The following is a 279,292-nucleotide window of genomic DNA, read 5'->3' as shown; positions in this document are numbered from 1 at the left end:
TTGGGACACATTCAAAGCAGTGTGTAGAGGGAAATTTATAGCACTAAATGCCCACAAGAGAAAGCAGGAAAGATCTAAAATTGACACCCTAACATCACAATTAAAAGAACTAGAGAAGCAAGAGCAAACACATCCAAAAGCTAGCAGAAGGCAAGAGATAACTAAGATCAGAGCAGAACTGAAGGAAATAGAGACACAAAAAATCCTTCAAAAAGTATGAATCCAGGAGCTGGTTTTTTGAAAAGATCAACAAAATTGATAGACCGCCAGCAAGACTAATAAAGAAGAAAAGAGAGAAGAATCAAATAGACGCAATAAAAAATGATAAAGGGGATATCACTACCAATCCCACAGAAATACAAACTACCATCAGAGAATACTATAAACACCTCTTTGCAAATAAACTAGAAAATCTAGAAGAAATGGATAAATTCCTCAACACATACACCCTCCCAAGACTAAACCAGAAAGAAGTTGAATCTCTGAATAGACCAATAACAGGCTCTGAAATTGAGGCAATAATTAATAGCTTACCAAACAAGAAAAGTCCAGGACCAGATGGATTCACAGCCGAATTCTACCAGAGGTACAAGGAGGAGCTGGTACCATTCCTTCTGAAACTATTCCAATCAATAGAAAAAGAGGGAATCCTCCCTAACTCATTTTATGAGGCCAGCATCATCCTGATACCAAAGCCTGGCAGAGACACAACAAAAAAAGAGAATTTTAGACCAATATCCTTGATGAACATTGATGCAAAAATCCTCAATAAAATACTGGCAAAGCGAATCCAGCAGCACATCAAAAAGCTTATCCACCATGATCAATTGGGCTTCATCCCTGGGATGCAAGGCTGGTTCAACATACAAAAATCAATAAACGTAATCCAACATATAAACAGAACCAAAGACAAAAACCACATGATTATCTCAAAAGATGCAGAAAAGGCCTTTGACAAAATTCAACAACCCTTCATGCTAAAAACTCTCAATAAATTAGGTATTGATGGGACATATCTCAAAATAATAAGAGCTATCTATGACAAACCCACAGCCAATATCATACTGAATGGACAAAAACTGGAAGCATTCCCTTTGAAAACTGGCACAAGACAGGGATGCCCTCTCACCACTCCTGTTCACCATCATGTTGGAAGTTCTGGCCAGGGCAATCAGGCAGGAGAAGGAAATAAAGGGTATTCAATTAGGAAAAGAGGAAGTCAAATTGTCCCTGTTTGCATATGACATGATTGTATATCTAGAAAACCCCATCATCTCAGCTCAAAATCTCCTTAAGCTGATAGGCAACTTCAGCAAAGTCTCAGGATACAAAATCAATGTGCAAAAATCACAAGCATTCTTATACATCAATAACAGACAAACAGAGAGCCAATTCATGAGTGAACTCCCATTCACAATTGCTTCAAAGAGAATAAAATACCTAGGAATCCAACTTACAAGGGATGTGAAGGACCTCTTCAAGGAGAACTACAAACCACTGCTCAATGAAATAAAAGAGGACACAAACAAATGGAAGAACATTCCATGCTCATGGGTAGGAAGAATCAATATCGTGAAAATGGCCATACTGCCCGAGGTAATTTATAGATTCAATGCCATCCCCATCAAGCTACCAATGACTTTCTTCACAGAATTGGAAAAAACTACTTTAAAGTTCATATGGAACCAAAAAAGAGCCTGCATTGCCAAGCCAATCCTAAGCCAAAAGAACAAAGCTGGAGGCATCATGCTACCTGACTTCAAACTATACTACAAGGCTACAGTAACCAAAACAGCATGGTACTGGTACCAAAACAGAGATATAGACCAATGGAACAGAACAGAGCCCTCAGAAATAATGCTGCATATCTACAACTACCTGATCTTTGACAAACCTGACAAAAACAAGAAATGGGGAAAGGATTCCCTATTTAATAAATGGTGCTGGGAAAACTCACTAGCCATATGTAGAAAGCTGAAACTGGATCCCTTCCTTACACCTTATACAAAAATTAATTCAAGATGGATTAAAGACTTAAATGTTAGACCTAAAGCCATAAAAACCCTAGAAGAAAACCTAGGCACTACCATTCAGGACATAGGCATGGGCAAGGACTTCATGTCTAAAACACCAAAAGCAATGGCAACAAAAGCCAAAATTGACAAATGGGATCTAATGAAACTAAAGAGCTTCTGCACAGCAAAAGAAGAAACTACCATCAGAGTGAACAGGCAACCTACAGAATGGGAGAAATTTTTTGCAATCTCCTCATCTGACAAAGGGCTAATATCCAGAATCTACAATGAACTCAAACAAATTTACAAGAAAAAACAAACAACCCCATCAAAAAGTGGGCAAAGGATATGAACAGACATTTCTCAAAAGAAGACATTTATGCAGCCAAAAAACACATGAAAAAATGTGCATCATCACTGGCCATTAGAGAAATGCAAATCAAAACCACAATGAGATACTATCTCACACCAGTTAGAATGGTGATCATTCAAAAGTCAGGAAACAACAGGTGCTGGAGAGGATGTGGAGAAACAGGAACACTTTTACACTGTTGGTGGGACTGTAAACTAGTTCAGCCCTTGTGGAAGTCAGTGTGGCGATTCCTCAGGGATCTAGAACTAGAAATACCATTTGACCCAGCCAACCCATTACTGGGTATATACCCAAAGGATTATAAAACATGCTGCTATGAAGACACATGCACACGTATGCTTATTGCGGCACTATTCACAATAGCAAAGACTTGGAACCAACCCAAATGTCCAACAATGATAGACTGGATTAAGAAAATGTGGCACATATACACCATGGAATGCTATGCAGCCATAAAAAATGATGAGTTCGTGTCCTTTGTAGGGACATGGATGAAGATGGAAACCATCATTCTCAGCAAACTATCGCAAGGACAAAAAAACAAACACTGCATGTTCTCACTCATAGGTGGGAATTGAACAATGAGAACACATGGACACAGGAATGGGAACATCACACACCGAGGACTGTTGTGGGGTGAGGGGAGGGAGAAGGGATAGCATTAGGAGATATACCTAATGCTAAATGACGAGTTAATGGGTGCGGCACACCAACATGGCACATGTATACATATGTAACAAACCTGCATGTTGTGCTCATGTACCCTAAAACTTAAAGTATAATAATAATAATAATAAGTATTTCAGCTAATACATGAAGGAGGAATATTATCACTCAAATATCATTATGTTATTCCCACTAATGAATTAATAGATCTTGGCAATGATCGTCAACAGCAGATAATATCACAAAAGAGAGACAATGAGTGGAGTATAGAAGAAACAAGATGAATTGTGATTTGAAGATGTCAATTCGGTGATGGGTATGCGTAGGGTTTTTTTTTTACAATTCTCTCTACTTTTGAATACATTTGGGATTTTCTATAGAAGATATGTTTAAAGCCCTTTGCCCTGTGTCATTCTCTGAAGCAGGGTGATGACAGCTAAGAGCCCATGGGTGCTCTGTAAATATTCCACCAGGAAGCGCTAACATATGGCCCCATCCCCCCACACTCAGTCTTGGCCCCTTGCATACTGGCAAGAGCTAAGCTCACCATATCTCTGCAGTATCCCACATCTCGAATTACTAAACTCCGTCCTCCCCAGTTCCAGGACCAGTTGCCTAAGAGATTAAATCTCACCTCTGATGTCCCAGAAAGATGCAATTGAAGTCAACTTCTGCCCACTGGGAATGGCAGAAAAGCCCCAGCTGGAGGCCGCGCGGTCACTGGCTCACGTCATGACTTGAGTCCCTTTTTAGTGCATTGGGCTCGACTGATTTGGGGGCTGGCTGACCTTGGCTTTCATGATTTGGCTGTGGTTCCAGATTGGCTCCAGGCCCAGCACTAAGGCCCAGCTGGCTACTGGAAGACCAGGGGCCAGCAGGGAAGCCTTGGGCTTGGACAGGTGCCCCAGATGGAGAAATAATGCATGACTATGAGTCTGGACTCCTCTAGGACATGGGAATCCAGCCATAATAATAATTAAATGGATTTTTCCCACGGGCTGGGCTGAACATTTGCTGGGGAGGCTGGGGCAGGCGGGTGGGACAACAGGAACCAAGAACACCACCATCCTCTACTCCCTACTCATCAAGTGCATTCCACGTGTTTTTTTTTTTTTTTTTTATGGGTTTTTTGTTGTTTTTGCTGTTGTTGTTTAATTTTGAGATAGAGTTTCACTCTTGTTGCCCAGGCTGGAATGCAGTGGAGTAATCTCGGCTCACTACAACCTCTGCCTCCCGGGTTCAAGCAATTCTCCTGCCTCAGCCTCCTGAGTAGCTGGGATTATATGCACACACCACCACGCCTGGCTAATTTTTGTATTTTTAGTAGAGACGAGGTTTCACTATGTTGGCCAGGGTGGTCTCGAACTCCTGGTCTCAGGTGATCCGCCCACCCCAGCCTCCCAAAGTGTTGGGATTACAGGCGTGAGCCACCACACTCAGCCCGTGCTAGGCGCTATTTTAAGCACTTTATACAAGTATCAACTCATTTAACCCTGTCACCCTTTGCAGTTGGTACTATTCTCCCATTTTAGAGATGAACAAAATGAAGACTAGAGATAAAGCCACCTTCTCCAGCCAGTAAGCAGCAGCATAGGCATTTGAATCCAGGTGGGCTGGCTCAGCAGGAGTCAGCAAAGTTTGTATTAAAAGGCCAGATAGGCTGGGCGCAGTGGCTCATGCCTGTAATCCCAGCACTTCGGGAGGCCAAGGCAGGCAGATCACGAGGTCAGGAGATCGAGACCATCCTGGCTAACATGGTGAAACCCCGTCTCTACTAAAAAAAATACGAAAAATTAGATGGGCGTGGTGGCGGGCTCCTGCGGTCCCAGCTACTCAGGAGGCTGAGGCAGGAGAATGGCATGAACCCGGGAGGCAGAGTTTGCAGTGAGCTGAGATCATGCCACTGCACTCCAGCCTGGGTAACAGAGCAAGACTCCATCTCAAAATAAATAAATAAATAGATACATAAAATTAAAAAAAATAAAAGGCCAGATAGTAAAATTTATTTAAAAAAAAAAAAATGCCGGGCGCCGTGGCTCATGCCTGTAATCCTAACACTTTGGGAGGCCGAGGCGGGTGGATCACGAGGTCAGGAGATAGAGACCATTCTGGCCAACAAGGTGAAACCCCGTCTCTACCAAAAATACAAAAAAAAAAAAAAACATTAGCCGGGCATGGTAGCACATGCCTGTAGTCCCAGCTACTTGGGAGACTGAGACAGGAGAATCGCTTGAACCCAGGAGGTGAGGTTGCGGTGAGCCGAGATCGTGCCACTGCATTCCAGCCTGGGTGACACAGCGAGACTCGGTCTCAAAAAAAAAAATTTAAAAAAAGAGCCAGACTGAGGCAGGGCAGGAGAATTGCTTGAACCTGGGAGGCGGAGGTTGCAGTGAGCCAAGATCACACCACCGCACTCCAGCCTGGGCAACAGAGCGAGATTCCATCTCAAAAAAAAAAAAAAAAAAGCCCAGATAGTAAATAAATATTTTTTGCTTTGTGACTCAGCTGTTATAGCAGGAAAACAGCCACCATAGCTATGTAAATGAATGGAATGGAATGTGTTCCAATAAACATTCAATCACCTAAACAATTTGTGATCCTTTCATACAGTGGAATACTATGCAGCCCTGAAAAGGAATGAAGCACTGATCCAGGCTATAACAATGAAGCTTGAAAACATGATGCTAAGTGAAGAAAAAGACAGGCACAAAAGGCCGTAGTGTGAGATTCCATTGATCTGAAATGTCCAGAACAGGCGAATCCATAGAGACAGAAAGCAGATTTGTGGTTGCCAGGGGCTGTGGAAGGGGGAATGAGGAGTGACTGCTGATGGGGACAAGGCCAGATAGTCAATAGTTTCTGCTTTGTCACTCAGCCATTATAGCAGGAAAACAGCCATAGAAACATAAATGAATGGAAGGAAGTGTGTTCCAATAAACATTCAATCTCCTAAACAAATCGTGATCATTTCCCACAATTGAATATTATGCAGCCCTGAAAAGGAATGAAGCACTGATCCAGGCTGTGATCATGAACCTTGAAAACATGATGCTGAGTAAAAAAAAAAAAAAAAGACAGATACAAAAGGCCATAGTGTGAGATTCCATTGATCTGAAATGTCCAGAACAGGTGAATCCATAGAGACAGAAAGCAGGTTTGTGGTTGCCAGGGGCAGGGGAAGGGTGAATGAGGAATGACTGCTGATGAGGACAGGGTTTTCTTTTAGGGGTATGCAAATTCTTTAGAACTAGATAGAGGTGACAACTGCACAACGCTGTAAATATGCTAAGTGCCTCTAAACTGCACACTTTAAAATGGTAAATTTTGGCCAGGTGTGATGGCTCACACTTGTAATCCCAGCACTTTGGGAGGCCAAGGTGGGAGGATCACTTGAGCCCAAGAGTTCGAGACCAGCCCAAGCAACAAAGCAAAACCCCATCTCTTCAAAAAATCAAAAAATTAGCTGGATGTGGTAACACACATCTGTAGTCCCAGCTACTTGGGAGGCTGGGGGTGGGGATCACTTCAGCCCCAGAGGTCGAGGCTGTAGTGAGCCATGATCCCGCCACTGCCCTCCAGCCTGAGCAACAGAGTGAGACTCGGTCTCAAAAAAGAAATAAATAATAAAATGGTGAATTTTGTGTTAGGTGAATTTCACCTCAAAAAACAGTTTTACAAAAACAGACATCCAGTTCATAAGATGAGGTTCTCTGACTTCTGCTGTATGACATTGCTTAACAAATCCCAGAGATTTAAAAAAAAAAAAAAAGGAAAAAAAATAATAACCACAGGTGCATAAAACCTTAGCTCAGAGCCCCACACACAGCACTTTTTATTAGTATTGTCAGAGGCCTGTGAACCAGAGCAACTCCATCTTGAACGGGAGCTGGGTAAAATAAGGCTGAAACCTACTGGGCTGCATTCCCAGTTAAGGCATTCTAAGTCACAGGATGAGATAGGAGATTGGCACAAGATACAGGTCATAAAGACCTTGCTAATAAAACAGGTCGCAATAAAGAAGCCTGCACGGCCGGACACAGTGGCTTATGCCTGCAATCCCAGCACTTTGGGAGGCTGAGGTGGGCAGATCACCTGAGGTCAGGAGTTCGAGACCAGCCTAGCCAACATGGTGAAACATTGTCTCTACTAAAAATACAAAAATTAGCTGGGTGTGGTGGCAGACGCCTGTAATTCCAGCTACTCAGGAGGCTGAGGCAGGAGAATCACTTGAACCCCGGAGTGGAGGTTGCAGTGAGCCAAGATTGCGCCACAGCACTCCAGCCTGGGCGACAAATGTGAAACTCCTCCAAAAAAAAAAAAAAAGAAGAAGCAGCCAGCCCAGCCCAAATCCATCAAAACCAAGATGGCGACAAGAGTGACCTCTGGTCATCCTCACTGCTACACTCCCCCACCGCCATGACAGTTTGCAAATGCCATGGCAATGATAGGAAGTTATCCTATATGGTCTTAAAAGAGGAGGCATGAATAATCCACCCCTTGTTTAACCTATAATCAAGAAATAACCATAAAAATAGGCAACAAGGCTGGGCGCGGTGGCTCACACCTGTAATCCCAGCACTTTGGGAGGCGGAGGCGGAAGGATCACCTGAGGTCAGGAGTTTGACACCAGCCTGGCCAACATGGTGAATCCCTATCTCTACTAAAAATACAAAAAATTAGGCCGGGCACAGTGGCTCACGTCTGTAATCCCAGCACTTTGGGAGGCCAAGGTGGGTGGATCACGAGGTTAAGAGATCGAGACCGTCCTGGCTAACACGGTGAAACTCTGTCTTCACTGAAAAAAAAAAAAAATACAAAAAATTAGCCGGACTTAGTGGTGTGCGCCTGTAGTCCCAGCTACTCGGGAGGCTGAGGCAGGAGAATGGCGTGAACCAGGGAGGCGGAGCTTGCAGTGAGCGGAGATCGCCCCACTGCACTCCAGCATGGACGACAGAGCGAGACTCCGTCTCAAAAAAAAAAAAAAAAAAAAAAAAAATTAGCCGGGCATGGTGGCACATGCCTGTAATCCCAGCTACTCAGGAGGCTGAGTCAGGAGAATCGCTTGAACCCAGGAGGCAGAGGTTGCAGTGAGCCGAGGTCATGCCATTGCACTTCAGCTTGGTCAACAAGAGCGAAACTCCGTCTGAAAAAAAAAAAAGGCAACCAGCAGCTATCAGGGCTGCTCTGCCTATGGAGAAGTCATTCTTTATTCCTTCACTTTCCTAATAAACTTGCTTTCACTTTACTCTGTGGACTCGCCCTGAATTCTCTCTTGTGCAAGATCCAAGAACCCTCTCTTGGGGTCTGGATCGGGACCCCATTCCTGTAACAGTAGTAGCGAGCAGGGTCTTCATTATTAGCATCATTAGTGCCACCACAGTGAATGCTGTCAACTCTGACGTTGAGCCCAAGCCCAGCCCTGCCCCAAATTCCTTCTCTGGCCTCATCGCAGCCTCGCTTAAGATCCAAGGCCCAAAGCTCTGCCTATCTGTGCCAATGCTACGACTCATGAGAGCCGACCCTGCTCCATAATCAGTGGCTACTCTTGTGACCCCCTCTAGTCTCTCTGCAGCCTAGAGGAGCCTTGATTTTTTTTTTTTTTTTTTTTTTTTTTTTGGAGACAGAGTTTTGCTTTTGTTGCCCAGGCTGGAGTGCAACGGCACGATCTCGGCTCACCGCAACCTCCGCCTCCCGAGTTCAAGCAATTCTCCTGTCTCAGCATCCTGAGTAGTTGGGATTACAGGTGCACGCCACCACACCCGGCTAATTTTTGTATTCTTGGTAGAGATGAGGTTTCATCATATTGGTCAGGCTGGTCTCGAACTCCTGACCTCAGGTGATCTGCCCGCCTTGGCCTCCCAAAGTGCTGGGATTACAGGCATGAGCCACCACGCCCGGCCAAGGGGCCTTGATTTATCCTGACAAGTGGGCCTCCTGAGGTAGAAGGAAACCTGGGGTAGAGGTGATTCACTGTGGGATTTCCAGCCTTCCTTCTGCCTCCCAGGCCCAGCCCAGTCCCGATGCATTGGTGTGTGAGTGCCTGAATGTGGGTGTACATGTGTGTGTTTCAGATCCTGACCCCAAACTGGCCCCACATCATTCATCAGGCTTTTTGTGCATTTAGCAATCCCTCCCTGACACTCACCTGGTCTTGAGTCTGTGCTGGGCACTTCTGGACACCCCCAAAAAACTCAGCATCTCCTAGATTTGGGGAGACAAAACTGGACAAAGAACCTTCCAGCACTGTAAGCACAGCCTAGGTTGAAGGGAGGAACAGCAGGTCAGGGAGCTGGGAGGGAGTAAGGGAAGCAAGGGGTAACCACGGAGGCTCCCTGGAGGAAGGGTCCTGCCCCAGAAGGTCACAAATCCTACGTAGACACTAAGGAAACAGCCTGCCATCCACGACATGCCCCTGGCTTAAAACAAGGCAGTCTCTGCCCCAACTCCAAGCTTTAAAGGGAAATCAGGTGGGGTGCAGTGGCTCAAGCCTGTCATCCCAACACTGGGAGGCCAAGGCAGGTGGATTACCTGGGGTCATGAGTTCAAGACCAGCTTGGCCAATGTGGTAAAACTCCATCTCCACTAAAAATAGAAAAATTAGCTAGCCTTGGTGGTGCATGCCTGTAGTCCCAGCTACTCGGGAGGCTGAGGCAAGAGAATCACCTGAACCTGGGGAAAAAAAAGATGTTACTAAGAAAATCGTATGGAAGAGGAAGTATGTTTACTATTCATTAAGTAGAAGTGTGTCATCATAAAGGTCTTCATCCTCATCATCTTCATGTTGAATAGGCTGAGGGGGAGGAAGAGAAGGGGTTGGTCTTGCTGTCTGAGGGGTGGCAGAGGTGGAAGAGGTGGAGGAGGTGGAAGGGGAGAAAGGAGAGGCAGACACACTCCATGTAATTTATTGAAAAAAATCGACGTGCCAGGTGCAGTGGTTCACACCTGTAATCCCAGCACTTTGGGAGGCTAAGGTGGGCGGATCACCTGAGGTCAGGAGTTCGAGATCAGCCTGCCCAACATGGTGAAACCCCATCTCTACTAAAAATACAAAAATTATCCAGGCATAGTGGCAGGTACCTGTAATCCCAGCTACTCGGAGGCTGAGGCAGGAGAATCGCTTGAACCCAGGAGGTGGAGGCTGCAGTGAGCTGAGATTATGCCACTGTACTCCAACCTGGGGGACAGAATGAGACTCTGCCAGAAAGAAAGAGAAAGAGAGAAAGAAAGAGAAGAAAGAGAAGAAGGAAGGAAGGAAGGAAAGAACGAATGAACGAACGAACGAAAGAAAGAAAGAAAGAAAGAAAGAAAGAAAGAAAGAAAGAAAGAAAGAAAGAAAGAAAGAAGGAAAGAAAGGAAGGAAGGAAGGAAAGAGAGAAAGAAGAGAGGGAGGGAGGGGAGGGAGGGAGGGAGGAAGGAAGGAAAGAAAGAAAGGAGGGAGGGAGGGAGGAAGGGGGAGGGAAGGAAGGAAGGAAGGAGAAGGGAAGGAAGGAGAAAGGAAGGAAGGAGAAGGGAAGAAAGGAAGAAAATATGGAAGAGGAAGTATATTTACTATTCATTAAGTAGAGAATCATCATAAAGGTCTCCATCCTCACCATCTTCATGCTGAGTAGGCTGAGGAGGAGGAAGAGGAGGGGTCTTGCTGTCTCAGGGGTGGCAGAGGTGGAAGAGGTGGAAGGGGAGAGAGGAGAGGCAGGCACACTCCATGTAATTTTTACTGAAACAAATCCAGGTATAAGTTGACCCTCACAGGTCAAACCCATGTTGTTCAAGGGTCAACTGTACTCCGTATGACACTCTAATGGTGGACATATGTCATTATACATTTGTCCAAACCCATAGAATGTACACCACCAAGAGCAAACCCTAATGGAAACGATGAACTTTGGGTGATAATGATGTGTCAGTGAAGGTTCATCGATTGTAACAGATATACCATTCTGGTGCTGGATAGTGATAATACGAGAGTCTGTGCATGTGTCAAGGCAGGGAGTAGAACTCTCTGTAACTTCTGCTCAATTTTGCCACGAACCTAAAACTGCTCTAGGCCAGGCATGGTGGCTCACGCCTGTAATCCCAGCATTTTGGGAGGCTAAGGCAGGAGGATCCCTTGAGTCCAGGAGATTGAGACCAGCCTGGCCAACATAGCGAGACCCTCATCTATATAAAAAATTAAAAATAGAGGCCAATGCGGGTGGATCACCTGAGGTCAGGAGTTCAAGACCAGCCTGGCCAACATGGTGAAACTCCATCTCTACTAAAAATACAAAAATCAGCCAGGAGTGGTGACGGGCACCTGTAATCCCAGCTACTCGGGAGGCTGAGGCAGGAGAATAGCTTGAACCTGGGAGGCGGAGGCTGCAGTGAGCCGAGATTGTGCCACTACACTGCAGCCTAGGCAACAGAGCGAGACTCTGTCTCAAAAAAAAAAAAAAAGCCTGTAATCCCAGCACTTTGAGAGGCCAAGATGGGTGGATCACCCGAGGTCGGAAGTTTGAGACCAGCCTGGCCAACATGCTGAAACCCCGTCTCTACTAAAAATACAAAAATTAACTGGAAGTGGTGGACGGGCACCTGTAATCTCAGCTCCTTGGGAGGCTGAGGCAGGAGAATCACTTGAACCTGAGAGGTAGGGCTGCAGTGAGCCAAGATCACACCACTACACTCCAGCCTGGGTAACAGAGGGAGACCCTGTCTCAAAAAATAATAATAAAAATAAATAAAAAATAAAGCTGGGTGCAGTGGCTCACGCCTGTAATCCTAGCACTTTGGGAGGCCGAGGCAGGAGGACTGCTTGAGGCCAAGAGTTTAAGACCAACCTGGCCAGCATAGCAAGACTCCATCTTTAAAAATAATAATAATAATAAAACTGTTCTAAAAAAGTCTTAAAATTATTTATCGGCCGGGCATGGTGGCTCACGCTTGTAATCCTAGCACTTTGGGAGGCCAAGTTGGGTGGATCACCTGAGTCAGGGGTTTAAGACCAGCCTGGCCTACATGGCAAAACCCCGTCTCTACTAAAAATACAAAAATTAGCCAGGCATGGTGGCACATGCCTGTAATCCCAGCTACTTGGTAGGCTGAGACAGGGAGGCAGGAGAATTGCTTGAATCTGGGAGACGGAGGTTGTAGTGAGCTGAGATCGTGCCATTGCACTCCAGCCTGGGTGACAGAGCGAGACTCCGTCTCAAAAAAAAATTTATTAGTGACTTAGATTTTCAGCACTGCCTTAAATTTTGCAGCAAAGAGGATGCCTCAACCTAGTCCCTGCCTCAGCCCACAACCTTCACATGGTTCTACCAGGCAGAGCTCCTATCCCCAAATCCTGGGAAATGAGCTTGGAGGAGGACATTGTGTCTTACTCCCATGGGAAGTGTCCCCCATTCACTCTATCCCTTAGCACCCTACATCCTGAGCCTCCACTATGTGCCCAGCTTTTTTCTGGGAGGTCCCCAGAAAGAGGACACCTGACGAGGCCCCAGGGGTGGCCCCCAGGGGAATCCCAGGCCTGGATCAGGCTGGACATTCCCAGGCCCGCCCTGGCTGAGTCTCCAGCCGGTGGGTCTCCTGGAAACTCCCCGGGCTGGTTTTGAGGTGGGAGCCCCACAAGGAAGCAATTTACATACACAACAGCCCAGTCATGTCAACCTGCCCCATCTGATGCCAGAATAAAGGGGAGATGGGCCCATTCTGCAGGTCTCAGTCACGGGCACCCGGAGAAGAGGAAGGACATTTCACTGTCAGCCCAGGTGAGTCCAGAAGCCAGCTCCTGGGACAATGCCAGGGTCCTGAACACTCAAGCTCATCCCCTGCTCTCAGCTACTGCTGGTGGCTTGGAATCAAGGGCTGGAACTGGATGAGAGGTGACAGCCCTTGGTCCCTGTGGGCTCAGAGCAGGCCTCAGCAAACACTGTCCTCGGCCCCTGCACCCATGCTCTGCCTGAGCCTGAAGTGTTGGTTGCAAAAAAAAACAGGAGGCAGTGCCAACTTCAGGTCTCTGCTTCTCTCCTCTCCCTCAACACAGCCGGTCTTACCAGTACAGCAGGCGGCAGCTGAGAGTCCCCTCTGGTGGCCAACAGCAGCTACAGAGCTGTCACTATGGGGAGGGACAGGACTTGCGGGGTTGCCTCGGTCTACCTCACTGGAGAACGGGCAGAGTTTATGGAGTCTGAACCACCTGGTCTCCAGGCCCCTCCGGGGATGGGCTTGGCTTACTGACCACTGACCTCAGCCTAGGAGGGACCGAAGAGACTGGGGGAGACCATGAGGCCCAGATGACCTTGACCCAGGGTACGTTGCCCCATGTCCCTGCTGCCTCCCGCCCACAGATCTATGAGAGGCAGGTCTGTCATTCGCCGCTGGACTTTGACAGTGGCCAAAGGCTCTGCTCAGTTCTCTGTGCCTGTCTCTGTCCAGCACTGCCGAGATTCTCTGCCGAGGCCAACCAGAAATACCCCTTGGAAGCTGGAATCCTGCAACAATGGCCCAGGGTGTCCTCTGGATCCTACTCGGATTGCTACTGTGGTCAGACCCAGGGACAGGTGAGTCAGGGGGCAGAGTCCTGGGACCAAACCTCTTGGCTCTGCAGAAGGTGTACTGCTGTCTCATCTATGTCTTGCCCTGCATGGAGTGAGGCTGGAGACTCAAGCTCTCAAAGAAACTCCAGCATGGGGACATAGATATTCCCAGCTCCACAGAGTCAGGGCAAGGATAGGGGAAGGAATCTGGGGACTGGGGAGCAAAAGTAAGGAAGGCTTCCTGGAGGAGGAGACATAAGCGCTAGGCTAGGAAGAAAGAGAAATGGTTTGGTGGAGAAGCCAGAAAGGGCATTTTTTGCAGAGAAGAACAAAGCTACACATGTTAGGTGGTGGATTGGAGAAGAACCTAGATTCTAGACAGGAGAGTGTGGCGAGTAAGACTTCCTGGATTCAAATTCTACTACTGGCCAGGCCTGTAATCTCAGCACTTTGGGAGACCAAGGCAGGCAGATCACTTGAGATCAGGAGTTCGAGACCAGCCTGGCCAACATGGTGAAACCCCATCTCTACTAAAAATACCAAAAATTAGCCAGGCATGGTGGCAGGAACCTGCAATCCCAGGTACCCAGGAGGCCGAGGCCAGAAAATTGCTTGAACTCAGGAGGTTGCAGTGAGCTGAGCACTACTGCACTCCAGCCTGGATGATAGACCAAGACTCCGTCTCAAAAAAAAAAAAAAAAAAAAGGCAAATCCTGCCTCTGCCACTTCCTTGCTGTGTGACCTTAGGCAGGTAACTTAACCTCTCTGTGCTTCAGATGCCTCATCTGTAAAGGGACACCATCTTAGTCCCTTTGTGCTTCTATGCCAGGGTACCTGAAACTGAGTAAATCTGTAAAGAAGAGAAATTTACTTTCTTGCAGTTCTGCAGGCTAGGAAGTCCCAAATGCCAGTGCTTTGATCTTGGACATCCCAGCCTCTAGAAATATGAGAAATAAATTTCTGTTCTTTTTTTTTTTTTTTTTTTTTTTAGACAGAGTCTCACTCTGTCACCCAGGCTGGAGTACAGCAGCATGATCTCAGCTCACTGTAACCTCCACCTCCCGGGTTCAAGAGATCCTCCTGCCTCAGCCCACCAAGTAGCTGGGATTACAGGCACCCGCCACCGCACCCGGCTAACTTTTGTATTTTTAGTAGAAACGGGGTTTCACCATATTGGCCAGGCTGGTCTCAAACTCCTGACCTCAAGTGATCTGCCTGCCTCGGCCTCCCAAAGTGCTAGGATTACAGGCATGAGCCAGCACACCTGGCCAAATTTCTGTTTTTCATAAATTACCCAACCTCAGAGATCTGTTATAGCAGCACCAATGTATTAAGACAGGGGCTAAAAGGACCTACCTCACAAGGGTTGTGAAGATTAACTGCGTTAAATTATTAATATATAAGTCACCTAGACTAGTTGCTAGCACATAGTAAATGTTTACTGAATGTTAGCTATTATTTGATAACCCATCTCTGAACCAACTCTGAGCCTAACTTAGCATTTCTAGGTTTGCAGTTCAGCCACTGACATTTCCCCAACATGGCACAAGCCCATCCTGCTCTTCCCCCTGCCTCCCAGGCATCTTTCTTTTTATTTTATTTATTTATTTATTTATTTATTTATTTATTTATTTATTTATTTTGAGATGGAGTCTCACTCTGTCACCTAGGCTGGAATGCAGTGGGGGGTTCTCGGCTCACTGAAATCTCTGCCTCCTGGGTTCAAGCAGTTCTCCTGCCTCAGCCTCCTGAGTAGCTGGGGTTACAGGTGTGTGCCACCACGCCCAGCTAATTTTTGTATTTTTAGTAGTGACGGAGTCTCGCCATGTTGATCCAGCTGGTCCTGAACTCCCGACCTCAGGTGATCCACCTGCCTCCGCCTCCTAAAGTGCTGGGATTACAGGCATGAGCCACTGCATCTGGCATTTTTTTTTTTTTTTTTTTTTTGAGACAAAGTCTCGCTCTGTCACCCAGGCTGGAGTGCAGTGGCGTGATCTCGGCTCACTGCAAACTCCACCTCCCATGTTCAAGTGATTCTCCTATCTCAGCCTCCCAAGTAGCTGGGATTACAGGCACACACCACCATGCCTGGCTAATTTTTGTATTTTTATTAGAGACCGGGTTTCACGGTGTTGGCCAGGCTGGCCTTGAACTCCTGATCTCAGGTGATCCACTCACCTCGGCCTCCCAAAGTGCTGGGATTACAGGTCTAAGCCACAACAGCCAGTCCCACGCATCTTTCAAAATACCTTTCCCTCTAACATCCCGAACTTTTAACTTCAATTCATCACAAAAGACCATCCATATCTCCCTCTCAAGATCTGGGGACTCTTCCACTTTTGTCCACTGCAATGTCACTACCTACCTTCTGCCACCTTCATCTCTCACCTCCACACTGTCTACCCTTTTCTATCCTGGCACCCCAAAAATCCATTTCCTTATGGCAGCCAAATAAATCTAAGCCTAAGAAAGGAGTCTTAGAATGCCAGGTTCGTCACACCTCTGTCCTGCTCATAAACCTGCCATGGCTCCCCAGTACTCACAGACAGTCTGAGCTCCTTAACCAACAGGCAACAGTCTGTGTACCTCAGTTTCCTCATCTATACAAGGATAGTGTTGGGGGTCATGGGGTTATCAGATGGAGGGCTGGGAGCATTGGGAAGATGTGGAATCAATACGAGGAGGCTCAGGAATGGGTGGGGCTGGGCTAACACATTCTTTCCTCCTGCAGCCTCCCTGCCTCTGCTCATGGATTCTGTCATCCAGGCCCTGGCTGAGCTGGAGCAGAAAGCACCGGCTGCCAAGGTCAGACACACAGCTTCTGCGTGGCTGATGTCAGCCCCAAACTCTGGCCCCCACAATCGCCTCTACCACTTCTTGCTGGGGGCACAGAGCCTCGATGCTGCAGAGTTGGATCCCTGCCCACTGAGCCCAGAGCTGCTAGGCCTGACCAAGGAGGTGGCCCGACATGACGTACGAGAAGGGAAGGAATATGGGGTGGTGCTGGCACCCGATGGCTCGACCGTGGCTGTGGAGCCTCTGCTGGCGGGGCTGGAGGCAGGGCTGCAAGGGCGCAGGGTCATAAATTTGCCCTTGGACAGCACGGCTGCCCCTTGGGAGACTGGAGTCACCTTTCCAGATGTTGCGGCCATTGCTCCAGATGTAAGAGCCACCTCCTCCCCAGGACTCAGGGATGCCTCTCCAGATGTCACCACTGCAGATATTGGAGCCAACTCTCCAGATGCTACAAAAGGCTGTCCAGATGTCCAAGCTTCCTTGCCAGATGCCAAAGCCAAGTCCCCACCGACCATGGTGGACAGCCTCCTGGCAGTCACCCTGGCTGGAAACCTGGGCCTGACCTTCCTCCGGGGTTCCCAGACCCAGAGTCATCCAGACCTGGGAACTGAGGGCTGCTGGGACCAGCTCTCTGCCCCTCGGACCTTTACGCTCCTGGACCCCAAGGCATCTCTGTTAACCATGGCCTTCCTCAATGGCGCCCTGGATGGGGTCATCCTTGGAGACTACCTGAGCCGGACTCCTGAGCCCCAGCCATCCCTCAGCCACTTGCTGAGCCAGTACTATGGGGCTGGGGTGGCCAGAGACCCAGGGTTCCGCAGCAACTTCCGACGGCAGAACGGGGCTGCTCTGACTTCAGCCTCCATCCTGGCCCAGCAGGTGTGGGGAACCCTTGTCCTTCTACAGAGGCTGGAGCCAGTACACCCCCAGCTTCAGTGCACAAGCCAAGAACAGCTGGCCCAGGTGGCTGCTAATGCTACCAAGGAGTTCACTGAGGCCTTCCTGGGTGAGGAAGTTCCCCACACCCTGTGATCCTTCCCATTACAGATACAGACGCCCCCAATCCCGTATGTTCAGGGAAGTTGAGGACTAGGAGAGTCCAGAGGGGACAATAAGGGATCTGGTCGGGGGTGGGTGGGACAGCTGCACAGGTGAGGAAATGCCAGAGTTGGGTCTTGAGGGATGAATAGGAGTTCATCTGATTTTGTTTTGCTTCATTTTATTTATTTGCATTAATTTATGGGGTACAAGTGTAACTTTGTTTCTCACATAGATTGCATAGTGATCAAGTCTGGGCTTTTAGGTACCCATCACTCCAATAACATACATGGACCCATTAAGCAATCTGTCATCATCCTCCCTCCTCTCTCTCCCTCACCCTTCTGAATCTCCACTATCTATCTTTCCACACACTACATCCATGCATACACATTATTTAGCTCCCATTTATAAGTGAGAACTTACGGTATTTGTCTTTCTGTGTTTGACTTGTTTCACTTGAGATAATGGCCTCCAGTTCCATCCATGTTGCTGCAAAAGACATTCTTTCTTTCTTTTTTTTTTTTTGGAGTCTCTCTCTGTCGCCCAGGCTGGAGTGCAGTGGCATGATCTCGGCTCACTGCAACATCCGCCTCCTGGGTTCAAGCAATTCTCCTGTCTCAGCCTCCCGAGTAGCTGGGACTACAGGCATGTGCCACCATGTCTGGGTAATTTTTTGTATTTTTAGTAGAGACGGAGTTTCACCATTTTATCAGGATGGTCTCGATCTCCTGACCTCGTGATCCACCCACCTCGGCCTCCCAAAGTGCTAGGATTACGGGCGTGAGCCACCATGCCCAGCCGACATGGTCATTTTTTATGGCTGAGTAGTATTCCACTTCCTGCTGACCACTATACACAGCCTCCTAGCAATTACCCTAGCTGGAAACCTGGGCCTGACCTTCGTCCAGGGCTCTCAGACCCAGAGCCATCCAGGTCTGTAATATATATCATATTTTCTTTATCCAATTCTCTTTTGATGGACACAAGTTAATTTCTTACCTTTGCTATTGTGAATAGTGCCCTGATCAACATGTGAATGCAGGTATCTTTTTAATGTAATGATTTATTTTCCTTTGGGTAGATATCCAGTAGTGGGATTGCTGGATTGAATGATAGTTCCAATTTATTTATTTATTTATTTTTTTTTTTGACAGAGTTTCACTCTTGTCTCCCAGGCTGGAGTGCAATGGCACGATCTCAGCTCACTGCAACCTCCACCTCCTGGGTTCAAGCATTTCTCCTGCCTCAGCCTCCTAAGTAGCTGGGATTACAGGTGCCTGCCACCACACCCGGATAATTTTTGTATTTTTAGTAGAGACAGAGTTTCACCATGTTGGCCCAGGCTGGTCTCAAACTCCTAACCTCAGGTGGTCCACCCTCCTCAGCCCCCCAAAGTGCTGGGGTTACAGACGTGAGCCATCACCCTGCTTTTCTGTCTTTTTAATAATAGCTATTCCGATTAGAGTAAGATGATATCTCATTGTGGTTTTAATTTGCATTTCTCTGATGATTGGTGATGTTGAGCATGTTTTCCTTTGCCTATTGGCCATGTGTATATCTTCTTTTGAAAATGTCTATTAATGTCCTTTGCCCACTTTTTAGTGGGTTTTTCTTTCTCTCTTTTCTTTCTTGAGTTGTTTGAGTTCCTTGTAAATTCTGGGTATTAGTCCCATACCAAGTGCATAGTTTGCAAATATTTTCTCCCATTCTGAAGGTTGTCTGTTCATTCTGTTGATTATGTCTTTGGTGTGCAGAAGCTTTTTGGTTTAAGTCTATTTGTCTATTTTTGTTTCTTTTGCCCTGTGCTTTTGAGGTCTTAGTCATGAATTCTTTGCCTAGCCCAATGTTCAGAAGTGTTTTCCTTAGGTTTTCTTCTGGTATTTTAGAGTTTCAGGTCTTACATGTAAGTCTTTAATCTATCTTGCGTAATTTTTTTTTTTTTTTTTTTTTTGAGACAGAGTTTTTGCTCTGTTGCCCAGGCTGGAGTGCAAAGGTGTGATCTCAGCTCACTGCAACCTCTGCCTCCTGGGTTCAAGCAAGTCTCCTGCCTCAGCCTCCCACGTAGCTGGGATTACAGGTACCCACCACCACGCCCGGCTAATTTTTGTATTTTTAGTAGAGACGGCGTTTCACCATGTTGGCCAGGCTGGTCTCAAACTCTTGACCTCAGGTGATCCACCCACCTCAGCCTCCAAAAGTGCTGGGATTACAGGCATGAGCCAGTGCACCTGGCTGGCCTTGAGTTAATTTTTGTATATGGTAAGAGTTAGGGGTCCAGTTTCATTCTTCTGCATATGGTTGGCCAGTTGTCCCAGCACCATTAGCACCATTTACTGAATAGGGAGTCCTTTCCCCATTGCTTATTTTTGTCGACTTAGTTGAAAATTATTGTTTGTAGGTGTGCGGCTTTACTTCTGGGTTCTCTATTTCATTCCATTGGTCTATGTGTCTATTTTTGTAACAGTACCATGCTGTTTGGGTTACTATAGTCTTGTAGTATAATTTAAAGTCAGATAATGTGATACTTTGCTTGTTTTGCTTAGAATTGCTTTTGCTATTTGGGCTCATTTTTGGTTCCTTACGAATTTCAGGGTAGTTTTGTCTAATTCTGTGAAAAATGACATTGGTATTTTGATAGAGATTGCATTAAATCTGTAGATTGATTTGGGAAATCTGATTTCTTTTTTTCTAGAAAATGAGGTCTCACTATGTTGCCCAGGCTGGTCTTGAACTCCTGGGCTCAAGCAATCCACCCACCTCGGCCTCCCAAAGTGTGGGATTACAGGAGTGAGCCACCATGCCTGCCCCCACCCCCAATTTTTTTTTGGGGGGGGACAGAGTCTTGCTCTGTCACCCAGGCTGGCGTGCAATAGCACAATCTCAGCTCACTGCAACCTCCACCTCCCAGGCTTAAGCAAGTTGTCTCATGCCTCAGCCTCCCAAGTAGCTGGGATTACAGGCATGTGCCACCACGCCTGGCTGATTTTTGTATTTTAGTAGAGACAGGGTTTCAGCATGTTGGCCAGGCTGGGCTCAAACTCCTGACCTCAAGTGATCCACCCACCTCGTCCTCCCAAACTGCTGGGATTGCAAGTGTGACCCACTACGTCCGGCCCACCCCCAATATTTTTTAATAAAAATAAAATAGATTTAGTTGAGTATAGTTAGTTGGTCCCCAGGGAGGACCAATGTGGGGTGAGACTGGACCCTTTCCAAATCTGAGATGAGGCTGAGGGATGGTCTGTACCTGCGCTTTAATGGGGGTGGAGGAACAGGCAGAGAAACAGTTCCTGACCCCAGCCTTGAACCCCCTTGCCTGTAGGATGCCCGGCCATCCACCCCCGCTGCCGCTGGGGAGCGGCGCCTTATCGGGGCCGCCCGAAGCCACTGCAGCTGCCGCTGGGATTCTTGTACGTGCATCACACCTACGTGCCTGCACCACCCTGCACGGACTTCGGGCGCTGTGCAGCCAACATGCGCTCCATGCAGCGCTACCACCAGGACACGCAAGGCTGGGGAGACATCGGCTACAGGTAGGAGGGGCCCGACCGGGGAGGGGGCGGGGCCCACCTTCGGGGATGGGGTCTGAGTGGGCGCAGCCTGATGCAGAGGACCGGGCTTGAACCCGAGGAAAGCTGGCAAGACCAAGGAGGAGTCCTGATAGGTAGAGCCAAGTTGGAGAAGTGGCGTGGCTTAGGCTAGGGGCGGGGCCTTAATAGGAACCGGGAATAGCTAAACCTTGGGACTCGAGTCAGGGTAGAGAACTAGTACAGGAGGCGGGATCTGGGAGAGGAGCGGAACCTGTGGCAGAGTCTGGGTCTGGGGCCAGGCAGAGATGGCCTAAAACAGACAAGGAGGACTGGTGCGGTGGCTCCCGCCTGTAATCTCACCACTTTGGGAGGCTAAGACGAGAGGATCGCTGGAGCCCAGGAGTTCGAGACCAGCCTGAGCAATATAGGAAGACACCGCCCACACCACCCATCTCAACAAATAAAAAAACTTAAAAAGGCCAGGCGCAGTGGCTCACGCCTGTAATCCCAGCACTTTGGGAGGCCAAGGCGGGAGGATCACGAGGTCAGGAGATTGAGACCATCCTGGCTAACAGGGTGAAACTCCGTCTCTACTAAAAAATACAAAAAAATTAGCCGGGCGTGATGGAGGGCGCCTGTAGTCCCAGCTACTTGGGAGGCTGAGGCAGGAGAATGGCGTGAACCCGGGAGGCGGAGCTTGCAGTGAGCCGAGATCGCGCCATTGCACTCCAGCCTGGGCGACAGAGTGAGACTCCATCTCAAAAAAAAAAAAAAAAAAAAAAAAAAAGCCGGGCGTGGTGTTGCGCGCCTGTAGTCCCAGCTACTCGGCAGGCTAAGGTGGGAGGATCGCTGGAGCCCAGGAGTTCGAGGCTTGAGTGAGTTACGATCGCATCTCTGCACTCTAGCCTGAGTGACAGAGCCAGAACCTGTCTCGAAAAGAAGAAAGAGTCCGGGAGCGGTGGCTCACGCCTGTAATCCCAGCACTTTGGAAGGCTGAGGCGGGTGGATCACCTGAGGTCGGGAGTTCCAGACCAGCCTGGCCAACAGGGAGAAACCCCGTCTCTACTAAAAATACAAAATTAGCCAGGCGTGGTGGCGCATGCCTGTAATCCCAGCTAGTCAGGAGGCTGAGATGGGAGAATCACTTGAACCTGGGAAGCGGAGGTTGCAGTGAGCCGAGATCGCGTCATTGCACTCCAGCCTGGGCTACAAGAGCGAAACTCCGTCTCCAAAAGGGAAAGGAAGGGAAGAAGGGAGGGGTGGCGAGGGGAGGGGAGGGGAGGGGAGAAGTCTGGGCACAGTGGCTCACGCCTGTAATCCCAGCACTTTGGGAGGCCGAGGCGGGCAGATAACCTGAGGTCAGGAGTTCCAGACCAGCCTGGCCAACATGGCGAAACACCGTCTCTACTAAAAATAAAAATTAAAAAATAAAATTAGATGGGCGTGGTGGCGGGCGCCTGTAATCCCAGCTACTCCGGAGGCTGAGGCAGGAGAATCGCTTGAACCCGGGATGTGGAGGTGGCAGTGAGCGGAGATCGCGCCCTTGCACTTCAGCCTCAGCGACAAGAGTGAAACTCCATCAAAAAAAAAAAAAAAAAGAAGGAAGGAAGGAAGGAAGAAAGGAAGGAAGGAAGGAAGAAAAAAAAACAAACCCAAAAACAGAAAAGCGCTCTGAACTGGGCAAGAACTGGACTTGAGAAAAGGCAGAGGTGGGGAGGAAGAGGGCAGAAAGGCGCGTGCCAGTACTGAAGCGCGGATCCAGAGAAACCGAACGGTTCTGGAGTGGCAGCTGGTGTGAGAGTGGAACAGAGCTGGATGGGACACAGGCGGCGCGACCGCGCGGGTCTTGGGGTCGGTGGCCCTTGGCACACCAACAGAATCGGGGAGGGGAGCGGATAAGGGCCCGGGTCCCCCTCACGCCGCATGGTACTTGCTTCTGCCTCCCCTCTGCAGTTTCGTGGTGGGCTCGGACGGCTACGTGTACGAGGGACGCGGCTGGCACTGGGTGGGCGCCCACACTCTCGGCCACAACTCCCGGGGCTTCGGAGTGGCCATAGTGGGCAACTACACAGCGGCGCTGCCCACCGAGGCCGCTCTGCGCACGGTGCGCGACACGCTCCCGAGTTGTGCGGTGCGCGCCGGCCTCCTGCGGCCAGACTACGCGGTGCTGGGCCATCGCCAGCTGGTGCGCACCGGCTGCCCCGGCGACGCGCTCTTCGACCTGCTGCGCACCTGGCCGCACTTCACCGCGGTGAGTCTTCGCAGCCTGCACTACCACGGCCCGCCGCCCCTCCGTCTACACAAGCTCCACGAGGCCCCTGCCCCCTGCCTGTAACAGCTGTGCCCCCGCACAGCCTCAGCCAGGCCCCCAACTTCCCTGCGGGACGTCTATTCAGGCAACCTAGGCCCAGCCTTTGCGGGTCACTCTGCGGGCAACATCCCTGATCCTGTGACTTCTGCCTATGCAGCCTCAGCTCAGCCCCAGACCCAGCCAGCCTGTCCTTTCCCCAGCTCCTAATACCTCTACCTTTCCAGCCAGGGCATGGACCCTGACACCTGCCAACAGCCCCTCTGCCCTCACAACCTCAGCCTGGCCTTTATGACTTCTCTGCCCAAGTCACAACCCATCAGGCTGCACCACCTCATCCTGGCCCCTGAACCTTGACTTCACCCCCGCCCCTACCCAAAGGCCCTCTGTCCACACAACACTAACCTAGGCTGTGTGACCTTTTGCCTTCACAACCTCTGTCCAGTCCTTAATCCTGTGCTGCAATTCTCTGCCCAGACAATCTCAACTCTGAGGTTGCTTGTTTCGTCCCTGACTCCTTAACCCCTGATGACAACTCTTATGCCAGCACAACTTTGACCTGATGACCTCATCCCAGCCCTTGATCGCCATCACTAAAACAACTTTAGAATCACACCTGGACAATCTCTTGCTACCTACATACTGCCACTCCATTTCATTAAGCTATTGACTAGCATATCCATCTCAGCCTATAGTTGGCTTTGTCCCCACTATCTCACTTTGGGCCACTGTCCCCTCCCTGACCCAGGGTTCCACCACCAGGAGGGCAGACCCAGCCACACACTACAACCACCCCCAAGCCTCACACTCTCTTGTCTTTTTCCAGACTGTGAAGCCAAGTCCTGCCAGGAGTGTCTCTCAGAGATCCAGGAGAGAGCCACCCCTAAGGACCCTGCCAGCCATAGACCTCCAATAAAGACAGCATAGAAAGAAAGTCTCTGTTCATGCATCATCACGCATTGTCTTAGTTTGGGTCTTCCCAAAAGCAGAACTTAAGACAGTAATTCCAGTACAAGTAGTTTATTGAGAGGAGATCCCAGGGCAGGGCACAGTGGCTCACATCTGTAATCCCAGCACTTTGGGAGGCCGAGGCAAGGGGGTCACCTGAGCTCAGGAGTTTGAGAACAACCTGGGCAATAGAGTGAAATCTCATCTCTGCAAAAAAAATTTTTTTTTAATTATCCAGGCATGGCCAGGCGTAGTGGCTCATGCCTGTAATCCCAGCATTCTGGGAGGCTGAGGAGAGTGGATCGCCTGAGCTCGGGAGTTCAAGACCAGCCTGGCCAACATGACAAAATCCCGTCTCTAACAAAAACGCAAAAAATTAGCCAGGAGTGGTGGCACACGCTTGAGGTAGGAGGATCACTTGGGCCTAGGAGGCAGAGGTTGCAGTGAGCTGAAATCACACCACTGCACTCCAGCCTGGGAGACAGAGCAAGACCCTGTCTCAAAAAAAGAAAAAATTATCCAGGTACAATGTTGTGTGCCTATAGTCCCAGCTACTCTGGAGGCTGAGGTGGGAGGATTGCTTGGGCTGGGAGGTCGAGGCTGCAGTGAACCATGATTGCGTCACTGTACTCCAGCCTGGGCAACAGAGTGAGAGCTTGTCTCAAAGAAAAAAAAAAGAAAGGAAGGAAGAAAGAAAGAACAAAAGAAAGGGGAAAGAAGGGAGAAAGGGAGGAAGGGAGGAAGGAAGGAAGGAAGGAAAAAAAAAGAAAAAGAAAGAAAAGAGAGGTGAACAACCCAGGTACCGACGCAGGGAACTGGAGGCAGCCAGGGAATAATGTGTTTTCAAGCAAGTTTCCACTGTAGGCAAGAGAGCTCAGTCTCACTGGGAAGCCCTGGGGGAGAGCATAGGACACATACCTGAGTCATCCCACACAAGGGTTGAGGGAGCTGGGGTATTTATACACTAATTCCCACCAGTTATTAGGTGAGGGCTGCTCTCAGGGACATGTTAATTCATTGGCACTTTTGGAATGCTTGTTACACGGACATAGTGGACTCCATCTGCTAGATACAAATGGCTGCAAATGTCACCTCCTCAGGGAAGTCCTCCCTGATTTTTCCAGCTCAAAGAGTGGCATTTTTGCTCAGCATTCACTGCAGCCTATTTCCTTCTAGGTCCTCCTTACCAGCTAGAAATGTCTCATGTATGAGTTTAGGATCTTATCTACCTCCATCAACTGTGAGCACCAGGAAGGCAGAAACCAAGTTTGGTTAGTTCTCTGCGACCTCTACAGCACCTAGCATGTAATAGGCACTCGGGAAACATTTGTTGACTAGACAAAGGCTTACATGAATCTTTTGAAACTGATATTATCGTCTTGTACAAATAAGGAAACCGAGGCTCAGAGAGAGGAAATGACTTGTCTGAGGTCACACAGAGGGAGAGGGACCAGCTGGTACTCAGCTCCTGGACCGGATTTATGCTGACTCATTTATTCCTGAGAATGGCATTTACTCACCTCTGGCTTTCAAGCAAACATCTGTGGAAGCCTAACAGAGATACAAGAAAGTGCTCCCAAGGGCACAGCTTGATGAATTTTCACAACAGCACACAGCCATGTAACCAGGACCCAGCTCAAGAAATAGAACATGTTAAGCCAAGCGTGGTAGCACACATCTGCAGTCCCAGCCACTACAGAGGCTGAAGCACGAGGACTGCCTGAGCCCAGGAGTAGGAGACCAGCCTGGGCAACATAGTGAGACCCTGTTTCTTTACAAAAAAAAAAAAAAAAAATTAAAATTAGCCAGGCATGGTGGCACGCACCTGCAGTCCCAGCTACTCAGGAGGCTGAGGCAGGAGGATTGCCTGAGCCCAGGAATTCAAGGTTGCAGTGACCCCAATCATGCCTGGGAATAGCCACTGCACTCCCGCCTGGGTGACAGAACAAGGCTTCGTCTCTCTGGGCACAGAGGCTCATGCTATTCCTGTATTCCCCGCACTTTGGGAGGCTGAGGCATGAGGATTGCGTGAGCCCAGGAGTTCAAGACAAGCATGGGCAACATAGTGAGGCCCCATCTCTACAAAAAACAAACAAACAAAAAGTTAAAAATTAACCAGGTAGCATGCACCTGTAGTCCCAGCTACTCGAGAGCCTGAGGTAGGAGGATCGCTTGAGCCCAGGAGGTCGAGGATGCAGTGAGCTGTGATTATGCCACCGCACTCCAGCCTGGCCAACAGAGTAAGACCCTGTCTCAAAAAAAAATCTTATTAAAAAAAAAGAACATGCTAAATTTGTGTTATGTGAATTTCACCTCAATAAAAAAAAAAAAAAATAGGCCAGGCATGATAGCATGTGCCTATTATCCCAGCTACTTGGGGGGCTGAGGTGGGAGGATCACTTGAGGCCAGGAGTTCAAGAACAGCCTGGGCAACAAAGCAAGACCCTCATCTCAACAATAACAAAAAAAATTGTTTTTAATTAGCCAGGTATGGTGGCATGCAGCTGTAGTCCCAGCTACTCAGGAGGCTAAGGCGAGAGGATCTCTTGAGCCCAGGAGTTAGAGGTTACAGAGAGCTATGATGGCACCACTGCACTCCAGCCTGGATGACAGACCTCATCTACAAAAAATAATAATATTCATATTATGTATAATATAATATTATTTATATTACTATGTAATATATATATTATATTTTATTTTATGAGATCTATATTATTTTTATAGACCTCATTTATAAATAATAATAATAATAAGGGCCGGGCACGGTGGCTTACACCTATAATACCAGCACTTTGGGAGGCCGAGGCAGGCGGATCATTTGAGGTCAGGAGTTCAAGACCAGCCTGACCAACATGGTGAAACCCCGTCTCTGCTAAAAATACAAAAAAATTAGGCAGGCATGGTGGTGAATGCCTGTAGTACCAGCTATTCAGGAGGCTGAGTCAGAAGAATCACTTGAATCTGGGAGGCAGAGGTTGCAGTGAGCCAAGATCGTGCCACTGCACACCAGCCTGGGACAGAGAGTGAAACTCCTTCTCAATAAATAAATTAATTAATAATAATAAAAGTAATAATAAATCTTGCCATCTTCCAGAAGCCCCCCTTGTACTCTCTTCCCAGCCACCAGTGCCTCCAAAAGAAACTGATATCCTGACTTGTTAGACATGGTTTCGCCTGCTTTAGGACTTTATGTAAATGGAATCACAAAGTGTATACTCTTCATTGTTTTGGGGTTTTATTATTTATTTATTATTGCTTTTTAGAGATGGGGTCTCCCGAGGGCAGGGAGGGGAAAAAGAAAAAAAAAAGTTAGATATGAGGTCTCCGTACGACACCCAGGCTGGAGTACACTGCCTATTCACAGGCGTGATCACAGCTCACTGCAGCCTCAAACTCCTGGCCTCAAGCGATCCTCCTCCCTCAGCCTCCTGAATAGCTCAGGTTATTGGCGTTTTATGGCTTTGGTTTTGGTTTTGGCTCAACATTGTTTGTGATTCACCCAAGTTAAGTCATTCTTTAGTTTGTTCTCACTGCTGTATGATATTCTGCTGTGCCAAGAGATCACAATTTATTCCTTCTCCCACTAATGGGTACTTGGGCTGCTTCCAATGTGGGGCTATTATGCATTGCGCTGGGGGGGCATCTCTATTGGATGTCTACCTAGCAATGGAATTGCTGAGTCAGAGAAGATCCAGCTAATAGTGTTAGTAGATCCTGCCAAACCGTTTCCCAACATGAGTGAATGGGTCTACACTCCCGCCAGCTGTGGATGAGAGTTCTAGGTGCTTTGTATTCACGCCTGCATTTGTTCAGCCTGTACTCATTTTGCAGAGAAGGCAACGGACGCTCAGAGAGAGGGGCAAGTGCTGCCTCCCCGTCAGGGAGGCAGTCTGGATCCTTCTTGCTAGAAGCCTGGTAACCCACCTCCTCTCTTCTCCTCCCCCGAACCTCCAGCATCCTGCCCGCACTGTGCCCTCCCAGCCTGGCTGTGGGGTGGGGTGGGACAGAGAGGGTCACGTGGAGTTGGGTTCTGAGGGAGGAAGCCAGGCGGGGTGCAGACGGCTGCTGATTCTGGGGCTGCTCAGGAAACCAAGGTAAGGGAGGGAGTGGAGGTGGGGGCAGGGGGATTCCTGGAGGCAGAGCTGAGGGTGGGGAGGGGGCCGAGATGAGGGCAGTATGTGGACAGACACTGGGCACTACTGTCACTCTCTCATCCCCCAGGAGACCTCCCCCCAACCATGGACCCACCGTCGCCAAGCCGGACCTCCCAAACCCAGCCCACAGCCACCTCTCCGCTGACTTCCTACCGCTGGCACACAGGGGGAGGTGGGGAGAAGGGGACTGGAGGGTTCCGCTGGGGCCGCTTTACTGGCTGGGGCAGGGCCCTGAGCCACCAGGAGCCCATGGTCAGCACCCAGCCAGCCCCTCGCTCGATATTCCGTCGGGTCCTATCTGCGCCTCCCAAGGAGTCACGGACCAGTCGCCTTCGACTCTCCAAGGCCCTGTGGGGGAGGCACAAGAACCCACCGCCGGAGCCAGACCCAGAGCTGGAGCAGGAGGCCCCAGGTACATGGTTCCCCCACCCTGAGCTTGGGCCGGGCTGGGAAGCCGGATGCTTGGGTTTTGTCTGCCTCCGGAGCATCAACCCTACAGACACAGGAAGTTGTGGGGAGTGCGAAAGCCCAGCAGGAAGCCACTGGGGCCCAGCTACCCTGTTCCCTCTTTCCCCCTAAAGAGGGTAGGAGGAGTTGCCAGGGTCCTGTGGGCAGAGGGTCCATCTGAGGAAGGAACAGTGAATGTAAACCCATGATGGTATTGTCCAGAGGCTAAATGGCTCTTGGCCCCAACAGGTATCTCCTTCAATGGCTCAGGCCCATCCTTTCCTACCTGGATATCCATCTTCAGCCTGCCTCCTACTCTCCTACCTTCTAGCTTCTGTGTCTTTGTTCTGAGCTCTTAAGCCTCAGCCTCTCCATCAGTTCAGTGAGAATAATGATCTCCATTTTGGAGAGTATATAATTTTATTTTCTCATATTCATTCATTTATTCAAGCAGAGGTTTGTTGAGCTTCTATTGTATGTGCCAGGCCCTGATTTAGGCACTGAGGACACACTAGTGAAAGAGACAGATGACCCTCCCTGCCCCATGGAGCTCACAGTGTAGTGGAATTGACAGGAAATCCATCAACAAGAAAATGACAGATGGGCCAGGCATGGTGGCTCACACCTGTAATCCCAGCACTTTGGGAGGCCAAGGTGGGTGGATCACCTGAGCTCAGGAGTTCGAGACCAGCCTGGCCAACATGGTAAAACCCTGTCTCTACTAAAAATACAAAAAAAAAAGTATCTGGGCATGGTGGCACATGCCTGTACTCCCAGCTACTCAGGAGGCTGAGGCAGGATAATCGCTTGAACCCGGGAGGTGGAGGTTGCAGTGAGCTGAGATTGCGCTACTGCACTCCAGCCTGGGCGACAGAGGGAGACTCCATCTCAAAGGAAGAAAAAAAAAGAAAGAAAATGACAGATGGTGCTAAGTGTCACACAGGGGGATCTAGAAGAGTAATGGATATCACAAGAATTAGGGCTCAGGAATGTAACACTAGCCTAGGGCCCAGAATTTTTTTTTTTTTTTTTTTTTTTTTTGAGGTGGAGTCTCGCTCTGTTGCCCAGGCTGGAGCGCAGTGGCGCGATCTCGGCTCACTGCAAGCTCCGCTTCCCGGGTTCACGCCATTCTCCTACCTCAGCCTCCCGAGCACAGGAACCCGCCACCACGCCCAGCTAATTGTTGTATTTTTAGTAGAGACAGGGTTTCACTGTGTTAACCAGAATGATCTTGATCTCCTGACCTCGTGATCTTCCCGCCTCGGCCTCCCAAAGTGCTGGGATTACAGGCTTGAGCCACCGCGCCAGGCCCCAGGCCCAACATATTTTAAGTGATCCGTTAATAAGCGGGAGTTATCATTTATTGCTCCTGGTGGTAAAAACGAGGGAACAGACAGGAAATCGGGGAGGGCTAATTCAGCCCTCCCCGATTTCCTGGAAGCTCATTTAATTCTCACTGCTTATATTCCCATTTTGTTTTTGTTTTGTTTTTGTTTTTGTTTTTGTTTTGAGACACAGTCTCACTTCCTTACCCAGGCTGGAGTGCAGTGGCGGAATCTCAGCTCACTGCAAACTCTGCCTCCCAGGTTCAAGAGATTCTCCTGCCTCAGCCTCCTGAGTAGCTGGGATTACAGGCATGTGCCACCATGCCCGGCTAATTTTGTATTTTTAGTAGAGACGGGGTTTCTCCATGTTGGTCAGGCTGGTTTCGAACTCCTGGCCTCAGGTGATCCGCCCGCCTAGGCCTCCCAAAGTGCTAGGATTACAGGTGTGATCCACGAAGCCCAGGCGCATCAGGCTATTTTTTAAAGACAGGGTCTTGTTATGTTGCCCAGGCTGGTTTCAAACTCCCTGTCTCAAGCAATCTGCCCCATCTCGGCCTCCCAAATGTTGGGATTACAGGCATGAGCCACCTTGCCCAGCCCCTGTCCTGTTTTTTAACCTCTTGGACCCACATAATATCTTGGTTAAGAGAAGAATGCAAAAAAAATAAAAAAAAAGAGAGAGAGAAGAATGCTTGTGACTGAAGCCCAGCCCAACCACTCACAAACTGTGTGACCCTGGGCAAGTCACTCAACCTCTCTGAGCCTGTCATCATAGCCCTTTGAATGGCTTTTGGAGGATTCAATGCAAGAAGGTGTGCAGAGTGGTATACAGGGTACTGGGCACATGGTAGGTGAGCTGTGTCTGCTACCCATGGTTAGTGGGGACAAGGCCCAGACAGAGAGGAAAGCTTGCCCAAGGTCATATAGTCCGATATGGCTGCTGGGGTGGGGGACACCTAGGAGGGAACCCACCATGAGCCTTCGGGAATGGAAAGGATAGCCTGAGGGAGAGAAAACGTCTCTTAAGTCCCCCAGTGCCTCCTCTTCTTCCCAGAGCTGGAGCCAGAGCCAGAGCTGGAGCCCCCTACCCCACAGATCCCCGAAGCCCCCACACCCAACGTGCCTGTCTGGGACATTGGGGGCTTCACCCTCCTTGATGGGAAGCTGGTGCTGCTTGGAGGAGAGGAGGAGGTGAGAGGGGGCACCTGGGAAAGGGGAGGGAAGAAAGAAAAAGGAGGAGGGCAGAACGGAGGCAGGGGCTGGAGGGAGGATAATGGGAAGGTGTCTGCCTCTCCCTCGGTCTGCCTGCCTGCCTGCCTCCCCTCTCTGACTACCTACTCCTGCGGGAGAACAGGGTCCTCGAAGGCCCCGGGTGGGAAGTGCTAGCTCCGAGGGCAGCATCCATGTGGCCATGGGGAACTTCAGGGATCCAGGTAAGCTTGAGGGGTGGAAAGGCCTGGGGCATTTGGGAGGCTCTAAAAGTGGGGCAGAATCTAAGAAGACTCCAACCTCCCAACCTGCCACCCATAACTACCTACAGATCGGATGCCTGGAAAGACAGAACCAGAGACTGCTGGTCCCAACCAGGTCCACAATGTTCGGGTAAGGCAGCCAGTGAAGGGGGGAGGTAGAGGGGAGAGCCAAGACTCTCAGACCCTCAGAGCTGAAAGGGCACTCTTGCTGGGTGATCTGGAGCAGGTTGCTGACCCTCTTTGGGCCTCAGAGTCCCAGTCTGTCAAATGGAGCTAATGAAATAACCTTTCTCTAGGAGTTGTTTATGGGAAGCCAATAGAGAGTGCAGGAGCCAGGCAGGGCAGTGCACAGCTGTAGTCCAAGCTACTCAGGAGGCTGAGCAGAGAGCATTGCTTGAGGCCAGGAGTTCAAGACCAGCCTAAGCAACATGGGGAGACTTCATCTCTTAAATTAATAAATGAATAGTGTAGGAGAATATATGATTGATGCTTTACAAATGGGAGTTTGGGCCAGGCACAGTGGTTCACACCTGTAATCCCAACATTTTGGGAGGCTGAAGCAGAAGGATTGCTTGAGACCAGGAATTCAAGACCAGCCTGGGCAACATAGCAAGTCCCCAGTTCTACATGGTAACATTCACCTGTAGTCCCAGCTGAGGCAAGAGGATCAGTTGAGCCCAGAAATTTGAGGCTGCAGTGAGCCATGATTGCACCACTGTACTGCAGCCTGGGTGACAGCACGAGACCCTGTCTTAAAAAAACAAATGAACAAACAAAGAATTAGGAGCTGTTGGTTGCTCTTATTATTCCTGCTAATACAGCCTGAGCTTGGTGTTGGTCCTCCAAGAGCAGTAGATCCTCTGGGATATCTTGGGAGGGAAGGAGCTGAGGAAGGAGCACAGATTTCTGTGCAGCTGACATTCCCTTCCCCACAGGGGTTGCTCAAGAGGCTGAAAGAGAAGAAAAAGGCCAGGTTGGAGCCCCGGGATGGGTAAGGGTGTATGAGAGGCTGGAGGGGCTGGCCTCTCACTGGTCCCTCTTCCTCCACCTCCTGCATATCATTCCAATCTACACCAAACACCCCCTGTGGCCTCTGTGTTCTGCCCCACATCAGCTGATGCTGGGGACATTGAATGATGTCGCACAGAGCCAGGGTGGGGGCAAAGTCTAACACAATAACTCTAAAATGGGAGCTAAGTCAATCAACTGGTCTGGGAGGGTTAGGTAAGGGACCCTTGAGCTGAGATCTGAAGGGTGGATGGAAGTTAACTAGGCCAACAGGGGGGTGGAAAAAGCATTCCAGGCAGAAGGAACAACAAGTGCAAAGGCCAAGAGGCCGAAAGAAGCAACTAAAATGAGGACAAGGGGGCTGGGTGAAGTGGCTCCCAGAACTTTGGGAGGCCGAAGCGGGCAGACTGCTTGAGTCTAGGAGTTCAAGACCAGCCTGGGCAACATAGTGAGACCCCATTTCTCCAAAAAATACAAAAGTTAGCTAGGCATGGTGGCGGGCACCTGTAGTCCCACCTGCTGGGGAGGCTGAGTGGGAGGATTGCTTGAGCCTGGGAAGTTGAGGCTGCAGTGCACAGAGATCATGCCACTGCACTCCAGCCTGGGCAACAGAGCAAGATTCTGTCTCAAAAATAAATAGGGCTGGGTGCGGTGGCTCACACCTGTAATCCCACACTTTGGGAGGCAGAGGCAGGTGGAACATTTGAGGTCAGGAGTTCAAGACCAGCCTGGCCAACGTGGTGAAATCCCATCTCTACTAAAAATACAAAATTAGCCAAGCATGGTGGTACATGCCTGTAATCCCAGTTACTCAGGAGGCTGAGGCAGGAGAATCACTTAAACCTGGGAGGGGGACGTTGCAGTGAGCCAAGATTGTGCCACTGCACTCCTGCCTGGGCAAAAGGGCAAGACTCCATCTCAATAAACAAATAAATAAATAAATAAATAGGGCTGGGCGCTGTGGCTCACACCTATAATCCCACACTTTGGTGAGGCTGAGGCGGGTGGATCACTTGGGATCAGGAGTTCAAGACCAGCCTGGCCAACATGGTGAAACCCCATCTCTACTAAAAATATAAAAATTAGAAAATTAGCCAGGCGTGGTGGTGGGCACCTGTGATCCCAGCTACTTGGGAGGCTGAGGAAGGAAAATTGCTTGAACCTGGAAGGCAGAGGTTGCAGTGAGCCGAGATCCAGCCACTGCACTAAACAAGACTCTGTCTTAAATAAATAAATAAATAGGATAAAATAAAACAAGGCCAGGGAGGCTGGAGCTCAGACAGTGATGGATTAGGTGGAGGGAGATGAGGTGACAACATCTGGACTCAGCTTGGTCATGTAGGTCACCAGGAGTTGAGTTTATCCTAAAAGCAAGGAGGTGCCATGGGGAGGGGGCACAGGGGAGAAACGGGATCCGAATTGGGTTGAAGTCCTTCCTGGCCTTCCTCTACCCTTCAGGCTATGGGGGATGGGGAAGAGGCAGGAATGACCGCGTGCTCACCCGCCCCCTTCCCAGACCCCCCAGTGCTCTGGGCTCTAGGGAATCGCTGGCCACACTCTCTGAACTGGACCTTGGCGCCGAGCGGGATGTGCGGATCTGGCCACTGCACCCCAGCCTCCTGGGGGAGCCCCACTGCTTTCAGGTAAGTGCAGACAATCCACCTCGGTTCCACCTCAGTCCCACCTCCCACCCTTTGGCTTCACCCTTGGCCTCGATCACACCGTTGGATTCTTCATCCCAACAGGTAACGTGGACGGGTGGAAGCCGCTGCTTCTCTTGTCGTTCGGCCGCTGAGAGAGACCGCTGGATCGAGGACCTTCGTCGCCAGTTCCAGCCCACCCAGGTCATTGCCCTCAGAAAAGCGGGACACGGAGACCCTGCCCACAGGCCTGGCCCGCCCCTTCCACTCTACCCAAAGCCAGCTCGCTCCATAACCCGCGCCCCCAACACACCTGCCCCGCCTGCATCGTTGCAACAGCTCCAAGACTCCCCTTCCATCTATTACCAGCCCCGGGAATATCAGACCCGCCCCTTCTGTCCACTCCCGGCCCCATATGCACCCAAAGCCCTGCCTGCCAGGCAATCGCGAAGTCTTTACTCCAGTACTACTCTTCTATGCCCTGGAGCCCCGAACTCTCCCGGAGAGCCCTGAAAAGCTAGAAGACTTCTGCGTAACCACCTCCGGACTCCCGTAGCTCCACTTCTTTCCCCAAAGGCCCAGCAATCTCCCTAGGGACCCGACGCAACAGGTTTGAGGCTCCACGCTTCACTTGCGGTGCCTTCTTTGGGGTGCCAACAAACCAAAACGCTTCCCCCCATCCCACTCCCATCTGCAGGACAACGTGGAGCGGGAAGAGACATGGCTGAGCGTGTGGGTGCACGAAGCGAAGGGGCTTCCCCGGGCAGCGGCGGGGGCACCCGGCGTGCGCGCCGAGCTGTGGCTGGATGGCGCGCTGCTGGCACGCACGGCGCCTCGGGCCGGCCCAGGCCAGCTCTTCTGGGCCGAGCGCTTCCACTTCGAGGCGCTGCCACCGGCACGTCGCCTGTCGCTGCGGCTGCGCGGCTTGGGCCCGGGAAGCGCGGTGCTGGGCCGCGTGGCCCTGGCGCTGGAGGAGCTGAGCGCCCCACGCGCGCCTGCCGCCGGCCTGGAGCGCTGGTTCCCGCTGCTTGGGGCGCCGGCGGGCGCAGCACTGCGGGCGCGGATTCGGGCGCGTCGCCTGCGCGTGCTGCCGTCCGAGCGCTACAAGGAGCTGGCGGAGTTCCTCACCTTCCACTATGCGCGCCTTTGCGGGGCCCTGGAGCCCGCGCTGCCTGCGCAGGCCAAGGAGGAGCTGGCGGCAGCCATGGTGCGCGTGCTGCGGGCCACCGGCCGGGCGCAGGTGCGGCACCGCGACAGCGCGGACCGGGGCTACCAGGGGTAGACCGATAACGCGCTTCGGGCGGGAGTTGGGGCGCAGGACCTGAGTTGCACCTGTAATGGGGGAGACACCTTGAAGGGGCGAGAAGGGCGTGGTACAACCTGTAAGGGGCGGGGCATCTAGAAGGGCGAGGCCTGAACATCACCCGTAAGGGGCGGGGCACCTTGAAGGGCGGGACCTGAGCGTCAGCTGTGAGGGGCTGGGGCTGAGCTGCACCTGTAAGGGGCGGTGCACCTTGAAGGACTGGGCCTGAGCTTCAGCTGTGAGGGGCGGGGCCTAATTATCACCCATAAGGGGCGGGACACCTTGAAGGGCGGAGCCTAAGCTTTAGCTGCGAGAGGGGCCTGAGCATCACGCGTGAGGGGCGGGGCCCAGTTTGAACCTCAGCGCTGAAAGGCTTAAATTTCTGCTGTGAGGGTTAGAGGTTCTGGCCTCGGTTATGAGCCCCAGCAGTAAGGACTGGGCCTAAGCATCAGCTACGAGGGGCGGGGCCTGTGCCTCTGGTGTGAGGACCAGCCAAGGATCCGAATTCCCTTGGACTCAGTCTGCATCTGGTGCAACCTGACCCCTTGCCCTTCCTAGGCGCTGGTGACTGACCTGGGCACTGCGGAGCTGGCGCGCTGTGGAGGCCGTGAGGCGCTGCTGTTCCGGGAAAACACATTGGCCACCAAGGCTATCGATGAGTACATGAAGCTCGTGGCACAGGATTACCTCCAGGAGACCCTGGGTGAGCTGGGGGAGAGTCCATGTCAGCGGCCTGTTGGTGAGCTAGGAGTGAAGGGACCTGGGTGAAGTTCTAGGAGTCCTTGAGCAACCCGGATTCTCAAGATGGTAGTGAGTGGTGTTTTGGGGGGTGCCAGGATCCTGGGGACAATTGGGAGCTCCCCAAGATGTTGGGTGCCTCCGGAATAACCTGAAGACAAGGTTGGAGGATGGGTGTGGCAGGTTTTGGTGGTGATGGCCCCAGCCCCTATCTGGCTATGCTGGGCTGCAGGACAGGTTGTGCGGCGTCTCTGTGCTTCTACTGAGGACTGTGAAGTGGACCCCAGCAAGTGTCCAGCCTCGGAGCTGCCAGAGCACCAGGCCAGACTTCGGAACAGCTGCGAGGAGGTCTTCGAAACCATTATCCATTCCTACGAGTGAGAATCAGGGCCCCAGCACCTTAGCCCACCCCTGCTTACCATGCTAGCCCCGACCTCCAGTTTAGGGTTGCCAGATAAAATACAGGAGACACTCAGTTAAATTTGATGCAGTAATTGGGACCATGCTTATACTAAAAAATTACTCATTTGAGCCAGGCATGGTGGCTCACGCCCGTAATCCCAATGCTTTAGGAGGCCAAGACAAGAGGATCGCTTGAGCCCAGGAGTTCAAGACCAGTCTGGGCAACATAGCAAGACTCCATCTCTCCAAACAGCTTTTCAAAAATGAGCTAGGCATGGTGGCATGCACCTGTATTCCCAGCCGAGGCTAGAGGATCTCTTGAGCCCAGGATTCAAGGCTGCAGTGAGCTATGATCATGCCACAGCACTCCAGCCTGGTTGACAGATACCCTGTCCCAAATAAAAGTAAAACTATAAATAAAAATTACTCCGTTATCTGAAATTCATGTTTAACTGGATGTCCTGAAGTTTCATTTGCTACATCTGGCAACCCTATCACCATGCAACCCTATCACCACTGACCCCAAGTAACCTGAGACCCAATTCCTTGTCCTGTAACCACAGGTGATTCCATATCCTCAATTTCATGCCACTGGCTCCAGATAACATAGGACCTCAATCCTATGACCAGATGATGCCCCAAGTCCATGATCCCTGGCTTTAAGTGACCCTCCACCTCAAATCCCATGCAACTGATCACAGGAGACCTGGGATTCCAATCCCTTGACCTCTGACCCTAGGTTAACCTGCATACCTAATCCCTGACTTCAATCAAGTGACTTCTGACCCTAGGTGACCTCCAGAGCCCCAATCCTACTTTATATCTTGTACTCTGGCCCACCAGTCTCATGTCTAATTATAAGTACATCCAAGCTCATTACCTCTGTCTTCATGTGACCCTGTACCCCCAACTATAAGAGTATTATCCCCAGCTACATAGCTACACCATAAGCCATGGCCCCATGCTGACTCATAATCCCAAGCATTGTTATCTCAGATATTTCCAATCCTGGAGCCCAGACCCCAGGTTCAGTGAGAAGGAGGCCTGCATGGGCTTCATGAATAGCTTTCTGGAGGATCATGGACCAATCATGCAGTGCTTCTGGGACTCCCAACCTTATGACTTTAACCTTTATGCCCATAGCCTCCCCGTCTGACTATTCTTTGCCTCTTCTGCACCAGCTGGTTCCCTGCGGAGCTGGGCATCGTGTTCTCAAGCTGGCGAGAAGCATGCAAAGAACGTGGCTCTGAGGTGCTGGGTCCCCGACTGGTGTGCGCCTCCCTCTTCCTGCGGCTCCTGTGCCCTGCCATCCTGGCACCCAGCCTCTTTGGTTTAGCACCAGACCATCCAGCACCCGGCCCAGCCCGCACCCTCACACTGATTGCCAAGGTCATCCAGAACCTCGCCAACCGTGCCCCGTAGGTGCTGGGAAGCTAGGGGTGGGGGGACCACGCTGGGAGTGTGGGGGTGGCAGGTGCCTGACCTGACCCACCCAGCCTGGCCCTGATCCAGGTTCGGTGAGAAGGAGGCCTACATGGGCTTCATGAATAGCTTCCTGGAGGAACATGGACCAGCCATGCAATGCTTCCTGGACCAGGTGGCCATGGTGGATGTGGATGCTGCACCCAGTGGTTACCAGGGCAGTGGCGATCTGGCCCTCCAGTTAGCTGTGCTGCATGCCCAGCTTTGTACAATCTTTGCTGAGCTTCACCAGGTATGGCCTGAACCCATAGTAAGAAGGCTTGGGAGACTCTGACCCTGGAGACTTTGCTCAGTCTCTGTCCTGCATGCCTCACCAGACAACCCGAGACACCCTGGAACCGCTGCCCACCATCCTGCGAGCCATCGAGGAGGGCCAGCCTGTGCTCGTGTCAGTGCCAATGCGTCTCCCACCGCCCCTGGCCCAGGTCCACTCCAGGTAACCTCAAGTCTGGTCTGGGGTCTGATGGGTGGGAACAGGAAGGAGCAGGGCTCAGACAGGGGTCAGAGGTGAAGATGGATCATCGTGAGCAGAGGTCAAGCCCAGGGTCAGACTGGAATCACAGGTTATAGAAAGGGTCGGGTCAAAGGTCACAGTGTGTTTGAGGTCGGGGATGAGAGGAGAGGTTAGGGTGGAATGATGTCAAGGGTCATAGAGAGGACAGTATTATAGTCAGAAGTCAAGGACAGGAGCCAGGCTCAGTGGCTCATGCCTGTAATCCCAGCACTTTGGGAGGCTGAGGCAGGAGGATCATTTGAGGCCAGGAACTTAAGACAAGCCTGGGCAACATAGGGAGACCCCATCTCTACCAAAAAAAAAAAAAATTACCTGGGTGTAGTGGCATGTGCTGGTAGTCCTAGATATTTGGGAGGCTGAGGCTGGAGAATAGCTTGAGCTCCAGAATTTAAGGTTGCAGTGAGCTATGATCGAGCCACTGCACTACAGCCTGGGTGACAGAGCAAGACCTTGTCTCAAAAAACAAGAAAGGACAAGTTCACCTGGGGGTGAGGTCACTTCTGGTCAGGTCGGGATGGGGTCGTCTCAGGGGCCAGTAGAGGGTCTAAGATCCTCCATCCCACCCCTAGCCTCTCCGCAGAGGAGAAGCCCGGCTTCCTGGCCCCCCGGGACCTCCCCAAGCACACCCCTCTCATCTCCAAGAGCCAGTCTCTGCGCAGCGTTCGCCGCTCAGAGAGTTGGGCCCGGCCACGGCCGGACGAAGAGCGGCCCCTGCGGCGGCCCCGGCCGGTGCAGCGTACGCAGAGTGTCCCGGTCCGGCGTCCTGCCCGCCGCCGCCAATCTGCGGGGCCCTGGCCGCGACCCAAAGGCTCCCTGAGCACGGGCCCTGCGCCCCGCGCCCGGCCTTGGACCCGGGACTCCGCCTCGCTGCCTCGGAAGCCGTCGGTACCCTGGCAGCGCCAAATGGACCAGCCGCAAGACCGAAACCAGGCACTGGGCACGCACCGACCTGTGAACAAGGTAAGGTCAGGCCCAGGTCCGCGCCTAGGCAGTGCGAACAGGGACGCGACTGGGGAAGACTGAAGGGCCAGGCAAGTCTGGGTTCAAGTACCCAGCTCGCTGCGCTGTGTGACCCCGGGCCTAGCCCGACCCTCTCTGAGCTTCAGTCTCCCCAGCTGTACCGCAGGAGGGATGTTCCCCAATTAGGCAGGCCGGTGATGACGCTGAGCGCTTGGGCCTGGGAGGTCAGGGTCTCCAGGGAGACACAGGGGCGGGACGACGGGTCAGATTACAGCTGCTCTCCCACCACAGTTGGCAGAGCTGCAGTGCGAGGTGGCCGCTCTGCGTGAGGAGCAGAAAGTGCTGTCCCGCCTCGTGGAGTCGCTGAGCACCCACATCCGGGCCTTGACGGAGCAGCAGGAGCAGCTGCGGGGCCAGCTGCAGGATCTGGACTCCAGGCTCAGTGCTGGGTGAGCCCAGCCCTCTCCATTAGCTCCGCCCCCAGGTGGGCCCAATCCAGTTAGATCTGACCAGGCCCTCCCCCCACAAACCACGCCTGGCACGACCAAGCCCCACCCTGGCCCCGCCCCAATAAGTCTGTCCAGGCCCTGCCTCTTGGCAAGCCCCGCCCCCAGGTGGACCCACCCCACGAAGGTCGGCCTAGGACCCTGGCAGATTCTCTCATCCAGGCCCCACCCCTCCATCAGCCCCTCCCAACCCAGCTGGGCTGGGTACTGAGATATCTCAGCCTGGGCACTCCCTCCAGCTCAGTCACGACCCCACCCAGGACTGGTCAAGCCCCACCTCCAAGGGATGATTGATAGGTCCTGTCATTCCAACCATTCCAGTCTCTGGTCCGACCCTTCTTCAAGCGTATTTAGGCCCCGCCCTTCAGTCTGAACAAGCTCCGCCTCCACTCCAAGCTCCGCCCCCTGAATCCCTGGCACTCCAACCAGGAGCTGGAAGGGACTTCGTTAGCCTCTGACCTTCGCCCCGATCCCCCGACCCCCACAGGAGCTCACAGTTTGATTCAGAGCACAACCTAACAAGCAATGAAGGGCACAGTCTGAAAAACCTGGTGAGACTGCCATCTGAGCCCTGGGGCAGGTCTGGGTGGTGGAGGAGTAAGGGTTGCTGTGCAGCCCTCTCCTGGTTTCTGAACCCCATCGCCACTGCCTCCCCAGGAGCACCGCCTAAATGAGATGGAGAGAACTCAGGCTCAGCTGAGGGATGCTGTCCAGAGCCTGCAGCTTTCTCCAAGGACGCGGGGGTCTTGGAGTCAACCCCGGCCCCTCAAAGCACCCTGCTTCAATGGAGACACCACCTGAGCTGCCCATCCTGCCTCATCACACGTGGTCTGGGAGCAGAGAGATAGCCATCTTAGGGGGGGTGTCTGACCTTGCCTTAGCCCTACTTGGCCTACAGTGGGGAGTGGAGCTGCTGGTCCCAACCACTCTGGCAGTATGAAGTTGCCCAGTAAAATCTTGATTTCAGTGAAATTGGTGGTTTCTTTGCCCACTAAGAATTGCCAATTCTTAGGCATTTGCCCCACAAGCCCTAGTCATCTCTCCCAAATTCTCCCCTAATTAGAAGTCTCATGGATAGGGCCATGTACACAAGTTCTCACCAGCTGTGTGACCTTAGACCTTCATTCTCTTAAGAGCCCGTTTTCTTATCTGTGAAATGGACGTAAAGATCCCTACACAGTGAGAGGACCCATAGTTAAAGGCATTCGATAAAAGGTATTCACCATTGTTATAGGCAGCACCTGCTTCTCAATGAAGCACGAATTCCACCCCTGGCAACCTCCCAATCCCACAGTGAGAGCATCTTCCTAAGCCCTCCTCATGTCACGGAGGCCATGGGTCTGGGAGGCGGATAAAGGAAGGGGGTCAGGTGTGGGGATGGTTGGATACTGTGTGCGAATGATTGGGTAAACGAGTCATTCAAATCATGGGTGAGTGGATGGGTGAGGGGTAGAGTGGGTGGAGCAAACGGCAGACGGATAGGTTAGCATTTGCTGGATGTTTGACCTGGTAGGTGAGTAGCTGGGTAGTTGGTTAACCAGGTTGGGTATGTCTGCCTAGAAAAGGCCTGGTTCATAGTAAGAAAAAATTTTTTTGAATGTTGTGATTATATATATCATATGTACATATGTTGAGGTCTCCTGAGACTCCTGAGAACTGGGCAGTGGAGAAACAATAATGAACTAGACAGGAACTTACATGTTAGTGGAGAGGCCAAATCAACAGACAAACTGGTGGATGGATGTTTGGGGGGCTGGGTGGAAAGATGTGTGTGGGGATGGTTGGGTACTTGCTTGGTTGTATGGATAAATGAGTATTTACTTGGGTGCTGGATGAATGGGTGGGTAGATGGGAAGTGAATGGGTGGGTTGAGTGGGTGTTTGGGTGAATTAATAGGTGGTTGGAGGGGTGGGTGGATAGGTGATTAGTTGATTGGATAGGTAGATGAGTGATTGACAGATTGAGCAAGTGGATGAGATAGCTAGGTGGTTAGATATCTGGATACATGGTGGATAAGACAAGACAACGGGCCATGACGTGTGTCTGATGGGGTAGTCCTGGAAGCTGTGATCCTGGGAACTAGGTGGAGAAGATGACTTAGGACTGAAGACCTAGGGCAACTCTAGGGGCATGGAGGTGCTGAAGTCCAGTGTGGATGATTGGGAAGGAGGGAGTGAGCTTGTGGTTGTAAGGTAGCTGATGGGGGGCAGGGGACACAAGGCTAAAAATTGGCTGGGTGGAGTCTTCAATGACCTATCAATGACCCATCAATGACCCATAGGGGAACTTCTCTGCCCCCTCCCCACTCTTTTAGTGCTTTTAGCGAGCCTACCATTGGAAGTACCAGTGGGATGATAAGGAGCCATTGGGGTGTGGGACGACAAGGGTGTTGTCATGGTAACGGGGCCTCTCCCTGGACTCAGGCCGTGCGGGCCCTTTAAGGGTGACCCGCTTGGCCACTCCCAACATGGCGGCGCGCCCGCTGGCCGCCCCCCCCTGGGGCGGCGAGGGGGGGGTGGGGGGGCGCCCCGGACCTCCCCATCATGGCGGCGCGGCGGGGCTGTCGCGCTGAGGTCACGGCGGCGCGCCGGGGGGGCGGGGCGGCGGGGGGAGCGATTTAAAGGGACAATGTCCCCCGAGCGGTGGAGGCGGCGGCGGCTGCGGAGGCCGCGGCACCGGCACGGGGAGCGGCAGCGGCGGTAGCGGCAGCGACGGCCGCACCAAGGAGGGGAGCTCCGAGCCCCGGCACCTGGCCGGCGGCGCCGCCTCCCCGGTGAGGCCCGGCCCGGCCTGGGGAGCCCGCGGGTGGGGCGGAGCCGTAGCGGGGCGGGGGAGGCCCGGGCCGGGCCGGGCCAGGCGGGACCCCCCGGGGCGGGGGCGGGGGCGGGGCCTTCAGGGGCGGGGCCTGGTCGGGGGCGGGGCCGTGCAGGTGGGGGGAGGGGCGGGGGTCTTGGGGCAGGTGTCCCCCCTACCTCGGCGCGTCCCGCGGGGTCTCCTGCCCCGGGGTGCACGGGCGGAGGGCGCATCCCCCGGACCCTGGACCCCCGAGGAGTGGGCCCGCGCGGCGCAGCCCCCACCTCTGCGACCCCTGGGGGGCGTCCGGGTAGGAGCCCCCTCCCCACGCTGCCAAAGTGCTCCGAAGTTGCGGTCCCGCCCGTTCCCCGCGGGCAGTGCCCACCCGGTGGACAACCGCAGGTGCTTCCTCCGGGCCTGGGTAGGGACCCCCACCAAGACTGCCAGCCCACGGAGGAGCCCCCTGGGAATCCCCAGGCCCCCGAGGGCAGCGCCTGCAACCAGGCCTGGCGCCCCGGCCCCGCCCCGGTTGCCTGGGCCCGGCCTCCCCACCGTCTCCCTGGGGAGGGCGCCTCATTCCTGCCCTTCACTTTCCGCCGTTACCTTGAAGGTATTTATAGGTAGAGAGGACAACCCCCGCTCCCCAGGGTCCTCATTTCTGGACCAGGAGCCCCATCGTTTTCTTTCGCCCGAGGACTAGAGCAATCTTGGTTGGGGGGTGGGGGGAATGGAGGAGCCCAAGCTGGGTATGCATGAGGGATAATGTTGGGGAGAAGTGAAAGGGTTAATGCTGGGGTCACTTGAGGCTGTGTGTGTGGAGGGGGGTGAAGGGGTTAATGCTGGAGAACCCTAAGGTCCTGTGTGGGGGAAGGGTTGGAGTGTGGGAAAAGTGCAGGGATCATTGGTGTGGGACAACCCAATGGAGAAAAGTAAAGGGGTAATGATGGGAGATTCCTGACGGTGTATAGGATCGGAGTGTACAAGTGGCTGGGATTCTTGCCGAGGAAACGAAGGCATGGCAGTAGGATGTGCGTGTGCATGGATGTGAGGGCAGGACTGGGGAAAGTGCAGCTGTGTGTGAATGAAGGGAGGCGTCTGGAGAAATCGTAAGATTGATGGAAGAAAACCAGGTGGTTGAGTGTGCATGTGTCAATATGGGTAAACTGAGGCAGTGCAGGATCTGTATAAAGGGGAGGAGTTATTGATGAGGAGACGGAGGCATGCTGAGGGTAGGGGCCATTGGGATAGAAGGTGTGTGGAAAAGGTCTGAACACCATTAGCTCCCCTGGGCTGGGAGGTAAACTGAGGCAGTGAGCTGCAAAGGTGAGGACCGAGGTTTTGAGGGATGGGAAACTGAGGCAGATTCCCTTTCCTCCATCCCCTAAGCATTTCCCTCTCTCTATCCCCAGGCCCACAATGCCCCGCTGAGCCAGTCCAGCAGCTGAGTGGATCCAAGCAGAGAAAATCCGATGGAGGGGTCCCTGGCAGGCAGCCTGGCTGCACCAGATCGTCCCCGAGGCCCAGAGAGACTGCCCGGCCCGACTCCGAGGGAGAACATCGAGGGTGGGGCCGAAGCTGCTGAGGGGGAAGGTGGCATCTTCCGGTCCACCCGTTACCTGCCTGTCACCAAGGACGGCCCCCGAGACATTCTGGATGGCAGAGGTGGCATCTCTGGTAAGAGAATGGGCCCTGTGGCCCCCAGGGAGCATCCAGCCCATTCCCCAAGGCTCAGAGAGAGCCAAGTCACCCAGCGCAGCAGTGGCTGAGCTGGGATGCTGATTCTGCTTGGGTCCAGAGCCTTTTCTTTGCACTCTGTTTAGTTTCTTATTTGACAGTTGTGAAAACAGGTGTCCTGGGAGCCAGTGACCAGACCAAGGCTCCCCACTGGGTGGTGTGGAGCTGGGACTTGAACTCAGGTCATCCTGGCTTCCTCCTCTGAGCATACTAATTGGGTCCAGAGGCCCATCTCAGCACCCCGTACTCCCTGCCCCCAGCCCACTTGTTCCACAGGTATTCCCCACTCCCATCAGTCTATCCCAGCTCCCTCTGGCTGTCTGGGTGTATCTTGTTCCTGAGCCATGGGCCAAAACAGCTTCTGTGGTGGCTAGGGAGAGGCTGGGTAGTCAGCGATGCTGGCCACCCCTCGGTTTACCCAGCAAAAAGGTATCTCACACTCTCCCCACCTCCAGACGTGTTATTCATTCATTAAATACTGAGCACCTTCGGTGTGCCAGGGTATGTGCTAGGTGCTGGGAAGACAGCTGTAAACCAAAGAGGCAAGAATTCCTGCCCTCAAGGGGCTGACACTCTAGTAGGGGAAATGGACAACAAGCAACTAAACAAATATCAGAAGGACAGGTAGTGACAGATGCTGTGAAGGCATTAAACAGAGTGCCAGGATCATGCCTGGGAGACCTGGGAGAGCCTCCCTGATAGAGTGGCATTTGAATGGAGCATGGAGTGAATGGTGGGAAGGGCATTCTGGGTGGAGGGAACAGCCAGTGCAAAGGCCCTGTGGTGGGGAGGAGCCTGACGTGTCCAAGGACCTGGTAGGAGGCTGGTATGCCTGGAAAACAGTGGGCTGATGCATCACACCCCCCGCCCCCATCTCCAAACACCTCATCAAGGGCTTCCTCCGTGCCAAGGCTTTTGCATGATCATCTTCTGTCATTCTCCAAAGAACCCTGTGGAATAGCCTTCATTATTATTATCCCGTGTCAGAGATGGGGAAACCGAGACCCTGAGCGGCGACATAAGTTGCCCAAGGTCACCTAGCCAGGGAGTAACATGGCTTGACAGCCCTCACTCTTAACCACCCTGCTGCATCCTCACAGATCCTTGACCTGCTCTGGCCACCTTTACCACTCATGATGCTCGGATATTTATAAATACACAGCACCTTCTAGGGGCCACGCACTGGGGCACAGCAGTGACTGAGCACACACCATCCTTGCTCTCATAGACCCCACCATCTGAGGCTGGGGAGACAGACGTTATGATACCGTGTTATGACCTGGTGTTATGTCACCAGGTGTTATGACACAGCAGCTGGGGCTGTGATGAGGAAAGCACCTGGTGGGGAGCAACCAGGAGTTCCTGCAGGAAGTGAGAGGTAGGATGAGGGACAATGAGCCAGACCAAGGGGGAAGAAAGCATCTAGGCAGGGGGCTGCGTACGTGCAAAGGCTTAGAGGTAGCTGGTGGCATCTGCAGGTGTCAGGCAGTGGGGTGGCAAGGTGAGACCCCTGAGGGCAGAGGGTACATCCAACTCCAGAGTATCAGCATTCAGGGAAACTTTAGCAATCCCCTCCTCTAAGCCATTAATAACTGAGTTAATAACTGAGGCTCAGAGAGAGGCAGGATCTTGTGCCAGGTCGCACAGCCGGCCAGGGCTGGGCGGGGACTTTGATTTTGTGGGAGCCTGAGGGTACAGGCTCTAGGGATCCCAGGGTCCTCTCTGGGTCTGGTTCCGAGGGATTGGACGTCTCTTCTCTACCTCACAGATGCCCCAGGTCTGGGGAGAGGGGAAAAGCAGGCAGGTAGGTGCATCCTCACTCCCATTGGGGAATCACCCAGGGTCTCATACACGCATCTGTTTTATAGCTTGGGGAGGAGAGAAATGTGGCTGCTGAGGGGGGCCAGGCCCACCCTTGAAGGTTTCCCTCAGCAGCTAGGGGCAGGGGTAGGAATGGCTTGACTTAGAGTGAGGTCATGGCCTGGATGTTGGAAGAATGCCTGGGTTTGGGACACCACGTCTCTCCCACTGCCCTCTCTGCCCGCTTGATCTCCCCCTCCGGGACACGGGCACCTGCCCTACTAGTCTTGTGATGCCTATAAATAGGAACAGGCTCTGGGGCTGCTATTCCACCCCAAAGCCTGGGCCTTCCTTTATCCCCACTCAGCCCTCGGAGCCCCCCAAGAGCACACTGGAGTGGCCACCTCCAAACTTCTCTGCCTGGGCAGGGGTGTGCCCGCCGCCTCCTCTGTCCCCAGTTACGGCTGTTTACCCAGAGCTCCCACACCCCCTCTGCAGCTCCTGCCTCTCTGGTTGGGCCTCCCAGGTTTAGAAAAGACTCAGGGGCTGAGGTGGTCTGTATGGATCGATGAAGAGTCTGGTACATGCCTGGCATTGTGTTGGGGACAGGGTACCCAGGGACAGATGACATATCATTTCTGCCATCTTGAGGCCCCAGCCTGGGGAGAAAATCAGAGCATGGAGTGACCGGACCTGAGGCTCTGGGGTCTAGCCACAAGCTTCCCCCTTGAGACATCGCTGAACCAGCCCTGATCCCCCAGGTCTCCCACCAGCCTTCTTCCCCTCCACCGCCACTTCTCTGGATGGAGCATTTACTGCAATCTTGTTGGCACCCATTGCTGGCCCTGCGAGACTGGGTCAGTGGCTGTTCCCATTGCACAGAGGAAGAAACCAAGGCTCGGAGTGGGAGAGGCACGACCTTCAGGGCACCCCTGGGGTCTTGAACTCGGATCTGTCTGGCTCCAGAATCTAGGTTCTTGGCCACTCTACCAAGTTGAACCCCAGGCTTGGAGTTCAGGCTGCTTATGGACACCCCTTGCCACCAGCATTTGCAAACTCTCGGGGAACCCAGATGGCAGGAGCCAACAAGGGCCCCTTGGCATGGCCACTGCCTAAGGGCTGCGACCTAGCACCTCATCTGACCCATAGGGACTCCTGGATCCCCATCAACTGTGGAGGCCTCTGGGTGAAGCCCCCACCCCCAAGGTGTCTTGGACACAGGGCACTGCTTGGCCTGCTTCCTCCAAAGTCACTGCCACTAAAAATAGGAGCCTCGCTGGAATTGCTCAGACAAAGAGGCCACGCGGTCCCCTGGCTCTTGGAATTCTTAGACAACGGCAATCGCAGAATCATCAAATCTGGGACGCCCGGAATCTTGGGAGCTTGGGGTCCTAGAACCTCAAAAGCAGGATGCCCGGGACCCTCAGACTCACACCTCTAGGTCTTACTAGGGCAGGTTATATGCGAACCGGCTGCCCTCTCCTGAAAAAAGTCAAATCTATGACTCATATGTTCTCTAGAGACCGTTTCTTGGCTGGGCCAGGCCTTTCTTTCCCAACTCTGAACGCCCTCTCCAACACCCCCATCCTAAAACCAGCCCTTGCACCCAGGCATAGCTCTGCTGCCCATCAGTGTATCCCGGTGGTTCTCAAATGGGGGTGATTCGCCTCCCCCTCCAGGGGACACTTTGGTAATGTTTGGTGACAATTTTGGTTGTCATGACCGAGGGCTGGGGAGGTGCTGGCATCTGGAGTGTGGAGGCCAAGGATGCTGCTTACCATTTTGCAATGCACAGGATGGACCCCACCCCAGAAAATGATCTGGCCCCAAATGCCAATAGTGCTGATGTTGAGACACCTTGTGCTGTAGATGATGCAAATTTCCATACCCCCACCACCCCTTCCAGAGGTCACACAACAGTCACAACCCTTTTCTTGGGTTCAGAAGAAGGACCCTCAGCCAGTGACCACACCTTTCTGGTCAACACCCTCTCCCCACCCTACCTCCATTTTTATCCCTTGACTCTCAACAGTCAGCTCTCAATTTCTTGGGCCAATTGGATGATGAGGGATTGGAAAAAGAATTCGCCCCAGCCCTATCCCTTTTTCTGGACCATCCTCAAATTGAGGCTAATCCAACAATTGCATCTGTCGGGCTCTGGACGGGGCACAAGTTCCCCCAGTGTGTTAACCTTGGCCCAGGCAATTGGCCTGCTCCCCGATTGGCAGGCTTACCCGCATCAGGCAAGTGTGGCGGGCAGAGACGCAGGCCAGGATTCCTGTGGTCGCTCCAGGCATTGGCTCCACAGGCGGATAATAGAGAGTTGGCTCCATCTGTGTTGGTGGGGAGAGGGTCCCAGGAGGGGATTGGATTTCAGGACATAGGCCTGGCAGAGGGTGCAGAAGGCAGGGATGGGCTCTCTGCAGCTCAGGTTAGAACAGGTGCCTCGATCATCATCTGGCAAGGATTTGCTGAGCACTTGCTGCATGCCAGGTGCTGGAATGCTACAGTGAACGATGCCGACAAAGTACCTGGTCTACTGTGACTACATGCTAGTGGGGGACCCAGCAGTCATCCCAAGAAAGAGCCAGGTGATTTCAGAAAGTTCTAAGAAAGAAATGAAACAGATGCTGAGAGAGAAAATCATAGTGGCTCATTTGAGTTAGGTAGTCAGAGATGAGTGCCCCGGGCAGAAGGCATAGCAGGTGCAAAGGCCCTGAGGCCCAAAAGAGTTAGGTGGGCTTGGGGCTTCCTGAGGAGGCCCATACAGTCAGAATGGAGGCATTGAAGGGCCAGGAGAGAGATGGGAGGTTGGAGAGACCAGCAGAGGTCTGACCTCATAGGGCCCTGTAGGTGGCGGCTAAGAGTCTGGTTTTTAGGCCGGGCACAGTGGCTCACACCTGTAATCTTAGCACTTTGGGAGGCCGAGGTGGGTGGATCGCTTGAGGTCAAGAGTTTGAGACCAGCCTGGCCAACATGGCAAAACGCCCTCACTACTAAAAATAGAAGAATTACCCAGGCATGGTGGCACACGCCTGTAATTCCAGCTACTCGGGAGGCTAAGGCAGGAGAATCGCTTGAACCCGGGAGGCAGAGGTTGCAGTGAGCCGAGATCGCGCCATTGCACTCCAGCCTGGGCAACAGAGCAAGACTCCATCTCAAAAAATAGAAGTCTGGTTTTTATTATAGGTATAATGAAAAGCCAGGTGAGTTTTTACCAGGGTGAGGCTTGTAAAAAACCACCCTGGCTGCTGGGTTGGGGGAAAGAGAGGAGGGTTGGAAGGCAGCAAGGCCCTGGGGTCCCCCAGGAGAGCCAAGGGGACTCCTCCAAAGAAACCCCTTTCAGGGCTCAGGACCACAGAGGCCACGGGCCTCTCAGGGAGAGGAATTGGGAGCCAGCAGGGCCTTTCTGAGGCACCTGGCAGGGCTCCTGGAGCTGGGGTGTGGAGGGCCCCGGCCAGGGGGACCCCAGCCCCTCAGGGTCTCCCCTCTCTGTTGCAGACGGGCAGCCCCATCCCGGCCTCAGCGAAGCCCTCCCCCGTGCCACCTCCGCCACCCATCGGATCAGCAGCTGGTGAGTGCCATGCTGGCCCTGACCTCAGGGAGGGCAGGGGGGCAAGCAGGACATGCCCAGGCCTCAGAGAAGCCCCTGGGAAATGAGAAGGGGACAGGAGGGAATCAGGAGGCCAGGCAGGAGGAGGAGGCAGCTCCCGGCAGGCAAGCCCCTGGGCGTGTGCTGGGGTTGGGGGAGGTCTGGGATGAACACAGAGGGTCAACTCTCATTATCCCTTGCCAGGAGCAGGGCCAGAGGGGCAGGAGCCTGGATGTTGGACCCTTGGAGTCCTCTCTCTGCCAGGTGACCCTTAGAATGATACTAGGCCTCTCTGGGCCTCAGTTTTCTCATCTGCAAAATGGAGTCCATAAGATGCATCTCATGAATTCGCCTTGAGGATCCAAGGGGCATTGGGTGAGAGCAGGAATCAAGAGCAATGCTGATGGTCCCTACCCTTTATTAAATGGCTTGGCAGGTGCTAATAAGTCATAGTGATCTTTTTTTTTTTTTTTTTTTTTTTGAGAAAGTCTCACTCTATCGCCCAGGCTGGAGTGCAGTGGCGCGATCTCGGCTCACTGCAACCTCCACCTCCTGGGTTCAAGCAATTCTCCTGCCTCAGCTTCCCCAGTAGCTGGGATTATAGGCACCTGCCACCATGCCCGGATAGTTTTTGTATTTTTAGTAGAGATGGGGTTTCACCATATTGGTCAGGCTGGTCGAGAACTCCTGATCTCAGGTGATCCACCCACCTCAGCCTCCCAAAGAGGTGGGATTACAGGCATGAGCCACCATGCCTGGCCAGGTCATAGTAAGCTTATCAGGATTACTAATAGCTCTCAGAATGAACAAGAATATTATTAATTAATTAATAATAGCTGCTATGAGCTACGCTCTGAACATGTGTTTATCCCCACTGAATCCTTGCCACAGCCCCAGGAGGACGGTCCTGTTAGTATCACATGTCAGTGATGGAGCTTAGAAAGGTGACCTTATGGTCTCCACCCAACATCTGAATGGAACATTTTCCACATCTGTTCCATAAGCGTGATTGGCATCCCCTGATGGAGGCAGGATCTTGAAAAGGAAGGGAGAACCGATCTCAAATGGTCATAATAAGAACCCACACTGGGCCAGGCATGAGGTGAAACAAAGCATTTCTCAAGCACTGAGTTGTGTCATCTTCACCCTACACCCTGTGGGGTCATTGAAAGGTTGTGGTTGTGAGCATTTAAATAAGCACCTGCCTTGTGTTGCAAGCACCTTTTGTTGATGATGGCTATGAGAAAGCTCCACAGATGTTGTATAAGGACAAAGGGGTTCCCAGTCACAGATGTTGTATAAGGACAAAGGGGTTCCCAGTTTTTGGGAATTACCCCCAATTTGAGGATTGGAAAACTGAGGCCCAGAATGGTTACCCTGCCTCCCCCAACCCCACTCCCACCCCTCTGCCCAAGAAGGTCAGGATCACTGGGGCCAAAGGCTTAGCAGGGACCTTCAACCTCTCCTGACTCTGCCTTTCCGGAGGGGGGAGATGCAGGGAAAAGGAACATTCCTTTGAACTGTTCTGCCACAAAGTTAATCACCAAATCTGGGGGAGAGGTGAAACTAAATTAGCAAAATCACCCCAGTTTGGGGAGGACCAAGACAGAAGCAGCCTGGAGCACAGATGAGAGGCTTGGGTCGTCCCTGGGGAGAGATGAGAGTTGACTGTTGCCACCAGACTTCTTAGAGGTGGCCACATCCCCGTGTGGCCCAGGGGTGGTCTCCGTACATTCCCCCACAATGCAGCAGGGCTAGGCTTTGTGAACAGGTGCATCCTAGGAGTTGAACCTGGCTTTTGACCCGATAGGTCCGGAAGGATCCACGTGGACTCCCCCTACCTGCCACCCTCACCCCCACACCCCTGTCACCCTCGGGCTGGATCTCTGGGTCCTGCTTCAAACGGCCTGGGAGGACCCCCATCACCACCCTAGGAAGGAAAACTGCAGCCCATGGCTAACCTGTCCCCATTGGCACTTCCTTACAGCTGCTGGGATGGAGGCAGCCTGGACTTCCGGCCGGGCTCCCCACCACCCCATCTTCTGGGCCATTTCTCAGGTACCCCTGATGGCCAGGGGCCCTGGGAGCACCCCCTTGTCCAGGAGGCTGGGGAGGGCATCCTATCTGAGCGGAGATTCGAGGACTCCGTCATTGTGAGAACCATGAAACCCCACGCTGAGCTAGAGGGCTCTAGAAGGTTCTTACACCACCGGGGGGAACCAAGGCTCTTGGAGAAACATGCCCAGGGCCGCCCCAGGTTCGACTGGCTCCAAGATGAGGACGAGCAGGGATCCCCCCAGGACGCAGGGCTGCACTTGGACCTGCCTGCCCAGCCACCACCCCTCGCCCCCTTCAGGAGGGTGTTTGTGCCAGTGGAAGACACCCCAAAGACGCTGGACATGGCGGTGGTGGGTGGCAGAGAAGATCTGGAGGACCTGGAGGGGCTGGCCCAGCCGTCCGAGTGGGGCCTACCCACGTCAGCCTCGGAGGTAGCCACACAGACCTGGACAGTGAACTCGGAGGCTTCTGTGGAGCGGCTGCAGCCGCTACTGCCCCCAATCCGGACCGGGCCCTACCTGTGTGAGCTGCTGGAGGAGGTGGCCGAAGGAGTGGCCAGCCCAGATGAGGACGAGGATGAGGAGCCGGCCGTGTTCCCATGCATCGAGTGCAGCATCTACTTCAAGCAGAAGGAGCACCTCCTGGAGCACATGAGCCAGCACCGCCGAGCCCCGGGCCAGGAGCCCCCTGCGGACCTGGCCCCGCTGGCCTGCAGCGAGTGCGGCTGGGCCTTTGCCGACCCCACTGCCCTGGAGCAGCACCGGCAGCTGCACCAGGCCTCCCGGGAGAAGATCATTGAGGAGATCCAAAAGCTGAAGCAAGTTCCAGGAGACGAGGGCCGGGAGGCACGGCTGCAGTGCCCCAAGTGTGTCTTTGGCACCAATTCCTCCAGGGCCTATGTGCAGCATGCCAAGCTGCACGTGCGTGAGCCCCCAGGCCAGACCACCAAGGAGCCTTTTGGAGGCAGCAGCGGGGCTGGCAGCCCCAGCCCTGAGGCCAGTGCCCTCCTCTATCAGCCCTACGGAGCTGCCGTTGGCCTCAGCGCCTGTGTCTTCTGTGGTTTCCCTGCGCCCAGCGAGAGCCTGCTCAGGGAGCACATGAGGCTGGTGCATGCCCATCCCCACTGGGAGGAGGATGGCGAGGCTTATGAGGAGGACCCTGCCAGCCAGCCGGGCACTAGCCAGGATGCTCACGCCTGCTTCCCTGACACTGCTGTGGACTACTTTGGCAAAGCTGAGCCGTCCTTGGCCCCCATGTGGCGGGAGAACCCTGCTGGATACGACCCCAGCCTGGCCTTTGGCCCAGGATGCCAGCAGCTGAGCATCAGAGATTTCCCTCTGTCAAAGCCACTCACGCATGGCACAGGCCAGAGGCCTCTCGGAAGGCTGGCCTTTCCCTCCACGCTAGCATCCACCCCCTACTCCTTACAGCTCGGGAGGAACAAAAGCACCGTCCACCCACAAGGGCTGGGGGAACGGAGGCGTCCTTGGAGCGAAGAGGAGGAGGAGGAGGAGGAAGAGGAGGATGTAGTACTGACCTCCGAGATGGATTTTTCCCCAGAAAATGGGGTCTTTTCACCCCTAGCCACCTCCAGCCTCATCCCGCAGCCGGCCCTGGAGCTGAAGCAGACATTCCGAGAGGCCCTGCAGGTAGCAGAGGCCACCCAGGGGCAGCAGCAGCAGCTCCGAGGGATGGTGCCCATTGTGCTGGTGGCGAAGCTGGGGCCACAGGTCATGGCGGCAGCCAGGGTGCCCCCAAGGTTGCAGCCCGAGGAGCTGGGGCTGGCAGGCGCCCATCCCCTGGACTTCCTGCTCCTGGACGCGCCGCTGGGCGGCCCGCTGGGGCTGGACACACTCCTGGATGGGGACCCGGCCATGGCACTGAAGCATGAGGAGCGGAAATGCCCCTACTGCCCCGATCGCTTCCACAACGGCATCGGCTTGGCCAACCATGTCCGGGGCCACCTGAACCGCGTGGGCGTCAGCTACAATGTGCGCCATTTCATCTCCGCTGAGGAGGTGAAGGCCATTGAGCGCAGGTTCTCCTTCCAGAAGAAGAAGAAAAAAGGTAGGGCAGCTTCACTTTTAAAGGCCCAGGAGACACATGGCTGGGCAACCCACCGTTGATCTAAATTCTCTCCCTTAGCGCCAAGCAGGGGGGCAGTGGGGCCTCTGCTCCTGAGAGACTTGGGAGCCACAGTAAAGGCCACCTGGTCGGTGGATGTGTGGAGACGCCCCAGTCCCCTGGCCATTCTAGCCACTGGAGGAAGGAGTGTGGGTAGAAGAGTCAGCCTCAGGCAGAGAATTTCATTCATTCCTCCATTCAACGAATATTTACTGAGCAAGGTTCCCCTCTGTTCTGGGGACCTGGGGACACAGCAGTGGACAGAATAGCAGTTCTTGGACTCTCGGAGTTCATGGCCCAGTCCAGGAGTGGTGGGACCCCCTCCACCCCACCCTGGCCAGCTTCAGAACCCCCTGGGGCTGCCTGTAAGGTTTGTCAGTTCCCACAGTACAAGGCTCTGATTCCAGAAGTCTGTTTCCAACAGGAGCACCCTGGGTGGTTCTGACATTGGCAGACACAAAGCCCACTTGGGGAGGTGCCAGTATGGTGTTTGAGTGTGTGTGTGTGTGTGTCTGTGTGTGTGTGTGTATCTACGCACTAGGGGTGGGGGGCAAGGGGTGGACAACCAGGAAACCAGGCAGTGACGACACTGAGTGAGCAGGGCTGAGATGTGGGGAAAGCTGGGAGAACCAGGAGGCTGGGGAAGCTGAGACAAAGTCCCTAACTCCATTTGCAGGGCTCAGAGAAGGCTCCTAGCGGAGGGCATTACATCCATTTGTCCATTTCTTCATCCAACAAATATTTAATTTACAGCACTTGGGTGATCATGAGTAAAAATAGTCACGAGAAGGCTATTAATCAAATACTCTCACAGAAGATGGCAGGTCCACAACTGGAGAAGCATTTCTTTTTCTTTCTTTCTCTTTTTAAGAGACAGGGTCTTGCTCTGTTGCCCAGGCTGGAGTGCCATGGGGCAATTATAGCTCACTGCAGCCTCAAACTCCTAAACTCAAGCAATCCTCCCACCTTAGCCTCCCAAGTAGCTGGGACTACAGGCACGCACTACTATGCCCAGCTAATTTTTTTATAGAGATGGGGTCTCACTATGTTGCCCAGACTGGTGTCAAATTCCTGGGCTCAAGAGATCTTCCCGCTTGGCCTCCCAAAGAGCTGGGATTACAGGCGTGAGCCACCGCACCTGGCCCTGGAGAAGGGTTTTTGCAGGAGAGGTCCCTCCTTGATGTTGCCAGATATGGGAAGGGGGTATCTGGGAGGGTCAGGCTTCCTGGAATGGGGTGGGAGGATGCACGAGCTGAGAGCTGAGGGGCAGGCAGGAGCAAAAGGGACAGCCACGGGGAAGAAAGGCAGTCCAGGGTGAAACCCTGAGTATGGGGAGGGGTTGAGGCTGGGGAGTAGCCCCCTCTCCACCTCAGGCAGTCCTGTCCTCTCTCCACAGTGGCCAACTTTGACCCAGGCACCTTCAGCCTGATGCGCTGTGACTTCTGCGGGGCTGGCTTCGACACACGGGCCGGCCTCTCCAGCCACGCCCGGGCCCACCTACGTGACTTCGGTATCACCAACTGGGAGCTCACTGTCTCACCCATCAACATCCTGCAGGAGCTGCTGGCCACCTCTGCTGCTGAGCAGCCCCCAAGCCCCCTGGGCCGAGAGCCTGGGGGTCCGCCTGGCAGCTTCCTGACCTCCCGTCGGCCCCGCTTACCTCTCACGGTGCCCTTTCCACCCACCTGGGCTGAGGACCCTGGGCCAGCCTATGGAGATGGTAAGGGGAGGGGACGGGCTGTGCTGGAGCCCCATCCTTCCCAGGGGCCCAGAGCATTGGAGGGGCGGGGCTGGAGGGGCAGCCGCTCAGCTTTCCTGGAAGCATTTTGAGTCACTTTACAAAGTATGTTGATGACTTTCCTTACAACCACCCTGCTATTTAGGTGTCCTTTCTGTTTCACTCAGGATCTGGGCCAGGTCTCTTTCTGGATCCAGTTTTTCACTATCTTTCCTGCCAGTGACTTTGACAAATGCTTACTGAGCTTTTACTGGGAGCCAGACATCGTTCTAAGCACTTTACAAACATGAACTCATTTACATCCTCACAACAATCCTATAAGGCAGGTGTTATTATTTCTTCCACTTTACAGATGAGGAAACTGAGGCACAGAGCGTTTCATTAACCTGCCCGAGGTCACACAGCTGGAAAGGGTGAAACAGGGATTTAAAACCCAGGCAGTTGGGCCCCAGATTCTTTGCTGTTAATGACATCTTCTATCTTGAGAAGCATTGTTATATAGAACTTTCTGAGATGATGGCTGGAAATGTTCTCTAGATATCTGCACGGTCTTACAGGGACACCATTGGTCACGTATGGCTGTTAAGAAGTTGAAATGAAGCTAGTGCCAGGCTAGTGGGGATCCTATTGGATAGTGCAGATCTAGAGTCTAGATTTTCTTTTTTTTTCAAGATGGAGTCTCACTCTTTTGCCCCGGCTGGAGCTCAGTGGCACAATCTTGGCTCACTGCAACCTCCGCCTCCGGGGTTCAAGTGATTCTCCTGCCTCAGCTTCATGAGTAGCTGGGATTACAGGCGCCCATCACCATGCCCAGCTAACTTTTGTATTTTTAGTAGAGATGGGTTTTCACCATGTTGGCCAGGCTGGTCTCAAACTCCTGCCTTCCAGTGATCCTGCCTTCCAGTGACCAGGCCCCCAAAGCGCTGGGATTATAGGCGTGAGCTACTGTGCCCAGCCTAGAGGCTAGATTTTCTTTTCTTTTTTTTTTTTGAGATGAACTCTCACTCTGCCACCCAGGCTGGAATGCAGTGGTGCGATCTCAGTCACTGCAACCTCCAACTCCCAGGTTCCAGCGATTCTCCTGCTGAGTAGCTGGGATTACAGGCGTGCACCACCACGCCTGGCTAATTTTTGTATTTTTAGTAGAGACGGGGTTTCACCACGTTGGCCAGGCTGGTTTCAAACTCCTGACCTCAAGTGATCTGCCCACTTCGGCCTCCCAAAGTGCTGGGATTACAGGCGTAAGCTACTGCACCTGGCCTAGAGTCTAGATTTTCAACCAATGTTTGCTTTGTCTGGCAGACCTGATATGCTCCTCCATTATCAAATGCTTGCTATGTACTAAGGATTTTAATTTTAATTTTTTATTTTTTTTGAGACGGGGTCTTGCTGTGTTGCCCAAGCTGGTCTGGAACTCCTGGGCTCAAGCAATCCTCCTGCTTCAGCCTCCCAAAATGCAGGGAGTTAGAGGCCTGAGCCATCACGCTGGCCCCTGTACTAAGACTTTAACATGTATTATCTCATTTATGCCTCAGTGTAAGTCTGTACAACTAAGATTGTTGTGTTCCTGGTTTTTTTGTTTGTTGGTTGGTTTGTTTGAGGCAGAGTCTCACTCTGTCGCCCAGGATGGAGTGCAGTGGTGCCATCTCGGCTCACTGCAACCTCCACTGCCCAGGTTCAAGCGATTCTCCTGCCTCAGCATCCCGAGTAGCTGGGATTACAGGGGGTGCCACCACACCCGGCTAATTTTTAGTAGTGACGAGGTTTCACTGTGTTAGCCAGGATGGTGTCTATCTCCTGACCTCGTGATCCACCCGCCTCGTCCTCCCAAAGTGCTGGGATTACAGGCGTGAGCCACCACGCCAGCCATGTCCCTGTTTTAAGGATAAGGAAACCATAGGTCATCTTCTTTGCCACAGCCACACAGCTGTAGAGCTAGACTTCTGAGCAGCTTGTTTGGTGGTGTCTCTAGTGGAGGATGGCTTGGAAATCCATAAGTCCTATTTGGTGAAGGAGCCCAGGACTGGGCACTGCAAAGGGAGTGGACAAGTGAAGGGCCCAGTCTTGCACAGCCTGACTTTGCACGAGCCTTTACAAGGCAAAGAACTTGGCTACAAAAAGTAGTTGGGCTCTGAGGAATGGAGAGTGAACAGGGGGAATCGTCCCTGGGATTGCTGAAGGCTGGGGCTTCCTTTGATACTATTCCTTCTTTTTCTTTTTTTTGAGATGGAGTCTCGCTCGGTCACCCAGGCTGGAGTGCAGTGGCACGATCTCGGCTCACTACAAGCTCCACCTCCTGGGTTCACACCATTCTTCTGCCTCAGCCTCCCGAGTAGCTGGGACTACAGGCGCCTGCCACCACGCCCGGCTAATTTTTGTATTTTGTTTAGTAGAGACAGGGTTTCACCGTGTTAGCCAGCATGGTCTCGATCTCCTGACCTTGTGATCCTCCTGCCTCGGCCTCCCAAAGTGCTGGGATTACAGGTGTGAGCCACCATGCGTGGCCCTTTTTTTTTTTTTTTTTTTTAAAGATGGAGTCCTGCTCTGTCGCCCAAGCTGGAGTGCAGTGGCACGATCTTGGTTCACTGCAACCTCCGCCTCCCGGGTTAAAGCAATTCTCCTGCCTCAGCCTCCCAAGCAGCTGGGATTACAGGCGCCCACCACCATGCCCAGCTAATTTTTTTTGTATTTTTAGTAGAGATGGGGTTTCACCATGTTGTCCAGGCTGGTCTCAAACTCCTGACCTCAAGTGATCCACCCCTCTTGGCCTCCCAAAGTGCTGGGATTACAGGCGTGAGCCACCGCACCCGGCCCCTTCGATACTATTCCTACTTGCAGCTGCTGGGGTCCTACCTAGACCTGTACTCTGGGCTCAGTCAGACCCATTCACAAGCCCACTTGAAGGGCACTCATGAGCCTGCAAAGGGGAGGGTGGGGCTATCAAAGCCCCCTCTCCTTGGAGGTTCAGAGAGGACAGCGGCTGGTTGAGGTGACACATCAGGAAGGGGCAGAGTGGGGACTTGACCTCAGGCTTCTTGCTTCTGCTAAAGGCTGCTCCCCGGGCATTCAGCTCACCCACATCTGGCTTGTAGTGTCTCGGGGTGGCTGTGAGACAGAGCTGGCTCTGAGGATGGCTAGGGGTGCAGGAGGCACTGGGGTATAAGGAATCAGCCTACGGATGAGAGGAGCCAGGTTTGGCACTGCCCTGGCCTTATCCTTGGGAGGGAGAGCTATGACCAGTCTTTCAGTGAATAACTGCGAGGCAGAGGGTTGGCGATTGAGGAGTGATTGGGAAGATCCTGGAAGCCTTGCCTTAAGGAAGGATATGCAACATTAGGGCTAGGTCTGGGCACTGGCGCTGCAAGGCTGTCGTTAGAAGCCTGCCCCCTCTCCCTAAGTGGGCAGGAGGGGGCGGGTGCCAGGTTGGGGGCGGGGCAATGGTCGGATTCTAGCCCCACCCAACTGTCAAGGAACAGCTGGGGACAATCGGAGAGAGAAGCAGGCGGTGATTGAAATGTGGTGCCGGCCGTGTGGGGTTCCCTAGGTCTGCGGAACAGCACCGTCGGGGGACGGTTGGATAACAGGATGATACTGGAGGGATTCTTGTGGTTGGAGATCAGGTGTTTTCCAGGATCCCCGACTCAGAGGTGGAGACTTTCCGGAAAGGGAATGGGGCAGGGTCCTAGGGCAGGTCCTAGCTCCGCCCGTCGGGGCTCTTAAGAGTTTGGACGTTGTTTAAGGGGGTCTGAGTGAGGCCGGAAGATTCCCATCCTAGGGATAGAGATGTCCGGGGACTGGGCTGGGGCGGCGGTTAGAGGCCGCTGGGCGCCCAGTGTGGGTGCATCCGCTAGCCAGGGCGCGCGACAAGCTTCCAGCAGCTGCAGCCGTCCGCCCACAGGGCCCAGACGAACGGTTTCGCTCGTGGCGCTCGGCGCTCGGCGCTCGGCACTCGGCAGGCCACCCTGGGCGCGCCCTGAGGGGCGGGGCAGAGCGGGTTCGGCGGCGGCGGCAGCGGCACTCGGCATTCGGCGCTCAGCTGCTCCCGCCTGGGGCGGCCGCCCCGCGTGCGCCGGAGCCAAGATGGCCGCCTCCACCGCCCAGTGCCGAGTGACAAAAGCGGAGAGCAAGGCGGCGGCGGGGCCGCGCGCGGGGGGCGCCCGGGAGCGCGCGCCCGCGGGGGCGCCCCCGCCCAGCCCCCCGAGCCCGGGCCCCGCGGCACCCCCCGCGCCGCCGCCGCCGCCCCCACCCCCGCCGCCGCCGCCGCCACCACCGCCACCGCCACCGCCGCCGCGGGACGGGCCCAAGGCCGAGCCGGAGCCGGGGCCCGGGTCCGCGTCCGCTCCCGCGCCCGGTAAGAGCCCGCGCTTGGGAGGGTGCGGGGAGGGGAAGGTCGGAATCCCGCCTGCCGGTGCCGCCGCCCCCTACGCCTTCCGTCCAGTCTCCGGGACGCCCCCCCCACCCCAAGGCCCCTTAGTTGTGTGGGCCCAGGGCCTTCTGTCGCCGCTCGCGAGGTCCCAGGCGTCAGAAACACTCTTCCGCCGCTCCTCGAGACCTTTGCCCCGTCTGACAGATGTCCCTTGCCCCCTTTGGAGCCCCGGGAGCGTCCCTTGCCACGGTTCCGGTCCGTCCGGTGCGGAAACTCACTTCAGCCCTGCCCCATCTGACAGACGCGCCCACCCGACCCGGAGACTTTGACAAAGTCCTCGGTGCCCCAGTCCTCAGCGCTTACTCTTTGCTTCTGTGAGACTCAAACTGAGTATAGAACCTACATGGCCCCCTGCCCCGTTACATCCCACTGAACGCCTCCAAGGCCCCATCTGGCACACAGTTTCTTCATCCTCTGAGCCTTTGCCATTCTCTGAACTCTAAATTTGGAGTTCAACTGGCTTCCCAGGCCCCTTTGAAAAACTAGACGTGAAAATTCACCCTTGGTTCTCTCTGCCACACACTCCTCACCCAGGGATGCTGCGGGCCTGACAGATGTCTCAGAAACTTAACACAAAGTTCTGTGATTCCAACTCTTTCTGTCCGCAGTCGGATCGCTGTAGGTGCAGACATCAGGTTCTCACCTTACCCCACTTAGGGTCCACCTTGTGATGAGTAGGCCACCCCTGGTCCCCCATTGTCTCTGCAGCCCCAGCTGTCTTGTCTGGTGGAGATTCCTCACAAGTGCTGTGAAGCCACCTCCCTGTCCCTGGCTCCCTGGCTCCCTGCCTCTGTGTGGCCTCTCCAGCCTCCTGACCCTGGTGTTATGTTGAATTCCCTTTCTGAGTGCCTCCCACCCTCATCCTCAAGACAGGCAGACGTTCCCCCTCACAAGTTCTGCCCAGAGAGATCTTTTCTTTGAGATCCCCCGGGATGGGAGTTTGGGCTCAGATTTGCATTACACCCCAGACCTGCCCATGCTGTAGTGTGTGGAAGCAGCTGCTGGTGTTTGCTGTCAGTGGCAGCCTCAGTGTCCCTGCACTGGACTGGTGCTGGGGGTTATGGGTGGAACCTCAGCTTTCCTGGGGTGAGTCGCCTTGCAGAGTGAGAGCAGACATCAAGGATAAGGAAGAAGGCCATCTTCTTAGTTCTGGGGATAGACAGCCTGAAATTTGTCTGGGCTGAGCCTGTCTTCCCAACCCACAGGCCTGGGTTCTGAGGAAAACGCAATGGTGGCCATGGACTTGGGCTCTCCCTCGCTCCCTAAGAAGAGCCTGCCTGTCCCTGGGGCCCTGGAGCAGGTGGCCAGTCGGCTGAGCAGCAAAGTGGCTGCAGAGGTTCCTCATGGCAGCAAACAGGAGCTGCAGGACCTCAAGGGTGAGTGGCCCAGGTGGCATGGCAGGGGATGCTGGCCAGGCTGGTTACACTCACAGGGGCACTCTCGTGCCTTGGGGTTAATGTGGGGCCCCAGGTTGCCTGCAGTTTTCCCTCTGGCACCTTGAGGCACCAAGGTTGGCACTCAGCTGTCTTCTCTCTTGAACTTCTACTGTCCCGAGCATGCATGGCCCTGAGCTGCACCTTCACGGGGCGAGGGACAGCATCCAGAAGCAGTGGGCCTGGTGGTCCAGAGCTCATACTCAGACCCAGCTCATTTGCTGTATCTGGCCTTTGCTAGCTGTGCAATCTCTCGCATGACACCATTTCTTTGTCTGTTGATCCTAAGGTTGTTATTGACTAGTGACGGGCCCTGGGGTGGACTCCAGGGAGGTGAGAGGAGCAAAATGAATTTGGCCCTTGCTCTTGAGGGCCATTCAAGTTGGGGAACGGGGAGACAGAGAAGCAGATAGGCAAGGAGAAAGGCTCTGTGCAAGAGGGTGCAGGAGACTGCAAGGACCAGTGTTTCGGGCAGAAGTTGAACCACAGAGGGTGGTTAGAACTTAGTTCAGTGAAGCATGTGGCTGGCAGGTCAGCGTTGGTGTGAACCTGTTGCCAGGGCACCCCGTAGGCCTGAAAGGTTCTGAAAGGTGTCCCACTAGCTGGATGACAGAAGGGCTCTATCTCCTGCTGTGTGCCCTTGGGCACAACTTTTCCCTCTCTGAGTCTCAGTTTCTAACCCTTATTGGCAAAGCAGCCAAGCTATTCTCTGCCTTGTTAGGGTCATTGTGAGGTTTGGGGGGCCTGACGGAGGCAAAACACTTCCATGGAACCTGGGTGAGTGGGACTCTCGGGGGAGGAGAAGCGGGAGAGCTGGGCCGCGGGCCTCACAGCCTGCTCTCCCGACCTCTGTGTTGCCCTTCAGCCCAGAGCCTGACCACCTGCGAGGTCTGCGGTGCCTGCTTTGAGACCCGAAAGGGCCTGTCCAGCCACGCGCGCTCCCACCTGCGGCAGCTGGGAGTGGCAGAGTCGGAGAGCAGCGGCGCACCCATCGACCTCCTCTACGAGCTTGTGAAGCAGAAGGGCCTGCCTGACGCCCACCTTGGGCTGCCCCCAGGCCTGGCTAAGAAGTCCAGCTCACTGAAGGAGGTGGTCACCGGGGCCCCCCGGCCCGGCTTGCTCACCCTGGCCAAGCCCTTGGATGCCCCTGCTGTCAACAAAGCCATCAAGTCGCCTCCCGGCTTCTCGGCCAAGGGCCTGGGCCACCCGCCCAGCTCTCCACTCCTCAAAAAGACACCACTGGCCCTGGCGGGCTCCCCTACCCCTAAGAATCCTGAGGACAAGAGCCCCCAGCTGTCCCTGAGCCCCCGGCCGGCCTCCCCAAAGGCACAGTGGCCTCAGTCTGAGGATGAGGGGCCCTTGAACCTCAGTGAGTGTGGGTCCCAAGAGCCGAGGGAGGTTCTGGCGCTGGGAGGGACGGGACCTCAGGTTAGGCTACAGGGCCCAGGGTGGGTGGGGGTGGTGGGGACTACAGCTCCCATGTCCTGGGCCAGCCAGGCCAGAGTATTGGTCGAGCCTCTGCATCTCCTTTTGGGCCGCCTTGGATGTGGATCGTGCCTCCCGCTTTACTTTGCTAATCTTCCCCTGAAGGCCTCACTGCGGCTGATGAGCCTGCCAGGGTCATGCTTGCCACTGAGGGGCAGCTCTTGGCTTTCTCTGGGCCTGTGGGTAGGGGCAGTGAAGGTAACCAGGGTTCCTGTGGCCTAGCTTTCTCAGTGGTAGTTGGAAGCATCTTGGATAGACAGGGGATCACCTGATGGGAGGTGCCCACGATTGGTCCTGTCATCAAGTCTTCCTGGCTGTCCACCATGCAGAGGCAGCTCTCTGCGCCTGCCGGTGAAGCCCCACCTCCTGGGCTGCCTGTGGGCACGGCAGGCAGGGTTTGGGAAGAAACCCTCCAGGTGCAGTGAGCAGGTTTAACAAGGACGTCCCTTACAACATCAGGCTTTCCCATATATTTGTGGACATTACAGTCTGGGGGTGACCCCAGGGTCTCACCCCCTGCCCAATGGAGCCCCCCATTTGGCACCTCATGTTCCCTTGAAGTTGCTTCCACTGAGTCTGCCGTGCTTCCAGGGGCAGGCCTTGAGCAGGTGTGCCCTTGGCTGCATGAGCCCAGCAGCTACCATCGCCCCCACATAGCTCCCATAGCAGGGATCCTAGGGGAGAGGGTCTGGGAGTATCCGATTACCTAGAATTTGGTCTCTGCCTGTCTACCCAACGTCCTTAAGCTTTGCCAAAGGGCTAGGCAGGAAACAGGATGTCCTGCTTCCCAAACTTCAAAAGAAATCTGCGGCCTGAGTCTTGGACCCCCCAACTGCCTGAGCAGCCAAAAATCACACCAGACCCTCCTACTTCAGGCCCCCAAGGCCGGCCAAGGTGGCGGCCGTGAACCCCCCCTGTGTTTTGTCTCCGCAGCTTTAGATAGTGACGGGGGCAGAGAGCTGGACTGCCAGCTGTGCGGTGCCTGGTTTGAGACCCGCAAGGGCCTGTCCAGCCACGCCCGTGCCCACCTGCGCCACCTGGGCGTCAGCGATCCGGACGCCAAGGGATCCCCCATAGACGTGCTCCACGGGCTCATCAGGAGGGACGGCGTCCAGATCCGCCTCCCACCCAGGCGCGGCACCCTGGCCCACCCGGGGCGGCCGCCTCCCACCTCCGCGGCCCTCTCCTTGCTTCCCCCGCCACCGCCGGCCAAGAAGGCCAAGCTGAAGGCCGCGGGTATGGCCAGCCCCTGGGGGAAGCAGGACCTCTCGGCCGCCGCAGCCGCCGGCATTTTCTGGGCCTCTGATGTGGAGCCGTCTCCTCTCAACCTCTGTAGGTTCTCGCTTCAGCTGCCCCCTCCTCACTGCGGGCCCTGGAGCCCCTCCCGGGGGGGGGGTCACAGCCCCCTCCCTGCTGGGGCAGGGAGTAGACAGGGGCACTTGGCAGTGGGCCGGTTCTGCCCAGAGATCTTGTTGGCAGTGGGCTGCTAGGCCCTCTCTCTTGGCCTTTGACCTCCGTGACCCTTCCTGAGAATGAAGGCCAAGGCGGGGAGATCCTGCCTTTTAGTGTGCAGAGCACCCACATCTGCCCCTGTCTGGATGGCACATAGCACCTAGGCTGCCTCCCTGCCTCACCCTGTCCTTGTTGGGACCCACAGAGCAATGGAATCTTGGTTCCATCCACCTCCGCCAGGACCGAGGGCCCATGTGCTCTCTGGAGCCTCCCCTCACTCCTGCCGGGTATCTGGCCCCCAGCCCCGCTCCTCCACTCCCTTACCTGCACCTGCCCTCACCACCCTAATCTGTGGGCGTGCTGCTGCCGCTCACGCCCAGCCGACCAGGACACTCCTGCAGGTGACCATGCTGGCAGTTCCAAGATGCTAACTGCCCCTTTCTCCTCCTGCTGCAGCCTCAGGCCCAGAGCCAGCACGAGACATCCGCTGCGAGTTCTGTGGTGAGTTCTTCGAGAACCGCAAGGGCCTCTCGAGCCACGCGCGCTCCCACCTGCGGCAAATGGGCGTGACCGAGTGGTACGTCAATGGTTCGCCCATCGACACGCTGCGGGAGATCCTGAAGAGACGGACCCAGTCTCGGCCTGGTGGACCTCCCAACCCACCAGGGCCAAGCCCAAAAGCCCTGGCCAAGATGATGGGCGGCGCAGGTCCTGGCAGCTCACTGGAAGCCCGCAGCCCCTCGGACCTTCACATCTCACCCTTGGCCAAGAAGTTGCCACCGCCACCGGGCAGCCCCCTGGGCCACTCACCAACTGCCTCTCCTCCTCCTACGGCCCGAAAGATGTTCCCAGGCCTGGCTGCACCCTCCTTGCCCAAGAAGCTGAAGCCTGAACAAATACGGGTGGAGATCAAGCGGGAGATGCTGCCGGGGGCCCTTCATGGGGAACTGCACCCATCTGAGGGTCCCTGGGGGGCGCCACGGGAAGACATGACACCCCTGAACCTGTGTAAGTGTGACCCTGCAGTAGGGCAGGGAGAACAGTTGGAGGGGTCTCCTCCCTGCCTCCCCGCCTCCCCTTGGGGTTATCCACAGTGTCTAGGGTTGAATTGGAAGGAAGGACACGCAGGTAGAGGACACAGGGTTAGCTGTGTATTCCTGCTACGCAGACCCCTGCAACTGAGCTGCTGCTCCATTGTCCTTTATTCATTTGAGAAGCAGGATTGTGTCATTCAGTGACAGCAGAAAGATTCCATCTCTTGTGCCATTTAAATCGATTGGTAGTGGCTGCCAGCCAGACTCCTAGGGAGAAAGACTGCGGGGGTCCATTAGTGATGTCTGCTACAGCAGGAGCGTAGGGACTGGCAGTGAACGTCTGAACTGTGTCTTTCTGACATTTTTGGTAATTAAGAGCTTGACATTTGGAGTCAAGTGTGAGTTAAGATCTCTGTTCCTCCACAGTCTAGCTTTATGTGACCTTGGGTAAGTTTCCTCATTTGGAAGATGGAGATCAGCATACTCTCAACTCTGTCTGGTTTTCTTGAGGATTAAGTGGGATAAAGCACTTAGCACAGCACCTGGTTACAGAAAACTCTGTATGCCGTCATTGTAATGTCACTTGCTCGCTTGCCTGTCACACCAGCACTGTGTTTATTCTGCTCAGGTTGATTGGATGCCCACTGTGTGCTGAGCAGGTGAAGGCAGCTCAGGCGGTGCTTTAGCACTCACGTGTGTTGTGTACCAGCTCTGTGCCCCATGCTCAGAGCTGTTCCCATTTTAGACCCTCCCATAGTAACACTGGGAGGTAGGAGTTTTCATCTCCATTTTGCAGCGGAGGAAACAGGCTCAGAGAGGGAAAGTGACTTGCCCAGGATCATACAGGGAGATATCCTGAAGCCAGCTAGAATTTGAAGTGACAGAACAAGCAGAAGAGCCAGATGTAAAAAGGGCCTCTGGAGGCCCAGATGAGGGAGCAGGTTGTTGCGGTCTGGTGGGTGGTGTGGACAGGGGTAGCTAGGCAGCTGGCACTGATACGGGGGCTTTGAGCTTGGAGGCTTCCTGCCCGCAGCCGCCGCCTCCTTCTCCTCCTCCTCCTCCTCCTCCTCCTCCTCCTCCTTCCCCCTACCCTGGATCCCCTGCAGCGTCCCGGGCAGAGCCGGTGCGCGACATCCGCTGTGAGTTCTGCGGCGAGTTCTTCGAGAACCGCAAGGGCCTGTCGAGTCACGCACGCTCACACCTGCGGCAGATGGGTGTGACCGAGTGGTCCGTCAATGGTTCGCCCATCGACACGCTGCGAGAGATCCTCAAGAAGAAGTCCAAGCCATGCCTCATCAAGAAGGAGCCACCGGCTGGAGACCTGGCCCCTGCCTTGGCTGAGGACGGGCCTCCCACCGTGGCCCCTGGGCCCGTGCAGTCCCCACTGCCGCTGTCACCCCTGGCTGGTCGGCCAGGCAAAGCAGGTGCAGGGCCAGCCCAGGTTCCTCGTGAGCTCAGCCTGACGCCCATCACTGGGGCCAAGCCCTCAGCCACTGGCTACCTGGGCTCAGTGGCAGCCAAGCGGCCCCTGCAGGAGGACCGCCTCCTCCCAGCAGAGGTCAAGGCCAAGACCTACATCCAGACTGAACTGCCCTTCAAGGCAAAGACCCTTCATGAGAAGACCTCCCACTCCTGTAAGCAGCGGGCGGCAGGGTCCCGGGAGGGCGACCGCCAGGGCCTGCCAGGCCAGGCAATGCCACAAGCGTGCACACTGACCCCAAGTGGGGCCCCCATGGCTGGGTCTGTGTGGGAGGCGGGATTGGCATCTGGCCTGGGCAGGGCCGTCTGGGTGCACCTGCCCCCTTCGGGCTGTGACTCAGCAGCACCCCCTCCGCCCTGCAGCCACTGAGGCCTGCTGCGAGCTGTGTGGCCTTTACTTTGAAAACCGCAAGGCCCTGGCCAGCCACGCACGGGCACACCTGCGGCAGTTCGGCGTGACCGAGTGGTGCGTCAATGGCTCGCCCATCGAGACACTGAGCGAGTGGATCAAGCACCGGCCCCAGAAGGTGGGCGCCTACCGCAGCTACATCCAGGGCGGCCGCCCCTTCACCAAGAAGTTCCGCAGTGCCGGCCATGGCCGTGACAGTGACAAGCGGCCGTCCCTGGGGCTGGCACCTGGGGGCCTGGCCGTGGTCGGCCGCAGTGCCGGAGGGGAGCCAGGGCCTGAGGCTGGCCGGGCAGCCGACAGTGGTGAGCGGCCTCTGGCAGCCAGCCCACCAGGCACCGTGAAGGCTGAGGAGCACCAGCGGCAGAACATCAACAGTGAGTGCTGGTGGAGGAGGGTCGGGAGCGCAGCGGGCACCTGTCAGGCCCACCCAGCCACTCCCCAGGCGCTCTGCCATGGCCCTTAAGTCCTTTCTCCAGTTGCTTACCCATTCACCCATCCGTCCCCCATCCCGCCCATCCAGGTAGCATCAGTCCTCGGCTCTTGTGTATTCCAAGTCTCTGCAGCGTCCACCCCTCCCACTCATCTCCGGTCCCTCTCTCCACCTTAGAATTCGAACGCCGACAAGCCCGCCCTCCAGATGCCTCCGCAGCCCGGGGAGGCGAGGACACCAATGACCTACAGCAGAAGCTGGAGGAGGTGCGGCAACCCCCACCCCGAGTCCGGCCAGTCCCCTCCCTGGTGCCCCGGCCCCCCCAGACATCACTTGTCAAGTTCGTGGGCAACATCTACACCCTCAAATGCAGGTAGGCTGCCCCTCGGGGGAGGGAGGGAGACCACCTGAGTGGGCCTTGGTCACCCAGAGCCTTGGAACAGGATAGGGTCTGGTGGAAGCTGGGAGGTGTCGCCTCAGTGGCTGCCCTTGGGTGTGGTGGGGCTCAGGCTAAAGGCTGACACCCTGAGCTTTGTAGCCTGTGAGACCTGGGTTCAAACCCCAACTCTGCCACTTACCAGCTTAGTGACCTCAGGGAAGGGCTTACCTGCTCCTTACCTCAATTTCCTCACTCATAAAAGCGGGTTGATAACAAACCTACCTTACAGATTTGTTACGAGGAGTAAGTGAATTTAATATTTATAAAGCACTCAGAACTGCCTGGCACATGGTAAGTAAGCACTCAACTAGTGTCTGGCTCAAGAAAAAAGTAGATCTTAGTTAATTCTTACAAAAGTCCACAAGTACATAGAAGAGCAGCGAACTGGGACTCTGAGACGTGAGGTGACTTGCCTGAGGCCATACAGGCCAAGTCAGAAGTCAGAGTCACAGCCACGTCTTGAGCCATGGAGCTTGGGCTCCGGGCCTCTGTGCTGTGAGGCCTTTCTAGGTGCCAGGAAGACAGGCGGAGGAGGGGGCCTGGCGCGTTGGGTAGGATTTGCTTCTCTGTGCCCTCTACTGTCTCAGATTCTATGTATCTGCCAGATGGCAGGGGTACCTGGAAGCCAGTAGCCCTTACCTGGCACCAGTGACTTCTGAGCATAGAGGCAGGGGTCTCTGTGAGACCCTGCCATGACCCCATGGTGAGTGAAGGTGGCTGTCCACGGGGAACACCTGACTTCTGGGTCCCTCTTCCCCCGCCTCCTGGGCTGACTCTGTCCACACTGAGTAGCAGCAGGTGTGCCCAGGGATGTTGACAAGGCTATGCTTCCGCCTCTCCTCACAGCACTGGCCACTCCCTCTCTGTTCCCCCATGCAGGTTCTGTGAGGTGGAATTCCAGGGCCCCCTCTCCATCCAGGAAGAGTGGGTGCGGCATTTACAGCGGCACATCCTGGAGATGAACTTCTCCAAAGCGGACCCCCCACCTGAGGAGTCCCAGGCCCCGCAGGCACAGACAGCGGCGGCAGAGGCTCCCTAACACAAAAGCATTCCAGATCCCCTCTTGTGCCACCTCTCTCTCCTCTTCTTCCTCCTCTGTGTCCTTGTCCCTCTTCCTCTTTCTTTCCGTTTCCAAAGGAGCAAGCCAAAACCTCAAACCGGCGCCTCTTGGGGGCCGGGCACACTACAGCCAGGGCGCCGGGAGCCAGCTAGCCGCCCTTCCCCCAGCCCGAGGACTCTGGGGCCACAGGGTGTCTTCCTTCAGCCCATGCCCACCTGGTCCAGCAGGGGCAGCAGCCAGGTCTCTGGTGGCAGCCGATCTGGTCACAGGGGAGGACAGCACTCCCCCGTCTAGCAGCCAGGCAGGGCAATGTCTGCCATCCGTGGCCATTTGCAAAGACCCCAAAGACCCCTGTTCTGGTTCCCTCTCTCCCCCATGAATATCCTGTCACACGCATGTACATGCGAACACACACACACGCACCTCGTGAGACCCGGGACCTGCCCCGGACCCCCAGTTCCTGGGTTGAACGACCACATCATGCCACGGTGCTTGCTCAGGGGAAGCCACGCTCCCTCTGTGGGGCCTGCTGGGGCCTGGGAGCCCCCCACTGAGCCCACAATGCCACGGAAATCCTTGTTGGCTGCCCCCCGAGAGGGGCCTTCCCAGATGGGAAGAGCTCAGAGCTGACAGCTGCCTCCTGCCATGTCAAGGCCCCCCAAAGAGCCTCAGGGGCTCTGGGGCCCTGGAGGGTGGGGTTGGGGGGTGGGACTCTCCTCCCCCACTCCTGCTCCCTCTCCCTTTTCACTGTTGCTTTCTATGTATAGCTCCCTAGACCTTTCACTTTTTTAAAAACGCGTTTTGTGTAGAGAATAAGGAACGTGGATCTTTTTATTTTGCAATCCTGGGCCAGCTAGAAGCCGGGAGCTGATTGACCTTTTAACTTTTTTCAGTGGCCACATTTTGGTTATCGATGTACCTAGAAGTATGTAAATTAGATTAAATTTCTCTTCTGGAAACGCCCTGGGGCAGGCGGCCAGCGTGTGTTTTTCTGTCGAGTGGACAGGCTGGCATTGGCTGGCAGCCGGGGCTGGGATCGGGGCCTCCTCTGTCCAGAGCCATGGAGGCCCTGGGTTTTCCCGTTGGCCGCCAAGCTGACCAGACGCAGCTGGGGATGAGCCCAAGTTCCCAGCTGTTGGCCCTTTATGCCATGGCTGGGAGGGGGGTTCTGGCTGGCTGGCAAAGCGGCTCCAGTGAGCAGACGAACCAGGGTTCTGGGCAGCCCATCTGGGAAGGGAGCCAGGATCAAGAAGCAGTTGAGGCTAGAGGAGCTTATCAAGGGCAGGAGCTACCAGCGAGGGTGTCAGGGACCCGTTGGGAGCATTTGGGCGGGGGCCAGTGGGGATGTAGAGAGCTGGAACTCACCTGCTTTTAATACATGTGGCTTCTAGTGAGACACATGCACCCCTGACCCAGGGAACACGGGGAAAAGAGGAGCCACTGGCTCCTTTGCAATGTTATTTATTTTCTCGCTTTGGAAATGTTTATTGAACATTTCTGAGATTTTAAGAGATTTTGTTGGCCGCTCCTTCTTGTTTATTGCATGTGGTTTTTCAGCTCATCGTTTTCACTAAACAGCCAAGTGCTGGAAAGTGGGAATGACCTCATGGCATGTGGACAGAAGGGGCCACCTCTACCCCCAGCCCTGCTTTCTGGGCCCTCCCACCATACCCCTTCCTGGGAAGGAGGGGTTAACAGACTGCAATAACACGCCCATAAGGGTGGTCTTGGCCCACACGTCTGTTCCTGTGGGGGCACACATCTCGCCTGGTGGCAGAAGGCTGCAACCACTTCTCTCCGTCTTGTGCTGTGGGTGGGTGGATGTATCCAGGACTTAGGAAGCAGGGAGAGCATCTTGTGAGCTGACCCAAAGGTGTTTCTTCCTCTTTCAACTTTTCATTTAAGTCGGTTTTTTTTTTTTATTTTATTTTTTGAGACACGGTCTCATTCTGTTGCCCAAGCTGGAGTGCAGTGGCAGGACCTTGGCTTGCTGCAGTCTCTGCCTCCTGGGTTCAAGCGATTCTCCTGCCTCAGCCATCCTGGTAGCCGGGATCACAGGCGTGCACCACCACCCCTGGCTTATATCTGTAATTTTTGTAGAGATGGGGGTTTCACCATGTTGCCCAGGCTGGTCTTGAACTCCTGAGCTCAAGCGATCAGCCTCCCAAAGTGCTGGGATTACAGGCATGAGCCACTATGCCCGGCCCGTAAGTCAGTTTTTGAAATATAAAAGTGGTATAGGCTAGATGTAACAAAAAACAATCAAATGATACAAGAGCTTGTAAAGTCATATGGCAAGTTCCTCCCCACCAATCATGCAGTGAAGTGAGGGTCATGTGTGTCCTTGGAAGAGTCACCTCCAGTTCTTGCAGGGGGATGTTTTCCTAAAACTTTCTGAGCATTGCTCTTCTCTGCTCAGGCCACTTTAATGCACTTCAGGCAGCAAAGTCTCAGCCTTTGAGCCGTGGTCTCTGTGAGGGTGTTGGATGTGAATGAAATCAAATCAGGGTATAATGATGGCTGTGGCAAGTGCGATGAAGGAACGAACCTGCAGGGCACAGAAGAGGTGTCCTGGGGCCCTGCCTTGGTTTGGAAGAGAGGCAGGCATCCCTGAGGCTGACGGGGAGATGAACCCCAAAGCCAGAGTGCTTATCCATCAGATCTCTGCTTCATGTGTGGAGTTTGCTCACTTAACACATCATAAGTGGCTTTGTTCCATATGGCAGCAGTTCTGCAGAAGCCTCATTTGGGTGGGGGGAGTTTTATTAAAACAGTTTATCATGGAGAATTCCAACTATACAAAAGTAGAGCAAACAGTAAAATGGACTCATCTATCCATCACTTACCAACCCATGACCAATGTCTTCAGCTGTCAGAGATTTATCTTATAGCTCCTTGCTTCCCCCTTCTCTCTCTACCTGTCTGAATTGTGTGAAGCACATCCTGGCCATAAGATCAGTTAACTTCTTAGTATTTCAGTATGTTTCTCTGAACTTTGTAAATGCCACTATTACACCTAAAGAAATCGACAACATCAAAAAGCAACAGCATACCTTAAGAAAAGTTTTAAAACATACGAAGTGTAGAAGTCGTAATTGCGCAGCTTAATGAGTTTTCACAAACACACGTTAAGTACTCTTTTCAGTGCAGCTCTGACACCTTTAGAAATTATGAGTTGTCCCTGGCAGGGGTTTCCATATGCCCAGGAAACAGACTGAGGACATGACTGGTGCCCAGCTGCACTATTGCAGGATCTCTGGAGCCCAGAGTGAATCAAGAGGGTTTTAGAAACAAAGTTCCCATTTTAACACGTAACTGTCAAGGACCTTGAGCAAATCATGAGTTCCAAGCTTCAGTTTTAAGTGAGGATTAAAAGCTTTTTGCAGGTTGGAAGGAGCATTTGAATGACACACAATACAAACGGAATTATTACACATATAAGCATATGCCATATAAATATATTATCGTTTTGTTACGATTAGTCACATTTATTCAGTGCACTGGCACCAGAATGATTTCTTTACACCCATTTTGTCACGTAATGTTGAAACGTGTGTCCAGCATCTTGTTTGGTGCTGAGTTTTAATTTTCTCATTCCAACATGGCTTTGCTATGCTTGTTTGGGAGCCGAAGGCCAGAGAAGTTGAGAGACTTAGCTAGGTCCCCTACCCAGCACCTCGGTGGCGGAGTTGGCATCCCAGCCGTGCCCTGAGCCGTAGACCCGACTCCCTCTGGCGGGTCTCCAGGGCACGGGCGCTCCTCCAGCCCGACCGTGCTTGGGCCTTGGTCCTCTCCGTAGTGCACAGCTCCGCCCCCCTCAAATTCTATAGGACTCCGCCTCTCTGCCGGCTTCTGTAGGCCAATCACTGAGGCCTTAGAATAACGAAGGCGGGGACAAGGCGGGGCTCTCACGAGATTGCCAGCAGCTTCCAGCCACTGATATGAGGAGGCGTAGAGATAGACAGCGGTTCCTTCCAATAGACGTGAAGCCGAGGCCGGTATGAGCCAATGCGGTCGGGAGGCGGGGCTCGGGTGTGTGTCGAGGGGACCCTGTGGTTAGCAGCAGCTATCGCAGCGTCGGATGTTCAGAGCAGCAGAAGCCGGCGTCGTCGGATGTTGTGTTGCCCGCCACCATGAGCTACACAGGTGGGCCTGGCAGGGTGGGGTCGGGCTCTGCGTGGGGGATGGGACAGGGACGTGCGGATGCCGCACCAGGCTCGCCCGCACCTCCCCTGGGGCCCCGTCACTGCCTTCCCTGTGGTCACAAAATGGCGCCGCTGGCCCGTCGCCTCAGGGTCGCTCCCCTCACGCCTCGTTGCCTCAGCTCTCTGTGTCTGCAGCCGGCGTCCCGGCTCCCGGCCGCCTGAGGTCTTGGCTTCTGTCGCCCGTGTCCGTGGGCCCGGGCCTCAGCGCGCGAGGTCTCCGCCCCCACCACCTCCGTCCGTGGCCTGCGCTCCTGGACCTGGACGCCTTAGGTTTCCGTTTCTCAGGCCTTGGTCCTTGTGAGCAGGCAGCAGGCTCGGCTGCCGTCGCCATTGTCGCGTCCTCCCCCGCGCAGTTTCTGTGCAAAAACGCCGCAGCTCTACACCCCCATCCCGATCCCACCCACCACCCCCTTTTGTCTGTTTCAGAACTGGGAAAGGCGCCAGGCCCTAAGGGGATAAGTAAATATTGGAAGGGTTTGGGCTGAGCGGGGAGCCTTGGGCCCCTAGGAGCTGAACTGCAAGGAATGACAAGGTTCCGTGTTAATTCCCTGTGCGTCTGTCAAATGAACCGTGTCCAGTACAGACTGGGCATTGGGAATACAGACAAGAATTACTCAAGCAGCTTAGAGACGAGGATCTTAATAGGCAAATAAGCGAGTGTAGGATATATTTTCGGGTGGTCAGTACCGTGCGGGGGTCGCTGCACTACATGGAGTGGTGGGAGCCTTCTGTAAAGAGGTGACATTTGAGCAGAGACCTAAATGGAATGAGCGAATGAAGATGTCTGGCCCAGGGAGCTTTTGCTGTAAAAGGCTTACGGGCAGGAACTGCCTGGCTTGTTGGAAGATCAGCCAGGGAGGCCAGTGGGAAGCCAGTGGGATTTGAAAGGGAGAATGGGTGACGAGATCCAAGATCCCCTCTCCGCCCCCCGCAATATGCTTGGGCGACTGTAAATCATCACTGGGTGAATTGCCAAGGCCTCCTGGGTTTGCCTTGGCAGTGATTGATGAGGCTTCTCAGCCAGGAGACTTATACTAGGCCTCCCCGTTTGGTGAGGGTATTATAGGCTTGAGCGTGTGTGGTTGCCAGGTAACCTGCATTCTACTTGGAATTTTGAGAACTGAGAATGGAAAGTGAGTTTCTGGGACTCCTTTGTAGACCACTTTATGTTGGCATAGTCAAGAAGGTAGTGCCAGTCCCCTTTACCCTGGCTGCCAGGTCAGAAGCTTTCCAAGAACCCCAGTTTTTCTAGCAACCATCCGCCGGCCCAGTGGGTTTTCATCCAGGGGTGATTCTGCCCCAGATGACAATCTGGCAATGTCTGGAGACATTTTTGGTTGTCATATGGGAGTGGGAGTGCTGCTGGTATCTAGTGGATGGAGGTTTGGGATGCTGTCCTGCTACGGTATACACAGTGACACCTACCGCAAAGAAGTATCTGGCGTCAAACATCAGTAGTGCCCAGGTAGGGCAGCTCTGCCAGAGCCTTTCTGTAGCTTTCCTAGTTCAGGAGAAAAGACTATAGGGTTGTTACTGACATCCCTGGGATTGGAATATAATTCTCACCAAGTCTTACCAAAAACTGGAAGACAGTTTCATGGTTTTTAAAAACAGGACTCTTGAAGAAACCAGAAGATGAATGGTTGGGTGCTGTGGGGTAGCTGAGTAATGGAGCTCCTTTTTTTAATAGATGAGGAAACTGAGATACAAGGTCACTAATGACCAAACCTGAATTCCAGCTCTAGGTCTTGTAGGCTGTAGTTCTGGGTTTGGGTGGGCACTGAGATAGCCAAGCTAAAAAAGTAATGATTAGTTTTTCCTTTATCTTGATAAAGTGAAAACCACAGTAATTTATAATGTGAGTCTTCCCCTTTTAAGAAGTAGGGTACTAAAGTCAAAGGCATTTTAATTCACATTTCAGACAACTACTAGCTTTAAGGGTAAGTCCTAGAGGCCTGGAAGCAAATGTTAGCATTATTAAACATAAAAGGTGACTGATAAATCTTCTTATTAACTCGCCCTGCTTTTGAACTCAGTTACTTTATTTATACGTGGGAAAGGAAGCTGCATCTCTAGCACTGAGAGGGGAAGAGGAGAGCGGTGGAAAACAGCACAGAAATATCCAGAATCAGGCCCTCAAACAAAGGTCTGAAATGCTACCGTACTTGTCATAGAAACATTTATGGTCTCACACAGTTTCTTTATGTTTGGAATGGATAGGTGATTTCGCTGGGTGGTTCCAGCTTGGAATATCATGAGGTTACATTTAGGATCTCTGTGGACTAGAGTCATCTGAAAGCCTGACGGATGCTGGAGGTCCCACCCCCAAGGTGACTTAAACTCCCATGCCTGGCAGGCTGATGCTGGCCGATAATTCTTGGCCCCATGGATCTCTCCCTAGGGCTGGCTGCTGGAGGGTCCTCACAACATAGTGGCTGGTTTTCTCCAAACTGAATGATCCCAGAAAGAGCAAGGTGGAAATCCCAGAAGTCACACTCAGTCATTTTCATAAATCTTATTGGTTGCACTGGCTACCTCTATTAGTTGGGAGGGATCTATATAACGTTAAGAGGCAAGAATGATTGGAGACCATCTTGGAGGATGGTTGTCACCCTACTCTTGGCTCAGATAATAAAGACTGGAGGCAACCTAACCTAATTCCAGTTATCTTTTAATTTTTGGTACTCTGTGTTACTCCTTCAAATAAGACTCTTCTTTTTTAGATCAGGCATGGTGGCTCACACCTGTAATCTCAACACTTTGGGAGGCCGAGGCAGGAAGATTGCTTGAGGCCAGGAGTTTGAGATGAGCCTGGGCAACACAGCAAGACCCTTTCTCTATAAAAATTAAAAATAAAAAAGTTAGCTACGCGAGGTTGAGGCTTAGCTATGCGAGGTTGAGGCTACAGTGAGCCGTGATTGTGCCACTGAGCTCCAGCCTGGATGACAGCGAGACTCTGGGATTTTTTTTTTTTTTTTTTTTTTTCTGAGATGGAGTCTTGCTCTGTCGCCCAGGCTGGAGTGCAGTGGCGCCGTCTCGGCCCACTGCAAGCTCCGCCTCTCGGGTTCATGCCATTCTCCTGCCTCAGCCTCCCAAGTAGCTGGGACTACAGGCGCCCGCCACCACACCCGGCTAATTTTTTGTATTTTTAGTAGAGATGGGGTTTCATCTTGTTAGCCAGGATGGTCTTGATCTCCTGACCTCGTGATCCGCCCTCCCTGGCCTCCCAAAGTGCTGGGATTACAGGCGTGAGCCACTGTGCCCGGCTGACTATGGGGGGTTTGCTGGAGCCCGGGAGGTCAACGTTGCTGAGCTATGATCATGCCACTGCACTCCAGCCTGGGCAACAGAGCAAGATCCTGTCTCAAGAAAATATATACTCTTTTTTAAAAAGGAAAAAAGAAAAGTATAAAACTGAGAAGCTTTTGTTTTGTTTTGTTGAGACAGGGTCTCACTATGTTGCCCAGGTTGGAGTGCAGTGGCACAATCATAGCTCACTGCAGCCTTTTCCTCCTGTGCTCAAGTAATCCTCCCACCTCACCTCAGCCTCCCAAGTAGCTGTGACTGCATGTGCATGCCACCATGCCCGGCTAATTTTTTATTTCTGAGATGAGGTCTCACTATGTTGCCACGCAGGTCTTGAACTCCTGGGCTCAAGTGATCCTCCCAACTCAGCCTCCCAAAGTACTAGTATTACAGACATGAGCCACAGCATTTGGCCTGCTTTTGTATTTTTGAGCAAAAAAAGTTGACAAGAGAGATTGGTTAAAAGCAAGGAGTGTTGCTGCAGAACTAGAAATCCATGGTCTCAAAGTGAGAGGATTGCTTAAGCCCAGGAATTCAAGACCAGCATGGGTAACATAGTGAGACCCTGTCTCTCAAAACAGAAAAAGAAAAGAAAACAAAAATGAGCTGGGCCTGGTGGTGTGTGACTATAGTCCCAGCTACACAGGAGACTGAAGTAGGAGGATCGCTTGAGCCCCGGAGGCTGAGGCCACAGTGAGCAGTGATTGTGCCACTGCACTCCAGCCTGGATGACAGTGAGACCCCCTGTCTCTAATAAAAATAGAAAGAAAGAAATCCGTGGGCCGGGCACAGTGGCTCACGCCTGTAATCCCAGCACTTTGGGAGGCCGAGGCAGGCGGATCACGAGGTCAGGAGATCGAGACCATCCTCGCCAACACGGTGAAACCCTGTCTCTATGAAAAATACAAAAAATTAGCCGGGCGTGGTGGCGGGCGCCTGTAGTCCCAGCTACTCAGGAGGCTGAGGCAGGAGAATGGCGTGAACCCGGGAGGCAGAGCTTGCAGTGAGCCAAGATCATGCCACTGCACTCCAGCCTGGGCGACAGAGCGCGACTCCGTCTCAAAAAAAAAAAAAAAGGAAGAAATCCGTGATCTGACATTTAGCTTTATAGGGCATATTTTATTTTTTTCATCCAGAGCTAATCAGGCTGATAAATTGTACCAAAAGAACACTTTACAAACCAGCTAAGAATTTAGGCTGGGCGTGGTGGCTCACGCCTGTAATCCTAGCACTTTGGGAGACCGAGGCGGGCGGATCACCTGAGTTCGGGAGTTCGATACCAGCCTGACCAACATGGAGAAACCCCATCTCTACTAAAAATACAAAATGCGTAGTGGCGCATGCCTGTAATCCCAGCTACTCGGGAGGCTGAGGCAGGAGAATCGCTTGAGCCCGGGAGGTGGAGGTTGCGGTGAGCCGAGATCGCGCCATTGCACTCCAGCCTGGGCAACAAGAGCGAAAGTGCGTCTCAAAAAAAAAAAAAAATTATTCATAATAGGAGCCAAAACTGGCTAAAGAAGGACCTGCTCTGCAATCTTTGCAGACGGTATTGTGGAACAGAATGTTAATGTGGTGCAGGATATAAAGTTAGAGCAGAGATTGCTGTTGATCTTGGAGGGTTTGATGGATCGTCTTTCCTTCCTAGGGAAGAACCAGGGCCCCTCTCGCCTGAACAGACACAGATGTTTTGCTCAGCAGCTTGCTGACTGTATTCTTGTGAGGGTGTGGTAGGCTGTCATTTGCAGTTGCAGTACTCACAGATCACATTACCTAAAGTCTGAGGCCATTTTACTGGTGGCCCAATTGCTGAAAGAACAAGTTTCCAGAGGCTAGTTGACAAAGTGGAGACCGGAGGGGCTGGGTATTTCTTACATTATAAGGCTTTCCCCTGGGTGAACTCTTCAAAGCTGCTGTCAGTGTTTCTTATGGACAGCTATTAATCAACAATGCCTGGATTTTAGGCATCTCAGGAAGGTCCAGATCCCTGGAAGGAATCCATTTGAATGGATTTCTACCCTCTTTACTTAGGGAAGGTAGAAGACTGAATCTGTATACCCTCGGTTTCATCCTTCCTCAGGGCCCAGTCCCTACTCTGGAAAGTGAAGATGAAGCTGGGTTCACAACTCCTTCTTTGGAACCCTTGGAGCTAGATGTATTTTGGAATTCTAGCTTAAGAGAAGTCATGTGGGGTCTGGGGAAGCACCCGGTATTTAAATAGATTAATTCTGCACTAAGTAGGACAAGGAAGGATTATAAATGTCCTCACAGGTGAAAACGGTTCCAGCGTGAGTTTTGGCACAACACTGGTAGAAAACACTTGGTCTTCAGACCCTTTTGGACCTGGGGGAATTGCAGAGTAAGGGATCTTGCCCACCTGCCCTTATTGTCTGTGGTGAGGATGAAATGAGATCATGGCAGATAAATGTTCTTAGCACCCTGCAGGGAAAGCACTTGTTCACTGTTGGCTGCTGCTGCTGTGGTCTTAAGAGATAAAATAGAGAGACTGTCAACAAATAAGAGAATGCCTACCCAGGGGGAAGGCACTTCTGTAGGTTTTTGATGTAAACAAGCTGTTAAAGGCATAGGCTGTAATTTTCAGGTCATGAGTTGGCTCTGATGGGAAAGGCAAATACTGCCTCTTATGGTATCTGTCGTAATTTCAGTGCTGAGAGAAAATTATTCAAAAATATGTATTTCTGGCCAGGCACAGTGGCTCACGTCTGTAATCCCAGCACTTTGAGAGGCCAAGGCGGGCAGATCACAAGGTTAGGAGATCGAGACCATCCTGGCTAACATGGTGAAACCCCATCTCTACTAAAAATACAAAAAAATTAGCCGGACATGGTGGCACGCACCTGTAGTCCCACCTACTCAGAAGGCTGAGGCAGGAGAATCACTTGAACCCGGGAGGCGGAGGTTGCAGTGAGCCAAGATCGTGCCACTGCACTCCAGCCTAGTGCGAGACTCCGTCTCAAAAAAATATATATGTATTTCTAACTGTAGAGTTGTTTTTTTTTTTTTTTAAATGTAGTTTTAAAGCAAGTGTCAGGATTAGGATCAATCATAGTCTGTAGGACCACTGGTTTCTGATAGGGGTAGAAGTTTTCCTTACTTGGCACTAACTCATTTTATTTTATTTCATTTATTTATTTATTTTGAGATGGAGTCTTGCTCTATTACCCAGGCTTGAGTGCAGTGGCACGATCTCCACTCACTGCAACCTCCGCCTCCTGGGTTTAAGCAGTTCTTCTGCCTCACCCTCCCAAGAACCTGGGATTACAGGCAGGCGCTACCACACCCAGCTAATTTTGGGGTTTTGTTTGTTTGTTTTGAGACGGAGTCTTGCTCTGTTGCCTAGGCTGGAATGCAGTGGCATGATCTTGGGTCACTGCAACCTCTGCCTCCTGGGTTCAAGCGATTCTCCTGCCTCAGCCTCCTGCACAGCTGGGACTAGACACACACCACCACGCCCAGCTAATTTTTGTATTTTTAGTAGAGACAGGGTTTCACCATATTGGCCAAGTTGATCTTGAACTCCTAACCTCGTGATCCACCTGCCTCGGCCGCCCAAAGTGCTGGGATTACAGGCGTGAGCCACCGTGCCCAGCCTAATTTTTGTATTTTTAGTAGAGATGGGGTTTCACCATGTTGGCCAGGCTGGTCTTGAACTCCTGGCCTCAACCAGTCCACCCCCGCCTTGGCCTCCCAAAGTACTGTGAGTACAGGCATGAGCCACTGCATCCAGCCCTAATTCATTTTATGTTGAGAAATAGTTTGAAAGTTGAGAAGATAGGAAATTTTATGTATATATAATAATACTTATTTCCATATGAACATGACAGCCCCAAATAATTACTTTTAATAAATAATTGTTTTTTGTTTTTTGTTTTTGAGACAGGGTCTTGCTCTGTCACCCAGGCTGGAATGCAGTGGCACAATCATAGCTCACTGCAGCCTTGACCTTCTGGGCTCAAGTGACACTCCCACCTCAGCTTCCCAAGTAGCTAGGACTACAGGCACATGCTGCCACAGCTGGCTTTTTTTTTTTTTTTTTTTTTTTTTGTAGAGACAGGGTTTCGCCCTGTTGCCCAGGCTGGTCATCTTGGCCTCCCAAAGTGTTGGGATTACAGGCGTGAGCTACTGCCCAGCCCAGAAATAATTGTTATACACACTTTTTAATGGGAAAACCAAAATATAAAGCAGTTTGTGTTTCAGATTTAGAACAGGGAGGGGGGTATTATTTGCTTTAACATGGTTTCGAAGCTAACCTCCATCCTTGTTTGAATTCCAAGTGGCTCACCCTTCAGGGATTTGAATAGTTTCCTCATTTAACAGAATGATAACTTGGGTGTTCATTTCTCAAAATAGGCTACTGGCTTAAATGTTTAAAAATTTTTATTTGGGGCCAGGCTCTGTGGCTCACACCTGTAATCCCAGCACTTTGGGAGGTTCAGGAGGGTGAATTGCTTGAGCCTAGGAATTAAAGACCAGCCAGGGCAACATGATGAAACCCCGTCTCTACAAAAAAATATAAAAATTAGCTGGACATGATGGCACGAACCTATAGTCTCAGCTACTTGGGAGGCTGAGGCAGGAGGATTGTTTGAGCCTGGAAGGTCGAGATTGCAGTGAGCCGTGATCATGCCACTGCATTCCAGCCCGGACAGAGTGAGACCCTGCTTTTAAAAAGTAAATAAATAATTTTTTAATCCAGTGCTCCTGGTATAGCAAGTTAAACATAGCCTGCCTTTCCGTTAGGTAATATTTTCTGACGGTCTAATTAAACTGTGGAATCTAGAGGTTTTGGTGGCTTCTCATTGAGAGAAGGGCCTGCTGGCAATCCTGTACCAAAGGTTAGGTAGTCTCAGGTCATTTCCCTGTGACTTGCTTGTGGAAATTAACCCCACTGTCTTTATGTTTAGGCTTTGTCCAGGGATCTGAAACCACTTTGCAGTCGACATACTCGGATACCAGCGCTCAGCCCACCTGTGATTATGGTAAGTGTGGGCCTCTGGTGGGAACCAAAGTGTTCTGCAGAGCAGTTCCTTGTCTTCTTAGTTGCCTTTGGCTTTGCTGTCACCCTGTCATGCTTTTTTAAACCTAAACTTGTGTGAAATGGTGTGGCCATTTGAATAGCTAGTGCTTCCGTTTCGGGCAATTATGGGAAAAGTAGCTGTGTCTGAGCAAGTTAGGCTCTTTGATAAAAGGCCTGGCTTCAAATCCCCATGGGGGAGGGACTGGGAGTCACAGTGGCCAATTAAAGTCCAAAGGAGGCCAGGCGCGGTGACTCCTGCCTGTAATCCCAGCACTTTGGGAGGCCGAGGCGGGTGGATCACCTGAGGTCAGGAGATCGAGACCATCCTGGCCAACATGGTGAAACACCATGTATACTAAAATACAAAAAATCAGCCGGGCATGGTGGTGTGCGCCTGTGGTCCCAGCTACTCAGGAGGCTGAGGCAGGGGAATCACTTGAACCCGGGAGGCAGAGGTTACAGTGAGCCGATACCATGCCACTGCACTCCAGCCTGGCAACAGAGCAAGACTCCGTCTCAAAAAAAAAAAAAAAGTCCAAAGTATTGATCCAGGAGAAAGCAAGCTATTAACTTAGTCCCAGCGTAGTGCATGTCCTTGCTGTGGGAGAGAGGCTGAGTGTGTGAATCTGGCAGCTTTTGGAGACTCAGCCAGGCCACCTCAAGCCAGCAGGCTCCACACACACAGAGTTGAGTGAAGATCTCTGATTGAGTTTTCCAGTGTGGACAGAAACACTTAATTAGCTAAGTCAGAAGTAGCCACCAGTAGGATTCATAGATGCTGTTTTGTTTGTGTGCTGTGGCAGCCCGGAACTGCTGATAAAGATGGTCTTTGGTTGTCTGTGACTCTAGGGGTGTCTGTTGAGAAGGAGCCCTCTTTGGAATTAACAGGGATAATGTCTTAGTTACTGAGATGGGTAATTTCTTTTACTACCAAGATCTGGGGAAAGACTGATCCTACACAGCTAACATGGCTTCAGTGGTCACTGCATAAAGAGACTTAAGTAAGCTCCCCAGGTAGCAGTAGCTAGTCCCAGGAAAAGGGAACACTTAAAATATTTTGAAATTGAGTGATAAGGTATCAGGTGTTTCATAAATGAGGAGAAACTTGGTTTGCTTGACTTCCCTGTCCTGCCCTCCCTGCCTCTCCCTTTTCATCAAATGTAGTCCCTAATTGCATATCCTTTTGAATTATTTTCCCTCTGGGTTACATATTCTGAGTACAAGCCATTTCTCGGCTATGCCATTTACAAATATTTTCTCCCAGACTGTGGCTTGTCTGTTCTCTTGTCAGTGTGTCTTGTCTTGTGTCAGAAAGAACACAAGTTGTTAATTTTGAAGCCCAATTTAATCTTTTCTTTAATAGATGATGGTTTTGCTTTTGTATCTAAGAAATCTATAATATTTTCTTTAGAATTTTCTTTTAGGTGTTTTAGTTGTGGGTTTTACATTTTAGTCTGTGATCCATATTGAGTTAATTTTTCCACAAGGTGTGCAGTATAGGTTAAGGTTTCTTCTTTTTCTATGGCATGGAGATATACAATTGTTACAGCACCATTTGTTTAAAAAAAAACAAAAACCATTTTTTATTTCTTTTTTTTTTTTTTTTTTTTTTTTTTGAGACAGAGTCTTGCTCTGTCGCCCAGGCTGGAGTGCAGTGGAGTGATCTCGGCTCACTGCAAGCTCCGCCTCCTGGGTTCATGCCATTCTCCCGCCTTAGCCTCCCGAGCAGCTGGGAGTACAGGTGCCCACCACCACGCCTGGTTAATCTTTTTGTATTTTTAGTAGAGACAGGGTTTCACCGTATTTGCCAGGATATTCTCGAGCTCCTGACCTCGTGATCCTCCCGCCTTGGCCTCCCAAAGTGTTGGGATTACAGGCGTGAGCCACCGCGCCCGGCCTCTTTCTTTCTTTTTTTTTTTTTTGAGACGGAGTTTCGCTTTTGTTGCCCAGGCTGGAGTGCAGTGACGCGATCTCAGCTCACCACAACCTCCACCTCCCAGATTCAAGCGATTCTTGTGCCTTGGCCTCCCAAATAGCTGGTATTACATGCATGTGCCACCACGCCTGGCTAATTTTTGTGTTATTAGTAGAGACAAGGTTTCACCACATTGGCCAGGCTGGTCTCGAATTCCCCATCTCAGGTGATCCACCTGCCTCGGCCTCCCAAAGTGCTAGGATTACAGGTGTGAGCCACTGTGCCAGGCCTATATTTTCTCTATTGAATTGCCTTCGTACCTTTACTGAAAATCAGTTGACCATATACTGTGGATCTATTTCTGGACTCTTGGACTCTCATTCTGTTCCATTGGTCTATACATCTAAACTTCGTTCAGCAGCACAGTCTTTTTGTATTTTTAGTAGAGACTGGTTTCACCATGTTGGCCAGGCTGGTCTCAAACTCCTGACCTCACATGATCCACCTGCCTCAGCCTCCCAAAGTGTTGGAATTACAGGCGTTAGCCACCGCGCCTGGCCCAGCAATGCAGTCTTGATTACTGGATAGTAGTAATCTTGAAATATGAGTCCTCCAGGTTTGTTCTTTTTTCCAAAATTGTTAGTTTCTTTGCTTTTGCATATAAATTTTAGAATCAGTTTATGAAGTTTTTTAAAAAATTCGTGCTGGGATTTTGAGCGAGAGAGCCTTGGATCTATAGATCTATCAAATCTGTAGAATCTATAGTTAGTTTGAGATTAGTTTGAGAAAATTGACATCTTAACAATATCAAGTCTTCTGATTCATGAATGCAGTATGTCACTTCACTGATGTAGTGTTTTGTGGTTTTCAACACAGATCCTACACATATTTTGTTAGATTTACGCTAAGTTTTTCATGCTTTTAGTACTACAGTAAATGGTACTTTTAAAAACTTTCAATTCATTGCTGATATGTAGAAATTTGATTGCTATTTGATTTGTAAGTTTATCTTGTAATATTTGAAATTTGACTTATAGATTGACCTTGTAATAAACCTTGTTAAGCTCACTTATTCTAGTAGCTCTTTTGTAGATTTGTTTGAGATTTTTTTACATACACAATTGTGAAAGAATAGAGATGGATTTATTTTTCCTTCTGGCTTGAATTGCAAGAACAATATAACATTTAAATAACATTTTGAAAAACAGTCAACCAAGGTCCTACCATATTAATATTTAATTTTTATCAGCTTACTAATTTTATGTAGTTTAATAATTTATAGGTGGATAGAATTGTGGGTCCTGCTCTTATTTTATTTTATTTTTTTAATATATGATCTCACTCTGTCCTCCAGGCTGGTGCACAGTGGCACAATTTCAGCTCACTGCAACCTCCACCTCCTGGGCACAGAGCCCTCCCACCTCAGCCTCCCGCATAATTGGTACTACAGGCATGCCCTACCATGCCCAGCTATTTTTGTATTTTTTGTAGAGATGGGGTTTTGCTGTGTTGCCCAGGCTGGTCTCAAACTCCTGGGCTCAAGCGATCTGCCTGCCCCACTTCCCAAAAGGATTACAGGTGTGAGCAACTGCGCCTGGCTGGTCCTGCTTTATTTTATGTTAGAAGCATTTCCTTGTGCCACATAAGGCATAGTAAATTCTTTTTTTATGCTTACATGATATGTCACTGAGTAGGTAGGCTGTAATCTGATTAACTATTACCTTAAAGTTGAATGTTAAATTGTTTTCTATTCTTGGTCCATAAATATCACATACTGTGACCATGTCCTTTTTTCTTTTAAAAATTATGTCCTTGGGGCCAGGTGCAGTGGCTGATGCCTATAATCTCAGCGCTCTGAGAGGCTGAGATGGGAGGATCGCTTGAGCCCCCAGGAGTTTGAGACCAGCCTGGGCAACATAGTGCAACCCTATCTCTACAAAAAATAGAAAAAATTAGCTGGGCATGGTGGCACATGCCTGTTGTCCCAGCCACTCCGGAGGCTGAGGCAGAAGGTTCACTTGAACCCAAGAAGTCGAGGCTGCAGTGAGCTGTGATCACACCATTACACTCCAGCCTGGAGGACAGAGCAAGACTCTATCTCAAAAATATATATGTACATATATCTTATTTTTACATATATATATATCTTGAAGGATATATATATATCTTATATATGTATCTTTATATATCCTTAAGGATATATATATATTTATATATATATATTTATATATCCTTCAGGATATATATATATATGTATCTCTCTCTCTCTCTCTCTCTCTCTCTCTCTCCCCTTAAAATTTCCTTTGTCAACCATGATCTCATCCCTTCTGGGGATGGAAATGAGTTGGGGTGTTCTTTCAGAAAGGGCAGGTCTTGGGGAGTCCCTAAACGCCAGTCTAGATGAAGGCTTCCTCCTGAAGGGACCCAGCTGGGATGTCCGTCAAGGAGTCTGGGTTGCTCCAGGCATAGCAAGTGGCATGTAGTGAGTGTTTGCCTGGAGGGACTCCTGAGAGTTGCCCATCGTGGGAGGCCCTGCCTGTCCTTAAAACGTAAAGTGGTGTTCACAGAGTTGATGCTGCTTCCTTTCCTTGTGCCTCCTCACTCTGTTGTGGCAGATCCTCAGCAGGTGAAACTTGCAGTGACCACGTTGTAGCCTCCCAAGCAGAGCCCTGATGGATCTGCTTCTGCCTCCGTATCCTATTTTCTTTTTCTTTTCTTTCTTTCTTTCTTTTTTTTTTTTTTTTTTTTTTTGAGACAGAGTCTTGCTCGGTTGCCTAGCCTGTAGTGCAGTGGTGCGATCTTGGCTCACTGCATCCTCCACCTCCCAGGCTCAAGTGATTCTCCTGCCTCAGCCTCCCAAGCATCTGAGACCATAGACGTGCACCACCACACCTGGCTAATTTTTGTATTTTTAGTAGAGATGAGGTTTCACCATATTGGCCAGGCTGGTCTCAAACTCCTGACCTCGTGATCCACCCACCTCGGCCTCCCAAAGTTCTGGGATTACAGGCGTGAGCCACCACACCCAACTCCTGTTTTCTTTAGAATAGCTAGTGCCCACTGTCCCTGGTACAAACAGCCACTTGGCCAGGTGTACAGTAGATGCCTGGGCTACCTGTGTGTTGTTCTATTTTTTTTGGAAATGGAGTTTCACTGTGTCGCCCAGGCTGGAGTGCAGTGGCGCGATCTCACCTCACTGCAAACTCTGCCGCCTGGGTTCAAGCAATTCTTGTGCCTCAGCCTCCTGAGTAGCTGGGACTACAGGTGTGCACCACCACGCCTGGCTAATTTTTGTATTTTTGGTAGAGAAGGGGTTTCACCATGTTGGCCAGGCTGGTTTCAAACTCCTGACCTCAAGTGATCCGCCGCCTCGACCTTCCGAAGTGCTGGGATTACAGGCGTGAGCCACTGCACCCAGCCTTGTGCTTTTTTCTTTATATGGCTCTGCGAGCCTCTCTTGCCTGTTAGAATGGCTCCTTAGCCATTCTTTCCTCAGCCACCACTCCTGACTTACCCATGCTGCTCTCTGGCTGTTAGTGTCTCTCTTACCAACAAGCTGATCTCCATGCCTGAGCAGTGCCTGGGACTGCAAGCCTCTGTTCCCGGTGCTCAGGGGATGCATAAACAAATGGATGAGAAGCCTCTGTTTTGGTTTCTCCAGCCCAAGAATTTTTGTTTTGTGAGCTCTCTCGTTAAACATAGTGGTCATCAGCAGTTCCTCATCTCTCTGATTTCTTCCCATTCTTTTTGTGCACTGGGTCGTGGAGGAACCCGAGTGCAGGACGACAGCCTGCCTGTTCTCTCTGGCTCATCTTTTCAGTTGACTTACACTCTTCGTGCTGTGGTCTGGCTTCTGCCACTTATTGCCCTGCTGTCTATCTCACTGAGCTTCGGTCCCCTGCCCTGGAATGAGCATGTCCTCTGAGGGGCAGAGATGACATGGAATGGGAAACAACTGTTGGATCTCATCAGAGACCCAAGGAAAGGGGTCACCCGCTCTGTGCCCTCCTTTGGGGAGGAACTGTGTATTTGACTTAGAGTTCCCAGGGGACTTTACACTTTGTCACTTCTCAGTGGCTTTATGTCACTGAAGGAATGAGGTTTTATCATGTGTTGTGATTGAATCCAGAGCATATTAAGTTGATAATCCAGATTGTTCTCTCCACAGCTTTTCTCAAGCGAGGGGTTGCTTCTTGGGCTTCTCTCACTGATGTGTTCCAGCACAGCACAGTCAACAATTCAAGGGCTTGTTGGCCCTCCCTTTTAAGGCAGACTCTTGGGAGACTGCGGTTGGGTTTTCTGCTATAAACTGATTAGCGCTTAGCTTGGGGTGTGGAGGTCACCTTCTAATTCTGGCTCTTAAAGGGAGGAGTATAGGAGCCAAGTTCCTTAGTTGAGAGTGTTGGGAACAGAAGGATCCTTAAATAACAGATGCTCAGAGCCACAGGCAGCCAGGCACCAGGGCAGCAAGTGGCCTGGGTCATTTGCGCAGTGCTTGCAAGCTCAAGGCTTCTCGGTTAGGGGAGGTGCAGCCTGCTCTGACCAGTCAGGTCCTGGGAATAATTGTCTGCGCCTGAATTATGGCCTTGTATTGTAAGCAAGTATAGCTGTAACTGCCCTTTTACTTTTTGTAGGGTATGGAACTTGGAACTCTGGGACAAATAGAGGCAAGTGTCATTCCTGTGATTGCTGTCCTGTCCCTTGGGGTTGTTCTGGCTGTGTTTCTCTGCTGCTGCCCCACTTGGCCAAGGTTGGGACTGGGGAGGGGGCACGTTTCTGGGGTTACCTACTCCTTAACAGGAGGCCCTCATCAGAATGACCAGGGCCCATCTGGCCTCAGTGGCTAGGGTCTTCTCTCTCTGTGACAGAAGATACCCTTGTATCTGTGTTTGTCTCTGTCTCTGTCTGCCTCCCCTCTGCCTGCCCCCACCATCTGTCTGTCTCTGTCTCCCTCACTGCAGGCTACGAGGGCTATGGCTATGGCTATGGCTATGGCCAGGATAACACCACCAACTATGGGTATGGTATGGCCACTTCACACTCTTGGGAAATGCCTAGCTCTGACACAAATGCAAACACTAGTGCCTCGGGTAGCACCAGTGCCGATTCCGTTTTATCCAGAATTAACCAGCGCTTAGATATGGTGCCGCATTTGGAGACAGACATGATGCAAGGAGGCGTGTACGGCTCAGGTGGAGAAAGGTGAGTGGACACCTGCCTAGCGGTTGAGGCTCTGCAGGGGCGGCTCCTGCCTGCTGCCCACTGCGTCTTCCTCTCTGAGTGCCCCTCTGTGTCTGCTTCCTCCCCCCTGCTTGGTGCTGCTGTGGCTCCTAGCAGGGTCCGTTGCACTTCCCGTCTCTGACTTACGTCTCCCACCCTCAACCCCTGCCGCACTGCCTGGTGGTCAGCCTTTCCCAGCTTGCGGTGAGAGGAACAAGCCCAGATTGGGCAGACTTCACTGTGCCCTCAAAAACAGTGTTCAGCCGCCCCTCCCTCCAAGGACAGCCATTTGGAATTCTCTCGAGACTTTGCCTCCTGCGTGGTGTCAGGGCAGGACAGATGGAGTTTGGAGTGAAGGGTGGGACGAGCGTTTGGGGCTGATCACTGCGAGCTGGGCCACCCCCACGTAAGGGTCGGGGCAGGTGTGGGCATTTCCTGGTTACTCTCCTGTGCCTTACAAACATGTACCTGATGGAAGCACTCCTGTGAGGAACTGCTGCTGTCCTCATTTTGCAGGTGGGGATACAGAACTGCAGGCAGGTCATACCCCGAAGGCCCGCAGCAAGTACGTGGTGGGGCTGGGCCTCGCCTACCAGATCTGCCCTACTCCAAAGCTTCATGCTGTGGGTGTTTGTTATTAACTGAACCGGACTTGGCCCAGGAGTGCTTATGCCCAGTACGAGACTTCAGTGAGGAGGGTGGGTGTATCTCTAGCACGGAATAGAGTGGAGTACCAGCTAACAGATGAGTGAGAGCCAAGAGTAAGGAGTTTCCTGGCTGAGCACTGGTAGGGCCAAGTGAGGCCCCAGGGCTGTGGTGGCAGGGTGTGGGACAGGCACAAGGGGACTTGATGCCATCGCTCTGTAACTCCTGGCCCAACAGCTGCAGCACTCAGAGCTGAGGGCTTGGCATGTGAGGCTTGGCCCTGCGTTGCTGCTGTGCACCTTCTTACCACAGCCTGGAGCCTGGGATCAGGGTAAGCAGAGCAGCGGCAGCACCAACTGCTGCTCTTAGAGCTGCTGGTGCCTCTTGGTGGCCCAGGTTTAGGGAAGAGTGTGCAAGGGGAGCCCCTGTGCCTGTGAGGTGTGTGGGGTCCAGGCCTGTGGGGGTGTGGGCTGCGGGCTGCAGTCATGGTTAAAAGAGCTCTCTGCGGTGCCCTCTGTGTCCTGGGAGGAGGTCTGGCCTGCCTTCCCAGTTGCAATATAGGGTATATAGAGTTTGGTGTCTGGCTCTGGGCTCCAGGGTTGATGTAATACAGCTCTTTTTCTTGTCCCTGGGCAAGCTCTCAGTGTCTTCCCTTGGAAATACTCCACCTTTTGTCTCAGTTGTTTCAGTAATGAGGGACTTTGCAGAGTTTGAAGGTTCCCCAGCCATGAGGGACAAGAACAGTGTTTCCCATGGGTATCATCAGCCTCACTGGCTGCTCATTCATTGTGCTGGACCTGCCTGCATCCTGCAGGGTGCTGGGGTGCTCAGCCTTGCCCCATGAGGAGCAGCCTTGGGCGTTGCGGCTCCCACAGATGATGCACATGTTCCCAAAGGGCTGTGGAGCAGCTCTGCCCCTTGTTGAGACTCGCTGGACTAGAGCCTCCACCCCAGTTGTCAGTCCTTCTTAAGGTGTGTGGCCAGTGTGTGGCTACATTCAAGTTTGGGGTAGTGGTGCCCCTATATCAGCTGAGAGGCTAGAACTCTTTAATTGGCATTTCTGAACATTGAGCCTCCCAACCAGGGCAGGGTGGGTGCTGGACTGGGAGATTGGGGAGGGCAGGAGCAGTTGCCTGGAGGTGAGGGATCCTGAGGGGCTCCACCTGATGCTCACCCCATGCCTCTGCAGGTATGACTCTTATGAGTCCTGTGACTCGAGGGCCGTCCTGAGTGAGCGCGACCTGTACCGGTCAGGCTATGACTACAGCGAGCTTGACCCTGAGATGGAAATGGCCTATGAGGGCCAATACGATGCCTACCGCGACCAGTTCCGCATGCGTGGCAACGACACCTTCGGTCCCAGGGCACAGGGCTGGGCCCGGGATGCCCGGAGCGGCCGGCCAATGGCCTCAGGCTATGGGCGCATGTGGGAAGACCCCATGGGGGCCCGGGGCCAGTGCATGTCTGGTGCCTCTCGGCTGCCCTCCCTCTTCTCCCAGAACATCATCCCCGAGTACGGCATGTTCCAGGGCATGCGAGGTGGGGGCGCCTTCCCAGGCGGCTCCCGCTTTGGTTTCGGGTTTGGCAATGGCATGAAGCAGATGAGGCGGACCTGGAAGACCTGGACCACAGCCGACTTCCGGGTGAGTGGAGGTGGCCTTCCCCTCTGGGAAGCTTAGTTCCCACTGGGGCGTAGCTAAGGGCCGGGTGCCGTGCACCCTGACACGGCTTCCCCCCCTTATGACCCAGACCAAGAAGAAGAAGAGAAAGCAGGGCGGCAGTCCTGACGAGCCAGATAGCAAAGCCACCCGCACGGACTGCTCGGACAATAGCGACTCAGACAATGGTGAGCCAGCTAGGTGGTACTGGGCGGCTGCCCCCTGCCTCCGGGAACTCCTGAGTTGAGCTTACCTCCTTTTCCCTTTCAGATGAGGGCACCGAGGGGGAAGCCACAGAGGGCCTTGAAGGCACCGAGGCTGTGGAGAAGGGCTCCAGAGTGGTAAGTGGCTCTGGCTGGGCATTTTCTGTCTGCAGGCGGGGCGAGCTGGCCTGAAGAGTGGTGCTCTCCCTGGGGGCCAGAGGCAGTGCTGTGTCAGCTCTGTGTGCATGGTGACCAGCATGGGGAGGCAGTGTGGTCTGGCAGAAAGCACAGGCTGCCTAGCTGGAGGCACAGTTTCCTTGTTGGAAAATGGGATGAGCCCCCTGTGCACCAGGTAGTGGGAGGATGTGAGGTTTCCGGCACATAGCCGGGCCTTGTCATTTAAAGCCATTGTAAATAACTGGGCTACTCTGGGCCACCCTGCCTATAGGATAGCCCTGCTCTGTCTGTGGAGCAAGCAGCTGTTTTACTATATACCGTTGCTCTAATAAACTTGGTTCCTTTTTTTTAAAAAAAAAAGGCACCTGTTTTAAAGTTGGAATTTGAAATTGTTAGGATGGAGAGGACGAGGAGGGAAGAGAGGATGGGAGAGAAGAAGGCAAAGAGGATCCAGAGAAGGGTGAGTTTTCCTGGGGTGCCTGGTGCTAGGGCGGCTCTTCCAGGGGCTCACAGTGGGAGGGACCCAGCTGAGGGCAGGGTTGTGGCAGACATGCGGCCAGTTGGGGACCTCCCTTGTGGGCCCGGGTGTGCGCTGGCAGGGGGCTTTCTTTTCGCCACCTCCACCCCCTTCCCACTCTTCCTCCTCCTTCCCAGGCGGAGGCTGTGGATGGTGGTGACCCCTGCCTAGCACATTGGTTTTGCCTTCAGATGGGGGCAGCGAGTAAAAGTGTGGGGAACCCCAGGCACACCCCCTGCCCTCGGTCCCTCAGTAACACGCAGTTCCAAGTCCTCAGTGGCTGGTGTCCGATCTGGGACCCTCGGTGCAGTTTTTACGGCTCTGGTGTGCGTGTCCTCTCCCTTAGCGCCTCTCCAGCCCCTGTTGGGATTCCGTGTCCCCCCACCTGAGTGATGAGCGCCAGCAGGTACCTAACAGCAAATCCAGCGTCAGCCCACTGTTGCCGCGGTGCCCAGTTGGGGGTGGGCAGGGCCATGTGAGCAGCCTCCTTGCATCCCACCACCTGGCCCCTCTGAACATGTGCCAGTGTCCCCACCAAGATACCCCCTCTTTGCTTTCCAGCCTCCCCCTGGCCCACTGCACAGAGAGCGTGGGTGTCCTGGAGAGTGGAGGGGTCATCGCCTGGCCCCCACTCCTTGGGGCCTAGGCCAAACCCACTCCCTGCACAGCCCAGGATACCCAGCCCTGCTCACGGCCAGAGGCCTTGCTTGGACAGCTATTCTCGATGGACCCTCTGGAGTGGACAGTGGGTGATTCAGCCAGAGGCCGCAGGGCCTGCCCTATCCTGGCAGAGCCAAATTGGTGACAGTGCCCATCTGTTCCCACAGGGGCCCTAACCACCCAGGATGAGAATGGCCAGACCAAGCGCAAGTTGCAGGCAGGCAAGAAGAGTCAGGACAAGCAGAAAAAGCGGCAGCGAGACCGCATGGTGGAAAGGTAACCAGCTTCCCTCCACCCCTCTGCCTCTGCCTCGCTGTGGGGCTGCCGCCAGGAGAGCAGGGCCATAGCTCTGCCAGCTCGCCGCCCTCTGGCCTCCCTTGGGAGCCGCCACCTGCTCGGCCGTGCATGGACCCTGCTTCCCGCCAGGCCCAGCTCCCAAGGCCTGACTCATCCCCTGCCCCTCTGCGGCCGCCTGGCGACCGCTGGCGTCTGTGGTCCGAGACCTGACACCGCTCGGCACCGTTGCTCAGAAGCTCTGGCGCTAGGTCACTCGGCGCACGAACCCCAAGGTGCACTGGGGGCCTGATGCCCCTGAGGGAGGGGGCCAGCTCATCAGAGACTCAAGGTCCAAGGCGCCTGTGCCGCCCCAGCTAGCTGCCAAGAGGCCACCGCCGTGCCCAGGAGAGATGGCAGCACCTGTGGGCTGTGGCAGCCTCGGGCCTGCCCTCTGCCCTGCCTGCCGGCCCTGTCAGGCCGGGCCTGTCTGCGGCTGAGCCCTTCACGCCCCTTGGTCGGGTCTGTCTGCCCTCAGGGCTCCCGCACTGGCGCTTGCCTCCTCCGCCTCAGACTCTTGCTCTTGCTGGACCTTCCTCAGCCTCGCCGGCGCCCGGCCCCTGGGCTCTCCAGACAAAGCTGACCCCGTGGCCCAGATAAGGACGTCCGGCAGAGGTAGGGACCCGCCCCGAGGTCTCGGTGGCGGCTGGCCTCCTCCGCCCCTTGCCACGGCGGCCTGCTCCGGCCCAGGCCCCAGACCCCGGGCTTCTACTGTGGACACCAGGCCCAGACAGAGCACCTCGCCCAGGTGACTCCAGGCTGCCCTCTGGCAGGCCGGGCGGGCGCCCTCCTTCCAGCTCAGACTGGTCTCTTCTTGGAAGAGGAAGATGAGGCAGCAGGTGCCCAGGCCTGCTGCCTCCCATCCCTCCCGACACCACCCCCAAGCATTCTGAGCAGAGGATGGGCTGGGCCTTTGAGTCCCCCAGATCCCAGAAGGAAGATGCAGCACCTTTTCGGGCCCTGCCTCGGGACTGCGTACTCCACTCTGCACCTCAGGGCCACCTGGCTCACGCCAGGGCATCCTTCCTTCCGGTCCCCACCTGGGCCAAGTGCACACACTCCTGCCCAGCCTTGGTAGCGAGGCCCTCCAGCAACTTTCCAGCGACTCGTTGCCTGTTGCAGCAGCTGCTGTCTCAGGCTTCAGCCTCCTGCCTGTGGGAAGGAAGAGCTCCTCCCCTGTCCCCTACGTTGCAGTAACTGCAGCCTGCAGACTTTCTGGCCCTTTCTACTCCCGACCCCACTGGTCCCAGCCTGTCCCTCTGCTGGGACCGTACTTCAGAGGCCCGTGAGCAAGGCCTGTTTCAGGGCTTGTGTCTGGGTTGGGTGAGGCGGCAGCACTATCCCCTGGGACACTTGCAGCCTCAGCCCTTCGTTTCCTTCCTGTGGCAGGATCCAGTTTGTGTGTTCTCTATGCAAATACCGGACCTTCTATGAGGACGAGATGGCCAGCCATCTTGACAGCAAGTTCCACAAGGAACACTTTAAGTACGTAGGCACCAAGCTCCCTAAGCAGACGGCTGACTTTCTGCAGGTGAGCCTTGGAGTAACACAGCCGCTCTTAGTTTCTTGGACCCCTGAGAACATAAGGCGGCCCACATAAACGTTTATATTCCTTGCAGGAGTACGTCACCAACAAGACCAAGAAGACAGAGGAGCTCCGAAAAACTGTAGAGGACCTTGATGGCCTCATCCAGCAAATCTACAGAGACCAGGATCTGACCCAGGGTGAGATTTTCAGCCTACTCCCACCAGGCAGGGCCTCAGCCTGCCCTCCTGATTCTCGGTGCAGGGTCAGGACACCCTTCTGTTCCCCCAGGGAAGGTCAGGAGACCAGCCTCGGCTCAGGCCCAGGTGGAAGTGGCAGGGCGAGTTGAGGAGGAGCTGGTGTGGTTTTTTCTCAAACACCTGAGTCTATCTTAGGCACCTGGGCCCAGTAGTGACTCCCTCCTCCCCACTACAGAAATTGCCATGGAGCATTTTGTGAAGAAGGTGGAGGCAGCCCATTGTGCAGCCTGCGACCTCTTCATTCCCATGCAGTTTGGGATCATCCAGAAGCACCTGAAGACCATGGATCACAACCGGAACCGCAGGGTGAGTGGCCACAGTGCTCTCCCTCTGTACTGTGGGTAGATTGAGTGAGGCCTCTGGGGAGGTTGTGCAGTTAGAACCTCTGCTTGCCCGTGAGGGACTGCAGTGGAGGCAGGAGGAGGTGGATATGGACATTTCCAGCCCAGTGCAGGCAGCACAGCTACAGAGAGAGGGATGGGAGATGGGGACTCTGCCTGGGAGAAGGTGACATATTCTGTGGGATATGGGGACCTCCATGTTCATAGGGGCCAGAGCCAGATTAGGTTCAGAAACCAAATGGAGATGATACAGTGCAAGTGTTGCTGGAGGAGGGGGTTGGGCTTGAGGCTCAGGAGAGCTGCACTGAGAGGCCTGGGGTTGTTCCTGTAGGCAGTAAAGTTTCAAGTGTAGGATTAACAGGATTAGAGTTGGTGTTGAACTAGAGACTTCAGGCCTGCACCTGGGTGGGGCGGTGGGGGCCAGGGAGGAGCTCCTGCAGTCTCCATACGAGAGGAGACCCCACCTTGGGAGTGAAGAGGAGAAGAGCAGTTGAAGGAAGGGAGCCGGGGGCTGGCATGTGGGAGTGATCAGGAGCCTGGGGTGACTCTGGTTTCAGACTTGGGGAACTGGGAGGACAGTGGTGCTGCCAAGATTGTCAGGCAGCAGGCAGCAGTAGGGAAGTGTATTGTGGGGCATGGAGAACATAAGGCAAGAGAATGAGCAAATTCTGTCTCATTTTCCAGCGTTGCTCCAGTGCCTAGCATGGAAGCCACAGTAGGTGTTTTCTGATTGAATGGATGACATGCTGTGTTGGAGGTGGGGTGAAGGGGCTGTGTATCGGCAGAGAGCAAAGAGGCCCAGGACCAGGTCTGGGCCAAAGAAGGGCTTGGCTGTCTTCACCCTGGAGGAGGGTGGTAGGGTTTATGAACAGATGTTCGCATCCAAGGTGAGCGTGGGAAGCAGCATTTCTCCACCTTTTTCCATGCTCATCACAATTCCTCTCTGGTCTTTTTTGGTGTGGTGATTCTGAACGGTGGACAGGGTCAGGGGTCTCTCTGGTTGCAGAGACTCAGGATTGGGAAATGCCACCAAGAGTTCTGGGAAGAAAAAGAAAGTGTCAGTTGGCTTTGGCAACAGAGAAGCTATAGGGAACTTGCCAAAAACAGATTCTTATGCTAGGAACTAGTAGGGGTTAGAAGACTGCAGAAGATGGAAACTATGTCATTAATAAATCTGGCCGGGCGTGGTGGCTCACGCGTGTAATCCCAGCACTTTGGGAGGCCAAGGTGGGCAGATGACGAGGTCAAGAGATGGATGGAGACCTTCCTGGCCAACATGGTGAAACCCTGTCTGTACTAAAAATACAAAAATTAGCTGGGCATGATGGCAGGCACTGTAATCCCAGCTACTCGGGAGGCTGAGGCAGAAGAATCGCTTGAACCCAGGAGGCAGAGGTTGCAGTGAGCCGAGATTGCGCCACTGCATTCTAGCCTGGCGACAGAGCGAGACTCATCTCAAAAACAAAACAAAACAAAACAAAAAAACCAAAACGCTGGGCACAGCACTTTGGGAGGCCAAGGTGGGCGGATCATGAGGTCAGGAGATCGAGACCATCTACTAAAAATACAAAAACAAAATTAGCCAGGTGTGGTGGTAGGTGCCTGTAGTCCCAGCTACTCAGGAGGCTGAGGTGGGAGAATGGCATGAACCCAGGAGGCAGAGCTTGCAGTAAGCCAAGATCATGCCACTGCACTTCAGCCTGGGTGACAGAGCGAGACTCTGTCTCAAAAAAAAAAAAAAAAAAAAAAAAAAAAAAAAAAAGTTGGAAAATACGGGGGAGGCGATAGCAAAATATAAACTCAAAATTGATCCTAAAAGAAGTTAAAAAAAAAGAACAAGCCATAGCAGCTGGTAACCGTAGAGAGGTTTGGAAGGATGATGAAAGATATTTAGAAAGCACCAGAAGTCATTGGTTTACAGAGATAATTTGAATACAGTTTAAATACTGTATTTTTTAGAATTCCAGACTGTAGAGATTAATGGAAAGCTTCTAATTATTATTGTTATCTTTGGTAACAGCTTTACTGAGATAGAATCACATACTGTATAATTCACGCACTTAAAGTATACAATTCAGTAGTCTTTGGGCTGGGCGTGGTGGCTCATGCCTGCAATCCCAGCACTTTGGGAGGCCAAGGCGGGAGGATCGCTTGAGGCTAGGAGTTCAAGGTTACAGTAAGTTATGATTGCACCACCATAGTCCAGACTGGGCAACAGAGCAAGACCCTGTCTCTAAAAAAACCAAACAAATGAAAAAAAAAAAAAATTCATCGGTTTTTCGTGTATTCACAGAATTCTGCAGTCATCAACCAGTCGATTACAGAGTATTTTCATCACCTCAAAAAGAAACCCTTTAGCTATCAGCCCCCCCCAACCTCTTGTCCTCCTCCAGCCTTAGGCAGCTACTAATCTATCTCTCTCTATTTGCTTATTCTAGACACTTCATATAAACAGAATCACATAATATGTGGTCTTCTGTGATTGGCTTCTTTCACTAAGCATGATGTTTTTGGGGTCCAGCCACATTGTAGCATGTATCAGAACTTCATTCCTTCATATGACTTCATATTATTCCATTGTGTAGACAGATGTGGCACATTTTGTTTATTCATCTTTTTGGGTGTTTGGGTTGTTTTAATCTTTTGGCTATTATGAATAATGCTCTTAGAAACATTATTGTGCAAGTTTTTACGTGGACATATATTTTCATTTCTCTTGAGTATGTAACTAGGACTGGAATGTCTTGATCAAATAGTAACACTTTAACTTGTGAGGGAACTGCCAGACTATTTTCCAAAGTGACTGTGCACCATTTTATATTTCCACCAGCAACATATAAGGGTCCTGATTTTTTCACATACTCACCAACACTTAGTTTCTGACTTTTTTTTTTTTTTTTTTTGAGACGGAGATTCGCTCTTCTTGCCCAGGCTGGAGTGCAATGGCACAATCTCGGCTCACCACAACCTCTGCCTCCCGGGTCCAAGCAATTCTCCTAGCTGGGATTACAGGCATGTGCCACCACGCCTGGCTAATTTTGTATTTTTAGTAGAGACGGGGTTTCTCCATGTTGGTCAGGCTGGTCACAAACTCCCGACCTCAGGTGATCCCCTGTCTCGGCCTCCCAAAGTGGTGGGATTACAGGCATGAGCCACCGTGTCCGGCATTTTCTGACTTTTTGATCTAGTCATCCTAGTGGGTGGAAAGTAGTATCTCATTGTGGTTTTGATTTGTGTAGCCCTGATGACTGACTAATGGCATCTTTTCATGGGCTGGCTGGCCATTTTTGTATCTTTGGAGAAATGTCTATTCAAGTTCTTTGTGCATTTTTAAATTGTGTTGTCTTTTGTAGAGTTCTTTTTGTAAAGTCCCATATTTGATATGATTTACAAATATTTTCACCCATTCTGTGGGTTTTTTCACCTTCTTGATGTGTCCTTTGTGGCACAATAGTTTTAATTTTTATAAAGTCCAATTTTCTTTTATTGCTTATGCTTTGGGTGTCATAACTAAGAATCTGTTGATAAATCCAAGGTCACGAAGATTTACCCCTGTGTTTTCTTCTAAGAGTTTTATGGTTTTAGCTTTTGCAGTTAGGTCTTTGTTCCATTTGAGTTAATTTATTTATATCGTATGAGGTAAGGGTCTAACTTTATTTTTTGCATCTAGATATTAAGTTGTTCCGGCACCATTTGAAAAAGAAATGAAAGAGACTGTTTTCCCCCCATTGAATGATCTTGGCATCTTTGTTGAAAGTCAGTTGACCATAGCCATTAAGTCTCTAATCCATGAATATGGGATGTCTTTTCATTTACTGAGATCTAGTAAATGAATTAATTTCTTTCAAATGTTTTGTAGTTTTCAGGGTGTAAACTTTGTTCTTTATTGTTAAGATTTTTTTTTTTTTTTTTTGAGACAGAGTTTTGCTCTTGTTGCCCAGTCTGGAATGCAGTGGTCCCATCTTGGCTCACTGCAACCTCTGCCTCCTGGGTTCAGGCAATTCTCCTGTCTCAGCCTCCTGAGTAGCTGGGATTACAGGCACGCACCACCACACCCGGCTAATTTTTTGTATTTTTAGTAGAGACAGGGTTTCACCATGTTGGCGAGGCTGGTCTCGAACTCCTGACCTTAGGGGATCCACCCACCTCAGCCTCCCAAAATGCTGGGATTACAGGCATGAGCCACCAGGCCTGGCCTGTTAAGATTATTTATAAGTATTTTATTCTTTCTATTACTATTATAAATGGAATTGTTTTCTTGATATTTTTGGATTTTTTTTGCATGTGTATAAAAATACTTTTTTTTTTTTTAATTCTTGAAATAGGGTCTGACTCTGTTGCCTAGGCTGGAGTGCAGTGGCACCATCATGATTCACTACAGCCTCCAACCTCCTGGGCTCAGGTAATCCTCCCACCTCAGCCTCCCAAGTAGCTGGGACTACAGGCATGTGCCACTATGCCCAGCTAATTTTTGTATTTTTTGTAGAGACAGTTTCACCATGTTGCCCAGGCTGGTCTCAAACTCCTGGGCTCAAGCAGTCCTCCTGCCTCAGCTTCCCAAAGTGCTGGGATTACAGGCGTGAGCCACTGTGCTCAGCCAATATATTGATATTATACCCTACAACCTCACTGAACTATTCATTTTTAATATTTCATAATTTTAATAATATTTAAACTATGGCTAGGCATTATAGCTTATACCTGTAATCCAAACACTTTAGGAGGTGAAGGTGGGAGGATTGCTTGAGTCTAAGAGTTTGAGACCAGCATGGGCAACATAGTGAGACCCTGTCTGTATAAAAGAAAAAAGTTAGCCAGGTGTGGCGACAAGTGCCTGTAGTCCCCGCTACGCAGGAGGCTGAGGTAAGAGGATGGCTTGAGCCTATGAAGTTGAGGTTGCAGTGAGCTATGATCATACCATGCACTCCAGCATGAGTGACAGAGCAAGACCCTGTCTCTAAAAAATAAAAACAAGGCTGGGCGCAGTGGCTCACGCCTGTAATCCAACACTTTGGCAGGCTGAGGCGGGAGGATCACGAGGTCAGGAGATCCAGACCATCCTGGCTAACGTGGTGAAACCCCGTCTCTACTAAAAATATAAAAAATTAGCCAGGCATGGTGGTGGGCGCCTGTAGTCCCAGCTACTTGGGAGGCTGAGGCAGGAGAATGGCATGAACCCGGGAGGCGGAGGTTTCAGTGAGCCCAGATTGCACCACTGCACTCCAGCCTGGGAGACACAGCGAGACTCCATCTCAAAAAATAAATAAAATAAAATAAAAATAAAAACATAAAATAATGTTTATTCGTTCTAATAGTTTTTAGTGGATTTTTTTTTTTTTTTTTTTTTTTGAGATAGAGTCTCACTCTGTCTCCCTGGCTGGAGTGCTGTGGTGCAATCTCGGCTGATTAGTGATTAGTGCAGATGACTGATTAGTCATCTGCAAATAGAGTTAGTTTTACTTCTCCTTTCCAATCTAGATGCACTTTATTTCTTTTTCTTACCTAATTGCCCTGGTTAGAACCTCCAATACAGTATTAAATAGAAGTGGTGAGAATGGATGTCCTCATCTTCTTTCTGATCTTACGGGGAAAGCACCAGTCTTTGCCATTAAATGTGATGTCAGCTGTGGTTTTTTCATAGGTGCCCTTGATTGAGTTGAAGAAGTTCCCTTCTAGTCCTGTTAAGTGTTTTATCTTAAAATGGTGTTGGACTTTGTCAAATGCTTTTTCTGCCTCTGTTGAGGTGATCATGTGGCTTTTGTCTTTAATTGTGTTGTTACAGTATGTTACATTATTTTATTTGGATATAAAACACCCTTGCATCCCTGGGATATATGCTGCTTGGTCATAGTGTGTAATTATGTTTATATATTAGATTGGTTTTGCTGCTATTTTGTTGAGAATTTTTGCATCTATATTCATAAAAGATAATAGTCTGTAGTGTTTTGGTGATATATTTGTCTGGTTTGGGTATCAGGTTAATACTGGCCTCATACAGTTGTCATTTTTCTTCCTTTTCTGGTTTCTTGGAAGAGTTTGTGAAGAACTAGTATAGTAGTATAAATTCTTCAAGTGCTTTGTAGAATTTGCTTGTGAAGCCATCTAGGCCTGGCTTTTCTTTGTTAACTAGATTTTTTTTTTTTTTGAGACAGGGTCTCACTCTGTCGCCTAGGCTGGAGTGCAACGGTGTGATCTCGGCTCACTGCAACCTCCACCTCTCAGGCTCAGGCGATCCTCACACCTCAGCCTCCCAAATAGCAGGGACTAAAGGCATGTGTGTCATCATGCCCGGCTAGTTTTGGTAGTTTTTTGTAGAGACGGGGTTTTGTCATGTTACCCAGGCTGGTATCAAATTCCTGGACTCAAGCGATCTGCCTGCCTTGGCCTCCCAAAGTGCTGGGATTATAGGCATGAGCCACTGTGCCCAGCCTGTTAACTAGCTTTTTTTATCATTATTAATAATTCAGTCTCCACCTGTTATAGGGTATATTCAGATATTCTGGGGTTTTTTTTAAAGTCATTTTTAGTAATTTGTGTCTGTCTAGAAAGTTCCCTTTTTTGATTTAAAAAAAAAATAAAGACAGGGTCTCGCCACTACAGGCGTGAGCCATCGTGCCCCACTGAGAAGTCAGCTTTTAACCTAATATTGGGGTTTCCTTGTGATGATTTGTTTTTGTCTTGCTGCTTTCAAGATGTTTCCCTTGTCTTTGACTCTTGGCACCTTCATTATGTCTTTGTGCATCTCTCTGTGTTTATTCTACATGGAGTTTGTTGGGCTGCTTTTTTGTTTTTTGAGACGGAGTCTTGGTCTGTGGCCAGGCTGGAGTGCAATGGCACAATCTCAGCTCACTGCAACCTCCGCCTCCCAGGTTCAAGTGATTCCCCTGCCTCTGCCTTCTGAGTAGCTGGGACTACAGGTGTACACCACCACGCCCAGCTAATTTTTTGTATTTTACTAGAGATGGGGTTTCACCATCTTGGCCAGGATGGTCTCGATCTCCTGACCTCGTGATCTGCCTGCCTCGGCCTCCCAAAGTGCTGGGATTACAGGCGTGAGCCACCACACCCGGCCTGAGCTGCTTTGATGTATAGATTACAGGTTTCATCAACCTTCCGAAGCTTTCAGCTATTGTTTCTTCAAGTATTTTGTTTTCCTACTGCTTTCTCTCTTTCCTCTTCTAATGCTCATTACCCGTATGTTGGATCACTTAATAGTGTGCCATGGTTTTCTGAGACTGTTCATTTTACCTCACTTTTTTCTCTCTGTTCTGCAGATTGTATAATCTCTTTTGATCCACAAGTTCACTAATTCTTTTTTTGTGTGTGTGTGTGTGTGTGTGTGTGTGTGTGTGATGGAGTCTCGCTCTGTTGCCTAGGCTGGAGTGCAGTGGTGTCATCTCTGCACACTGCAAGCTCTGCCTCCTGGGTTCACGCCATTCTCCTGCCTCAGCCTCCCAAGTAGCTGGGACTATAGGCACCCACCACCACGCCCGGCTAATTTTTTGTATTTTTATTTTTAGTAGAGATGGGGTTTCACCGTGTTAGCCAAGATGGTCTCCATCTCTTGACCTCGTGATGCGCCTGCCTCGGCCTCCCTAAGTGCTGGGATTATAGGCGTAAGTCACCGAGCTCGGCCAAGTTCACTCTTTTTTTGAGATGGAGTCTAGCTCTGTCGCCCAGGCTGGAGTGCAGTGGCGCGATCTCGGCTCACTGCAAGCTCCGCCTCCCGGGTTCACGCCATTCTCCTGCCTCAGCCTCCCGAGTAGCTGGGACTACAGGCGCCCGTCACCATGCCCGGCTAATTTTTTTGTATTTTTAGTAGAGACGGAGTTTCACCATGTTAGCCAGGATGGTCTCGATCTCCTGACCTCGTGATCCACCCGCCTTGGCCTCCCAAAGTGCTGGGATTACAGGCGTGAGCCACCACACCCGGCCCAAGTTCACTAATTCTTAAGTTCAAATCTGTTGAGTCCTTCAAATGGATTTTTGGTGTCCATTATTGTACTTTTCAGCTCTAAGATTTAACATTTTATTATTATCATTTCTATCTCTGTGTTTAAATTGTTTCATGAGACAGTGTCATTATACCTTCTACTTGAGTTTTCTTTAAACCTATTTATAATTGCTACTTTAAAATGTTTGTTGAATTTGACATCTGTTCACTGTCACAGGAAGTTTCTATTGTCTGCTTTTTCATCTGTGCCTGGGTCAGAGTTTCCTTTGGATGTCTCGTAATTTTTCACTGTTAACTAGACATCTTAGATAATTTGTTGTGGCAACTCTGGGCACTGATCCCCCACCCACCCTCCCAGGGTCTTGTTACTGTATTTGCTTGTCTATTTGTTTAGTGACTAGCTAGATTTTTTTAGTTAGGTCTCTTTCATCCTCACACAGTATGAAACTGGTGGTGTGTCTTGGAGGCAGGAAGCCATGGGCTCTCTCTTTTTCCCAGACCATACTCAGCTGTTAAACTCTACCAATTGCTGGCTGATTGCTTTATTGTTTTCAACAATGTTTTGGGGCATAGATTGCTGCCCAATCTGATCCAATTAAATTTGGTCTCCTTTATAGGGATTTTTTTCCCCTTCCCTCCCCTCCCCCTCCCCCAGACAGAGTCTTGCTCTGTTGCCCAGGCTGGAATGCAGTGGCACGATCTTGGCTCACTGCAACCTACACCTCTCAGGTTCAAGCAATTCTCCTGCCTCAGCCTCCCAAGTAGCTGGGATTACAGGCATGTGCTACCACGCCCAGCTAATTTTTGTATTCTTAGTAGAGATGGGGTTTCACCATGTTGGCCAGGCTGGTCTCGAACTCTTGACCTTGTGAGCCACCCACCTCAGCCTCCCAGGGTGCTGGGATTATAGGCGTCAGCCACTACGCCAGTCCCAACAGGGATGGTTTTTGAGGTGGTTGTTTGAGATTTATTCTGAACCCAGGGAGTCTGTTCTTAGCTATTTCACTGGTTCTTGTCCTCTTTGGTAACCTAGTTAGCCTATGGGTTAGCTAACATCACTGTCAAATCTACCGGTCTTTCTTTTTTATGGCTGTGTAGTGGGGGGGAAAAAAGGACAAAGCTATCAGTGTTTAATCTCAATAAATATTCAGAAAGAAAAAAGAAAGCTATCAATGTCCTTTTAATTTTTTTTCTCCTTAGTCTCCATTGTTTTTCAGAGAGTCCCTAGTCTTGCACTTCCCAACACTCTTGCCAGTGAAGTCAGTCAGTTCCTTTGAAATTGGGAGTTTACTGATTTAAGGCCCTGCTCTCACTGTGGGCAGAATCTCAGAGCTGAGGCTCTGGGGATGGAGACAATGGAGTACCTCTCTCTGAGTGACTCTGCCACTTTAGGAGAGACATGGGAGGAGGTACAGTAGGCTGTAGCCTCCGGTCTTGGTTTGCCTTTCCTGGCATGGGACCTCCGCTTTATGAACAAGCCATGGGTATGTGAGCCCTTATATTCTTAAGTGTGCCATGCCCACGGTCAAGCCTCCATTCCACGTGTGTGTGGCTGGGTAGAAGATAGAAACCATTCCCTCTCAGCTATGCTTGTCCAGAACTTAGCCTCATCAGCAGGTAGCTGGGGGCGGGATGAGAGATACTGACATCCCGCTGGGTACAGTGGCTCATGCCTGTAATCCCAGCACTTTGGGAGGCCGAGGTGGGCAGATCACCTGAGGTCAGGAGTTCAAGACCAGCCTGGACAACATCGTGAAACCCCATCTCTACTAAAAATACAAAAATTAGCCGGGCTTGGTGGCAGGCACTTGTAATCCCAGCTACTTGGAAGGCTGAGGCAGGAGAACTGCTTGAACCCGGGAAGTAGGGGTTGCAGTGAGCCAAGATCATGCCATTGCACTCCAGCCTGGGCAACCAAGAGTGAAACTCCATCTCAGAAAAAGAAAAATAGATGCTGACATTCTGTTCCTCCTGGGAAGACATCATACCCCTCAACTGAGATGAGCTGGGTAGATGCGGGCAGACCTGTCTTCTCAGCTGTACTGTCTGGAGTGGAGTTTCCATCACACTAAGCTGGGGGAGGCAGGGATGCAATAGGTTGTGTTTCAGACATCACAACTCTTCATGGAACTGAGTTTTAGTAGCTTTTCCTCATTAAATCTTTCTCATAGGGCTGTGTGTCCTTAGGAACATTTTCAGAGACTTTAAATGGTTGTTTTTTAATACTTTTCATCAGTTTCACTAGGGAGTGTTCCAGGGAACTCCTCAGACTGCTATACTAGAAGTCTGTCCTCTCAATATTTAGGAAGCTTCTTAAACCTTAATTCCAAAACTCTGATAAAGATGATACCAAAATGAAACTGTAGATTAGTTTACTATTATTAAAGATATGAAAATGGGCTGGACTGGCCGGGCGTGGTGGCTCACGCCTGTAATCCCAGCACTTTGGGGGGCTGAGGTGGGTGGATCACGAGGTCAGGAGATCAAGACCATCTGGCTAACACGGTGAAACCCCATCTCTACTAAAAATACAAAAAATTAGCCGGGCGTAGTGACGGGCGCCTGTAGTCCCAGCTACTCGAGAGGCTGAGGCAGGAGAATGGCGTGAACCCAGGAGGTGGAGGTTGCAGTGAGCCGAGATCGCGCCACTGCATTCCAGCCTGGGCAACAAAGTGAGACTCCGTCTCAAAAAAAAAAAGAAAGTTGGCTGGATATAGTAGCTTATACCTGTAATCCCAGCACCTGGGGAGACTGAGGTGGGAGGATCATTTGAGCCCAGGAGTTCAAGACCAGCCTGGGCAATATAGTGAGACCCTGCATCTATAAAATTAAAAAATTAGCCAGGTACTGGGGCATGTGGTCCCAGCTACTTGGGAGGCTGAGGTGGGAGGATCGCCTGAGCCCAGAAGGTCGAGGCTGCAATGAGCTGTGATCATGCCACTGCATTCCAGCAGGGGCAACAGAGCAAGACTCTGTCTCAAAAAAATAAATAAAGTGCTAAATAAAATATTAGTAACTATCAATCTAGTAGTGATCCCTATGTATGATACATTATAAGTAAGGTTTGTTTCTGGAGTGGAGGGATGGTTCCATAAGAAATCTAGCAACATTTGCTGGGTGCGGTGGCTCACGCCTGTAATCCCAGCACTTTGGGAGGCCGAGGTGGGCGGATCACGAGGTCAGGAGATCCAGACCATCCTGGCTAACACGGTGAAACCCCATCTCTACTAAAAATACAAAAAATTAGCCAGACGTGGTGGCGGGCGCCTGTAGTCCCATCTACTCGGGAGGCTGAGGCAAGAGAATGGCATGAACCTGGGAGGCAGAGCTTGCAGTGAGCCGATACCGCGCCACTGCACTCCAGCCTGGGCGACAAAGCGAGACTCCATCTCAAAAACAAAAACAAAAAATCTAGCAATATTATTGGTATAATGCAGACTCTCTTTATGTGCAAATAATGTGGTTATGCTCTTAGAAAAGCTGAATGATCCCAGCAAAATGTTCTTAGAATTAATAGAATTTGGTAAGGGGATGGGATTCAAAATAGCATACAAAAAGTAGTAGTGTTTCTCTATTCTAGTATTAACCAGTTAGAAATTTAAATGGAAAAAACAACTACTTAAAATAACTACACAATGTATGAAATAGCTAAGAATACAGATTTAAGAAGAAAGACTTGAGGGCCAGGCACGGTGGCTCATGCCTGTAATCCCAGCACTTTGGGGAGGCCGAGGCGGGTAGATTGCCTGAGGTCAGGAGTTTGAGACCAGCCTGGCCAACATAGTGAAACCCTGTCTCTACTAAAATACAAAAAATTAGCTGGGCTTGGTGGTGGGCGCCTGTAATCCCAGCTACTCTGGGGGCTGAGGCAGGAGAATCGTTTGAACCTGGGAGGCAGAGGTTGCAGTGAGCCAAGATCGCGCCATTGCACTCCAGCCTGGGCAACAAGAGCAAAACTCCGTCTCAAAAAAAAAAAAAAAAAAAAGGAAGAAGAAAGGCTTGAGATCTTTAAGAACTACAAATACTCCAAGGATATGAAATAAGACCTTCGCCGGGCGCGGTGGCTCACGCCTGTAATCCCAGCACTTTGGGAGGCGGAGGCAGGTGAATCCCTAGGTCAGGAGTTCAAGACCAGCCTGGCCAAGATGGTGAAACCCTGTCTCTACTAAAAATACAAAAAATTAGCTGGGCGGGGTGGTAGGCGCCTGTAATAGCTACTTGGGAGGCTGAAGCAGAGAATTGCTTGAACCTTGGAGGCGGAGGTTGCAGTGAGCTGAGATCGTGCCACTGCACTTCAGCCTGAGCAACAGAGCGAGACTCCATCTCAAAAAGAAAAAAAACGAAAAAGAAATAAGACCTTAATAAATGGAGGAATGTTCTGTGTTCTTAAATAGGCGATTTAATAGTGAAACAAAACAAAAACCAGTTCTCTCCAAATTAATATAGACAGCACATTTCTAGTCAAAAATATCAGTCGAGGAGTAGGACTAAATGAAATGAAATTATTTTAAAGTTTTACATTGTAAAATTCAGTCTAACAATAGCTGAGAGATTGATTTCAGAAATATTAAAACTTACTACAAAGCTGCTGCAATTAAAAAACAAAAAAAGTGATATTAGCACAGTAATGAAACAGTGGAACCAGAATAGAGAGTCTAGCAAAAGATCTCAGTATGTTTCAGACTTAGTAATTTGTTAAAGTTAGTACAGATATTTTATCTGAAACCTTAGGGCCAGAAGCCTCAGAATTAATTTTTCAGCTTCAGAAAGCCAATATGCAAGGCTGGGCACAGTGGCTCACACCTGCAATCCCAGCACTTTGGGAGGTTTAGGTGGGATTGCTTGAGCCCAAGAGTTCCTGACCATAGTGAGACCTCGTCTCTACAAAAAATAAAAAAATTAGCCAAGCATGGTGGTGAGTGCCTGTAGTCCCAGCTACTCAAGAGGCTAGGGTGGGAAGATCACTTGAGCCCAGGAGTTTGAGGCTGTAGTGAGCCGTGATCACACAATGGCATTGCAGCCTGGGCAACAGAGTGAGACTCCTATTTCTAAAATAAAATAAAAAGACAATATGGTATCAGCACTAACTTCTCCAACAGGATCTGGGGAAAGCGCCTTGTAGTTGAGTCATCAATAATTCTTCACATGACTTATATATAAATGAAAAATGTAATGTCAGTTCATATTTAGCCACCAAATGAATTTTGGGGGAAGACTTGTTTTCTAGAGCCTTTTGGATTTCCAGTTTATAGATAAGGGATTGTAGACCTATATGCCAATTTGGTAGGGAAATAAGTGGTGTGTTTTGTACATTTCTGGAAAAGAAAATTTTGGACCCTCTACCTCATAACATACACAGATTGAGTTCATCCGTCATCTGAAAATCCGAAATGCTCCGAAATCCAAAACCTTTTTTTTTTTTAAAAAAAAAGAATCGAGTCTCGCCATGTTGTGCAGGATGGAGTGCAGTGGCTGGTCACAAGTGAAATCATTGCACACTATAGCCTTGAACTCCTGAACTCGAGCGATCCTCCTGCATCAGCCTCATGAGAGTAGCTGAGACTACAGGCACGAGCCACTCTGCCCAGTAAAATCTGACTTTTTCAGCACAGACATGACAAAGTAAATGCTCATTGAAGCATTTCAGATTTTGGGTTTTTGGAGTAGGGATGCTCAACTGGTAAGTATAATGCAAATATTCCAAAATCTGAAAGACTTCTGGTCATAAGCACTTTGGATAAGGGATACTCAATCTGTATCAAATTCTAGAAAATTTGGCCGGGCATGGTGGCTCACTCCTGTAATCACAGCACTTTGGGAAGCCAAGATGGGTGGAGGTCCTGAGCTCAGGAGCTCAAGACCAGTCTGGGCAACATAGGAAAACCCTGTATCTACTAAAAATACAAAAAATTAGCTGGGTGTGGTGGTGCATGCCTGTAGTCTCGGCTACTCAGGAGGCTGAGGCATATGAATTGCCTAAACCTGAGAAGCAGAGGTTGCAGTGAACTGAGAGCCCCTGCACTCCAGCCTGGGCGACAGAGCGAGACTGTCTAAAAAAAAACAAGGAAAATTTAAATGTGAAAAATAAAAACCAAGATCAGAAAATAGTTAGAATATTATAAACTGTGGGCGGGTGTTCCAGTGTGCTTACCAGAGCACTCACTCGCCGGTGGGCAGGGAAATGCCGTGGGAGGCAGCAGCACGGATTCTTCTGTCTTTTATCCACAGCAAAAATACCCAACAGTGACAACATCCAGTGCTGATGGGCAGGCAGGAGGACCAGGTCATTGTTTTAACACAGGTGGAAGAAGCATGACTTGCAAATGTTCTGCAGTTAATTGGGCACTATCACTTTAAAACCAAACCTGGTTAGAATGAAAAGCACCAGCATGGAAGTGTACAAGTTTATTCTGGTGTTGCTGGGTTATTGTGGAGAAAATCTGCAAGCAACATAAATGTGCCTCAGTTGGGAGAATTTATGGTGTGGTTATCTGGGCATCTAGAGTCAGGAGGATAAACTGTTGTCAAGTGAGAGTCACTGAGGAACGGTCTATAGTAGTATCCTAATTGTGTATCTTTAGTTTGTTATGAGCATGTATGATGTCTGTTAATATTTTCCTCCAGTAGTAGAGAAAACGTGCTAAGGAAAAAAAAAATGAAGATGGAGAGAGTAGAAACAGCAAGTGAGAAGGCTTTCTGAAACATGGAAATGGAGTGGGAGGGACTCAATGGGCTCTCCCACCCCACCAAAGATATCCTTCTTTTAGCTTATGGTTTTTATAATGATCAAAGTGAGATTTGCCTGTACTCCCACCATGAGGAAATGGCCTAGCATACTGATGGAAATCCTTCCAGACAAAATGGCTCTGGCATGCTCTGCAGACAGTACTATATTATACACCTTTCTTATGCCAGTGCAGAGATGAGCCCGGTTTGAAGGGCTGCATGATGTTCTTTTGAATGTAGGATTTATTTAACCTCTTCTGCACTGAGGAACGTTTAGGTGTTTTCCCATTTTTCACCACTACAATCAGTGTGCACGCATGTTTCCAGTTCTTAAATTTGGGATACGTTCTGGGAAGGGATTAATGAGACAGATTTTTACTTTTCATACATTCTGTCAAACTGCTTTCCAAAAAATACGGAAACAGTTGATCCTCCCACCAGCAGAGAAGAGTCTCTTCACCCTTGCATGACTGGGAATAATTCTTCATTCTTGAAATTCTGTGGGTTAAAAAGACATGTTTCATTAAATATCTGTTCTGTTTTTATATCTTCCCCGTTGGCCCCAAAGTGCTCCTTGCCTGTTAGTCTAGTTGGCACCTTGTTACGGGTTGCACCTTTGGCTCTTAGTTTCTTAATTGTTCACTGCTTATAGCTTTTTTGTAAGCAAATCAGATTTCTGTAACACAGCCGTAAAGATAGAGATCTATAGATCTGTATTTTTATTTACCTACAGTTAATTGTGGTGTGGAAGGAGAGGGAATTTGAACAAAGATCAGATAGGTTGTGGTTCCATGCTTGTAGAGTGGCCCTCCGTTGGCGGGGCTGGAAGTGCGTGGGTGCGGGGGCGGGGTGGGGTCCCTCTAAGCTGGCAGAGTCGGGGCAGGAACTTGTAGGGCACTCAGAGCAGCCTCTCCAGCCCCTTCTGCCCTGCCCGCAGCTCATGATGGAGCAGTCCAAGAAGTCCTCGCTCATGGTGGCCCGCAGTATTCTCAACAACAAGCTCATCAGCAAGAAGCTGGAGCGCTACCTGAAGGTGAGGTGCTGGTCCCGGCCTGGCCCTGTCCCCAGCTTAGTCCCCGCCTGTGCTCCCCTCCCTTCAGTGTCCGCGCCCCTCCCCACAGGGCGAGAACCCTTTCACCGACAGCCCCGAGGAGGAGAAGGAGCAGGAAGAGGCTGAGGGCGGTGCCCTGGACGAGGGGGCGCAGGGCGAAGCGGCAGGGGTCTCGGAGGGCGCAGAGGGCGCGCCGGCGCAGCCTCCCGTGCCCCCAGAGCCAGCCCCCGGGGCCGTGTCGCCGCCACCGCCGCCGCCCCCAGAGGAGGAGGAGGAGGGCGCCGTGCCCTTGCTGGGAGGGGCGCTGCAACGCCAGATCCGCGGCATCCCGGGCCTCGACGTGGAGGACGACGAGGAGGGCGGCGGGGGCATTCCGTGACCCGAGCTCGGGGTGGGCGGGGCCCGCGTGGCCGAAGCTGGAAGCCAAACCTAATAAAGTTTTCCCATCCCGCCTCCGGGTTTCTCTGTTACTGTGCGGCGCGGGCGGGGCGGGGCGGAGCGCGCATGCGCGCGGGCCGGGCCGTCGGGCACCGCGATGGGACCACAACTCCCATCAGGCTACGGAGGTGGATCTTAGGAGTCCGAAAGGCCAGCTGGGACGGCGGGGGCGGGCCCTTGTGAAGACTAGCCAATTGGAGCGCGCGGAAGTAGTGATGTGTACGCCCGGTCTTTCAGTAGTCGACGGCGGAGGTGCGTTGAACGCATGCGTGCTGTGGTCTCCTAGTAAAAGGGGCTGCTGGTGGGCCGCGTCGAAGACATGGACCAGGGCTACGGAGGTTTGTGTTGGCTGCTGGGTGCGGAGCGGGAAGGGAAGGCTCTGTGCGGGCGACGCAGCCGCTGCGCAGACGGCCGCGGGCCGGGCCTTCGTCCCGAACGTGGTTGCCGCAGCCGGGCCCTGCGAAGAGGCGGCTAGGGCGCGCGCCGCTCATTGGGCTTTGGCGCCGTCGCTCCCGGGGCGCTGCGTGCGGATTGGCCGCCAGGCCCCGAGGAGGCGGGCGGGACTCGGGGTTGGGGCAGACGCCGCGGTGGGCTTCGTGGGGGCGTCTTGGGCAGTGTGGGCCGTTTTTGCCCCTCACCTTCGGCGGAGTACTTCCGGCCCCCAGCGACCCCGGGGTTTGCACTCCCGGCTTCCTCTTCCGAAGACGCCACAAAATGGCGGCGCTAGGGGGCGGAGCTACAGCGTGGGGTTGTGAGGTCGGGCCGGGGAACTGAGTCTGGGGCCGCGGGCGGATCGTGGGGGCCGCCTCTCTCCCGACCTGCCCTAGGCGGGCGGGGCCGGGTAGGGTCTCCGTTGGGCTCACGTGGCTTAGGGCGCCTGTCCCGGAAGCCGTCGGGCTGCGCGGGGTCGGGCTTTTAGTCCCAGGTGCAGCGCGGTGGGGCCGAGTGCGGCCGGCGCGAGAGTCAGCTTCGCCGGGCTCCAGCTCTGTACCCGGCGCGTGCTGGCTTGGGACAGGATGGTGAGGGACAGATGCCGAGTGTTCGTACAAAGCTGGAAACGTGATGTGCCTTGGGGCTGGCGACAGATTGGCAGTTCTCCTTTAGGCAGTCTGTTGTGGTGGCCTCGAGGGGCCAAGGGGCTGTGCAGGAGGGAACGTGTCCTTTCCCCACTTGGGTTTAGCGCTTGGCCTGCATGCAGTAGGGCCGATCTTCTCGAGCTGCCTGCTCCCTGCTTCTGGAATCAGAGCCTTCTGGGAGCCACGTTTGCCCACAGGGGATAGTTGGGACATGCTGGGTGGAGCTCGCCTGGGTGTAGAGAAGCTAGTGGTCTGATCCTGGCTGCAGGAGCTCGAGAAGTTGTCGATCTTGAGAAGTGGCAGGGCAAAAGTATCCCAGCACCAGAAGTTGCAGAGAGAGGTTTCGGTCCTGAGGCGGCAGCTTGCGCGGTGTGCTTTGGTGTCTTCCTGGTCCTAGCGAAAGCTCAGCCTGGCTGTCCGCAGCCTGGGTAGATTTCGCCATTCTTTCCCTTCTTTCCCATCAGATCTTTTCTGCAGGTATTGTATTCCTCCTTTTCATTCTTAGTTTGGGGAGGTTTTTTTTACCCCCTCTTCATACCTGCCGAAAACCTTTCAGACACAGTGGAGATAGTTCAGCTTCCCTGATGTCTTCTGTTTCAGGGAGGGTTTTAAGGTTAATAGTGCGTGCCACTTACACTAGAGCTTCACAGAGAAGCAGTCTCTCGAGGTTGGTTACTTGCTGTTAGAATCTGCAGTCTGCCTTTCTGCTGCACGGATGCGAATTTAGAAGGCTTTGAGGTATGACGGAGGGGAAGGCGTAGCATAGCAGAGGGCAGAACTCAGCAGTATGACTGGGTCAAGTCTCCATGAGCCTAACTCCCTTGTCTCTGAATGGCATTCGGGACAACAGAGTTTGCTGGGTGCTTGCGGTGTATGGGCACGCACTAGGCACTTAGCGGGGGCGGGGGGTTGTTCTGGTGAGGGAGACATGGCTGTTCCTGCCTTATCAAAGTGAAGTCATTTAACAGGCATGGTGGCCACCCGCGCGCAGCTCAGTGCTGGGCCCCAGGGACACAGAAATAAAGAGAACACAGTTCCCATTCTCCTTCCTGGAGGAACCAGATAGATGCCATAGTGGGCGGGGGGTGTGGAGGGATGAAGAGTGCAGTCTGATGCCTTAGGGCCAGGCCAAGGCCCTGGGACTTAAAGGTCCAGGGGATCCGTGGAGGGCTTAAAAGTGGCAGGAAGGGCCAGGCGCGGTGGCTCACGCCTGTAATACCAACACTTTGGGAGGCCGAGGCGGGCGGATCATGAGGTCAGGAGATCAAGACCATCCTGGCTAACACGGTGAAACCCCGTCTCTACTAAAAACACAAAAAATTAGCCGGGCGTGGTGGCGGGCGCCTGTAGTCCCAGCTACTTGGGAGGCTGAGGCAGGAGAATGGCGTGAACCCAGGAGGCGGACCTTGCAGTGAGCCGAGATCGTGCCACTGCGCTCTAGCCTGGGCAACAGAGCGGGACTCCGCCTCAAAAAAAAAAAAAAAAAAAAAAGGTAGCAGGAAGTGCAGCTTAGAAAGATGCAGTTTATGTCACCAAATTCCCATGCTTGTTTTCAGTTACGAAGTACTTGTGATGGCACTCTGAACTGGTTTCCTAGCTGTGTGGTGGGTGGCGGGGGGGGAACGTGTCCTCATGCTGAGTGGATTGTCTTGTGTTAGCCTGAGTTGTGGATGAAATCTTGGAGAGGTGAGGTCCTTGGCCAAGGTCCCTCTGCAGGGCGGAGCTGACTTCCAAGCCCACTTCCCACCCTTCTTTTTCTGCTTTGATCTCAGCCAGGTGGAATGCGATGATGCCATTAGCCAGCTGTGGGATGGCTTTTTTTTGGTGGGGTGAGGGGGTCTTCCTTCTTGTAAGGCTGGCACTGAACTGTAAGGAGATCCCTTTAGGAGTACCCCCAAAAGGACCCGTTCTCTGGTGTGTTAAATAGAATTTTAACTCATGGGGTCTTCTTGCAGGCTACGGGGCGTGGAGTGCTGGACCTGCCAACACCCAGGGTAAGTGGGCTCTGCTTTGCGGGTGAGGCGTGGGCTTCCCCTAACTCAAGGCCCTAGCATGGCAGAGCTGAACTTGGGTCGGGGAGAGTAGTAGCCCAGGGGTCAGCAAACTTTGTGTAGAAGATCAGATAGTGAATATCTTTGTGACTTTATGAGCTCCACAGTCTCTGTAGCAGGAAAGCAGTCATAAATGTGTGAAAGAGTGGATGGAACAATGCCCATAGTTACTTACAGACAATACAGTTTGAAGTTCATAATTTTTGTGTGTTATTGAATACTCTATTTTGGCAAAATATTTTTGTTATTCTAAATAAATAGTTGAGGGTATATCCAAGGTGTTTTTTCTCTATGATTAACAGACTTTTTAGTGTAGCTTTAGATTGAGTAGTGGAGTTTCATACGCCCACCCACCTCCACTCAGGTGTAGTGTTTCTCATTAGTACGATTTTTTTTTTCTTTTGAGACAGAGTCTTGCTCTGTTGCCCAGGCTGGAGTGCAGTGGTGTGATCTTGGCTCACTGCAGCCGCAGCCTCCCGAGTAGCTGGGATTACAGGCACCCACCACCGCGCCCAGCTAATTTTTGAATTTTTAGTAGAGACAGGGTTTTACCATGTTCGCCAAGCTGGTCTCGAACTCCTGACCTCATGATCAATCCCATAATCAAAGTGCTGGGATTACAGGCATGAGCCACCATGCCTTGCCTCATTAGTAAGATCTTTCATTAGCTGGGCGAGGCAGCACACGCCTGCAATCCCAGCACTTTGGGAGGCTGAGGCAAGAGGCTCACTTGAGCCTGGGAGTTCGAGACCCGAGCTCAAGTGATCCTTTTATCCTACTAATAAAAAATTAGTGGGGCGTGGCAGTGCATGCCTGTAGTCCCAGCCACTCAGAAGGCTGAGATAGGAAGATTGCTTCAGCCCAGGAGGTAAGGCTGCAGTGAGCTGTGATTATGCCACTGTACTCCAGCCTGGGTGACAGAGCACAACCCTGTCTCAAAAAACAAAAAAAGGCCGGGCACGGTGGCTCACGCCTGTAATCCCAGCACTTTGGGAGGCCGAGGCGGGCAGATCATGAGGTCGGGAGATCGAGACTATCCTGGCTAACACGGTGAAACCCCATCTCTACTAAAAATACAAAAAAATATTAGCCGGGCGCAGTGACGGGCGCCTGTAGTCCCAGCTACTCCGGAGGCTAAGACAGGAGAATGGCATGAACCCAGGAGGCGGAGCTTGCAGTGAGCCGAGATCGCGCCATTGCACTCCAGCCCGTGCAACAGAGCGAGACTCCGTCTCAAAAAAAAAAAAAAAAGTCTTGCAATGGTGTGATGCATTTGTTACAATTAATCAGCCAATGTTGATGTGATATTATGCAGTATAGCTCACAGTTTTTGTTAATTTGTATAGTTCTCTGAGTTTTGACTCAATGTGTAAGTGATGTATCTCATGTCAAAATTTGTCATTGAATATACTTTAGAAGCTTTACCTCAATCACTTAAAAACATAAAATTCATCCTTAGCTGAGGGCAGAGCCTGAGAACACAGGGCTATGGGCAGTGTGCTGGTACTTACTTATGGGCACTGAAATTCGAAAATCCTAAGGGCTGTGCCAAGGCAGGCAGTGGGCTTGGTGTGGCAGGACTTTTTGCAGACCCCCGCTCTAGAGTCAGGGTCATGATGCTAGGCTTGTTTGGGGGACCAGTGCGTGCTCTCTGCTGGCAGGGCTTTCTGCTTTCTGCCAGGCCGTGTTCTAGGGCATGAGGGCTTCCTTTGTTTTCTGAGCCTGAGATCTGACTCAGGCAACATGGGGAGTGGGGCTGCTTTTGAGCCACCACCCGGTGTTTCAGGAGGAGGCCTTCCAAGTTGCTCGTGGCACATAACGTCCTCTTTTTCGCTTGAGTTGAGGACATGACTTTGCAGCAATGCCTTGCTGTGCATTTGGCAGCACCTGCACTCTGGCTTCTGATGGGAACTGGCCCTTTACGAGGACTCTGCCTGGGGCCTGGCCTGGCCAACCGCTTGGCCAGCAGCCCACAGTGGATGAGCTTCCTGGGGAGTGTGCAGCGTCCCTTCCCTTGCCCTGACGGAAAGTTGGCCTTGCCTGGGAGAGAGGGCTTGCTTGTGCTCAGCCTCTCAACCTAGTGCTCTGTAGGAGTTGAGTGAGCTAAAAACACCAAAGGGTGCCTCCTTGAGCGCTGCGGAGGGAAGCCCTGACCCTGGGGCTGTGGAGGGTGGAGCAAGGTGACAGCTGGGGTGTCAGTGCCTTCGTTCTGCAAACAGGGCTCTTGTGTGTTTTTGTTTCCCCTAAGGTGCATATGGAACTGGCGTGGCCAGCTGGCAAGGTAAGCCCTTCTGTGGGGGGGTCTGTGGGCAGGCAAGTGGGCCTCTGATCTGAAGGCCAGGCGGGTCAGCCCATCAGGGAGGTTTGGTGTGGACTTCCTGGCTGTGTTCCTGAGGACACAGTCAGCCAGGGCTGCTGTTGTGTATATGGGGGAGCTGCAGAGGGCTGTGGTGGGTGGCCTCAGGGGAGCATGATGGGGAGGACTGCGACTGTGCTTTGGGAGCAGCGGTCCTTTGTGGGGCCTGTCAACAGCCAGAACTGCTGTTCCCAGGCTCTCAGTCACCCGGCTTTGAATGGGGAATAGGTCCTAGAGTCTGGCATGGAAAACCCGCCGCTTGGCACTGAGGCTGCCCGTTTCTCTGGCCACCTCTTGCTGCCTCTTGGCAGGTCACAGTGCAGTGTGAAGTGATGCCAGCAGCACTGGGTCCCACACCCCTTTTCCTTCTCTGTGGCAGCGGGTGCCCCTCCCCAGTTGTGTCCACCATGGACAGGCCTCGTGGCTGCTGAGGTCTGACTTGGCTCCCCCCCCGTGACAGGTTATGAAAACTACAATTACTACGGCGCCCAGAACACCAGTGTCGCCACAGGCGCAACCTACAGCTACGGCCCAGCCTCGTGGGAGGCTGCCAAGGCCAATGATGGCGGCCTGGCAGCCGGGGCCCCTGCTATGCACATGGCCTCTTACGGCCCAGAGCCATGCACCGACAATTCCGACTCCCTCATTGCCAAGATCAACCAGCGTTTGGACATGATGTCCAAGGAAGGAGGCAGGGGCGGGAGCGGCGGCGGTGGGGAGGGCATGCAGGACCGGGAGAGGTGATTATGGACCCAATCCCTTCCCCTGGGACCCCACACATCCCCACCTTTGTGCACATGGGAGTGGGCACCCACTCTTGAGGGAGGGCCTGTCCCCACCTCCCTCCTGGGTGTGGCATTGATGAGTTGGGCTCGTGGGGGGGGTCAGTGGTGTTACAATAGGACTTCCTTGCTTTTCTTCATGGCAGGGCTTGGGCGTGGTTGTAGGCTAAGCTCCCCGAGACTCCTTTTTTCTACATCATGCTACTCCTGTGGCCAGGGGCTCTGTGTCCCCTGCTCAGCAGTGTTCCAGGGAGGGTGTTGGTCGGTTTTGGCCATCCCAGCACTTAGGTGGGATGCAGGGTGGTTTGGTTTGCTGTTTTGAATGTAGGGGCGTCGAGGTTATACTGAGGGAGTGTGGCAGTGGGTGACCGGGGTGACTGCCCCTGACGGGCTGTGCTTCCATTGCAGCTCCTTCCGCTTCCAGCCGTTCGAGTCCTATGACTCCAGGCCCTGCCTGCCGGAGCACAACCCCTACCGCCCCAGCTACAGCTACGACTATGACTTCGACCTGGGGTCCGACCGCAATGGCAGCTTTGGGGGGCAGTACAGTGAATGCCGAGACCCAGCCCGGGAGCGGGGCTCTCTTGATGGCTTCATGCGGGGCCGGGGCCAGGGCCGCTTCCAGGAACGGAGCAACCCTGGCACCTTCATGCGCAGTGACCCCTTTGTGCCCCCCGCTGCATCCTCTGAGCCCCTGTCCACGCCCTGGAACGAGCTGAATTATGTGGGTGGACGGGGCCTGGGAGGGCCCTCCCCCAGCCGGCCACCTCCGTCCCTCTTCTCCCAGTCCATGGCTCCCGACTACGGCGTGATGGGCATGCAGGGGGCGGGCGGCTATGACAGCACCATGCCCTATGGATGTGGCCGCTCGCAGCCTCGGATGCGGGATCGGGATCGGGTAAGCCCTCACAAGGTTCCTTCCGGCCGCCTTCGCTTCTCTTTTTAGCAGCTTTATCGAGGTAAAATTTCCCCATCTCGATATTCACTTAAATGTTTCTAAGTGCACAGTTCGACTTTTAGTTAATTTACAGGATTGTGCAACCATCCCCACCATCACAGTCTAACCTTAGCATTTATGTCAACCAGAAGAGAAACTTCTGCTCATTAGTCACCCCTGTCTCCTCCCCCGCCGCCAGCCCCCGACAACCACCACTGGTCTCTGGATTTGTGTGTTCTAGACATTTTGCACAAATGGAGTCACGAAACGTGTCGCCTTTTGTTTCTGGCTTCTTTCACTCAGCATGATTTTCTTTTTAGTTTCAAATTATGTTGTCTCTTTGCTTTTTGAAAAGACCTTTTGTGCCTGTGTTGTCTGATCTAACAACCTCCTTGTTCTTTTCTGTGGGGCATCTTCATGGCCCCGGTAAGTAGCTCATGGGGTGTGCTTGTTGTCTGTAGCCCAAGAGGAGAGGGTTTGAACACTTCGGACCAGACGGCACGGGCAGGAAACGGAAGCAGTTCCAACTTTACGAGGAGCCAGACACCAAACTGGCCCGGGTTGACAGTGAAGGAGATTTCTCCGAAAATGGTATGTCCTGGGGGCCAGGTGGGCCAGACGGATGTAGGGTGGGTCAGCTGCCTGCTGGGGGCTCTGCCTGCCCCGTCTGTGTCATGGACACTCGCAGGTTGCATGTTTCACCCCCACTGTGGTCAGGGCAGACTCACCCTGGATGGCGAGCTTGGGAGGGCGGAAACCGGATGGGACCATTCTCTGGGGACTGACTTTTCCTTTCTTTGTGTCTGGCAGATGACGCAGCTGGTGACTTCCGCTCAGGAGATGAAGAATTCAAGGGTGTAAGTCCACCAGGCAGCCCTTTCGCCTCTAGTGTGGGATTTCTTCTTTCTTTAATCACTCGTCTTCACAAAGGGGCAGGAGCAGCTGCCATGGTAGATTTGACTACCTCTGAGTGGATTCAGGACCCTGACTTTTAGCTAGGTTTCTAAAAGTTTTCCACCTTAGCCGGCACGGTGGCTCACACCTGTAATCCTAGCCCTTAGGGAGGCTCAGGTGGGTGGATCACTTGAGGTCAAGAGTTCGAGACCAGCCTGGCCAACATGGTGAAACCCCGTCTCGATTAAAAATACAAAAATTAGCCAGGAGTGGTGGCACTTGCCTGTAGTCACAGCTACTCGGGAGGCTGAGGGAGGAGGATCACTTGAACCTGGGAGGTGGAGGTTGCAGTGAGCTGACATTGCACCACTGCACTCCAGCCTGGGCGACAGATGGAGACTCCGTCTCAAAAAAAAAAAAGTTTTCAACTTACAACAAACATTCTCTTTCTGAAAAAAGCTCTCAGTTCCTCTCTCTGGTCTCTAGACCAGTAAGTGCAGGGACTGTGGGCTAAAGCCTCCAAGCACAGGCTGGAGGCTCATTTGCCGCCAGCTCCATGCCGGGTGCCGCTGACTGGTGTCCTCATCCTTGCATCCTCACAACAAGGCACAGGCAGGCAGCATGTGGGGCCAGTTCATAGCCGGGACCACCCCAAGCTCTTTGGGAGGTGCCTCAGCCACCCCAGTGTAGATTCTGATCCAAGTTGGAGGTGTAGGGCCTGGAGGTCCAGCGTGGGAAGGAGGGCCTTCCCCAAGTCCTTAGAGTCACACAGGCAGGGAACAGGCAGGAGATGGTGGCTTTTCAGGTTTTCAGAGTCTCACTCGATCCCTATTTTGCTGGTCTTGAGACTAGGAATCTCTGTAAACCTACTGATTCTTAATTTAGCCGTATGTTCACTGCCTAGGGAGTCAGCTTTGTTCAGATTCTCAGTTGAATCATTTTTATCTATACGTGATTTGTTAGTAAGACATTGGGTAAATATAGGCCTGGCGCGGTGGCTCACACCTGTAATCCCAGCACTTTGGGAGGCCAAGGCGGGTGGATCACAAGGTCACAAGATTGAGACCATCCTGGCCAATATGATGAAACCCCGTCTCTACTGAAAATACAAAAATTAGCTGGATGTGGCGGCATGCGCCTGTAGTCCCAGCTACTCGGGAGGCTGAGGCAGAAGATTTGCTTCAACCCAGGAGGCAGAGGTTGCAGTGAGCCGAGATTGCGTCATTGCACTACAGCCTGGGAGACAGGGCGAGACTCCGTCTCAAAAAAAAAAAAAAAAAAAAAGACATTGGGTAAATATAAACAAAAGCTTGGGAAACGTGGTGGAACCCATTTTCCATGAAGAATGCCAGAACTGGCATCCCCCAAGTGAGACTCTCTCTCCCTACGGTTGGTGAACAGGCTCCGTTCATAGAATTGTACGGGTGGGTCTTTGTCAAGGGGCAGGCAGTTCTGCAGCTTAGGAGGAACCGAGAGAGGGTGGGTGAGTGGCTTTTTAGAAAGGTCATTGTGTCAGAATCTCTGAAGGCAACTGGGAGTAGTAACAGGACACACAGGCCCTGTCCTGAGCCCCGGAGGCTGGTCCTAACACTGTGGCTCATTCTTGGTGGCATATAGCAACCTAGGTCTTGGGTGAGACTGCCCAACAGGCAGTGGCCAGGGACTGGGCTGGTTGTGGAGAGTTCTGGACACACCAGCTCACTGCCGGACTTTGTGTATACTCTTTTCCAGGAGGATGAATTCTGCGACTCTGGGAGACAAAGAGGTAGGCGTCACCATGTCCCTTGCAGCTTTCCTGTGTCTTCCTGGCTGCCCCGCACTTACTGCCCAGCTTCTGAGCAAGCCAGGGGCCTGGATGGAGGGGCCCGTGGCTGTAGGGGAAGAGGGGCTGCAGCCACCAGATGGGCCTTGACCGAGGCAATCAGCCGACACTTTGCTTCAAAGTGTCTGGGGCAGCATTTACTGGAAACGGGTCTGTCTGCCTGACCCGATGCGGGCTGCGGTGGGGATGGGGGGCAGCCTTGGGTGTCCACCACAGTTGAAGTTTGTAGGGAAGGAGAAACATGAGAGAAGAGGCCCCCAGCCCATCTTCTGTGCCCTCCTCGGACAGTGCATGTCCCTGAACTGTTTTCTCTGGGGCTTCCTTTTGTCCAGTTCCTTCAGTCGCCTGCCCTGGGCCGTGCTGTGGGCCTCTGTGGTGGGGATACTGGCAGCTGCACTGCACATTGCTTCGTGCCTGCGAGTATGCGACAGCAGACACCTGCGGGGTCGGGAGCACCCAGGCCCACTGGGTCTTTGAGAGGCAGGCGCCCTTCAGCAGGTCTCTTCATGTCCAATGCAGGAGACCAGAGGGTCTGCAGCAACAGCAGAGCAGGCTTAAAGCCCGCATGGCAGGGCGGCCTGAGGTGCCGTGGCCTGGAGCTCACCCTGAAGCCACTTGTTTCTTTACCTGTCCTGTGGGTCTTTCCATAGCTGGTTACCCCAAGGATCACAGGCTGGCTCCTCAGTGGCCCTGCTCCCATCCATTCTGAAGGCCCTTGGCTTAGATGTTCCTCCTGTTCAGGCTTAGCCAGCCCTCTGCGGTCCTCCCCCCTCGACCCACAGCAGTCCTGTCCATAGCACGGGGCGCCCCGAGCGCTTAGCGGCACAATGCTAAAGCAAAGGTGACATGTCTGTTGCGCGCAGGTCCTGCTACCTACCCGGGATGACTTTGCTATTAAACAGCAGTCATAGTTTCAGGCAGTGACCTCTTGCCAAAAATCCCACACGCCCTTTTGAGAGGCTTCTGAGCAGCGCACGCCGGTCGCCATCTTCGTGGGACAGTCTCGGGACTGGCATCAGGGGTAGGGGTTACAGTTCAGATGCTTCTCCAACCTTATTTCAGCGTCCGTCCCTGGCCTCATGTTGGGACGATGGCCGCGTGGCTCTCCAAGGAGCTCCTCTGCTGGCCCCGGGGGACGGACGGGAGGACCAATCGGTCTCTTCCCAAATTTTTTTCTAGGATTGCTTCCCACGCAGCCCTGGGAAAGCCCTAGATTGACGGTTTTTGTGAGTGGAAGATAGAGGTCGGGCCAGCAAGGACTGTCAGACCTGCTGAGGCCCTAGTTCAGACGGGGCCGCCAGGACGCTCGTCACGGTCCACCTAGAGGTGGGATAGAGGGCGGTGGAGCAGCTGCTTCACTTCCTGAGGCCTTCAGCTGCCGCCTCTTCATCCGGGGAGAATTGGCTTCTCCTCTGATATTGGGGGAAGACCCCATCGCAGGGCATGAGATTTGGACAAGCAGGATGGGGAGGACAGAGGGAGTAGGGGGCTGTGGTGCACATGGGGTGGGCAAGCTGTGTCCCTAGCCTGTCCTGGCTGCCTCAGGCCATGTGGGGAGTTTGGTGACTACTCCGGGCTCTCACCCCAGGCCCATGTCCACCAGGAGTCTCTGATAGTGCCTTGGGGCATCCTGGACCCTGCCGTGTGGTGCAGGCAGTGGCAGGGCACAGGGTGTGGTGGCCAAGCTGCAGCCCCCCGACCAGGCCCTGGAGCTTAGCTCCTTTGCAGGCCCCTCAGAGCGTCTCGAAGGGACTTGTCTGTTACAGGAGAGAAGGAGGACGAGGACGAGGACGTGAAGAAGAGAAGGGAAAAGCAAAGGAGAAGAGACAGGACGCGGGACCGTGCGGCCGACAGGTGAGGCGCGGGCACACACCCCCACAGGAGGAGGTGGACTGGTGCGGTGGAGGCGCTGCCGAGCTCACCTGTCCTCATTCCACAATGCTGGGGGCCTGGTGGCCTGACTCCTCTGGCCAAACCAGTGGGAGGCAAAACAGTAAACAGTTGGGAGCACAGAAAAGACCATCACTCATTGTGCTCCCAGCATACGAGCTACCTGTCTTCTAGAAGGGCTGGGACGTTGCTTTGGTGGTTAGGTTTCTGTTCTTGCTTAGAGGATTGGTGTTTGACTCCTGTGTCTCTATTCCTCTGGAATCCCAGCCTTGCTGGTGGGTCTATGTGGTCCATAACTGCTCAGCAGTGGGTTCTGTTACTCTCCTGCAGGCCTGAGGGACATCCGTGTCCCCTGGCCTGGTGTCTGGTATCTCCGACACTGTCCTGTGTTCACCTTATCCAAATCCAGACCATCCCTGGAGTTTGACATAGCTAGGAGACAGGTAGAGAGATGGTCCTACCATCAAGATTTTGTCCCACAATAGAAAAGGATTGCAAAAATGTTGAGCCCAAAGGATGTCATCGTGAGCACATCATGTGCCTGCCTCTCCCTGCCAGGAGTTAAGTGGCTTCCGACTAGAAACTGCAATCACCAGTGATCATGTGATGCTGGGGAATCCTTGACCTTGAGGTTCACATGGGACAGTGATTTTTTTTTTTTTTTTTTTTTTGTTTCTGAGATGGCATCTTGCTCTGTCGCCCAGGCTGGAGTGCAGTAGCGTAATCTCGGCTCACTGCAACCTCTGCCTCCTGGGTTCAAGCAATTCTCCTGCCTCAGCCTCCCAAGTAGCTGGGATTACAGGCACCTGACACCACGCCCGGCTAATTTTTGTATTTTTAGTAGAGGTGGGGATTCACTGTGTTGGCAAGGCTGGTCTTAAACTCCTGATCTTGTGATCTGCCCGCCTCGGCCTCCCAAAGTGCTGGGATTACAAGTGTGAGCCACTGCGCCCAGTCTGGGCAGTGATTGTCGTGTTCAAAGAAATGCTTAGTAAAAGGGGCCAGATGCAGTGGCTCACACGTGTAATTCCAGCACTTTGGAAGGCTGAGCCGGCGGATCACTTGAGGCCGGGAGTTCAAGACCAGCCTGGTCAATATGGTGAAACCCATCTCTACTAAAATTACAAAAATTAGCCAGGCATGGTGGCAGGTGCCTGTAATCTCAGCTACTCGGGAGGCTGAGGCAGGAGAATCACTTAAACTGGGGAGGTGGACTTTGTAGTGAGCCGAGGTTGCACCACTGCATTCCAGCCTGGGTGACAGAGCAAGACTCTGTCTCAAAAAGAAAAAGAAACGGGCTGGGGGCAGTGGCTCACGCCTGTAATCCCACCACTTTGGGAGGCCGAGGCAGGCGGATCACCTGAGGTTGGGAGTTCAAGACCAGCCTGACCAACATGGAGAAACCCAGTCTCTACTAAAAATACAAAATTCGTCCGGCATGGTGGCGCATGCCTGTAATCTCAGCTGCTTGGGAGGCTGAGGCAGGAGAATTGCTTGAACCCAGGAGGTGGAGGTTGCAGTGAGCCAAGATCATACCACTGCATTCCAGCCTGGGCAACAAGAGCAAAACTCTATCTCAAAAAAAAACTCCATCTCAAAAACTCCATCTCAGTGAGCCGAGATTGTGCTATTGCACTCCAGCGTGGGCGACAGAGCAAGACTCCATCTCAGGAACAAAAAAAAAAAAAAAGAAAGAAAATCACTGTTCCATGTGAACCTTAAGTCAAGGATTCAAAAAAAAAAAAAGAGAAATGCTTAGCAAAACGAAGTCAGGAACCAAACGCAGAACTGTTTCTTCTTCAGTGGTATAGGAACATTGAAACCCTTGTTATTTTAAACAGATAAATGATGGATAGAATAGATGACTTTTCATGTCACATGGAAACTGAGATGACATTTTCTTTTTAATTATTTTTAAACTTAAGTAATCTAATAAAGAGACAGGGGTCTTTCTCTGTTGCCTGGGCTGTTCTTGAACTAGCCTGAACAGATCTTCCTGCCTTGGCCTCTCAGAGTACTGGGAGAAGGATATAGAGATGACATTTATTTTACTACTTTTTGCTTTTTTTTTTTTTTTTTTTTGCTTTTTGCTTTTTTTTCATCTTATATTTTCTTCCAATGAACAGGTGACTTTTTAAAAAAAAAAAAAAAAAAAACCCTTTAGAATGTGCGCTAGTGACTGAGGATTTTTTTTTTTTTTTTTTTTTTTTTTTTTTTTTTTACCCTTTGAGATGGAGTCTTGCTGTGTTGCCCAGCCTAGAGTGCAGTGGCACGATCTCAGCTCACTGCAACACTCCACCTCCTGGGTTCAAGTGATCCTCCTACCTCAGCCTCCCAAGTAGCTGGGATTACAGGCGCCCACCACCACGCCCAGCTAATTTTTGTACTTTTAGTAGTGACGGGGTTTCACCATGTTGGCCAGATTGGTCTCAAACTCCTGACCTCAGGTGATCCACGCACCTTGGTCTCCCAAAGTGCTGGGATTACAGGCATGAACCACCGCGCCTAGCCATGGCTGAGGATCTCGAAGGGACTTGGAGGAATTGTCACGGGGAGGCAGAGGTGTAGCAGGGAAGCACACAGCTCATCAGTAGCTTCCTGACAGTGCTGTGTATGAGCCTCGGGAGATTGTCCCCTCCCCCGCTCCATAGGGGCTGTCTGCAGAAGCGGAAGTGTCTCCATGGTGCTTGTCAGAGGTCAGAAGCCAGGCATGTGGAGTTGGCAGAGGTGAAGTCCTGAGTGCCACAGGGCCTGCACCCCTACACGAGAAGGGCAGGAGCCTCCAGGAGAGAGCCAGGGAGGGAGCACCCCAGTGTGGTGGCCTGGGGGCCTGCAGGCTGCTCTCCCTCGCCATGCAGCATGGTTGCTTTTGGGGAGGCTTTGAAAGCCTGTGACAAAGAAGCCTCACTTTTTATCTGTAGAATTTGATGTGACATGTCTTTATGTGTAGTCTCATGGCAGAACTGATACCGGCTTTTGTGTTTTGAATTGTGTGAGGTGTTTTGTCTACACGTAAAATGAGGTTGCCTTGTGTCATCTCAGTGCCTGCAGAGAGAAACTCATCTGAGAAGCTGTGAAGCTAGATGCTGGGCCCCAAGAGCTGCCAGCCAGAGCCTAGGGCGTCCCCAGTTCCAAGCAGTTGCAGCTTTCTGGTGTTTTCTCAGGGGCTTTGGGGCCAGAGGGGCTGCAGTGCCAGCAGATTACTATGCGAGTCATTTTCCTGAGATGCCTGCAAGCCTGTGTTCCCATTCTTCAGCTGGGGAAGGTTGGGTAACTGCCGTTCTGTTGCCCCTTGGGAAGTCGGAACTCTTGGTTCAGCAGCCACTTTCCCTGGCTGAGTGCGGTGGCATGCACCTCTGATCCCAGCTACTTGGGAGGCTGAGGTGGGAGGATCGCTTGAGCCCAGGAGTTTGAGAACAGCCTGAGCAATATAGTGAAATCTCATCTCGAGAAAAAGAAAATTAGTCTGGGCGCAGTGGCTCACGCCTGTAATCCCAGCACTTTGGGGAGGCTGAGGCAGGTGGATCACCCGAGGTCAGGAGTTCGAGACCAGCCTGGCCAACATGGTGAAACCCTGTCTCTATTAAAAATACAAAAAAAAAAAAAAATAGGCCGTGCGCGGTGGCTCATGCCTGTAATCCCAGCACTTCGGGAGGCTGAGGTGGATCGATCACAAGGTCAGGAGTTCGAGACCAACCTAGCCACCATGGTGAAACCCCGTCTCTACTAAAAATACAAAAATTAACTGGGAGTGGTGGTGGGCGCCTGTAATCCCAGCTACTCGGGAAGCTGACGCAGGAGAATCACTTGAACCCAGGAGGCGGAGGTTGCAGTGAGCCAAGATCACACCACTGCACTCCAGCCTGGGCAACAGAGCGAGACTCCATCTCAAAAAAATAAATAAATTTAAAAATACAAAAATTTAGCCAGGCTTGGTGGCGGGCCCCTGTAATCCCAGCTACTCGGGAGGCTGAGGCAGGAGAATCGCTTGAACCCGGGTGTTAGAGGTTGCAGTTAGCTGAGATCACACCATTGCACTCCAGCCTCGGCAACAAGAGCAAAACTCTGTCTCCAAAAAAAAAAAGAAAGAAAAAAAATTCCTGAAAATCCTGTTTCTATTTCAGCTCTCCCCAGAGGTGAGCTGATGCTCCCTGCTTCCCAAGCTGATGCTCCCTGCTACACTCTCCTCCTTGTTTTCCTTCTACAGAATTCAGTTTGCCTGTTCTGTGTGCAAGTTCCGTAGCTTTGATGACGAAGAGATCCAGAAGCATCTGCAAAGCAAATTTCACAAAGAGACCCTGCGGTTCATAAGCACCAAGCTGCCTGACAAGACGGTGGAGTTCCTCCAGGTAAAGGAAACCTGGGCCCCGTCACCGCGTCTCCTGCCCATCCCGCAGGTGCCGGATCCCTTGAAGGAGGAACGGAAATCAGAGACTATACTTGGCCAAGGTTTCCTTTCCCAGATAGAGTAGCTGTGTAAGTCCCCGAGTCACAGGGACAACCAAGAGCTCCAGCCATCGTGCTGTGCTGCCCCATGCAGCTGTTCTGATAGCTGCCTGCCTAGCCCTGGCAGCTGAGAAATGTCCACACGTGCCCACCTCTCATTTTACTTTATGCCATCTCCGATCCCACCTAGGAATACATTGTAAACAGAAATAAGAAAATTGAGAAGCGGCGTCAGGAATTGATGGAGAAAGAAACCGCGAAACCAAAACCAGATCCTTTCAAAGGTGAGTTGTGATCCCAGGATGAGTGCTTTCCTGGATGGTAGTAAGGCATGTGACGGGACCCATAAAATGTGGCACGAGGCCAGGCACAGTGGCTCACGCCTGTAATCCCAGCACTTTGGGAGGCTGAGGCAGGCGGATCATGAGGTCAGGAGATCGAGGCCATCCTGGCTGACATGGTGAAACCCCGTCTCTACTAAAAAAAATACAAAAAATTAGCCGGGCGTGGTGGCGGGCGCCTGTAGTCCCAGCTACTTGGGAGGCTGAGGCAGGAGAATGGTGTCAACCCGGGAGGCAGAGCTTGCAGTGAGCCAAGATGGCACCACTGCACTCCAGCCTAGGCGACAGAGCGAGACTCTGTCTCAAAAAAAAAAACGTGGCATGAAGCCAGCCCAAGGTGGCTGAGAAGGTGATGACGAGACCTGTGGGAAGAGCGCTCAGAGCAATGGAAAGAAAGAAACCTTCGGATGTGGCCTTGCGTAGATCGCAGCTTATATCAGTGACATTAAGCACTTTCCTGTCTTTTCCTCCTTGGTTTGAAAAGAAAACCAGGAGGAACAGAAAAGCTGAAAAGTGCAGAATTCCTAGCTATAGAGGCTGATGTGCTGACCCATACTCCCCATAGAAAGGCAGGCTATGCCCTTCTGATTCCTTAGAGTTGCAGGGAGAAAACGTGGGCCCGGTTGGGGAGTAGGAGGAAAACATCACTTGCTGTCCCAGATCCTACAAGACATGTGTTTCCTGGCAGGGATTGGCCAGGAGCACTTCTTCAAGAAGATTGAGGCTGCTCACTGCCTGGCCTGCGACATGCTAATTCCTGCACAGCCGCAGCTCCTCCAGCGGCACCTGCACTCCGTGGACCACAATCACAACCGCAGGGTGAGTCTTCCTCCCCACACTGCCTGGGGTGCTCATTGCAGGGCTGTGGCTCGGAGCCTGCTGTGTCTTATGGGGAATAACAACATCTTTAGGGGTTCTTGCTCTGTTTCAAGTCTATCACTTCCATCGATGGGTCGTAAGATTCGTCTCAATTTTTATAAAAATGTAAGAAAATGTGTTGCTTAGACTCGATTAAATGCAGTAGCTGAGATTCTCCTGATAGTGTTTCCACGTTGGTCAGTTTCCCACTAGCGGGAGGCCTGGGGGCTTCCATAAGCTGAGACCGAAGGGCCATTGAAAGCCAAGTGGCCCGGGGGACTTGGACTAAAGGACTGGTTCTGTCCTTACGTAGCTGCTGGGGCTTCAGGCTACATGTTGAGCCCAGGGGTCAAATGTTGAAGATGCTGGAAAAATACCCTATTTTGTAAAGAGTCAGATCATGAGTATTTTTAGCATTGCAGACCATAGAGGCCCTATCCAGCGACAGCTCTACCTGCTGTCAGTGCAGAAAAGCAGACAGTGAAGAGTGCCTGTGGCTGCGTTTGCTCCGCAGCCTGTCACTTTCTGGCCCTGGGTTAAGCAGCTCTCTCCTTAGTTTACTCAGCTATAAATGGGGAGGTCAAGAGCTGCCCACCCATCTCACAGTACTGTGTTTTGGTTTTGGTTTTGGTTTTGGTTTTTTGGTTTACATTTTTGGTTTTGTGTTTTTTTGTTTTTGTTTTTGTTTTTTTTTACAGAGTTTTACTCTTGTTGCCCAGGCTGGAGTGCAGTGGCGCAATCTCAGTTCACTGCAACTTCTGCCTCCCAGGTTCAAGCAATTCTCCAGCCTCAGCCTCCTAAGTAGCTGGGATTACAGGCGCCCACCACAATGCCCGGCTAATTTTTTGTATTTTTAATAGAGACGGGGTTTCACCATGTTGGTCAGGCTGGTCTTGAACTCCTGACCTCAGGTGATCCACCTGCCTCAGTCTCCCAGAGTGCTGGGATTACAGGTGTGAGCCACTGCACCCAGCCCCAGTACTGTTAAAGATCAGCTGAAAAGCACTATACAAACAAGGGACCACTGTGCAAACGAGTCAGGCTCTAAAACAGTCAGAGACTTGGTGCAGTCATAGTTGTGTGTTTTTTTTGTTTTTTTTTTTTTAATTTTATTTTTTGAGACAGAGTCTCACTCCATTGCCCAGGCTGGAATGCAATGGTACAGTCTCAGCTGATTGCAACCTCCATCTCCCAGATTCTCATGCCTCAGCCTCTTGAGTAGCTGGGATTACAGGTGTGCACCACCACACCCAGCTAATTTTCATATTTTGTAGAGACAGGGTTTCACCATGATGGCCAGGCTGGTCTCGAACTCCTGGCCTCAAGTGATCCACATGCCTCAGCCTCCCAAAGTGCTAGGATTACAGGCACGAGCTGCCAGACCCAGCATAGTCATACTTTTGTTGTTGAACTTAGGAAATCAATGTAACCCCAAAAACTGAAAAGAGCTTGTCCTTTTCCTCCACTGAGTCCACACAGCCTTTCATTTGTAAACGCTCTTGTTTCACCCCCAATTCTGCATGTGCTACATGGGTTTCAGTGGCACATCTTTGTGTTTATCTCTTAAGATTGCCCAGCTTTTCCAGTTTGTTAGTCTTGGTTGCACAGTCTCTGGAGCCTTCTCTCTATTCTTGGAGGCTGGCGTTTTGAGATTCGCCTCTATGCATAGGGCTGATCTCAGGATGACTCGGCAGAGCCTGGCTGGTTTATTCTCTTCCTTAATCTTTGCCATTTTTAAGAGCTCACATTTGGTTCCCTTTGCAGTTAGCTGCTGAACAGTTCAAGAAAACCAGTCTCCATGTGGCTAAGAGTGTTTTGAACAACAGACATATAGTGAAGATGCTGGAAAAATACCTCAAGGTTTGTGCTTGCAAGTACCACAGACAGGAAAAGCTTTCAAAAGGGAAGATGAACCCCACGATCAGGGAGTTGAATCCAGAGTGCAGCGTTTAGCATTTCTGAGTCTTCTGACAGTTGGAGGGACACTGGAATGCATCAAGCTCAGGAACATGACAACTGGGATTTCCAATGAGTCAATGCTTGCCTGGGGACTCTGGGGATGTGGCGCTGCTTGATTAATCAGTGTGTAATGGATTTTTACCATGAAAAATCCTGATTGTTTAGCCTTAAAATTCAGAGCAAATGATGGTTAGGTGCTTTTTTAAGAAAAACCCAAGGTTAGCCCTACTCGGGAAGCTGGGATGGGAGGATTGCTTGAGCCCAGGAATTTGAGGCTACAGTGAGTGATGGTGGTACCACTGCACTTCAGCCTGGGTAACATAGCAAGACCTGGTCTTTAAAGGAAAGCGGGGAGCTGGGAGTTACGGCTCATGCCTGTAATCCCAATAGTTTGGGAGGCTGAAGCAGGAGGATCCCTGAGCCCAGGAGTTAGAGGAGTTAACCATTGCGCCACTACACTCCAGCCCAGGTGACAGAGCAAGACCCCATCTCAAAAAAAAAAAAAAAAAATCCAAGGTACATGAGAATTTTCCAGGAGAGAAGCTAAAAAGAGATTTCACTGATAGAGCCAACTGACAGTGAGGTTGAAGGTGAGGGGTAGTGAAGAACCAGAGCCTTCATGATGGGAGCAGCATATCAAAGTCCCAAAGTGGGTGCTCATGGAGAGACGGCTGGTTGGAAGAGCTCCCAGTTCTTCCTTGTGAAACCCATTTTGCTCAGTGTTCATCCCAGGACTTTAGCATTTGGGGCAGGTGGCTAAGTCCCAGCCCACAACCTGACTTCAGGACCTTTGCCCTCCTTTCAGTTACTAAACACTTCCATATTTAACAGTTCCATCCATTAAAGGCACAGAATCTAAATAACCAATTGAAGAAACATGACTGGGCCGGGCGTGGTGGCTCACACCTGTAATCCCAGTACTTTGGGAGGCTGGGGTGGGCGGATCACTTTGAGCTCAGGAGTTCAAGACCAGCCCAGACAACATGGTGAAACCCTGTCTGTACAAAAAAATACATAAATTGGCCAGGTGTGGTGGCATGCGCCTGTAGTTCCAGCTACTCAGGAGGCGGAGGTTGCAGTGAGCCAAGATCATGCCACTGTGCTCTAGCCTGGATGACAGAGTGAGACCTTGTCTCAAAAAAAAAAAAAAAAAAAAGGGAGGAAACATGACTGATGAATATTTTACCTTTGCAGCTTAAGCAAGGTAAAAGTTTCTAGAGTCAAGTGTGGGCTCAGGCTTTTTTTTTTTTTTTTTTTTTTTGAGTCAGAGTCTTGTTCTCTTGGTACCCAGGCTGGAGTGTAGTGGTGTGATCATAGCTCACTGCAGCCTCGAATTCCTGAGCTCAAGAGATCCTCCCCACTCAGCCTACCAGGTAGCTGGGGACTGCAATAGTACACCACCACACCCGGCTAATTTTTTTTTTTTTTTTTTTTTTTTGAGATGGAGTCTTGCTCTGTCACCCAGGCTGGAGTGCAGTGGTGTGATCCCGGCTCACTGTAAGCTCTGTGTCCTGGGTTCATGCCGTTCTCCTGCCTCAGCCTCCTGAGTACCTGGGACTACAGGTGCCCACCACCACGCCTGTCTAATGTTTTGTAGGGGGATGGGGTGGTTGGGCGTGGTGGCTCACGCCTGTAATCCCAGCACTTTGGGAGGCCGAGGCCGGTGCATCACGAGGTCAGGAGTTCAAGACCAGCCTGGCCAAGATGGTGAAACCCTGTCTCTACTGAAAATAAAAAAAAATTAGCCAGGCGTGGTGGTGGGCACCTGTAATCCCAGCTACTCGGGAGGCTGAGGCAGTGAATTGCTTGAATCCGGGAGGTGCAGGTTGCAGTGAGCCAAGATCGCACCATTGCACTCCAGCCTTGGCGACAGACCAAGACTCCGTCTCAAAAAAAAAAAAAAAAACAGAGATGGGGTTTCACTGTGTTAGCCAGAATGGTCTCCATCTCCTGACCTTGTGATCTGCCTGCTTCGGCCTCCCAAAGTGCTGGGATTACAGGCGTGAGCCACTGCACCCGGCCACACACTGGCTAATTTTTTAAGACAGTCTTGCTCTGTTGCCCATGCTGGTCTGGCCTCAAGTGATCCTCCCGCCTTGACCCCCCAAATTGCTGGGGTTACAGGTGTGAGCGCCTTGCCCTAAGCATCATATTTTAAAACATGTTTCCTAATCTGGTAATGATAACCTTTAGTTTGCTTGTTTTAGACTACAGATAGTTTTCTAGCATATAACTTAGGAGAATTTTGACTTCTGAGGGAGTCAGACTTGGATTTGAATCTTGATTCGCCACGTTGCCCAGGCTGGTCTCGAACTCCTGAGCTCAAGCAGTCCTCCGGCCCCAGCCTCCCAAAGTGCTGGGATTACAGGCGTGAGCCACTGCACCTTAATAAAACTAAAATATTATGTAGTGTTAACTTCCTATTACATGCCCTTTTTTATTTTATTTTCATTTTTTTGAGACGGAGTCTGGCTCTGTCGCCCAGGCTGCCAGGCTGGAGTTCAGTGGTGTGATCTCGACTCACTGCAAGCTCCGCCTCCCAGGTTCATGCCATTCTGCCGCCTCAGCCTCCCGAGTAGCTGGGACTACAGGCGCCCGCCACCATGCCCGGCTAAATTTTTTTTTGTATTTTCAGTAGAGACGGGGTTTCACTATGTTAGCCAGGATGGTCTTGATCTCCTGACCTCGTGATCCGCCCACTCGGCCTCCCAAAGTGCTGGGATTACAGGCGTGAGCCACCACGCCCGGCCTCATGCCCTTTTTTAAAGAACATCAAGTTAAGGCTGGGCTTGTGAATTTTTCCTTACTGGTACATGCTTGATTAAAAATTGCAGGCCAGGCGTGGTGGCTCGCGCCTGTAATCCCAGCACTTTGGGAGGCCAAGGCAGGCGGATCACCTGAGGTCTGGAGTTCCAGACCAGTCTGCTCAACATGGTGAAACCCCGTCTCCACTAAAAATACAAAATTAGCCAGGCGTGGTGGCTCCTGCCTGTAATCCCAGCTACTCAGGAGGCTGAGGCAGGAGAATCACTTGAACCCGGGAGGCAGAGGTTGAGAGCCGAGATCGCGCCATTGTACTCCATCCTGGGCAACAAAGAGCAAAACTCCGTCTCAAAAAAAAAAAAAAAAATTGCAGAATGGGCCGGGCATAGTGGTTCACACCTGTAATCACAGCACTTTGGGAGGCTGAGGTGGGTGGAAACCCCATCTCTACTAAAAACTCGGGAGGTGGAGATTGCAGTGAGCCGAGATCACACCACTGCAGTCCAGCCTGGGTTACAGCGAGACTCCATCTCAAAAAAAAAAAAAAAATTGCAGAATATCTCCCCGAGGTGTTTTCTGAATCTGTAGGCTCTGAGAACATGTAGGATTCACTCCTGTGGCGTAATTTACAGAAGTGTTTCCCTTGTGGACTGCTGGTTCTGGAAAGCTGACATCCCAGCAATCATGGGCCTCCTGAGCTCTGCTTACACCACACTGACCTGTGTTTCCTCTTTGGCCAGGGTGAGGACCCTTTCACCAGTGAAACTGTTGATCCGGAAATGGAAGGAGATGACAATTTACGAGGTGAGGATAAGAAAGAGACACCTGAGGAGGTGGCCGCGGACGTCTTAGCAGAGGTGATTACAGCAGCAGTGAGGGCCGTAGATGGGGAAGGAGCGCCCACTCCAGACAGCAATGGGGAGCTGGCTGAGGGCGAAGGCCCCATGGACACAGTGGAGGCCGGTAGTGATCCTCAAGCTGAACAGCTGCTGGAAGAGCAGGTGCCTTGCGGAACGGCATCTGAGAAGGGCGTCCCCGAGGCCAGAAGTGAGACTGCAGAGGCTGGAAATGGCGCCGAGACAATGGCAGCAGAGGCAGAAAGTGCCCAACCCAGAGCTGCTCCTGCCCCAGCTGCCGCGAATGCTGAAGTGGAACAAACTGATACAGAGTCTAAAGATGCTGTTCCCACAGAATGATGCTCATTTCCCTGTTCAGGGAAGGCGTTGGGATGATGGACGCGTTGGTCTTTCTCCCTTGGTTTGTAAGCAGTACAAGGGTGTGTGCTCCCGGAATATGCTGTAATCTAATTTTGGTGAAGAGACCCAGCCATTTCCTCCTGAGCAGCGCCTCTCACGGCTTGTCTCATGCAGTTGTGTGGCTTTTTGCCCAGGTTTGAAAGCTGAAGTACATTGTCCTTAGCGGCTGTAACATCTCTTGACACTGCACTTGGAATAATAAAGGTTGAGTGATTATATCTTGATGATACATTACTTGTTCAATACAGCCACTGATGGAATGCTTCCTTTTTTATTTTTTTCCTTAATTTTTTTTTTGGTTGGGAACAGCTCAATACTAGGAATATATCTTGCTCTATAGAGGATTTTTTTTTATGTTTCAAGCTTCAGCCTTTAACCTATACCTTTGTAGTGCACCATATGGTGTGTGACTTTCACAGGACTTCGCAGCACCTGGTTCACACTTGGCACTGACCACGTCACATCCACGCACTCTCAAAGGCCAGAAGTATCTGACTGACCTACGCCACTGGAAACACCCACCGCAACCTCAAGAACCAGACTGCGCAGAGGGCATTGCGTCCCAATCTTTAGTCTTTGCTGAATCAGTTCTCTAATATTTTACCTCATTTGTGTTCCACCTCTACATTACTTCAGGTTTTTTTCCTTTAAAATTAGTTACTACCACTCAAATATATTTACAAAGAAAATTTGGCCAGGCACGGTGATGCATACCTATAATCCCAGCACTTTGGGAGGCTGAGGCGAGAGGATAGCTTAAGCGCAGGAGTTCAAGCCCAACCTGGACAACATAGCAAGACCCCGTCTCAAAAAAAAAAGAAAGAAAACTTGATGTGATTCCCATAGATGGAATAATCCAACATAAATTGACATAGAAGCTATCTGTAAAATATATATATATAAAATGAAATATATGTTTCATTTTAGAGAAATAACTATTACTTTAGATCTTTCCAAATCTGAGAAAGGGAGGCTAGTATGTGTTCAAGGTTAGCACGCAACCGAAATTTCCTAAAATCAGAAGAATTGGAAGGTCCTCCCCTTTTGAAATGGCCCTGCTGTGTCGGTTTCCCTGTGGCCTTTTGAACTGTACATCTCACATGTTGGGAAACGCTGGCCACTGGGAAATCATTAGAAAGGAGGCAGTAAAATATTTGCCAAGCCTCTACTGTATACCAGGGGCTAACTCACCAAGCACATTCAAGGAATTGGGCCCTGCTCATGAGGAGCCTTAGTGGAGATTCTAGGTGAATATGAAAAAGTCAACATTAGAACTGAAAATGGAAATAAACTGCTTGATAAGACGATGGTGCCTCTGGGTCATTTCTGCTCAGCATCCGTTTGTGTTGTGTAGATGCGTCTTAACTGCAGGTTGAGCATGTCTTTTAAGCTTGTTCTCTTAAGGCAAAAATGGTAGCATTGAACAGTAGTGCAAAAAACATCACTAGTGGAACTGCTTTATTTCCTTAATTTTCTTTCTTTTTTTTTTTTTTGTTTTTGTTTTTTTGAGACAGTCTTACTCTGTTGCCCAGGCTGGAGTGCAGTGGCGTGATCTTGGCTTACTGCAACCTCTGCCTCCCAGGATTACAGGCATGAGCCACTGCACCCGGCTCTCCCCTACCCCACACCTTTTTTTTCTTATAAAAATCCAAGACCCGGCCAGGCATGGTGGCTCACACCTGTATTCCCGGCACTTTAGGAGGCCGACGCAGGTGGATCACTAGAGGTCGGGAGTTCAAGACCAGCCTGGCCAACATGGCAAAACGCTGTCTATACCAAAAATACAAAAATTAGCTGGGTGTGGTGGCATGCACCTGTAATTCCAGCTGCTGGGGAAGCTGAGGCAGAAGAATCGCTTGAACCAGGGAGGCAGAGACTGCAGTGAGTTGAGGTTGCGCTACTGCACTCCAGCCTGGGCAACAGAGCAAGAATTTGTCTCAAAAAAATAACAGGCCGGGTGTGGTGGCTCATGCCTGTAATCCCAGGACCTTGGGAGGCCAAGGAGGGCGGATCACAAGTTCAGGAGATGGAGAGCATCTTGGCCAACATGGTGAAACCCCATCTCTACTAAAAATACAAAATTAGCCAGGCGTGGTGGCAGGTGCCTGTAGTCCCAGCTACTCTGGAGGCTGAGGCAGGAAAATCACTTGAACTCTGGAGGCAGAGGTTGCAGTGAGCTGATATTGCATCACTGCACTCCAGCCTGGGCGACAAGAGCAAAATTTTGTCTCAAAATATGTGTTATCTCAATCCAAGACCTGTCATTAAATTGGTCTGAATGTCAGTGAGGCTCTTCCACCTTCCACCTCTTGGCGAAACTAAATAATTTTTTTGTTGTTGTTTTGTTTTGTTTTACAGGCAGGATCTCACTGTTGCCCAGGCTGGAGTGCAGTGGTACCACAGTAGCTCACTGCAGCCTCCAAATCCTGGTTTCAAGTGATCCTCCCACTTCAGCCTCTTGATTAGCTGGGACTACAGGAGTGCACCACTATGCCCAGCTAATTTTTAAAAGCCTTGTAGCCAGGCATGGTGGCAGGTGCCTGTAATCCCAGCTACTCGAGAAGCTGAGGCAGGAGAATCGCTTGAACCTGGGAGGCGGAGGTTGAAGTGAGCTGAGATCACGCCACTGCACTCCAGCCTGAGCCAACAGAGCGAGATTCCGTCTGAAAAAAAAGACTTGTAAGCCGGGCGTTGTGGCTCACGCCTGTAATCCCAGCACTTTGGGAGGCTGAGATGGGTGGATCACCTGACGTCAGGAGTTCAAGACCAGCCTAGGCAACATGGTGAAACCCCGTGTCTACTAAAAATACAAAAAATTAGCCAGGCATGGTGGCAGGTGCCTGTAATCCCAGCTACTCGGAAGGCTGAGGCAGGAGAATTTCTTGAACCCAGGAGGCGGAGGTTGCAGTGAGCCGACGTCATGACATTGCACTCCATCCTGGGCAACAAGAGTGAGACTCCGTCTCAAAAAAAAAAAAAAAAAACTTTTGTAGTAGAGGCTGGTCTTGAACTCCTGGCTTCAAGCAATCCTCCCGATTCAGCCTCCTGAGTAGCTAAGACTACAGATGCATGCCCCCACACCCAGCTTTCATGAATTACTTTATTCCTACACTTAGAGTTAAACTAGGCCCTCATTCCCCAAGATGAGGAAAACTACTTGGTTGCATAAGTGGGGTGCTCTTATGTTTTCCAGAAATAAGAGAAATAAATTGCAAGCTAACTCATTTAAAGGAAGAGAACTAATATTTATCAGTTATTTCCCCCATTTGCAGAGAAGAAACCTGATGGGGAGATTAGTAACTTTCAGGGTCACAAAGCAAAGATGGGTTCCCAATAAACATACAGGGTTGTGACACACCAATGGCTGTGCACATTCCACAGGCACCTTTTTTAATTTTTATTTTTCTGACCTGGGGTCTGTCACTGAAGTTGCAGTTCAGTGGCGCCATTTCAGCTCAGTACAACCTCCTCTCCCTCCCAGGCTCAAGCGATCCTCCCACCTCAGCCTCCCCAGTAACTGGGATTACAGGTGTGCACCCACACCTGGCTATTTTTTGTATTTTTAATTTTTTTTTTTTTTGAGATGGGGTCTTGCTCTGTTGCTCAGGCTGGACTACAGAGGCACTATCTCTGCTCACTGCAACCTCCCAGGTTCAAGTGATTCTCTCGCCTCAGCTTCCGGAATAGCTGGGACTTAGGCATGCCCCACCACGTCCAGCTAATTTTTGTATTTTTTGGTAGAGACAAGGTTTCATCATGTTGGCCAGGCTGGTCTCGAACTCCTGACCTCAAGTGATCCGCCCGCCTTGGCCTCCCGAAGTGCTAGGACTACAGGCGTGAGCCACCGTGCCCAGATTCATTTTTGTATTTTTAGTACAGACAGCATTTCGCCATGTTGCCCAGGGTGGTCTCAAACTCCTGGCTTCAAGTGATCCACCCACCTCAGCCTCCTAAAGTGCTGGGATAGCAGGTGTGAGCCACCGCACCCACAAAGCAACTTTACAAACATTTGGAGAATGTGGCAATACCTGCTTCTATCACTAAGCAAAACATCTTAGCAATGAGAGCCTAATTTCAACTTCGTGTTAGTCATATTGTGGACCTGTGTGATTTCATTAGATTTTCTCATGAAATTCGTACATTTGCTAAAGGGAAAACAAAACAGTGTACTCAGCAAAGTGCTCATTCAAGTATATGTAATTATCCTTTCCATTTAGATTTTGGACATGTAAATAGTTTTATTTTATTTATTTATTTATTTACTTATTTTCCTGAGACAGAGTCTTGCTCTGTCACCCGGGCTAGAGTGCAGTGGCGCGATCTCGGCTCACCACAACCTTCACCTCTGGGTTTCAAGCGATTCTCCTGCCTCAGCCTCCCGAGTACCTGGGATTATAGGCATGTGCCAGCTACTTTTTGTATTTTTAGTAGAGATGGGTTTTTGCTATGTTGGCCAGGCTGGTCTTGAACTCCTGACCTCAGTGACCTGCCTGCCTCAGTCTCCCAAAGTGCTGGGATTACAGGCATAGGCCACTGCACCCAGCCTTTTTTTTTTTTTTTTTTTTTTTTTTGAGACAGAGTTTCGCTCTGTTGCCAGGCTGGAGTGCAGTGGCATGATCTCAGCTCACTGCAACCTCCGCCTCCCGGGTTCAAGCGATTCTCCTGCCTCAGCCTCCTGAGTAGCTGGGACTATAGGCACATGCCACCATGCCCAACTAATTTTTGTATTTTTAGTAGAGACAGGGTTTCACCATGCTGGCCAGGCTGGTCTCGAACTCCTGACCTTGTGATCCACCCGCCTCGGCCTCCCAAAGTGCTGGGATTACAGGCATGAGCCACCATGTCTGGCCTCATTGTGGTTTTGATTGACATTTGCCGAATGACTTATGTTAGGCATCTCTTCATGTGCTTCTTGGCCGTTTGTGTATCTTTGTATATCTACACAAGTTCTTTGCTACTTTATTTTATTTTTATTTATTTATTTTTGAGACGAAGTCTCGCTCGTCGCCCAGGCTGGAGTGCAGTGGCGCAATCTTGGCTCACTGCAAACTCTGCCTCCCAGGTTCACGCCATTCTCCTGCCTCAGCCTCCCGAGTAGCTGGGACTACAGGTGCCCACCACCACACCCGGCTAATTTTTTTGTATTTTTAGTAGAGACGGGGTTTCACCATGTTAGCCAGGATGGTCTCGATCTCCTGACCTCATGATCCGCCCACCTTGGCCTCCCAAAGTGCTGGGATTACAGGCGTGAGCCACCGCACTCAGCCTATTTTATTTTATTTTATTTTTTATTTTTTATTTTGAGACAGGGTCTTGCTCTGTTGTCCAGGCTGGAGTGCAGTGGTATGACTACAGCTCACCATAACCTCAACTTCCTGGGTTCAAGCGCTTCTCACCTCAGCCTCCCAAGTAGCTGGGACCTGCATGTGCCACCACGCCCAGCTAATTTTTTCATTCTTTTTTTTTTGTAGAGATGGGTTCTTCCTTTGTTATCCAGATTGGTCTTGAACTCCTGGGTGCAAGCCATCCTCCTGCCTCAGCCTCCCAAAGTGCTGGGATTACAGGTGTGAGCCACCACACCTCACCTTTGCCCATTTTAAAAACAAATTGTCTTTCTGCTGATAAGTTGTAGGCATTTTTCATTTATATTGAATACTAGATACTTGGCAGATACATGATTTGCAAATGTTTTCTCCTGTTCTGTGGATTATCTTTTCATTCCCTTGATAGTGCTCTTTGATGCTCAAAATTTTTAATTTTGAGGCTGGACGTGGTGGCTCATGCCTGTAATCCCAGCACTTTGGGAGGCCAAGGCGGGTGGATCACAAGGTCAGGAGTTTGAGACCAGCCTGGCCAGCATGGTGAAACCCCGTCTCTACTAAAAATACAAAAAAATTAGCCGCGCATGGTGGTGCATGCCTGAAATCCCAGCTACTCGGGAGGCTGAGGCAGGAGAATCACTTGAACCCAGAAGGCAGGGGTTGCAGTGAGCGGAGATTGCACCACTGCACTCCAGCCTGGGCGACTGAACGAGACTCCATCTCAATAAAATAAAGTAAAAATAAAATAAAAGTGAGTTTCTGGGAAAAACGAAAATTTTAATTTTGATGAAGTCCAATTTGTCTATCTTTTATTTTCTAAATTGTGCTTTTGGCGTCATATCAATAAAACCATTGCCATTCAGTCCAACAGGCGGTGAAAACAGAAAAAAGAAAAAGAGAAAGAAAAAATCATTGTTAGGTCCAAGGTCGTGAAGATTTACCTCTTCCAGCACCTCGGGAGGCCAAGGTGGGAGACCGCTTGAGCCCAGGAATTTGAGACCAGCCTGGGTAACACAGACCCCATCTCTACAAAAAAAAAAACATTTTTGGCTGGGCACAGGGGCTCATGTCTGTAATCCCAACACTGGGAGGCCGAGGTGGGTTGATCACCTGAGGTCAGGAGTTCGAGTCCAGCCTGGCCAACATGGTGAAACCCCGTCTCTACTAAAAATACAAAAATTAGCTGGCATGGTGGTGTGTGACTGTAGTCCCAGCTACTTGGGAGGCTGAGGCAGGAGAGTTGCTTGAATCTGGGAGACAGAGGTTGCTGTCAGCCAAGATCGTGCCACTAAATTCCAGCCTGGGCAACAGAGCGAGACTCCCTCTCAAAAAAAAAAGAAACAAAACAAAAAATTAGTCTGCCATGGTGGCACACACCTGTAATCCCAGCTGCTCAGGAGACTGAGGCAGGAGAATTGCTTGAACCCGGCTCAATTGCTTGAATCTCAGCTCAATTGCACTGAGCTGAGATTGTGTCGCTGCACTCCAGCCTGGGCAACAGAGAGAGACTCGGTCTCTTAAAAAAAAAAAAAAAAAGGCAGGCTGGGCGTGGTGACTCATGCCTGTAATGCCAGCACTTTGGGAGGCCGAGGCGGCGGATCAACTGAGGTCAGGGTTTCCAGACCAGCCTGACCAACATGGCAAAACCCCATCTCTACTAAAAATACAAAAATTAGCCAGGTGTGGTGGCACGTGTTTGTAATCCCAGCTACTTGGGAGGCTGAGGCAGAAGAATCACTTGAACCCAGTAGGCGGAGGTTGCAGTGAGCCGGGATCACACAACTGCACCCTAGACTGGGCGACAAGAATGAGACTCTGTCTCAAAAAAAAAAAAAAAAAATTATTAGCTTGGCATGGTAGCATGTACCTGTAGTACCAGCTACTCGGGAGAAGCTGTGGTGGGAGGATCACTTGAACCCAGGAGTTCAAGGCTACAGTGAGCTATGATTGTACCACTGCACTCAAGCCTGGGCAACAGAGCAAGATCCTGTCTCAAAAAAAAAAAAAATTTACCTCTAGACCAGGCGTGGTGGCTCACGCCTGTAATCCCAGCACTTTGAGAGGCCAAGGCAGGTGGATCACCTGAGGTTGGGAGTTTGAGACGAGCCTGATCAACATGGAGAAACCAGGTCTCTATTAAAAATACAAAATTAGCCAGGCATGCCCCGCATGCCTGTAATCCCAGCTACTCAGGGGGTGAGGCAGGAGAATTGCTTGAACCCGGGAGGCGGAAGTTGCGGCGAGCCGAGATTGTGCCACTGCACTCTGGGCAACAAGAGCAAAACTCGGTCTCAAAAAAAAAAAAAAAGCCAGGCACGGTGACTCATGCCTGTAATCTCAGCACTTTGGGAGGTGGAGGCAGGCAGATCACCTGAGGTTGAAAGTTTGAGACCAGCCTAACCAACATGGAGAAACCCCGTCTCTACTAAAAATACAAAATTAGCCGGGTGTCGTGGTGCATGCCTGTAATCCCAGCTACTCGGGAAGCTGAGGCAGGAGAATTGCTTGAATGCGGGAGGTGGAGGTTGTGGTGAGCCAAGATCACACCATTGCACTCCAGCCTGGGAAACAAGAGCGAAACTCTGTCTAAAAAAAAAAAATTGGCCGGGCGCGGTGGCTCACGCCTGTAATCCCAGCACTTTGGGAGGCCGAGGCAGGCGGATCAAGAGATCAGGAGTTCGAGCCCAGCCTGGCAAACATGGTGAAACCCCATCTCTGCTAAAAATACAAAAAATTAGCCAGGCATGGTGGCAGGCGCCTGTAGTCCCAGCTACTTGGGAGGCTGAGGCAGGAGAATGGCGTGAACCTGGGATGCGGAGCTTGCAGTGAGCCGAGATTTCGCCACTGCACTCCAACCTGGGCGACAGAGCGAGACTCCGTCTCAAAAATAAATAAATAAATTTAAAAAAAAATAATAATAACAATTAGCCGGGCGTGGTGGCGGGCGCCTGTAGTCCCAGCTACTCAGGAGGCTGAGGCTGGAGAATGGTGTGAACCCGGGAGGCGGAGCTTGCAGTGAGCCGAGATTGCGCCACTGCACTCCAGCCTGGGCGACAAAGCGAGACTCCGTCTCAAAAAAAAAAAAAAAATTACATCTATGTTTTATTCCAATAATTTAATAATGTTAGCTCATATTTAGGTCTGTAGTTCATTTTGAGTTGATTTTTGTTTGTTTTGTTTTGTTCTTTTTTTGAGACAGAGTCTCACTCTGTCGCCCAGACTGGAGTGCAGTGGTGCGATCTCAGCTCACTGCAAGCTCAGCCTCCCGGGTTCACGCCATTCTCCTGCCTCAGCCTCCAGAGTAGCTGGGACTACTGGCGCCCGCCACCATGCCCGGCTAATTTTTTGTATTTTTTAGTAGAGACGGGGTTTCACCTTGTTAGCCAGGATGGTCTCGATCTCCTGACCTCGTGATCTGCCTGCCTCAGCCTCCCAAAGTGCTGGGATTACAAGCGTGAGCCACCAAGCCCGGCCAATTTTTTTTTTTTTTTTTTGAGATGGAATCTCACTCTGTTGTCCAGGCTGGAGTGCAGTGGCACAATCTCGGCTCACTGCAGCCTCTGCCTCCTCAGTTCAAGTGATTCTCACGCCTTAGCCTCCCGAGTAGCTGGGATTACAAGATTGTGCCACCACGCCCGGCTACTTTTTGTGTTTTTAGTAGAGACAGGGTTTCATCATGTTGGCCAAGTTGGTCTCGAACTCCTGATGTCAAGTGATCCTCCTGCCTCGGCCTTCCAAAGTGCTGGGATTATAGGCATGAGCCACTGCCTCTGGCCAAGTTAATTTTTATATACATGTAAGGTAAGGATTCAACTTCACTCTACTCCATGTGGCATTGTCTCAACAGTATTTGTTGTCTCAACAGTATTTGTTGGAGACTGTTCTTTCCCCCAATGCATGGTCTTGATACCCTTGTCAAAAGTTAGCTGACCATATAACTACATGGTTTACTTCTGGACTGTCAACTCTATTCTATTGTTCTACGTATCTATCCTTATGTCACTGTGCTTTTAAGTAAGATTTAAAGTCAGGCAGCGGCTCATGCCCATAATCCCAAAACTTTGGGAGGCTGAGGCAGGCAGATCACGTAAGGCCAGGGAGTTAGAGACCAGCCTGGCCAACATGGTGAAACTTCATCTCTACTAAAAATATAAAAATTAGCTGGACAGGCCAGGAGCAGTAGCTGACGCCTGTAATCCCATCACTTTGGGAGGGCGAGATGGGTGGATCACCTGAGGTCAGGAGTTCGAGACCAGCCTGGCCAACATGGTGAAACCCTGTCTCTACCAAAAATACAAAAAATTAGCTGGGCATGTGGTGTGCACCTGTAATTGCAGCTACTCTAGAGGCTGAGGCAGGAGAATCGCTTGGACCCAGGAGGGAGGCAGAGGTTGCAGTGAGCTGAGATCATGCCATTGTACTCCAGCCTGGGCAACAAGAGTGAAACTCTGTCTCAAAAAAAAAAAAAAAAAAAAAAAAAAAATTAGCTGGACATGGTGACATGCACCTGTAATCCCAGCTACTTGGGAGGCTGAGGTGGGAGGATCGTTTGAGCCCAGGAGGCGGAGGATGCAGTGAGCTGATATCATGCCAACTGTAATCCAACCAGCCTGGGCAACAAAGTGATGACACTCTGCCTCAAAAATTAAAATAAAATAATAAATAACTCAAAGTTGGCCAGGCACAGTGGCTCATGCCAGTAATCCCAGCACTTTGGGAGGCCAAGGCAGGTGGATCACCTGAGCTCAGGAGTTGGGGACCAGCCTGGGCAACATGGTGAAACCTCTTCTCTACCAAAAATACAAAAAATTAGCTGGGCATGGTGGTGGGCACCTGAAGTTCCAGTTAGTGGCGACACTGAGGTGAGAGTATCACCTGAGCCTGGGAGGTAGAGGTTGCAGTGAACTGAGATCATGCCACTGCACTCTAGTCTATGTGACAGAGACTGTGTTCAAGAAAAATAAATAGGCTGGGCGTGGTGGCTCACGCCTGTAATCCCAGCACTTTGGGAGGCCAAGGCGGGTGGATCATGAGGTCAGGAGTTCAAGACCTGCCTGGCCAAGATTGTGACACACCGTCTCTACTAAAAATACAAAAAAATTAGCTGGGCATGGTGGTAGACACCTGTAATCCCAGTTATTCGGGAGGCTGAGGCAGAGAATTGCTTGAACTGGGAGGCAGAGGTTCCAGTGAGCTGAGATCGTGCCACTGCACTTTAGCCTGGGTACAGAGCCAGACTCCATCTCAAATAAATAAATAAATAAAATAGATGAATAAATACAAGGCCGGGTGCAGTGGCTCACGCCTGTAATCCCAACACTTTGAGAGGCCAAGGCAGGTGGATCCCCTGAGGTCAGGAGTTTGAAATCAGCCTGGCCAACACTCAACATGGCGAAACCCTATCTCTACTAAAAATACAAAAATTAGCCAGGTGTGGTGGCGCATGCATATAATCCTGGCTACTTGGGAGGCTGAGGCAGAACAATCACTTGAACCTGGGAGGCGGAGGTTGTACTGAGCTGAGATTGCGCCACTGCACTCCAGCCTGGGCGACAGTGAGACTCCATCTCAATAACAATAAAAACATTAATAAATAAAATAAATAAGGAAGTATGACTTCTCCAACTTTGTTCCTCTTTTTCAAGATTGTTTTGGTTATTCTGTGTCCCTGTTTTTTTTTTTTTTTTTTTTTGAGACGGAGTCTCGCTCTGTCGCCCAAGCTGGAGTGCAGTGACGTGATCTCGGCTCGCTGCAAGCTCCGCCTCCCAGGTTCGCGCCATTCTCCTTCCTCAGTCTCCCGAATAGCTGGGACTACAGGCACCTGCCACCACACCCCACTAATTTTTTGTATTTTTAGTAGAGACGGGGTTTCACTGTGTTAGTGAGGATGGTCTTGATCTCCTAGCCTTGTGGTCCACCCACCTCGGCCTCCCAAAGTGCTGGGATTACAGGTGTGAGCCACCTCGCCCAGCCTTTTTTTTTTTTGAGACAGAGTCTCGCTCTGTCAACAACGCGGAGTGCAGTGGCGCGATTTCAGCTCACTGCAACCTCCACCTCCCACGTTCAAGTGATTCCCCTGCCTCAACCCCCCGAGTAGCTGGGATTACAGGCACGTGCTACCACAACCAGCTAATTTTTGTTATTTTTAGTAGAGATGGGGTTTTGCCATGTTGGTCAGGCTGGTTTTGAACTCCTGACCTCAGGTGATCCGCCCACCTCAGCCTCCCAAAGTGCTTGGATTACAGGCATGAGCCACTGCACCCGGCCCCGGCCCTTGAGTTTTTATATGGATTTTAGGGTCAGCTTGTCAAACCCAGCTGGTATTCTCACAGAGATATCAGACAGGAAATCTACAGATCAACTGAGGTAATATTGCTTTTTTTTTGAGACGGAGTTGCGCTGTCACCAGGCTGGAGTGTAGTGGTGCGATCTCAGCTCGCTGCAACCTTGGCCTCCTGGGTTCAAGCGATTCTCCTGCCTCAGCCTCCTGAGTAGCTGGGACTACAGGTGTGTGCCACTGTGCCCAGCTAATTTTTGTATTTTTAGTAGAGATGGGCTTTCGCCATGTTGGCAAGGATGGTCTTGATCTCTTGACCCTGTGATCCACCCACCTCAGCCTCCCAAAGTCCTGGAATTACAGGCGTGAGCCACCGTGCGCAGCCTTGGACCTCTTTTGTTCCTAAGTATTTTTTATATGTTTGATGCTATTGTAAAATGAAGTTTTAACATTTCTTTCTTTTTTTTTTTTTTTTTTTTGAGACAGAATCTTGCCCTGTCGCCAGGCTGGAGTGCAATGGTGCAATCTTGACTCACTGCAACCTCCGCCTCCCGGGTTCAAACGATACTCCTGCCTCAGCCTCCAAAGTAGCTGGGACTACAGGCGCACACCCAGCGAATTTTTCTATTTTTAATAGAGACAGGGTTTCACCATATTGGCCAGATGGTCTCGATCTCTTCACCTCCTGATCCACCCTCAGCCTCCCAAAGTGCTGGGATTTCGGGGGTGAGCCACCATGCCCGGACTAAAAATAATTTTTTTTTTGAGACAGAGTCTTGCTCTGCAACCCAGGTTGGAGTGCAGTGCCAGCATAATCTTGGTTCACTGCAACCTCTGCCTCCTGGGTCCTGGTTAAGCAATTCTTCACCTTAGCCTCCGGAGTAGCTGAGATTACAGGTGCATACCACCATGCCCAGCTAACTTTTGTATTTTTAGTAGAGACGGGGTTCCACCATGTTGGCCGGGCTGGTCTTGAACTCTTGACCTCGTGATCCACCCACCTGGGCCTCCCAAAGTGGTAGGATTACAGGCGTGAGCTACCATAAATTTTTTTTTGAGACGCAGCCTCTTTCTGTTGCCCAGGCTAGAGTGCAATGGTGTAATCTTGGCTCACTGTAACCTCAGCCTCCCGGATTCAAGCGATTCCCCTGCCTCAACGTCTGAGTAGCTTGGGATTACTGGTGCGTGCCACCACACCCAGCTAATTTTTGTATTTTTAGTAGTGACAGGGTTTCACCATGTTGGCCAGGCTGGTCTTGAACTCCTGATACCAAGTGATCAGCCCGCCTCAGCTTCCCAAAGTGCTGGGATTACAAGTGCAAGCCACCGCACCCAGCCTATTTAAAACATTTTTAATTAAAAATTTTGGGCCAGGCACGGTGGCTCACGCCTGTAATCCCAGCACTTTGGGAGGCCGAGGCGGGCGGATCACAAGGTCAGGAGATCAAGACCATCCTGGCTAACATGGTGAAACCCCGTCTCTACTAAAAATACAAAAAAATTAGCCAGGTGTGGTGGCGGGCGCCTGTGGTCCCAGCTACTCGGGAGGCTGAGGCAGGAGAATGGCGTGAACCCAGGAGGTGGAGCTTGCAGTGAGCCGAGATTGCGCCACTGCACTCCAGCCTGGGCGACAGAGCAAGACTCCATCGCAAAAAAAAAAAAAAAAAAAAATTTTTGTTTGTACTCAGGGGGTCTGCCTGATACAAACAGGCACCTGTTTTTTTTTCGTTGCTGTTGAGACAAAGTCTCGCTCTTAGTCGCCCAGGCTGCAGTGCAATGGCACAATCTCGGCTCACTGCAACCTCCACTTCCCGGGTACAAGTGATTCTCCTGCCTCAGCCTCCTGAGTAGCTGGGATTACAGGCACCTGCCACCATGCCTGGCTAATTTTTGTATTTTCAGTAGAGACAGAGTTTCACCATGTTGGCCAGGATGGTCTTGAACTCCTGACCTCAGGCAATCTGCTCACCTCAGCCTCCCAAAATGCTGGGATTACAGGCGTGAGCCACTGCATCTGGCCAAGAATGTTTTTAATTTCATTTTTGGGTTGTTCATTGCCAGTGTACAGAAATACAAGTAAGAGGTTTTTGTGTGTTGATCATAGACGCTAATTTTGTGGAATGTGTTAGCTCTAATAAGTTTGTGTGTGTGTGTGTGTGTGTGTGTGTTCTTCAGGATTTTATATCTACAAAATCACATCATCTGTGAATAGATACAGTTTTACTTCTTTGATTACTGTCTTCCAGTACAGTGCTGACATTGTTGTAACACTTTTCTTTTCTTTTATTCTTTTCTTTTTTTTATTTTTTTGAGACAGGGTCTTGCTCTGTTGCCCAGACTGGAGTGCAATGGCACAACCATAGCTCACTGCAGCGTCAATCCCCTAGGCTTAAGTGATCCTCCCATCTCAGCCTCCTGAGTAGCTGGGACTACAGGCATGCACCACCACGCCCTGCTAATTTTTGTATATTTTGTAGAGACAGGGTTTCTCCATGTTGCCCAGGCTGGTCTCAAACTCCTGGGCTTAAGAGAAACTTCTCCCAAGGTGATGGGATTACAGGTGTGAGCCATGGCACCCAGCCTCTTTTTTCTTTTTCTTTTTTTTTTTTTTGAGACGGAGTCCTGCTCTGTCTCCCAGGCTGGAGTGTAGTGGCACGATCTCGGCTCACTGCAACCTCCGCCTCCTGGGTTCAAGCGATTCTCCTGCCTCAGCCTCCCGAGTAGCTAGGATTGCAGGCACACACCACCATAGCCGGCTAATTTTTTTGGACTTTTAGTAGAGATGTGGTTTCGCCATGTTGGCCAGGCTGGTGTCCAACTCCTGACCTCGAGTGATCCGCCTGCCTCGGCCTCTGAAGTGCTGGAATTTCAGGTGTGAGCCACCACGCCCAGTCCCAGCCTGTTTTTAAAGCATATTTACATCCCCAGTAATATTCCTCTCGACTGAATTCCATTATGTTGATGTGGAAGACCATTTATTCCTACAAATACTATATTTCCAGCCAACTCATTCAAGCTGGATCATTTCAATAAAGAACAGAGTGTATATAACATCTCCTTTTCAGGTCTAAGTCTGAGTCACAGGTCAACAAGTTGGGCATTTGTGTCTGCAGGGCCTAGGCATTGTAGGTGCACAGATCACCATGTTTTCACTTAATAGGCCACCCAGCCCATCGCTACCCACTCAAAACGACAACCGAACCTGCCCTGTGGGAAATGCCTGGGGATTTTAGCTTCTCAGATGCCTACAAAGACTTGGGAACATTTCTCTAAATAGATGTGAAGAGGCAGAGTTCAAAAATGCATGCAAGTTTCCCATATTTGCTGGCAGAAAATTATCTCTGAAATAACTGCTAAATACTTGTTGTCCTCTTTAGAGATTATCCACATGGACTAACTTTAGGGAAATGAAATGTGTGAATGTGAGAATTCTCTACTACAAATGGTCCCCAAAAGGAAAACTGTAGGCTCCTTAGAGAGACATAAGTTCCTAATTCCTCCTCACAAGAGAACAATGAGAATGACAATACCGATTACCCCAAATGAATTCAGACCGCAACAATTCTCCGCAGTGTTTTACACTTTGTCGGCCAGGCGCAGTGGCTCATGCCTGTAATCCCAGCACTTTGGGAGGCTGAGGCGGGCTGATTACCTGAGGCCGGGAGTTCGAGGCCAGCCTGACCAACATGAAGAAACCCTATCTCTACTAACAAACACAAAATTAGCCAGGTGTTGTGGCACATGCCTGTAATCCCAGCTATTCAGGAGGCTGAGGCAGGAGAATAGCTTGAACCTGGGGGGCAGAGGTTGCGGTGAGCCAAGTTCACACCATTGCACTCCGGCCTGGGCAACAACAGTGAAACTCTCTCAAAAGAAAAAAAAAAAAAAAAAACAACGAAATAAACTTTGTCAACTGGATGGGCACGGTGGCTCACGCCTTTAATTCCAGCACTTTGGGAGGCCAAGGTAGGAGGATCACATGAGCCCGGGGGTTTGAGACCAGTGTAGGCAACATGGCAAAAATCTGTTTGTAAAAAAAATGCAGGCCAGGTGCAGTGGCTCACGCCTGTAATCCCAGCACCCTGGGAGGCCGAGGTGGGTGGATCACTTGAGGTCAGGAATTTGAGACCAGCCTGGTCAACACGGTGAAATCCCAGTTCTACTAAAAATATAAAACTTAGCCTGGCGTGGTAGCGCATGCCTGTAATCCCAGCTACTTGGTAATCCCAGCTACTCGGGGGGCTGAGGCAGGAGAATCGCTTGAACCCGGGAGGCAGAGGTTGCAGTGAGCCGAGGTCACGCCATTGCACTCCAGCCTGGGCAACAAGAGCGAAACTCCGTCTCAAAAACAAAACAAAACAAACAAACAAACAAACAAAAACAATGGCAAGCAAGCCGGACGCATGGTGGCTCACGCCTATAATCTTTGCACTTTGGGAGGCTTTGGTGAGGATCACTTGAGTCCAGGAGTTTGAGACCAGACTAGGCAACATAGGGAGACCTCATCTCCACTAAAAAAAAGAAAAAAATTGCCAGGCATGGTGGCACACACCTATAATTCCAGCTACTTGAGAGGCTGAGGCAGGAGGATTGCTTGAGCCCAGCAGGTTGAGGCTGCAGTGAGCTGAGACCATGCCACTGCAGTCCAGCCTGGGCAACAGAGCAAGACCCTGTCTCAAAACAAAACAAATAAACAAACTGGCAAGCATAATAGTATATACATGTCTTTATTTTCACTTTTTGAGACAGGGGCTCACTCTATTGCCCAGGCTGGAATGCAGAGGTGTGATCTTGGCTCACTGCAACCTGGACCTCTCAGGCTCAGGTGATCCTCCCACCTCAGCCTCCCAAGCAGCTGGGACTACAAGGGATGCGACACCATAGCTGGCTAATTTTCTGTATTTTTGCAGAGATGAGGTTTCACCATGTTGCCCATGACGGTCTCGACCTCCTGGGCTCTAGTGATCCCCCGTCCTCGGCCTCCTAAAGTGTTAGGATTACAGGCGTGAGCCACCATGTCCGGCCTACATGTGTTTATACATTTGTCAGAACCCATAGAATATACAACACAGAGTGAATGAACCCTAATGTAAAGTACAGGCGTTAGTTAATAATGTATCAATATTGGATCTATACTGGCTCATCAGCTGTAACAAATGTAGCACACTAATGTTAATGCTGAGATTGGGGAAAATGGGGTGGAGGGTAGTAGTAAGGGCATATATGGGAATCGTACTTTCCACTCAATTTTTTTTTTTTTTTTTTGAGATGGAGTTTCGCTATAGTTGCCCAGGCTGGAGTGCAATGTCGTGATCTTGGCTCACTGCAACCTCTGCCTCCTGAGTTCAAGCGATTCTCCTGCCTCAGCCTCCTGAATAGCTGGGAGTACAGGTGTGTGCCACCACACCTGACTAATATTTTTGTATTTTTAGGAGAGACGGGGTTTCATGTTGGGCAAGCTGGTCTCGAACTCCTGACCTCAGGTGATACACCCACCTCAGCCTCCCAAAGTGCTGGGATTACAGGTGTGAGCCACTGCACCCGGCTTCAATTTTTTTTTTTTTTTTTGAGGTAGAGTCTCGCTCTGTTGCCCAGGCTAGAGTGCAGCGGCGTGATCTCGGCTCACAGCAACCTCCTTCTCCTCAGTTCAAGTAATTCTCCTGCCTTAGCCTCCCGAGTAGCTGAGACTACAGGCGCCCGCCACCATGCCCGGCTAATTTTTTGTATTTTTAGTAGAGACGGGGTTTCACCGTGTTAGCCAGGATGGTCTCGATCTCCTGACCTCGTGATCTGCCCACCTCAGCCTCCAAAGTGCTGGGATTACAGGCGTGAGCCACCATGCCCGGCCAAGAGACCCTGTCTTAAACAAACAAATAAAAAAGATGCATGTAAAGAAATTTCTGCTTCTCTAGGCTTGAGAGTCTAGAACTAGGATCAGCAAACTATGGCCTACAAGACAAATCTCAGCCACTGTTTTTGAACAGCCTTCCAGTGAGGAATGGTTTTTATATTTTTTAAAAGGCTGATAGCCGGGCACGGTGGCTCATGCCTGTAATCCCAGCACTTTGGGAGGCCGAGGTGGGCGATCACCTGTGGTCAGGAGTTCAAGACCAGCCTGGCCAACATGGAGAAACTCCATCTCTACTAAAAAATAAAAAATTAGCTGGGTGTGATAGCGCATGCCTGTAATCCCAGCTATTTGGGAGGATGAGGTAGGAGAATTGCTTGAATCCGGGAGGCAGAGGTTGCGGTGAGCCGAGATCGTGCCACTGCACTCCAGCCTGGGCAACAAGAGCGAAACTCCATCTAAAAAATAAATAAATAAATAAAAGGTTGACAAAAGTCAAAATAATGACATTTTGTGACTCATGAAATTTATATGAAATTCTTATTTTAGTATCCATAACGTTTTATTGCCAGTCATACCATATGTTTACATATTATCTATGGCTGTTTTTGTGCCACAATGGTACAGCTACAAAAATTAACAGTGTAGCTGGATCAGTGGCTCACACCTGTAATCCCAACACTTTGGAAGGCCAAGGCAAGAGGATCATTTGAGCCCAGGAGTTCAAGACCACACTGGGCAACTTAAATGAGACCCCCATCTCTAATAAAAATAATGAAAAAAAAACAGCTGGGCACGGTGGCTCATGCCTGTAATCCCAGCACTTTGGGAGGCCGAGGCAGGCAAATCACGAGGTCAGGAGTTCAAGACCAGCCTGGCCAACATAGTGAAACCCTGTCTCTACTAAAAATACAAAAATTAGCTGGGTGTGGTGGCACACGCCTATAGTCCCAACTACTCCGGAGCCTGACGCCAGAGAATCATTTGAACCCGGGAGGCAGAGGTTGAAGTGAGCCAAGAACCACGCCACTGCACTCCAGCCTAGGTGACAGAGTGAAACTCCATCTCAAAAAAACAAAAACAAAACAGCCCAGCACAGTAGCACATGCCTACAGTCCCAGCAACTTGGGAGGCTGAGGCAAGAGGATGGCTTGAGCCTAGGAGGTTGAGGCTGCAGTGAGCCCTGATGGTACCACTGCAACTGCAGCCTGGGCGAGAGAATGAGACCCTGACTAAAAGAAAAAAAAAAAGGCCAGGCACTGTAGGGCTCATATCTGTAACCCCAGCATTTTGGGAACCCGAGAAGGGCAGATCACCTGAGGTCAGAAGTTCAAGAGCAGCCTGGGCAACATGGTGAAACCCTGTTTCTAATAAAAATACAAAAATTAGCTGGGCGTGGTGGCACATGCCTGTAATCCCAGCTTCTTGGGAGACCAAGGCATGAAAACTACTTGAACCTGGGAGGCAGAGGTTGCAGTGAGCTGAGATCACACCACTGCACTCCAGCCTAGGCAACGCAGCAAGACTCTGTCTCAAAAAAATTAAAAAAAATTGGCCATGTTATAGAGATTGTATGGCCCTCTAAGCCTAAAATGTTGAGTATTTGGCTCTTTTCAGAAAAAGTTTGTCAACCCCTGGGCTAGGGGAAAAAATGCAAGCAATCTTTACAGAGTCAGGATATCTAGGTTCTCAACTCTGTGTAAATGTGTGACCTTGGGTGAGTCACTTGCCTTCTCTAGGTCTAACTATAAATTCTAGAATGTAACTTTGTGGGCAAGTTCCCATTGGAAAGTGGGCATTGATACAAGACACAAATTCTCCAGCTCTTTTTTTTTTTTTTGAGACGGAATCTTGCTGTCTCCCAGGCTGCAGTGCAGTGGTGCGATCTCTGCTCACTGCAACCTCCACCTCCTGGGTTCAAGCGATTCTCCTGCTTCAGCCTCCCAAGTAGCTGGGATTACAGGCACGCACCACCACGACTGGCTAATTTTTTTATTTTTATTAGAGATCGGGTTTCACCATGTTGGCAAGACTGGTCTCGAACTTCTGACCTCAGGTGATCCACCCACCTTGGCCTCCCAAAGTGCTGCAATTACAGGTGTGAGCCATGGAGCCCGGCCTCTTTTTCCTTTTTTTTGAGACAGGGTCTCACTCCATTGCCCAGTCTGGAGTGCAGAGGCTCAATTGTGGCTTACTGCAAATTCTGCCTCCCAGGCTCCGATGATCCTCCCACCTCAGCTTCCCAAATAGCTGGGATGATAGGCATTGCACCATACTCAGCTAATTTCTTTTGTATTTTCTGTAGAGGTAGCATTTCACCATGTTGGCCAGACTGGTCTTAAACTCCTGGATTCAAGTGATCCACCTTCCTCGGCCTCCCAAAGTGCTGGTTTTACAGGTGTGAGCCACCACACCTGACCTTTCTGATATTTTCAAAGCTGACCATGCTATATAAATTTATCCTTGTTTTTTTTTTTAAACAGTCTATTGATCTTTTATTTTTTATTTTTATTTTTTGAGACGGTATCTCGTTCTGTTGCCCAGGCTGGAGTATAGTGGCGTGATCTTGGCTCACTGCAACCTTCGCCTCCCAGGTTCAAGTGATTCTCCTGCTTCAGCCTCCTGAGTAGCTGGGATTACACATGCCTAGCATCATGCCCACCTAATTTTTATATCTTTAGTAGAGACGAGGTTTCACCATGTTGGCCAGGCTGGTCTTGAACTCCTGACCTCTTAGAGTGATTAATGTGATCAATACGTACATGAATTCTCTTGGCAAGAATTTTGCCCTTAACTTCTCCGTTTAGAAGAATCCCAACAGCATGCTTGGTAACACTGTAGACTATTCCAGTTTTGCATGATAACAGTTGTGGGGCATTCCTTTGTGAACAGTACCCATTCCCTTGATGTCTACAACATTACTTTTCTTACAGATTTGCATGTATGTGGCCAAAGGAACAACTCCATGTTTTCTTTTTCCTTTGTTTTTTAGTATATATATATAGATTTTTTTTTTAAACGAAGTCTTGCTCTGTCTCCCAGGCTGGAGTGCAGTGGCGCAATCTCAGCTCACTACAACCTCCACCTCCCGGGTTCAAGCAATTCTCCTGCCTCAGCATCCCAAGTAGCCTCCTGAGTAGGTAGGATTACAGGCACCCATCACCAAGCCCGGCCAATTTTTTCTATTTTTAGTACAGATGAGGTTTCACCACGTTGGCCAGGCTAGTTGTGAATTCTGGACCTCAGGTGATCCACCTGCCTCGGCCTCCCAAAGCGCTGAGATTACAGGCATGAGCCACTGCACCTCGCCTCTAATTTTTGTATTTTTAGTACAGACTGGTGTGTTCACCATGTTGGCCAGGCTGCTCTCAAACTACCGACCTCGGGTGATCCACCCGCCTCAGCCTCCCAAAGTACTGGCATTACAGGCGTGAGCCACTGCGCCCAGCCAACTACAAACAATTTAAAAACTTAGCTGGGTGTAGTGGCACATGCCTGTAGTCCCAGCTACTCGGGAGGCTGAGGTGGGAGGATTGAATGAGCCTAGGAGGTCGAGGCTGCAGTGAACCATGAATGCAACACTGCACTCCAGCCTGGGCAACAGAGCAAGACTCTGTCATAAATGAATAAATTAATACATAGATACATGAATGAATGAAAAAATTTAATTTTTAACTTTGCTTAGGACCCGTTAGTGATTTATGATTGCCCCGGTTAAGCATGAGCAAACACATGATAGAAAAGAAACTATTTTACTGGTATCCTATTATATCCATATATTCTGAAACCACGGGCCATCAGGAGATGTTTCATTACTTGGACTTAAAAAAAAAATACCACGTAGACTTTTTTTTTTTTTTTTTTGAGACGGAGTTTTACCCTGTTACCCAGGCTGGAGTGCAGTGGCATGATCTTGGCTCACTGCAACCTCCACCTCCCAGGTTCAAGCGATTCTCCTGCCTCAGCCTCCTGAGTAGCTGGGACTACAGGTGCCCACCACCACACCCAGCTAATTTTGTTTGTATTTTTAGTAGAGACAGGGTTTCACCATGTTGCCCAGGTTGGTATCAAACTCCTGACCTCAGGTAATCTACCCGTGTTGGCCTCCCAGAGTGCTAGGATTACAGGTGTGAGCCACTGTGCCTGGCCCCATATAGACTTTTTACAACTGAGTTTGCTTTCCTTTTTTTTTTTTGAGATGGAGTCTCACTATCGCCCAGGCTGGAGTGGAGTGGCACGATCTCAGCTCACTGCAACCTCTGCCTCTTGGGTTCAAGTGATTCTCCTGCCTCAGCCTCCAAAGTAGCTAGGATTACAGGCGCCCGCTACCATACCTGGCTAATTTTTGTATTTTCAGTAGAGTCAAAGTTTCACCATGTTGGCCAGGCTGGTCTAGAACTCCTGACCTCAGGTGATCTACCTGCCTCCACCTCCCAAAGTGCTGGGATTACAGGTGTGAGCTACCGTGCCCAGCCTGCTTTCCATTTTTAACAGATGGGAATACAAAATGCTAAGAGAGTGGCCTGGGTGCGGTGGCTCATGCCTGTAGTCCCAGCACTTTGGGAGGCTGAGGGAGGTGGATCGCTTGAGCCCAGGAATTCAAGACCAGCCTGGGCAACATGGTGAGACCTCCTCTCCACAAAAATACAAAAATTAGCTGGGCATGGTGGCGCACACCTGTGGTCCCACCTACTAAAGAGGCTGAGGTGGGAGGATCACTTGAGACTGAGAGTTTGAGGTTACAGTGAGCTATGATGCAGCCACTGCACTCCAGCCTGGGTGACAGAGCAAGATCTTGTCTTAAAAAAAAAAAATATATATATATATATATATAAAAGGAAAGAGAAGTGGTTGTTTCCAGGTTTGAAAAATTTCACAGTATTATTTTAAGCTGCAAGAGACATATGCCTAATTTCCTCCTTTTAGCGATCTCAAAACTACCCCATGTTTACTAAGCTCTTCTGTGGCCAGGTGGGGTGCTTTGGAAGCCCTAGAAGAGGTCATGTGATGTTTTTTCCCCTCGGACTCACACATGTAGAGTAGACACATACGTCCTGGAGCTGACTTAGGGTTGAGTCTTTTTCTTTTTTGGAGACAGAGCCTTGCTTTGTCGCCCAGGCTAGAGTGCAGTGGTACAATCTTGGCTCACTGCAACCTACGCCTCCCGGGTTCAAGTGATTCTTCTGCCTTAGCCTCCTGAGTAGCTGGGATTACAGGCATGGGATTACAGGCACGCGCCTCCACACCCGGCTGATTTTTTTTTTTTTTTGAGACGGAGTCTCGCTCTGTCGCACAGGCTGGAGTGCAGGGGCGCGATCTCCGCTCACTGCAAGCTCCGCCTCCCGGGTTTACGCCATTCTCCTGCCACAGTCTCCCGAGTAGCTGGGACTACAGGCACCCACCACCATGCCCGGCTAATTTTTTGTATTTTTAGTAGAGACGGGGTTTCACCGTGTTAGCCAGGATGGTCTCGATCTCCTGACCTCGTGATCTGCCCGCCTCGGCCTCCCAAAGTGCTGGGATTAGAGGCGTGAGCCACCGCGCCCGGCCCACGCGCGGCTAATTTTTGTATTTTTAGTAGAGGCGAGGTTTCACTCTGTTGGCTAGGATGGTCTCGAACCCCTGGCCTCAAGCCAGCCTCCTGCCTCTGCCTCCTAAAGTGCTGAGATTACAGGTGTGAGCCACCGCGCCTGGTCTGACTTGGGTTTGAGTCTTAAAGATGGGAAGGAGCTGGGGGCGGTGGCTCACGCCTGTAATCCTGGCATTTTGGGAGGTCGAGGCAGGAGGATCGCCTGAGTCCAGGAGACAGAGACCAGCCTGGCCAACATCGTGAGATCCCATCTCTACAAAAAATAGTTAGCTGGGTGTGGTGGTGCACACCTGTAGTCCCAGCTACCTGGGAGACAGAAGCAGGAGGATCGCTTGAGGCCAGCAGATTGACGCTGCAGTGAGCTCTGACTGCACCACGGCACTCCAGCCTGGGGGACAGAGCAAGACCATGTCCCTTTTTTTAAAAAAAGGTGGGTTTGAAGAAGGTCAGCAGGGGGACATAAGAGGAGAAAGGTGCTACCTCCCTGCCCAGGGGCAGCAAAGGAGGATCCGCCTCGGCCTTGCTCGCAGCCTCCTCTCACCTCCTTTCCTCCACTTCACCCCAGCCCCGGCGCCCCCATCGCAGCTCTCTCGCCTCAGCCTCCCCACCTGGGGTCCTCCCTTAGAGCTCTCTCCTCCGCCTTCTCCATCATGATGTCTGTGGGGTCCCTTCTCACCATCCTCCCTCCCTGTGAGGGTCTGTCTTCAGACCTTTCTTAGTATTTTGGATGGCTCTCTCGGCCTTCAGATCTTTTCCCGCAGGCCCAGCCTGCAGTCCGCCCGTTTCCCCCAGCCCGCTCCTTCGCTCTGCGGGGTCTCCTCCCTCAGTCCGCGGTATCCCCCACTCACCTCGCAGCCACTGTCTCTCCAGAGCTCGTTCGCGCCGGGCGCGGGGGCGGGGCGCGCACACCGGGCGGCGGCGGCGCGGGGCCGCGCGCGCAGCGTGCGCGGTGACGTCAGTGCGCTGGCGGCGGCGGCGGCGGCGGCGGCGGCGGCGGCGGCGGCTGGGCTGTTTGTTCTGGTCTCCCGCAGCCGAGGAGCCGAAGCAGTGGCGGCGGCGGCGGCGGCTGCCGGCGGTGCCTGCGGGCGAGCGCGGCCTGTGAGCTCGGCGGAGCGGCGGGCGGGCCCCGGCGCCGCGCAGGCAGCTCGGGGAGGGGGCGGCGGCAGCGGGCGGACAGCCGGCGGGGGCGGCGTGCGGCCTAGCGTCTCAGGTGAGGACCGGTGCCCTTCGGGGCGGCGGACGACACGGGGCGGCCGGCAGAGGCTCGCGGCGCGGTCCGCGTAACCTGCATTGCGTAATGGGGCCGGGGCGCCGCCACCTACGCCATCCGCGCGGCGCGGGGGCGGGGAGGCCGGGGCTACGCGGGCTCGGGCCTGCGGGCCTCCCGCGCCACTCGCTCCGGGCCGGGGCGGCCTGCGCCGTTGGTGTCGGGGCGGCGGGGTCGCTCGCGGCTGCCCTGCCGTTGGTGCCGTCGGACCCGGGCTCGGGCTGGCCGGCGGGGCGCGGGTGGGGGGCGCGGGCGCCGCGGCGGGGCGGGCGGCCGGGGGCGGGCAGGGGGCGGGCCGAGGCGCCCGGCACTTCCTGCCGCCGCCATTTTGTCAAGTGAGGAGGAGGAGGAGGAGGAGGAAGCGGCCGCCGCGGGGTCCGCGGCGCGCCCGGCCCGGGTAAGTCCGGGCCTGGCGCGGGGGCCGCGAGCGCCGCTGTCCCGGTCCGCGGTCCTCTGGGCGGGCTCGGCCGCGGCGTTCACGTGGGCCGGGGCCGACGCGCTCTCCCTCTGACACCCAGGTCCTTCTGCCTGGGCCGGGGTAGCGCGCCCCCACCCCCATCTCCTCACCTTCCCGGCGGTCCCCGGAGTGCTGCGGAGAAAGGGGCAGGTCCCCTCCGGAGGGAGGTGGCTGCCGCTGCACGCCGGTCTGAGGACAGGCCTCAGAGGGCGGGAGTGGTGCCCTGGAGGCGAGCTTGGCCCGCTTGACGCACCCACTCCCAGCCTGGCAGCCCCTTGCTGGGCGCTTTGTTTTGCTCGGTCGGTGCTCGCCGGCGTCCTTGCAACGGCCTATTTTTTTGCAGTGTTGTGTGGTGGTGGTGATTGTGGTGATTTGGGGTGGGGACGTGGGGGAGTTGTGATTCAGCGAAATAAAATGATCCCCCTCTTCCCAAACGGAAATAGCATGGCTTCACCCGGCTGAGATGCCCCCAAGGCTTGGGCTTGCTCGAAGATGGGAAACCCCACTCTGTTGTAGTGGACGGTGTAAATACTTTAGTTCAGACCGGTGCATGAGTCATGTGCTTCTGCTGGGTGGCTGACCTCCCTTTTACTCAAGACTACGCTTTGTTTTTTAAAGATTTTTATTTGCTTGTTTACTTGTTTATGTTTCGTACAGCCTGGTGGGGTGTCTGGTCTTGGGTTCATTTCTCTGCGTGTGTGTTGGATGCTAGTGACCCCTTGGAATGTATGCCTCACGAGAATTGGAATGTCTTTGCTTACCTTCGACAGGGCTCTACCAGTCCGTGGTTCCAAAAACCAAGTCGCAGTTTACCTCTAAGCCAGTGGCTCTTTGGGGCTGTAACAATGGTCGGGAGTTTTTTGTGAATGGAGCTGTCAAGTTCCCTACAAATTCCTTGGAATTTGTCGTCTTTGGAAGTTGTAAAGAAAGCGATACTCAAAAGGATTTATGAATGTGTTTTTAATTTCAAGAAAGTTTTTGATGGCACAGTCTGTTTCATGACCTTGCCTATAGAGAGAGAGAGAGAGAGAGAGAGAGAGAGAGAGAGATGGAGTCTCGCTCTGTCGCCCAGGCTGTAGTGCAGTGGCGCGATCTCGGCTCACTGCAACCTCTGCCTCCCGGGTTCAAGCGATTCTTCTGTCTCAGCCTCTCGAGTAGCTGGGACTACAGGCGCGCGCCACCACATCTAGCTAATTTTTGTATTTTTAGGAGGGACGCGGGTTTCACCATGTTGGCCAGGCTGGTCTCGAACTCCTGACCTCAGGTGTTCCATCCTCCTCGGCTTCCCAAAGTGTTGGGATTACAGGCGTGAGCCACCGTTCCCGGCCGCCAATAATTTTATAAAACATTTATTTCGGTTTAACTTGGGTGGGGATTATCTTTTCACTGATGCGTTGTAGATAACCAAGCGCTTCCCCCCAAAAACTTCAGCCAGGGAAAGATAAACCACTCAGGGTTTCCATTGATCAAATGGAGAAGGCAAAGCCTAACCTGGAACAAAATGTATTGCTGCTCTGTTATCCACCATACCTCTTACTTTGGTAGGAAACATAGTATCTTAAAGGCTCAAACTGGAGTTAGCCGGTCTCAGAATGGCTTTAGTTGGTCTTAACTGGAAGGAGTCGAGCCCGCCTCCGTGTATCTTGCTAGCAGTCAGCCCAGTGGAATTGCTGAAGATGAGAAACTTTGCCTACGGATGAAAGATAAGAAGGTAGCTGCTGAGTTTTAAGGATCGTTTGGCTGTTCCGGGGTGCTATATGCCTAGCTTCGCTAGTCTGGAGGACAGCGAGGGAACATTTTTAGCTAAGAATAACGAGAATCATTGGCCACTTAGTAAAATTTCCACTAAATTATTGAATTGTTTAAAGGAATTTAGACTTTGTTTCCAAAAGTTGCCTTTCTGAGCCAGTTGTTGTGATCTTTGTACTAAATTGCACTTTTGCTTTAGGAGGTGAGGGTAACAATATTTTCTTGTTTCACAATTCAGGTTATTGAATGACTTCAGATTTACAGATTCGAGAGATTGAATTTTGTTTTGTTTTTATTTTTTATTCTTTTGAGACAGTCTAGTCAGTCGACAGGCTGGAGTGCGGTGGCGCGATCTCGGCTCACTGCAACCTCTGCCTCCCGGGTTTAAGCGAGTCTCCTGCCTCAGCCTCCGGAGTAGCTGGGATTACAGGCACGCGCCGCCACGCCCAGCTAATTTTTGTATTTTTAGTAGAGACGGGGTTTCATCATATTGGCCAGTATGGTCTCGATCTCCTGATCTCGTGATCTGCCCGCCTCGGCCTCCCAAAGTACTGGGTTTACAGGCGTCAGCCACCACGCCCGGCCTGTTTTGTTTTTAAAGCAAAAAACCATTTGGCACCTCAGTGATTTGAAGACCCTGGGCTGTTAAATCTGCTTCTGACAACCTACTGTATAGTCTGTCGTATTTTGTGAATGTAAAATGTTTTGGTTTCTGATTTTGAATGAACTTGTAGAGTAGACCATGTTTGTCTTTATGTTCCTGGCAAATCTGTAAAAAGGAAAGATAAGCTTGTCATAAATCTTTGTGATTTTTGGTGTCTAGAAAAGAGTGTACATTTGCAAGGTGAGAATTGTGGGGAATTCCTTGCTGGTGCTGACATTTAATACATAAGAGATGAGTTTGGAAAGATAAAATTTCTTTGTTAACTTAAAAAAAAAAAAGCAGAATGGGCCAGGCGTGGTGGCTCACGCCTGTAATCCCAGCACTTTGAGAGGCTGAGGCGGGCAGATCACCTGAGGTCAAGAGTTCGACACCAGCCTGACAAACAATGGAGAAACCGCGTCTCTATTAAAAATACAAAATTAGCCGGGCATGGTGGCGCATGCCTGTAATCCCAGCTACTCGGGAGGCTGAGCCAGGAGAATCGCTTGAACCCGGGAGGCGGAGGTTGTGGTGAGCCAAGGTCATGCCATTGCACTCCAGTCTGGTCAATAAGAGCGAAACTCCGTCCCAAAACAAAAGCAAAACCAGAACGTAAGTTGGATGAGGGCAGGGTTTTGTTTGCTTGGCTTTGCCTGTTTTATTCTGTTGTACCTTGTACCTAGAAGAGCACCTTAAATAGTCTCAATGAATAAACTGGAGAAATAATTGAGCAAGAAGTTTGCATGCCGTAATGCCAAATGCAAATAATCCCGCTTTAAAAATGTTGTTAGCCGTGGACGTAATTGTTCGGTAGTGACTTACAAGGAATGTGAGTTTTAACTTAGATAACGCCGAGGTCCCTTGGTGTTGCAGTAAACTTATTAGTCCGAGCAGCCTGGCATGCAGTGTGTTTCCATGCACTACTGGACATTTCCCACTTAGCAGTTTGAAGTGCGGTGAGTGGCTTTGCGCTGTGGTTCAACCCTGACCTGCAAAAAGTATTTTCAAGAGGGAGATGAAGTGGGCAATAAACACATATGGGTAGCATTTCTTAATGTGAATCTCATGTTGTCAATAAAAACCTGATCACTTTTTTTAAAAAACATTGAACACATTTTTAAATATTTTGATTTTATGTATGCATGATTGGCCAATCTGTCTCTACAGTTAGTCCTTGGGCACTTACTATGTACAAGGAAAGACTGAAAGATATTTGTATAATGACTTTAATATGCATAGTCTTTATTATTAGTGTGTTCATCCTCCAAGTTTATTGAATATCAATTATGTGTAATTTGAGTATGCTATTGTAAAATCCTACCAAACATCTTTTTAAGAAAATAATAGCTTTGAGATAAACGTTGTTATACATGATACAATCATCAGTTTTTAAATGTATTTACAGAGATTTGCAGCCATCACTGCAACCAATTTTAGGACATTTCCACCCCCTCAAAAGAAATCCATTACCTATCATTCCCCATCCTCCTGCCCACCCCCCGCCACCTTTGCCCCTGGAAGCCACTCATCTACTCTCTGTCTCTATAGATCTGCCTGTTCTGGATATTTCAGGAATCCTACAAGATGTAACCTTTTGTGCCTGGCATCTTTCACTCACTGTACAGTTTTCAAAAGGTTCTTGCTGTGTAGCATGAATCAGTACTTCATTCCTTTTTATAACTGAATGATACTCCATTATATGGCTATGCTACATGTTGTTTACCCATTCATTAGTGGTGAACATTTGGATTGTTTTCACTTTTTGGCAGTTGTGAATAGTGCTGTTAAAAATACATTTGTGGACAACTTTTTTTTTTGAGACGGAGTCTCGCTGTGTCGCCCAGGCTGGAGTGCAGTGGCACGATCTCAGCCCACTGCAGCCTCCACCCCCCGGGTTCAAGCAATTCTCCTGCCTCAACCTCCCGAGTAATTGGGATTACAGGCCCCTGCCACCACGCCCGGCTAATTTTTGTGTTTTTAGTAGAGATGGGGTTTCCCCGTGTTGGCCTGGCTGATCTTGAACTCCAGAGCTCAAGTGATCCACCCACCTTCCAAAGTGCTGGGATTACAGGCGTGAGCCACCGCGCCTGGCCTTTTGTATACAGATTTTAGTTTCTCTGGGACAGATATCTGGGAGTGGAATTGCTGGGTCATATATCTATGTTTAAGTTTTTGAGGGTGCGCAGCGACTTTTTAATGGCATTGATGTTTCTAGTACTTAGGTAGAATGGTTAAAAGCTTAGTGGGATACTGAGTAACTGTTTAAATGAATGAGGAAATGGAACTGCAAGGATATCAGCATGTTGACATGTTGTATTCTGCCTTCATGGTTTGGTCACAGTTTGGTTTTTTACATTGTGCATGGTTACAGAACAGTTTGAAATGCTGCTCCATAGAGAACAATCTCGGAGATGCACCTCAAACTTGCAGTTCCTTTATTGTAAACGGTGATGTTTTAAAGCAGTTTTTCAGTCTCAACAAGCTACCAACCTCAATTAAACCATGTCCACATGTCCTAGCGTAATTCATGGGGATGTAGTCCACTCTGAAGAAGCAGAAAAAGAGAGTTCTGAGTCAGGGTGAGGGCAGAGCAGCCATCTGTCCCATTCTTGTCCTTGTCCTGAAGAGGAGTAACATTGGTTGTTACACATCATTTGAAAAGGAGATTGTAAGGCTTTTTCTTGAAACAAAAGTAGTGCATGGTCATTTGAAGGAATTTGGAAAATATAGAATGTTAAAATGATGGTTAAAAATGATCTCTTAATCCCATTTTCTTTCTTTCCAGTTATTTGTCTCTGTCTGAGTAACACAATTTGGTTGTAGTGAAGTTCTTTGTTTTTAATTTTTATTTTTATTTATTTATTTATTTATTTATGTATTTATTTTGAGGCAGAGTTTTGCTCTGTCACCCATGCAGAGATTGGCTCATTGCAACCTCTGCTTCCCCGGTTCAAGCCATTCTTATGCCTCAGCCTCCCAAGTAGCTGGGACTACAGGCACCCCATGCCGCCACACCTGGATAATTTCTTGTAGTTTTAATAGAGACGGGATTTTGCCATGTTGTCCCCACTGGTCTTGAACCCCTGGCCTCGAGTGATCTGCCTACCTCGGCCTCCCAAAGTGCTGGGATTAGGATTACAGGCATGAGCCACAGCGCCCAGCCTTTTTTTTTTTTTTTTTTTTTAATACTATATTGTGAACATTTCCAAAATGTTCCGTTTTAACTGGCTGTTTAGCTGTCATATGAATGTACCATAACTTAATTATGCTGTTTTTGGACATTTGGACATGATTTCCAAGTTTTCTTTTTCTTTTTTGAGACGGAGTCTTGCTCTGTTGCTCAGGCTGGAGTGCAATGGCACGATCTCGGCTCACTGCAGCCTCCGCCTCCCGGGTTCAAGTGATTCTCCTGCCTCAGCTTCCTTAGTAGCTAGGATTACAGGCATGCGCCACCACGCTCAGCTAATTTTGTATTTTTAGTAGAGACGGGTTTCTCCATGTTGATCAGGCTGGTCTGGAACTCCCGACCTCAGGTGATCCGCCCGCCTCAGCCTCCCAAAGTGGTGGTATTACAGGAGTGAGCCACCTCATCTGGCGTTTTCTCTTTTTTCATCTTTGAATTGGGAGGTGTGTATTTTTGAAAACTTGATTTAACTTATTTTCTGGAGAGGTTACATGTATTTCCATTTCTCCAATCAGAGCTTGACAGTGTCTTGTTTATAGGGGTGAGATTTTAAACATTTTTTTCCTTACAAATGATGACATATGAAAACAAATGTGTCTTTTTTAATGTGGTGAGAAGTAGAAGTGTCTCTAGGCTCTTGCCCTTTGACTTTTCTACCCTCTCCTGCCCAGAGTTGGACTTTGTTTCCTGAAATCAAGTCTCCTGACCTGGCAGTACGAGCCCAGTCCAGTCTTAACTGGAATGCTCTAGGGAGGGTGACCTTGGAGGGCTTGAGCAGCCTCTTGGCATCCAGTCCTATCTCATTTTTGCTGCCTTGCTCCAAAGACTGATAACACCAGTATGGCACATTCAGGTCTCGGTTAGAATCTTGGCCCTGCTACCTGCTGTGTGACATTCAGTCTGTCACTCAGCCTTCCCAGAGCTTCACTGGCCCATCTTTCAGATGAGGGTAAAAAGAGACAGTGCCTTAGAGGGCACACAGCACAGGGCTTCGCAGCAGTGCTGTGTCCTCTCAAGGTTACTACTGCCGTCCTTGCCCAAGGTGAAGAATAGAAGTGGGAAGAGGAAGCCAGGGGTCAGAGTAGAGCTGCTGACATCCAGGAGGTGCACCAGCTGATCCAGGGCATGGTACTGGGTGACACTACAGCCCACCAGGTGCCTTCCAGAGGTGCCACGTCTGCCAAGTGAGCTCTGAGTGGAGACCAGTGGAAGAGGTGCTTGAAAGAGGGATTGCATTTGTTTTTATCTGATAATGAGATTAACAGCAGTAATAATGGGATTAGTGGAGGTGCAGCAGCTTTGGGGGCATCCACCCTGGGATGTTTGCTGCAGAGTTTGGGGAAATGATCCAGCAGGGGAAGCTGGCTCAGTGTATCCTCAAGCCTAAAAGGTAACTTACCCATCTTACGAAAACCTGGTTATCTGAACACAAAGACTTTGGTCAGGGAGCCAGAAGGCACTGGTGGGCCAAAGTTTTTCCAGAACACTGGAACATCTTTCCATATCTTTTTGGCCTCCATTGGCCCTGATTCTGCTTATATTGGCATCTGGGCTTGGTGAAAGGATTCTGGTCCCCAGGAAGGTGTAAGGTCTCCCTGGAAAAGTTTGGTAGAGTAATTTTGGCAGCTGGATGTGTGGAGGTCCTGACTGGGAGTCTGGCGTACTGCTGATCGACTTTGGGCCTTTTGACCAGAAGAACCAGTTAAGTCCAGTCACTTTCTAGGCGTCACTGGGATCCGGTTCCACAAAGGTTGCCTTTTGCTTGTGTGAAATGCAATTGAAAGATATATTTTCTTTAAGAGGTTGGTCACATAATCTAAGCATTAACTTCAAATTAAGAGAATGTGAATAAATTTGACATTTGTTCTATTTTTCATTTATCCTTGGTGTAGACTGTTGTGTGATCCCTCCCCTTCCCCCCCACCGCCCCCCACCCCAGGCATGTGTTAGCTTTTTCTGCCCAGTGTAGGAAGTTTCTGGAACCTTGGGCTGTGGCAGACAGCGTTGGTTGGGCTTGGGTGGAGCCGTGTACCAGAGCAGGAGAGGAGAGAGAACACCATGGAGTTCACTGTTGGGTGCAGTCCCAGCTGCACCCCCTTCTGGCCTTGACCTCAGGGAAGTTACATCGTCTCCATAAGCCTCAGTTTTCTCTTCTGTAAAATGGGATCAGTGTGCCTGCACAGTGACGAAAGGGGGACCATGTGGGTACTGACCTGGGCCTCATGTCTAATTGCATAAAGATGCCTGGGACTCTTGAGAAAGATGGGGGCCAAGGAGTGCTGGCTTTGCTCTCTGCCTGAAAAAGTGTGAGAAATGCTATCCAGGCCCTTCCTACTTAGTATGTGTGGTCACCTTCCTTGTCTTGGTCTCCACTCAAGGCTGAAACTCTTTATGTGTTCCTAGCTGCTGTTAGTCAGGAGACACTGGTACATTGTCAGCCAGCACCAGGGGAGAGGTGTTGGGCTTGGTATTACACAATTTTCAGAAACGTGAATTAGTAATTCTCGTGTCCTGGTATGTTGCTAATGTCTCCAGTTGTTCCTTCTCAGGCAGTAACACATGTCTATGGGTGGATTAGCTTCGAGGTTTTGTTTTGTGTAAAGGGAAGAGAGTGAGAAAAATTTGGGGACTTCATACTTGAAAATTTTCCATGCTGTTTGAGGAAACATATTTTGTGGGAGCAGATCATTATCATGAGAGTTGAAACAAAAAAACTACATGGAGGTGGAACCTGCCAGCCCAGTGGTGGGTGCCAGTCTGGGCCATACTGGGCTGCTGGGGCACACTCAGCAGGGAACATCTGCCTGTGTCCTTGGACCAGTTGCCTAACCACTCTAGCCTCAGTTTTTCATATATAAAGTAGGGCGCATAGGTTTGGATTCCAGAGAAATTTGATCAGAATCTGGATTTTAAGAGAAAGCAGTTCTTTTTTTTTTCCTAAGAGATGGGGTCTTGCTGTGTTGCTCAGGCCGGACTTGAACTTCTGGGTTCAAATGATCCTCCTGCCTCAGCCTCCCAATTAATTGAAGGAAAATAATTCTTTGTATTTTTGTTTGTTTGAGGCAGTGTCTCACTGTGTAACCCAGGCTGGAGTGCAGTGGTATGATTTCAGCTCACTGAAAGCTCCACCTCCCAGGTCCACGCCATTCTCCTGCCTCAGCCTCCCAAGTAGCTGGGACTACAGGCGCCCGCCACCACACCCGGCTAATTTTTTGTATTTTTTTTTTTTTTTTTTTTTTTGAGACAGAGTCTGTATCTCCCAGGCTAGAGTGCAGTGGCGCAGTCTCCGCTCACTGCAAGCTCTGCCTCCCAGGTTCACGCCATTCTCCTGCTTCAGCCTCCCAAGTAGCTGGGACTACAGGCACCTGCCATCACGCCTGGCTAATTTTTTTTTTTTTTTTTTTGTATTTTTTAGTAGAGACGGGGTTTCACCGTGTTAGCCAGGATGGTCTCGATCTCCTGACCTCGTGATCCACCCGCCTCGGCCTCCCAAAGTGCTGGGATTACAGGCGTGAGCCACTGCGCCTGGCCTTTTTTCTGTTTTTAAAACCATGGGTCATGGCATGGCTTGAGGCAGGAGAATGGTGTGAACCCGGGAGGCGGAGCTTGCAGTGAGCCGAGATCGTGCCGCTGCACTCCAGTCTGGGTGACAGAGCGAGACTCCGTCTCAAAACAAAACAAAACAAAAACCATGGGTCATGAAACAAATTTAGTGGGTTGCAATTGGTGTGTAGGGGAGAAAAGGGAAGTGTCAGAGGGTGTCACAATTTTCAAGGATATTTCATAAAACCTTTGCTTTGATCTTAGGTGTTGTGTACATGATAAAATGTGTTTCTTATGGGGGGAGTCATGTCAGAGGAGTGTGAATTACATTGGTTTCCATGCTACTTGATGGCAATTGTGAATACCTTGGTTTTTGTGTGTGTGTGTATGTGCCATTTTGCAATCTGTTTCCTTGTCATTTGCCCAATGATGACTGTCTTGGATATGCTTTCCAGTAGCAAGTGAAATGCATGGATCTTTAGTTTCTTTTCTTCCCTGTACCCACTGTGTTTTAGAAGCTTTGTAGGGGGTGGGGTGAGGGAAGTTGAAGAAGCATGGAGTGGTGAAGGTCTAGTAGTTTGCCACAGGTGAAACAAGAAGTATGTAGAGTGTCATTTGTGTGCATGTGTGGTAAGCTACTTGTCGATTATTCTCAGATGTTATTTTCCTAACTTTATTCAGATGACTGTTAGGAAATGGTTGTATTACTTAGGTCTTTCTCTGGTATAAATAACAAACAAAATTAGCTGAAGCAGAAGGGAATTTGTTGCCTGATGCAGCATGAGGCTCAGGAGTAGTTGAATCTAAGGGCTCCACAATGACTTCAGAACTTGTTCTTTATCGCTGATGTTCTGACCTCAAGGTCAAGAGTGAGTCTTCCCCAGTAGTGCTTTCTGATGGCAGTGGATTCTAGGTTGGATCATTGCCCATCTCTGACCATGTGCAGAATGGGAATGCTTAACTGGCTTGCCTCAAGCATGGCGCCTGTAGCTGGTCTCTGCCCTCCATTCCAACAACCCAAGTAGTAGCTCTAGCAGCATCTCGCTTGTTGATATGAGGCATGCTAGATGGGATGCTTTGTCCAATGGACAGAGTCCCTTCCCTCTTTCCCTTCTTTCCTTCCTTCTCTCTTTCTCTTTTTCGTTGTTTCCTTTCTTTCCTTTGTTTCCTTTCGCTTTCCCTTTCCTTTCTTGATGGAGTCTCGCTCTGTCGCCCAGGCTGGAGTGCAGTGGCACCATCTCGGCTCACTGCCTCCTGGGTCAAGCAATTCTCCTGCCTCAGCCTCCCGAGTAGCTGGGATTAGAGGCACGCGCCGCCATGCCCGGCTAGTTTTTGTATTTTTAGTAGGGGCAGGGTTTCACCCCGTTGGCCAGGCTGGTCTCAAAACTCCTGACCTTAGGTGATCCATCCGCCTTGGCCTCCCAAAGTGTTGGGATTACAGGCGTGAGCCACTATGTCTGGCCCAGAGTCCTATATTAAAGGTAAAATGTACCCCCGAACTTAAAGCAAGAAATTTTGGATGGCTGAAAGGAGGTTTCCATACTAGTTTGTAAACCAGAATCAGTGGAAAACAGTTCAGAATTGAGTTACTCACAAAGGGTAGAATGAAGATAGTTAAGGATGTGTGTATCCCAAATATTTTCGTAGAAGATGAAATGAAAGACACTGTTTATCTTACCTGTGTCAGGCATAGAAGGAGCTCTGGGAGAAGTCAAGCCAAGTCTCAGGAGTTACTTGGGTGGGCTGAATGATCCAGTTTGGCGGGAAAACAGCCCTGAAGGGAGCACAGGAGTGAGACCAGCTTAAAGTGTTCAGGAAAATCTTGGATAAGAGACTAGGTAGATATAAAGTTTGAGTAAATGCTTACAAGATTGAAATTGTGTTTATCACATTAGGTCTCTCTCCCATATAAATAACAAGTTGTTATTTATATAACTTACGTAATTTGTATGGTATATTGTTATTATAAGTAACTGTTGTTAGTTCAGGAGACTGGATTCATCTATCTTCCATGCCTGCAAAAGCTACAGTTGTAATTTTGCTATTTGCTAAGCTATTTCCATACTCAAGTTCTCGTAGTCTGCTGCTTGGCATTCCTCAAGCATTACGAAAAGCCGCCTCAGATTTCCATAATCAAAAGCAAGTGTTAAGTTCTACTGTAATAATCATTTTCCTACAGTTCTCACTGTTGGAAATATTATTCTTTTAGGAGGCACAAAATAATTGAGTCTAGTGGCTAAGAATGGGACTGGCCCTGCTTCTCCCTAGATCATCACTCCTTAAGAGGAGGCTGGAGGTCTCCTTGAGTATGCTACAGATGCTTTGGATCCTCTCTCCACAAAAGTGCACATAGGCATAAACATTGAACTCTAAAGACCAGGTACCGGAATGAATTTCCTGATTTTACTCTGAGGAAGAAAAATTTATTACGATGTTGGTTAAAAGGCTATTGATGGCTGTTTTGGTTTTTTTTTTTTTGTTTTGGAGGTAGAGTCTCACTCTGTTGCCCAGGCCGGAGTGCAGTGGCATGATCACAGCTAACTGTAGTCTCACCCTCCCCAAACTCAGGTAATCCTTCTACCTCAGCCTCCTGAGTAACTGGGCTACAGGTGTGGGCCACCACACCCAGCTAATTTTGGTAATTTTTTGTAGAGACAGGGTTTCGCCATGTTGCTTAGGCAGGCTGGTCTGGAATCCTGGGCTTAAGTAGTTAGTCTGCCTTGGCCTCCTAAAGTGCTGGGATTACAGGCGTGAGCCACCTCACCCTGCCTCTTGATGGTTTTAAATACTTTTTATTTTTATTTTTTAAGACAGGGTCTTGCTCTGTTGCCCAGGCTGGATGGAGTGCAGTGGCATGATCTTGGCTCACTGCAGCTTTGACCTCCCAGGCTCAAGTGATCCTCCCACCTCAGCCTGCTGAGTAGCTGCGACTACAGGTGTGTGTCACCATGCCTAGCTTATTTTTATTTTTTGATACGAGGTCTCACTGTCATCCAGGCTGGAGTGCAGTCACTCACTGTAGCATCGGCCTCCTGGCCTAGGTGATCCTCCTACTTCGGCTTCCCAGGTAGCTGGGACTACAGGTGTGAGTCACCATGCCCAGCTAATTTTTTGTATTTTTGTGGAGATGGGGTTTCACCATGTTTCCCAGGCTGCAACTCCTGGGCTGAAGTGATCTGCCCACCTTGGCCTCCCAGAGTGCTGAGATTACAGGTGTGAGGCACCGCTCCCAGCCTTTTTTTTTTATTTTTTGAAGAGACGAGGTTACACTATGTTGCCCAGGCTGGTCTTGAACTCCTGGACTTGAGCAAGCCTCCTGCCTTCTTTGCCTCCCAGACTGCTGGGATTACACAGGTGAGCCACTGTGCCAGGCTGGTTTTCACATGTATCTTACTTTTCTAGACATTTACAACTTCATGACTTGGAAACAGGGTGGATCACCCATTTTGGTTTGTCCTTGCAAAAATCCTCCAGAGGTTTCACAGAGTTGTCAGGTAACGTGTCAACAGTGATGTGAACCTTCCCAGGGCCCCTGTGCCTCCAACTTTGTCAGCCTGTGCTCTTTCCTGGGGATAAGGAATTTGAGAATGTACCAGAATGGGTCTGTTGCAGAGGCCGCAGATGAGGGTCTTGGAACTAGGGCTCTTCATTGAAGCTGCTGCTGTTTGTAAACTGTCTCCATGATTTGCTGTTGGTATGGAGCCTTTGCTGCAGAAGGTAACTGAATGGTTCCTAGCCAGCCTCATTATTTATGTGGTGGTGTTGGATGTGGGTAGGCTTACAAGATTTATGCTGTGGTCCCTTACGTGGCTTAATGTGTGCCCTCTGCTGCAGGACATTTGCTTACACATGCACTTGAACCTGCAGATTGAGGAAGAAAGCCTGTGGGAAACTACCATTCTTCAGCATGACATGCTTACGTTTAGGGATATCGACATGCTACACCAAGCAGTGTACACAGTGCCACTGTCTTTCTCCTCACATCCTTGTCTGGTGGAAGGAATAGGAAATACAATACCATAAACTTGAATAATTCATACTTCTGTAATTGGGGCAGAGTTGACTCAGAGAATGGAAAAGAACTCTTATTACTTCTAAGAATAGCACCTGTTACAGACTCCTTCACCACCCCGCCCCAATCTCTATAGTTTGAAGATTAAACTTGTATGTGCCAATGGATGTTTTCCTTCTAATCCCGTTTCTCTGCTCAGTTGACTTGCAGTCTTACTGTACAGGCATGATTTTTGTAACTTAAGCAGTTTCGCCTTTCTATTTTGTAATTAAGAGAAATAAGATCATGTGCGTGAAAGAGTTCTGTGAAAGCTGGTGCTGTCTGTGTGTAGGTTGTTTTCATTTGTAATCTTCATTAAAAATTTCTTGGTTCTGAAGCACTTTCAGTTATAAAAAGCTGTCAAGTAATAAAGTTGTGTGTGTATGAGACTCTTCATGTGTTTTCCTTTTGACAGTAGGAAGCCATTCAGCTGACAGATTAGCTGCCTGGAAATAATACCACCTTCATGTTCATCTGTTTCAAAATAATAGCTCACATATCTGTAATCCCAGGAATGCAGTTTTAAATTACCAGTGTTAGAGCGGTCACTCTATTGGGCCCTTTTGAGTTGCGTAGCATGCTGCCTGCAGCTTGCCTATGCTCAGTCTTTAGGCCTGTCTGCTCTGGTAACTGATGTGTTTTGCACTCGTGAGAGCTGGTTACCCTTTCTGGCCTGTGTCTCTTTCCCCTGACCTTCCTGAGCACCACCACCACCACCCCTTGCCCACCACCCCCCACTCCCACTGTTCACCTTAAAGCAGTCCTTATCTTTGTTGACTCTGAAAAGTGCAGGGTTTGTAGCAAATAGCTGCCTATGAATAGGCTTCTCTGTAAAGTATAAAACTGCATTTTCTGACTGGATGCTTGACATCTTCCTTAATTTTTTTCTATTGCTTACTGCATGCCTGTTTTAAAGTGGTGGAGCCAAACATCCATCTGTCCAGTTTGTGTCAACCATGATGCTGTAGGGAGCTGCAGACTTGGTCACTTCACTGCCACATTACCCTCCCCAGACCCTGAGCTTGAGCACACTGCTGCTGATTGTTCTGTTTTAGCGAATATTTCTAAGCCTCTACGCATTCCTTAAGTCCTCAGAAAACAACCATATATACTGGGCACTAGTATCATCCCGGTTTGCAGATAAGGAAGGTGATGCTTGGAAAGCTGTCACTTGGGCAGGGTTGCAGGGTCACAGAGTTGGTAAGTACTTGGGAGCACTTGTGTCCAGAGCCCACTAGCTCTTGACTGCTGTGGCATAAGCTGTGGGAGTCCACCATATTCAGCTTTGTTCTCAGTGAACTCAGATGGTTTGGATGATATGTAGTGAGCACAGGATAGAGCTCAGAAGTGCTCTCCAAGATGTCCAGGCAAGGCAGCCTGAGAGGGAGGAGACCTTCCAACTGGGAGCATAGGAAGGGGGCTAGCGTTCAGTCTGGTTCTTCAATGAGGACAGCAGAGGTTTGGACAGAGACCTGGACAGGTCTGAAAGCAAGTACCTGTCCCTTGGAGGTGCTCACCAGTGTGAGGAGATGGTCAGAAGAGGGATGCAGAATGCTGACTGGACAGGTCTCCTTTTCACCCAGACATCTGGTCAGTAAAAACAGTGCTTCCCTCCTGAGGAGTTTCCCATGAAGACATTCACAAGAGTGGAATTTAACTTCATCTTGAAAAAGTTTCCACTACAGAACCAAGTTGCCTTGATTTGGTTTCACTTCTATTTTTTCTTTTTCTTTTTTTTTTTTGAGATGGAGTTTGGTTCTTGTTGCCCAGGCTGGAATGGAATGGTGTGGTCTCAGCTCACTGCAACCTCCGTCTCCCAGGTTCAAGTGATTCTCCTGCTTCAGCCTCCTGAGTTGCTGGGATTACAGGCATGCGCCACCATGCCCGGCTGTTTTTTTTTTTTGTATTTTTATTGGAGACAGGGTTTCACCATGTTGGCCAGGCTGGTCTCGAACTCCTGACCTCAGGTGATCCACCGCACCGGACTTTCACTTCCATTTTTCCTTTTGCTACTCAGAGCAAGTCTGTGAGTATAGAAGCGGGAGGGTTGGGGGGAAGTCAGTAAACTGGAGTATGTCTTTAGTCCAGGTGCCCCAGGCTTGTTAAAAATATGGTGTGAACTGGATAATCTTTCAGGATTATGGTGAGCCTCTCGGTCTTTTTTGTTTGTTTGTTTGTTTGTTTTTTGAGACGGTGTCTCGCTCTGTCGCTCAGGCTGGAGTGCAGTGGCGTGATCTCGGCTCACTGCAAGCTCTGCCTCCCGGGTTCACGCCATTCTTCTGCCTCAGCCTCCTGAGTAGCTGGGACCACAGGCGCCCACCACCACACCCGGCTAATTTTTTGTATTTTTAGTAGAAGTGGAGTTTCATCGAGTTAGACCAGGATGGTCTCGATCTCCTGACCTCGTGATCCGCCCACCTCGGCCTCCCAAAGTGCTGGGATTACAGGCGTGAGCCATGGCGCCCGGCCGCTTCTCAGTCTTGAGGTGCTTTTTTTTTTTTTGAGACAGAGTCACCCAGGCTGGAGTGCAGTGGTGTGATCTCAGCTCACTGCAGCTTCCACCTCCCGGGTTCGAGTGATTCTCATGCCTCAGCCTCCCAAGTAGCTGGGACTACAAGCGCCTGCCACCACGCCTGGCTGGTTTTTTTGTATTTTTAGTGGAGATGAGGCTTCACTATGTTTTCAGACTGGTCTTTAACTTATGATCTCAAGTGATTCACGTGCCTGGTCCTCCCAACATGCTGGGATTACAGGCATGAGCCACCAAGCCCGGCCCTTGAAGTGCTGCTTACTGTAGGATAGAATTGAGTTCTAGCTCATGGGTGCTTCCTCCTCCATCCCCTTAAGGATTCTGTTTCCAAGAGAATTTCCTGCCTGCCTCAGGCACACCAAATGGGACTCAGTCAACATCCATGTCCAGTGCGTGTGCTGGATGTACTCGGTAATCAGACACTGTTCAGCATTCTGCATGTGCAGACACTGTTCTGCATTCTGCATGTGCATTTGATGGTGAACAGAGGGGTTTCCCGTGTGTGTCCTGCATTCACTGCAGACATGACAGTGAGTGAGGCAGGTGTTTCAGGGATCCTAATGTCTCCAGTGGTGATTGTTGCACAAGATCCTAATATCCCTGTGCTAGAAAGGTGGTGATTCATTTAACAGGTGTGCCATGAAGGATTTTACTTTTACATCTTTTCTTTGACTTTGTAAAATGACACATGATCTCATTCAGTAGGAAATTGGCTCTGAATACCTGTGGGGGAAAAAAAAAAAAAACCCAGTCCAGAGAAAATGGTAGAAGTGGTTAAACTCCACACACAGTGCTACTAGTAAGCTAGTTGAAAAGTACACAATCAAAATAGAATAGATGACTGCAGCATGATTATGCTACCCTGAAACCGCACTGCATGTAGGATAAGACCTACTACACTCCTGTCATGTAGCACCCTGGGCTCCTGGGTTCTGTGACACACTGTTGCCTCATTCAGTTCATTTGATTCTTCTTCCAGACATCCCCCAAACTCCATTTCCTCCATCTTCCAAGGTCTGGTCTGGACCTTACTTATTTTACAGTGTACTACCCAATTTCCGAAGCAGTGCTGTCCAGGGGGACTTTCTGCAGTGTTGGGACTGTTCTGCAGCTTGGTTATCCGGCCTGGTAGCCACTGTCCCCTGTGGTAAGTCGGCCTTTGAAGGGGGCTTGGAACACTCAGTAGTGCTGTTGTCAAACCTGTTTTGACAGGTTTTAGAGAAAATGGGGTCACTTTAGTTCCTTGACCATGTGGAGCTTGTCGACATCCTCATGGATGCTGTCATTGAAGCAGTTGGATGCGCAAGCTTGGAATGCAAGGGTGGATCTAGACCAGACTTGGGGGCATTGGGCATCCCCAGGAGGATGGATGTGAGGGCTCCTCCCAATAGGACGTCGGAAATAAGAGTCCTAGCAGGGTCCCAGACTTGAGAAAGCCAGGCCCGTGTGTAGTAAGAACACAGATTAGTGAATTTGCTTTAATCTGGGGAATGGTGAAAGGCTTTTCTTTCCGAAACAGTGTGTCCTAGAGTGAACTCCAGTGACCTAGATAAGTATCATGTTTAATAGTTTTGTCCTCTGTTCTTGGAGCCTAGAAAATTCCCCACTTCTCTTTGGAATTTGCTTTGGCTGACATCTTTCATTTCATTCATTCTATGCCTCCACACCCCCACGTCCCCCATTTTGTGAGCAGGGTTTTGGGAGCAGGACTGGCTCATTTTGGCACATTATGTTTGTGTGTGGAAAATGTGAAGTGCAAATGAAAGTTCAAGCACATACTCAAGGCTGAGCTGTGGTACTAGAAGGTGTCAGTGGTGGGTCCACCTGGAGTGAGTCAAGCAGTGGTTGAGGTGACTTGAAAATACCCTGCCTGGTTCAGGCAAGATAGCCCCTGAGTTCCTAGGGCAGAGATTCTTAAATTTGGTCTGTGTAATCCTCCCTCTCCTTCATCATGGAGTTTTTCTGACAAGCACTTGATGTTTCTGGTTATTGAGCAGTTACTTGTGCTGAGTGCCAGGGATTGTCTAGGTGCTGGAGGTCAGCGGTAAGCAAGGTGAATGATGCCCACTCTCCTGCCTGCCCATTAGTTCATGTGCTAGGAGACTGCAGGGCAAATGATGCAGCCTGCTTGGCTTTTACTCCATGATTACAGATTATGAAATATAAATATTAATACATTAAATAGTTCTTACTAAATCATGACATTCACACTTTTTTTGAGATGGAGTTTTGCTCTTGTTGCCCAGGCTGGGGTGCAATGGCGCAATCTCGGCTCACTGCAACCTCCGCCTCCCGGGTTCAAGCAATTCTCCTGCCTCAGCCTCCTGAGTAACTGGGATTACAGGCACCCACCACCACGCCTGGCTAATTTTTTTGTAGTTTTAGTAGAGACAGGGTTTCACCATGTCAGCCAGGCTTAGTCTTAAACTCCTGACCTCAGATGATCCACCCGCCTCAGCCTCCTAAAGTGCTGGGATTACAGGCATGAGCCACCGCCCAGCCTTTTTTTTTTTTTTTTAAGGTGGAGTCTTGCTTTGTTGCCCAGGCTGGAGTGCAGTGGCGCGATCTTGGCTTACTGCAAGTTCCGCCTTCCGGGTTCATGCCATTCTCCTGCCTCAGCCTCCCAAGTAGCTGGGACTCTAGGTGTCCGCCACCACGCCCGGCTAATTTTTTGTATTTTGAGTAGAGAGACGGGGTTTCACCGTGTTAGCCAGGATGGTCTCGATCTCCTGACCTCGTGATCCACCCGCCTCAGCCTCCCAAAGTGCTGGGATTACAGGCGTGAGCCACCGTGCCCGGCCACCATTCACACTTTTTTTTGGAGACAGGGTCTCCGTCATCCAAGCTGGAGTGCAGTGGCACAGTCTTGGCTCACGGCAACCTCCACCCTCCGGTCTCAAGCTATCCTCCTACCTAAGTCTCCTGAGTAGCTACGCCCGACATCTTTGTTTTGTTTTGAGAGTCTCGCTCTGTCACCCAGGCTGGAGTGCAATGACATGACCTCAGCTCACTGCAACTTCTGCCTCCCGGCTTCTAAGTGATTCTCTTGCCTCAGCCTCCGGGGTAGCTGGAATTACAGGCATGCGCCCCCACGCCCGGCTAATTTTGTATTTTTAGTAGAGATGGGGTTTCCCCATGTTGGCCAGGCTGGTCTAGAACTCCTGACCTCAAGTGATCCACCCACCTCCGCCTCCCAAAGTTCTAGGATTGCAGGTGTGAGCCACCGTGCACAGCCTGTTTTTGGTTGTTGTTTTTGACGGGTTTTCACTCCTGTTGCCCAGGCTGGAGTGCAATGGTGCGATCTCGGCTCACTGCAACCTCAGCCTCCTGAGTAGCTGGGATTACAGGCGCACACCACCATGCCCAGCTAATTTTTTGTATTTTTAGTAGAGATGGGGTTTCACCATGGCCAGGCTGGTCTTGAACTCCTGATTTCAGGTGATCTGCCCGCCTCGGCCTCCCAGAGTGCTGGGATTACAGGTGTGAGCCACTGCACCCGGCCCCTTTTTTGTTCTTTTAGTAGAGATGGGGTCTCACCACATTGACCAGGCTGGTCTCGAACTCCTGAGTTCAAGCAGTGCACCTGTCTTGGCCTCTCAAACTGCAGGGATTACAAATGGGAGCTATGAGCTACTGTGCTTGGCCAATGTTTGCTTTTATTAGTAGCGGGTGTTTACTGAACACTTGCTTTGTGTAGCATTTCATTTGACCCAGCCCTGTGAGGGCATTTTCCCATGTTAGTATTGAGGAATGTGGCCTGAACCCATTTGCCTACATGCACATGCATGTGTTTCAAAACATAAAATGCAACATCCTAACCATTTTACAGCGTAAACTATATGCATATTGTTGTGCAGCAGATCACTAGAAAGTTTTCATCTTGCAAAGCTGACACTGTATCCTTCGAATAACTTCCTTTTCCTTCCTCCCCCCAGCCTGTGGCAGCCAGTCTTCTACTTTCTATGAGTTTGACTACCATAGTTATTCGTATAAGTAGAATCAGACAGTATTTTTTGTTTGTTTGAGATGGAGTTTCATTTTTGTTGCCCAGGCTGGAGTGCAATGGCGCGATGTTGGCTTACTGCAATGTCTGCCTCTCGGGTTCCAGTGATTCTCCTGCCTCAGCCTCTCAAGTAGCTGGGATTACAGGCACCCGCCACCATGCCTGGCTAATTTCTTTTTTTTTGATGTATTTTTAGTAGAGACAGTGTTTCACCATGTTGGCCAGGTTGGTCTTGAACTCCTGATCTCAGGTGATCCACCCACCTCTGCCTCCCAAAGTACTAGGATTACAGGCGTGAGCCACTGCGCCTGGCCGATTCAGACAGTATTTAGAATTCTGTTACTGGCTTATTTCACTGAGCATAATAACCTGTTCTCCAGGTCCATCCGTGTTATAGCATGTCAGAATTCCACTCCTTTGTTGATGGAGTTGGGTTGCTTCCACCTCTTGGCTGTTGTGAATAATGCAGCAGTGAACATGAGTGTGCAAATATCCACCTGCCTATTGTGTTTTTTTTTTTTTTTTTTTGAGACGGAGTTCTGCTCTGTTGCCCAGGCTGGAGTGCAGTGGCACAATCTCAACTCACCGCAACCTCCGCCTCCTGTGCTCAAGCAATTCTTGTGCCTCAGCCTCTCAAGTAGCTGGGACTACAGGCCCCCTGCCACCATGCCTGGCTCATTTTTGTATTTTTAATACAGACAGGGTTTCACCATGTTGGCCAGGCTGGTCTCAAACTCCTGGCCTCAAGGGATCCACCTGCCTCGGCCTCCCAAAGTGCTGGGATTACAGGCACGAGCCCCTGCTCCCGGCCATCTTGCTTACTTTTTGAACACGTTAGAACTAAGAACTTGGGTGCGGGAGCCTGCTGGGGGGCTTTAAATTCCCCATATTCTGCCTCCACACGGAAACTGATTTTGGGGATGGATATTGGGCATCGGTGAAGAGTAGGCACAAAGGTACGGGAGATGGTTCAAACAGTGGTGCAGCCAGGTGTTTTTCAGGACAGCCTAAAGGACTGTTTAAGGCCAGGCACGGTGGCTCATGCCTGTAATCCTAGCACTTTGGGAGGCCGAGGCAGGTGGATCACCTGAGATCAGGAGTTTGAGACCAGCCTGGCCAGTATGGTGAAACCCCGTCTCTAATAAAAACTATAAAAATTGGCCTGGCACGGTGGCTCACGCCTGTAATCCCAGTACTTTGGGAGGCTGAGGCGGGTGGATCACGAGGTCAGGAGATTGAGACCTCCTGGCTAACACGGTGAAGCCCCATCTTGACTCAAAATAGAAGAAATTAGCCAGGTTTGGTGGTGGGCACCTGTAGTCCCAGCTACTGAGGAGGCTGAGGCAGGAGAATGGCGTGAACCCGGGAGGTGGAGCTTGCAGTGAGCCTAGATCGCGCCACTGCACTCCAGCCTGGGCCACAGAGCGAGACTCCTTCTCGGGGGGAAAAAAAAAAAAAAATCCAAAAATCAGCCGGACATGGTGGCATGCGCCTATAGTTCCAGCCACCCAGGAGGCGGAGGTTGCAGTGAGCTGAGATCATGCCATTGCACTTCAGCCTGGGCAACAAAGTGAGACTGTCTTTCAAAAATAAATAAATAAATACTGTTTAAAAATGGATTGGATCTCACCCTTTCATCAGCTCCCAGGGGACTCATCCTGTCAGTGGGTTTCTCACTCCTACCCACTTTGTACAATGATTTCCACAGCAAGTAGTTTGTCTTGATGTCACCTTGAAAAGGCTCACAGAATCAACATTTCTTAACATTTCTCTGTGCATTGCCTCAGAATGTAACCAGAAAAGCTTAGGTTTTGGAATGTTTTAAGGGCGAGGGTGCTTACCAGCTCTTGAGCAGACAGAAAAGAGGTGAGAGGAGCCCCCAGTGAAGCCAGATTGGCAAGCTCTGCCTCTCTCCGCACTCAGTGTTCTGTGACTTGTGCCTGTATGACTTCATTGCTTTGTCCTTCACTCCGGCACAGTGATTCTTGGGTACAGTACCTCAGTCCTTGGAAGGGCAGCATGGAGCCTCAAAATTGATTGCCACACTACATGGTTTGCTCCTTGAGAAGGAAACATCTTTGATTCCCTTCCCCTACCCCCAATTTCAGAAAATCTGGTTGTATCCTTAGAAATGACACCATCCGTTCATCAGTTCATGGATATTTTGGTTTCTAGTTTTTGGCTGTTATGAATAATATCTCTGTGAGTGCCTACACACACTTTTTACGTAGAAATGTTTTCCTTTCTCTTGGCATATGTATAGGGGAGGAATTTGTGGGACATTCATTATTTATGTTTAACCTTTTGAGGAACTGCCAGACTGTTGTACAGTGGCTGCCCCATTTTACATTGCTGGACATATGAGGGTTCCAGTTTCTCCACATCCTTGCCGACAATTGTTGTTTGTCTTTTAGATGATAGCAAAGATTCCTTTTAAACTTACCAGAGATTTAAAGTTTGTTGATTGTTTTGTTTTGTTTTTTGTTTGTTTTTTGCTTTTTGTTTTGAGATGGAGTCTTGCTCTGTCGCCCAGGCTGGAGTGCAGTGGCACAATATCTGCTCACTGCAAGCTCCGCCTCCTGGGTTCATGCCATTCTTCTGCCTCAGCCTCCCGAGTAGCGCCCACCACCACGCCTGGCTAATTTTTTGTATTTTTAGTAGAGATGGGGTTTCACCGTGTTAGCCAGGAAGGTCTCGATCTGACCTTGTGATCTGCTCGCCTCGGCCTCCCAAAGTGCTGGGATTACAGGTGTGAGCCACTGCACTCAGCCCTAAAGTTTTTGTGTTTGTTTGTTTGTTGAGATGGAGTCTTGCTCTGTCTCCCAGGCTGGAGCGCAGTGGTGCAATCTTGGCTCACTGCAATCTTCACCTACCGGGTTGAAGCAATTCTTCTGCCTCAGGCTCCCAAGTAGCTGGGGCTACAGGCGTGTGCCACCATGCCCGGCTAATTTTTTGTATTTTTAGTAGAGACGGGGTTTCACCATGCTGGGCAGGCCAGTCTCAAACTCCTGACCTCATGATCCTCCCGCTTCGGCCTCCCAGAGTGCTGGGATTACAGGCGTGAGCCACCGTGCCCAGCCCAGAGGTTTAAAGTTTAAGAAGTTTCAGCCTATGTTTTTTGCCCCCTTTTTAAAAATTTATGTCGTCAATTTTTTTCTTATAAATTTTTATTTTTGCCACTTTCTTCATCCAGTGTCACAGCTTATACTATTAATTTTTTTTTTTTTAGGTAGACTCTCGCTCTGTCGCCCAGGCGGGAGTGCAGTGGCGCAATCTTGGCTCACTGCAACCTCCGCCTCCTGGGTTCAAGCGATTCTTCTGCCTCAGCCTCGTGAGTAGCTGGGACTACAGGTGCACGCCACCACACCCAGCTAATTTTTGTATTTTTAGTAGAGACAGGGTTTCACCACATTGGCCAGTCTGCTCTCAAACTCCTGACATCGTGATCCACCCGCCTGGGCCTCCCAAAGTGCTGGGATTACAGGCGTGAGCCACCACACCTGGCCTTTATACTTCTTATTCTCTCCCTTTGATCATCATTTTGAGCAGCAATTGCAGGATAAGTTCTCTGGGTTTTTTTTTTTTTTTTTTTTTTAATTATTTATTTTCTGAGACTGTCTGGCTCTGTCATCCAGCGTGGAGTGCAGTGGCATGATCTCGGCTCACTGCAACCTCCAGTTAAAGCAGTTCTCCTGCCTCAGCCTCCGAAGTAGCTGGGACTGCAGGCACCTGCCACCACACCTGGCTGATTTTTGTATTTTTAGTAGAGACGGGGTTTCAACACATTGGCCAGGCTGTTCTCAAACTCCTGACCTCAGGTGATCCACCTGTCTCTGCCTCCCATAGTGCTGGAATTACAGGCATGAGCCACTGCACCTGGTCTTAATAATTTTTAAAAATATTTTTTCTGTTTTTTATTAATTTTTCTCTTTTTTCTAAAAACTCAGCAGGAAGTCGTGTTTTCTCAGTGGTCTTGGAGGCTGCTCTTGCTCAGGTGAGTCTTGTCAAGTGACATACCGATTGCAGGGTGGCTGTGTGTGCAGACCTGAATGCCATGGTGTGGTCAAGAGGTAGAATTTTAAGTCTCTGTCATGGGAATTTTTTCTCTGTGCTTTTAAAAAAGATTTAATTGATCTTTTTAGGCAATACAGTGCTGACATGTTGGGAGTAAGGGTTTCCAGTCAACATCATTCTCCCTGTTTTTTGCTCACAAGCACACTTGTGTACCTGAGGGTAGAGATATATTTCAGAACCCATTTCGCTCACTGTACTTGTTCCTAACAGATTTTGGTTGAGGGCAGAGAGTGAAGAGTTTTACAGGCAGTGCCTCATTGTTAAACTGCCACATCCTTTTTTTGTTTGTTTGTTTTTCTGTGTGAGACGGAGTCTCACTCTGTCGCTCAGGCTGGAGTGCAATGGTTCACTGCAACTTTGGCCTCCTGGGTTCAAGCAGTTCTCCTTCCTCAGCCTCCCAAGTAGCTGAGATTACAGGCTCCCATGACCATGCCTGGCTAATTTTTGTATTTTTAGTAGAGACAAGGTTTCACCATGTTGACCAGGCTGGTCTCAAACTCCTGACCTCAGTTGATCCTCCCACCTCAGCCTCCCAAAGTGCTGGGATTACAGGCATGAGCTACCACACTTAGCCACACCCAGCTAATTTTTGTAGGGACAGGGATGCACCATGTTTCCCAGGCTGGTCTCAAACTCCTGGGCTCAGGCAGTCCGCCCACCTTGGCCTCCCAAAGTGTTGACAGTACAGACATGAGCCACCATGCCCGGCCTAACCTCAGTGGCGCGATCTCGGCTCACTGCAGCCTCCGCCTCCCAGGTTCATGCCATTCTCCTGTCTCAGCCTCCTGAGTAGCTGGGACTACAGGTGCCTGCTACTTTTTTGTATTTTTAGTAGAGATGGGGTTTTACTGTGTTAGCCAGGATGGTGTCGATCTCCTGACCTCGTGATCCACCCACCTCGGCCTCCCAAAGTGCTGGGATTATAGGCATGAGCCACTGCGCCCAGCTTTTTTTTTTTTTTTTTGAGATGGAGTCTAGCTCTGTTGCCAGGCTGGAGTGCAATGGTGCGATCTCGGCTCACTGCAACCTCCGCATCCTGGGTTCAAGCGATTCTCCTGCCTCAGCCTCCTGAGTAGCTGGGATTACAGACACGCGCCGTTTCGTCCAGCTAATTTTTGTATTTTTAGTAGAGGCGGGGTTTCACCACGTTAACCAGGATGGTCTCCTGGTCTCGTGATCCGCCCACCTCAGCCTCCCAAAGTGCTGGGATTACAGGGGTGAGCCACCGTGCCCAGCTAACCTGCCCTTTTAAGAGACAGGGTCTCCACTGTGTTGCCCAGGCTGGAGTACAGTGTTGATTCACATGCATGACCCCACTACTGATAGGTGTGGGAGTTTTGACCTGCCCCCTTTCTTTTTTTTCTTCACTACCTGACCCGCCCCTCCCGCCCCCGCCCCCCCCCCCCCCGCAACTTTTTTTTATCTTTTTTTTTTTTTTTGAGACGGAGTCTCACTCACTCTGTTGCCCAGGCTGGAGTGCAGTGGCATAGTCTTGGCTCACTGCAACCTGTCTTCTGGGTTCAAGCAGTTCTTGTGCCTCAGTCTCCCGAGTAGCTGAGATTACAGATGCCCGCCACCCTGCCCAGTTAATGTTTGTATTTTAATACAGTTGGGGTTTTGCCTTGTTGGCCAGGCTGGTCTCGAACTCCTGGCCTCAAGCGATCCGCCCGCCAGGGCCTCCCAAAATGCCGGGATTACAAGTGTGAGCCACCACATCTGGCCGACCTGGGCTGGTTCACCCCTTCTTAGGCAGTCTGGTAGTACCCACTCCTTGGAGGTCACCACACTGATGCCATACTTAGTGCGGCCACCTGATTGGCACCATGCGATATAGCCCAGAACTCCTGGGCTCAGGCCATCCTCTTCCCTCCTCAGCCTCTCAGGTAGTTGGGACTACAGGTGCTCACTTCCGCGCGCAGGCTTCTTTCGTTTTTGGCATTGTCTTGTCCCGGAAAGGGCATGAGATAGACTCAGTGTTGCATTTTGTGCTTAAAGATCTCTGTACCTCTGACGTGTTTTATATGGGCAATTAGAACTTGCTGAAAATGGAATATACTACCTAAGCAGGTGCACAGATGAGTACCGTTATGGCTAGTGGTACTGAAGCTCAAAATGGACATTCACCCACTGGAATTTGGAGACATTGGCAGTGATCTGTAACAGGTTGCTTAATCTTTGAGCCTGTTTCCCTGTCAGTGAGATTGGGTAGCAGAAGCACTCCATCCACCTTTCAGGGTTAGCTCTGCTTGTTACTGATGAGGGTCAAGCACAGCAGAAGGAATTGCTCCTACCCACCCTGCAGTGCTCTTACTTCACTGAAGGTTCTGTAGGTGATTGATGGTGCAGTGTTTTGGTTAGCCTTTCAATTTTGAGTGATTCTGATTTGTTCACTCAACTTGAGGAGACTTGGCCTGACCAGTTCAGTCGCCTCTGCTTCCTGTGTGTGTTCCTTTCCCTACTTTGTTTCCTTGTCCATCCTGAATTTTGAGTTTACCAGTTTTGTGTTTGTTGCATGTGTATAGGTATACCTCGTTTTATTGTGCTTTGCAGATAATTGCGGTTTTTTTATTTACAAATTGAGAATTTGTGGTGACCCGGCATTGAGCAAGTCTTTTATCAGTGCCATTTTTCCAATAGCGTGTGCTCACTTCATCTCTGTGTCACATTTTGGTAATGTGACCAATGTTTCAGACTGTTATCTGTTATATTTGTGATCAGTGATTTTGGGTATCATCATAGTTTTGGGGAACCACAAACCATGTCCATCTAAGAAGGTAAATTTAATCTGTAAATGTTTGTGTTCTGACTGCCCCAGCTACTGACTATTTCCCATCTCTTTTCCTCTCCTCAGACCTCTCTGTTCCTTGAGACACAACTATCCTAAAATTAGGCCGGTTAGTAACCCTATAATGGCCTTTGAAGTGTTCAAATGAAAGGAAGGATCTCGCGTCTCTCACACCAAGTCAAAAGCTAAAAATGGCCAGGCATGGAGTTCATGCCTGTAATCCTAGCATTTTGGCAGGCTTAGGTGGGAGGATCACTTGAGGACAGGAGTTTGAGACCAGCCTGCGCAGCATGGTGAGGCCTCGTCTTCACAAAAAAAATGGAAAAAGTAGCCAGGTGTGGTGGCACACGCCTGTGGTCCCAGCTAACTTGGGAGGCTGAGATGGGAGGATTGCTTGAGCCTAGGAGGTTGAGGCTGCAGCAAGCTGTGATTATGCCACTGCACTCCAGCCTGGATGACAGAGCAATACCCTTTAACAACGATAAAAAGCAATAACATATTTTGAAAGCCAAAAGTTAGGCTGCTTAAGCCAGATAGTTAACCAGATTGTGAATGCAAAGGAGTTCTCGAAGGAAATTAAAAGTGTGACTCCAGTGAATGCCTGAGTGATAAGAAAGTGAAACAACCTTATTGCTGATATGGAGAAAGCTTTAGTGGTCTGGATAGATCAAGCCAGCCGCAATATTCCCTTAAGCCAAAGCCTAATCTAGCAAGGCCATAGTAACTCTATTCAATTCTTTGGAGGCTAAGAGAGGTGAGAAAGCTGCAGAAGAAAAGTTTGAAGCCAGCAGAGGTTGGTTCATGAGGTTTAAGGAAAGAAGCCATCTCCAAAACATAAAAGTACAAGGTGAAGCAGCAAGTGCTGATGGAAAAACTGTAGCAAGTTATCCAGATCTAGCTAAGATAATTGATAAAGGTGGCTACAGTAAACATTTTAGTGTAGACAAAATAGTCTATTGGAAGAAAATGCCATCTAGGCTTTTATAGCTGTAGAAAAATCAGTACTTGGTATCAAAGGACAGGCTGCCTCTCATTAGGGGCTACTGCAGCTGATGACTTTAAGTTGAAGCTACCTCTCATTAGCCATTCTGAATATCCAAGGACCTTAAGAATTATGCTAAATCTACTCTGCCTGTGCTCTGTAAAGGGAAAAACAAAGTCTGAGTGACAGCACATCTGTTTACAGCATCATTTACAGAATATTTTAAGCCTACTGTTGAGACGTATTGCTTAGAAAAAATATTTTTCAAAATATTACAACTCATTGATAATGCACCTTGTCACGCAAGACCTCTGATGGACATGCACAAGGAGGTGAGTGTTTTCGTGCCTGCTAAAACATCCATTCGGCAGCCCATGGATCAGTTTCACCCTTCAAGTCTTATTATTAAGAAATAACATTTCAGGCTGGGTGCTGTGGCTCATGCCTCTAATCCCAGCACTTGGATGGCCTTGGATGGCCAAGGCAGGTGGATCACCTGAGGTCAGGAGTTTGAGACCAGCCTAACATGGAGAAACCCTGTCCCCACTAAAAATACAAAATTAGCCAGGCATGGTGGCTCCTGCCTGTAATCCCAGCTACTCGGGAGGCTGAGGCGGGAGAATCGCTTGAACCCAGGAGGCGGAGGTTGTGGTGAGCCGAGATCGCACCATTGCACTCCAGCCTGGGCAGCACCTCTGTCTCAAAAAAAAAAAAAAAAAAAAATATGGTCTTAATTTTAATGTAGGTGAATTTATGAATCTTTGTTTCACGGTTGGTGGGAAGAACACTATCCTGAAGTGAAATATATTCTATATTTTCTTCTGAAAGTTGTAAGGTTTTGCCCTTCCAATTTATGCCCTTGATCCATCAGGAAATGATTTTTTGGGGGTATAAGGTGAGGAGTCAGGTGTGACCTTAGATGAATTACCGATTTCTTTTAGCATCAGCTTCCTTGGCTGCAAAACTGAGACCCTAATCCCTGCCCTGTACGAGGTTCTTGTGACGTCGGAATACAGCATACAGACACATTGAGCCCCATGTCTCAGTAAGCATTCAGTAATTGCTTGTTGGTTTAAGTCCAACCTTCTTCCCTAAGCATGTGGACACTCAGGGAAAGTTGGCGCTTAACCGGGAAAGTTGTTGCTCGTACATTGTCTGCCAGCTTACTACAGGCATCGTGGCCAGGCTGGGTTTGGCTGCTCAGCACATCCCCTGGCAGGGCACTGGCGGCCTGGAAAATGTATAGCAGGCAGGTGCTCAGTCAGTCCTAGAGCTGATTTCATGTGATATCTGGCGCATTTATTATAGAAATGAAAGCATAAAAATGTGTTTAAACTGTTTCCTACTCTCCCGGCACAGTGACAAGGCTGATTCCAGGCACAGCTTGGTTAGGCCAGCACTTGTAACCATGGTGGGGAGCCTCGAGGCACTGAGTGAGCTCAGCCTCCTTGGGCAGAAAAGCTTGTTTAGTTATTGCCAGGCACACAGTGTGTGTTCCTGTGGGCAAACAAACAGACGGCTGGAGATCGGGGGACCTGGTAGTCGTCAGCATTTATGTCACCACCGTATGCCTTCTGTGAATGACTTGCGGAAGAATAGAGTGGGTTGGGATTATATGGTAAGTGTAAAAAAGTCAGCGATCAGAGGGACTTTGGGTTTACCTCTGGAGAGGACATAATGAAGGTAATCCTTCACTGTGATGGATGAGTGGATATTTTTTTGTACCCTGAGCTCTTTCATCCTACCTTCGTGGTCAAATGTAAGAGCAAGTGCTTTGGGGCTCAGAGGGCATCTCTCCAAGCATTCTGCATGGAGTCTATTGTGGTGAATATTCTTGCTGGCATCTTGATCAAGGACTTTGTCATAATTAGCCATCAAATGCTTGTTGGTCCTTCTCAACCCTGTAATGTTGATACTTGAAAAACTGGAAACATCCTGACAGAAACAGTTGGGAAGTGGTTGTGTGAGCTCTGGTTATTGCATTACAGTTAAAGTTGGCAGGTTCTGTATACAGTACCCCATCAAAAACAGAACACAGACTATATAAGGGGAATATTGTTTGTAAGTAACTCTGTGGGCTAATTGTGCAAATAGGTGCTAGAATGCTGGGCAGCCTTCTTCCTTCTTCGTGGCTTTGTTGCATTTTATTGTATTGTTGTATTGCGTTTTATTGTAATGACAGTTACTCATTTTGATAAGATGATCTCAGTAGATAGGCTGAATTGTCCTGTTTAAAGGCTACTTTTCTCCTCTGAATCTGAAGGTGTTCGCTGTCAGAGCTAGTAGGGAGTTTTGAATTTGGCACTGTGTTGCCTAAGCGTCTTCTCCCCCCCCCCCCCGCATAGGCAAATAGTTTTACTAGTTTGACATTTAATCAAAATTTAAACATGGGGCCAAGGAAGGTCCTCCAGGAAGCATTAGTATGAAAAACATTTTAAACAGCTTTGTTCTAGCCACACAATTTGGATTTCTCAAGATTAACTGTCTGTACATAAACACTCTTGAATAGCTATGTGTTAATTTTCGCCTACTTTGAGCTGGGAATAAGCTTCTCTTCTCCAGTTGATGTGAATGCAGGGGGGGTAGTGTACCCCACATGGACTCTGTATTACTCCTTTAAGATTGTTGGGCTTGCTGCTTTGTTCTCTCAGTGTAAAGCACAAGTCACAGAACCCATGGTTTACCTTAACTAGAGCCCTCCTTTCAGAAAAGCACTTTTTTTTTTTTTTTTTTTTTGAGACGGAGTCTCGCTCTGTGGCCCAGGCTGGAGTGCAGTGGTGCGATCTCGGCTCCCTGCAAGCTCCGCCTCCTGGGTTCACGCCATTCTCCTGCCTCAGCCTCTCGAGTAGCTGGGACTACAGGTGCCCACCACCACGCCTGGCTAATTTTTTTTGTATTTTTTAGTAGAGACAGGGTTTCACCGTTTTAGCCAGGATGGTCTCGATCTCCTGACCTCATGATCCGCCCGCCTCGGCCTCCCAAAGTGCTGAGATTACAGGCATGAGCCACTGCGTCCGGCCCAGAAAAGCACTTTTTAATTTTTTAATCCTTTTTTTTTTTTTTTTTTTGAGTCAGAGTCTTGCTCAGTTGTCCAGGCTGGAGTGCAGTGGCATGATGTCAGCTCACTGCAACTTCCGCCTCCTGGGCTCAAGCAATTCTCCTGCCTCAGCCTCCTGAGTTGCTGGGATTACAGGCATGTGCCACGATACCCGGCTAATTTTTGTATTTTTAGTAGAGACAGGGTTTTGCCATGTTGGCCAGGCTGGCCTCGATCTGTTGACCTCGTGAGCCACCGTGACTGGCTGAACTGCTCTGTTTTACAGACAGGAAACACGAGGCTGACAACATCTGTTACTCGGAGTCCCCCAGGTTAGCATGGAAGCTCGTGGTTCAGACCAGGCTGTCCTTGCCTGCTGCACTTGCAGGTCTGTCTGCCTGCCTTCCCTGCAAAGCGGCATCTCCCAGTCCTGGGGGTCTCTTTACCAGGTCTGAAGGGGGTCAGGGTGGGGTACTGCGTGTGGTTTGTTTATTCTCTTAAGTTTATATGCAATAAAATTCCCTTTTTTTTTTTTTTTTTTTTGAGATGAAGTCTCCCTGTGTCTCCCAGACTGGAGGGCAGTGGCGCAATCTCGGCTCACTGCAACCTCTGCCTGCTGGGTTCAAGCAATTCTGGAGTCTCAACCTCTCAAGTAGCTGGAATTACAGGCCTGCACCACCATGTCCAGCTGATTTTTGTATTTTTACTGGAGATGTAGTTTTACCATGTTGGCCAGGCTGGTCTCAAACTCCTGACCTCAAATGATCCTCCTGCCTCATCCTCCTAATGTGCTGGGACCATAGGCATGAGACTCAGCAACTTTTTTTTTTTTTTTTTTTTTTCTCTTTGAGATGCAGTCTCACTCTGTCGCCCAGGCTGGAGTGCAGTGGCGCAGTCTCGGCTCACTGCAACCTCTGCCTCCCAGGTTCACGCCATTCTCCTGCCTGAGCCTCCCGAGTAGCTGGGACTACAGGCGCCCACCACCATGCCTAGCTAATTTTTTGTATTTTTAGTAGAGATGAGGTTTCACTGTGTTAGCCAGGATGGTCTCGATCTCCTGACCTCGTGATCTGCCCACCTCAGCTTCCCAAAGTGCTGGGATTACAGGCGTGAGCCACTGTGCCCAGCCTTTTTTTTTTTTTTTTTTTTGAGTTGTAGTCTTGCTCTGTCGCCCAGGCTGAAGTGCAGTGTGGTGCGATCTCGGCTCACTGCAACCTCTGCCTCTCGGGTTCAAGTGATTCTCCTGCTTCAGCCTCCTGAGTAGCTGGGATTACAGGTGCGCACCACCATGCCGGGCTAATTTTTGTATTTAGAGGTGGGGTTTCACCATGTTGGTCAGGCTGGTCTTGAACTCCTGACGTCGTGATTTGCCCGCCTTGGCCTCCCAAAGTGCTGGGATTACAGGCGTGAGCCACTGTGTCCGGCTGCTCAGCAACGATTGATCTGTTTTCTGTGTCTATGATTTTGCTTTTTCTAGAATGTCATATTAAATTGAAAATGGAATCATACAATGCAGGGGAGGTAGGGGTTGAGTCAGGCTTCTTTTCGTTAATATAGTTCATTAGAGTCATCTGACTACTTAGTGGGAGTGTTTCAGTTGTTCCTTTTCATTGTTGAGTAGTGTTTTATTATATGGATAGACCCCAGCTTTTTCTGCATTTCTCAGTTGAAGGAGACATGGGTGGTTTCTAGTTTTTGGTGATTCTTAATGAAGCTGCTAAAGCTGTTCACATGCAGTTCTTTGTGTGAACATGTTTTTCTTTCTTTTGGTTAAAGACCTGCAAGTGAGATGGCTAGGTCATTGGAATAAATACATGTTTAGCTTTACAGGAAACTCTCAGATGTTTCTGGAGGGTCGCATCATTTTTCGCCCTCATCAGCAGTGGGTGAGAGTTTTAGTCGTTGCACATCTTCACTAGCACTTGGTTTTGTCAGGGTTTTAGGGATGGGAAGCAGTGGAGTCACATAGTCTTGCAGTGGTATCAGTGTGGCTGTGATTTGTATTTCCTCATGACTAGTGACGGGGAGCATCTTCCCAGATGCATTTTGTTTCTTATTTTTGGTATGTATTTGTCTTTTTATTTTGTCTCACGGGTGATTGCCCTACCCCACACATGGTTTTGTTTGATTGATTGTTTTTATTAAGATGGAGTCTCCCACTATCGCCCAGGCTGGAGTGCAGTGGCACGATCTCTGCTCACTGCAACCTCTGCCTCCCAGATTAAAGTGATTCTCCCACCTCAGCCTCCCAAGTAGCTGGGATTACAGGCACCCACCACCACACCTGGCTTTTTGTATTTTTTTTTTAGTGGAGACGGGGTTGCACCATATTGGCCAGGCTAGTCTTGAACTCCTGACCTCAAGTGATTGGCCTCCTAAAGTGCTGGGATTACAGGGGTGAGCCATCACACCCGGCCCACACATGGGGTTTTATTTGTTTTCATGTATTTATCGGGTGAGGGTCTTGCTCTGTCGCCCAGGCAGCAGTTGCAGTGTCTGTGATGTCTCACTGCAGCCTCTGCCTCCCAGGTTCAAGCGGTCCTCCCTCCTCAGCCGCCAGAGTAGCTGGAACTACAGGCACACACCACCACACTCGGCTAATTTAAATTTTTTAGTAGAGGTGGGGTTTCACTATGTTGTCCAGTTGGTCTCCAGCTCCTGGGCTCAAGTGATCCTCTCACCTCAGCCTCCCAAAGTGCTGGGATTGTAGGCATGAATCACTGTGCCTGGCCAGGTGCAAACTCCAAGGGATTCTCTTTGTAGATGGAGAGGCAGCTCTTCATACGCTCTCTGTAGAACAGCAGTTCTATAGAGCAGCAGTTAAGTCATGTGTTTTGCTTATGAACCTTAACAGGCCTGGGTGGGTGAGGTGCAGAAGCGGGTGGCCACTTGCTGTAAGAACACATAGCACTGGAATGTTGAGCCCCACTCTCCTGAGTGAAGCCAGCTGGTTAATGCAGCCTTGCCTTAGGGAAGAGGAAACAGAACGTCATACCAAGGAATCCACTCATGCTGGGCCACTGCAGGAACCATGGAAACATGTCCCTATAAATGTGTCCGTGTTCTGTGTGTGTGTCTACATGTGTCCATATTGAGAGTTGTGCTTGAAGCTGGGGATCACAAAATAAACCGAAAATTGTGTCGACCGGCTTCTTAGCTGGGCTTGGCCATGGCGGGGATGTCCCAGGCCTTACATGTTTTCTTCATTCACCCCCTACCCACCACCACCACCAAGGGACTCTTGAGTTGATTACTTTGCTGTGAGCATAGCATAGCAATCTGTGTGCGGAATGTGTGGAAGTACGTCAGGCTTTGATGGGTAAAACACTTTGATGGGTATATGAGCACATATATCATGAGAAAGGAATAGTGTGAGTTTCTGTGAAAGTTACAGAACTCTCCAGCAACCATTAGTCTTGGGGAATTCTTTTTAAAATGGCAGGGGTCATTCTGTTCATTCTCTGTGTGATGGTCACTTCTCATAGAGTGATGGGGCCTTCTCCCTTAAGACAGACACGTGGATCAGGAATAGACAGGACTGACAAGAGTCCCTCTTCTTTCCCAGATGGAAGACACTGCCTGTTTCTACAAAGTGGGGGATACCTAGCCACCCCGGTGGGCAGCCATGATAGCTGAGCATGTTTGCTCCCCGTGTGTCCACTTACTGCAAGTGTTTGTGGTGCCACCGTGACTGGGGAAGGGCTCTGTGCCAGCAGAAGAGAGTTGTTGCTACACCTGGGGTGTGACCTGTAAAGGTGACACGATGTGCCAGCAGTTACCCAAATGTCAGAATCCTAGGAAATTATCCTGGGCTGCTTGGGGATGTCTTAGTGTGAGACCTGTTTTCTTTCTTTGGGTCTTAGGCGGAGTCAGATTGATTATTTGAATGATTGGGCATTCTTTCTGTTAAGCTGATTTTCTGATTATGGGAAGTAGATTGTTATAATTTTGGCTTAGTTCAAAGTGTTAGGGAAGCTGTATAGAATTTCTTTCATCTCTTTTTCAGAGTGGGGTGAGGAGAGAAGGGAAATAACCACAAGTTTTTTTTTTTTTTTTTTTTTCTTTTTTGAGGTGGAGTCTCGCCCTGTTGCCCAGGCCGGAGTGCAGTGATGCAATCTCTGCTCACTGCAACCGCCACCCCCCGGGTTCAAGTGATTCTTCTGCTTCAGCCTCCCGAGTAGCTGGGACTACAGGCGCCTGCCACCATGCCTGGCTAATTTTTGTATTTTTAATAGAGACGGGGATCTCACCATATTGGGCAGGCTGGTCTTGATCTCCTGACCTCGTGATCTGCCCCCCTCAGCCTCCCAAAGTGCTGGGATTACAGGCATGAGCCACCATGCCTGGCCAACCGCAAGCTTTTATATTAAGAATGCAAAGAGCATTTTGCATTTTTCTTGAAAGCTATTGAGTTAACCACAGTCCTGTACATACTTAGCTAAGATTCAAGGAAAAACAAGCCAAATATTCCAGCAGTGCTTACGCTAAGTGTTTTTGTTTGTGGACCTCCACCCATGTTTGTGCCTTTTGCAGAGCCCTCCTTAATAAACTGTTGCTTATAATAAAGTCCAAATTTAGCTATGAGTCATTGGGCCTGCAGAGGCAGGCACAGAGGGATCTTTTCTCAGGATTATTGGGTGCTGCTGTAACCCTTGTGAGGCAGGCCATCATCTTGTGCCTCATCGTGGCTCTCCCAACTGCAGATTCCACTGGTCGTAATAGAATCTCCTGTAATGCTTCCTTTTCTTTCATCTTGCAGGCAAGATTGCAGAAATGCTTGAGGTCGTGGATGGCCACACGTGTAGGCAGCACTCTTTCACCTGGTTCCTTGGGTTTCATGGGCTTGGTCCTTATATGCTGCCATTACCATTTCACCTGCAATTTTCCAACTGGTTTCTACCTCTTACATCATCTGCTGTGACGAAGGTTGGCTTCATACAGAGGAAGTGAGGACTCCTGGTTAGAGCCCGCAATTGTATTCCATTTGCCAGCAGGTGGGGCATCTGCCACTAAACCTGATCCCTGAGCAAAGGCATGTCCAAAAGCAGATGAGATGTCAACTTGCTCTGAAAGAGGCCCATTAGCTCTGTAAATACAGAGCGTATCTTAGTTCTTTGCATTTGTCCAGTAAACGCTACAAAGAAATGTGTGGAAGTGCGTCAGGCTTTGATGGATAAAAGACTTGAAAAGCAACCACAGTACCCCAAGGCGATTTTAAACCTCTGTGAAGCCAGGGTTTGGGGGGGTTCGGTGGCGGTGGCTCAGTGCTTCTCTGTATGGTGCGTACGTTGTTTATTCAGGAAGATAGGGAGCAGCAGTATAGTCCATCAGATGTTTTCTTAGCAACGGCTCTCAAGTAGATTTAGGACTGCAGAAGGAGCAGCTTGGAAGGCTCTGCAGTCTGCGCAGCCTGGTCAACGGGAGGGCACAACTGGAGACCATGCCAGGCCTGGCTGCCATGCTATGTTGTGTCTTTTGTTAAGAATGTAGCTGAGGGCTAATGTAACTGAGGGCTACTGCTGTATCACATCCTGTGACTTTGTGTGTCAAAGGGGAAGGAACTTTTAAACATCTATCTGTTAGAAGCTATGCTGGCTGCTTTTTTGTATCTTTTGTTGACTCCTCACAAAGATACAAGGTAGATGTTACGAAATCCACCTAGAAGATGGACCTGGGGCTGAGGTGCCTCCCCAGGGGCAGGATCTGAACAAAGATCTTCTGGCTTTGAAGTATCTGTTTGTTTCATGTGGTGGCTATTGGTGGAGGGGCTTCTGCCGTCAGAGACTACTCTCCATGAGAGGTGGGCAGAAAGGGTTATATGCCTAGAGAACCAGGGAGAAACAGTTGCTCTTCAGATTAGAGAAGTCTCTGTCAGCACAACTCCTTTGTTAAGGGGATTTTCAGAGGATTTAGAGTAAGTTGATTTGTCTCCCTTTATGCCCCTGGATTTTCCAACTTAAAGCTCTGCTGTTGGACGGAGTGGTGCTTCAGAATCTCGGTGTGGCTGGACAGTCAGGAGACTGCACTTTGGGATGCTACCTCACATCCTAGATCCTTTTGGCTCCTTGTCCACTTTAGCAGCCATGGTTTACTCTCCGCGCCACTGCGGTCTAAAGACACACTGGCTGGTCTGCAGACATCATGCGCTAGCCTCTGCCTCAGGCTTTGGGCTTTGTGTGGCTGACCATCGTGGCTAATCTCTGGCTTTCTTCAAACACACATTGAGGCCTGTCAACCTGCAAAGCACTCACTAGATGCTGTCCACGCCAATATGCACTTGGAAGAAGGGGAACAAACGCGGCCACAGCATTACAGTGTGGTAGATGCTGTGGTTACTTGTAATTGTGCATTGCTGGTATATAAAGAAGCAGTTGATGTTTGTGTATCCCGCAGCCTTGCTTCTTATCCAGGAGTCTTCAGGAATTTTTTTTTTTTTTATTTTGAGATGGAGTCTCGCTCTGTCACCGGGCTGGAGTACAGCGGCACGATCTTGGCTCACTGCAACCTCTCTCTCCTGGGTTCAAGCAATTCTCCTGCCTCAGCCTCCTGAGTAGCTGGAACTACAGGCGTGCGCCACCACATCCAGCTAATTTTTGTATTTTTAGTAGAGACGGGATATCACCATGTTGGCCAGGATGGTCTTGATCTCCTGGGCTTGTGATGTGCCCGGCTGGAATTCTTTACCTCAACAATCATATCTGTGAACAAAGACAGTTTTTTTTGGAGACTGAGTTTCGCCTTTGTTGCCCAGGCTGGAGTGCAGTGGCACAATCTCAGCTCACTGCAACCTCCACTTGCTGGGTTCAAGCGATTCTCCTGCCTCAGCCTTCCGAATAGCTGGGATCACAGGCATGTGCCACTATGCCTGGCTAATTTTTGTATTTTTAGTAGAGATAGAGTTTCACTATGTTGGCCAGGCTGGTCCTGAACTCCTGACCTCAGGTGATCCACCTGCCTCGGCCTCCCAAAGTGCTGGGATTACAGGCGTGAACCACCGCACGCAGCCCCCACAAAGGCAGTTTTATTTCTTCCTTCCCAATCTGTGCCTCTCTCATTTCCTTTTCTTGTCTTATTACATTAGTTTGGACTTGAAGTATGATTGAAAAGGAGTGGTAAGAAAGAATATGCTTGTCTTGTTCCAGATGCAGGGGGAAAGCATCTAGTTTCTCAGCATTAAGTAGACCCTGTGATTGTGATAAGGCAAATTCTGGCCACAGCAACAGTTGGGAAAGCCACCCAAGGCAGGCTTGAAATTAGTAAAAGTGGAGGACACACGGAAAGCCTTTTGAAGGAAAGATTTTAGCCAGATGGAGTGCCTTGGAGGACAAGGTATTCCCGGCAGAGAAAGCCTAGTGTATTGATAGACGAAATCAAGGGTCAGGAGGCCACATGAGCTAGCAACAGCAAGTGCATCTGTGAGAGAGATGCGGGAACCTGTCTCTAGTCCCTGGGCTCTTGTTAGATGCCCAGCGCCCTGAGGTGCTAGGGATAATAGTATGCATAGACACCAGACATACACCGTGGCACCCCCAGGCTGCAGTGGGACATGGCACAGGTTTCTCCAGCAAGCTGGTTTTCTGGGATGGGCAGAGGTTCAACTTCAACAATATGGTTTGTTCCCTGGGCTGTTGCCCTCTTTTATGGAACCTTTTATTTAATAGCAGGCTAGAAAATTGTAAACAGCACAAAGTAGTAATATGGCGTTGAGTGTTTAGATGGAAAACATTCATAGCTGAACCGTAGTTTTTATCTTCATTTTGGAGCTGGTCATGTTCTTTGGTCTCTGAATGGCCTTCTGGGCGTGGGGCTTGGGACAGCCTGCACACCTTTCAGTATCCTTGACTGCCTGCTACTTCACCGCACAGGGCTCCAGATTCCCCTCACTGGCTGTCTGTGTCCCAGGCACCTTGAATGTCGGCCAGGCCCTAGGGACCCAGGCTCTGAGGAGACAGCGATTCTGTTCATTTTGGATTAGCCGTGGCACCCAGCCATCATTTACAACATTCTTCCCTGGGAACCTGGCAGAGAAGTCCCAAGAATTGGCTCGATGAACATTTGGATCACGATCCTCTCCTGAGCTGTTGGCTGCCTGTGGTGTATTGAGATTTCTGCAAAAACAGTGGGAAAGGGGAACAAAATTAGCCCTGGATTTCTGGGCCAGTTCTTTTAGTGTCATCCTCCCACACCTAACCTTCCAGGTGGCAAGATAACCGAGCTTTGCTTGCGTTCAGTGCTTGCTGCAAAAATCGCTTACCAACATTCCTCTTCTCATCCCCTTTTGGAGTGGAGAGGAAGCAAATGGGCCCATTCACATGAGGTGTTTCCACCTAACTGGCAGACAGCATCTTGAGGGCTGGGTGCCTGTCCTCCAGATGTGTCCAGAGCAGCCACAGTCTCTCTCCTCTGCTGTGAACTGCACGTCCAGACCTTTATCAGTTACAGCTGCAGAAATGCAAGGGAACAAGAACATTTCGCCTTGGCGTTTATGTTTTGCTCAACACAGAAATGTTTAGTTTCAGAGTATGAGAAAATCGTTACATTTGCGAAAACTCAGACTCATGGTATGTCCTAGCATGGTGCTCCATTTCTTAATTGTTCCTGATTGTGCTATCCAGGAGCCCCCAGCCCTCAGTCTACTCATTAGCATACAAAAAGACACTTAGCGTTTTGGGGATTCCAGGGAGTTGTATGCCAGGAAACAGTGAAGACCAATTATGTATTTTACAATATCACATGCTACAACTTGGATGAATCTTAAGACATTATGCTAAGAGAAAGAAGCCAGACACAAAAGGGCAAATATTGTGATTCAACTTACATGAGATACCAAAAATTGTCAAATACATAGACAAAAAATAGTGGTTACCACGAGCAGCAGGATTAAGGAGTTACTGTTTAGTGGGTAGAGTTTCTTTTTGGAATGATGAAAAAGTTCCAGAGGAGGATAGTGATGATGGTTGCACAACAGTGTAAATGTACTTAATGCCACTGAATTGTACACCTAAAAATGGTTAAAATGGCGGATTTTAGGTTCTGTATATTTTACAATAAACATTTAAAATATAGGTGTGCTTTACCCCTTCTGGGTCGCTAGCTTGGGGACACCTTACTATCAGTCATATCCACCAGAGACTGTAACGAGTGGTGCCTGCACGAGTTGGCTAAAGCTCTTACGCTCTGCCATGGCGGTTAAATTTTTGGCTGATTTTTCTTTTGGCAAAAGGACATAGCTGTCTGCTTTCCTGCTATCAAGTTGCCAGCTGTTGCTTCCTGTCTTGTGCCTTTAACTGCTACTCTCCTTTTAATGGTCTGCTTATGATCTGGTGTCCTGGGAACTGAGATAAGCCTGCCAGTGGCCTTACCCGGGCCACCCTGCTGGGTCTACCCAGTGCCACCCTCCTGGGGCTTCTGGTTTGGGCTCAGGTAGCCAGGAGCCCTTAAAACAACCACTCTAGTGTTTTTAACAAGCGAAACTGTATGGTTTCAGGCTTGTTTTTTAGCTTCGGTTTTTATATTGGCACCTGAGGTTCAGCTAATCTTTTTTTGAGTTAAAGATGACCTTATTTATTTATTTTTTTCTTTCAGCCTGGATGTCACTGTTTTGAGTGGTGCTGCCATTGGCCTCCTTGAACTTTTGGCATCGACAGTAGTCGGCTGTTGTGGAGACACCCAGGTGTGCACTTGGTGTGGTCTGGCAGGAAGCACCCTTTCAGGGACACTTAACTCCAAGAGGAGTTAAGAGGAGTAGGACATTAACTACCAGCAGTGTGAGCAGAGTTACCCTCCTTCTGTTGCTGCAATCCTTTCACATCCAAAATTGTGAGACCTAAAACTAGACTTTTAGTTTGGGGATGTTTCAGGCTTTTCTTTTCTTTCTTTTTTTTTTCCTTTCTTTTTTTTTTGAGACAGAGTCTTGATCTGTCACCTAGGCTGGAGTGCAGTGGCACCATCTCGGCTCACTGCAAGCCCCGCCTCCTGGGTTAATACCATTCTCCTGCCTCAGCCTCCTCAGTAGCTGGGACTACAGGTGCCCGCCACCACACCCGGCTAATTTTTTGTATTTTTAGTAGAGATGGGATTTCACCATGTTAGTCAGGATGGTCTCGATCTCCTGACCTCGCGATCCGCCCGCCTCAGCCTCCCAAAGTGCTGGGATTACAGGCGTGAGCCACTGCGCCCGGCCCAGGCTTTTCAAAGAAACATCTACAGGTGTTTTCTCATTTGCTCATGATGCCTTATTAGGCAGGTAGTTTTCCCCATAGTCCATTGTGTGGTCCAAATTAGTGCCAAGGGCTTCTGGGTCCAGCATTTCCAGCAGCAGAGACAGACCCTTTGGGGTGTAGATAAGTCATCTGAGTCTGCAGCCATAATTGAGTGTCATGAAGGCACCTCCAGATGGCTGTGAAATGAAGCTCTTTTGCCTTTGGCCTATGAGAACTGTATAACTTCTGAGAATTCCAGGATACAGAGAACGCCAGGATGGGATCATTAAGTATGGTGGGATGTTGTGATAACTAGGGAGTCTCCTTTTGGCTTCCTTTCCCAATTAAAGGTGGAACATATTTGTAAAATGAAAAATGTGGCTTCGATTAGCTGAGTGGCTATCATTCAGCACTGCTTACAGTTTATTTAGGGAATCATTTTGTCACTACCTAGCAAAATAACTGGTATACTGGAAGGAATTACCATCCTTTTGGCTGTAACAATGTAAACCTAAGGGTTGCTGACATCATAACCTGCCTGAAGGGTAGAGTCAAGGATGACTGAACCTTTGCTTGACTCAGGAAGATACACATAAGCTTCTTATAATCAATGTCTAGGCAAAGTAGTACAGCATGCAAACCACTGAAGTCGTATGGGATTGCTTAATGAGCTGCTCTTTTACATATGTACATTAATTCTCAAAGGCATAATCAGTCCTTTTTCATTATCTTTAAAGATGATAGTATAAAGATGCTATCACCAAATGGAAGCTGTGGTTTTAAGTAAGCCACAAGCCCCTGTGTTCAAAATAGTTATATATCAGGGGAACCAGCTTTAGAGCAATTTGCACATAAATGAGATGTTCCAGTGGAGAATGTGTATATTCTCTGGGTGGACTGTTACCCTGTTCAGTGCATAATATGGAGGCAATGAGAAGAGATTAGGAACCACAGAGCCTCACTTGTGAAAGTCATAAGGAGTAGGAATTTTAAAAGTGCCATCCCATCTGCCGCCTACATTTTTTTTTTCCATAGGGTTTACCATCTCCTAATTTTAGTTGTTATTTTCATTCTTGATTGTCTATCTGTTCCTGTGAACCCACAAGGGCAGATGTCTTTGTGTTGAATCTCCTGAGCCCACAGTCTCCCAAGAGATGTAGTAGGATGAGTCAGAACTCTCAGTATTTTAATCTAAACCAGGAACATTTCAAATGATGGGGATACCGAATCATCCCCAGGCACCTGCTGGTTGGCTAGCCTCAACTAGGAGCTGATTTGCAGTCTGTTCTTCACCTTAACACCATCTCCTTATAGGCCCACTCCAGGAGCAGGGCATAGCAAGTCAGGAGCAGGCCCAGTAGACACATGTTAGGAACAGGATCGGGGTGGTGGTGGTGGGTGATAAGCAATGGTCAGGTCACAGTTACCATAACCCATTGACTTGGGGATTTTGCAGGGTCTGAAGTGCCATCATACCCACTTTCCATCTGGGACCAGTAAAAAAAAATACCATATGTGTTTTTAATGCAATAGACTCTTTTCTTTTCTTTTTTATTTATGAAGAACACTTTTTAAAACCTCTCAGATGTCTCCTTGGGTTGAAATCAAATTTATAATAGCCTGTATATCATCCCCTGGAGATAGCAAAACCAACTCATGAGGGAGCCTGTGTTTATGAGGGAAGAGGGGGTACACTTAGGTTTTCATATATATGGGTATGAGATGGAACACACTGGAAACATGAAAACTGCAGGCTTAGATGAGAAGCGGGTGTATGTGTTGTGAGCTTTACCATCTGAGGCAGGGTCCCAGCCTGGCCATATTAGCTGTTTGCCTAGAGCATCTTTATATGGGTTGGTGTTCTGTATGTTGAAATGAATAAAATTGCTTCCCCGGGGCTGGAACACATCTGTTTGGGTGGTGTTCTGGGTGTATACTTGTACCCATTTATTATTAAAGGAGTGGTTTGAGTTTGTACTGGACCTGATGAGAGTTTTTCTTTTTCAGCACTCGTGATGCATTTCTTCACCTGAAAGTATAATGCGTTTTGATTTCTATGGCAACCAGTGAACGCCAAGGGAACAAATTCTATTTCTGTGTTCTAACGTAACAGGATTAGTGGAGGCACATCAAAAATTCCATTCTAAGTCAGTGCTGCGTTTTGAAGAGAATTGAAATGGTCTAGTACTAACTTTTTAACATTGACTTTGAATACACTTCTAATAATCCACATGTCAGTCAGCTCACTCTTGGTGTTAAATGTCATTCAAGCAGGAGGAGGCCTTGATGGGAGCTTCTTTTTAATCTCCAATGGATCCTCAGTAAAGTCCTTACGGATTTCATTTTCTGGGTTTCAGAAGTACACACACCTGTCATTAGGGGTTCATGTGCCCAGCATGTGACCCCCTGCCCTACCCTTAAGCCTAAGGCAGTCATACGGTTTTTAATGTGTCTATTCTGCCTTGAAACCAAACCTCTCCAAGAACTAAAACAAAAATGTGAATTACTCCTTGCCCTTCAGGCTGCTTCGTTGGAAAGCCTTCCCTCACCTGAGCCCCTTGCTGAGAGGCCTGTAGCACCCTGTGAAGTGGCCCCGTTTTCCTTCCTGTCTATGCAGGCAGGGACCTGGCTGTGGGTGTGGTGCCCCGTGGGCAGAACCCAGAGGCTGGGGGGCTCCAGTGTCCTTACAGGCACACTTCTTCCATTGCTTGTGAGCCACATCTTTCCTAGCTTCCATTCTCCTGGTTTCATCAGATCTGTTAGGATGGTGCAAAAGTAACTGCTGTTTTGGCTTTTTTTTTTTTTTTTTTTGGATCAAAACCACAATTACTTTTGCACTAACCTAGCCACTTTGAGAGTAGTTTTGAGTGGGAAGTAATACCCATCTATTTTCTGATTTATTTTATTATTTTATTATTTTTTTACTTTTTTTTAAGATGGAGTTTCGCTCTTGTTGCCCAGGCTGGAGTGCAGTGGCGCGATCTTGGCTCACCGCAACCTCCGCTTCCAGCGTTCAAGCGATTCTCATGCCTCAGCCTCCCGAGTAGCTGGGATTACAGGCATATGCCACCACGTCCGGCCAGTTTTATATTTTTAGTAGAGACAGGGTTTCTCCATGTTGGTCAGGTTGGTCCCGAACTCCTGACCTCAGGTGATCCACCCACCTCGGCCTCCCAAAGTGCTGGGATTACAGGCGTGAGCCACCGCACCTGGCTGTTTTCTGATTTTAAGTAGCTAAAGAGTCTAGCTTTCTACTGGAATCATTTGGAAAGGTCGTGGGAGAAACATCTCAAGCCTGCCTAGGTTGTCTCTTTAGGGCCTGGCCTCTGGCTTGGGCACTAGTTGTCAGAACCCAGAAAACAGAAGTATGGGGTCTGGGTCGGGGAGTGGGGTTACTGAACAAAGGTATTTTGAGGTAAAAGACGTGAAGCATTTCTAACGTGGTTCTGTAGTTTGCTTTCCCTAGGTTGTTATGGACCAAGAGACTGTAGCTGACTTTGTTTAGCTCTCATGTTCAGGGATGGAGGAGGGGGCTTGAGTGTTAACAGCCGCCTTGACACAGTGGGGACCTGGTGGCTGTGGAAGGCTGAGGAGTCGGTGCCTGCGCCTCTGAACTTTCCCTCCCCTCAGCAGATGGTACTGTTGTGTGTTCTCTCTGATGCCAGTGAAAGAGCTCATTCATGCCATTCACAGAGTAGTGTGCTTAGAACTCAGCCCTCCTCCATCTGCAGGGGCAGGCACCCGCCACTGGGCTTAGTGGCAACCCTCGGGCGTTGACTTCCTTCGGCAGCCCTGTGTGTCTGCTGGGCAGCGCACCGGCCTGTGTAGCACCAGCTGCTTGGCTGCTTTGGTAAAAACAAGGGAAGTCTGAAGCTGTTCTGTGCTCTGCACACCAGCAGCAGAAGCCAGCCGAGGGTGTGGATGGGCTTAAGGCAGCGTCTGTAGTTCCGGATGAATTCTGCCTGTGCCTCGTAAACAGCTTCTGGGAAGGAGCTGATTTTTGATGGGTGATTGTCCAAGTTTATAACTGGATCCTGTGTTTCACTCTTCTTCTTCTATTTATTTTTATTTATTATTTTTTGAGACGTGGTCTTGCTCTGTCACCAGTCTGGAGGGCAGATCATAGCTCACTGCAGCCTGAAACTCCTGGCTTCAAGCGATCCTTCCCAGCCCCCCATAAATCCTTTTAAAGTAAGTTGCAGATGTGATATTACCTTGTGTACTTCAGCAAACATTTCTTAAGGGCATTCTCTTTGAAAGCAGGAACTGAAACATATATTTGTATGCCCATGTTCATAGCAGCCCTATACACAGTAGCCAAAAGGTATTATAGAAGCAACCTGTGTCCATTGATGGATGGATAGATAGGCAAAATATGAAGTATTAATCAGCCTCTAAGAAGGAATGAAATTCAGGCCGGGTGCAGTGGCTCACGCCTGTAATCCCAGCACTTTGGGAGGCCGAGGTGGGCAGATCATCTAAGTCAGGAGTTCGAGATCAGCCTGACCAACTTGGTGAAACCCTGTCCCTACTAAAAATACAGAAATTAGCCAGATGTGGTGGCACATGTCTGTAGTCCCAGCTACTCGGGAGGCTGAGGCACAAGAATCGCCGAACCCAGGAGGTGGAGGTTGCAGTGAGCCTAGATCGTACCACTGCACTCCAGCTTGGGCGACAAAGGGAGACTGTCTCAAAAAAAAAAAGAAATTCAGAGGTGCTACAATGTGGATGAACCTAGAAGACATTATGCCAAGTGAAATACGACAACCACAAAAAGACAAATACTTCGTGATTTCACTCACGCTAGGTACCTATAGGAGTCACTTCCACAGAGACAGAAAGTAGAATGGTGGTTGCCAGAGGCAGGGATTGGGAGTTAGTGTTTAGTGGACATATGGGTTACAGAGTTTGTTTTGCAAGGTGAAAGAGTTCTGAAACGCCCAGTTGTGGTGGCTCATCTGTAGTCCCAGCACTTTGGGAGACTGAGGCAGGAATATTGCTTGAGCCCAGGAGTTTGAGACCAGCCTGAGCAACATAGCAAGACCCCATCTTTAAAGAAAATAAATACATAAATTAAAAAGTTCTGGAGCTAGATAGTGGTTGCATAGTAGCGTGAATGTACTTAATGTCACCAAACTATACAGTAAAAAAATAGTTAAAGTGGTAAATTTTATGGTACATATATTTTACCATAATAAAAATAAGATTATTAAAGTTTTTACTGTGTCTTTAAAAAAAAAAAGAATAAAGGCATTGTCCTCTAAAACCGCATAAACATTTTTTTGCATACAGGAAACTCAACAATGATTGTATCCTGTGTTGAGATTTCCCATATGTTTCCCCCATTCACACAAGTTCACACATCACAGGTGATGTGTTAATACTCATGCTGTGTTAATGTTTTCTTTTAAATAGATATATTTTAGTTGAGCAGGTTGATTTAAAGCACAGGTGGATCTGTGGGTGATAAAAGTGGTAGGTATGGAAACTGACTGGGTTCTAACCAGCCTGAATGTGTAGTATTCCCCATCCCTGTGGTCCCAGAGCAGAGTTCCTAAAATGCCTGCCTTTGGCCTCCTAGCCAATGAAACCTCTTAGATTTTCACAGTGAGGTCAGCACTAACCCCACATGGCTCTTGAGCATCAAAAAATGTGGCTAGTGCTACTGAGGAAATGAATTTTTACTTTAATCAAATTCTAATTAATTTTCACAGCTGATGCTCAGTTTAGTTAATGAATCCAGATATGTTGGGGACACCTCGGGTATGTGAATCTACTTTTTCAGCTGCAAGTTTTATGGAATCTAAATACAGATCACATATTTTGCATGAAAATTTAGCACCTGAATTGTGCTGTGACTGTGGGGCATGCACACTTAGATTTCACAGATTTAGTAAGGAAAGAAATGTTACACGTTTACATGTCGAAATGGTATTTTGGGTAAGCATACCTGCTTTCTCTGTTAATGTGGCTCCTAGAAAATTTGAAATGGCATGAGTAGCCACATTATATTTCTGTTGGACATGCGCAGATGTGCAAGTATGGAGTTTCACTTTCTCCATGCAGCAGCCACCTTCCTCTCCCATGCCCTCCACCTGATGTCCCTATTACTTCCCTGTCTCTGCTGCTGAAGGCTCTTTCTCATCTTCTGTGCTAATAAGACCTCCAGCCTGTGAGTACCACGGTGCCTGATTATGGGCTTGCTGCAGCACTGTGTTGGCTTCTCCATGTTAGGCCGGCACAGGGGAGGGGCTATGCTGCTTCTCTCATCTGCTCAGGGTGGAGGGGACTGGACTGATTTGTGTTACTGGATACCTGAGGAAAGACCTTTGTCCCCCTTTGTCTGGCTTTTGGCCTTAGGTCCATAGGACAGAGGCATGGGAAGAATTGGTGGGAGGGTATTGGAACTTAGGAGAGGGTAATGGGGCACCTCCTTGATGTGGCTGCCTCCCTGGATGAGGCAAGCCTAGCATGGCATCTGGGAGAACCTGGGAATGACTTACGGAGCTAGGGAAGGCCAGTGGGCCTCATGCTGCCAGCCTGTTGCTCTCTGGCTCTCCTCACACGCGCCTCCTAAAGCAGTTACTAAACTCAGAGTGGGTAGCATCCTAACTAAGCCAGGTGTCTCTCCTGCTGTGCTTCGTGCCCCCACCCACCCCTGGCCATTTAAGTCCTCCTTAAAGTATTTTTTCCCTTTAGTTTCTGATTGATAACTGTGTTGATGGTATTTCAGGGAGTTGGAAAAAACAAATGTAAAAAGTAGTAATAAAAAATTAGCCAAAGTTATGTTATCTTGCCATCTCTTTTCTACTCAGGGATGTGCACTTTTTAAAATTTTTTCATTCTGTATGCTAGACCCTAGTCTAAGGCTTTATTTATGTGTGATGCACCTTATTTCTACATCCTTAGATTTTTTTTTCTTTTTTTGAGACAGGGTCTCACTCTGTCACCCAGGTTGGAGTGCAGTGGTGTGATTTCGGCTCACAGCAACCTCTGTCTGCCAGGCTCAAGCGATCCTCCCTCCTTGGCCTCCCGAGTAGCTGGGCAGAGTAGCTGGGACCACAGGCGTGCACCACCACGCCTGGCTAATCTTTTGTATTTTTGGTAGAGACATGGTTTTCCCATGTTGCCCAGGCTGGGCCTGAACTCTTGAACTTAATCAGATTTTTAGTAGAAAGGTGGTGAGGCATTCCTAGGGACTGCCACAGGTTCCATACGAGTGTGATAGTCGCTGCCCTGGGTTTTGGTTTCTGTTGGTCTGAAAATTCCTTACCAGTTAAGTGGCTGTTACTCCTCAGTGGACTCAAAGGACAAGCTGGCCACATCTGCAGGGGAGTGAACTTAGGTTGTATGATGGACTGTTGAGTCTGCAAGATGCCAGCTTAGCTGCATCCGAGGCTTCCTTGTGGCACAGCACCCAGGGCTGCTCTGTGAGTGGCTGCTGCCTGCAGGGGCTGGAGACAGGAGGAAGGGTGTGCGCAGTGAGGAGATGAGGCATGCTCTGTGTCTTTTCTCTCCAGCACCTCCATGCACTCGCCTGTCAGTGTGAGAGTTGGGCTGCTTGACTTCTGTGGGTTATTTACTTTGTGGAAGTTAGGTGGAATTAAGGGCAAACAAGAACATGGTTCTCGCAAAGTGATTATGCCTGCCAAGTTTTTTGCTTCCTTAGCTGTTGTTGTCTGAAATGGTGTGGGTTTCATTTTATTCTGCTCATTTACATTCTGAAAGTTACTGAGATGAGAGGGTGACAGCTATTTACTTCCAAGCATCCCTCTCCAGCAGACTCAGTTCAATTGTCTGGACAGAAGTGCACACTGAATGTATGTGGAGGACCTCCCAGCAGTGCATGGAATGGGTTATCTGGGTGGCTTGCTTTTTTACCTGAGGGAAGAGAAGCCTGAAAGTGAAGTTAATGTTGCCTGGAAGGTGGGGACCCCTTGGCCTGTTTCCCTAGGACAGCATTGACCATCAAAGACTTCTGTAAAGTTGTAGGAATGGCCTTTTGTGTACCCTTGGGGGTGTGGATCAGATATAAATCCAGCACCTGAGACCCTGTCAGCTCTCACTGACTGGTCATCTTTGGGTCTTGGGTCAGTCTTCAGTTCCTGCTTTGTCAGCCAGGGACTTGGGGTCTTTGGAAGCTGGAAGCTGTGACATTAATTTAGCGTCACATTGTGTGTTCCCTTTTCTTCAAGAAAAGTGATGCCGTTCCTCCTCCTGATCCCCATAGATTGGATTCTGTACCTGATGAGTGGTGAGGGCAAGATGAGAAGAAAAGTCATCTTGTCTGAAGCCATTTCTTGAGAGTGTCTAGATATTGACTGGTGTAACGTTTTTCCAGATCTTTCTCTTAAAATCACAATGAAGTGCCCAGGGTAATATCATTGAAGAAAAGATAATCCCATTAACGTCAGCTCTTCATCGAGATACCCAGGCTTTGATATCTCTGGACCCTGAGTCAGTGTGTGCTATTGCCTTTCATGCATGTGTCTGTTCCTGGCTCCATCTCTCCTCGTGCCCATCAAAGGTCTAGTTTGGCTTTCCCACCCAGCAAGGGCTCTTGGTAGTCATCATGGCTAAAATGTTGCTGGTGGGGGTGTTGGGTCATGGTGTCTCTAAAAGCACTTGTGCCAGCCCTGTTCTCTTTTGTGTCCCCAGTGAGTGTGGGCAGGTTCCAGGGACACCTTGAGTCAGCTGCTGCTCTGCTGCTTTGAGAAGAAACTTAGAGGCGTGATACACTCTTGCTTACTCACCCGGGCTGCTTCCCAGTGGATGAAATTAGAGCAGTTGATTGGAATGTCACCTTTCCCACTCGTGGATCTGTTTCAGGAGTTCAGTGTTGTTTCCACTTACACGTAACAGGACTGTGTGTTAAGCTGGTGTGTTTTGGAACATTTCAGCCACAGGCATTGTGGTCATGAACCATGCAGATTGTCGTTTGCATTTCACTCATCTCTCTCTTGGCTTCCCAAATTCCCAAAGGGTGTGATTTTGACCACTCACATAGAAGTTGGCATAACATGTTTCCCTGGTGTTTGGTATATAGGAAATTTTTATAGTTTTAAATTTAAATGAGGATTATGAGCTTAGTTTTTATGCTTTTGTTTGCAATGGGAAAATTTCGGAAGACCGGTGTGATGTCATCCGGAGAAATTTTCTGATTGGCACCAGGGGCAGCCCAAGACTGTATTATCAGCTGAGTTTAACTAAACCTGTTTTTCACTCTTAAACTTTCTTCTCATTTTAATTCTTCGTGCCCTCTAAGAAGTGAACTTCCTCTCCCACTCTTGCTGCCTTTGTAGTCTTTCATTCTCCAAGTGTGTCCCCTGTGTTTCCTTCCTCCTAGGAAACACCCCTCTTAAGCAGAGCAAAGTGCCCAGCTCACTGCCAGCCCCTGCTTTGTGATCTACATTGCTCCCTGGCCATCTTGGAGTCTCTCTCAAAGGAGGGTTTTAATCCATAAATTCACAGTCATGTCACATTGTGTTTCATAATTTAATTATTTAATTTATTATTATTTTTAAAGACAGAGTCTTACTCTATCGCCTAGGCTGGAGTGCAGTGACATGATCATAGCTTAACTGCTGCAGCCTCGCTGAGCTCAAGCAGTGCTCCTGCCTCAGCCTCCTAAGAGCTGGGACTGTGTGCCAGCACTTCCAGCTGTGTTTCATATTATGGTGCGGATGAATCTCAGTGCCACATACCCCACAGCTCTGTTGAAAAAGATGAATAGCTGAAAAGGTGTAAAGTAAAGACAGGTAAAGGAGATGGGGAAATGACTTTAAAGGAGTCAACAAGGAGAAAATGCCACTCTTACCTGAGTCAGTGGGAATGCATAGCTTGAATTAATGACATTTCTATCATAATCTTTCAGCCTGTAATTTGGCCAGGTGTAGTGCCTGAAGGGCCAACTTACCAGGTAGAAGTGGACAGACACCAAGAGGCCAGTACGGGCTTGGGGCTTGTCAAAGGGGATAGATTGCATACAGGCTGAGTAGTTTTTACATGTGTGCCGAGTGGTTGGTTGGTTGGTTTTCAGTGTAAGTAGGTGTTGTCATCCACACACCTGCCACCACCTCCGGCTTCATTCTGTGGGTCTTTGTGCCCACCCACCTGGCATTGTTACCTAATTTCATCTGTAATTTTGCATCCTGCATTTCTAATGTAACATCACATTCTCTCTCCTTCACAAAGTCTAGAAATCTATGGAATGGGCTGCAAACTGTGGCCTGCAGGCCAGTCATTTTTTTTTGGCACACAGTGAGGCTCATTTGTTTCAGGATTATTTGTGGCTGCTTTCATTTTATGATGATGGCAGAGTGGAATATTTTAACAGGCTGTTTGTCCTGCACAGCTGACAATATTTGCTCTCTGGCCCTTTACAGGAAAAGTTAGCCTAGCCTGCCCCTGCTGGAATACATTTTAACCCAACAGTTTTTGTTTGTTTGTTTTGGAGATAGAGTCTCGCTCTGTTGCCCAGGCTGGAGTGCAGTGGCGCGATCTTGGCTCACTACAACCTCTGCCTCCCAAGTTCAAGCAATTCTTCTGCCTCAGACTCCTGAGTAGCTGGGACTACAGGTGCACGCCGCCATGCCTGGCTAACTGTTTGTATATTAGTAGAGATAGGGTTTCACTGTGTTGCCCATGCTGGTCTTGAACTCCTGAACTCAGGCAATCCACCCGCCTCGGCCTCCCAAAGTGCTGGGATTATAGATGTGAGCCACCATGCCTGGCCAACCCAACAGTTTTGATCTTGTCCATGTCAAAGTTTTGTTTTTGCTACATGCTTCTCACAGGAACATTTTACATTCATGAATCCATCCGCCCAGATTTAACCATCAGCAACATGATGTAACCCACGTGTAACAATGGATCCTTTCACTGTACTTGAGCCACTTGTCCCTCCAGCTGCTGGCAGCTTTTGCAGCGAAAAGATGCTGCAGCATTTTCAGTGTTACTAATTTAATTAGTCTGCTGATGAGTTTCAAAAGCAAAGAGACTGGAATTCTGGTTGGTGAGATTGTGGCCTGCCCAGTTTCCTGGTCCTCCTGGCTGCAAGATCCTTGTGTGCCTGTGTCCCCTCCAGTGGGGAACAGAGAGCTTGAGTGTGGCTCACACTTTCCACTAGCAGGAAGGCCGGTATATCTCTGCCTTGGCTTGTCTGATCCAAGGCAAGCTGCAGGGTCTGGGGTACTGCAGAGTCAAGCGGTAATGGGGCCCCACCACTTGGCTGGTCCAAGGGGTGGGGGGCGGGGTGTATACACAGTGCATGAAGGAGGATTAAGGCCTCTAAGAGCTGCCTCGGCGCACGGCCACTGGCCCGGCTCCAGGCGGCGCAGTCTGGCTGATGACACGAGCGCTGTTCTCACCAGCTGCCTGAGCCGGTCAGATGGAAAAGTAATCCTGTTTGTGCTTCCCCACTGACACAGATTGCACAATTAAACAAGCCGCTGTCATGAATTTGAAGTAGCTGCCACTCTAGCACCTAGGAGGGGAATAGACCTTCTGATATTGATGTTGTGTAATCAGCATTTCAGCAAAGATGTTTCTAGGACAAGATAAGATGTAAATTGCTGTAAATTGAATTGTATTGAGAAATTACCAGGTTTTTACCAGTCAAGGTCCCTCATCCTCTTGTTTTTGTCTCTGGGCAGAATCTAGCATTCCCTGAAAATCATTGTTTATTCAGGAGCCTTGGAGCGGTGGAGAGGTGACCTCCTCTACCTGAAGGGTATGTGTGACTGTGAACTTGTGATTTCATGAGGGGCTGTAGTCAGTTGGCATTGGCTGGCAGTCTGTATGGAATAAAACAAATTTAAGCCATGTCCCCTCAGGCATCTTACTGCTTGGGAAGCATAAATGACAACTTGGTGTCCCTTCCCCTTGCCCCCACACCTCATGGCTTCAGCACGGTGGTATGTTTTAGATTTCAGCTATGACACGGGATATGTCTCATTGTAAGCAGATGGCCAGGTGCTGCAGGGAGAGGTCTCGGCTCAGATTTGTTTATGAGGATGAAATTCTTTGGAAATACTACTGCTAGAAGTCTGACTTAAGACCCAGCTTATGGGCCACGTGGCACTCAGCTGCTTCTGCAGAGAAGGCAGGCCACTGATGGGTACAGCAAAGTGTGGTGCTGCTGGCCAAGCCAAAGACCCTTGTGGGATGACTGGGCCTCTGCCCCTCGTGGGTGTCGCCACTGTGCTTGGTGAGTGGAGACAGCTGTGGAGCAGAGGACTTGAAGCACACGCTGTTCCAAATGACGTCCAGCCAACCAGGCCACCATCCACTCTGCCTCTGTCACCATGGGGATGATGATGAAGATGATAAAGTCACAGCCTGCTTTTTAGGGTTGTTGTGTGGATAACTAAGCCAATACAGATGAAGTGCTCGATAACAGCATCAGCTCAAGAAGTGGCAGGTACCTCCTGTGGAGCTCTTCTAGGCCCTGGTGCAGGTCTGTGTGATGATGGCTTGCATAAAGCTCTGCTAAGTGTGGTTTAACCAGCCATCGTCTTGGCGACTGCTCCTGCCTTCCCTGGCGTCTTTCTGCCTGTGTGCTCCATCACTTTAGGAGAGGGGTGAGTCTGAACAGACCAGACAGAATGAAGGCAGGATTACTGGGTTTCAAGGGGTCCGCTGGGAGGCCAGGACTTCAGGTAGAAATACAAATACAAAATATAGCTGGTCCCAACCCATTGGTTTTCTCTGTGACTTGTGATGGACGGAACTGGGAACTGAATCTCCACCAATCAGCAGATTCTGGGCAGTTGTTTGTGGTCTTTCTCTTTTCCTCTCTGGCTTGCCTTTGGAGTCCCAGAACTAAGCCTGCCCTGCGTGTCTGTATCTATCTATATCCTGCTTTCTAATCTCCTTTCCTGGTCTGGGAACAGGTTGCTTGGGGCCAGGCTGCTTTGTGATGAGTGGGCTCAGAACAAAGCCTGTCTGGAGACCCTGAAAGCCCCTTCGAAGGATAGGAGCTAATTGGGGCGGGCGATGGAGAGAACTATGACTTGATGGAGGATACCAGTGAAGAGGGCTTGCTGCCATCCACTTTGCAAGTAGGGACTACATCATTGCAGAAAGTGTTCAAACTTTCTGAACTGGTTTTGGATTTTTTGTTTTCTATATCTTTTGTTCGATTTCTAATTTGTCTGAACTATTGACTAGATTGTAAATAAAGTTAGTCCAAGGAAACAATTTGTTTCCTGATCAAAGTTATAAAACATTACAGTTGTGTTCTCTGTTAAGTACTGTCTATCCCTAACATTTTCCCAAAATTCACTTAAATATTACGATTGCAAAGAACATCTTTGAAAACAGGCATGCTTAGCCGGGTGCGGTGGCTCACGCCTGTAATCCCAGCACTGTGGGAGGCCGAGGTGGGCGGATCACCTGATGTCGGGAGTTTGAGACCAGCCTGACCAACATGGAGAAACCCCATCTCTACTAAAAATACAAAATTAGCCAGGCGTGGAGGCGCATGCTTGTAATACCAGCTACTCAGGAGGCTGAGGCCGGAGAATTGCTGGAACCTGGGAGGCAGAGGTTACAGTGAGTCGAGATCACACTATTGTGCTCCAGTCTGGGCAACAAGAGCAAAACTCCATCTCAAAAAAGAAGAAAGAAAAGAAAACAGGCATGCTTAATCAGAGGTCTATGAATTTAGAGGGAAAATTTACATTTTTATTTTCATTAACCCTTAGAAGTTCCCAAATTTTCTTGGTTCACAACATCCTTAAACGTCTCAATTTTTTCTGTGATGCTCTCAGGCTAAAGGAAATAGCCAACAATATTGTTTATTAGGTGGTTAAGCACAAGCAGCAGAATAAGTACCAGTGTCTTAACAACTGTGTAGCTGTCTGAAAAAAACATAGGAATATATATTTTATCCTTACCTAACCATAGTTACTCTTTTTTTTTTTTTTTTTTTTTTTTGGCGGGGGGTGGGCAGAGTTTTGCTTTGTTGCCCAGGCTGGAGTACAGTGGCACAATCTCTGCTCACTGCAACCTCCACTTCCCAGGTTCAAGTGATTCTCCTGTCTCAGCCTCTGGAGTAGCTGGGATTACAGGCGTGCGCCACCATACCTGGCTGATTTTTTTTGTATTTTTAGTAGAGATGGGGTTTCACCAGATTGGCAGGCTGGTCTCCAACTCCTGACCTCAAGTGATCTGCCCACCTCGTGTTCCCAGAGTGCTGGGATTACAGGTGTGGCCCGCCATGCCTGGCCCATAGTTACTTTCTAATAGGATGTGTCTGCCTGTTGGATGCTGCACAAATCCTCAAACCTTAGAACCAGGTTGGATGTCACTACCTGCATTTCCTGTTGATGTTGATTTTTTTTTTTTTTTTTTTTTTGAGACGGAGTCTTGCTCTGTCTCCCAGGCCGGAATGCAGTTGTGCTGTCTTGGCTCACTGCAAGCTCCGCCTCCCAGGTTCACGCCATTCTCCTGCCTCAGCCTCCCAAGTAGCTGGGACTACAGGCGCCCACTGCCATGCCTGGCTAATTTTTTGTATTTTTAGTAGAGATGGGGTTTCACTGTGTTGGCCAGGATGGTCTCGGTCTCCTGACCTCGTGATCCGCCCACCTCGGCCTCCCAAAGTGCTGGGATTACAGGTGTTCATGTTGATTTTTATATGACCTTTGCTTTTTTTGTTTGTTTGTTTTGTTTTGGAGATGGAGTCTTGCTCTGTTGCCCAGGCTGGAGTATAGTGGCGCCATCTCTGCTCACTGCAACCTTCACCTTCTGGGTTTAAGTAATTCTCCTGCCTCAGCCTCCTGAGTAGCTGGGACCACAGGTGTACACCACCATGCCTGGGTACTTTTTTTTTTTTTGGTAGAGATAGGGTTGCACTATGTTGGCCAGGCTGGTCTCAAATTCCAGACTTAAGATGATCCACCTGCCATGGCCTCCCAAAGTGCTGGGATTACAGGCGTGAGCCACTGTGCCTGGGCAATCTTTGTTTTTTATTACAGCAACTTGCTGATCAAGTGTTGCAGGCTGTGACACTGTTGAAAGGAATATAGTGCAATCTGGTGTTGAAATGATCAATTGCCTTGTGCTGATAGTTCCTGCAATGCCATCTGAGTTTACCATGACATCCCCAAGGCACCTGGGCACTCAGTTTGGGAACTACAGCATTGTCTAACCTTGCTTCATCCTTTTCTTCTACACTGGGAACATGATATAGGGTTTCTATTGGAAGTAGATACAAAAGTGGGACATCAAGTTCAATTATGTAGCCTTCTTTGGATTGGAAACAATAAGCGAAATTCTTTTCCTTTCCTTGACCTTCAGCTAACTCTTAACCTGGTGAATGGTGGCTCCTGCTTTTTGGCCACAGGTCAGTATGAAAATGGAGAGGGAGCAGCAGTTTTTAATCTTTTCAACGGAAAACTTGGAAGATGTTGTCTCCTGTTAACTATGCCAGGCATGCCTTCTCTTGCCGCTGCCTGCCTGACCCCCACCACAGAAGCGCACACACTCTTCCTCCGCCTCTGGTCTCATTCTCTGTCCCTTCTTCAGAGATGCTGCCTGTCCCTCGGGTCAGTGCAGATCCCTCTCCCCATCCATGGCCAGAGCAGCCCTGCCCTTCTCCTCCACGGTATTCACCCCATGTATTGCCTAATCACTCGGGAGAATGCCATGTCAACCGCTGAGTCCTAGGGCAAGGCATGTTAGGACCTGTTGCCTGAGCGAGCGACTGAGTCTGGTGGTCTCCACATTATCCATGTGAGAGTGTGAACTGTTTTGCTTTTCCAGAGCTTTGAGATTGAGCTGGAAGCCCCAGGATGACAATCTGGGTGTGGTCACTAAGGGTTCACCTCCTGTGTGCTGAGAAGATAAAAGTGAAATAAAGATGAGCCTGTCTTCAGGTTCCTAGGGGGCTGACCATGGAACTCACTAGATGGAGATGAGGGAAGCACCAGATGCTATGGGCCAGAGAGAGAGAGAGAGTCTGCGAGCCTATGTCTGCGTCCATCCATCTGTCTGGCAGTAGAGCTAGCAGATCAAAGGCTGAAGGTGACAAGGGTGGCTGACTTGTTGTTAGAGCCTAGATGCTAGGGGCCTGGGGCAGTGTGGGGTTCGGGGGAACCGCTGTGGGAAGAATTCGCCCAAGGAGGCTGACCTCATCAAATCTGGGCCTTAGAAAAGTCATCTGGCTCTCACATAGGACTTCTCACTGTACCTCTCTTTCTTGCCCCCTGACAGACTAAAAGTGGTTGGTTTTCCTCATGTTTCTTGTCACTGCAGTAAGAGTGGGCTCTTGAAGTTTCCCAAGGGTCTTACTTTCCTGTAGTCATGGGAAGGCTGTGGGCATAGCAATAGGTCAGTGTGGTCCCTTGAGGTGCAGGTACTGCACAGGCCCAGAGTGGGTGCAGGAGTCCCAGGCATCTTATGGTGATCTCTCTTGTGGGGCCATGGATATCACTTTCTTTTCTTTTTCTTTTTTTTTTTTTGAGATGGAGTTTTACTCTTGTTGCCCAGGCTGGAGTACAGTGGCACAATCATGGCTCACTGCAGTTTCCGCCTCCCAGGTTCAAGCAATTCTCCGGCTTTGGCCTCTCGAGTAGCTGGCCACCATGCCTGGCTAAATTTTTTGTATTTTTAGTAGAGATGGGGTTTCATCATGTTGGCCAGGCTCGTCTCCAACTCCTGACCTCAAGTGACCCACCCTTCTTGGCCTCCCGAAGTGCTGGGATTACAGGCGTGAGCCACCGTGCCCGGCCAGATGTCACTTTCATTGGTTATCTTCAGAGCCTCCTTAAAGAAACTTTGGGGTACTGGTAGCTACCAGATTTGTCTTATGTGTCGAACATGTCATACCTTCACATTTGAACAGACAACCTCCAGCAGTTTCTTTCCACAGGGACCTGGGTGTGTGTTTGTTAAGGATGGTGGCCACTGTGTCACAACCATCTGTGTTGGACACTTCTGATGTGTGTGTGTGCAGCTCACTGATGAGGACTTCCTTAATTCAAAGGCCAACTTAACTGCCCAGGAATCAGATGCCAGGTTTTGGGCCACTCTATCTGCTTAGACCTGGTGTTTCCACTCCTGGGTCAGGTACTTCTCTCTGCCTTGGTTTCCCTATCTGTAAAGTGGGGATGAGGCCAGAAGCAATGTTAGCATTTTTGAGGATTTAACTGTTACTGTGCATCACTTGTGAGCTGGCTGGCTAGGGAAGGGTGTTTTGGCTTTTGCAATGGCTTAAAACACCAAATGAGGCAAGGTTCAAGAGTCAGGTTTTCTGTAGAAAACTGTTTTTTTCCTCTTGTGAACAGAAAATTCAGCTTCTGTCCGGGCATGGTGGCTCATGCCTGTAACCCCAGCAATTTGGGAGGCCGAGGCGGGCGGATCACCTGAGGTCAGGAGTTTGAGACCAGCCTGGCCAACATGGTGAAACCCCATCTCTACTAAAAATACAAATATTAGCCAGCCATGGTGGCACACGCCTGTAATCCTAGCTACTGGGGAGGCTGAGGTGGGAGAATCACTTGACCCTGGAAGGCAGAGGTTGCAGTGAGCCAAGATTGCACCACTGCACTGCCTGGGCAACAGACCCTGTCTCCAAAAAAAAAAAAAAGAAAAAGAAAAATTTAGCTTCCTCGGCTCAAGGGCCTGTCTAGGCCTGGTGAGAAGGTGAAGAAGAGTGGTCACTGGCCCGGAGCACACATGAGTTTTCATCCCTTGGCTTTGCTGCAAGTCTTTTTGGAAAGAGACAAGCATGGCCCAGCCTAGAAGTTCTAGAAGTCCTTGGCCTCATCTTGCCTCAAGGGCATTGCTTGGAGATTTCCAGAATGTCATTACTTAATGGAAAATTTATAGGGTCTGCTTCCTTTTGGGACAGCTTGGCTCTGCACCCTGGCCTCCTGTGTCCTTGTGGCTGGGCTGCTCCCGCCCCTGCCTGCCATCACTCACCTGGCATGTGCTTGGTGCGCAGCATCAGCTGTATGTTTCTGGAGCTGCTTTCTAGGAGAAATCTAATCATAGAAACCAAACTGAATGGCATTCCTTGGCCTTACTCTTTGTACCCTCCATCCCGGGATCCAGGCTTCCCCAGTGCCTTTAGGCCTCCCCTCCCCTTGACCCCATCACACTTGTCCCCATTGGTCACTTTGGACTTGCTGGTCCTGCTGCATGGAAGCCCTCTCCAGCCTACTCCACATGTGAGTGGGGTTTAAGCCCCACTGACGTGTTTCCTTGTCTGTGATGCTGTCCTTTTACCAATACTTGTGTCCAGTCACTTGGTGTGTCCTGTAATCTATCTGTGTCTGGACCAAGACTGGTACACTGGACCCAAGGTTCCCAGCAAGCTGATATGTGGCTGGTGTCATTTGTCTCTGTGTCTTCTCCTATCTCACTGGCCTCCTTTCTCCACAGCCTAGTCCGTGGAGTTGCTTTATGTAGCAAATTCTCCGTTTGGAGCTTTTAAAATAGGATTATTTGCCAGAACTGCATTTACAAAAAAAAGTTTGTGTAATCCTGGTTTAAATAAATTACACAAAGTAATTCACTGGCAGCTAGGGTGCCTAGTGTGTGCTAGGCATAAAGCTGCTTCTGGACCCACTAAAAGTTCATCCCAGAATGATGTCTCCACTGAGTTCTTAGGTTTATTACTAGAGATGAAAAAAAAAAAAAATAAGAAAATGGTAGGTCTAGTATGGATTCATTTTTATCGGCAGTAAACATGCAGATTCTTTCCTCAGCAAACCTGCGTTATTTAAGTTACCCAGAAAATATTCTTAGTAAGTTTGTGGCTTTGCCCTGAGCACTTGGCAGTGGACTGGGTGGGCCATCCATGGGTGGACAGACCCAGCCTTCCTGCTTCTCCTTGCCTGGCCCACCAAATGGAATTACTGACGTAGCTCGATGCTTTGTGTGTGATAAATGCAAACAGTTTTAATGTAAATGTCATATGTGGGAACCTGCACATCATCCCCTTCCACACACAGGCAGCATCTCCTAAAAACTCACAGGTGGGAAAAGGGAGGTGCAGGTTTGTGAGACGTGGCTTCATTGTACATCCTTCCCCATGACCTTCATAGTTCCCAGAGCCTTTGCTGGCTCCTAGTGGGCTCTCACCACCTCACTCTGCCTCCTCTGTTGGTTTGTGGTCTCCTCCCTGCTGGAGGGTAAGTCTTTGGGGAGAGGAGACATTGGAACCCTTTCATTCAAAGCATGGGGTGGCCCTTCTGGCCAACCTGGCTAGCTACCGCCAGGGAACTCAGTCCTTGGAGACCACAGCCAGAGGGACTTGTCATTCTGAGCGGTGCCCATCTGCTGACTGATGTCTCACGGGGGCTCTTCTCTTCCTTTGTAGAGTGCCTGGTGAAGAATGTGATGGGATCACTAGCATGTCTGCGGAGAGCGGCCCTGGGACGAGATTGAGAAATCTGCCAGTAATGGGGGATGGACTAGAAACTTCCCAAATGTCTACAACGCAGGCCCAGGCCCAACCCCAGCCAGCCAACGCAGCCAGCACCAACCCCCCGCCCCCGGAGACCTCCAACCCTAACAAGCCCAAGAGGCAGACCAACCAACTGCAATACCTGCTCAGAGTGGTGCTCAAGACACTATGGAAACACCAGTTTGCGTGGCCTTTCCAGCAGCCTGTGGATGCCGTCAAGCTGAACCTCCCTGTAAGTAGTGTGGGCAGGGCCCAGGGTGGCCGTCCTCGAGGTCTCCTCCTGCATGTCTCCTGGTCAGGGGGAGGGTAGGAGATGCATTTGGAGTCGTGGTGAGAGCTGCAGGGCCCTTAAGTGAGTGGTTTCAGCAGTTCTGATCAGTTGAAATCGGGGAGAAAGAACGAGCTGATTTGGCTTAACAATAACTGGTTTCTTAGATATTGGAATCCTGGGGGAAATTGTGTAGAGGTTGAAGCAGTGGGAGAAAGGAAGGCCCACAGATCTACTTCCAGTTCCATGGTGAGTTGAAGTCAGAGCACTTGGCCATCTTAGCCCCTTCCTTTCTCAGGTGTGGACGTAGTTGATCAAGGATAAGTAGACGTAGTTGATCAAACTATGCTAGAGGGGGATTGGCTTGCTGCAGTAGCGGTCACCTAGCATCATCATCACTGTCACCCGGAGCACACGGTGGGGAAAGGTAGTGGATTACCTTGCAGGGAGTGCAAGTACATGGAGGCGTCCCCAGTTGGAGAAAGGTGGCTGTGGCTGCAGCTGCACGGGTGGTGTTGCCCTCCCTCCCTCTGGCTACAGCACACTTGCTCTTGTGCTTTTGTGAGCCCGCCCCTCTTCTCTTTCCCTAGAGAGTTTTCCATTTGCCCATGTCCTTAGCAAACTGTTGTGCAAGTAAACTTGTATCTCCAGCTGAACCTCAGGGAGCAGATGGAATAAATGCTTTAGGTTTTTTCTTTTCTTCAAAGCACCAAGGACTAATTGTCTTTAAATTGTCCTTTGCTGTTTGCCAAGTCCTGTACACCCCCTGGCAAGTGCATTAGGTGGTTGTAGCCACTGACCCAGGCTGGTGTGTGCACACTAGAGCCACTGGTGTGTAGGAGCAGCCTTAGCCTCTGCCAGGCATCCTTACTCCAAAGTTTAAAGCCATTGTGTCTGTAAGAACTGTCTGGTGCTATTGGTTCACTGAATACATGTCATGCACTCGGGGGAAGATAATCAGAACAGGGCAGTACGTGTCTGGGTCTTGAAATGGCTCAGGAAAGGTATGGAGGCAAAAGAAGGGCCACACTCTCCATTGACCAAGATAAGGAGTGGAGGCAGTCAGCTGTGTTGGCCTGCGGGAGGGAGACTGTTGGGGGAGCTCACTGCACCAATCTCTAACTGGGCTGGACAGGGTCCATAGTTGAGAATGACATTCTCAGAGCAGATGCACAGAACCAGGAGAAAAGGAACTGGGGACTGGAGTGGAACCCAGAGCACCGTGAGGCCCTTAGCGGTTGGAGGGAAGGCAGAAGGCCTACAGAAGAGAGCATTTCCCCAGATTCCAACATCAGAAGCTACAGGGAGGTAAAAGAGATGAGGATTCCAACCTGACCGTCCTGTTGACCTTTAGGAGGGCATTGGTGATCTTAGGAAGACGTGACACAGAAGTAGAAACCAGATTTCCGACGGTGTGAAGGAGAAGGTGAGGATGTGAAGCCACCATTTCGAGAAGCTTGGCTTTGAAGGGAAACACATCAGTGCCAGAATAGCAGAGGGGTCAGCTTGTTACAAGAAAACGCAGTAGGAACTGAAGCAGGGAGGGCTGAGAAGGTGAAGACAGGAGAAGGAAGAGCTGGGGGACTTGAGATTGCTGAGAAGCAGCAACATCCCAGTTGAGGTTGAGGGAACAGTGCTGGCCAGCGGGACAGACAAGTATGGGTGGTTGGTTAGGCCATGGGGTTTGGGAGTTCAAGGTCAGTCTCTGAAGTGCAGGCTGGAGAATGGCCAGGACGTTCTTGCTCCAGGCAGAGTGTGAATCTACCTGTCCCTATGACTGTTGACGTCGCCCTCATTAGCACTGACATAAGAAGAAGGGACTGATCCATGGTGGCCCTGATCTGATGTGTTCAGAGATGGGAGAGTGAGGAGCTGAGGAGGGAGCTTGCTGAGTGAGAGTGGTCTCAGGGCATTTGGTGGGAGCTGAGCCAAAGGGGATGCTTGATCAGGAGCATCATCATGCTAAATCTGTTTTCTGGGGACTTCCTTCTTCAGGAGATGTTAATAAGGCCACCCTAAAAAGTATTCCTTGTCCGTTTTCTTATGCCTTCTAGGTCTTCACCCGCATTTTGATCTCCTGTCATGCCCCCAAACCGTACTATCCAGGCTGGTAGTTCCTCTTCCCCCACCGTTCTCTCTGCCTTCACCCCAATTCCTCTTCACTGTTCTGTTGGCCATTGAGACGTGTGACACACTGTGGCCAATTCAGTGGCCTTTGGCCATAGAATAAAATTTAAATTTCCACTGGGATAGATCTATTCAGACTTGGTTCTCTTGGGAAAGGAGGTCAGAGCATAGAAAGTGGCACCGATAGTCTGCTTCCAGTCTCCCCTCTTGATCACTTGCCTAAGGTGCCTGGCTGTGCACTTGTAGCCCTCACCCCCAGGGCAGTTGCATGACCTGTGCCAAAACCTTACACGTAAGCAGGTGGCCCTTGACTCTTTCTTGTGGATGTCAGAACATCTCAAAAACCCCACACCCATACCCTGTGCTGGCCTTTCCAACACTGTCCACTACCATTCCCGAGCAGGACCTCGGTGCTTGCTCTTAGTATACCTGCTCTCTTCTCCCTGCAGCAGCCTCTTCACCTGCAGCCTGTGGGACTCCACTTGGATTTGGTTCTGATACACCACTCGAACTTAATTACGGGAGCACCTGTCCTCAGTCGGAGTGATGGCTCAGAAAGTTTGGCTATCAGTGGGTCAGGCCAACAGCCTGAGCTGGTCTAGTCACTGGGGGCTTGCTGTCTGGGTGCAGCCCCCTGCCTGGCCCTCTGTGATCCTCACACCTGGAAACCCAGGCACTGCTTGATCTGTCCCCACATTCCTTCTGTGGTTGTTTTTAAAAATGAACTTAGTTTTAGAATAGGTTTAAATTTAGAGAAGAAGTTGTGAGAATAACATGGTTTGATTTCGGGCACTTTAAGACATTTACATCTGTTATCTGGCTCCTTCTGTTTGGCTCTTAGAGAGTAAGATCTGAAGGTTTGAGGGTTGGGATGGTGGATTTTTTTTTTTTTTTTTAAGTAAGGATTGTGAAGGCTGTCCAGATTTGTCATTTGGCAGTTAACCTGGTCATTCAGCTGTATCTGGATACTAAAGAATCCTTAGTGGTAGACTGTGTGCAAGTGAAAGAAACGTAAGTCCAGTGAATTTGACTAAGGGTGGAAACTTACGCTCCGCAGCTCTTCATGGTGACAAGGAGGCAGGAGTGCCAGGGTCAAGGGTTACGAGTGGGCTCCAGCATTGGCACCAGGGGAATTTGCATTTTATGGACATGTAAAATTTCAAATGGTGGGGACAAGTAGGACCTGCCATGGGTTGTCTTACTAGGTGAGGATTGCTTTTTAAAAGGCTGCCTGGTTTCCCCCTTATTTATTAAAAGTGAAAGAATATTTTAGCATCCATAAAAAGAAAAAATGTGCATTTCAATGAAGGCAACCTGTTCCAAGATAGAGTGGTTGGAAACTTGTACGTTTCCCTCTGAATTACTCCCCAGCATTCAGGAAACCTTCCCCGCTCCACTTTATTTTGGTGTTCCCCCTCAAGATCACTTGCTGATGCCAGTAGGAGCTGTGGCTCCCGTGGATTTACCTGTGGAGCAGCCAGGGGTGAGGTCCCCAGGCCAGCCTGGCCAGCCTGGCCAGCCTAGCGTTTGTGCTGCCTGGCTGCCTAGGTGACACTGGACTTTTGCTCTCTGCTCTCCAGGATTACTATAAGATCATTAAAACGCCTATGGATATGGGAACAATAAAGAAGCGCTTGGAAAACAACTATTACTGGAATGCTCAGGAATGTATCCAGGACTTCAACACTATGTTTACAAATTGTTACATCTACAACAAGGTGAGATATGGGGGTGGGTGTCCAGCTGCCCTGGGGAGAGAGGAGGGGAGGTGACGGCAGTGGGCATGTCAGGAGCCCGTGGGCAGGCGTGTTGGGTGTGGCTGGGCTTGGAGTCTGGCAAGAGGAGACCCTTGGAGGTAGAGGTAATGAGACCTGTGGTTGTGCCTGTGACTGGGTGTGGGCTTTTTTGCTGGGAGGAGGGTGCTGGCCATGTTGAACTTGCAAGCTGTCCTTGTTAGCCTGAAGCATGTGCTTCTGGTGCCCTTGGGATTTTGGTTCCTGAGCATGTCTAGTAGAGAAGGTGTGAGGAGAATAGTGGTGACTCATGACAGTCCATTTGGGTGATGTAAATTGTTAGGAAAGAGCCTGCTAAAATGTAGTTGTGCAGAGGTGTGCCCAAACAGAGACCTCCACGTGAGAGAGGGTGTGATGGGGCCGGCGCAGAGCTCAGTTGCTCTGTGGGTGATGGTCTGCTGGAACTGTGGACATGACCGTCGATAACTCTTGGTCATAGATGAAGTGTCCCCCCGATCCTACATGTAGACCTGAAGGTCACTTCCTAACCCCGTAGCCAAACCTTTCGGCTCGGCTGTGCCATGAAGCCAGATCATTTGTTTACAGTTCAGACCACAGATGTGATTAAAATCAACCCTTTCAAATAGAACGACTCTGGAGGGAGACACTATACAGAACTCAGCTTTTGACCTCTGCTGGTGTAGTGGGTAAAAATGCCCAGAAGAGATGGGTAGGTGAGTTTCTTGAAGTTTACTGTGTTTTTTAAAGTCTCAGCTCTCACCACTTAGGTTTGAGCAAAATGTGCAGACCAGGCTCTCAGTTTAGAACTGAGTGGGAACAGCATGTTATAGATGAGGTGACAGAGTGGGATCCCTCAACTAGTGTGAGATGTGCAGTGCCCAGAGTCCTGGTGAGCTGCCATGGGGGTACGTTGGGGAGCATTGCTGGGGCCCTGCTAATGTATCATGGCAAGAAATCCTGTGTCATTCACGTATTTCTGGTGAAATTGAATTGTGTCAAAGGAGGGCCCCTTTCAGTGATTGGCTGAGCTTGGTAGATGCTTTAAGGCATTAGGATGGCTTCTCAGATAGGCCAGAGCTTAAAAGATGAGGGAGGTGCAGGTAGACAAGTGTAGGCTCAGTACACCTGTGGGAACACAAGCCTCTGTGATACCTGGTAGTGTAGCCATTGTGGCTCCTTTGGGTGCAGATCGGGGAAGGACCCGGAATACGACGCTTCATGTTTTGGGGGCAGGGGGTGGCATGGGGTGCCCTGTCTACAGAGGTGAGGAGGGGAGGGCCCTCTGACTCTACCCCTGTGTCTCCTTATCCAGCCTGGAGATGACATAGTCTTAATGGCAGAAGCTCTGGAAAAGCTCTTCTTGCAAAAAATAAATGAGCTACCCACAGAAGAAACCGAGATCATGATAGTCCAGGCAAAAGGAAGAGGCCGTGGGAGGAAAGAAACAGGTAGAGTACTGAAATAGCAAGTAAATTGGCTTTCTCCCCAACCTTTGTCCCTTTTCCAAGTTTGGTGGGGGGCTGGGAGTGGCAGAAAGATGGTGACATTATATACTGCATGCCGTGTTGGTGTTTGGACATGTGAGATTGGGTTCGGTGTTGGATCCATCCCACAGGGTCATGTGGCCCTGTGGCCTCTTCTAAGCAGAAATAATTGGGCCCTGCCTTTTCTGAGGGTAGGTGATGGACTTAGGGTAAAAAGAAAGTGTAACTTCTCAAAGCACTTCGATGTTTTTTGAACACTTCACCCTGCCAGTATCATAGGTGGTTTTTACTTTTCCATTTTAAGGACATTAACATGACCAGAAATCATTTTAAGTAACATCTCAGTTCTAAACCTTGAGGTTTGTGATTGGAATTACCTTAATGCACTGGTGTCAGAGCTATCCCTGCTTCTGATGCTCGGTCATCTGAAGTGAAAGCCCTCCTCATCCATCTCTGCCTGTCACCACCCCCAACTGACACAGGATTCCAGGGGCCAGCTGGCAGAGCTGCCCACTCCAGGAAATGATTCTGTCTAGGAAACTCTCCAGCAGCTACTGTCTACATCTTGTCCTTTGCAACTCCATGCTGCAGAAGGGTGACATTTGCGAGGTGGTCCCTGAGTGTGAGTTGTTTGCTTCTCTGAGCAGCAGCCTTTCACCTGGCTTCTCACGCTGTTCTGAAGTGGTGGCAGAAAGGGGGTTGCTACATCCCCTGCTGCACCCAAAGGTAACCAAGGAGAACTAGTCTCACGTGTCTCCCTGTGGCTCTTGTGCATATTAGATCACATCCCTGATCCTCATGTAAGTCATATCCCGTATCCTTACATGAGGATATTGGTCCTCACTCCCTGGGACCAGGGGTTTGGGCTGCACGCTGGGCAGACAGACATGGTGGCATCTCCTGTTCCAGTCTGGGAGAAGCCCAGGAGTTGTGCCTGGGGAAGGAGAATTGGGAAACTCAGCAGAATCTCACCCTTGCTCCTTGAGATGCACAGGGAACATGGATGCTGCTTGAGCTGGTAGATGAAGGCACTGGGTGTCTTTTTCCGTTTTCAAGGCAGCCAGCATGCACACGAAGGATGTGGTGACCCAGCTTATGCTCCTAGACATTCGCACCCTGGTCCACCCACTTTTGTTAGAGCTCCGGCCATAACTCCTCACTTTTTGCAGCTGGTTGGGTGTGCCACGTGACCATTGTGTGTTCGGACTCCCTGCACAGCTGCTGGGAGGCAGCGCTCGAGCCAGTCATGAAGGGCAACAGTCCAGCTGCCCCCTGTGGTTTCAGGAGGTGGGGGCCTGCCAGTTTCCAGAAACCTTGGCAAGGGCGGCTACTGCCGGCTCCCTGCCAGCAGCTCTTACTCAGAAGGCAGTGCTTCTGGGAACAAGGGCAGCTGTGCCTGGAAGCTCTGAGGAGTGTTTTCCCGCTCTCTGTCCCCTGTCAGCATGTGCTTCCTGCTCCTTGAGCCTGGGCCTCCAGGCTTCATGAAGGGGTCTTTGTGCCTGAGTTGGGAGTTGTAGCCAGGACGCCCTAGGAAATGGGAAGTGCGGTTTTCTGCTGTTCTCTGAGTCCCAGGGACAGGTGGACGGGTTTGGCAGAGTGGAGTCTGGGGTGTTTGTCTCTCAGGCAAATGCAACACGCGGATGTGCGTTCACTGTATGTGGTGTATGTCCCCACGAGGTCAGCCAGCATGTGGATGTCAGCATGGCCTCTAACTCCCCATCTTATTGTGATTCGTAGGGACAGCAAAACCTGGCGTTTCCACGGTACCAAACACAACTCAAGCATCGACTCCTCCACAGACCCAGACCCCTCAGCCGAATCCTCCTCCTGTGCAGGCCACGCCTCACCCCTTCCCTGCCGTCACCCCAGACCTCATCGTCCAGACCCCTGTCATGACAGTGGTGCCTCCCCAGCCACTGCAGACGCCCCCGCCGGTGCCCCCCCAGCCACAACCCCCACCCACTCCAGCTCCCCAGCCCGTACAGAGCCACCCACCCATCATCGCGGCCACCCCACAGCCTGTGAAGGTGAGTGTCCTGGACTCCGGAGGGCTGCTGTCACCAGGGAGCAGAGCAGCCCTGTCCTTGCCCATGCTTTACACAGAGCCTGTCCTGGGTCCCGGGCACTGGTGGGTGTTTCTGGGGAGATCTTGCTGTGTTGAAATTGCAGCCCAGAAACAGCTGCCCCGCTGACTCAGAGGTCCCATAATTGTGTCACACCTCCTAGGTGGGTTCCTGCCCCCTGCCCCTCTCTAATTTAGACTGTGCATATTTGCAGATGTGCCATCTAAATAGTCTCTGAATTGTGCCTCCCCTGGGCACTTGGGGAGAGGCCCTGGTGTTAGGTACTAAGCAGCCTCCAGAGGTCCCTTGGCTTCCAAGTGAGCACACAGTTTTATGCTTTCTCCTGCCACAGGCAGGTCCTGTCCCAGCTGCAGAGCAGAGTGGTGGGACACGATCTGCCTGTCCTTGGCCCTTTGCCTGTGCAATTGTCTTTGGGTCCATCCTGTGTGAGCGTTGGGCCCTAAGACAGGGCCTGGCTTTGGGGGTGATCCTGAGGGCAGCTGTGTCGGCTGCCACTTCTGACTGTGCCTGTTGGTGTCCGTGTTCTTGGCAGACAAAGAAAGGAGTGAAGAGGAAAGCAGACACCACCACCCCCACTACCATTGACCCCATTCACGAGCCACCCTCGCTGCCCCCGGAGCCCAAGACCACCAAGCTGGGCCAGCGGCGGGAGAGCAGCCGGCCTGTGAAACCTCCAAAGAAGGACGTGCCCGACTCTCAGCAGCACCCAGCACCAGAGAAGAGCAGCAAGGTCTCGGAGCAGCTCAAGTGCTGCAGCGGCATCCTCAAGGAGATGTTTGCCAAGAAGCACGCCGCCTACGCCTGGCCCTTCTACAAGCCTGTGGACGTGGAGGCACTGGGCCTACACGACTACTGTGACATCATCAAGCATCCCATGGACATGAGCACAATCAAGGTGAGCAGGATGTGCCTGAGGGAAGGGACAAGGTGGGCAGGCTGTCCCTCCACATCAGAACCTTTCTAGACCTTTTAGTCCAAGAGGAGGCCCAGGGCTGGAACGGTGGCTGCTTGGGCTTTTCCTGCCAACTCGAAGAAACTCAGCGCCCCCTGCTGTCTGCTGTGGGACATGCTCTGAGACCTGGTGCTTGGCCATTGTGGCTGCAGATGGCTGTGCTACCCCTTCCCCTAGTCTGAGGAAAAGCAAGACAAGCCCTCTGGCCCTTGGGGCCCAGTGCCCCGGGTACCTTGCCCACACAGTAGATGCTCCATGGGAGTTGGGGCTTGGTGGCCTTGCCAGCCTCTTTGTGGTGGGGAAGGCCTTGCTGTCTCCTCTGTGTGGGAGGTATGCTGTAAGTGCCGACGTTTTCACCATAGTGTTTTGAGGCCTTTTTGGTTTTAAGACTTGTTACGTGTTTCTTCTTCTGGGAGTGGAGTCCCAAGTATGGGGCAGGCAGAGCAGGGAACAGTGCTGTGTCCCTTTGACCAGCTCCTGTACTGTGTCGTCACGATGAGCTGGGCCCAGCCCTCTCCATCAGTTCTCCCCATCATTTCTGTCTCAGGCTGCGCCTCCTGTGGGTTCTGAGTCCACCTGCCTGCGAGCCAGGCAGGTGAGCTGGGATGCTGGCAGGGCCAGTCCCAGCCCTGAGGTTCAGAACTGGGGTGATGGCCTGTCCCCCCACTAGAGTCTTGACCAAACTGAGAGCCAAGAAACCAACTTGCTCTTCTAGGCAGCCCTTTCGTCTGCTACCAGCCACTTCTCCATGGTCACATGGGCAGACACAGCTAACAGGGACCTGTCTTGTTTTCCAGTCTAAACTGGAGGCCCGTGAATACCGTGATGCTCAGGAGTTTGGTGCTGACGTCCGATTGATGTTCTCCAACTGCTATAAGTACAACCCTCCTGACCATGAGGTGGTGGCCATGGCCCGCAAGCTCCAGGTGAGGCTTGGGAGGGCGCAGCCATCCTCAGCAGAGCAGGCTGAGGTCCTCGTGGGAGCAGACCTCTGTGTGCCTTGGCAGAGTTGTTTTTTCTGTCACTTTCCTTAGGATAATGCCATGTTGCTTTTGAAAAGTGCCTAAAGTCAACCTAGTGCATAGATTTTAAGTTGGGGTTATTCAGTTAAAGCAGAGTAGGTGTTCCAGTGCAAGCCCCCTCCCCCATCCTCCACCAGCACTCATTTGCTTTGGGCTGGAAGAGCGGGTGTGTGCTGTGCATGGCCCAGTCTCTTGTACAAAACACACCTGTCTCAAGTGGGTTGGGGGTGGGGGGCACTCTTGCCGAGAAGTCGCTGTCAGAGTCGTGAGCTGAGGACATCTGCACTGTGGACATCCCTCCACCAGAGCCGTAAGAGCCTTCTAGCTGCAGAGTGGTTGTTTCCACATGGCCACAATTCTGATGGGGGGTCCTGGGCCACTTCCTTCAAGTTGAGAGCCTGGGTGGTACACAGTGTGAAATACACGTGTGGGCGGGGAGGGGAGTTTACAGCATAGATGTGTAAACTAACTCATTTTTTTAAAAAAGGAAAAATACCTAAGTTTAAAAAATGGCTTTCTTTGATTAATAAGATTGAGTTAAAAATTTTGGAGAATAAAGTCAATATTTAGTACTATCATCATCATCTTTTCTATTTTTTTTGTTTTAATTATTGGAGACAGGGTCTCGTTCTGTCACCCAGGCTGGAGTGTAGTGGCACAGTCATAGCTCACGGCAGCCTCTGCCTTCCAGGCTCAAGCGATCCTCCCACCTCAGCCTCCCGAGTAGCTAGGACTACAGGCTTGCACCACCATGCCCAGCTAATTTTGCCTCTTTTCTTTTCTTTTTTTCTTTCTTTTTTTTTTTTGAAAGAGATGGGGTTTTGCCATGTTGCACAGGCTGGTCTGGAACCCCTGGGCTTAAGTGATCCACCTGCCTCGGACTCTCAGAGTGCTGGGATTAGAGACTCATCTTCTTTTTTAAATTCTTTAAGACTGTAGATAAATGATCATAAGAATTCCCAGCATCTTCTCCCGAAGGCCATGGGTTGCTTCTGTTCTCAGGGTCAGAGCCATCATGAGGTGCTGATGTGCTCATTGTAGGCCTCAGAGAATGTGCTCATTGTAGGCCTCAGCGGGCTTCTGCACACCTGGCTGTCGCAGCCATCTGCTTCCAGAGCAGAAGTGAGGACTTGGAAAGGCTTTGGTGACCTGTGGATTGGTGCCAGGCGGAGCCCCACTGCCTGCCTGCCTCCCAGCTGCACTAGTTCCTCATGTTGTCCTAGACTCCCCACCACAGCACCCCGTACCTGCTCCCACTGGACCTAAGGCACTGTCTCTCCTATTCTCTGTGGATCAGGGGCTGCCCTGGGTTCAGAGGACATGTGCTCAAACTCTTGAGGTAGGATAAACACTTCCCTTGTGAAGTTTGTTGGTCTCTTTCTTACTAGTGTGGATGTGGCTCTTGTTATTTAAATGCATGCTCAGGCTTGGAGCTTTTTATTTCTACTTTTTTTTATTCATTTATTTTTGGAAACAGGGTGTCATTCTGCTTACTGTAGCCTCAACCTGCTGTGCTCAATTGAGCCTCCCAAGTAGGTAGGACAGCAAGCGTGTGCCACCATGCCTGGCTAGTTTTTATATTTTGGTAGAGATGACATGTCACTGTATTGCCCAGGCTGGTCTCAAACTCCTGGGCTTAGGTGATCAATCTGCTTCAGCCTCCCATACTACCAGGATTACAGGCATGAGCCACGGTGCCTGGCCTGTTTCTTAGTTTTATTTTCTGTGACTTGGGGAATTGTTGCCGTCTCTTCACTTTGGTGTTGTCTGTGTGCCTTCTTCACAAACAACATTGCCCCTTCATCATTCATGTTTGCATTTCCCATCCTTGAAGGAGTTCAGGCTTATTTATTTATTTATTTATTTATTTATTTATTTATTTTGAGATGGAGTCTCTTTCTGTCGCCCAGGCTGGAGTGCAGTGGCACAGCCTCAGCTCACTGCAACCTCCACCTCCTGGTTCAAGCAATTCTCCTGCCTCAGCCTCCTGAGTAGCTGGGATTACAGGCGCATGCCACCACGCCCAGCTAATTTTTGTTTTTTAGTAGAGACGGGGTTTTGCCATATTGGTCAGGCTGGTCTTGAACTCCTGACCTCATGATCTGCCTGCCTGGGCCTCCCAAAGTGCTGGAATTACAGGCGTGAGCCACCGTGCCCGGCCAGGCTTTTTAATTTTAATGCAGTTTTTGTTCAGGGCCACCCGGTGGCAGTGGCGCCCTTAGATTGGTGCCTTCAGCTCCTCCACCGCTCCCTCTCTCCCACTCTCTTGAGAAGACGGGCGCAGCTTTTGCCTACACGGCTCACATTGATACCCATGCCCTTCATCTACCCTCACAGGAAGAACTCAGCAGAAACAAATTCTCTCCCAGCACCAAAGGTGACTGTTTTGAGCTACTTTACTAAGAGAAAGAAAAGAGAAAGCACCATTTGATGTGTTCTAGCCCTTCCTTCCTCATTTTTGTCTCATTTTTTCTGTCCTCTCCTGACACCCTGGAGCCACCTCCTTTTCACAGATTTTCTCCAACAAAGATTTTTGGGTTTTAGGTGTTTTTTTTGTTTTTTGTTTTTTGCATTTTTCTCCTTCTGGGAGGGGAGTAAGCCTGCCTGAATGTAGAGTTTACCAAGGCCACTGGGATGTCTGTCACACCACAGACCCTGCAGCAGAAGAGTTTCTTCCTACATACGGGCTCCAGGTGCCGGACTGGAGTAGACACAGGCCTCAATCTCAAGGGGGCCCAGTGCAGGCAAGGGGCTGGGGGGTGCTGTAGGTGGGCTGCCTGTGGCCCAGCCTGCTTCGCCTGCCCTTGGGAGGGACAGCTCTCTGGCAGTGCTTGGTAGAGGTGTTTCTGTTTGAGCAACAGAGTTGATGGTGGAGGGTTCCAGAGCAGGCTTCTCTTCAGTGGGCAGTTGTGTTTGTTGCATTTCAGGCTTTGTTTTTCTTACTTCTCTCTACTTTCTCTGCATCAGCAGGTAGAGAGCAAATTCTCCATCAGGGAAGGGGAGGGACAAAGCCCCAGCCCTTGCTCACCTCTTCAAGAGCTATTGGGACCTGCTTAATTGGGTCTCTTAATTTGGCTGGGCCCAAGAAGTGGGATTATCTGGAAAGTTACTTGGAAAAGGAGCCACTTTATTTTTCTCTCTGAGCCTCTAAATTCTGGGGTCCTTGAGAAAACCTGTGTTCCACAGCCTGACAGCTGAGATACTTGTCTGAAACCAGTGAGGTGTGCTGAAACTGAGAAGCATGACCTCAGACCCAGACCTCCAGAGGAGTGGGGTGTAGGTTATGGGATGCCGGGCAGGGGGCTGGGCCTCAGCTGGGTCTCAAGAGACTGTCAGCCCAACAGAATGCCTGCACTCGGTGTTCCCTGGCGGATGCTGGTACCTGCTACCCCTCACCATCACCATCCTCCCTTGTGAGAGGCTTGCCCTCGGTGCATCTTGAATCGGGCTTTACTGTCCTCTTGCTGGCCCCATAGCACCCCTGACTGTGTTCTTTCACTCTCAGGTCTCAGCACACTTCCAGTTCATGGCAACCCCTTGCTGCCCATGTGTTCATTCGCCTTTTTGTTTCCAGCTAGACTGTGAGCTCCTTGAACAGGGAGCTCATCATTCCTGTTTACCATCAAGCTGGTACTTGGGGACATGTGACTGTTGCAGCCACAGAGCAAGGTTTTCCTACAGCAGCCCTGGGCCCACTGGCTTGTGGGTTTCCCAGGATGCCCCCCACTCAGGCTACAACAAGAGTTCTCACGTCCAAGAGACAGGGAAGGATGACAGGGTCACACAACTGGACACGCCAGGAAGCTGGCAGTTCCCAGTCCCGCCAGTGTTAGTTTCTCGTCCCAGCTGGCTTTGTGTCTTGTATTTTTTGCTGTTTGTTGTTGGGGCCTTTGGAGAGCCAGGGCCATAAGCACCCAGGGAATGGAAGGAGGCCTCAGAGTGAATGCCACACACCCCCACCCCAGCATTTACTCAACAGTCGTCACCTGGCGGGGAGGAACAAGGACATCCTCAAGTCTCGAAGCTGGCCCAGGCTTACAGACCAGTTCGCTGAGGTAGCTACCACTCAGTAGAGGGCACTCCCTTTGTCCTGGGAGGCATAGCTGATTATCTCCCTTCATGATGTCCTGGCACTTCTGAGGCCCACTTCTCTAACCTGCTTCCTGCTGCTTGGCAGCAGGCCTGGCTCTTCCAGAAGCTCATGTGGCCCCAGCTGCCTCTTGGAGTCATTTTGGGACTTGAGCCCACCCACATCCAGGGCACTACCCACCTGGCACGTAGCCGGGTGCTGCAGGGCTAGGGATCTATCTTACTGTCTCGCTGGGGCCTCCACTCTGATGTGAAGCCCCCGACCTTTTCCTCCCTGGGCCCCACTCCTGGGAGGCTAACTGGTGATGGCCTCTGGTCATCCTTTCTTGTGTATCTTCTTCCTTGCCTCAGACCTGTTCAAGGAGTTATTTCTGAATAAAGTTATTTGCTGGGCACAGTGGCTCATGCCTGTAATCCTGGCACTTTTCATTGTAGACCATCTTGTGGGAGGATCCCTTGATCCCAGGAGTTGGAGACCAGCCTGGGCAACATGTCAAAACCCCGTCTGCACAAAAATTTAGCTGGGCATGGTGGTCTCAGTTACTCAGGAGGCTGAGGCAGGAGGATCTCTTGAGCCTACGAGGATGAGGCTGTAGTGAGCCATGATTGAGCCATTGATTGCATTCCACCCTGGGCAACAGAGCAAGGCCCTATCTCCAAAAAGAAAAAGAAGAAGAAAGAAAGAAAAAAGTTATTGGGCCAGGCGCAGTGGCTCACGCTGGTCATCCCAACCCTTTGGGAGGCTGTGGCAAGTGGATCTGTTGAGGTCAGGAGTTTGAGACCAGCTTGGCTAACATGGTAGAACCCTGCCTCTGCTAAAAATACAAAAATTAGGTGGGCATGGTGGTGTGCGCCTGTAATTCCAGCTACTTGGGAGGCAGAGGTTACAGTGAGCTGAGATTGCGCCACTGCACTCCAGCCTGGGTGAAGACTGTCTCCAAAAAAAAAGAAAGTTATTGGCTAAAAGAAGTCATACTCCGGGTGTCCTGGAGGGGAGGGAATCACCACAGTTATGTGGGAGGCCTGCTCCAGCAGTGTGGGAGAGGAAGCCTCAAGGAGTGTTTCCTGAGCCATCATGAGGGGATTCCAGGGCCATGGTCCTCTCTGAAGCATTGACACGTGTGTGGGGGAAGGTCCTTGCCGTGGTGTGTTTCCACAATGATCAGTTTATTCCTGGTTTAAAGCAGGTCCCAGAATCCTGCTGGGAAGCGAGGCCTGTGCTTCTGCCTCTGTCTTGAGCCATCACTGGATTGAGCACAGCGCCCCTGGGGTAGGGCAGGGACTTGACAGCTGGCTGGCAGTATGTGTGGCCAGACCCCATTGTCCATGCATGGCTGCTGTTCCCTGAGCTCCATGACCCCACGTGGTTCCATCTGATTGCTGGATCTTAGCGTTGAAAGGTCTTAGGGTCTCCTGCGCACAGTGGCTCCCTCCTGTAGCCTGTCCTCAGTGCCCCACACCTGCTGCCTAAACCTCTCTTACCTTGTCCTGCGTGTGCTGGAGATGCCTCCTCCAGTGGTGCAGCCCTGCTTGGTTAAGTGCTCCAGGGGCTTTCTGAGGAATGAGGAGACCGACTTAGACCCATGTCTGCTACAGCAGAGCCTAGTCACCTAGAGGAGGTGCGCTTGTGGCAGGTACATTCCCACCAGGGACCTCTGCACATGCTGTGTCCTCTGCCTGGAATGCCCTCTCAAACCACAGACGACTCCTGCTCCCCTGCACGCATCTGGCGGGAGCCTCGGCTGTTTTGGGGTTTGGGGATGCCCTTGGTCCAGTACCATCTGTCAAGCACCCCCAGACTTCAGTGAGCTGGCTGTCTTAGTGGCCTGGGTCTCATGTCCTTGCCTGGGCGGTGTCCTCCAGGGAGTGAGTGCCCGGCTGTCTCTGGACCACCTTGTTCTTCAAAGTGAGATTTGAGAGAAGAGCGGTGGAAGAGTTGTCAGGCCCTCGGCTGGCCCTTGCCCCTGTCTTGGCAGCAAAGAGACAGGATCACCATCCTCTTTCACCCTTGGTTGCTTTCTGTTGAGTTGGCCCCAGCAGCCAATGAGGACAGGTGATGCTAGACTGCGGCCTGGGTACCCAGCAGCCCTCACAGCATGTCTTTCCCTCACCAGGATGTGTTCGAAATGCGCTTTGCCAAGATGCCGGACGAGCCTGAGGAGCCGGTGGTGGCCGTGTCCTCCCCGGCAGTGCCCCCTCCCACCAAGGTTGTGGCCCCGCCCTCATCCAGCGACAGCAGCAGCGATAGCTCCTCGGACAGTGACAGTTCGACTGATGACTCTGAGGAGGAGCGAGCCCAGCGGCTGGCTGAGCTCCAGGAGCAGGTGAGGGCATTGGTGGCTCCATTCTTAATCCCCACAGTCTGTGGACCAGGGTGGCCTCCCCAGAAGTTTCTAAGAGATGTTCTTGGTTCTGAGTTCCCGAGGGAGCAGAATTCCCACTGGACCACCTGTGGCCTTTTCCCCTTTGCTAGGTCAAGTGCATGTTGATCATACACATATGTATGATATATGTGTTGAGCTTGCGGTTGGGGATGGGGAGGGACATGGCCATTTTCTGGGCAGAGAGGAGGTGGCTTGATCCTTTCAATATCTGGAAGGAGGAGGTTGAGCCAGGATGTTCGTCTTTCCTGGGGCTACTTGGTTGCTCCTCTCCCTATAGCCAGTCATCAGGCCCTTCGTGCCTGACGTGTCTGTGTGCTCTTACTTAGGTTGTTAGGGGCCCTCCTGGGATCAGGATGGCCGTGAGACTTAGTGTCTGTCTGCTTGATCAGCTCCTCTGGTGAGGAGGACACTGGCAATCTTTGGAGTTGAGTGAATGGGTGGAGATAGGCGTGTTAGGAATCTGGTTAACATGACAGGCGCAAAGCTGGGGGCCTTCCCTTCCCCTGCCTCCCCTGTGCCCACACCCTGATGCCCCAGGTGCTGTTGCATGTTTTTTGGAGCAGACGCCTGGGTCTTGGGTGACAGGAAGGTGGTCTCAGCCCTGAGTGTGTGTCTTGCCTGTCTGGTCCACAGCTCAAAGCCGTGCACGAGCAGCTTGCAGCCCTCTCTCAGCCCCAGCAGAACAAACCAAAGAAAAAGGAGAAAGACAAGAAGGAAAAGAAAAAAGAAAAGCACAAAAGGAAAGAGGAAGTGGAAGAGAATAAAAAAAGCAAAGCCAAGGAACCTCCTCCTAAAAAGACGAAGAAAAATAATAGCAGCAACAGCAATGCGAGGTCTGTGTCCCCTGAATTTGCCCTGGGTGGGGACCCTCCTTCCAGGGCCTGCTCTGAGACTGTGTGGGCTACTGCCCCTCCCTGTCCTCGTTGGGTGCGGAGGCTGCCCCTCTGCAGCCGTGGCTCCACAGGCCAGGCTGGTGGCCAATTGCACACAGGACTTAGCTGCACTGTCTCTGCCTCTTTGTAGGATGAGCCTTCGGAGCTCACCATGTTTGGTTGGGGAGGATAGGCGGCAAGGATGGGGCTGTAGCGCAGCCCCCACTCGGGCAGCCTCCAGTCACAGTTTGCTTCGGTCTCCGCTGGGTGCTCCCAGAGATTGAGTTGCCCATGCCCTGTTTCCTGTGAAGGCCGGTGGGTGGGGGGTATGGGAAGGGCACCCCCTGCACCCCTTCCCCCCAAAATACATGTGGAGGAATGAGTGCCTGGCTTCCTCAGGGGGCCCGTTCTTGATGGTGTCTGCATCGTCCCTTCGTAGCAAGAAGGAGCCAGCGCCCATGAAGAGCAAGCCCCCTCCCACGTATGAGTCGGAAGAAGAGGACAAGTGCAAGCCTATGTCCTATGAGGAGAAGCGGCAGCTCAGCTTGGACATCAACAAGCTCCCCGGCGAGAAGCTGGGCCGCGTGGTGCACATCATCCAGTCACGGGAGCCCTCCCTGAAGAATTCCAACCCCGACGAGATTGAAATTGACTTTGAGACCCTGAAGCCGTCCACACTGCGTGAGCTGGAGCGCTATGTCACCTCCTGTTTGCGGAAGAAAAGGAAACCTCAAGGTGGGCTTGGGCCCCCTGGGCATGGGGGTCCTTCTGTGGGCACCCTCAGAGTAACTTTTCCCTCCTTGCTCAGTCCACTCTTTCTGCGCCCCCCCCCTTTTTTTTCCCCCCCAATTGTAATATCTGTGTTCTTGACACAAACCTCCGAAAGGTTGTGACATCGCACTCGCCCCTAGGCTGTCAGTGCCTTTCTAGATATCTGACTGGTGGTGTCTAGGGCCCCTCTGCACTTTGTTGCCTGCAGCTGTGTTCTAAGCCGGAGCTGCTTTCAACCCAGGCTGCCTGCTGCTGAGTCTTCCTCCGGCCTCTTTGGGGAAGGAGGAAAGGCGGGTCTGCAGGGTCCCAGGACCTGTGTACCGATGCGTTATGCAGCACTGAGCCAGCCTCTGTCCCTCTCTAGCAGGGACAGTTCGGTGTGGCATCCTTTCTGGACTCTTCCAGGCAGCTCTTTTGTGTCACACAGCTCATCCTGGCCTACGGCTTTCCTCTGAGGATTGGTGTCAGGGCATTGCACACAGTCTTTGTCCCCAGCCCCGACTGGCTCCTGGGGTCCTTGGGCCCCTACCTGGGGCACACCACATGATGATTCCGGCGTGCATCTGAACAGCTGTTGCTGAGAGACCCCGGGGGGTCTCTCCCTGCCTTGCGTTATCTTTGGGCAGCATGTTCCTTTTGGATCCTCTTCTTCCCCTGCTAGAACAGTAACTGGGAGAATCCAAGCCTTATGCCCAGCAGTACCTTGTGTTAGGAAATTACTCCTCTGCCTGGTCTCTTGAATCCTTGATAAACCCCCCAAAGGAGACTTTTTGAGAGATTGAAGGAACCTTGAAATTCCAGTGTAAGCAGTCTACCCATGGGAACTGTGGGACCACATGGGTTCTGGGAGTGGCAGCTGGCAGTTGGGAGCAGCCCCTGGGCCCACCGTGCACAGGCTCCTCACTGGTCCTTCCTTCAGATGGATGGGGTGTGCCCATGGCTTAGAGCGGCTTCCTGGGCCATGGCCCTGCCTGACCAGCTCCCATTGCTTGGGTTGCAGCTGAGAAAGTTGATGTGATTGCCGGCTCCTCCAAGATGAAGGGCTTCTCGTCCTCAGAGTCGGAGAGCTCCAGTGAGTCCAGCTCCTCTGACAGCGAAGACTCCGAAACAGGTTAGGTGACTTGTGTCCTACGTGTCTTACCAAACGCCTCCCACGTGTGCCTGGCACTAGCTCGGTCCTGTGTCGAGGATGCTAGAGCCCAGAGACGGCACTCCCAGAACTTGCTGGGTTCCTCTGTCTGCCTGTCTCTTTGTTAACTGTCTCCCTGGGGCCATGAATAGCCCTGCACTCTGTGCAGTAGTGTCCATTCTCTCGGCCTGGCCGTCATGCTCTCCCTGCCAGGGGCTGGTCATGGAGGATGAATGGCCAAGGGCGTTGACACTGCGGAGCCCTGGATGGTGGGCGGGGAGGCTGGGCCATGAGGACTGTGGGCGTGGGGGCCCAGGCTGTGCTGTTGACCTTGATGTGACCGCTCCCAGCTTTCTGCCCCAGAGGAGACTTCGTGTCCCCAGGGCCTTCCCCGTATCACAGTCACGTGCAGTGTGGCCGCTTCAGGGAGATGCTTCGCTGGTTTCTGGTGGATGTGGAGCAGACTGTAGCTGGCCAGCCGCATCGCCAGTCTGCTGCTGGCCCTGCCATCACCTGGGCCCCGGCCACTGCCTGCCTCTCCCCAGAGTGTGCTCGTTGCTGTGTTGGCTGCTCCTGAATCTGCCCTAACTCCACATGCACCTGGACTTGCGTGTCCCTCCTGCAGTTCTAACTAACAGTCCCTTCTCTTCAAGCCCCGTGGGTCTGCACGTTGAACCCCGGGTTCCCCATTAGAGCCCACCTTCTGAGCAGCAGCCTCAGTGGGAGGTGGAGGCAGGTAGCGATGCTGGGTGCCAGGTGGGAGTGGAGAGGGGACTGCTTTCCTCCAAGTATGCACTTTCCTCATTATTCTCAGGGGCGCAGATGCTCAGGCTGGCGCAGGGGAGAGGCTAGGGAGGGAGCCATGGTACCCAGGAGGCCTGGCGACCAGCCCCTGCTGAGAGATGGAGCTAACATCCTGTGTTTATGACCAACGGGTTTGCCGCTAGGCTGGTGCAGCTGTCAGTGAGCTGGCGTGCTGCAGACCACCTGAGAGCTGGCCCAAGGGTCTCAGGCAGACTGGGGAGTGGGGATCCACAGTGGGAAACCTGTGTTTTGGCAGCAGACTACTGCATGTTCTCCCACGGGCCTATCCCATCCCTGGGATTTTATTCTAACTAGAAATAAATGCTAACCCTCAATAATCAGTGCATGTAAATAACTTGATCATGCCAAGGAAGATTGAGGACCCCTCACCACAGCTGGGGAGAGCCATGTTGCTCTGAGGTGTGTGTGCACAGGTGGGGCAGGGGCAGGTGGCATCTCGGGCCTTGTCAGTATTACTCTTCCCTTGGACAGCCTGGTGCCCTCTGCTTCCCAGGTGAGTGAGGAGACTTGCCTTGAAGTGGGCTGAAGGACCCTCCAGGACTCCAGATGCCCACATTCTCTAGCACAACTGCATGCAGAATGCCGTGGGCAGCTCACTGGCCTCCTGGCCTTCCCTGTCGCCATCCTACACCCTTTCATCTCTAGCCGTTACTCTCCCCACACTGCTTTTGTAATCCATCAGCCAGCAGGAGGCGCTGCACCCCATTGGCTGCCCAGGAAGGGCTGGCTCTGCCACCCGAAGCTAGGGCCCCCACTCGCAGCAGAGTGAGTGGGGTGAATGGCTGTATTCTTGGATCCAATTAGCATTCCTGGTGGCCGCTGACTTTTCACTTTCCGTGCCAGCCAAGCCTCCAGCTTGCCTTCCTCTGGGTTTTTGCACCTCCTGTTTTCTAGTTGACTTCTCCTACCGGAGGTTTTGTAGCCTTTTCATCTGAGGATCTGAGTGACCAAGTGGAAACCCCAGATGCTGAAATTGTCAGGGGACCTGATTAACTAAAATGACATGGCGTGGTCGTGGCGGGGTGCTCCTTTAGCCCTCACAAGGCAAGACACCTTAGAGGGCTGTGGACATCACATCCTGATTTCCAGTGTGTGATCGTGGTCTTTGCCCTTGGCCTCTGCGTCCCTCTTCTGGGCTCCTCTGCTTTGGGAGAGGAGTTGGGAATGTTCCTGGTTTCCTGAGCGAGTGCCCCACACCCCTCCTGCCGCTGCCGAGATTTTATTATTTTTTCACTCCCCCACTTTAAAAAAAGTGGAAAGATTGTGCAACAAGTAATCTGAGAGTCCTGGGAACAGCTGTCCTGGCGGGAAGGAGGGAGAGATTTACAGTCTCAGAGCCGCTGGCTCCCAGGCTCCCAGGCTCCCAGGCTCTGGCGGTCCAGCCCTGGCCGCTCATGCAGCTGCCTGGGCTCTGGCCTTCCCCTCTTCCCAGGCACCCTCCCCACCTTGGGTTTTGCCTGGCTCCCTTTTGTCTTCCCAATCCTGGCCAGCAGGGGCTTTCCTTTGCCTTCTGTGTGCACTGAGTGAGCTCTGTCGTGGGCCGGCAGGGTGCTTCTGCTCTCAGGAGGGGCTGCTGCGAGAGTTTCGTGCGGCAGATCCTGAAGTAAGAACCCACACCCTGGCACCAGTAAATACAGCCTTCTGCTGCCCTGTCCCGCACAGGACTCTGCACTCTCAGGGCGGGAGGCAGAGGGGGCATAGCTCCTTCAGCAGCTGCTCTCCTGGGTCCAGGAATCCTGGCAGCCCTGATGTCCATGGCCAGTTACAGGCAGCTCTGCCTTAGCAGGGGAGTGGGTCAGGGTGGGGGAACATTATTTCCCTTTGGTCTTTTGGGGCCTAGTTGATTTGCAGGCCCCCCCCCCGTTCTTGTGTTTCCAGTTGGATTGGAGCCGAAATTCCTGAAAGGGCTTATTTTTGTCACTTATACTACGGGGTTAGTTCCGCTGACACGGCCCTGAGACATGAATCACCAAAAGAAAACGAATGGAGTCACTAGATTGAGGCTGGGGGGTGTGATACATGAACACCCCTCTTGGCAGCTATCCATAGACCGGGATGCTGTGGACTGATGCAGGCATGAGGTGGTCCTCTGGGACCAGGCTCCAGTTCAGGGAGCCACGGAACACAGGCAGGAGGAGGATGGTGGGGGTGGGTGCTGCTTTCCCAGCTGTGTCCCAGGCCACCATGTATTCCCCACCCTCTGCCCCAGCAGCATGCAGTGCAGTGGGCCAGCCCTACCACTTCCTCTGATTCCAGCTATTGCTTGGGCTGTGGTCTTTCATTGAGCTGTGATTTCAGCTAAAGCCTGGAGCTGCTTGAGGATTCTGTATTGAGACAGGCAGGGGTAGGGCACAAATGCCACCCTCCCACCACCCCTAGGGCATCTGCAGACCTGGGTGGAGCAGCCTGGAGGAAGACACTGTCCCAGGTGGGCTGTGGACAGTACTGTGGCTTTGCTGTCATTAGCACTGGGGTTAGGTCTGCCCAACACATGGGGCAGGGCATGTCCTAGGAATCTTCTAGCTTTCACATGTCACATTGCTGACATCTCGTTCTTCCCAAGTGTCATGGACAGGTCTTTGTGAGCAGAGATGTCCCCACAGCTTATGTCCCTCTTAGGAATACCCCCTTAACCTCAGCTACCTGGGCTGGGACAGGGTCTCAGGGAAGTGTGAGAGATCCTCCTGGGCTTTGGTCTGGTGGTCTAGATGGAGTGGGAGCGCAGTCCAGCTATTTTAGTCTCCTGGCTTCCTTTTCCCAGGATTGGAGCGTGTGGGTGTTTCTTAATAGCTCCAGGGGAAAAAGGAATGCTTGATGTTTTGGAAAGATTTGAGCTGGGAAGTGCAGACAGAGGCCATGGGGCGTTCTTACCACACAACCAGCCTCAGCTTCCTGACCCCCAGGGTCTTTGAGGGACTTAGTCATATCTCCAGGCCTGCTGCTTGCCTGCTCCAGAGTGTGGCACTTACCTAGGGGAATGCTGAGGACCCTGGAGGTGGGGGAGTAGGAAGAGACTTGAAGATGGGGTGGTAGCCTTTCTGTCTGCACAGCCAGGTGACTCCCCCCACAAACAGCAAGCATTTGCAGCTGGAGGGATTCTGGGGCTTCATGGGCGGGTGAGGGCGAGCCTTGTGGAATGTGGCCCAGAGTGAGAGGCCGCCAGTGGGCGGGTTTTTCCCATGCCCGCGCTCAGGGGCTAGGGAGTAGCACATCGGTTGCATCCGTGACTCCAGCAGAGGCATCCGCTCTGCTGCGTGGGTGGGAACAAGCCCAGTGCCCCTCCCTGGTCCAGGGAGCCATGTTGGATACCCCAGAAAAGGAAAGAAAGGACAAGACTTTATTCCTTAGCCTGTTTCTTTTTCTTTTTTTCCTCCTCCTCAACAGTGTATATAATAGGTTCTGCTTTTTAGAGTTTGAGCTTTTTGTTTGGGGGATCTGGAGGAATGCAGAGATGAGGCTGTTTGCTCTTTCCCCTCCACTGGGGGTCCTGCATTCTGGTACCTCCTTTCTTGTAGACCCAGGAGGAAGGGCTGGCATCGCCTTCCTGAGACTAGACAGTGCACAGCCCCTGGGTGAGATGAGCCCAGAGTCAGTAGGGGCCTGGTGGGCTTGCCACACCTGGCTGGTGGGACAGGGCAGGGGCACCACTCAAATTCAAAAGAAGCCACTTGAGGGCAGTAAAGGAAATGCCGGCGTGCGCTCAGGCAGGGCACACGTGGAGCTTGCTAGTGGGAATCAGGGCCACTCTAGAAGCTGAGCAGGCTGGGGGCGGTTTCTGAGGCATCCATGCGTTCTGCCTCCGTGACCTTTCTAAGTGGGTGGTGGGTCTGTCCCTACCCAAGGTTAGCCAGTCACGGGGCAGGGCTCCAGTCTCCAGTGCCGTTCTTGTGCCCATCAGCCACCAGGGCGCAGGAGGTTGGCTCAGTCTGCGGTTCTTCTGTTCTTGTGACTTAAATGGTACATTCCACACCATTTCTCTCACACTGGTTTCTCTCTCCCTCTACGTAGGTCCTGCCTAATCATTGGACACGGACTCTTAATAAAACGGTCTTCAGTTCCAGATTCCTTCCCAGCAAGCTATAGCTTAAGTCCATTTTCTTCCGTGAAAGGGACAGGACTCCATCAAGTTATGGAATTCCTCAGAGCCCTGGGCCTGTCCCCCGGGGTGGATTAGTCATGTCCAGCAGCACACGCCTAGTCCCGCCTTCGGGAAGGCTGCCTGCCTGGCCAGCCGCCCGGGCCTCCCTGTGTAAAGACTGCCTGGCTGTCCTGCCCAGCCTCCCGGGTTCTCTGGGGTCCTCTGGGTGGGTGGCATCTCCTGGAGGGTGGTGACAATCCCCAACACATGCATTCATGTGGTGCTGCTCTTTGTGCAAAGCCAGACCCCAAGTATGTTTTCTCTCTTTGTCCCATCCCTCTTTTTCTGGGACTTTGGACCCTAACTACTTCCCTCCTGAACCTTGCAGTGACATCAGTCCAGGAGAGCTCTCGTTCCGTGTGCAGAAGAACACTCTGACCTCTAGAGCTGTCCTAGATAAGGAGTGGAAGCTTTAGAGGCAAGACCTCTAGACCCTGGAAGGCTCAGTGAGGCTCTTCCCACAGCATGCTTCTCACTGATGCCCTGTAAGGCTCGAGCCACTGCTGACTCTGAGCCTTTTGGAGTCTTTCCTCCTTCGTCTCCATTGTTCCCGTGCATTTCCAAAAGCTTAAGTTGCCTGGCGGGCATTTCCCCAGTTTCTTTGGTCTCCGTCTTCTCAAGTCACGCAGGGAAAGTACCTCCTGGAACCAGGCTGCAGTATGCAGGACCTTCCAGGCAGGCACTGGTGAAGGGCCTTGGGCCCATCATCCTGCCAACCCCACCTCACCCTACCCACCTCCTCTAGTGGGGTGGGTCTGGGCTGGTGGACCAGAGAGGGTGTCACAGACCCTCAGGGACTGCCCCATGGACACCTCTGATTGGTGTTAACGGTGTGAACATTTTCCCCGTCTTCAGTCCCTTAGAATGACGACAGCCCCTGGGGTTGGGGCAGGCAAGGGTGGCCACATCATCCAAGCCCTCCCAGAGGCACAGATAGGCTTTTTTGCTCTAAAAATAAATACCGGCCCTTTTTTGGTCACAAATCCAGCATCTCAGCAGAAAACTGCCTGACATGAAAAGTCCCCTGAGGAACTGCATCTGCATTTCAGGGGCTTTTCATTTTTTCTCCTTTTTTCAAGTGTAGATTGTGGGTGCTTCCTAAAGGCCTGCCTTCTTGTGAAACTGGAAGTGGGCTATCACCATGGGCAAGCCCTCGGGTGCCGGCTCCCCACCCGCCTGGGAACCCTTCAGCTCTCCTCAGCTCCTTGGGCTTGAGCAGCTGCAACTGCCCCAGATTTGCTGTGGAAGCAGGGGCTAGCCCTGGCCTCACCAGGGCCTCCCGGGGCCCTGCATTGATGCTCAGGAGTTCCTGGGCTGCTCTTGATCCTCTCTGGGCATCCAGCTTCCAGTTAAGCTCCGTTTGCCAAACAAACTGTTCTGAGCTGCCCTTTGGCCTGCGCCTGATGTGTTCCTATTGCAGTCCCGCCTGCCTGAGACAGGAGCAGGCGGGAGAGCCTTCATGCCCAGATTCCCACAGGACAATTGGGGAGCTGCTGGCATTGTCTTTCTGGGAAGATTCTGCTTTCTTGGACCAAATGGCAGCCTGGATTCCCAGTGTCGGGCCTGCATGCTGCCCCCGACACACACACGCACACGGACGCACACACACGTGTGCACATGGGCCGTAGCCACACACACATGTGTGTACACATGGGCCATAGCCACAAGCCAGCTCTCCTCCAGGGTCCTTTCAACCTCGCTGTCCAGGGACCCTGTCCTTCTTGCCCGTGGGGCTTCCATCTGGCAGAGAAGGCTCAGGGCTTGTTGAACTTGAAAGCTCGTTAGACTTAAGCTGTCACCTGTGCTTGGTGCCCCAGGAACAGCCAGAGAGGACAGTGCCCACTCATTGTCCTTGTTGGCAGCCTCCTGTGCAGGAAGTGCCAGCCGGGTCTCGACGCACCAGCTGGCTGTGGGTCCTGAGGAGGGGCGGGAGGCGGCCGCTCAGTGCAGACGGGGACTCCTCTCTGTCCTGACCTTACCCTCCATTACCTCCTTCACTGGAGTGGGGCTGGGGGGTGGGTGGAATCAGTGTTTTAATCGGATTTTTAAAAAACATTTTATTTCTTTGTACAATTACCATCCTATGTAAAGATGAAATTTGTGTTGAGTTGAAGATTGTCATGGAATAAAGATCACACCGTACTTGAGGCCATCTTCATGTAACCCTTTCTAGAGAGTTTTGTGTGGGGGTGTCTTGGGGCTGGTGTGTTGTGAAGCTGTGCACTTCCTGTCTTGTCTTTTACTGGTAACTCTGACACAAGGCTCAGACCACATGGGCCAGATGGGGCTACCTCTACCACCAGCCCCTTCAGGCATCTGGTCCTGGGGGTCTGCCGTGCACATGCCGCCTTCTCTCCCCAACTTTTTAGGCCTGCCTTGCCTGGGGGCCCCAGCACTTGCAAGGGGCCCTGGAGACAAGTCCTCAGGATATTCCCTGTGGCCTTTCCAAGGCAGCTGAGACATGCCCCCTGGAACCCCCCACAGGCCTTGCTGCACTTTGTCCGTACATCTCCTATGGGCCTCTGCTCACAGCCTGCAGGCTGTGAGAGGTTAGAGTGACCATCCCTCTTTTACAACTGAAAAAACAAGGTTTCTTCCAAGGCCACGAGACAACAGGCAAGCCCCAGCACGTCCTTCCCTTGCACACACACTTTCTCCCTGAACTCTACATCTGGACACATCCCTGAGGCTTCTCCTAGTCAGACTTCACACGGTGGCCCTGCTGCTTCCCCCTACCTTCCGCCTTCTGCCCCAGGTCCCCTCCAAGGTGTGCCCAGCATGCCCCCAGACAGCGTGGCTCCATCACCTCCTTGCGCCGGGAGAGAAGCCCTGGCCTTTTCTTCCCAGTTCCCTAGTGTGCAGGGTACCCCGGTCCTGTGGCTGCCAACCTCTGCAGCCAGTGCTCCTCCCCCCACCACCACAGCAGTCAGACTCCCTGTTGCCCTGACACTGCAAATCTACTCAAGCTTTCCCTTCTGTCGTGTCTCGCCCACAACAGTATCTCTCTCACCAGATGTCATACTCTGACCCAGAGCGTCCTGAGCCCTGTATGCAGGTTTGAGGCGGGGCCCCAGGTTCCCCCATGTCCCCAGTTGCAGCCCCTAGTCGTTTGTACGAGGACGTGTGTCTGTAGCTGCTGAGGTCTGTGTCTGTGTCTTGTCTCGTGTGGAGTGGTGAGCTCTTACAGGGCACAAGGTCCTTCCCCATCCCTTTTGGTGTCATGCTGCACTGAGGGCCACGTGCCTCACAGAAGCTTAGCGTGGCCCTCCACGAAGCAGATCCAAGTGGAAGGAGCCTGGATATGGGCAAAGCATGTGTCCTCCAACACCAGCAGCAAGAGGCAGCACCCTGACAAGGAGCTCAGGCGAAGCCAGGCAGTGCCATGAGGTGCTTCTCAGTGACAGGAATCCAAAAGGCGCCATATCATGGGCCCGGCCTCCCATCTGGTGGCGGGCGACTGTGACCTGCCAGCCCATGAGCACTGACCAGGGCTCATGTCCCCCTCTGGGGCTTGTACACCATCCATGTTTGGTGAGGGGACATCCAACTGGCAAAAGTCCCTTAGTGTAAATCTCTGGGGTGAGGACAGAGGTGGGCACGCTGGCTCTCGAGTACACCTCGCAGGGGCAGACACACCCTGGACCCATCCACCCGACTGTGGTGCCAAGCCATCGGCCCACAGGAGTGGGGGCGCATGCTGCCTTCTGTCTGCAGCATGGTGACTGTGTCCCAAAGCAGGGACTTCTGAGGTCCGTCTACCTCTTTAGTTGCTGGTCATTACCAGGAGGCCAGCCTTCTTTTTTTTTCTCCCGGAGTGGGCTCTCTGTGTTCTCCCTTGCCGATATGTTGCTCCCCGTCCTGTGGCGCGCTCAGCCCCAGCTGAGCCTCTCTCCTTCCCTTTGGAGGATGGAAAGGAGTGGCCTTAGAGGGCCATGCAGTTGGATGCCCCATGAGAAGCTGCTTTTTAGCCACGTGACCCTAGACAAGTCCCTTCTCTTCTGAAGCCCCACTTTTCTCAACTGTAAGATGAATGTGACCGTTGCAACCATCACAGGTTGTTGGAAAACTGAGCAGGTTGCTGTCCAGGCCATGCACTCAGTCACTATAGTGAGTGACTGACCCTTGAGTAGTGGGAGGCGTTGGGCAAGCTCTCAGCTTCCGGTGCAGCTGTGGTGATCTGAAGCTTGGCAGGGGAGGCTTTTTCAGGCACAGTCCCTGCTAGGAAAAGCAGCAGGCAAGTGGGTAGGTGACGCCTCGCATGTCTCTCCCTCCGCTGTGATGACCAACTCATCCCTCATTGAACTCTGCTGCCCTTTCTCAGGGTCACTGGTCCTTCTCCTGAAAGTGCCCTGTTTTCTCGTCTTTCTCCATCCAAGGCCAGCTCACTCACCTTCTCCCCCAGAGCCTCACTACCTTCTCTTTTCCTCTGCAGAGATGGCTCCGAAGTCAAAAAAGAAGGGGCACCCCGGGAGGGAGCAGAAGAAGGTACATGGGCTCAGGGGCATCCTTCATTAGGTGGGACGTTGGGTCTGGCCCGGGCCAGTTCTGCCTGCCTGACATCAGCCTGTCTGTCTGTCTCTCTGTCTGCAGCACCATCATCACCACCATCAGCAGATGCAGCAGGCCCCGGCTCCTGTGCCCCAGCAGCCTCCCCCGCCTCCCCAGCAGCCCCCACCGCCTCCACCTCCGCAGCAGCAACAGCAGCCGCCACCCCCGCCTCCCCCACCCTCCATGCCGCAGCAGGCAGCCCCGGCGATGAAGTCCTCGCCCCCACCCTTCATTGCCACCCAGGTGCCCGTCCTGGAGCCCCAGCTCCCAGGCAGCGTCTTTGACCCCATCGGCCACTTCACCCAGCCCATCCTGCACCTGCCGCAGCCTGAGCTGCCCGCTCACCTGCCCCAGCCACCCGAGCACAGCACTCCACCCCATCTCAACCAGCACGCAGTGGTCTCTCCTCCAGGTGAGCCGTGGCCTGCCCCAGTGTGGGCTGAGACCCCTTCCCGCCTCGGTTTACCCATGTGGTGTCCGAGCACTCTGGCTGGGCAGCCTCTTAGCCTCAGCTGCTCTGGTCTCTAGAGGGAAGATCCGTGGCTTCTCGGGGCCATCTTTGAAGTTAAAGGAGATGCCTCAAGACAGGTCTTGCATGGAGTTATTAACATGTTGATTCAGAAGATTTTTGTTTTTGTTTTTGTTTTTTAAACACCTGACATCATTTGAGTAACAATCTAGACGATTTTGACTTATTTCTCCTGCTGGGCCAGGCGTCTTGTTAGATGGGAAAAGCTGGGACCCCTCTGCAGCTTTTCTCATCAGGGGTTGGGGGATGCACTCATGTGATGGGATTCCTCCCACGGAACCTGGACAGCACTCGCCTGGGGGATATGGGGACAGGGCCACCATCCTGGGGGCCTGGGGAACGGCCAGGCAACAGCCGGGCAAGTGAGGGACCAAGCTCTGCACTGAGGCCTAAAGGGCCATTGTGAGCATGGGGAGCAGGAGCTGGGGACACAGCATAGGGCAGGACGACACTGCCCTAAAGCTCTCTCTGGAAGCTGTTTGCTGCTCTGGAGTTTGTGGGGGAGGCTACGGTAGATGGGGAGGGAGGCCAGTAGGAGACCACTGGAGTCCAGATGAGGTCAGGATGGAGCAGAAAGGCCAGGCTGGGGCCACAGGTGCTCAGGCCTCACCGCCTCGGTGTTGTGTCCTTCCAGCTTTGCACAACGCACTGCCCCAGCAGCCATCACGGCCCAGCAACCGAGCCGCTGCCCTGCCTCCCAAGCCCGCCCGGCCCCCAGCCGTGTCACCAGCCTTGACCCAAACACCCCTGCTCCCACAGCCCCCCATGGCCCAACCCCCCCAAGTGCTGCTGGAGGATGAAGAGCCACCTGCCCCACCCCTCACCTCCATGCAGATGCAGCTGTACCTGCAGCAGCTGCAGAAGGTGCAGCCCCCTACGCCGCTACTCCCTTCCGTGAAGGTGCAGTCCCAGCCCCCACCCCCCCTGCCGCCCCCACCCCACCCCTCTGTGCAGCAGCAGCTGCAGCAGCAGCCGCCACCACCCCCACCACCCCAGCCCCAGCCCCCGCCCCAGCAGCAGCATCAGCCCCCTCCACGGCCCGTGCACTTGCAGCCCATGCAGTTCTCCACCCACATCCAACAGCCCCCGCCACCCCAGGGCCAGCAGCCCCCCCATCCGCCCCCGGGCCAGCAGCCACCCCCGCCGCAGCCTGCCAAGCCTCAGCAAGTCATCCAGCACCACCATTCACCCCGGCACCACAAGTCGGACCCCTACTCAACCGGTAAGTGGTCCTCACCTGCAGACTCTGGGGAGGCTGGTGCTGGGCCTATAGTTTTGTCCTCAGGAAGCCGGAAGGGTTAACTCATGCTTCAGGCTGCAGTGGGTTCAGAGCTGAGCCTCAGCCTGGAGAGGGACCTGGAAGGGTCATTGGTGCTTCCTACAGTGTGTGTTTATCAGGTGTCTCTCTTGCTTGTGAGTTGAGATCACCCAGAATAAGGTGCCTCTGGTCCCTCTCTTGAGTCGGGAGCACGACAATGCTAGATGACTTCTTGCTAGGTGGGGAAGCTAGGAGCCCAGGGGAGGTACCTGATGCACCTCAGGAGGTCAGGATATGCTTCCAAGAGGCAGTGATCACAGACAGGTAGCAGCTAACTTAGAAAGCAGAGTGAAGAATGAAGTTCAGGGAGAGCCAGAACCATGGTGGGGAGCACTGAGCTGGAAGCTCAAAGGCAGCTCAGAGCCCGTCCGGGACCTGTCCTCATCACCTGTTAGCAACTTCCAGCCCAGTCCAGGCCACCCTTTTCCCATTGACAGCATTGGTCAGGCCACACCCTCTCACTTTTCCTGGGCGCTTAAGTGTCAGTAACCAAAATGTCCTGGCTGGCTCCGGCAGGGGACGTTCAGGTCAGTGCCGCCTGATGTGGTGCTGCAGGGTTAGGATGGAGGGAGGGTCCTGGCCTCAGCAGTGTAGATGGTGCTGCCTGTCTTGGGTGTGTACCGGGTGCTGCCTGCAAATCGAGCAACGAGGCAGGGCTGTGATTACTCCTAACCCAGCAAAAGCTGCTGGATGCAGGCTGGGTGCGGTGGCTCACGCCTGTAATCCCAGCACTTTGGGAGGCCAAGGCAGATGGATCACCTGATGTCAGGAGTTTCAAGACCAACCTGACCAAGATGGTGAAACCCTATCTGTACTAAAAATACAAAAATTATCCGGGCGTGGTGGCAGGCACCTGTAACCCCAGCCACTCGGGAGGCTGAGGCGGGAGAATCGCTTGAGTCTGGGAGGCGGAGGTTGCGGTGAGCTGAGTTCGTGTCACTGCACTCCAGTCTGGGCAACAGATTGAGACTCCGTCTCAAAAAAAAAAAAAAAAAAAAAAAAAAGTTGTCAGGTGCCAAGTGGATCGCTGCGTGCCCTGAGCCAAGAACAAGCTGCCTGTCCTCCCTGGGAAACACTGGTGTTGGGCCTGGCAGCTGTGCGGCTGTGCCTGTTCTCATGCGAAGCAGGGCTGGGCACCTGTTGGGGGTGATAGACAGGGGATGCAAGGCATTTAGAAGAGTCAGCACTCGGGTGGGTGCACCAGGCACCTATCGGAGCTGAGGCAGGTCTACTCCAGCCAGCTCTACTTCAGGTCCCTGGCCGTGACCCAAGCCCCAGCAGGCTAGGATGGGGCATCAAGAGCAGTGTGGATTGGGATCCTGCTAGGGGCTTTATGCCAAAAGCCAAGTTGTTAGACTCCCAAAGAGACTTAACAGGCATCCCTGGGCCCCCAGCCAGCTTTCAGGAGTCATCCGTGAGCCATCCTCTGAACCCACCAGCAGGCAGGCGGTTTCTATAAACTACAGCCCCTGGAGCCTACTGTTGCCCAGGTCAGCCTCAGCAGGTGCTGAAGGCACTGCCTCAGGTGGGTGGGAGGCTGTTGCAGTCATGTGCCTGTGGATCCCTGGCAGGCCAGACCTGGCGCCCTCCAGCACTGAATGGAGATGGCAGTGCCCAGAGTGGTCCCTATGTGCTAGAATTGGAGGAGACGTCAAGGCCAGGAAAACCAGCCACACACGGCAGTGGGCTGCGGGGACAGCTTGGGCCTGGCCACCATGTGGGCTCCAAGCAGCTGCAGCGTCTTCTGGCGTTAGGAGTGAGTCCTGGCTCTAGAGAGGCAGGAGGATCTACCACACCTGGGGCATTGTGGTTTGCTCCAGGCCTATGAAAATAGATGCCTCCAGCCAGCAGGGCTCCTGGAGAACCCAAGGGTGCCTATGCTGGCAGACGGTGGAAGGAGATGGGCATGAGGCTAGGCTGGGAGCAAAAGCGTTGCAAAGAGGCAACCTCCTCTGTGGACAGTATGGCTTGTCCCGAGCTGGAGCTAGCCAAAGGGCGATGAGGCCCCTTGCCTGCAGGGATTCCAGCAGAGAGAGGCCACGTGTTGGATGGGTAGCACTCAGCTTCTCCAGCTGCACAGTCCCGAGGTGCTGGTTCACTGTGATTGAGGGCCCAGTAGTCCCTGTGGCTGCTGGATCCTTCCCAGCCTTGGGTTGGATGCAGGTGTCAGGCTGGCCTGTTTCCTAAAAGAGACAGCTCCAGGCCCTGTTCCGCCTGCTCCCCACTCGGCCCAGGTGGAGGCCAATTCCAGGCTTCCCTCTTCCGTGGGGCGTGCAGGCTGAGTGGGGAATAGGACCGTGGGGAGGGTCCTGAGCATCCCCACCCCCAGGACTGGGTCTTGCACCCCCTGCAATCATCTAGGTGGGCCAGGCTAGTTGGCAGGAACCCAGGCTGAGCTTTGTGGGTTTAAAAAGTATTAGGGCCCAGGCCCTGCCAAGCCCACATGTGTCAGGATCTGTGTTTTCCACAGCATCCCAGATGATTCTGATGCACACAGGAGGGTCAAACACCAGGACTGGTGCCACAGGGCCCCAGAAAGCTCTGCTGCACACTGAGTTATACCCCACGTGCAGGGGGACACAGGGCACTCAGCCCTTTGCGGGAGGGGTCATGTCCTCACCAGGCCCAGTCACTTGCATGGGTCTTCACCCTTTCTGAGCTGGGCTGATGGACCCTTGTCCCAGGGCCTGGGCGGCACGTGCAGGTTGTCCATACAGCCCATCTTTTCCTTCCCGACAATTCTCTCAGGGCCAGCAGCTCTAAGCCAGCCCCTTGACACATTCCTTGTCCCCTCTCCTAGGTCACCTCCGCGAAGCCCCCTCCCCGCTTATGATACATTCCCCCCAGATGTCACAGTTCCAGAGCCTGACCCACCAGTCTCCACCCCAGCAAAACGTCCAGCCTAAGAAACAGGTAACTGGCAAGGCTGGGCCATAGTCCCGTGGGCCAGGGCCGGGGGTGCCTGCCCACCTCACCGGCCGCTGTGCCTGTGCCATCCCAGGAGCTGCGTGCTGCCTCTGTGGTCCAGCCCCAGCCCCTCGTGGTGGTGAAGGAGGAGAAGATCCACTCACCCATCATCCGCAGCGAGCCCTTCAGCCCCTCGCTGCGGCCGGAGCCCCCCAAGCACCCGGAGAGCATCAAGGCCCCCGTCCACCTGCCCCAGCGTGAGTGCCCTCCCTGCCCACAGCCAGGGCTCAGGCCCCCCCAGGCCCGTGTTGGACATAAGCTTGCTGTGGGGCTGGTGGACCGTGCCCCACCGGGGTGAGGTGGGCCAGGGCCCACCGGCTGTTCATGTTCCAGGGCCAGAGATGAAGCCTGTGGATGTCGGGAGGCCTGTGATCCGGCCCCCAGAGCAGAACGCACCGCCGCCGGGGGCCCCTGACAAGGACAAACAGAAACAGGAGCCGAAGACTCCAGTTGCGCCCAAAAAGGTCGGGATGGAGGTCCATGGGTGTCGCTTGCCCCTTGGCCCTGGAAGGTGCCATGCTGGGCATGCCCCCTGCTATGCCCTTTAGGCACAGCAGACCCATCATCTACCCCAACCTCTCTGTTCTGCAGGACCTGAAAATCAAGAACATGGGCTCCTGGGCCAGCCTAGTGCAGAAGCATCCGACCACCCCCTCCTCCACAGCCAAGTCATCCAGCGACAGCTTCGAGCAGTTCCGCCGCGCCGCTCGGGAGAAAGAGGAGCGTGAGAAGGCCCTGAAGGCTCAGGCCGAGCACGCTGAGAAGGAGAAGGAGCGGCTGCGGCAGGAGCGCATGAGGTGGGCGAGGGCTCTGGGTGGGGCATGGGGACTCTTGGGGCCACACCAGTCCCCAGGCTGACTGGGGACCCTCTGCCCAGGAGCCGAGAGGACGAGGATGCGCTGGAGCAGGCCCGGCGGGCCCATGAAGAGGCACGTCGGCGCCAGGAGCAGCAGCAGCAGCAGCAGCGCCAGGAGCAACAGCAGCAGCAGCAACAGCAAGCAGCTGCGGTGGCTGCCGCCGCCACCCCCCAGGCCCAGAGCTCCCAGCCCCAGTCCATGCTGGACCAGCAGAGGGAGTTGGCCCGGAAGCGGGAGCAGGAGCGAAGACGCCGGGAAGCCGTGAGTCTGGAGGCCTGGTGGGGACCCTGGTCTAAGGATTAGCTCCTGGGGGAGCTGGGAAAGGCGGACTGGAGCCTGGACAGGGGGGGCAGCGGGGGAGCCCAGTCCCTGCTGGTCGGCATGTGGTCCTCTGGACTCAGGTGTATGACCCTGAGTGCTGTGTGGACGGGGTGGGCGCTATGAGGGGTCAGCCATGGGGAGGGCTACGGGCTGACTGCTGGCAGCGGGTATGAGGGCTTGGAGCTGCAGGGTGGCTAGGTCATCCTCCTGACTCCCTTCTTCCTTTCTCCTCCAGATGGCAGCTACCATTGACATGAATTTCCAGAGTGATCTATTGTCAATATTTGAAGAAAATCTTTTCTGAGCGCACCTAGGTGGCTTCTGACTTTGATTTTCTGGCAAAACATTGACTTTCCATAGTGTTAGGGGCGGCGGTGGAAGTGGGAGCAGCGGCCAGGGGATGCCTCCGGGCCTGGCCCTCCTGCATGCTATGCCCGGGGCAGGCCTGATGGGCAGCTGAGGATTGCAGAGCCTGTCTGCCTTACGGCCAGTCGGACAGACGTCCCGCCACCCACCACCCCTCACAGGACGTCCGCTCAGCGCACGCCTTGTTACGAGCAAGTGCCGGCTGGACCCAAGCCCTGCATCCCCACATGCGGGGCAGAGGCCCTTCTCTCCGCCAAATGTCTACACAGTATACACAGGACATCGTTGCTGCCGCCACCGTGACTGGTTTTCTGTCCCCAAGAACGTGACGTTCGTGATGTCCTGCCCGCCAGGAGTCTTTCCCCACACCCCAGCGGTCGCCGCCCGCTCCCAGGAGGCCAGAGCAGGCCCACGTGGGCTGCAGGCGGGCAAGGCCAGCCCACCCCCTCGCTGGCACTGACTTTGCCTTGAACAGACCCCCCCGACCCTCCCCCACAAGCCTTTAATTGAGAGCCGCTCTCTGTAAGTGTTTGCTTGTGCAAAAGGGAATAGTGCCGTGGAGGTGTGTGTGTCCATGGCATCCGGAGCGAGGCGACTGTCCTGCGTGGGTAGCCCTCGGCCGGGGAGTGAGGCCACCAACCAAAGTCAGTTCCTTCCCACCTGTGTTTCTGTTTTTTTTTTTTTCTTTTTTTCTTTTTTTTTTTCTATATATATTTTTTGTTGAATTCTATTTTATTTTTAATTCTCTCTTCTCCTCCAGACACAATGGCACTGCTTATCTCCGAAATGGTGTGATCGTCTCCTCATTGAGCAGCGGCTGCCACCGCGCTGTGGGTAGTGTGTGACCGTGGCTGTACTGTATAGTGAACATAGTTGGCATACCTTTGTTTGAAGTTTGTTGGTGACTCCACCAAACTGGTGTGAAAAAAGAAAAATGCTCAAAAAAATCCACAAAAACAAAACACACAAAAAAATCCTGCCTATATTTTACTCAGTTTCAAACTGTATTAGTCTATTTTTAATTATAAAACCAGAAAGCTGCAATTTCTTTTCTTTCCCCTCCACCCCACCCCCCTACCCATTTGTTGGCTTTTTTGTTTTTTAATGTCAGATCTGTTGAGTTGGTTTTTTTTGTTTTTGTTTTTGTTTTTGTTTTTACTGAGAAAGGAAGGGCCAAGGGATGAGGTGGGCACCGGGCCCTGGGGGCGCCACAGACTAAGGCAGAGACTCCCCCACCTGGCGCCCAGCCCCAACCAGCTGGCCGCTCCTGCCCATGCTTTTTTTTTTTTTTTTTTTTTTTTTATTTTATAATTGGAGCCCCTGGTGAGGTTACGCGTGCCATGAGAACCCACTCTACACCATGACGCTGGTGCCTCAGTGTTGGCCAAACTCTGGAGTCACTGACTGGTTTGACTTTCATACGGTGAATATGCATTTGGTCTGTACTGATCATGGAATAAACACATCTCTCTTTTTTTAATGCTGGCGTCTCCCTGACATTTCTTTGTGAACCAACTGTTGCCTAGGCTAGGCCCAGGGGACCCCCTGGACCCGAGACCACCTCTGTACAGGAACTATAGCCAGGGATTACCTAGCCCCTCTTCTGTGACCTGTCCCTGTCTGCCCTGGGCGGGAGCCACGCAGGCTCATAGCAACCACCCCAAGCTGAAGCTGTGATGCAGAGCTCGGTACCTATCCTTGTGGACCCTGGCCGAGGTGGAGGGTGTGCCAGCAGAACCCTGGCCGAACTCCAGACAGTATTCTTCCCCTCCACCCTACTCCATCCTGTCCCCCCACTCACCAAAGGACTCGGGCCACTTCTCCCACCTTGCCTGCCTCAACCTAACTCCTTTCATTTAAGCTCAGGGTTAACCAGATATTCTTAGATGTTAAGTCTACATCCCCCAAAATAGGATCCTCACCCCCTATGCACATACACACACATTCCTGTCCAAGAAAGCCCACAGGTGGCTGCTCTGCCTGTGTGCCCACCTGTGTATGCACATGCCCCAGCCACAAGGCACGGGTGATGCCCAAGAAGAGCCCCTAAGATGTAAGATACAAGTATATAATTTATATGTATGCAGAGACAAACTGATTGAAACATTTCTAGCACTGTTTATTAACCTACATCCCCTCTTTTTGACCTGAAACATTTCTAGCACTGTTTATTAACCTACATCCCCTCTTTTTGACCTGGAAGGTCCTTTATTGTCTTTGGATCTGCCAAACCTCCCTGTGAGGGTGTGGTTCAGGCATCCAGCCAGAGGCCCTCTCACTTCTTCGATGTCCCTGCCCACTCAGGCACTTCCTCATATGCCACTGTGCTGCTTCAAGTGTGACATATTTAGGTTCTTTGGGGTTTCTTCCATCTCATCCCACCCCCTCATTTTTGTTCCTTGTTTTGTTCAGACACTTCCCCAGCCTGGGTCCAGCTGCTGAGCTGGATAGTTTTCTCTGCACCTTCCTGCTGAAGATTTAACTCTGCCATGGCCTTCTCCACACCTCCCTGATGGGTGTCTCTCTACCTGGGTTGTAATTAGAACTGGGATCTATTTAATTTCTCCAGCCATTTCCCAACCCTTCCCACAGTACTAGAAATCTTAGTCCTATACCAGAGTAAGAGGTGTGTACAAGCCCCCACTGTACTGTATGCACGGATCGCTTGGCCAATAATTATGTCAGTGAATCTGAGACTTGTATTAAACACTTTAGACATTTGTAGAAGGGAATTCGTAGACTTTTCACTTATATATGAAAGGGTTTTTTTTTTTTTTTGTGCAGTTCTCATTGCAAAAATAAACATTTGTACTGAGTATAAAGTTACTCTCCTGTGACGGCTGCTGTCTTTTTGTTTGAGGGTAGACTTGGGAGAAGTGGGGAGGTGAGGGCGGGGTGTCAGTGATGTGTAGGAGAGGAAGAAGGGAGGTTCCCCAGACACCCACCACCCGTGCGTCCAGATGAGCGCAGTCGGTTGGGAGAGATCCTGGGAACATCAAATTGTGAGATAATTGATTTAATGGAAGGTATAAAAGAAAAGCTGCCAGGCACGGTGGTTCACGCCTGTAATCCCAGCACTTTTGGGAGGCCGAGGTGGGAGGATCGTTTGAGGTCAGGAGTTAAGAGACTAGCTTGGCCAACATGGTGAAACTCCATCTCTACTGAAAAATACAAAAAATTAGCGGGGCACAGTAGCACACACCTGTAGTCCCAGCTACTCCAGAGGCTGAGGCAGGAGAATTGCTTGAACCCTGGAGGCGGAGGTTGCTGTGAGCCGAGATCACACCACTGCATTCCAGCTTGGGTGATAGGTGAGACTCCCATCTCAAAAAAAAAAAAAAAAAAACAAAGCTTTGATGTAGGCTAATCACCCAACAAAAGAAAGGTAGTGGTTAAGTAGTCCAGGGAGAACAAAAGTTTGTACAGTATGGGCAATGTAATCATAGCAGTCTATTCAGCTCTGAGATGCATTGTTCACTGAGGCAGAACATAAACCACTATTCACCTTTAAGTAGGAACTTCATGGACTTAATTATGGTCCCAGGACAGTATAATGTTTAGCAGCCTTGACAGTACAAAGGTATATGGATAAAAGTGGGAGGTGGAAAGGGGCAAGAGGTGACAAGTGGAGTGTTTTTTAAAAGAAACTAACGGAAACAAAAAATGGCACATCCAGGGGTAGTGATGTGAGCAAGTCAGTGGCTGATGTCACACATTGGTTAACTCAAGAAATAGAGGCCAGGTACGGTGGTTTACATCTGTAATCCCACTTTGGGAGGTGGAGGCTTGAGGATTGCTTGAGGCCAGGAGTTTGAGCCCAGCCTGGACAATATAGCAAGTCGTCTCTCTGAAAAGTTTTTGAAAAATTAACTGACTGTGGTGGCACAGGCCTGTAGTCCCAACTACAGGTTGTAGTGCTTGAGCCCAGGAGTTCGAGGCTGCAGTGAGCTATGATCGAAACTCCATCTGAAGAAAAAAGAAAAAGCTAAAAACGTTCCAGTGGCTGCTTCCGGGAGGAAGGGGAGGTGTAGCTACAGATTGCTGCCTTTTTCACTACATCTTTGTGGATGGCTATTTTACAGGATGTATGGCTTCAGGCAAATGACTTCATCCTCGAATTTCAGGTTCATGATCTATACTATAGGGATGTGATTATGCTACTTAGACTTAATAGGGTTGCTCTATGGGTTAAGTGATGGCTGTCCCTAAAATGTTCAAGGATATCGGGAGAAGGTTGCAAAACACGAGGAAGAAGCTGGCTGCTTTTTTTTTTTTTTTCAGACGGAGTCTCGCCCTGTCGCCCGGGCTGGAGTGCAGTGGCGCAATCTCAGCTCACTGCAGCCTCCGCCTCCTGGGTTCACGCCATTCTCCTGGGTTCACGCCATTCTCCTGCCTTAGCCTCCCGAGAGGCGCCCGCCACCACGCCCGACTAATTTTTTGTATTTTTTATTTTTTTAGTAAAGACGGGGTTTCACCATGTTAGGATGGTCTCGATCTCCTGACCTCGTGATCCGCCCGCCTCGGCCTCCCAAAGTGTTGGGATTACAGGCGTGAGCCACCGCGCCTGGCCATAGGCTGGCTTCTTGCAGGGACAGCAGGGCCGCAAAGTCCCACTTCCTGTTTCGGCCAGAACCCCAGAACTCCAGTCATTCATAGGCTGGGTCCTCCTCGGGGGAACCAGGCCTGCCCTCTAGGAATCAGGGTATCCCCGCCTCCTCGGCCCGCTCTCGGAGCCTGGGCCTCAACATCTGCCGATTGGCTCCTGGGCCAGGACCTGTCGCTTGGACATCAGTGGCCGCCGCCGTCCAATCACAGACGTACAGGAGCGGGCTGGCGGGCCTGTTGGGCCAGCAGGAGGACGGCGCCGTGCCGAGGCCGCTGGACCCGCCGTTGGAACCACAGCTGGGTGAAGTCAGTGCTGCTAGGTCTTTGGAGCCAGACCGAAGGGAGGGTCGCGCGCCCCAGGGTGGGTAGCACCAGGCGGCGGCCGTCGGCCGGGCCTCCTGAAGCCTCCTCGAGCCGCTAATACCGCCCGCGCCTCCCTCCTAGTCCTAGACTTGGCATTGCCTGTCCCTCTTCTTCGGCTTCCAGACCCGCCTGACCCGCCATATTAGGTCCCGGCCCCGCCCTCCGTCTCATTGCCCATTGCCCATTGCCCACGCCACCCCCGCCACCCACCGCCCCCCACAACCCGGCCTACCGTCAGCTCATTGGCCCAGGCTCCCGCCTTCTTCGCCCAATGTTAGGCCTCATCTCCTCTGGGATCCACCCTCTCCCCGCCCACCCGCATAAGCCACGCCCACCATTCCAACTCTTTCCCCTTTTTGGCTTGTAGGCCGCACCTACTCTGCATATGCCCCGCCCCTCACTCCAGGTGTCGCCCTCTTAACTGAGGATCCAGGATCCCCTCCTTAAGGTTTGTCTGGGCTCGGAAATGCCTTTTTTTTTTTTTCTTTTTTGAGACGGAGTTTCCCTGTTGTAACCCAGGCTGGAGTGCAATGGCGCGATCTCAGCTCACTGCAACCTCCACGTCCCGGGTTCAAGCGATTCTCCTGCCTCAGCCTCCCAAGTAGCTGGGATTACAGGCGCCCGCCACCACGCCCAGCTAATTTTTGTATTTTTAGTAGAGACGGGGTTTCACCACGTTGCCCAGGCTGGTCTCGAGCTCTTGATCTCAGGTCATCCGCCTGCCTCGGCCTACCAAAATGCTGGGATTACAGGCGTGAGCCACTGCACCCGGCCCGGAATTGCCTTCTTTAGACCCTCACCCACCCGCTGCTGAGTCTTCCTGGGCCCCGCCCCAGCCCTAAGCCTCGCACAGGACCTGCTAGGCCCCGCCCATTTATTTCCCCCCTTTCCAACCCCTTCCTCCCCAGCCTCCGCACCCTACCCTTGTTTCCTGTCCCTGTCGCGCCCAGGTGTTTACCTGGCACTCAGGTGAGTGGTGCGCTCTGGCTGTTTCTGTCGGAGCCGCCCGCCTCTTCCTTCAGCGCGTCCCACAAACCCCGACGGCACGGAGGGGCCCCAGGCCAAAGGCGGTGGGCCCCTGAGCCCTGACACCGCTTCGCCGCTGCTGCAGGTGCCCCCGGCCGGCAGCGCCGCCGTGGTCCCGGAGTGCGGCGACATGCCGGAGCTGGTGGTGACCGCGCTGCTGGCGCCGTCGCGCCTGTCGCTGAAGCTGCTGCGCGCCTTCATGTGGAGCCTGGTGTTCTCGGTGGCGCTGGTGGCTGCGGCGGTCTACGGCTGCATAGCGCTCACGCACGTGCTGTGCCGGCCCCGGCGCGGCTGCTGCGGGAGCCGTCGGAGCGCGCCCCCCGCCTGCCTGAGCGACCCCTCGCTGGGCGAGCACGGTTTCCTGAACCTCAAGGTGATCGCACGGGGGCGCTATCGGGGCTGCGGGGTCGGGTGGGGTCGAGACGGTTCAAGCCTCGGGAGAGAGGGTTCCCCAGGCTTCAGGTCGTGCCCTCCTCCTAGAGCTCGGGCCTGCGTCTGCACTATGTCTCGGCTGGACGAGGTAACGGACCCCTCATGCTGTTTCTGCACGGCTTCCCTGAGAACTGGTACGTCTGGGGCCCAGGGGCCTGAGGCCCACGGGACTCGGGGGCAGGTGGAGCTTGGGCTCCCAAGAGGCAGGGAGGAGGGATGTATAGATCGGGACAAGCTGAACATAGATGGGGATAGGGGTACTGAGCCAGCATACCCAGGATCCCTAGGCCCTGAAGGGACAGGATAAAGGGGTATTGAGGTTGATTGAAGTTCCCTGGATTCAGGGTATAGCTGGCTTCAGCCTCTGCCTCTGCCTGGGATTCCCCATCCTCCTTTTAGGGGAAGTTTAGAGCAGGAAGGAGGGGTTGCCAATGGTTGCTGATGGGCGTAGGGTGCAGGTGCAACCTGAGGGCCCTGACTCAGCCTCCCTCCCTCACCCGCCTGGCAGGTTCTCCTGGCGTTACCAGCTCCGGGAGTTCCAGAGCCGCTTCCACGTTGTGGCTGTGGATTTGCGAGGCTATGGCCCCTCGGATGCACCTCGGGATGTGGACTGCTACACAATCGACCTGCTGCTGGTGGACATCAAAGATGTCATTCTAGGCCTGGGTGCAGACATACCCCCATCCTAGGCGTGGCCTCCCTCATCCTGCCCACACGCATACCCCCGCTTTCTCCTTGCTGGAACCTACTTCTCCCACCCCAGCTTCAGTCCTACCTGGCACCTCACTTATGCGAGCTCCTTGAATTCCCACAGGTTACTCGAAGTGCATCCTTGTGGCCCATGACTGGGGTGCCCTCCTTGCCTGGCATTTCTCTATCTACTACCCATCCCTGGTCGAGCGGATGGTTGTGGTCAGTGGTGCCCCCATGTCAGTGTACCAAGGTGTGTGTGGGAGTCCGGGACACTGGGATGTACTTATGTGCAAGGGGGCAGGGACATGTGTCTGGGTTTGCAATTCTCTGTATACCTGTCAATACATCAGGGGCTGAGGGTGCAGCAATCAACCCAGGTCCCTTCCCTTGTGGAACTCCTCATTCGGAAATTAATGACACGCCAGACCCAGTGGTTCACACCTGTAATCCCAGCCCTCCGGGAGGCTGAGGTGGGAGGATCACTTGAGGCCAGGAGTTCAAGACCATTCTGGTCAACATAGCAAGACCCCAACTGTCTCTACAAAAAAAAAAAAAAAAAGTAATTGGCCAGGCATTGGTGGTGCATGCCTGTAATCCCAGCTACTCGGGAGGCTGATGCAGGAGAATCTCTTGAACTTGGGAGGTGGAGATTGCAGTGAGCCGAGATCATGCCATTGCACTCCAGCCTAGGCAGCAAGAGCAAAACTCCATCTCAAAAAATAAGATAAAATATGGCCAGGCGTGGTGGCTCCCGCCTGTAATCCCTGCACTTTGGGAGGCCAAAGCCGGTGGATTGCTTGAGCCCGGGGGTTCAAGACCAGCCTGGGCAACATGGCGAAACCCCGTCTCTACTAAAAATACAAAAAAATCAGCCGGGCATGGTGGGGCACGCCTGTAGTCTCAACTACTCGGGAGGCTGAGGCAAGAGAATCACTTGAACCTGAGAAGTGGAGGTTGCAGTAAGCCAAGATCGCACCACTGCACTCCAGCCTGGATGACAGAGTGAGACTCTGTCTCAAAAATAAAATAAAATAAAATAAATCACAATACATTTAGGAGTAATCCACATTTTTTATAGCACTTACAGTAACAAGGAACGTGCACACAGTAACCTACTTAAGCCTCCTGGGCTTATGAAGGTTGTATTATCCCCATGTTCCAGCAGGAGGAAACTGAGGCTGGGGAGGTTAACAATGCCTATCATATCATCTGATGTTAATATGCAGCATTGTAGTCATAACTGTGCTCTCTCTCTTTCTCTCTTTTGTTGTTTTGTCTTTTCTTTTCTTTTTTTTTTTTTTTTTGAAACAGAGTCTTGCTCTGTCGCCAGGCTGGAGTGCAGTGGCATGATCTCAGTTCACTGCAACCTCCGCCTCCCAGGTTCAAGCGATTCCCCTGCCTCAGCCTCCCAAGTAGCTGAGATTACAGGCCACCATGCCGGGCTAATTTTTTGTATTTTAGTAGAGATGGGGTTTCACCATGTTGGCCAAGATGGTCTCGATCTCCTGACCTCGTGATCTGCCCACCTCAGCCTCTCAAAGTGCTGGGAGTACAGGCATGAGCCACCACGCCCGGCCACTTTTTTTTTTTTTTTCTTGAGATGGAGTCTCACTGTGTGCAGTGCAGTGGCGCAATGTTGGCTCACGGCAACCTCCGCCTCTCAGGTTCAAGTGATTCTCTTGCCTCAGCCTCCTCAGTAGCTGAGACTACAGACATGTGCCACCATGACCGGCTAATTATTTTGTATTTTTAGTAGAGATGGGGTTTCAGCATGTCGGCCAGGCTGGTCTTGAACTCCTGGGCTCAAGCGATCCGCTGGCCTTGGCATCCCAAAGTGCTGGGATTACAGGAGTGAGCCACCACGCCTGGCAACCTCTACCTCCTGGGTTCAAGTGACTCTCCTTCCTCAGCCTCCAGAGTAGCGGGGACCACAGATATGCCCCACCACGCCCAGCTAATTTTTGTGTTTTTAGTGGAGACAGGGTTTCACTATGTTGCCCAGGTTAGTGTCTAACTCCTGATCTCAAGTGATCCACCCGCCTTGGCTTCCCAAAGTGCTGGGATTACAGGCGTGAGCCACAGCACCCAGCCTGTTATTGTTTACTTCTCTGTCTCCCCATCTAGACTGTCAGCTCCCTGAGGGCAGGGAGTTTTTTGTCTTTTGGGGGTGTTTTTTTTGTTTGTTTGTTTTTTCCTTTGAGACAGTCTTGTTCTGTGGCCCAAGCTGGAGTGCAATGCTGCAATTGCAGCTCAATGCAGCCTCAGACTCCTGGGCCCAAGTGATCCTCCCACTTCTGCTTCTCAAGTAGCTGGGACTATAGGCACACACCACCACACCCTGCTAATTTTTAAAAAATTATTTTTTGGAGGCTGGGTGTGGTGGTTCACGTCTGTAATCCCAGCACTTTGGGAGGCTGAGGCGGGCGGATCATGAGTTCAGGAGATTGAGACCATCCTGGCTAATACTGTGAAACCCCACCTCTACTAAAAATACAAAAAAATTAGCCAGACGTGGTGGCGGGCGCCTGTAGTCCCAGATACCAGGAGGCTGAGGCAGGAGAATGGCATGAACCCGGGAGGCGGAGCTTGCAGTGAGCCAAGATCGCGCCACTGCACTCCAGCCTGGGCAACAGAGCGAGACTCTGTCTCAAAAAAAAAAAAAAAAATCATAGATACAGGGGTTTCCTTAAGTTCCTTGGGATGAAAGGGGAGTTTTGTCTGTCTCATTCACTGCTGTGTCTAGAACAAGGTCTGACATGCAGTAGTTGCTCAATAAATGTTAGCTGAATAAAGCAGAGGAAAGGCACCCTGGCCTGGGCAGGGGAAGCACACCTTTGGATATGGGGGTTCCCAGAAGATGCCCCCATCCTGTGGATAGTGAAACATGGCAGGAGGGAATGTAGCTGGTGCCCAGGCCAGGAGGGGTGTCTAGTACCTTCACAGACCCAGACAGGCAGCAGTGGCATTCCTGAGGCTTGTGTGCCTGACCTGGGTGTGTGTAGGGGTGCAGGTGTGTGGGGCCACCCCAGGAGCAGGCCTTACATCTCTCCCCCAACCCTCCCACCCCAGACTATTCCCTGCACCACATCAGCCAGTTCTTCCGTTCCCACTACATGTTCCTGTTCCAGCTGCCCTGGCTGCCCGAGAAGCTGCTGTCTATGTCTGACTTCCAGGTACAGAGGATGCAGGTTGAAGGGAGGAGGGAAGCGGGTCGGGGCTGGGCAGGCTGGGCACTGAAGCCAGAGTCCTGCTGTGTACCTAGATTCTGAAGACCACCCTCACCCACCACAAGACAGGCGTCCCATGCTTGACCCCCAACGAGCTCGAGGCCTTCCTTTATAACTTCTCACAGCCTGGTGGCCTCACAGGGCCCCTCAACTACTACCGAAACCTCTTCAGGTGAGACCAGTTGCCAAGCATAAGCTCAGGAGATTTGCAGGGGCAGGGGAGCGGGAGGCAGCCATCCTTCTGCCTGTCTGTCTGCCTGTCTGTCTGTTCTGGCCACAGGAACTTCCCCCTGGAACCCCAGGAGCTGACCACACCCACATTGCTGCTGTGGGGGGAGAAGGACACTTACTTGGAGCTAGGGCTGGTGGAAGCCATCGGCAGCCGCTTTGTGCCGGGCCGCTTGGAGGCCCACATCCTGCCAGGCATAGGGCATTGGATCCCACAGAGCAACCCCCAGGAGATGCACCAGTACATGTGGGCCTTCTTGCAAGACCTGCTGGACTAGTGGTCCTTGCTGGCCTGCCCAGGAGGCATGGTTACTCAGGAAGGAACACACACCCGTTATCTGCGTGTGCCTGGGAGTCCATACAATGTCCATACGTGGGTGAACTCTTGAATCGCTCATAGGCATGGGACTCCTGGATCTCACACAAGTGCACCTATGGGTGCCTGGGGACACACCAACCCCTGTACTTACACACAGGCATGGATGCATGTATGTGTAACAAACACTTTGACCCTGGGAACTGGGTATACCTCTCCTCCAGTGAAGCCAGATGCCGAGACCGAGTGTCCCACCTCCTCCCTTCTTGGGGCCTCACTCTGCGCTTTGCCAAAGTCGGTTCTCTGCCATAGCTGCACAAACCTTAAACCCTGACCTTCCTGTCCTTGCCTTCCACCTCCTGCCTGGGTCTTCAGCTCAGTGCTACTCTAAATACGATACTGCTGACCACATTTGGCTACTTCAACTTAAATGTATGTTAATTGAAATGAAATACAATGAAAAGGCAGTGCTCAGTCACACCAGCTGTATTTCATTTTTTTCCCCTTGAGACAGAGTCTTGCTGTGTCGCCCAGGCTGGATGGAGTGCAGTGGACGCAATCTCAGCTCACTGCAACCTCCACCTCCCGGGTTCAAGCGATTCTTGTGCCTCAGCCTCCCGAGTAGCTGGGACTACAGGAGCATCACCAGGCCTGACTAATTTTTGTATTTTCAGTAGAGATGGGGTTTCACCATGTTGGCCAGGCTGGTCTCAAACTGCTGACCTCAAGTGATCTGCCCACCTTGGCCTCCCACAGTGCTGGGATTACAGGCGTGAGCCACTGTGCCTGGCCACACCAGCTGTATTTCAAGTGCTCAATTGCCACATCAGTGAAGAAAGTTGTGTGTGGCAGCGCTGATGAGGGTAATCCTAGCTTAAGAGTAGGGGTCAGGGCCGACTGCAGTGGCTCAAACCTGTAATCCCAGCACTTTGGGAGGCCGAGGCGGGCAGATCACGAGGTCGGGAGATGGAGACCATCCTGGCTAACATGGTGAAATGCTGTCTCTACTAAAAATACAAAAAATTAGCCAGGCGTGGTGGCGGGCGCCTGTAGTCCTAGCTACTCAGGAGGCTGAGGCAGGAGAATGGCATGAACCCGGGAGGTGGAGCTTGCGGTGAGCCGAGATCGCGCCACTGCACTCCAGACTGACAACAGAGTAAGACTCTGTCTCAAAAAAAAAAAAAAAAGAGCAGGGGGCCTCCCTGCCTGGCCCCTGGCAACCTCCCCAAGGGCAGACCCTCATGAGCAGGCAGGTGGGTGTGCAGATTCCTCTCCAGCCAGTCCCAGGAGGGCTCCCACAAGCCCCTTCCTTCACCCCCCGTCATGACCCCAGGCCTGGTCAGGTCAAGTTCTCTTGCCCCAGCCTGGGCTGGCCTGTCTCAGATCCCTGGGAAAACAGCTCTCGTCTCTGTTAGGACAAGTGAGATTCTGGATTCGGGGCAGGAAGGGACCAGCTCCCAGAAAAGCCATCTGGGATCTGAGGCCTGCCTCTCCAGCTCCTGGAAACTTCTGCTCCAAATTAGCCACAGTTTCCGCTGACTCTGGAGCCCTCTGGGGTGGGGGTGGGTGGGGGGTGGGGGTTATATGTGGAGGGTGCACCACCCAGCCCCAGGCTGACCGTAGCATCAGCTTGTATCTCCCTGGCTTGTGCCTGGCTTTTTGGGGATGTTGCCATCATCACCTGTACCATGAGGACTGAGGGGCCCTGAGAAATACATTCTCCTGTCTCTGAGATAGGCCTGCCTGCTGGTCATCCCCCTCTGCCCTCCCTTATCCCCAGCACAATATCGTCTTTTTTTGTTGTTGTTGTTGTTTTGTTTGTTTGTTTTTTGTGAGATGGAGTCTTGCTCTGTCGCCCAGGCTGGAGTGCAATTGCACGATCTTGGCTCACTGCAATCGCCTCCCAGGCTCAAGCGATTCTCCTGTCTCTGCCTCCTGAGCAGCTGGGATTACAGGTGCCCGCCACCACATCCAGCTCATTTTTGTTTTTTTTTTTTTTGAGACAGAGCTCATTCTGTCCCAGGCTGGACTGCGGTGATGCGATCTCGGCTCACTGCAAGCTCTGCCTCCCGGGTTCACGCCATTCTCCTGCCTCAGCCTCCCGAGTAGCTGGGACTACAGGCGCCCACCACCACGCCCGGCTAATTTTTTGTATTTTTAGTAGAGACAGGGTTTCACCGTGTTAGCCAGGATGGTCTCCATCTCCTGACCTCATGATCCGCCCGTCTCGGCCTCCCAAAATGCTGGGATTACAGGCGTGAGCCAACGCACCTGGCCCATTTTTGTATTTTTAGTAGAGATGAAATTTCACCATGTTGGCCAGGCTGGTCTCGAATTCCTGACCTCATTATCCGCCCACCTCGGCCTCCCAAAGTGCTGGGACTACAGGCATGAGCCACTTCGCCTGGCACAACATCCTTTTACTCAACATAGATACCAGGCAGTGTTCTAGGTCCTAGTGATAGAGTGTGAGCCAGAAAGAGTTTAAGGAGGAGAGAGCTGACAGGGCTCAGGGAAGGCGTCACTGAAGACCCACATGTGGGACCCTAGCTGGGGGATGCACTTATTTGTTGTTGTTTTGAGACAGGGGCTCACTCTGTTGCCCAGGCTAGAGTGCAGTGCTGTGATCTAAGCTCACAGCAGCCTCCACCTCCTGGGCTCAATCAATCCTCCTGCTTCAGCTTCCTGAGTAGCTGGGACTATAGGGGCACACCACCATGCCGGGCTAATTTTTAATTTTTTTTTTTTTTTTTTTTTTTTTTTTTTGAGAATGGAGGCTTGCTCTATTGCCCAGGCTGGAGTGCAGTGGCGTGATCTCAGCTCACTGCAACCTCCACCTCCTGGGTTCAAGTGATTCTCCTGCCTCAGCCTCCCCAGTAGCTAGGATTACAGACACATGCCACCACACCTGGCTAATTTTTGTAATTTTAGCAGAGATGGGGTTTCACCATGTTGGCCAGGCTGATCTCCAACGCCTGACCTCAAGCAGTCCACCTGCCTCGGCCTCCCAAAAATTTTTTATAGAGACAGACTTCTCACTATGCTGCCCAGGGTGGTCTCAAACTCCTCGGCTCAAGTGATCCTCCCACCTCGGCCTCCCAAAGTGCTGGGATTCCAGGCATGAGCCACCGCTCCCGTCTAGGATGCACTTTTTGGTGGAGTGGGAAGTAGTGACTAGGAAGGTCCCAGGCGGGAAGAAGCTTGGGTCATTGGAGTCACAACACGCAGGCCAGGGGCTTGCTAAGGCAGAGTGAGCGAGGAGGCTTCAGAGAAGAGGCCACACAGCCAGACCGCCAGGGGCTGCGAGGAGCTTGGATTCGATTCTCAAGGGGAGCCGGGGAGGGTTTTCAGCAGGGAAGGGACATGGCTTGCATTTTGAAGAGCTCCCTGTGGCGGTTGGACAGTCCCACGCAAGAGTGCGAGCGCCGAAGCCTGCGGGGGGCTGCGCGCAGCCACAGCACAGGGCGGTCCCACTGTCCCGACCGAGCAGGGACCCTCCAGAGCCGGGGCCCCCCTGCCAGGGAAGGAGCAATGCCCCCCGCCCCGGGGAGGCGAGAAGACGGGCAGGAGGAGGAGGGAGCCCCTGAGAAATGGGGTCGCGGACGTCGGAGCCCGCGGCGGAGGTTTGGGGCGAGGAGGCCTGTGGACAGGACCAGGACGGCGTCCAGGGGGCGGTAGGTCCGGCGATGGTTGCCGGGGTGACGGGGGACGGGTTGATGGTTGACCGGAACGGGTAGCGGTTGTCCGGGTGACCGGAGGGGCCCAGGCAAAGGCTGACGGGAGGCCTGGGACAGTTGCCCGGGCGACGGGGATCCGCTGACGGTTGCTAGGGCGACGGAAAGGCGCCTTCTTCCGCCTCCGCGGCCGCCCGCGGGAGGGGGGCGGGGTCTCTGGAGAAGGCGATCGCGTCGATTGGGCAGAGTCCTAGCAAGTAAGCCAATAGAAACTCCTATCTCGTCGTAGACCCGCCTCCCCCAGCCTGAGCCAATCCCGGCCCGCTTTTTTTTTTTTTTTTTTTTTTTTGCGGGCCCAAGGGCTTGGCGCGCGCACTTTTAGGGCGGGAGCGGGGACCTCGGGGGCTTGGGCTGGGATTCCTCCCATGATCGGCCTGTCCCTCTCCCTGCCTCCAGACCACTTTCCATCACTCACTCACTCACTCACTCATTTAGAGGGCTGCATTGATGGTCCAGTAGTAGAATTCTCACTTCCCATTCATTCATTCATCCATTCATCTGTCCCTGCCACCAGTTCTAGGAGGGGTGGTGGGAGACAAAGCCGGGCTCTGACACTGCCGGCAGGGTGTGATCAGGCCCTGGTGGAATGAGCAACTGGGGAGGAGCACTTACCTGGGGGGAGGGAGGGAAGGCTCCCTGGAGGAAGCAGTCTTGGAGCTGAACCTTGCAAAGCTGGGCTCCGAACCACAGAAGCCTCCCATGCCTGGATGATTTAGCATTTCCGTGAGACTGGGAGGAAAGTTTGGGCTAGGAAGACGTGAGCCTATAAAAGGCTTCACATGCCAGCAGGGGAGGGTCTCGGACAGATCCGTGTGTCTGGAATGTTACTTGGGGGATGGTGAGAAGGCCGGACCAGAGGATGGGAAGGCCTCAGAGGAGGATGGGCGTGGTCCAGGCAGTGGAGAACGAAACTCAAGTCCAGGCGCTGGAAGAGGAGCAGATACGCTGAGAAGGTACAGAGGCAGGTTTGGGATATGTTCAGTCTGAGGGCGCTGGATCCCGGGGTAGGGACCTAGAAGCATGTTATGGGCTAAAGACAAAAATAGCCCAGCAAGCATCGTTGTATTGTGGGGCAGAGAGGCTCTGAAGCTGGGAGCGAGGGTGAAGTCTCCCTAGAGCAGAATGGAGAACAAGACTCGAGACTGAGCCCTGAGGACCCCCAACACCTCAGAGACAGGCAGAGGAGAGAGGCTACAAAGGTAGGAGGTGAGGCCGGGAGCGGTGGCTCACGCCTGTAATCCCAGCACTTTGGGAGGCCGAGGCGGGCAGATCACAAGGTCAGGAGATCGAGACCGTCCTGGCTAACATGGTGAAACCCCCATCTCTACCAAAAATATAAAAAATTAGCGGGGCATGGTGGCACACGCCTGTAGTCCCAGCTACTCGGGAGGCTGAGGCAGGAGAATCACTTGAACCCGGGAGGCACAGGTTGCAGTGAGCCAAGATCATGCCACTGCACTCCAGCCTGGGCGACAGAGGGAGACTCCATCTCAAAAAAAAAAAAAAGGCTGGGCACAGTGGCTCACACCTGTAATCCCAGCAGTTTGGGAGGCCGGGCCGGGAGGAACACGAGGTCAGGAGTTCGAGACTAGCCTGTCCAGCACAGCCAAACCCCCGTCTCTACTAAAAATACAAACATTAGCCAGGTGTGGTGGCGGGCGCCTGTAATCCCAGCTACTCGGGAGGCTGAGGCAGGAGAATCGCTTGAACCCGGGAGGTGGAGGTTACAGTGAGCCAAGATCACACCACTGCACTGCAGCCCAGCCTGGACGACAGAGCTAGACTCCATCTCAAAAAAAAAAAAAAAAGGTAGGAGGTGAACCAGGCAAAAGTGATGCCCCAGCAATGGAGGAGGGAGGAGTGTCAAGGAATAGGGATGTAGTTCCTGGTGTCAAAAGCTGCTGAGAGACAAGCGTGGTGGTTCATGCCTTTAATCCCAGCACTTTGGGAGGCTGAGGAAGGAGGATCACTGCAGACCAAGAGTTTTGAGACCAGCCTTGGAAACATTGCAAGACCCCTTGTCTCTTAAAAAAAAAAAAAAAAAAAAAAAAATTTAAACTGCTGGGCATGGAGGCGTGTGCCTGTAGTCCTAGCTCCTCAGGAGGCTGAGATGGGAGGATCGCTTGAGCTTGTGAGGTCAAGACTACAATGAGCTGTGATCATACCACTGCACTCCAGCCTGGAGACAGAGCAAGATCCTGTCTTAAAAACAAACAAACAAAAACCCAGGCTGGGCGTAGTGGCTCACTCGTGTAATCCCAGCACTCTGGGAGGCCAAGGTGAGCAGATCACTTGAGGCCAGAGTTCAAGACCAGCCTGGCCAACATGCTGAAACTCCGTCTCTACTAAAAAAAAAAAAAAAAAAAAAAAAAAAAAAAAAAAAAAAAAACAACTTAGCTGGGCGTGGTAGCGGGTCCCTGTAGTCCCAGCTACTCAGGAAACTGAGGCTTGAGAATTGCTTGAACCTGGGAGGTGGAGGTTGCAGTGAGCTGAGATCGTGCCACTGCACTCCAGCCTGGGAGACAAAGCGAGACCTTGTCTCAAATGAAAAACAAAAAACCCCAAAACAAAACAAAACAAAAACAAAAACGACCTCTGAGATAATCAAGCGAGAGCTATGCAAATCTCCAAGTTATGAGGGAGGAAAGCCAGGAGTGAGACTGAAGACAGAGGGCTTGGCTGCTCTGAATGAGGTTAAGCAGGGATGGGCAAGGAAATATTGGAGGCTTGGGGAAAAACAACTGAACACATTCAAACAGAGTAATGCGGTCAGGCACCCAGGCTCACACCTGTAATCCCAGAGCTTTGGGAGGCTGAGGAGAGATAATCGTTTGAGTTTAGGAGTTCGACACCAGTCTGGGCAACACAGTGAGACCCAGTCTCTAAAAATTTAAAAAAAACAAAAAACAAAACAAAACAAAAAAAACCCGGGAAATTTGAGGCAGATTTGCTGCAAGGACTATACACATTGGCTTGGGCAGAGTTTGGGGAAACCAACAGGAGTTGGTGAGGCACCCAGGGCAAGCACCCTTGGAGATCCCTTATCATTTCTGGATGCTCCCGATGGGGCAAGGGGAAGGATGTTAGCAGAGCCTAGGGAGAGAGTCATGTGGATGATGGACACAGCCAAGTTGAGGCGACCCTACAGGGAGGGATCCGGGAGGATTAGTGTGCCCTATTCACTTTCCTCTGACAACATCTTTTTTTTTTCTTTTTCTTTTTCTTTTTCTTTTTTTTTTTTGAGATGAGGTGTCGCTCTTGTCGCCCAGGCTGGAATGCAGTGACGTGATCTCAGCTCATTGCAACCTCTGCCTCCCAGGTTCAAGCGATTCTCCTGCCTTAGCCTCCCAAGAAGCTGGAATTACAGGCGCCCACCACCACGCCCGGCTAATTTTTGTATTTTTAGTACAGATGGGGTTTCACCATGTTGGCCAGGCTGGTCTCGAACTCCTGACCTCAAGTGATCCGCCCACCTCAGCCTCCCAAAGTGCTGGGATTACAGGCATGAGCCACCAAGCCCGTGCTACATCTTCTGCTAGTGCCTCCAGTTGTCCAAACCCACCGGAAACTGGAGGACAAGAACATCTGTAGAATGCACAGAGTGGAGTGGAGAAGGGAGAGGTGGAGCCAGGGGTCTGGGGAGGTGCAAAGCAGGGAGAGGCGACCAGAGCTGGGGCCGGGCAGATGTGGGATGAGCATTTGCTGTGGATTTTACTCTAGTATTTATTTATTTCTTGTATTTTTTTATTTTTTTGAGATGGAGTCTCGCTCTGTCGCCCAGGCTGGAGTGCAGTGGCACAATCTCGGCTCGCTGCAACCTCCAGCTCCCAGGTTCAAGTGATTCTACTGCCTCAGCCTCCTGAGTAGCTGGGATTACAGGCTCACGCTGCCACGCCCGGCTAATTTTTTGCATTTCAGTAGCGACAGTGTTTCACCATGTTGCCCAGGCTGGTCTTGAACTCCTGAGCTCGGCAATCTGCCCAGCTTGGCCTCCCAAAGTGTTGGGATTACAGATGCGAGCCACCAGGCCCTGCCTATTTAATTTTTTGTAAGGTGGAGTCTCACTCTGTCACCCAGGCTGAAGTGCAGTGGTGAGATCTAAGCTCACTATAACCTCTGCCTCCTGGGTTCAAGTGGTTCTCCTGCCTCAGCCTCCTGCGTAGCTGGGACTACAGGCTCACACTATCACTTCCAGCTAATTTTTGTTTGTTTGTTTGTTTATTGAGACGGAGTCTTGCTCTGTCACCCAGGCTGGAGTGCAGTGGCACAATCTTGGCTCACTGCAACCTCCGCCTCCCGAGTTCAAGCGATTCTCCTGCCTCAGCCTCCCTAGTAGCTGGGATTACAGGTGCCCTCCACCACACCTGGCTAATTTTTGTATTTTTAGTTGAGAGGGGGTTTCACCATGTTGGCCAGGCTGCTCTCGAACTCCTGAACTCAGGCGATCTGCCTGCCTTGCAAATTGCTGGGATTAGAGACATGAACCACCATGCCTGGCCAATTTTTGTATTTTTAGTACAGATAGGGTTTCACCATGCTGGCCAGGTTGGTCTCAAACTCCTGACCTCAAGTGATCTGCCCTCCTCGGCCTCCCAGAGTGCTGGGATTACAGGTGTGGGCCACTGCACCTGGCCAGATTTTTACTTCATCATGGAACAGATTTCAGCCTGTGGCTAAGGAAGGAGGTAATGAAAGCCTAGGGGAGGGGTCCCCTTCTTTCATGTAGGAGGGAAGGTAGTTGGGACAGTGGGGACAAGTGCCACCTCTACAGGAAGGAGGACAAACTTCTGGGGCCAGGGAGCAGTAAGGGCAAGGGTCCTCAAACCTCAGGGCACAGAGAAACAGGACCATACAGCAGGAACTGAGTGGCGGGAGAGCCAGTGAGGCTCCATCTGTATTTACAGCCCCTCCCCCTCCGCGAATTACCACCTGAGCTCTGCCTCCTCTCAGATAAGCAGCAGCATTAGATTCTCATAGGAGTGCAAACCCTACTGTGAACCGCGCATGCGAGGGATCTAGACTGCATGCTCTTTATGAGTATCTAATGCCTGATGATCTGTCACTGTCTCACATAACCCTCTGATGGGACCGTCTAGTTGCAGAAAAACAAGCTCAGAGCTCCCACTGATGCTACATTATGGTTGTATCATTATTTCATCATATAGTACAATGTAATAATAATAGAAATAAAGTGCACAATAAATCTTATGCGTTTGAGGCTGGTCGCAGTGGCTCACGCCTGTAATCCCATCACTTTGGGAGGCCGAGGCGGATGGATCACTTGAGACCATGTGTTAGAGACCAGCCTGGCCAACATGATGAAACCCTGTCTACTGAAAATACAAAAACTAGCTGGGTGTAGTGGCACACACCTGTAATCCCAGCTAATCAGGAAGCTGAGGCACAAGAATCACTTGAACCCAGGAGGCAGAGGTTGCAGTGAGCCGAGATCACGCCACTGCATTCCAGCCTGGGTGACAGAGCAAGACTCTGTCTCAAATACATAAATAAAAATAAAAATGTAGGCCGAGCACGGTGGCTCACTCCTGTAATCCCAGCACTTTGGGAGGCCAAGGCGAGTGAATCGCCTGAGGTCAGGGGCTCAAGACCAGCCTGGCCAACATGGTGAAACTCTGTCTCTACTAAAAATACAAAAATTAGCCGGGTGTGGTGGTGCACGTATATAATCCCAGCTACTCGGGAGGCTGAAGCAGGAGAAATGCTTGAACTCGGGAGGCAGATGTTGCAGTCAGCTGAGATTGTGCCACTACCCTTCAGCCTGGGCAACAGAGTGAGACTCCATCTCAAAAAAAAAAAAAAAGTGGCCAGTGTCCAGGCACGGTGGCTCACACCTGTGATCCCAGCACTTTGGGAGGCCGAGGTGGGAGGATTACCTGAGGTCAGGAGTTTGAGACCAGCCCGACCAACATGGAGAAACCTCATCTCTACTAAAAATACAAAATTAGCCAGTCATGGTGGCACAAGCCTGTAATCCCAGCTACTCGGGAGGCTGAGGCAGGATAATCGCTTGAACCCGGGAGGCGGAGTTTGCAGTGAGCCGAGATCACGCCACTGCACTCCAGCCTGAGCAACAAGAGCGAAACTCCGCCTCAAAAAAGTAAAAAATAAAAAAAGTAATGTACTTGAATCATCCCGAAACCACCCCCTACCCGGTCCGTGGAAAAATTGTCTTTCACAAAACCAGTCCCTGGTGCCAAAGAGGTTGGAGGCCACTGAGTTAGGGGACATCAGAATATCACAGTTCAGAGGTGAGCAAGAGATAAGATCCAGAGTGAGGCCCTGGGCATGGAAGCTTGCTGTGGTCCGGAGCCCAGGGCCTGAGAAGACAGGACAGAGAACAGGGCGTCAGACCCAATGGAAGGTTCTGGGGTGGGGAAACCAGCACCCCCAGAAGGGGTTGAGAATGGCCTCCCCTCTACCCTTTCTCAGAGCCACAGAGCTGCAGATGCTCCATCGAAGTGAATTCCAGGCTGGGCATGGTGGCTCATGCCTGTAATTCCAGCACTTCGGGAGGCGGAGGCAGGAGGATTGCTTGAGGCCAAGAGTTCAAGACCCTATCTCTAAAGAAAAAAAAAAAAAGGCTCGGCACAGTGGCTCACGCCTGTAATCCCAACACTTTGGGAGGCCAAGGCGGGCAGATCACGAGGTCGAGAGATCGAGACCATCCTGGCCAATATGGTGAAACCCCGTCTCTACTAAAAATACAAAAATCAGCTAGGTGTGGTGGCGCGCATCTGTAGTCCCAGCTACTGGGGAGGCTGAGGCAGGAGAATCGCTTGAACCTGAGAGGCGGAGGTTGCAGTGAGCCGAGATCACGCCACTGCACTCCAGCCTGGCGACAGCGAGAATCCGTCTCAAAAAAAAAAAAAAAAGAAAAAGAAAGAAAAAGAAAAAAAAAATTAGCCGGGCGTGGTGGTGCATGTCTGCAGTCCTAGCCTCTTAGGAGGCTGAGGGGAGGATCGTTTGAGCCCAGGAGTTTGAGGTTACAGTGAGCTATAATTGCGCCACTGCACTCCACCTGGGTGACAAAGAGAGAACCTGTCTCTAACTCCAAAAAAAAAAAAAAAAAAAAAAGGCCGGGTGCGGTGACTCATGCCTGTAATCCCAACACTTTGAGAGGCAGAGGTGGGCCGATCACCTGAGGTCAGAAGTCCAAGACCAGCCTGGCCAACATAGTAAAACCCGTTCTTTACAAAAATAAAAAAATTAGCTAGGCATGATGGCAGGTGCCTGTAATTCCAGCTACTTGGGAGGCTGAGGCATGAGAATTGCTTGAACCCAGAAGGTGGAAGTTGCAGTTAGCTGAGATGGCACCATTGCACTCCAGCCTGGGCAACAGAGTGAGACTCCGTGAAAAAATAAAAGTAAATAAATAAAAATGGCGGGTGCAGTGGCTCACGCCTGTAATCCCAGCACTTTGTGAGGCCGAGGCGGGTGGATCACCTGAGGTCAGGAGTTCAAGACTAGCCTGACCAACATGGAGAAACCCTGTCTCTACTAAAAATACAAAATTAGCTGGGTGTGGTGGCACACGCCTGTAATCCCAGCTACTTGGGAGGCTGAGGCAGGAGAATAGCTTGAACCCGGGAGGTGGAGGTTGCAGTGACTCGAGATCACACCATTGCACTCCAGCCTGGGTGACAAGAGTGAAATTCTGTCTCAAAGAAAAAAAAAATTACCTGGGCATGGTGGTGTGCATCTGTAGTCCCAGCTACTCGGGAGGCTGAGGCACAAGAATCACTTGAACCCGGGAGGCAGAGGTTGCAGTGAGCTGAGATCGTACCACTGCACTACAGCCTGGGCGACAGAGTGAGACTCTGTCTCCAAAAAAACAAAAAAACCCAAAGTGATTGTTTGCAGACTAAATCAGATCAGCTTCGTGTGCTAAAACCCTCCAGTGGCTTCACTGTACTTGGGCTAGAATCCCAGACCCTCTGGCCCCTTGGGAGTCAGCCCCACCTGCTTCCCTGACCTCCTCACCTTTGCTCATTCTGCACCAGGCACCCAGGCTTCCCTGCTGTTCCTCTCATCCACCCTCTCCTTCCTCCTCTGGGCCTTTGCACTTGCTGTTCACTCTGTCTGGAATACGCTAGCCCTGGATGTTTGCCTTGCAGGCTCCTCTCCTTCTTTAGGTGACCTCCCCCTCTCTCCCTCACATTTAACCATCTTGCCTCAATGGCTCTGTTTTGGTTTCTTTTCTTTTTTCTTTTTTCTTTTTTTGAGATGGAATCTCCCTCCGTCACCCAGGCTGGAGTGCAGTGGTACAATCTCGGCTCATGACAACCTCTGCCTCCCGGGTTCAAGTGATTCTCCTGCCTCAGCCTCCTGCGTAGCTGGGATTACAGGCGCCCGCCACCATGCTCGGCTAATTTTTGTATTTTTAGTAGAGATGAGGTTTCACCATGTTGACCCAGGCTGGTCTCGAATTCCTGACCTCAGGCATTCCACCCACCTCAGCCTCCCAAAGCGCTGGGATTACAGGCATGAGCCATCACACCCAGCCTCTTTATTATTATTTTTTTAAGACAGGGTCTTGCTCTTTTGCCCAGGCTGAAGTGCAATGTAACAGTCATAGCTCTCTGCAGCCTCAAACTCTGGGCTCAAGTGATCCTCCTGCCTTAGCCTTGGGAGTAGATGGGTCTACAGGCATGCAGCACCTATGCCTGGTTAATTTAAAAAATTTTCTTAGGCCAGGCACGGTGGCTCATGCCTGTAATCCCAGCAGTTTGGGAGGCCAAGGCAGGTGGATCACGAGCTCAGGAGTTCGAGACCAGCATGACCAACATGGTGAAACCCTGTCTTTACTAAAATTACAAAAAAAAAAAAAACTAGCCGGACGTGGTGGCGCATGCCTGTAATCCCAGCTACTCAGGAGGCTGAGGCAGGAGAATCACCTGGATCCGGGAGGCGGAGGTTGCAGTGAACGGAGATGGTGACAGAGCGAGACTCTATCTCAAAAAAAAATTTTTTTTTCTTCTGAAGAGACAGGTGGGGTCTCGCTATGTTGACCAGGCTGGTTCTGAACTCCTGGACTCAAGTGATCCTGCTTCCTTGGCTTCCCAAAGTGCTGGGATTACAGGCGTGAGCCACTGCACCCAACCTTGACGGTTCTTGTTTGCCTGTTTTTTTCTTGTCTGTTTCCCTTCTCAGGGCAGGAACTGGCTCTGTCTTGGGTCACCTCTGTCTACAATAAGGCCTGGCACCAAGTAGGTATCCAGTAAATGTTTGTTGAATGACTGAATGAAGGTGAGAAGAGCTGGAGGGTCAGAGTGAGCAGCCAGGGGAAAGAAGCCTTTGTAGTATGAGAAGCATGTTCCTACCAGTGGGAACTTTGCATGCAAAGGCTGGCAAGGCTGAGAGGCAGGGAGATGAAGCTGATGAGGTGGGGAGGAATTGTGTCACTTCAGGCAATGGGGAGCCATGGAAGGTTCAAGTGTTGGAGTGTCCCAGGGAAGCAGTGTCCAGGGGACATGGCTGGGTCCAGCCCTCCCACACTTGCAGAAGGCCCACACTCAACTGCCCTCATTCCTGCTGGTTCTCACTAGGCTCCCACAGCCCACTGCCTGGCTCGAGAACCTGGCCCCAGCTTCCATGCAGAGGGCGGGACTGCAGTCCCAAGAGGAGAAGCCAAGGGCACATTCTCAGGTTCCTGGT

General features: G+C 51.3%; 7 protein-coding genes and 4 long non-coding RNA genes across 28 annotated transcripts; 7 read left to right on the top strand and 4 right to left on the bottom strand.

The window, feature by feature from the left end:
- Positions 1 to 13,401: 13,401 nt before the first annotated feature.
- Positions 13,402 to 24,177, top strand: PGLYRP2 (peptidoglycan recognition protein 2). Its single transcript, XM_009252912.2, has 5 exons — positions 13,402 to 13,592; positions 16,300 to 17,370; positions 20,728 to 20,938; positions 22,889 to 23,186; positions 24,070 to 24,177. Exons 1-5 carry the CDS (start codon positions 13,532 to 13,534, stop codon positions 24,157 to 24,159), a joined length of 1,731 nt encoding a protein of 576 aa, XP_009251187.1. The 5' UTR covers positions 13,402 to 13,531; the 3' UTR covers positions 24,160 to 24,177.
- A 4,053-nt stretch (positions 24,178 to 28,230) lies between these two features.
- RASAL3 (RAS protein activator like 3) lies at positions 28,231 to 41,117 on the top strand. The gene is made up of 18 exons (XM_054545993.1): positions 28,231 to 28,288; positions 28,416 to 28,760; positions 31,175 to 31,311; positions 31,475 to 31,553; positions 31,661 to 31,722; positions 32,528 to 32,583; positions 34,117 to 34,243; positions 34,346 to 34,444; positions 34,938 to 35,480; positions 36,102 to 36,246; positions 36,514 to 36,658; positions 37,865 to 38,101; positions 38,196 to 38,397; positions 38,483 to 38,601; positions 39,249 to 39,639; positions 39,931 to 40,088; positions 40,633 to 40,696; positions 40,803 to 41,117. The coding sequence occupies exons 2-18, from the start codon at positions 28,433 to 28,435 to the stop codon at positions 40,944 to 40,946; spliced, it is 3,036 nt and encodes a 1,011-aa protein (XP_054401968.1). The 5' UTR covers positions 28,231 to 28,288; positions 28,416 to 28,432; the 3' UTR covers positions 40,947 to 41,117.
- Positions 32,375 to 42,576, bottom strand: LOC129051745 (uncharacterized). Its single transcript, XR_010138429.1, has 3 exons — positions 42,478 to 42,576; positions 36,117 to 36,303; positions 32,375 to 32,542 (listed from the first exon to the last, which is right to left on the bottom strand). It is a non-coding gene; the product is annotated as an uncharacterized LOC129051745 (long non-coding RNA).
- A 182-nt stretch (positions 42,577 to 42,758) lies between these two features.
- Positions 42,759 to 70,594, top strand: WIZ (WIZ zinc finger). 13 transcript variants are annotated; one of them, XM_054538709.1, is made up of 13 exons: positions 42,759 to 42,918; positions 44,348 to 44,612; positions 49,974 to 50,046; positions 52,052 to 54,189; positions 55,643 to 55,966; positions 61,616 to 61,786; positions 62,709 to 63,212; positions 64,262 to 64,660; positions 65,237 to 65,788; positions 66,921 to 67,448; positions 67,657 to 68,076; positions 68,310 to 68,505; positions 69,451 to 70,594. In XM_054538709.1, the coding sequence occupies exons 2-13, from the start codon at positions 44,408 to 44,410 to the stop codon at positions 69,608 to 69,610; spliced, it is 5,670 nt and encodes a 1,889-aa protein (XP_054394684.1). In that variant the 5' UTR covers positions 42,759 to 42,918; positions 44,348 to 44,407; the 3' UTR covers positions 69,611 to 70,594. The 13 variants fall into 13 exon arrangements, with proteins under 13 accessions (XP_054394684.1, XP_054394688.1, XP_054394690.1 ...); XM_054538710.2 differs by lacking the exon at positions 42,759 to 42,918 and adding an exon at positions 43,326 to 43,340; XM_054538713.2 differs by lacking the exon at positions 61,616 to 61,786 and having other exon boundaries at positions 42,764 to 42,918.
- LOC134760628 (uncharacterized) lies at positions 70,431 to 72,126 on the bottom strand. Its single transcript, XR_010138428.1, has 2 exons — positions 71,989 to 72,126; positions 70,431 to 71,716 (listed from the first exon to the last, which is right to left on the bottom strand). It is a non-coding gene; the product is annotated as an uncharacterized LOC134760628 (long non-coding RNA).
- Positions 71,709 to 111,815, top strand: AKAP8L (A-kinase anchoring protein 8 like). 2 transcript variants are annotated; one of them, XM_009252909.3, is made up of 15 exons: positions 71,709 to 73,777; positions 82,065 to 82,139; positions 88,727 to 88,759; positions 89,054 to 89,111; positions 89,214 to 89,294; positions 91,147 to 91,600; positions 91,707 to 91,803; positions 91,886 to 91,956; positions 92,392 to 92,455; positions 93,340 to 93,448; positions 94,895 to 95,036; positions 95,125 to 95,230; positions 95,466 to 95,596; positions 111,249 to 111,344; positions 111,433 to 111,815. In XM_009252909.3, exons 1-15 carry the CDS (start codon positions 73,765 to 73,767, stop codon positions 111,739 to 111,741), a joined length of 1,839 nt encoding a protein of 612 aa, XP_009251184.1. In that variant the 5' UTR covers positions 71,709 to 73,764; the 3' UTR covers positions 111,742 to 111,815. The 2 variants fall into 2 exon arrangements, with proteins under 2 accessions (XP_009251184.1, XP_002828872.1); XM_002828826.5 differs by having other exon boundaries at positions 89,054 to 89,294.
- Positions 111,816 to 111,981: 166 nt separating this feature from the next.
- On the top strand, positions 111,982 to 136,535 carry AKAP8 (A-kinase anchoring protein 8). 4 transcript variants are annotated; one of them, XM_002828825.5, is made up of 14 exons: positions 111,982 to 112,138; positions 114,832 to 114,870; positions 117,176 to 117,208; positions 117,744 to 118,023; positions 118,474 to 118,963; positions 119,464 to 119,593; positions 119,813 to 119,859; positions 121,628 to 121,661; positions 123,485 to 123,572; positions 127,816 to 127,957; positions 128,245 to 128,338; positions 129,084 to 129,214; positions 131,018 to 131,113; positions 134,716 to 136,535. In XM_002828825.5, the coding sequence occupies exons 1-14, from the start codon at positions 112,120 to 112,122 to the stop codon at positions 135,169 to 135,171; spliced, it is 2,079 nt and encodes a 692-aa protein (XP_002828871.2). In that variant the 5' UTR covers positions 111,982 to 112,119; the 3' UTR covers positions 135,172 to 136,535. The 4 variants fall into 4 exon arrangements, with proteins under 4 accessions (XP_002828871.2, XP_009251185.2, XP_054394696.1 ...); XM_009252910.4 differs by lacking the exon at positions 111,982 to 112,138 and adding an exon at positions 112,493 to 112,556; XM_054538721.2 differs by lacking the exon at positions 111,982 to 112,138 and adding an exon at positions 112,699 to 112,819.
- Positions 136,536 to 159,831: 23,296 nt separating this feature from the next.
- Positions 159,832 to 256,473, top strand: BRD4 (bromodomain containing 4). The gene is given in 20 exon segments (XM_024236798.2): positions 159,832 to 159,931; positions 220,102 to 220,420; positions 224,164 to 224,301; positions 225,650 to 225,785; positions 227,559 to 227,848; positions 228,438 to 228,800; positions 229,655 to 229,783; positions 236,083 to 236,292; positions 236,986 to 237,185; positions 237,664 to 237,959; positions 238,996 to 239,106; positions 248,520 to 248,572; positions 248,678 to 249,047; positions 249,799 to 250,386; positions 253,283 to 253,415; positions 253,417 to 253,646; positions 253,783 to 253,913; positions 254,041 to 254,246; positions 254,327 to 254,567; positions 254,863 to 256,473. Coding segments are annotated over 19 exon segments (4,179 nt in total). The 5' UTR covers positions 159,832 to 159,931; positions 220,102 to 220,135; the 3' UTR covers positions 254,932 to 256,473.
- Positions 160,781 to 181,623, bottom strand: LOC129051743 (uncharacterized). Its single transcript, XR_008516184.1, has 5 exons — positions 181,536 to 181,623; positions 170,789 to 170,884; positions 164,874 to 165,003; positions 163,206 to 163,372; positions 160,781 to 161,681 (listed from the first exon to the last, which is right to left on the bottom strand). It is a non-coding gene; the product is annotated as an uncharacterized LOC129051743 (long non-coding RNA).
- Positions 194,488 to 211,592, bottom strand: LOC129051744 (uncharacterized). Its single transcript, XR_008516185.2, has 3 exons — positions 210,691 to 211,592; positions 198,827 to 199,014; positions 194,488 to 198,680 (listed from the first exon to the last, which is right to left on the bottom strand). It is a non-coding gene; the product is annotated as an uncharacterized LOC129051744 (long non-coding RNA).
- A 2,950-nt stretch (positions 256,474 to 259,423) lies between the features above and the next one.
- Positions 259,424 to 266,864, top strand: EPHX3 (epoxide hydrolase 3). 2 transcript variants are annotated; one of them, XM_024237375.3, is made up of 8 exons: positions 259,424 to 259,904; positions 261,073 to 261,360; positions 261,468 to 261,553; positions 261,928 to 262,085; positions 262,234 to 262,362; positions 265,182 to 265,285; positions 265,375 to 265,511; positions 265,620 to 266,864. In XM_024237375.3, exons 2-8 carry the CDS (start codon positions 261,118 to 261,120, stop codon positions 265,843 to 265,845), a joined length of 1,083 nt encoding a protein of 360 aa, XP_024093143.2. In that variant the 5' UTR covers positions 259,424 to 259,904; positions 261,073 to 261,117; the 3' UTR covers positions 265,846 to 266,864. The 2 variants fall into 2 exon arrangements, with proteins under 2 accessions (XP_024093143.2, XP_063575408.1); XM_063719338.1 differs by having other exon boundaries at positions 259,424 to 259,959.
- Positions 266,865 to 279,292: the final 12,428 nt, after the last annotated feature.

Source organism: Pongo abelii, chromosome 20, assembly GCF_028885655.2.
Source record: "Pongo abelii isolate AG06213 chromosome 20, NHGRI_mPonAbe1-v2.0_pri, whole genome shotgun sequence".
Taxonomy (NCBI): domain Eukaryota; kingdom Metazoa; phylum Chordata; class Mammalia; order Primates; family Hominidae; genus Pongo; species Pongo abelii.
This window is presented reverse-complemented; position numbering and strand designations above follow the sequence as displayed.

Excerpts from the sequence above, each read along its gene's own strand:
- RASAL3 (XM_054545993.1), top strand. The coding sequence starts at position 28,433 with ATGGACCCACCGTCGCCAAGCCGGACCTCCCAAACCCAGCCCACAGCC. Across the intron at positions 31,554-31,660 it reads GGGGAACTTCAGGGATCCAG|ATCGGATGCCTGGAAAGACA; the intron begins GTAAGCTTGAGG and ends AACTACCTACAG. Across the intron at positions 31,723-32,527 it reads ACCAGGTCCACAATGTTCGG|GGGTTGCTCAAGAGGCTGAA; the intron begins GTAAGGCAGCCA and ends CCTTCCCCACAG.
- PGLYRP2 (XM_009252912.2), top strand. The coding sequence starts at position 13,532 with ATGGCCCAGGGTGTCCTCTGGATCCTACTCGGATTGCTACTGTGGTCA. Across the intron at positions 17,371-20,727 it reads GTTCACTGAGGCCTTCCTGG|GATGCCCGGCCATCCACCCC; the intron begins GTGAGGAAGTTC and ends CCTTGCCTGTAG. Across the intron at positions 20,939-22,888 it reads TGGGGAGACATCGGCTACAG|TTTCGTGGTGGGCTCGGACG; the intron begins GTAGGAGGGGCC and ends TCCCCTCTGCAG.
- EPHX3 (XM_024237375.3), top strand. The coding sequence starts at position 261,118 with ATGCCGGAGCTGGTGGTGACCGCGCTGCTGGCGCCGTCGCGCCTGTCG. Across the intron at positions 261,554-261,927 it reads CACGGCTTCCCTGAGAACTG|GTTCTCCTGGCGTTACCAGC; the intron begins GTACGTCTGGGG and ends CCCGCCTGGCAG. Across the intron at positions 265,286-265,374 it reads TGTCTATGTCTGACTTCCAG|ATTCTGAAGACCACCCTCAC; the intron begins GTACAGAGGATG and ends CTGTGTACCTAG.
- WIZ (XM_054538709.1), top strand. The coding sequence starts at position 44,408 with ATGGAGGGGTCCCTGGCAGGCAGCCTGGCTGCACCAGATCGTCCCCGA. Across the intron at positions 50,047-52,051 it reads ACCCATCGGATCAGCAGCTG|CTGCTGGGATGGAGGCAGCC; the intron begins GTGAGTGCCATG and ends ACTTCCTTACAG. Across the intron at positions 65,789-66,920 it reads CATGACACCCCTGAACCTGT|CGTCCCGGGCAGAGCCGGTG; the intron begins GTAAGTGTGACC and ends GATCCCCTGCAG.
- AKAP8 (XM_002828825.5), top strand. Across the intron at positions 119,860-121,627 it reads GAGATGAAGAATTCAAGGGT|GAGGATGAATTCTGCGACTC; the intron begins GTAAGTCCACCA and ends ACTCTTTTCCAG. Across the intron at positions 123,573-127,815 it reads CGGGACCGTGCGGCCGACAG|AATTCAGTTTGCCTGTTCTG; the intron begins GTGAGGCGCGGG and ends TTCCTTCTACAG.
- AKAP8L (XM_002828826.5), top strand. Across the intron at positions 89,295-91,146 it reads TACGGCTCAGGTGGAGAAAG|GTATGACTCTTATGAGTCCT; the intron begins GTGAGTGGACAC and ends ATGCCTCTGCAG. Across the intron at positions 111,345-111,432 it reads AGCTGGAGCGCTACCTGAAG|GGCGAGAACCCTTTCACCGA; the intron begins GTGAGGTGCTGG and ends CCCTCCCCACAG.